General features: G+C 45.7%; 1 protein-coding gene across 1 annotated transcript; it reads right to left on the minus strand.

Moving 5' to 3' along the window:
- Positions 1–42,112: 42,112 nt before the first annotated feature.
- On the minus strand, positions 42,113–224,725 carry SERPINI2 (serpin family I member 2). The gene is given in 5 exon segments (XM_069620228.1): positions 42,113–42,311; positions 146,487–146,679; positions 147,711–147,854; positions 174,439–174,669; positions 224,437–224,725. Coding segments are annotated over 5 exon segments (1,032 nt in total). The 5' UTR covers positions 224,702–224,725.
- Between the last annotated feature and the right edge of the window lie 63,633 nt (positions 224,726–288,358).

Consider the following 288,358-nt stretch of genomic DNA (forward strand, 5'->3'; position numbering starts at 1 on the left):
AACAGCAGAAACTCTGGCCCGAGAATTTCTCGAAAACATCGTCCGACTGCACGGTTTTCCTTCAGTTCTAATTTCGGATCGAGGTAGTCAATTTATTTCTCATTTTTGGCGAAGTTGCTGTCGGTCGGCTCAAATTGATGTGAGACTTTCGACCAGCCACCACCCTCAAACCAACGGACAAACCGAGAGGACCAATCAAACTCTGGAACAGTATTTGCGCTGCATGCTACAACAAACTGAAAAAACTTGGAAAGATATCCTTTGGATAGCCGAATATGCCTACAATAACTCTGTCCACTCGGGAACTGGGAAGACCCCGTTTTTTCTTTTATACGGTAGTCACCCTCGATCCTCGGAGTTGGATCCACTCCAAGATCTTGGAACACCAGCAGTAGACCACCTGCATTCTACAATCACCCAAGCCTTTAAGGAAGCCGTTTCTCACCTTCAAAGGGCTAAAGAACAATACAAGAAAGGAGCAGACCAACATCGGAAGGAAGCCCCCCAATATCAAGTAGGAGATCAAGTCTGGTTATCCACCAAATATCTACCTCTAAAAGGACCACGCACATTCAACCCAAGATACTTTGGTCCCTATTCCATCACTACCATAGTAAATCCAGTAGCGGTCAAGTTGGACTTGCCCCCTCACATGAAGATACATCCGGTCTTCCACGTCTCTCTATTAAAACCCGTGCAACCTCAAACCCGACTAACTACATCTCCAAAACCTATTCTAGTTGATGGAGAACTCGAGTTTGAAGTCAAAAGCATCCTGGATTCCAAGATCTCCAAATCTAAACTATTTTACCTGATTGACTGGAAAGGCTACGGTCCCCAAGAAAGATCCTGGGAACCTGCAGAATATGTCCACGCGCCTCGTCTAATCAAAAGATTTCATCGAACATTTCCTAACAAGCCCAAACCCCCGGAGAAGCCCGGTTTGGGAGGGGCCTTGAGGGGGGGTGCTGTCATGATCTCTGCTTCGAAAAGATCAGGACTTGCCCGACTCCCTTGGAAACAGACCCATAACCCCGGTTCCGAGTGCCAGCCAGTCCCAATTGGGACCTTTTGGACCCTGTCCTGGCGCCAGTGGCACCAGGCTCATAAAGATGTCCAGTCCCAGCGCTGGAAGCGCCGGGCTCATAATGCTTGGGTGGACTTACCTGCAGGCTATAATGGGAGGCAATCCTTTCACAGGGACGAGCCTATGCCCACAATAGGATAGCACACAGACTGACTTGATGTGTTCAATTCTATCAGTTACACCCAACCCGAATGAGGAACCACGAGTGGGGGTAACATAGGTGACAAGACTTTCTCCTTTCTCATAGATACAGGAGCCACCAGGTCCTGCGTTACGGGGGGGGAGATACCCCATGTCAGGCATTGCCATGAATGCTCAAGGGCTTGATGGGGCCATAGATTTGGTTCTGTTCACTGACAAATTGCCAATCTTGGTTGGAGAGCATGATCTTACCATGCCACTGTTATATTCTCACTAGACACCAGTTAACATAATGGGAAAGGAGATGATAAGTAAGCTCAACATGACCATCTCATTTACTGATTATGGGATAATATGCTCAATTTCAGAGATTCACTATATGAATGCAAAAGAATGTATTCAAGCATCCTGCGGCCAGACTGTACAGAGGGGGGTGCCCAAAGATCCTGAGGTATTAAGGTACGGGGTGACTATAAGGCTAGAATGGCTTGATGGGATACAGGGAAAACTACTTCATTTGCCAGATGAGATTTTGTTCTGGTCAGAAATTCCACTGGACGAGGAGGAAGGATATATATTCCCATAAGAATTGGAAACAGTTATAGTAAGGGATGAGAGAATAGTAATTCACAGGACTTATGATGCAGGGAAAGCTTGGAGAGCAGTAATCGCAGTAGGCAAAGGACACAGACTGACTGACTTGACAGACAAAGAACTGTTTCAGGATGACTAGTCAGATACTGACATTTGTTTTATGAGCATTGCTTACTAGATGAGAATTAAGTACAGGAATGTCCCACAGAAGATGGCCCTGATGAAAAAGACATCACAATTTCTTGAGCACGACCTAGCACAGATGCCAAGCATGTTATGGACCAACAGCCTGCATGACGTTGGCTTGTTGAAAGGGGTAGGAGCAGTTAAAATCAAACTGAAGATAGGAGGGATCCTACCGAGGACAAATCAAAATCCCCTGTCTAATGAGGCAGGCAAAGGCATTTTTGAGGCAATTTCCATGCTTGTACAACAGGGAATATTTGTAACATCAAATTCTCAATGCAACATGGCTGTGTACCCAGTGAAGAAGGTAACAGGAGCGTTATGGCGTTTTATTCAGGATTTGCACCCTCTGAATAATATTGTTAAAGCACTGAATAATATTGTTAAAGCAGAGTTTCCCTTAGTTCCTAATCCCATGACAATATTATGTAGCATCCCACCAGAAGCCACACATTTTATGGTGATTGACTTGAAGAATGTGTTCTTCTCAATACCCCTCGAAGAAGAATCACAAGACTTGACCTTGTTTCTGTATAGAAATAAAAAGTGGAAACATACAAGGTTACCACAGGGGTACTGTGAATCTCCTTTCATATTAAATTGTGTCCTTCAAATGGACCTAGGGAATGTACATTTAGACAGCACAGTGATCCAATATGTGGATTCCATTCTGGTATGGACAGAGGAGCAGTGTCGAAAAGACTCAATACAGTTGATGACAGTCATGTCCAAGAAGGGGTCCAGGGTGGACAGGGCAACATTACAGTACTGTCAGGAAGCGGTTATATACATTGGATAGTTAATTTCACAGAATGGCAGTAGGGTGACCCCTGAGAGGGCAGAAGCAATTTCGAAAACACTGCAGCCAAAGTCTGTGAGGGAGATGTCGCAATTCTTGGGTCTTTGCAATTATTGTAGGGACTGGGTGTTTGACTACATCACATATACTAGACCCTTTTTAATGGACTTTAAGGAAGCTTAACAGGGTGATGTCAAGCTAATCTGGACAGGTGAAATGACAGAAGCATTTGATGAATTGAAAGGGGCAATATGCATGGCCACTGTTTTGGGAATCCCTGATTATAGTGCAGAATTCTACTTATTCTCACACTCAAATGGATTAGTGATGACAGCAGTACCCACACACTACTTTGTGGCAAAAACTGATAGCCTACTACAGTGGGCTTCTGGATCAAGTGATGAGAGGCCATTATCCTTGTGAACAAGCATTGGCTGCAGCTGCCATTGCAATAGAGAGAGCAGCAAGTATCACAATGGGATGCAGTACAACACTCTATGTGGAGCATGCCCTTTTTGCCATTCTTGAGAAGCTTAAAAGCACACTGACCACACATAGAGCATCTGGATATGAAGTGCTCCTTTCAAACCCAGCAAAACAAGTAGTGAGCGGCAGAGTTGTAAACACATAGACATTCATTGCAAAGCGAGCCAGTGGAGGAGGGAGTCTATGTACATAATTGCACCAAATACACAGAACACTTTGATGACGTCCCAAGGGTCAGAGAAAATGCCCTCAGGTCCCCAATGATTGACCAGTTATTAGGGGGACTACATACTGGGACAGCAATGGTAACATTGAGAATGGGACATTTGACGTAATGGCAAGCGCGAGGTTACTCTCACATTTCTCAGCATAAGTAGCATAATAGGTAGCACTCATAATAGCACTGGAAATACATGAGGACAAGAAGATTACACTGTATTCCGACTTTGCATACCTGATGTCAACAGTACATGCAGGACTGTCACGATGGAAAAGGCAGGGCTTCTGACGCACTGACAGTATTCCCTATTGGACAGGTACTACAACTGCCAAAAACCATTGTGGTGGTGAAGTGCTAAGCCCACACGAGAGGGGGGACATCATTTCCCACGGCAACGTAGATGCAGATGCCGAAGCAAAAAAGCAGCATACTCTCCAGAGATAAATCAACAGACACACACAAGCACATAACATGGTAAAGCAAGAAGGGTTTAATTACTTTCCCATTACCAAGATAATGGATTTACAGGGACGAGCACCAGTAGAAGAAAAGGAATGGTGGATAAGGAGGGTCTGTTCAGTATCCCCACAAATGCGATGTGGACAAGAGAGCACCAGAAAGCTGGTCATGCTCCTCACTTTGTTGCAGACAGCTGTAATGCAGCTTCATTACCAGACTCATACAAGTAAAGAGAGCCTTTCAGAGCTGATAGCTTAAGACTGGTTCTGTCCCAACTTGGCAGAGCATGTTGCTTCATTCATGTATAACTGTATTGTGTGTCAACGTTTCACAGCAGTACACACATTGTGAGAGCAGTAATACCTCGGCCTAATGGACCTTTCCAGCATTTACATATGGATTACGAGGACATGGTCCAGAATTGTAATGGCTACAGGTATATGCTAGTGGTCCTATGCCCATTTCCTCAATGGATTGAAGTCGGTTCATGCCCTCACCCCAATGCCATCTGTGCAGGGGGATCTCTCATCAGAGAGGTATTCCCACAATTGGGGTGTGCAAAGTCCTCCATCCGGCAATGGACTGCACTTCGTAAACAAAGTTTTTGAGCATATCACAATTCTATTGGGGATTAAGCATAAGGCTTTTCTGCAGGCGAACAGGATCTGGAAATGCCTCAACAGCCTGCTCAAAGAAAAGATAGCAAAAGCGAAAATGACTCTGAAAAAGGTGTGGCTTCACTGCCTAACCACAGACCTGTTCGCATTGCGTAATCTTTTTATTACATTTTTTTTATTTTTATTTTATTTAAAGTGCATTTTGGTTAATTAAAACCTTATACACTACAATAATATTATATCAGCAAAAAAACAATAACATATTAATCATAAAAAACCATTTAGCAAACAAATTACAGTCAGTTATTATTTCCAATCTAAAAACACATATCAAAAATAGGGGAAAAGAGTGACACGTATTTAAAAGACAATTACAAATAGTTTGCTAACAAATTGCTCGCTTCCAAATATACAAGGCTGCCCCAATAAAAACCTTAATCTCCCCATCATAAATAACTGACCGAAATTGGTCAGATTCAATCATTTGCAAATCCCCAACAAAATGTGCATACCCTTTAAAATAACATTCCTTTAATTTGGTGCACATAGTTAAGATATGTCTTACTGTCTCCACCTCTATTTTACAGTGCCTACACAATCTTTCTGCACGGGGGGTTTTAGTCCGTGCCCCAATTATTTCATTACATGGGAGGGTATTCAAGCGTAGTTGCAAAATAAATCTTCTCAAAGCCCTGTTTCTCGTATTTAGCAGATATTGTCTCGGAGTGGCAGGTTTGAGGCCTTGAAGAGCGTAGACAGCATATCGGGACTTAGTATAGAGATAGGATTGATTTTCACACAAATCCCAAGTAAAAGCTTTATCCTTAAGACTTTTCATAATACACACGATGTTGTCTTTTCCCATAGGTGCTTTATAGCCTAAGGCTTCAAGAAAGGATAGTACTGTATTTTGTAGACTTAGCATATAGGTATTCTTAAATCTGCCTTCACTTTTATTTTTTCCTATAATGTTAAGCAGATTGCCTTCCTCCCCCTCCCCCGATATTATTCTAAAATAGAGTTTACAACATCCAATTTTCCACAGAGTCAGAAGGGAAATGAGCCCCAATTCACATCTTATTGCTTGTATTGGTACAGCCTCAGGAAGTCCAAGGGCTTGTCTCCAAAGCTTCCCTTCGAGTTGGTATAGTTTACTCAAATATTTACTTTCCACTGTTTCCAGAGCATACATAATACCGGGAATGATACAACTCTTGTATATCTCAAGGAATCCTTCAATGGAGTGGCCACGTTTACTAGCCATGTATTTCCTTATAGCATTCCATTTCTTTAGTACTTTTAAGTTAACTGCCTCTTGGAGAAACTTAATACAGGGATTACTCAGAATGGGCATCCCCAAATAAGGGTAGGCCTCAACAACCTCCAGTTTAATAGAATTAATATGCCATCTAGAGATAAGTCTTTTCTTTTCTTGCTTTGTGGCTCTGAATACCATAACCTTAGTCTTATTTATATTAATACTAAGGTTATTCGCCTCGGAGTAAGACAACAGGCCATTCAGCATTCTTTGCAATCCTACCAGAGTATTATCCAAGAGGATAGTATCGTCTGCATACATAAGGCCACATATAGGTTTCCCCGCCACAATAGGTGGGAAATTATTTAAGGTAGTAAACCTTTCCCACATATCTGAAACATACAGGTTATATAGTATAGGAGATGTAACACATCCCTGCTTTAGTCCAGTATTAGTAATGATCTCAGATGATAACCCTCCTTTACCTAAACAGATGGACACCGTGGTCTCCCTATACATTTCCTCCAAAAAATGAAGGATTTTAGGGCAGATCTTTTTCCCTCTTAATTTCTCCCACAAAAGGCCCCTATTGACACAGTCAAAGGCTTTTGAATGATCTATAAAACACACATATAGTTTTTCCCCCTTATCCTTAGACCCAGCTATAATGTGTTTCAACATACTTAGATTATCCAGGGTACTGTATCCTTTTTGAAAACCAGTTTGTTGAGCAGAGAGGAGGCCCTTTTCCTCTATCCAGTTGTTCAAACTGTCCACTAAAAGGGAACAGAAAATCTTACAGCTACTATCAGCCATTGCTAGTAACCTATAGTTATCAGGCAGTTTTCTGTCCCCTTTTTTAAAAATAGGGACAACTATAGCTTTCCTCCAGCTATCCGGTATCATGCCTGTTTCCCATATTCCAGTAAATAACTGTAGGAAAATCTCTGCCCATTTCCTAGGATTTTGTTTTATAACAACATTAGCCAACCCATCCGGGCCAGGGGCACGTGAAGATTTCATTTTTGAAATCACTTTAAGGATGTCCAGAATACCAAAGGGGAATTTATCAATACCGTATGAATTTATACAAATAGGGGCAGCAGACATGTGGCTAATCTTGAAAAAGAGATCGGTAATATAATGCTTCCAAACCTCCTGGCCCACATTGTTGTTTTCCCTATTATCTTCATCCATTAGGAATTGGCGATATAGGTACCAGAATTTTTTTGAATCATGGATTTTACATAGCTTATATATACATCTCCAATTGGCATTGTTAATATTATATTTATACTCCTTTAACCAGTTTTTATATTGTGTCTTTATGTTGCTGGATCTCTTACTTTTCTCTTTATCATCTAAGTCACATGTCTGCTTAAGTTCTCGAATATCACGCATCATTTCTTTTTTCCTATCGTGAATCGCTTGGTCAAATTTATGGGAATAACTTTTTCCCTTTATGTTTTTCAAAATAATGTTACTGTTTGATCTCTGTATTATACCCAATAAATTAGTGATTAAATTGAGGCCATTAAGAGCAATGTCCTGGCCATCAATGGTCAGGCAATCAAACAAACCATTAAAGGAGGTTAAGTTTTGATCAGACCAAGTGATCCTATTTCCACCTGCTGAGAATTGAATATTCATCATCTTGCCTACTTCCTATCTTTGGCTTCTCGGGCCATTAGTAAATTTACCCCTAAGGGGTGTGTGGTCACTCAAAGAGGTATCTACATGTTCAAAAGAAATTATAGAGTGGCTTAGATTTTTATTTACAAACATATAGTCTAACCTGTAACCAACCTTCCCATTAGTCCAGGTTTCCCCAGTACCTGACCCTATATTTGGTTCCAAATATTCAAGCCCCCAACAAGACATCAGATTCATCCACCGGCATCCCTGCAAACAAAGTGGTAATCCTGTGTTTCCAAAGATGCAGCAATAACCATTTCATCCCACAATTCTTTACACCTGTCCATCTCCCTTACGGCAGAGTCACAATGGGCATTACAATCGCCCACTATACAAATTTCAGAATCAGGTGATTCCAAAGTCCAGAATCAATGGTAAAATTTAGAAACTCCCCAATCTCCCGAATATTATCCCCCCCCTGGTTGGGAGTAGATGTTAATAAGGAGGAGTTTCCCTGATAGGCTTCCCCTATCTATGGCTGCACACATAACATTAGGAAAATTGCCATACTTCTCGTAAGGTTTATAAGTGAGATGATTTTTTACCCCAATACATAACCCTCCATACGGACGACCCTTTTCACCTTTGGAGGCAACTTTGTTCCATATATTATATCCATCCAGTAAGATTTCCCCAGTGACCCAAGTTTCTTGGAGGGCAACAATATCGCTCTCCAACAGCAATTGGATACCATCCTTGTGTAGTAGGGAGTTAAAACCCCTACTATTCCAAGAAAGGAGAGTAAATTCATTAATACATGCCTCATCTCAATTTGGGAAAAGAGAGTTTCCCTCCAAAGATCTTGCTTCTATAAGCTTACTTCCTGATTCAATATTAGTTGGAGAGACCCACCCCAATCCATGTTTTTATCGCTAGAATCTGTATGGATAGAAGAGTGGCATATCACAATTTCATAGTTATTACCCCATACTCCATTAGAGTACTCCCGTATAAGATCAACAAAAACCGCAGATCTAAATTGGACAATAACCCAATTTTCCCAAATTCCAATTTCCGGCAAAATAATGGATTCAATGTCCCCTGAATTAATATTTTGTAACTGCGGTATGTGTGACAATTTGTTCAGTATCCAAGCCCGATTTAAAAAAGGGCTTTCATTGGTGGTAGATTTTTCTATGATCTTAATGCTTTTCCCCACTGTGAGCTGGGGTTCTTCATTCATTCCAGCAGAATTTGCCATACTAATTTTCTGATTACTATGCATGGCCAGTCGTTCCATCTCCTTGCTATATATTTCCCTCTCCTTTTTTGTAAGAGACATAGTATTGCTGTTATATGGGATTGCAACATATTTTAAATTGTTTCCCATCGGTACCATGTCCTCAGGTTCAGTTTCATCCATCATATGATCATTGCCCTTTAACCAATTTTCTAATCCCTTATTTTTGGTTACCACTTTTTTTTCTTCATCCGCCTTCAGCTGGTATTCAATAATTTCATAGTGGTTCCCCACTTCTACACATTCAGAATCTAATGCCAAGGAATTCTTTTTAACAGTCTTAGTCGATTTAACCTTGGCCATCGCCACCCTATTTCGGGTGGATCTTTCATTTTTTATTTTACGCCTAGTGTGTCTCTTAAATCCTTGGGATTCCCTTATTTCAACAACACTCTCACTTGTATTAATTTCTTCAGCCAAGTTATCCCTTGAGATAGGTAGTTCCTTAGAGGAAATATTTGACTGAGCATCATCTTTCTCATTTTCTTTTTCGGCCGCCAGAACCAGCTCACTCAAATCTCCTAGAACCTCATTTGCCTCCGTGGAGTACTTTTTCCCCTTATACAGTTCGTTTCCCCAATATTCCTCTACCAAAATCCCAAGGGATCTGGTATTATCGATATTCTGTTGTACCAATGATTTGGTGTCACTCTGTTCCTTAAGTAACTTGGTGCAAATGGTCAAAAGGATATCCATCATGGTAGTTAGAGCAGCGAATTTCTCTCCAACTTTAAGTGAATTGTCACTTGCCCCATTCCTTTCACTATTACCAGAATTTTCAAGGGAGTTTCCCGTAGGATTCCATGACACATCCCCCTCATTACGTTCAGCTTCTTTCTGTGCAAATTTATTCAAATCTGGAATAGCTGACAAGTTTATACCAATAACATTATTCATATCAGTTTCCTCTACTGCAGAGATATCCAGATCAATTCCCGTTCCCATAGAATGTCGCCTGAAATTATGTACTAATGTCAGCAAAGAGTTATTATCAATCATCGAACTATTAGAAGGAGGAGGTTGGGGTTGTACAGTTTCAGGTACCATTACTTTTTCTTTTAAAGTTAAAAAACTGAGTATCTTTGGTTGTTCTAGTGCACCTTTAATCTCACATGTTAGTTCTCTCTTCCCTCCCTTCTTAGAGTTTTTACCTTTACCCAACTTCGTGGTTCCTAATTTTAAAATAGGTGTAGGTGTTTTTTTTATCCCCTTTTTTGACCTAAGATTGTGTGAGGATGGACTTGGAGCCATGGTAATAGAAGGTCAAAAGAAAAGTATCCCTCTACTTAAAGAGGGGGAAAGACGACTTATAATCCCCTGAGGAAAGGAACCACCTTGCAGCCTACAGGGGTAGAAAGATCTAAAAGGGGGACACCAAAGGTAGCTATCCACCTAACCACGATATGCCTATGACCTATACAAATTAATAATCAAAATATACACCATTTACTAAGATTAACAGGGGAAGAGAAAACTTTCCAGCCCCAGAAACAAGTTAAAATGGCATCTGGGGGCAGCAGACTGTGTCACTATGAAAGGAGCAGCATATAGAGTTGAACAACACAAAGTAGAATAAGAGCAATAAAAACGGTGACTATCAAGAAATTTACAAATAGATAAAAACACCGTTACTAAAATCACGCATATAGCAAGAATAAAATTTGACCAATATTCGAAAACATTCAAGGAACATTTAGTTAACTAATTTTGATGCAAACCAGTCCAGAAAGCAATTCCAGATATCCACCCGGATTGGGAACGCCCGGCAGCTTGAGGAGTGGCCTAAGTCCAACTCTCCCCCCCAACCAGGTGGCTTTTATAAGAAAGGAGTATCAGCTGCCTTGCGTAATTCTGTGCCTATCTACTTACATGCCATAAGTCCATTCACAGGTTAATGGGCACTATTACAGGCACTAGTGAGTAGGCACGCCACTACACGCCCAACAGCCGAACAGCACTGCGCCCTTGTCTCCCCTGCGGGCTTAACGCCACAAGGGTTCCGGTGTATGTTTAAATGCCCTGCACTTCCGGGGTGGGCGTGGCCTCAAACACAGTTCTCAAACAGCCTTTCCAGGCACGTTAAAAATAACAAAATGCAGTGTTTCTGGAAAGCGTTCCTTTAGTATCCAGCTGATTCCAGCTCGGAGAGACCTGCTTGTGTTTAAATGCCCTGCACTTCTGGGGTGGGCGTGGTCTCAAACACAGTTCTGCATAATCAATTTGCCTCTGACCAACTTTTAACTCCCCATGAGGTGGTGACAGGGCAAAGCATGCACCACCCGCTTGCTCCTGCCACTAGATCGCTGACGGATGCCCAGAGTACTGCCGCTGTTTTGTGTATTGAAATGCATGAGTATCTTGCTTCGATGATAGCTAGTGCTTTTTTTTATTCCTCAACAGCTACAGGCTCAGCAGGTGAGGTCGAAGAATAATGATGAAGACCGCACATCAGTAGAACTACAAGAACTGCTCAAGCCCCACCCCTTTACTGGGGGATCTGGTACTATTACACAACTTTAACAGAAACTGACACAAGCCCTGTTTTAATGGCCTTTCAATGTAGAGCAAACCACTTAGAAAGCTGTAAAATTGGTAGGGAAGAAGGCTTGGAATTATCTTAGAGACGGCAAGCACTGCAGAGGTGAGACCTCCCTTGCCCAAGAAGCATTCTGTGCAGCGCAAGAAGAAGAAGAGCGTCAAATTCAGACACGTTCCAGGACCATGACTAGACAGGAGCATAGAGAAAACTAGTTTAGGCACTCTGTTCATTTTACATTCAGCAACTAGCATGTGCACATGAACTGACGTTTCTACGAGTACGTTTGTACCTGCATGATAAAATAGTGAAGAATTTACAGGGACAAGAGTCAAATGTTGCCAGTAAAAGTATTTTTTTATGCTTTCTTGATCTAAGTTGCAAACAGATAGCCAATACTTACAATGAGTGAAGTGCCTATTATGGCCTTGCTTAGTAACCCTAAAGTTCAGTTAATATTTGAGAGACTCTTTGTTGCTATATTAGCACAATTCATTTGCAAGAAAGCTAGCCACAAAAAATGATGATGGTACTGAAGGTTGTGAATTTTGGTAAGCACCAATTCCAAGCTCATGGACAATGCCAAAGGAGTGCATACATGCCACAAATGGAAAACTGCTGCAAGAGCTATTGCATTGATATTCTTTGCATTCTGTTGTCTCTATCTCTTTACCCTCTTTGCACTATAGAGAGCTGCTTTATACTACACACACACTAAAGCATATGCAAACACAACACCCCGTTCCCTTAGCATCCGCAGCTGTAACTGAGCTGGTCACTAGCCCTGCCCAAGAAGTAAAAAGGCTTAAGCAAAGCATTAACACCAATTTTGAACATGTGAATGCTTATATGACCAATTCAGCCCACATCGCTAATAACATCTGGTATCAGCACATGACCAAGGTGGGGAGAGAGACCTCGAGTTAGACCTGTTATGTGTGCTCTCTCATCCCTATGCCATGCGCGACTCCAGTACATTTGTAGAAATAGAAATTCTAGCAGTCAGAGCACAATGCCTTATGCACCTAGCGCTCTGCCCCACAAGAGGCCAGTTTCAAGGGAAATGAGCCACACTGCAGTGGATGTCACAAAAGGCATTCCCCTATGAGGACAGCTATATAAAGGCTCAAGCAATAATAGAAAACTACAGGACTTCAGATAAAATGATACAATACATACTGGACGGCTCAATCCAAGGGGAAACAAGAGTAGTAAAAAAATACGGAGTTACAGTGCCCAACAACAGGGAAAGGGAAGTAGGGGGAATGCCAGGGTGCTGGCAGAGACCTCAACTGTTGGTTTATGGACAAGTATTCACAGGAGAAGAATTGGTAGAAGGAATGATGGGATGTAAAGCACGACCCCTTTTCACGGTTCCAGTGGAAGTGGTACAGAAATAGAAAGATGAATGTTTCAAGGAACCAGCGTCAAGTGCTAGACTGCTCACGTAGGTCAAAAACAAAGCATGCCCTTGCCAATAATACCACTCAAGAATTCTTCACTGCGTTTCCAGAATGATGGTCCAGTAAAGGTTTGGGGGAACAGAGGATGCAAACAAACATCAAAAATACCTGCAATGAAGGTCGGCACGGCAGTACTAATGGACCACTACTGGGCCTGCGGTTCCAAGACATACATGCAATTACCACCAAACTGGGGAGGGATATGTTGCCTAGTACAGCTGAATACACCAGCTTTGATAGTGCCCCAGAAAGACATACAAATAGATGGATTCCCCAAGATGGATACGCACAAGAGAAAGAGAAGATCTGTGGAGTTTAGCAGAGTGAACAGAGGAAATTATATTTCGAGCAAGATGGAAGAAGGTCTTGATGCAATACCACAGGAGCATAGACTGAGATGTTCTTTGCTTTAGTTGTTCCCTGTTCCAGGCCAATGCAAATGCCAAATGGCTTCAGATAACCACATTGGAGCTATTTCAGACAATCAATTAGATGGTTATAGGGTTCAACGCTATTAAGGAAGCATTCAGAGCTGTAGGACTCATGACCCTTCAACATAGATACATCTCACAGTTATGGAGGGTGGCATTTGCACAAAGATTGGGCAATTCTGCTGAACCTACAGACCTGCCCTTGATGAAGATAATTACAGAGGCTATAATTCAGTTGTCAGACCTGCATGCCAAAATGGAAGAAATAACAAACTCACTAGAGGGAGATGACAATTGACTGATGTATATCTTTTCCTGGAGTCCATCATGGATGGCCAACAGACTGAAAACACTCATGGCTGCTCTAGTATTAGTACTATCTGTATTCTGTGTCATTAGAACATGTATAGTTCAGTGCAAGGAGACTACCAAGAAGACGATAGGGATGAACATATTATTAGATGTGGAAAAGAAGACAGATGAGCAAACACAAACTCTTGAAGTGCTGCAGTAACACCTAAAACACAATTCCCTTTTTCCTCAAGGCACAACATTCTTCTATCCCCTTGGTCCCCGAAACTACGTGGGATGGTGGGTGTGGTGCAAACCAGACAGAGAGTGCTGCTGTATGACCTGGAGTGTGGATATGCATGTGAAGTACCATGGCACCCTGAGGGCGGCAACAACATTTTGGACTCCAAAGCTATACGTCAGTAGGGTAGATCTTCGTGGAAGTATGGTTGATGTTTTAACCATAGGGGGGATTAAGGAGAGACAGATGAATGTGGTCCTTGTTGCACTGGTTCCTTTCTTGTCTCAATGTTACAGAAATGAAAGGTGTACATCATTCCCCGTCCCCTCCTCCTCACCACCACTGTACCGCAGATGCAAGAAACGCTATCCACTCAGACAACCATACAATCCATACTCTGACGACATCAGAGAGGAGAGAAATTTGCAGACAATGGAGCAATTAGACTGTGACCGTACAGAGAGTTGATGACATCATGACCAAGACCAAGGCATAGATGTGTTAGACATGAAGCACACATGCATCCCTGCATGAAGCTACACAGACACCTAGGTTAAACTGCTCTTAGACACGAAGAACATGCTTTGCCCCACTAAGATAGAGGAGATATATTATTTTGCTGAAACGCAAATCGCACAGGAATACATATAACCGCTTGCTTTACACTGAACTGAACTAACATGAATGGTCATATGAATCAAAATGGAAGATGCAGCCACATTGGAGTGAATGGTAAGTACTGAGAAGGACCAAGACCACAGGGAGAGGTCTGACTCGCTGATTTAGCAGGAAGATGCAGATCAGACTGTCCATGCAGCCGGTGTAAATATTTAAGCCAAGGCCATCAAGGGAGGGAGAGATTCACATCAGCCTCCGAAGGTACAGACAAATGCAGATGTTAGAAACAGTCTTCTTAAATTAGACACATGTATGTATAAATGCTAGAAATCTTCCTAAATGTTGAGTGGAAAAATCAAGCAGTGGTCTCTACACACATGACCTGAAACTTGAGGGCAAAGCCTATTTATTTAAGCTAGACAGAGACCGTCATTCCCATCCAGTTTAGGACAGACGATACAAAGTAGTATCAGGTTGAAAGGTAAATGTACTAAGCTCAAAGCGTAGAGGAGCGGAGATGGTAACTTTATTGGTACAGACAGTGCCTTTGGGGCTGTTCTCTTCACCTTGAATTGTTGCTCATGATCTGGTAACTCAAGGTACCAAGGCTGAGTAGACCCTCACTGACCAATCCCTGCTTGCCTCCCACGCCAGTTCACACTTTGTTGCATCGACCAGTTATAATGCACTAACCTGACATGCCATTATTTGCAACATTTAGGTGGTCGCAGGTGGAGCCACCAGATAAAGTATAACCAATGAGAACACTAACCCTGTATAGATCCTATATGTAGTTTGCCACTATAACCAACCCTAGCCTGCCTTAGGATTGTGTAGTATAACATGTAATTTCTGATGTCATAACCTGTTAAAAGCTGATGACAAGCCTGTAACCAGCTGAGAAAGTATTGGAAATCCTGAGATGTCCACGTCTGTCCCTTTTTGTGAGATCTCTTAATAAACAGTGGTTTAATCACATTTTTTGGACTTTTCTGTTTCTTGGATGTGGGGATTTCCCCTGAACCAGACCTCTTGCTTTTATTATAGAGGCTTTCCCACCCCTCCATAAAGTAAACAAGGATGTGACGGACAAAGGTCCAACCCAATCCTCTTCGAAGTCAGGTCCCCAGAAAAATGTTGGGAAATCCCAAAACTTTAGTTTAGCTGTACACACTGAAAAGAAGAGCGCATGCACCCTTAACACTGGGACACCTACGTTCTGACCACCCAAAGGTTGTTTTGTGTGTAAGGAGCAGGAGGACTTCCAATTAAGCCAACGAGTGGCCAAATGTGGATTGGTTACACAGAGTGGGAAAATTACTGGGTCTCCAGGAGATATCCCAGGCCAGGATATGGATGGGCCTGATTGTAGTGTCAGTGGGTTTGACCGAAAGATTAAGTGCCCCTTGACGATAGTAGGGTTCAGCTGGTGAGGGAAATGACCCAGTACCGTGTAGCAGAAAAAGACTTCATCCCTGTCCAATGTCTGTTGAGTAATGATCTTCCTGATCCCAAGATAGTTGCGGTTGCTCTGAGATTGATGGACCAAGAGGCCTCCAGATTGAAGACTCTGAACCTTATGGCTTGAAGTGCTTCCAGAGGGCTTGTTGGAAGGACTGCCGTGGCTGGTAGTGCCTAGTCCAGTTCTACATACTGCTGAGATGCCTACTCCTGCGGGAGAGGGGCCAGTAGCCACTGAGGACCCTACTTTTGTAGAAGGGGACTCAGTAACGTCTGAATGGCCTGGCACAGTGCAGCGCAGTAACCTGAGGTTGAGGACCATGTAAGCGCAAACCTGAAGGGCCTACCCAAGCTGGATGAGATTACATCAGCTGGGGCCAAGATCAGACTGACTTCTTTAAAGCCCAGAAAGAGTGCCCATTCTAGCGGGCCGGCAGAAGAAGGTAGAGGATCAGGCTAAGGGCGAGGCCCATGGACTGTTCAAAGTGTACTGGGAGGATGGACACCTGCACAGTGAGCCAAAAGACTCTGGGAGTGAGGGCACTAGAAAGATGGTGTTTGCCTAAGGCCACAGAAAGTTCCTTTTGGATTTTACTCACCAAATTCCTTTAGCGGGTCTCCTGGCATTGACTAAGATATCAGATCGTTTTTCTGTGCATTTTAACTGGCCGAAGTTTGATGTAAAAGTTAAGGAATTTGTCCAGTCCTGCTGAACTTGACAAGCTTCTGGGAAGCCAGGTGGTGCCACAAAGGCACCCTTAATTCCACTATCCATTGTTGGGCGGCCTTGACCAGGGACAAGGCAGATGCTTGCAACATACTCCTCAGCTTTGGGCCATCCACGTAAAGAATGACACAAGCCCATTGAAGAAGCTAGAAGTGCATCAACAAGCAACTACTGATGTCTGGCTTAAAGGACATTTTTGAGTTAGTCGAGCTCCTCGAGCTGCAACCAACTGCACCCTTGACTATTGACTGTTGTCACAACGCAGTTGCTAAAGTAATCCAAAACGCCTCAACCAGTGCTTCAGAAACGGCGACCAACACTGAGACAATGATTCCTGACGCCGAGCCGCCGTGTAGGCCAGCCTGCAGCTGTCCGTCTAGCGTTGTTGGCCAAACTGCTTGCCGCCTTATACCCGCAGCTGTCTACCATTTTGAATTCTGTTGCAGAAGCTGAAAAGCGCCCTGAGACTGACTCGACCCTGTCGCGCACCAAGAACTTCTACAGCACAAGGTACATTGAGTTTCTGTTCCCCTGGTCCTTCTCCGAAGGCTCCTAGTGACATTTTATGACCCATTGCTCCCTTTGTGCTGAATCCAAGTATCCTTGAACTGTTGCTATTATTTACTATACCGACAACCCTCCTGTCAGAATCCAGAGTGCATCCCCTTTCCTTTTTTGAAACTGTCTGTCCTCTGCATTCCTTTCCAGGGTGGGTTCTAATTCGTAGTGTGCTAGAACTGTCTGTTGTGCTCATAATAAAGTAGATATTTATATACAACCTTGACTGGACAGTCCTTTTTATGATTGGGTAATAATTGTATTTTTGTTGTTTTGTAACTAACCAATGATCCATGACCTTTTGGAGATAAGCCTGCCGTTCCGTCCACTTTACCAAAATTGAACAAGGAGGTTTATAATCTGTTCGGATCCCTTCTGTTGTACTAGAGGTGTGGAGCTGATTGATGGTATAGAAACCGATAATCATCGCTGGACCACTGGTGCCTTGGAAGTTGATTCCTCAAAGCTGGGGCTCTGCTGGGGCCCCTGTGAGGAACTCATGGTGGCACCCAGTAAGACAGACACAAGTGATCACAGTTTAAGGATGTTTATGGAACAATGAATTCTGTATGCAGGTTCGAAGAACACCTATTCTAAACCTAATCTAAGATGTGAGCAAGCGTCAATCATCAAATGAAAAATTAGGCCGCCCGTGTGATGTTGTGTCAAAATAAAAAGGGCTATACTAAGAAACCTATTGCCAAACCTCATAGCTAATACACAAAAAGGGGTGCGAGATAGTTCTCAAGAAACGAAAGAAGTGTTCTCAAATAATATGTCAGGATTTGGTAGCCTGTGGTCTCCCTTCCCCATGTTTTGTGTACAGGGTAAGATGGGAGTTTGCAGCACAGTAAAGTCTCGGGCTTCTCCAGCACGAGATGACAGTTCTAATGGCAGCTTTCATGACCATCGATGGGCAAGTCTCGTTTCACTTAAAAGTCTCTTGCTTTCGAGGGCCTGGCATGTTCAGCTAATCAAAACAAAAATTATTTTAACAACTGAAAGTTTGTTTCCAAAGTTCACTGGCTGATGGGTTCACCCCAGCGTCTCCCTCTTCTGGGTACTGACCCTTCTCAATTGTTTACAATACTTTCCCGTAGGGTGATGGATCCCCCTCTTCGGGGCGCTGACCCTTTGCGTATTGTATTCCTCAATTTATATGTCACTTCTTTTCTTACTTGAAGTTTGGATGATAGCTTCACCCCTGGAACTCCCTGTGTTTGGCTTGGACCCCTCTTGCCTGGTGGTACTTGGGTGATAGGTTCATCCCTGGATCTCCTTCTGCCGGGCTCGGACCCCTGCTCTCTGGCATCCCTCCTTCGGGTTCACTCTTGCTGTCTCTTAACTTTGCTTTCACTTTTCTCAATCTTGGGGTAATGATTTTTCACCCTTAGATCCCCCTCTTCGGGGCTCCAACCCCTCCCGATTCTTAGCCTCCCTTCACTGGGTTTACTGTGGCTCTCGATCAGGGTGATAGTGACTCACCTCGGGGCCCCCCTCTCCTAGGCGCTGACCCCACTTTACTTTCAATGTTCTCTTTTCACACAGTTCAATGTTTGTGGGATTCACTTCCCTTTCTTTTACAGTGCTTGCAGATCAAAGTATTTCGATTGTACAGGGATTTTGCTTGACCCACTGTATGACCACTTTGACCGATTCTGCAGGCTCTCCTAAAGCCTCTGGTATCTGTAGTTTCTCTCATATGGGGCTCGACCAGAGTCTCTCGAGTTAGCACCCATGTGGTGCCAGTTTCCCTCTGCAGCTGGTCTCCCCCTCAATATATGTTACAGTTCTATACACAGTTCATTAAACCTGGTTCAAACTTGCCACTTTGCGATTCTCTCACTCAACACAGCTAGTTTCTTATTGATTCTCCCCTCGACTCACCAGCTGTGATGAATCAGTGACCTTTTGGCTTTTCTGGAGTCAAGGCCGGTACCACGGGTGCGGGAGTGTCCTTCGCTCCTCCTTATCTGCACAGGTTTGCCCCGGGTACAGTTGACATCTGCTGCAAGACATCCTTGCTATTGTTCGCAGTCTTAGGCTTTCTTCCTGAGAGGTTCTGCAGGCCTGGAACGAAAAGGGCAAGGTCACTTCTCTCCTCGCCACCCTCTCGATTCCTGCCGCCTTTCTCCTTCGCTTGAACTGCTGCGCTTGATTAGCCGTCTCGTCGTGCTGTCTGCCGTGCTCGCCTCACTTGTACTGTGCTCTCTTACTCCACCTTTTATCCCTGTGGGGAAAGGAAAGGGCCGTCGGGTGTGTGTGATTCAGGTTAATTGCCGGACTTGGCCTGACGCCTGGATTTGGGACATGTCAAGTAGACAGGGTTTTGTCTTGGGTGTGTAAAGGTGTTTGTGTTGGACCAGGGTGGAAGGCAGTTGTTTTGAACTTCCTACTTGGTAGGATGGGGAAAAGGCATTGAAGGAAGAAGGATACATCATCTCACTCATCAGTGTCCCACTCCCAGAGGACTCCCATCTAGTTTATCTTTCCTCACTGATGAACCACCATGAACAGGATCCAAATGCGATGGCTGTGTCCTGGCCACCTGGATGCCAGATCCCCAGGGACTAACTAGAGAGACACCTTCATGTTTCTCACATGCCCTTCCCCTGTGCAAGGCGGCTATGCCTTTTCTTTGGTCAGGTCTTTTGTGTTCAACAATGTGAAGAGGACAGGCATGAGAGATGTCAATGAAATCTCACATATTCCATTGATCGGTTTTAGGAGTTAGAGGTAGAGTAGTTTCATTGCTCTTTACAATAACCCATGAACTGAGTTTCCAGGGTTGTTTTCAGTTGTGTTGCTTCTGGATTTTCCCAGTTCCATTCGGGCGAGTTTTGGGAGTCGTACGTCTCTTACCAGGATCTCTGAGGTAGAAAATCTCCAAAGGGAGGTGGAGATGCCTCTAAGAGAGTAGAGAATATGGGGGAGTCCCGTCCCAGAATAACTTCATCCGGGAGCCCTGGAATGATGGCAGATGGTACTTACCAGGATTCACCCCGGATTTCAATGTGTAATGGAGTTTTTGGGTATATTTTGTTGTCTCCATGTAGACAAGTTACTTGGACCAGGGCTGTGTGTTCTAGATCTTTTGTGGTAGATACATCGGCCCGTATAGTGGTTTGCTTACTACCCAAGTCGATCAGGACCCTTACCTGTTTCCTATTTAACCAAGCCTTTTCATATATGAATTCGGTAGGGGTTTGACATAAACAGATGCTAACGGTTTCTAAGCTCGCTAGATTACCTATTCCTCTACAGGAAATTCAGACCAGAGGAGGTGGTTTGCTTCCTTTTATTTACACCCTTCTGCTCTCATCTTTAGGTCTTGCATCAGGCTTCTTGATCTCTAGTCTTTCTCAAGGCATCCCTTCCTTGGCTCTATCTATATGATCCCCTGTTTTATCTATTCCTTGGTTTGGAGGGAGATGGATGGGTTTATGATCTCTTCGATATTCCCATCAATGGGCTGGATGGAGGTACTTAGCCGCATCCAAATGGTTTTGTGCCATATCAATGGCCATGGCTATGGTGGGTTGATTTAATTGAAGGATGGATTTTTGCAAAAAAAGGGAGTAAGGAATTTGTAAATTGCTCTAGGGTAATCATTTCAATCATTTATTATTAGTCCATAGGGTCACCATGTTTTTAATCCATTCCCCCATTTCTAAAGGAGTTTCTCCCGGGTTCAACCTAATGGCTCATAATTTCTGCCGATAAAAATTGCAGGTTTGCCCTACTCTTGCCAACAAGCCTTCCTTGATAGTTCGGAAGGAGGCTTCCTGCACAAGGTTGAGTAGTTGATAAGAAGTTTGGAGTTCCCCTTTTAACAAGGGTCCCAAATAGCATTTCTTAAGGTTCTCTCCCCACCCAAGTTGTTCGGCCAGGCGTTCGAAGTTTAGGAAAAAATTTCCTAATATTGGCTAGGTCGGCCATTTCTTCCAGGGGTGTAAGGGTTCCCCCTGTGTTGTGTGAATCAGAAAGAGAACAGCTCTCGACCCTGTCGGATAAAGTTTCAAAATCCAGCCAGTTACTGCAACTTCCTCTGCTGATCCAACGTGAGGTCTGTAAGCCTTGCAAGTGGTCGTGAGAAGAAGTTGCTGCCCCCTTCTCGGCCGACGCATGTGTGTCAAGAAAACACCACAAAAAGAAGTGTATCTCATAACTCAGGTGTACCGTGTGAGACACAGTGAGGGTGCAATGCATGCCTATTATAAACAAGCAGCACAAGCGGTTAACCTCAATCTGTGAGTCTTGTTATTCGGAGATGACTACACCAAGGAAACAGCTGAGTTTAGACTCAGATTAGTGATAGTGAAATGCCGTTTCTGACATCACCTCGGATACCCTAAAAGCTCTCACCCGGTGTACAATGCTTCGGCATCAAGTGCTAGTTTAAGCAGAAAGAGTTAAAGAGCCTTGTGAGGCACTTCTCTCAGCTGGTCATGCAGATTCAACCAGCCAGTACCGGGAGCCCGGTGCATGCATATTCGTTGTTGAAGCTGCTTCAACGGAAGCTGTGCACTGTGCCAGAGAGATCTTGTACAAGACATCAACATATTTTGGGAGCTCTGCAAAGTGACATCTTAAATGAACACAGTGAGCATAATTACGAGAATGGAGGTAATGAAAAAAGGCGGAATGGTAATACAGGTTTGTTAACGGGTCCGGACCATCACGACCCAACAACCCGCCAATACCGCCTCCGCCCGTACCGTGACCCTTCATACCGGCACGCGCGCGTACACGAGCCCCTTTGGGGAGTAAATACCGGGATGCCGATAACACGAGGACATCACAACTCACGCGGGCATGCAATTACCGGCATCCCAAAGGCGTTAATTAGGGCCTTCATGATGGCGGCCATACAGGCATCGCGGACCACCCGTAAACAGCAACCTGCCACAGGTGCACACAATCACCACAGGTGGAGTCAATGGAGCCTGTCCCAGTATAAAAGGAGTACACCCACACCCCTTCCTACACCAAAATGATACCATTAGCATTTGCAATCATGGGGCTGGAGGACATGCCTACACTGCTACAACTACAGCAACAACACCAACTACAACAACAACTACAGCTACAGCAACAGGCAGCACAGGGGAGATGCAGGAGGGAGATGCAGGAGGAGAAGGAGGGTGAGACAGGGCCAGCAATTACCACCAGTGCAGCCAGTAGTACCTCGTAGGCAGCCACCAATCCCTCGCATCAGACCCAGTCCATTCAATCTAACCCCTGAGCAGATCCACACCCTGTACCGGTTGGACCGGGACACCATCACCACCATTGTGGACATGATAGATGAGGACATCGTCAGCCTCATAGAAATAGGCACTGCCACCCCTCCCCCCACTACTAAAGGTGGTGTCTGTGCTCCACTTCCTGGCCACAGACACCTACCAGCACACAGTGGGCCAGCTGCATGGAATTTCACAACCACTATTTTCATGCATGCTTACCCAAGTGCTGGATGCCCTCCTGAAGCACGCTGGCACCCACATATCCCTACCACAGACTGCACAGGAGATAGCCAACACCAAAGTAGGCTTCCATGCACTGGCAGGCATGCCCAATTGTGTTGGTGTCCTCAACTGCACCCATGTAGAATTGGTAGTCCCCCATGCCCTAGAGGGGGTGTACCGCAATCGCAAGCAATACCACTCCATCAATGTGCAGATGGTAAGTGACTCCAGCAAGATCATCACACATTGTTGCGCCCAATATCCCAGATCGACACATGATGCCATGGTGCTGCATAAACTCCACGCTACCCTGTCACATGGAGCGACATGCTGGATGATGTGCCTGGCTGCTTGGTGAGTTGCCTGACTGGCCCATGGCAGTGTATTGGGGTTGTGAGGTGGGGGGATGCATACTCCACCAGGTTGGGAATGTGCGGTGAATGGAGAATGCACGCAGAGCTAAACACTCCTGACCTGAACCTCCCAACCCGAACATGACACATCACTGCCACACATTGGAACAATGCCGTATATCTATGACAACATGTAATACGCACAACCTGGCCACCATCGGTATGTCAAGCAATGCATTACTAAACATGATTGCAACTGTGCCAATGTGCCTAGTGTGATCATGCACAGTGTATTAAACACAGCAATAATGGAGGCGAAACATTGTCCTGCATCCACAGTACATCCACATCAGCATGCAAGTAATCACCCTGCATCATCTGTACAACGCCATCCAGACTACCACACCATATTGCAGTATACAATGCATCTATATAATATTTGTGCATACGTACAGGGACATGTGCATGTCAACACCAAATTGCTGCGGCCATGGCTGTGAATCCTGAAGGTGGCAGCTCAGAGTTACTCACACAGACCTATTTGTATTCGCTTGCAGGTGATGGAGGATATCCCTTGAAGCCGTGGCTACTTACACCTGTGCGGAACCCGCGGAACAGCCATGAAGAGGAGTACAATCGGGTTCATACCTGTACCCGTGTTGTGATTGAGCAGACCTTTGGCCTGTTGAAGGCGCGGTTCCGCTGCCTAAGCAGGTCTGGTGGAGCACTCCTTTATAGGCCTGAGAAGGTGGCAAAGATCACCATGGCCTGTGTCATGCTGCACAACATGTGCATCCGGAAAAATGTACCACTGCCACCTGACATTGACATGCATGCACCGGGTGAGGATGATGAGGATGAAGACGGAGGAGAAGCAGCACCCCTGCCAGTACGTGATACACAAGATGGCCGTGCAGTACGCCAATCACTGATTGACGAATACTTCTGACCCACAGGGACATTGATGGATATGTATCAGTAACACATTGTACACTGGGTCCATGTAGACATGCACACAGGGAATGTGGGGAGTTGGGCACTGTGCACTGTCATGAATAAAATGTATACACACAAAATGAACAATGTCCAGGCATTGAATGATTTTTCACACAACCGGTGTATCAATATCAACTACAGAAATGTGCTACACCCCACGCTCCCCACAACACCAAAACACTGCATACCACCCAATGAACACCCCATAGCCCCCAATGACCTCCCCATACCCCCAATGAACTCCCCCTAATACACCTATACACCACCAACACCATTTGACCCACTCCCATTGTTGTCCCACACTATTTCCTTGATTTCTTGTGGTCCGGGGGCAGCATTTCTGACTGCTTCGCCCTCCGTCTTGTCGGACACACAGGGCTGGAGGATGCAGAGGACGCGGGTGTGGAGGATGGGGGTGTGGTGGATGGGGTGTAAGACGTGGTGATTGGCACGGCTGGTGCAGGTTGTTGCTGCTGCATGTGCAGCAGGATTGAGGTGAGGACATGCGTGACGGCCCCCAGACTGTCTCGTATCATCAACGCAGAGGCATTAATGGCGGCTGTGCTAGCCACTATGGCCTGCGCAATCTCATGCCTCGTGTCCTCTCCCTTCGCAACATATTGTCGGACAAGGTCCAGCATCGAGTACTGTCTAGCCTCCACCCTTGCTAGCCATGCCTCAAGGTTGGTGGGAGCAGCAGTGGTTGAGGGTGCTGCGACCGGGCGTGCATTGGCAGGGCTGTCCTTGGGGGTGGGGGGGAGTGTGCTGAGGTCCGAATCGTGGAGTAAAGGATCTGCAATGCTGCTGGTGGGTGTGGCATGAGTGTGGGGTTGGGGGGTGTGCACGGGGCTTGGGGAGTGTGGGCATGCCACATGGATTAGTCCATCCTCATCCACATACTCCTCCACTGCAGTTTCAATGTCGCTCAGTTGGGCAGTGGCTGCTGCCTCGCCCATCGGACTTGTTGCTGCCGAATGTGTGCCACTGGCCTCGCCTTCCACTGGTGTTGCCAGCTTTGTGGTCCCGGTCTCATGCGTAGATGTGGGGCCCTCAAGTGCGGCCATGGCCTGGGCACTCGCCCTGGGTTTTGGTGTGGGCTGCGAGGCTGCCCCGGAGGTGGTTTTGTCAGTGCCAGTTGTCTTGGCCGGGGATGTGGATGCCCTTGTGGTTGGTTCATCACTGGCATCTCCTCTATCTGTGCCTGTGGGGGTAGAAGAGATGCAGGGCATCAGTGATGGTGTTACATGCAAGTTGCATTATATGGTGCTGTGGAGATTTTCATTTGTCATGCATTCATATTTTACAGGTGTGTCACACAGGGTAGCTTGAAGGGGGGGCATTTTGGCATTAGCCGTGACGTCTCAATTCAGGAATGCTTCATGGCAGGTGGCATGCCGTTTGATTGTGTGATGTATGACATGGGAATGGTCAGTGTGTGTTGGCTGTCTGTTGGTAATGGTATTGGCACTCAGCATGCATTTCAGTGTGGCAGGGTTTGGGCCTACATCTGGACATGGATATGTTGATGTGTGTGCATTGAGGCATGCATTCCCTTGCCTAGACTCCATTCCAGATCACTTGTGCTATGTCATGGTTTCCCCTACTGGGGTCTGCAGGGTCACTCACCTCACCTCCAGATGTTGCAGCACCCGTCTCCATCTCCCCAAAGCCCTCGATGGACTCCATCTGTATGAAGGTACTGCACATCTCCTCCCAGCGCATTAGTTTTGTGAGGGAGTGGGCACCCCCGCCTGTGGCCATGGACTCCCTCCGATTCCTGGCCAGGATGTTTCATACCCGCAGGCGGAGGTCATCCCACCTTTTCTTACAGTCTTTGACTGTCTGTGGGGTGGTGCCAACAGAAGAAACCTTGCGGGCTACCTCCTCCCAAACCTCCTTTTTCTTCTTTTGTGCCTCCCTCTTGAGGTTATGTGCATTTATGTCCTCAGCATGGGCAGCAAGGGTGTCCAACATGTTTAATTCTTCGTCAGAAAAACGCTTCTTGCCCAGGTGGGGGTTAGATTTTCTGCTTGCCTTGGACATGGTGAATTGGAAGGCCCTGGTCTCTCCTGTAATACACTGGTGGTTTGGGAGGATTGCAATGGATTGTGTTTTTCAACGCGGTGGCGTTACTTCCGGGTCCGGTTTTGTGAGCCCGGTATTAGCATGGTGTTATTACCGGGGCAGTATTAAGGGGTTCCTTCTAGGCGGAGGCGGTATCGGCGGGTCCCGTGATGGCGCTATCGGAGGGTTGGAGGGCCTTTAGCGGCATGCCGGTATGGCCATTAACGGCATGGGGGTTCGCGCGTGCTTGCGCACTTGTAATCAGCCGCTATTAGCGGCGTCATACGAGCACGGACCTAGTTCCTCCATGCCGGTAATGACCCCGTTTTTACCGCACTTCTCGTAATGAGGCCCAGTGAGTGTTTAACTGTTTAAAGGCTGGAAAAGGCGAATACAAGATTGTACACTCAGAGCACTATCAACAGGGAACACCCGCCTGGAACAGAGCAAGCCACTAAGATCTTTTGTTACCCATTCTGGCATGGTGTCCAGAAGAAGCTATGTGTTTATGTAACCTCCCTTATGTGCCTCTCAACCCTTAATTTACTGAAACACGCAGACATCCCATGCTCTGCACAGATGCATTTTGACACAGGCCCTGCACTGATCATTGCTACACAGCTTCCCCCTCCACACTGTTGAGTACTCTGAGGGTAGCCACTACCGCTTTGGTGGGCATTGATGTGCACCGCCCAGGTCAAGACTGCTGCATGGCACCACAACTCACTTCTGACACTGAGGGTTCATGCTTTCAGGAAATTGGACCCAATCGGTGGATACATCGAATCTGACATTAGGTTGGTACAGTACTGCTATTGTTAGATTTATGAAAGCCTATAGAGGTGTAGCCCTAAAACCCGCAATTAACATTTACAAGCTACAGTAGCAATAAGCTGCTCTCTATGATGCTGAGAACTGGGGTCATGTCAGGGTTAACATTAATTCTAAGAATGTCTTGAACCTACACCAATAATTACACAGCGCAAAGAGAAAGGTCTTTGGTATATTGGACGAGTGGTTGCTTCTATACCCCTGTTTTACTGGGTTTGCATATGTAGCACACCATCCCTGGTTAAATATAGGGAGGCTCTGCAGGATGTGTTAAGGCAAATGTTTCAGCTCTATGTTTGAAGTAATCTGGGGTCGTTCCCGTTACGCCCATAATAAAGGTGACTCAATTAGTAAGCATGTTGAAATGTATTGAAGGTTGGGTACTGTTATACAGTTTCAAAATCATTCACAAATAAGTCCATGAACCAGCTTGCCGAGGAAAACTCATTTGGAATGAGACTGGGAAATGACATTTTTAGTACTAGAGAGAAAGGAAATTAACGTAGCTTAATCGGGTCACTAGTACGCATTGCCAGTATTTCGGGCACCAATATCGACATGAATACTATGTCGTACTTCGTGAGGGCACAGTGGGTGATGGCTATAGCACCAGCACTCGGAGTCCCTAACGTCCGGCAGCCCACCGAATAACAGTGTAAAACAGCACCATTAGAGTAAGACGACTGAGCTAGGCATGGGCCGGGTGAATGTGGGTGGAGAAATAAACACCATTGATGAGTTAAAAAAAAAATATGAATCACTATTATGGAGCAAAGGGAAACTGGAGAAAGAGAGTGAGACAGCAGCAGAGTGGAATGGACTAAGAGACTGAAGGATCGGGAAAAAGACAAGCACAAAGATAGAGAGGGTGAGCAATAAGCAGATGGGTTAACTGATATTAAGGGCCTGATTCATAGAAGCATTTCATAATGGTGCAATGCCATTGAAAAATGTTCTGTGAATCCGGCTCTAAGAGAGAGCTCGAGAGAGATAGTGGGATGATCAAGAGAGCACTGGTGGGATGAAGAGGACATGGACAGAAAAGACGAGTGAGGAGGGCGAGTGGGAGATATCGAGAGTTTTACACACGCAGACATGGATATAGAGCTTTCTGTGTGACTGTGAAAGAGTTTGGGTGAGGAGGGGATGCGGGGGTGAGGGGTCTTGGTGTGGGATGTAATGCATTGATAGGGTGTGCGAGTTGGGGTATGTGAAAGTGGTGGTGTTCTCAGATTCATTGAGTGGATTGCAGGCGATGTGGCAGGGGATGGTGATAGGAAGGATGTGATTTTGGACATCAGGAGGAAGATTGATCGATGTGTGCGTGGGGGAATGGATTTGGAGTTGGCGTGGGTCCCCAGTCACAGTGGCCTTTTGGGTAATGAGTTGGTGGATCTGGCGGCGGGTGAAGGTATGAGGAGGGGAGCGGTTGATGTGAGGTTGCCTTTGAGTGTGAATGAGGTGAAGGCTGTGGTGGTGAGACGGGTCATGGATGAGTGGCAGGAGCGGTGGGGGAGTGGGGTGAAGGGCAGGTGGATGTTTGGTGTCCGTGGGAAAGTGTCGGTGAAGGTGGATGCAGAGAGTCTGGAATGGAGGAGGGGGGAGGAGGTGATGCTGAATCAGTTGAGGATAGGACATGTGGGGCTGAATGAATGTCTATATCGAGTGGGGAAGCGTGAGTCGAGGGACTGTGCAGTGTGTGGGGTGCCTGAGACTGTGGGACATTTTCTGCTTAGGTGTGAGAGACATGTTGAGGAGAGAGAATTGATGAGAGTTCGGATGTCTGCGCTGGGTGTGGCTGAGCTGAGTGGGAAGGCTTTGCTGGGAGGTGACGGGGTGAGAGGCAGGAGGAGGAGCAGTGTGTTGTTGGATTTTGTGAGGCAGACGGGGCGGTGGGAGGAGTTATGAGATTGTGAGGGCAATGTGTATGAATGGTGGGGGTAGGTGCACATCATCCTATTGGATGGGGAAGCGCCTGCGTGGATCCGCCCACGCATTCAGTAATTTAGAAGAAGAAGAAGAACCAATGGGTAGATTTTGCCTAAAAAACAAATAGTGTTTTTTTCTATACGCCAATCAGTCACCCAACGAGGCCCATCGGTACACCTACCAATCGCTCTATCGCAGATATCACTAATTCTCTCTCCATCTCTCTTTCTGTCCTTCTCCGTCCGTGCCTCCCTCACACTTATCCCTCTGCCTTTCTCTATCGCACACACCTCCACATTTGAGCCTCTCTTTTGTGCACCCCCTTCTACCACTGCACTCTTCCACGAGGAACACACGTAATTGGAGACCCGAACCTCCACCTCTCCCTCCACTTCCAGAGTAATGCACTTATGTCTGGAGTGACAGTGCATAGCTGGTGGGGAGAAGGACAAGGCAGCTTTGTGCTTTTCTTGCACTTCGAGCTCAATACTGACTTTACTGTGGGTAACTGTACATCATAGCTTTCTTTTAACACCTTCTTGTTTTCGGGTGGGCTGTTGGAGGGGTGGGGGATACACAGAGAATGAGGCACGCGTCTGGAGTAAGTTTCCTTTCCTCCCGTGGCAATGAGCAACAATGTCCGCTGCCGCTTGCCAAGTCAAGCTGCGAAAGGCACCCAGAATGCTTGTGCCCATTGAATCAGACAACAACTGCCACAGCTTGGGGAAACACGACTGTGCAACAGACAATACACAATATTATCAAATTCACCATTGATAATTTGGACAGGTCTCAAGTCCCAAACAAACGCCCAAAAGGCAAATTACTTTAGCTATTTAAAAAAAGATTATGGACTTAATTATAAGTTTGGCGGTAGCCTTGCCGGTAAAACCGGCAGGCTGCCGCCAAACTTGCAAAACTTTCTGGTGCCAGCGAATGGCCAATTACCGGGTCATTATGGCGCTGCCGGACCCAGTAATTGCCCATTTGCGGGCGCCGGAATGAAATGCTCCCCATTCCCATTTGAGCCCCATAGGGCTCAATGGGAATTGGTAGGTCGGACATACGGGCACCATTCGCGATGGTACTGGTGCATCTGACATGCTCTGCTCGCCGGTGCGGGTCTGCCTGTCAGGTCCGACCTGGCGGGTGAAAACGCACCCACGAGCAGAACTCGTAGTTTGCCGGTCCGGTAACTATGGTACCGGCAAGCTCATTGGTACTTTAGTTACCAGACCGGCAAACTTATAATGAGGCTCGCTATTCACATGATTAAATGTATCATTTTATTTGAAAGATGCATGTTATATTTCCCATTCAAAGATGGCCGCAAGTTATGGCTTCTTCTCAGAGAGCTTCCTTAGAGACAGTCATCCAAGATGGCTGCCTCCATGGAAGAGCTCAGAGCTCAAAGAGTTCCGAGATGGGCAGGAATGGGTGGGATTAGCCATAGGGATTAGCATGGCTGGGGGCAGGGAATGGGAGGGATTCAATAATAAAAAAAACACCAAATACACTCTGTATCCCTCCTCAAATGTCATCTCCATTGAAATGCGTTACAGAGCTTAATTCAAAGCCCATATTTGAATATATGTTAAAGCTCTTATTTTAATGACATACGTTTTGACTTAATGGTAGCGCTTTCAGCATCCCCTAATAGCCCAAACTAAAAATAAGCATCAGGTTTCCAACGTTTAAAAATCAAATCTCACATTAAAGCACCATTATTCGACACGTACTATGTGGAGGCATATTTTTACAAAGCTCAATAAATGTTGCGAAATGTAAAAGACGCTTCAAGTATAAATGGGGACATACCAGGAAAATGTGTACCAAGGTTTCTACATCTGATTTGACCCTACAAAATCTACATATAGGTGTTGGATTGCCTACCACCGATTTCGCGTGTAGGGAATAGGTTCAATGTAAATCTTAAAAACGTTATCCTCCACTTTCTATTAGGAGATTTCTCTAAGAACAAAGGAACCTTAGGGGGTACTGTTGCACATCTAGATGCAGTAGAAGCACAGTCCATCCGCTGCCCTCCAACGAAGCAGGCCAAAATCGAATAAGGCTATTCCTAATAAAGTCTTCTCGAGCAAATGTATAACCCGGAACCACAAACTGGTCTAGAAGGTGCTGGCCAGAGGAAAGGTGTTGGAATGCCAGGAAACCGAGAAAACCTGGTTGTAGAGCGTTGGCGGAGAGCGAGGTTCAACGAGCCGGAATCATGGCCACCAGGGACCACTTTCGAAGAGGAGGAGAGGGGGTGCCAGAAGTGGCGCAGAGTAGGCACAGAAGAGACTGGCAAGGCAGGTGAAGGGGTGCCACTATCAGACCCCCATTCATGCTAGTGAAGGGGAGAGGAGAGACATCACAGTGGACTGTTATTAGGGCTAACACAGGGCTGGGGAGAACACTGCAATGCCCAGATGGGGCACTAGATAGCGGTGCATGGAACACAAGTGCAGTCTCATGGACTTCAAGCAACCAGAATGGAAAAGAGAAAGCAGCATAGAGGTACATGGGCACTGTTGAAGCCCAGATCGCAGGAAGTGGTTGAGGACACCAGAAGCTACTGTACCAGTCGATAGCACACTATTGCAGTTAGCAAGCCACAGGAAGACGGTGGGAGTCGGTGGCAAACACAGGAGGACTTGCCCCCCCCCACCCAATAACCTACTCCCCCCGATCAGATGTGTGAGGACAGGGGAGTGAGGGGGAGAGACTTTATGGTGGATTGGCACTAGGCCAAGCACAGGACTGGGGGAACACAGCAGAGCCCAGCTGCTGGGGGCACCAGACAACAGATGTGATAGATTATTTATAACATGCTTAATACACAGAGGTTTCTAAGCGCAGACCGGGGATCGAATCTGTGGTGCTCTGTGTCGTCTTGCTTTCAAGGCAAGCACATTGCCCCATAGCTATCCTCTCGAGACAAAGCACAGAGCTGTGAGATGTATTGACCCACTCCGCTATGCTATGTGGCATCACCCTGCCAGTTGTGGGGAAAGAAACAGCAACAATGGCAGCAAAACCCTTGTGTGTGCCAAAACCTACAAAAACCTACAAAAACCCACAAAAAACGTGTGCTTCAGCACACAAAAAGAGGGATAAACAACCTGCCACCCATGGTGCATGTGCAGTGGAATAGAGAACACCCTGCAGAAAGGTGTCAGTGGGTCCCATAACCAGCAAGCAGAGTGCAGAGAGAAAAGCAGCATGTTGCAAGGGAAACCCAAAAATGTGCCTAGAATTGTCATTTGCTTTGTTGCAAAAACTCCAAAATGCCTATAGCACACCCCTTTTCAACATCCACAATCTTGCCTCGTGCTAAAATCCATGTTTCAAATGAAACATTGTGAAACATACAAAATCTGAAAACTGACAGCCTCTATGCTAAAATATGGGTGCAGTGCCCGGGGCGACCTGAATGACAGCTGTCAGAGGAGTACTAAGGCAGCTTTAAAATGACCTAAAATTCAAAAGTCTGCTGAATTAGCAAACATAAACAGGATTGTTGCCAAAAAGAAATACTGATTTTAGTTGTGTTTTTGATTCCACAGATTTTAAGGCCAAGGAAGATATGTATTTGTAGGTAATGCAACAAATGTGGGTTTTGTTAAGTTTAAGAAATAATTAGCTTGGCTGAAGTTGAAAAAACTGGGAAAACAGGTTTCTTCCCAGAAGGAGGGTCTCCCCGCCAGCAGAAATTCACAGGCAGGTGTTAATTGCATGGTAGGACAGATTCTGGTCTACAGAAAGCAAAGGAACAATGACAATCTGCAGCTCAGGAAACTAGAAGTGTGAAGAGGGTCATAAATGGCCTGTGGAAGGAACATACAAGGAGGAGCCTGCTCCTGGACTGCAGGGAGACAAAAAGAGGTGGAACCAAGCGACCATCTGTTGCTGAACATGAACAAAGAACACTTTTTAAAAGACTTATAACTTGCTATTCAAAATGGAGAAAAATATAAAAATAACAGAATTGTTAATTTAATTTCCGGCTGCACGTATGAAGAGGCGGCAGAACCGGGTGACATGTTCTGGACAGGAATGGCAAGATACGTGATTTTACGCAAAATGTATTACTGTTAGAATTGTGAAAATGTAGACGCATATCCCTGTGTTAAACACGCACATTTGTGGAAATTTGCTTAAAAATTGGACATTGTGTTCATAGTGAAAAGGGCAAAATTCTGTAGAAAGTGGAGACAAGATCCCACAGCTATAGGGGTTTGAGGAATAGCTGCAATGTAAAATATGCAATCTGTGTATGTGATCTTTATAGAGGTTGCACATGTGTACATATGCATTTGGACAAAATTAGACTTTGGCCCTCATTACGACCCTGGCGGAGTGGGTTTACGCCAGCGGTATTCGTGGCGGACCCGTCCGCCCTACTACGAGTTCCCGTAGCGCCATGGAGCCTTTCTCCGCCTGGTTTTTCCGGGCGGAGAAATCCATGGCGGTACGGGACCTTGTTGTTAATTACGCCACCGTACTTTACGGTGGCGTAATTAACTCCTTCCCCACTCCCATTATACCCTATGGGGCAAAAATGGGAATGGGGAAGGGTAAAATGGGGATTGGGGATTTACCGCCCCGCCAAGGTCGGAATGGGGCGGAAAATCCGCCAACCCCCATGGCGGTATCGGCAGCTTTCCGCCGTGCTCCGAGGTGCATTTAGCACCGCGATTTCCGCCAGGGTCGTAATGAGGGCCTTTGTGTTCCAGTGGCTAGGGGTGGATTCTCAGCATCATAAAATTACACCATAAAGATGAAACTCTGTTTCTCTCCTCCTATCAAGGCAGAGAGTAGACTCTGATTCAATCACCTTTCACAGGGGCAAGCTTAGTTAAGCTGGCCCATTCACTCCTTTGTGTTGTCATTTTTATGGCATAAATAGAGACAGCTGACAGCAGATAGGGACTCACTGATCCAGCCACCTTCCTGATTCCGGCAAAGCACTCTGATCGAGCATTCTACATCATGCTTCAAATATTCTTCCAGATGCCAAATCTCTTGCCAGCAATAGAGACTATTGATTTCCAGCAAGGCTTCAATCTTCAAATGTATTCTCCCCACTCAGTAAAGTGCAGTGTGGTGTGAGTAGGCCATTTTGAACCAGTATCCATAAATTCACTGGCTTGCCACCACTAGGCTTGCCTGAGGAACTCGCCATCCAGCTGATCCAAATACCCACAGACTAGGAGAGCAGATCCTGTGCCAATCCGGCGACCGGCCCTAGAGGATCCAGTCCTGTGCCTGAAGTGCTGTTTTTCCTAGATCAGACCCAATCCTGACCAGAGCTGACGGTCCCATTTAAAACGTATCCAGTGAGTATAAATAAGAAGAATTGTATCACATAGCATATGTACTTTGCATAGTCTTATCCCTATTTCCAGCCCATCCTATCTTTCAGTCAGAACCAATATTGTGAGGAATATCTTTGCATAGTTGTGTCCCTATTTCCAATCCATCCTATCTTTCAGTCAGAACCAGTATTGTGAGGAAAATCTTTGCATAGTCTTGTCCCTATTTTCAACCCATCCTATCTTTCAGTCAGAACCAGTATTGTGAGGAATATCTTTGCATAGACTTGTCCCTATTTCCAACCCATCCTACCTTTCCTTCAGAACCAGTATTGTTAGAACTATCTTTGTGCTGATCCTTTTCTCATCTGGAGAAGTCGAGTTTCCTTATCAGGTGGGTCACCCTGATCCAGTGGCTGTAACATTCCTGTGTGGTATTCACTTCTTCATAGTCATCCCCTAGTGTAAGCAAACCCATTTGTCATTTTAAAAGTGCATTTCTGTTTTCAATTCTCGCGCCTATTTTACAAAAACGACCTTCACTAAAAACTCCATAACTCCCTCAGTTTTTGTGATAGAAACGAAATTCCAACTTTTACTTGTAGCCAACATCCACAGCTATCCCTAGAACCAAAGGTATTTCAAATTAGTGTGAATCCCGCATTATCGTGGATATCGCACACAGAAAAGTTTGCCGCGATTTTTAAAATCTGAAAAGTTTACATGTGTAAAATAGCTCTAAACTGTTTCCGACTTGGACCTTGAGATTTCCATTGTTATCTGCTGACCAAATCATTGCTTTTGCTTGTGTGCAACTGTTTAAAGCGGTTCCCATAGGAATTTATACAATTTCAGTATTTTTGAACATATTGCCCAGTCCATTCTAAAGCCAATCTTAAAAGCCATTCTGACAGCTGGACAATCAATTCCGTTTTCTCTTGGTTTTGAAAGGGGGAAAGTGGGACTGATATTCTGTTTGATTTGTGCCATTCCTGAATACCTGCTCTCTCCTCCTATCTATTTACATTGTCTATTGGGGGGATGAGGGGTGTTGCAAGGGGAAATGCTAATTACAGTACTATCTGATTTGAACCAACACAAAAGTATTATTTTCTGTGCTGAATTTGTTTTTCTCATTATTTACTCCTCGTGTATTAAAGATAATATTCAGTGTTCTGTCACCCCATTGGTGATTGTTGTTTATCTATTAAAACATATTGTGTTTACATTTTAAATACTTAAATAAATATTTACCTTTGCAAACCAGCCTGATTCCTGATTCAGTGTGACCGGGGGGGAGGGGTAGAGTTCCAGGAGAAGAGCATGATATGAGTGGTATATCATTCAGAATAATGAACTTTTATACAAAAATAAATAAAGAGTTCAGTTGTGCACTACATGCTGAGCTTTGACTTGGGTGTGTGCCGGATTGAAATCACTTACAGAGCACAGAGCAGCAGAACAGCAGTGCAACCTCAAATCCTAAAAGCAACAGGCACGGAAAAGTGAATTCACCACAGAGATGAAGGGGCGCTGTGGAAGGCCACGCAGCAGTGTTTTGTGGCACCAAACATCTTTGTACCAGCAAAAAGCACTGTATTGCATCTAGCAAGCTACAGGGAAACGCTGGAGGTCGAAGGGCGACCCAGCTCATCTCGGCCTATCTCGCAGGACAAGAGTGAACAGTTGAGGAAGGTTACTCATTGGTAGTGACGTCCCCCCTAAAGACCCTCGGGCAAGCCCCTGCAATCCTTCAGGAAGGGGCAGATGCCTGGTGATAACATTTGATCCAGGGAGTGACTGGATGAGTCACAGCCAGTGGGTGCTTGGGGAACATGACAGGAGACAGGGAGAAGCACAAGAAGGTGAGCATTGAGCCAAAAATAGACACCTATGCACCAATGGACCCAGACAACCACAGAAAATGGAAGCCAGCAAGACGACATCAAGCAGCGAAGGATGGGGTGGAGGCAAGTCAGTCCATGATGGATATCCTGAAAGCGATATACGAGGCAAGATTATTGCTGGAAAGTAAGGTGGATGCCGTGGTACTGGATGTGGGGTTATTGAGACAGGACCTACACAGGGAAATAGAGGACATAGCGACTGCCATGCAGTCTGACGTACCGGCCCTGATAGAGAAAACATGCCAACTGGAGGCAGGAATGGACGACGCCAGGGGGAGAGCTATGAGAAATAACATACAGATTAGTGGCCTACCGGAGAAGACATAGGGACCCTCCATGGAATTGTTGGAGGGATGTGTGTGTGAAGGACTGGGTGGGCCCCCATAGGCTATCTAGTTTCTTCACCATAGAAAGAGCTCATGGAGTGTCGAATAGAACACCTCTGCCGGGAAGCCCTCCAAGGCATGTGATTGTGGAACTGCTAAACTACGGTGTCCGGTCAATGGTTCGACACCAATAGGACCGAAAACCAAAGGGTCGAATTTTTTTTTTTATATATTTTTTTGTTTTGGGGTTTTCGTATAGTAAAAAAAAGTGGTTTTTACACCAAAAATGGGGGTTTGGGCTGGGACCACCCAAAAAAGAAAAAAAAATTGACCTTTTGGTTTTCGCTCCTTTTGATTCGACCCTATTGCATTTCAGTTCTTTGGATTCGATCCTTTGACCTATAACCCTAAACTACACCAACAGAGACTTCATACTACAGGCGGCGGGGAAGAAGGGCACCTTAGAGTTAAATGGGATGAGAGTTGCCATATTTTCCAGCAGTCAATAAAGCTTGGCAATCATTTGATGCAGTGTGGAAGAGATTTAGGGTGTTAGAGAAGAATCATGCCACAATTTACGCAGTAACGCTTAGGGTAGTGGGTCTAAGGGGAATCTGGTTCTTTACAAACCCAGCAGAAGCATGGGACTGGCCAGGACAAAAAGGTGAGGTAAACCTGTGGGACCACATAGGGAGACAAAGTCAGAGGGGAGTCAACAACAAAAGGATGAAAAAGGGGTGCCTCCCAGTGAGGAAGGCGCAGAGACACTACAACAGAAGAGAATATTGATTGGGCACAATAGTTGCTAAATAAGTACTATTATTACCTGGAACTGACACTTATTAAGATGAGAATGCAGATAGGGCTTCCCTGAGCCAGAGCAGAGAGATTGTTGGCACTGGCTCTTACTGCGTCCAGCCCCTGCGAATGTGTGGGAGCGAGGGGTCGTTTAGGTCCCTCTCATACATTCAGCCGATGTGGACCACTTGCTCGTACAATAGTGGGGAACGCCTCCATTGCCCGCAATGCCAGTAAGCAGATGCAGGGCTTTTGTGAGGGACACTTGGCTTCCATTTTCTGAAAGCTTCACAGCTCCATTTCTCATGGATACGCCGGGGACAATTGAAACAAATATACTAATGTAACATCTCACTCTTCCGCTTAGATCACTGTCCTGTGTGTGAACTGGCCCGAACCATGACTTGTAGCTCATCCATCTCCACAAACCTGCCTATGCCCTCTTACTCCTGCTGTTGGAAAATTACTGCCACTGTAACCCTGTGCCCCTTAAGGTATTCCCTTGATGTACCAGAGGTGTGACCCTGCTGTGAAGCCCACCCAACTGTGCCCCTTACTAAACCCAGACCTCTGCACCATTATATTGCACCCTAGAACGAACAAATGTCAGCGTGCCCCCTAGCTGCTTTGATATTCACAGGCCCACCCCATGGTCGATTTTATCACACTGACCAAGACCCCTAAGCCCGGTACTCCATTTAAGTCCCAATGAGTGATGCTCTGATTATATGTATGCAATTTTTAGGCTCAAAAGGATTTACTTAAGAATATACTAATGATCATTGTTTATTACATGTCTAGTGGTAGTTGTTTTATGCTAGCTTAGTTAGTGTCTGCCCTACCCCACCAAGACCTGACCCTCAACCCTCCTGGACACTGGCAGCCAGACAACGTGATGCTCACCCTCCCGCCAACGGAGCAACCAATCCGGATGAAGCAGCGCCCATAGCCGCATATGTATCAATGGTATTCACCCAATCCCAAGCAATTGTAGTCCCATATAGAGTGATGTCAGTGATGACGCTTTGTCCCTTGATAAATTCATGTCTTTGTACTGTTTGCCAGAGCACTCTCGGGGCAGCAGAGTTCTCTGGATGCAAAATCTTTATAAAGAAAAAATAACTCTTGCAACCTGTTCTCTTAGTCTCATTCCCCATTGGGGTGTTTCATATTTATTTGGATTTGCATGTATAAGACAGGGAGTGAGCCTTTACACCACGTTGCAGGCATGGGCGGGCTTTGGATCACAAGGGACAACAGATGCTTCGTGCTGGGGGAAATATAGGGGTGGTGTTCTAAAGGGGTGTTCTTAGAGTTAGTTGGATGTTGTTGCTGTTTTGGTTTCAAAGGCAGGATTCACACCGTAAAAGGGAGCTTTTCACAGAAAAGGTTTGTACATTTAGTAGAGCAGCAATTGAACATACCACAGAAGTGGAATGGCTGAAGGTGATCGAAGGCGTGAGCTGACCTGCTTCCCATGGAAAGTCAACAAGTTAAACAATAAAATGAAGAGGTAATTGGTCTCCAAGTACCTACAAAGGCACAAAGCCGATATAAAATAAGCTGGAGCAAGTTAGGATTGGTGCTACTGAAGGGAGGGCTGCAGACGGGTCCGGAGGAGTGTCCATTGCAGACCGCCACAGAACCGTTTTCCTATCTGGGGATCAAGATCCATATAGAGGAGCTGAGGTTTCTGCAGAACAATTTGGAACCAATCTTGAGCAGGCTTCAGGAAAATGCTAAGTACTGGGCATCCCTGCCCTTAGCTGTCATTGGGCAAGCCAACGTATTTAAAATGATACCACTCCCCAAACTGCTGTACATACTACTGAATACTTTGATAAGAGTCCCTGAATTGGTCTTCACAAAGAACAACTCATTGCTTCAAAATATCCTATTGGGAAGGCCAGCCCAAGGATTGTATTAAAAACTTTGACCAGCTGAGTCTGGAAAGCCGGACTGGGGATACCAGATGTTCTCAAATACTATTGGGCATCACAGCTCATGCTAGCAAAGGAATGGGTTTTTGGTGGGGTGAACATTGCCCACACAAAAATGGAGATCACTTTGATGGGGGACAGATCACCACTCCAAATATTGTACGAGAGCCCAGGGGCCAACACCTGCCGACAGCAGGGTGCACGATTATAGGAATTAGGGAAAATGTCGCTAAAGCCATAGGGTGTAAGGGGATCATTACTAAGCTATCACCATTGTTGGAGAACCCATTTATCCCAGAAGTATATCAAATGGGCAGGCAACAGAGATGGACGAACAGTGGAATCACAACAGAGGGAGACATACTCAATGGGGATAGACTTGCAATATTCCCAGTACTGCGTGAACTACATGGACTGAGGCCAAGTGATCTGTACATGCAAATATGCCTGCAGCATGCTATGCAAACCCAATCAAGGAGAAACATGGATGTTCCAGACCACATCCCCTTATAAGTTAATCTTTTCTCTGAAAAGATCGAGTGGAAAGGAATCACAATAATATACCAAACAATTCATAATTTCACACCACAGAAGCTGATCAGAGTTAGAATACAGTGGGAACAAGATCTATGGGTGCTAGAATTGAAGGAATGAGTGGATGCGCAAATGTCGGTTAGGGAGTCAAATATGTCCACAATAGTATGACTGGTACGGAGGACGAGATCTGTCTGAAATGCAAAAAGGAGGGGGAATCCCTCTTTCATTTACTATGGGAGTGTGAAAGAATTAAGGGGTACTGGGAAAGGATCTTGACGGTACTGTCCTGACTTTGGTGGATGATGTGAATTCAGGTGCAGACAGACACCTCATCAATACAGGACTCATTGTGTCAAAAATGGACCTGCCAATTAAATGGGAAGTGGTGGAACTGCCAATGGCGGAAAATGGAAGGAAAGGATGGACTACTGCAGAGCCCTGGAAGAGATAGTGTATAGAAATAGGGACTGCCCCAGGAAATTTCAGAGATCATGGGGTAAATTGGAACTTGTGGGATAGAATGAGATACATGCTAAGCACGGGGGGGGGCAGAAGGCAGAGAGCATACAGAAGGGATGAAATCCATGAAAGTTGGAAGTCCGCTGTCGGAAATGGGGATAGAAAATATTGGCTAGGACTTAAGGAGTGGGACGTGGGGCGAGGGGCGTGGGAAGGGAAGATGTGCTCTGCCTGTAGAGTAGTTGGTGATGTTTTGACTAATGTAGAGATTGTGACTAGTCCTGATGTTTTTGTTAAAAATACAGTAAAAACAATGTATTTAAAAAAACAAAGGAAAGTTGTCTATACCTTTCTCACACACAACTGAGAATCTAAAAATTGTGTAATTAAGGCTATAGATCTAGTTGAATCCAACCCCTCAATTTCAAATGATTTTTTATTCTAGATGCAGACTCAACTAACTCTACTTCATTAATATCAACATTTAAAAAAAATTCTGGACCTTAGACACCCATATGTTTAAAACCGGGCATGCCTGTCTCTCCATTAGAACTTTCAAATTAGTGAACAGGGAATGAGGTGTGGGATTCAGCCCTTTAGTATCCAAAAGTAGGGACTTCCAATCAACATAGTCCTGCAATGATTTAAGGCCTAGCTCCTAATGAAGGATTGAGATTTGTACTCCTCTGGGAAGATTTAGGTAGAGTCTCCATAGCTTTCACTCCAGGTTCCCTCACTATACCTTTGCTGGTTTTACTTCAGCTCCATAGGTCAAACAAGGTAATGAAAATGACCCGTAAGTAACCCTGCATTGCCACCAATCCCTCTTCCTTTTCACAGTCCTAATACTTGAAGAAGTTACAAGCATTGAGGTATTATCCAACTGTTGCCCAATATCCTCCCAAAGTCAATATAGGAGATTCATGATGTCATTTAATCACAACATTAGGATTATGTTCATGAAAACCTATTTGAGGATCCTCCAGAAGACAGGGCCTGGTCGTGAACATTGGGATTTACATTTGGCCCTGATCCTGACATTCTTTCCACACCATTCAGAGGACTCTGAGGTGAAGAGGAAGGACCACAGGTGGTGGTGCTCACAGCTTTCAATGATTTCTGGGATCTACTCAGCTGCTTTGAAAGAGTAGGGATAGGGATTATTTAACAGCATTTCTAACCTCAAGTGTTGCCAAGGAGGAGAGGTGAGGGATAGGAGCATGCCCTATGTCAGGGTCTGCAACTACATTTTTCATCAGCCCTAGCCAACAGTGTCCAAGTTGAGAAGTCATGGAATTCATATTCCAAAACATCTGGAGAGCCACAAGTTGCAGACCCCTACCCTATGTGTATATGTGATGAGAGTAAATGTGCTTAGAAAAGGAAGACATCTACCCTCAACCCTGGGCGAAGGTGCTTAGTTTAGACCTTCTGCTTGCCCATTGTAAAAACAAAACAAGGATTACAGAAAGCAAATAGCTCAAAGGCAGCAGCTAAACCTACCTAGTCTGGGTGCTGCTGTATTATCTGATGAATGAAGAGTGAATGCCGCAACCATCAGAATATAGTACCCCAGATTCTAAGATGAACACAGGGTTGATAAATACAGGGCTGAGGGGGTGCCCAGCAAGAAAACCCCGGCGCATATGATTACAGTGGGAAGAAGTCAGGACCCCACTGGGACTCGTCTGAAAACACTAGGGCCCCAAGGAGGGCAAGCACACTGTAGGACTCTGAGGAGGTGAGCGTTTGAGCAGATGCATGTACTGAAGGAGCTCATCACCCAGAGGGGGCACAGGCTGGAAGCCTACAGGGAACACGTGCCCATCACCATCCCTGTTCCTGTCTTCAACACAGATGCAGGGGAACAGGGATTCTTTTTATTTGCCTGTCCGATCGATGCAATTCACCACTTGTCTATGGACTGGGATGAGAAAGAGGGATATTTGTATTTGAGTATAAACTTCATGGCCTTTAAATTGAAGAGATGTGGATATTCAGAGTCCAAATGCCCTGGTCGAACTGTACAGTGCAATGGTGTGCCATTGCACCGATAACTTGACCCTCCTAGGGACCCGTTAAAATGTTTTGAAACCCAAGAAAACAGCCCACTGTCCGCATATTGCAATGAGTACAGAATGAGTTTGTGTGATAAGTTTTCCAAACTGAGTCACAGAACCTGTTATTCCATTGAGGTCGTCGCCATGGTTGACTATCTCAGTTACGTTCAACATCTTCGGCAATTTCTTTAGGTTGATCTTCTGTTCTATATTGAATCTAAAAAGATAACATAATGACCCATTTAGACATGCGGTATGACTGAGATTCTATTATGTAACTGGATGCTTTTCTCTTCCTCTTTAATAATTGTACAATTGTGCCTTTTCACTTAAAAATATTGAAATAGGTCATGTCGGCAGGTAAGTTCTAAATAAGGGTTCTATGTCTTTTTTAGGCAATTTAATAGGTCGCATTTCTTTTCCTCGAATATTGTTTTTTCCACATTTGTCACCACAGAAAGTGGGGGTAGAGCATCAGCCTCTCCTCCACTGCCCCTCCACTCCTCCCACCCCACCCCAACCAAGTAATATTGCCAGACCTCATCCCACCATCTACAATTTGGTGGTAAACAATCGTGCAAAAAGAATTTGACGAATTGGTGGTCTGGCAAAACACTCACTCCCTACATAAGCAGGCTAACGTCGGTTCAGCACCATAGCAGCAAAGTGACCATTGAAAAAGCACAATCGTAGGGACTGTAATCAAATTAAACAACGAGGCCCCTGCAATACACCTAAAATCCCCAGAATTGTGAAAATATATATCATTACATGACCTGTGACATGATTTTGACTTCCATATTTTCATAATAAATGCAGCCTAAAGCCTCAAATTATTTCCCCACAGGCGCCAGTTGCTCCTGGTTCTATACGCTTCAGCAGGTGAGCCCAATGCCTGTCTTTTCCATCTTTCTCCACTAACCAACCCATCCCACTTTCCCTTTCAGGAGCACAAGAGCGCTTCGAGGTGATCAAAATGGCAGTAGTGCACGGTGTAAATCAACATAACATAGTGATGACTTAGAGAAGGACAGAGCCAAAGAATCACTGTGCAACAGCCAGTAGCAAAGAATGCCACGAATGCCCAATAACAGGAGTTTCCAAGCCCAAATCTCAAGAGCAAAATCCGCTTCATGTTCTCAGGATATCAACACAAAATAAAATGAGAGCACAGTGAATTTGAATGGGAGTTCTTTACAAAGTATGTGGTTATCCTGAATAATTGGTGTGGTCGGTAGGTAGGACTGTACACGGAAAGTCCTGTCCTATAACACACCCAGCTTTGTTTAAACAATTTGAGCACCCTTAGGTATAATGTAGGGGAGGAGTATGTACTTGGCCCACTCAAAGTGAAAGATACAGATCAAGAAATCATCCTAACCATTTCAGGGTTATTCCCAATTTGCTAGTCCCTCTTATGCCAATGGGAATCAGGCATTTGGATATAGCATGTCTAATGGATTTTGTATAAGAGCCCTATCAGTGTAATAAAAAAAACCCATTGTTTATGGAAAAAGGTAACCAGTTTATGGCAAGGTTAATAAGTGGGAATTATATTATAATGGAATGCTGTTGTTTTCTGGAAATCTTGTATGTGTTTAAGGACATGGCAGCCCATTTCCGTGCATCCCTACCAATTGTATACCCTTTGAACACCACGCTTTTATAACACTCGTTTCACATTTTTTCACATCACCACTGGCCAATCCATAACTGAAGAAATAATCTTTGCCTTGGATCTAAAGAATGATAACATCTAATAATGACCCCCATTTAACAGTCCTGGCTTCAAACACTTTGCCAAGTACATGAACATTCGATATTGGAAGACCGCACTGCTATAAGCACAAGCTAACAGTATGGACCATATTGGTGAAATGATTCATGCCTACTCTCAAAAAGGCAGCGCAGAGGCTGGAAGTGCAGCAACATGTACTGGATTAAATACTGTGGTAGTTTTGATGGTCTTTGGAAACACCATGCACAGGGTTCAAATGCATTTCTAGAATCTGGCCTGGTGGACAGATTTTAGGAAACCACCCTAGTTATGAGGAAAGGGAGCTCTGTGAGGTTAATCAAACCCCAATCAAGGTAGGTGGATCATACAAATATATACAATCGCAAGTATGTTCACTTATTATACTTCATAAAATAACTTAAATAAGCAATGCAGGTAAGAACAATTCATGTAGTAAAGATGGGAACCAGTCTCAAGTTCAATATACTAACTTTAGGAGTGCAAACCATAAGATGAAGGGGGCCTTTTGCCCAAAAGTAACAGGGTTCAACACAATGTTTCTCACCAGTATGCATTCTCTGCAGAAAAGAGGCATTGGGCATGTGGTAGTTGTTAGTTTTAAAATAATGCAAAGTTCAACAACAATTTGGCAGTAACTAGTTAAGTTCTCTCCTTTCTTACATACCCAAGGCTAACCCAGGGGCAGGATACCCGACTCAGGTTCGACGACCAAAGGTGAGTGGAGGGGAGAAAGGAGACAAAAGGGCTTGATCCCAATGCTATCCTACGGAGTACGGGGGGAACAGGCACACTGATGCTTACTTACCCCCGACTCAGATGTTCCCAAATGTCTTTTTGGATCATCTGGGGTCACTGGGAGCTCGATCTTCCAACCTTTGTTCTGGTGAGAGGTGCCCAAGAGTTGCTGCTTTGAGGAGTCTCCTGGTCGGATGCATCTGCAAGATGCAACCTCTGTCGGCAAAGAAATGCAAGAACCACTGATGCAGACCTCTTCAGGACACTTCACAGGATCGAGGAAGGAGAGTTCCAGCATCGATCATCGTTTGCAGGCGATAACAGGTGTCCTTCTAGTCACTTTCACAGGAGCTGCTCCAGGACAGGTTTCCCTGAAATCGGGATGCTGAAATTCGAGGAGAAGGTGACTTGTGACACAGGCTGGCAACCACCAAAGTTTTCATTCCACCAGTCACTTCAGAAGGCTCTGGATGGCTGAATCCTCAGGAAGGCACTGCGACTAGTTGGTGCCACTAGTCCACGGGCTGAAGCACCACTCAGGGTCTTCAGAGATTAGTCAGGGGAGCAGGGCTTCACTGGGTCAGACACTGGAGAGCATGCTATGCCACTGCAGGAGGCATCTTCATATCACCAACTGGATGTTCTTCTTCAGGGGATTCTTGGCTTCAATGTAATTCTAAAGAAAACGCTGCAAGAGTCCTCCTTTTATCCAAGAATTGAGCTCGAAGCAAGTCCAAGCCTGCCAACGGTAAGGATCTACATCATTCAAACAGTCAGTAGTTGTCCAATCAGGAATAACTACTGGTTTCACATCTTCCCCAGACGCAGATTTACTGTCTCCAATGATGTGGACTGGTACTAAACATTCCATGCCCCCTTTCTGAGCCACACACACAAAGGCTCAGTAGTCAGCTAAAGCTCAGCTTTCACAGGCAAGTGCATGACCTTATAAGGCATTTCCGGACCTGGCAAGGAAGGAAGAAGGCAAAACAGCACCATGGCCAAAGAACAAGCGAAAATCTCATGGTCCAGCCATTTTAGGGCAGTTGCCATGTTCTGTAAGCATACGCAGTAAACATGAATGCGCAAACAACCAAAAATAATACAAAAACAGTACAATTGTAACTGCTGCACCAGCTTGTCTTTCGGCACATATAAAAGTAACCAAAAATAATATGTGTTATCCCCATTGCACTGCACTATAAATTGGTGGTGCAATAGTAATTGGTGCAAGAATTCAAAAGGGAAAGCAAGTTTCCCAGTACCAAAAGACTAAAGTAAAGATCAGTTTCCCCATAACAATAGGCAAGGGATGTGAAGCTGAAGGCTTTACTTCCCTTCAAAAAGTCAGGACACGATCACAAATCACATGGGGTTCCATAGAAAACTATGGGGCGAAAAGCTGCAAAAAGCAAATCTTTCTGAACACACAGCTGCACAGGAGAATGCCCATCGCCTCTGACATTTGATCAGTGGGCCAACCAAGTCTTTTCCAATGGTTACGGACTGATAATGACACTGATCCCAAAATTCAGGGCTGATGTAGCAAATTACAGTTGAAAGAATGGACAAGGTAGTAGCTAGAAATGTACACATTAAGAATAATGATGAAATATTGGTGTACTAACAGCAACATCAAAATCCAACAGGAATCTGATTAAAGTAACCTGTAGAAAGGGTACTATGCCTGTATGTATAGCATTCCTATAGCGCAAACATAACTTGCTTGCGAGTGGTAGCATGGCCATAGCATCAGTGCAGGGCTGTATCATAACTCACAACATGTCACATAAAGCTTACCATGGAGGCAGAAGACTTAGTGGGGCCATATTATGGAAACAATGTTGCACAGTATTGGCACTGGAGCAAAAATTAACCTAGTGCAAAAAGCATATTCTTTCAACGCATTTTTGCCCCAGGGCGAAGTTTATCCTTGTACTAATACTATTCTGTATTAGCACTAGGGCATACTTGGGCATGGTGCATAAATACATTGAAGTCATAGATCTTTGCCCGAAGGCAAAGTTTGCCTTAGTGCTAATACTGTGCAACATTGCACTTGCACTAGTGCAAACTTTCTGTAATCTGGCCCCTGGAAAATGAATACATGTTTCCCTCACATAGTTTGAGATAGTGCAGGGAACTCCCCGAGGAACACCCTGGACCACACCAGCCCAGACCCAATGATTAACAGGTACTACCCGCTGTCTACAATGCTCCAATCAAATGTGTTACTAGGGACCCTCAAAAAAGGGGGATTGGTTCCACTAACGGACACTGGGCCTCATTCCCGAGGTGGGCGGTAAGGGGTAAATCACGCCAGTGAGGGTGCTGGTGCTGTTAACCACTTACCACCGCATTACGAGGTCCTATAGCGGATCCCGCTAAGGGCAGCTGGTTTTATCAGGAGCCCTTAGTGGGAGCCGCTAAAGGACCAGCATGCTAACAACGGGCCCGTTATTAACGGGCCCGTTGTTAGCATGGTCCCCATTCCCATTGAGCCCTATGGGGAAATACCGGGTCCTCCAAGGTTGGAATGACCTGGTAATTCCCCATTAAGGGAACCCGGACCCGGTATGCGGTAAGGGAGTAGCCATGGCGCTAGTAGCGCCATGGCTACCTCCAACCTTGGAATGAGGCCCACTGACATGCAGTGGCAGCCCATCAATATTGGGTGATGGGCTAGAGCTGTCCCATTATGGAAAGGACACTCCTGGTGTCATGTAAAGCACTCCCATCAGTCCATTGATGAGCAGCACTCAGCATGACAGTGCCACTTCCTGCCTGCGGGGACCGTGCATTCCCACATGAGGGACTAAGGGGCATCTGACTCCGCAGGAAGAAGCAGTTTCTTTTTTCTCCTGGCACATAACGGGTCATGAGAGTGTTTGCATGAAGACTCAATTCAGGGAGAGAAGTTGTCAATCACTTGCCTCCCTGCTTCCTGTTCCCACGCAAGGATCCGAAGAGATGCTATAGCCAGGAATGAAGCTCAGTGTCAGAGTGTATGTGCGTGTGTGAGTTTGTTGTGTGTTTGATTATCAATGCTCATGAATGTGTGTGATTGTTGGGGAAGCAACAAGGCAGTTTTGGGGGCAATGAAAACAACATGGGGCACAGCCGTGGCCCTTTGTGCCACTTTAGGCCAGAACCAGAACAGGGAAATAGAGAGAGAGAGAGAGGGGGCTAGATGAGTAATGTGGCTGTGAAGGTCACATGGGGCAGAATGTACACAATGAGAGACTTGCAGTTGGACAGAACCACAGCAGTGAGAGTTAGAGGGGGTAGAACCTAAGCACAGATTGTGGTGCATGGGAAAACCATTAGCAGAACCTAGGAACTGAGAGCCACCAAGGGGATGAACATGGGAACTGAGAGAAAAATATTCTGGGAATTCGACACTGAGAGCAACAATGAGGATAAATGGAGTCAGTGAGGGCCATGCTTAAAATAATTTGAGCGCAGAGAGAAGCATTGGGGAAGAATTTTAGTAGTAGTGAGGGTCCCATGAGGTAGAACGGAGTGGGGCCTTGGAGACACTTTGGGGAAGAATAGTGTGACTGATGGGTATATCTGGGAAATTACAGTAACATTTATTTATTTATTGTGCATTTCTAAGGCTCGTATACATCAAGTAAATTGCGTTCCAAAGCGTCCACATGGCAAGGGGGGCGGGAGGAATGGGAATGAAAGGAAAATATAATAGCAATGAAGAGAAAGAAAGACGCGCCCCGTCTAGGCCATGTGAGCATTCAGAACGTGCAAGTGCAGAGAGAGAGAAGGGACGAGGCACGAAGTAAGTGCTCAGTGTTCCACGGAGGGAAGTGCTAGGGCGTACGTTTGCAAGCAGCTGTTAAGTGCCTGGCAGAGATCAATTGGTAAGTGTGGTCAACTGCCAATAAAATAAGTGTAGGCCCGTGAGACAGAACAAGGCAGTTGGCGCGCAAAGGCAAGTGCAGGGAGTGCATGGAGGCGGGAGGGAGGCAAGGCTAGGACCCAGAAGGAAACATAAGGGCCCTGGTCACCAATCTGAGCGTTAGGGTAGAACAGGAAACTGAGTGCAAGACTGGGGCAGAACTGTAGCAGTGAGAGACACATTAGCGAGTACTGGGGTTTGCCAGAGTGAAATGGGGTAGCAATGAGGCAGGGAGGGTCAAATGGATCAGAATTGGTGCAACACGCAGCATGAAAATGTGTTTTAGAGAGGCAATGCCAAATACATCGTTGAGAAAGGCCGCATCATTTTGTTTGGTCACAACCAGCATCAAAGGGGGCATTACTGTCCTGTATTATTTTGTATTATTTCTTTGACAATTCATTAATTACTAAATAAGCAAAGTAGGAAAACATCAAACATTTTGAGGATTATAAAATACACCATCCCTACATTAATGCAACCACATACACACATGATCTGCTACTATTCACTAGTGAACTATATCATCTTAGTAATACAAATGCACACGATTACAAGTACTAAAAGGCCTTGGGGTCATGCAATAACTAAAGTACTTCAAGAATATAAAGTGCATAACGTTCAAAAACCACACACGGTAAGGAAAAGATCACAACATATCATAATAGTTCTCATAACATTTAAGCCGACGCTGTGTAGGCTCCCGATTTCATTTGCGCCCAAGCAGCATTGAAAATGGCTTTACAGTGGCAATGCTTGCATACATTCTTGTGACATGCCTCATAATTGTCTTTGGGTAAAACCACCTTGAACAGTGGCTGTGTTGAGCGATATGTTATTAAAATAGGGCCCATGATTCTCATTGAGCAAACACTGCATGCACATGTATTTAGCAGGTGACAGCAAAGGAATGGATTGGTGGCACAGGCCCCATCATTCTGTTAGGTATGAGTGGCATGAACATTTGTTTAACAGAAGTGATGTTGACGTTTGTTTTTGAGTCCTCTTTAGGCACAACCAGCATGGAAGGCGGGAATCACTGGCATGTATTGTTGTGACAGGCTGCATAGTTTTCTTTTTCAACAGCCAGCATGAAAGAGGGGCAGCGCCGGAATATATAGAGACAGACACGTACAATACAGGTATAACGGCCCCAAGGACACCTCTGATCTCTACCAACTGCACGTGCTGGGGTCGGAGTGACAGGTCAGAGGGCTATTAGTGCCTCCCCTTATTGCTAACCCCAGACATTGTTGGTGAGGCAGTTCAGGCATGAGGTCAAGACTGGTGTCCAATCCGCAGTTACAGAAGAAGATGGGGTAGTTCCTGTCCAATGACAGCAGTCGTGACTTTTCAGTACCAGGATATGAGGGAAATAATGGAAGAGATAGCAAATATTTCCTCCCTCCCTCCTGGCTTCCTGGAGAGGATGGAGGGGTCCTTTGAACAGCATGGAGCATGGGCTGCCAAGGCAAATTCCCCCAATCTCCACCATTAAGGAGTCTATGACCATCAGCCCCCATTGAAGTCCCTCACAAGTGGTTCGTCTCCCCACTAGAAGTCTCCTTGCTGGGGAAGATACGTTGGGTTCCAGTTCATGGGTGTGTTGGCCATGGGTGTGTGTTGTTAGGATGGGGTTGTTGTCGTGGCTAAGAGGAGGTGTTGTTTGGTAAGGGGTCTTGGTGGTCTATTACAGTGTTGTAAGGAATGGGGAGTTGATGGGCTGGGGGGAGTTGGGCATTCAGACAAGTGTCAGGGAAATACCTGTCTTAGAAACAAAATAGCGGCTGACAACAGTTATATTTACAGTAAATGGATTGTGAAGACAAACGCTATCTCCTTGTCATGTATGGGCACTGGCATTGCAGTCAGAAAGAATGTGTTCACAAGGGCCTGGTGCATGGGCGCCCCATCTCCTGAATCACACTCACAATGTTGGTGCGTTTCTTCCTTCTCCCCGTTTTCCTCCTACAAGTCACATAGTCTAGGATTCTTATCATCTGGCTTAGGCATGGACTACCAGTGTCTGCAGAGGATGATCCTCTTTCCAACCTTCTTGGCGCTGTAGTGCAGGGAACAGCCTGTACAATGTGGGCACCGGAACATGTCCTTCTGGAGTCCAAATACCTTCTCTAGGGGGGCACAATCGGGATTATGTGCCTGTTAAGCGTTCACATCGTGCTGATTGCAAGGTGAGGTTAAGGAGTCGTGTCAGGAATGAGTATCCGGAGTCACATGTAGTGTTCAATTCTATATTATCATGCAATGCCATCCATATTAATGTGGTCTTAATCCGGTGCATTGTGTATGGAGGGAGTTTGAATGTCATTTAGTCTCCTCTACTCATCCCTGGTATGGGATTGGCACTGCCATCATCATTTAATGCCATTAAACGGATAGAGTTCAGCAATGGAAAGGTAAGTCGAGCATTGTTAGGGGCATATGATGGTGTGGGGGTCAGAGTGATTTACTCCTGTAACATCGCTGGCAGCCATGAACTTGGGCAAAGAGATGTACTGCGAGAATATGGAGTTGTATGTTGGTTGTTGGTTGTGTAAAAAGTGGACACTGCAGTTTGGGATGCCCAGTCTGGCATTGCATGTCTTCAGAACATTGAGGGAGGTCTGCTATTCTGCTGATTCCTAAACATGTTGTCCCTTTAATAGGGTATCATCGTGGCACAATGTGTGCAGTCCAGTGCACCCAGCACATTGGGCAAGCCAGCAAATAGAAGTTGGTTTTGCAGCATTCATTTTAGCCTGTATAGTAGGGCAGGGCATGCATCCATGAGCTTGGGGAAAGAGAGCATCCATGGTCTACCCAGCAGAACAGAAACTGTTGATTGTGACTTGTCATGTAGCAGTCCAGCATCAGGCTGAACTGCCCCTGTGGCTCATAAGTAAATGCACGCTAGTAACTTGTGTTGAGGGAGTATATCAGTGGGTGTCCATATGTTGCGCTCAACATCAACGTATATGAGCTAGATGATGGACATGACAGAATCCCGGACAGTCTATGTAGCGTGTAAATCTGTTCATTGCTGAGCTTCTAGAAAGATAGCCCTGCCCTTGCAACAGGACCAAGACTCCTTGTCCTTCTACTTTGAGCCAACTGTCACCTCTCTTCCTTTCTCCAGTGCGCATCTACTCCATCACACAAATGCATGAAACTTCCTGACCTGTTTGTGAATAACTCCAGCCCTGCACATTTTGCTCCACAGAAGGAAGCCACAGCTCTGGCCCTTTACACCCTTTAAAAGTTATTGCCGGCATCTTGGCCTCATTTGGGTCCACCTGTCTATCATTGCGTCCAGGTGTTTTTTAATCTATATTTTCAATCCCCCTTCCGAAGTAGGCCATATATCTAAATATCATACTATATAATAAAAGGCCAGATGTATGTTGTCCGAAGCCGGCCTGCGTGCTTCAGCTGTTATCACCGCTAGAGGAAGCTGTTGCCTTACGTATCCCACAATAAAACTTTAAGTTCATTTTACAGGCGAACAAAATGTGTATTTCAACAATGACAACATTCAATTAGCTGCAGAAAAGGCCCAAGACAGGGATAACACTTTAACAGCATACTTCAAGTTGCATACACTAACGAAATATATACATTTAAAAAAACATATAGACAGAAATTTATTTGATTAAGAACTATTTCTCTAACACAATAAATTACTTTTGTTTTAATTTACTTATGTATTATGTAATTATTCATTGTAATATTTCTTGGTATGTATTATTATATCAATAATATACTTCACGTATGTTTCCATTTTTATTTGACTACAATTTACTTTATTTTATGATCTTATGTCTACTTTGAATCATGCTGCACGTGAATTGTATTACTCTGACATCCCTCAACAGTATATATTTGAGTCTAACACCGTAAGTGGAATCCAAGGTTACTACTGCACGTAAAAGGAGCACAATCCTTTACATTTTTCTTTCTACTAACATAAATTATATCAAAATACCCCACATAATATATTTACACTCTGAAAATGTCTTCCTTTACGCGCATTAGCCAGTGTACACTAGTATGATATAAGAGTGTATTGCGGTTCGCCAGTTGGCTGATTTATTTTTCTGATTTTTTAAGTCTTTTTTCACATGCAGCATTTGGACACACAAGCAGTTTGGGGCCGGATATTGTCCCTAGAACAATATTGGCTCACCCGGAAGCCATTAACACCACCTTTTAGCTGAAGAGTAAATGAGTACTTTTGGGATCATTCAGTCGTATAAGGCCATAAAGGTTGTATGGTGTGTTTTAGGAAGACACTGCAAGCAGCATTCTCTGGAAACAAGTTATGGGCCATAATCAGACAGGCAGAAAAAGTGACACTTGAAATAGCACCTGTGTTTACCATTACTGACAAATGTTCATTGAGGGGCCAAGCAAAGTAGAAAAAGGCTTGGTCCCCGACCTATCTGCCTTTAGAAAATGGTTCTGCTGGATTTCACGAGAACGGCATTTTCATTCCTATTAAATGTAAAGGAAAATATACATATTTTAAATTGGAAAATATACATATTTTAAATTGGTAATTTGAAAACAGATGCTTTTTTCACATTCAAATCCCTCTTTCAAGTACGTTAGTCTTTGGCACAACTTATGTGTTCTCGATTTCATAACTATTAATACATTTGACAGTTTGTAAATGAGCCTCCAACGAGTCTTCCTGAGGTTTAATGGCTCTTCGAGCAGCGTGGGTGGTGGAGATGATACTTTTCCGCCTACGTATGATATGAGAATTGTTTCTTTGAGCATGCATTTCTGTGGTTCTTTCCTTCCTAGAGCATGTTCGAGAGATGCCGGTCTCTGGCTGACACAGCTGTGCTTAATGGGACACTGCCTGTGAATGTGGCAGCTCGGTGGCTTTATTCGCAGGTTCTGCTTGGGATCATTGAAGTTAAAAGTGTGATTTCCTCTGTGAACGTGTGCACGCCCACAACGTCTCGCTTGATCCTTGAGTCTGTGGTGAAATCTCTTGATAAGGGGCTGGGGTGAGAGATCGTCATGTTTCTTTTCCTTTTTATCCAGAGAACAAATGCCCCACTCGCCTAATTAAGTGAAGCCAAGCCCTGAGGTGATATTGCATCAGATGGGTTAAATATTGCCAGGGAGAGTCGGCAGCAAACCTGGAAATGTAGCTGCCCCAGCCTAATTGGCTATGACAACATTGACAAATATATCCAGTTAAACAAGACCGAGTACAGTTGGTCCTCGGGGTAAAGAACTATTGCGCAGACCATAGCGGGTCTGATGTGACCTTTTCAGGGCAATCACAATACATAGCTGCCGACAGCAATCATTTCCCTTTCATATTTCATGACATCGCTCAATGGAGATCCTCAAGCTCAAAATCCTCTGAGAATGTAATTAGACTAAGAACGACGGTTATCGTCGGCAACTCTGGCAATATCAGGCTACGCCGGGGCAAGAAAAGAAGGCATGACGGCGCTCACTGTGAGTGCTACAGTCAAAGCCTTTGAAATAAAACCATTGCTGAAAAACTTACAAGATTTACAGAAACTCGACAGACTTTGTGAAGTCATCAATTCTACTCAAGCGCTTCTCAATACCAAGGTGTCCTTTTTAGACTAAAAGTCACATCGTTTTTAAAGGTATGCCTGATAGATCGTTGACACTTTATCTTAAGCCACCCATACCAGCAAATTCAGTTCTATAGTAGCCAACCCCTTGCCTCCTTCCCCCATATTCCTTAATTCCTGAATAATCTGTCCAATGTGAGGATTTTTACTTGGTCTATGTCTGATTGATTCATTGATTTTATTTTTTGAAAGAGCAGTGCATTCACCTAATACAGGCCGCTTGCAGCTGAGATGTGTACAAGAAAAGCAGAGATTACAAGAAACCGAGAGAAAAGAGCAAGAGAGGCCAAGTAAAAACAATGAAATCCATGGTGAACGGAAATAAAGACGAAATTCAGAATTACCAGTCCAGACAGATGAATGCAAACGGGAAGTCTACTGCATTGCTTGCGCAATAGAGAAGTAATATTCATCTTGGTAGTTTGCACAGCGCACGCCACTGCGCTATTTGCCTCAGCCTTGAACGAGCTGACACTAGAATTCAAATGTTAACTTTTCAGAGGATCTCTGGGAACCAGACATAGAGAACAGAAGGGACAGAGGAAACAGGAACTCACGGTTATCAAATGGTGTCAGGAGACAGAAGACATAGAGAAACAATTCAAACCACCGGCAATCCACCCTGCCAGCAGAAAAGTTGCAGACATGGAGGTGGCTCGACCAATACCCCTCTGTTAAACTGGTTGTAGTCCAATGCATTGGCAGATAAGGCGGTTGCACTGCTACATTCCTTCTGTTACGAAGGGTACACGTGGATGGTCGATTCATTACGTTACTCCCAAGATGGTGCCGTACGCACAGGGTGTCGGTCCAGGGTTCCCGCAGTTACCTGAGGATACTCCGCCCACATATCGGGATACAGTACATCAGCAACCTGAACGGAAGCCGCAGTGCGTTGCTACTGCCTTTAGTGGTTACGCTCCGTAATTTATCGTCTAGGAAACCCTCAATCCAGTTATTTCGATATCTTGCTATCTACACGATTCCTATACTAACCCTCTCTTCCAATCCCTATTTTCCTTCCAGACAAACACCACCCGCCCAATTCCGTGTGAGCCGAACGGAAACTGCTACACCGGCAGACCCGGCAAGCCTTAGCATTTATGACATAGTAGGTCTTGTTCCTTTCTGTCTTCAATCACTTCACACAATAGGGCCATAGTGTCTTAACCTCTCCTCACTTTCTTCAATACCATTCAGATAACCGCCTGCACTCGGACTTCAAGTCCCAGCATACACTTCCACTCTTCTAATTTGAGTAGTACCATATCGCAACTCGGTAGGTGGGGAACAAAACAGTCTGCTCTTCCAACAGTCACATCCGTAATATCTACATACACTTACCTTCTTTCTTTATTTGTCTTTAAAGCTCCCGCGACCCGCTGAGCTCTCCCGGTTCTCATCTCCGGATTCCCGATACAACTTCTTCCGCTATCCGGAAGTACTACTACAGCGAAACAACGGCAATATCAGCTCTTACGACAGAGACTCCCGATCCACGCTTACAAGCCACACAGGGTTTTTTCCCCTTACGAGGGTTTCCCTGCGACATCCTCTGTTTGCCGTGTCGGAGGCAAGGAGAGGGTGAAGTAGGTAAAGTCTCTATCTCTGCACGTCATTTCCGAAGACCAGGTAATACTCTACTTTGTTTCGTTGTTATTGTGGGGTAAACACTGAGTAATAAACCAGTTCTCTGAGAATCTTGTGATAATGTGACACCTTCACTCTTGCAACAGGGTTTCCTCCTGGTGCCAAGCTTGTCTAGAGTCTGTTCAGGAATCGCTCATCTCTGCTCAGAGGGGTCGCAACTGCATTGCGTCTCGGAGCTCCCAAGTTGTCTTGTCATTGCCCACAACCTCCTGAGCTCCCAGCTCATTTTCTTCTGGACCCTCCAGTTGCCAGATGCAGCCAATATCCTGTGCTCTTTTCAGGCACTTATTACCTGCTCCCCTTATCCCCAGCACTAACATCTTTGGGGAATGTTCCCTTTAATTAATATTGTTCCGTTGTACTCGAAATCAGTCCGATAGTGAAGAAATTGTCACACGGGTCTGAAATATCCTCTTCCTCAAAAGAGGACTCTGTCTCTCCTCCCTCCCCTTCCTTCTCACCTTTATTCTTCCACTTAGGATCCAGCTTCTTCCTCCCTTTACTCCCGGGGTTCTCCTTTTTTTATGTAGATAAGGGCGTCCACGGAAGGACGCCACAGCACAACCATATAGGTGGGCTGTGGACGATCCTCCTTGGCCGCCAAAATTGGGGAAAAAGCCAGTGGCACAAAAAACCCCAACGAGGCTTTCTAGATCTGAAGACGGGCAGTCACCGGTATTAAAGATGATGAGGATTCCGGGAGTCAATGAAAATAAATCAATACCCACAGAGTAGGCACTAGAGAAGTAGTAGGTGGGCAGGCAGTATCCGGTACACGGGCAGGCAGAGGGGCACAATAACGTTAGGCAAAGGCAGTCCGTAGGCAGGCAAGTGGTTCAGGTACACGGGCAGGAAAATAAGGTCCAAGATCGAAAGGCAAAGGCAGCCCGTAGGCAGGCAAGGATCCGTTACACGAAAAGAATAAATGAAGACAGAGCAACTAAGGAAAGCAGAAACGGGGAAAGCAAGAGCAAGGACAGACACGACCGGGAGAGAAAGGGTAGTGGGAGGAACTGTAGGGTGTCCTGACCCACGTTTAAGCTACCCTGCTACAACATTTGGTGCTGTGGGCTTAGGAAATTCAAGATGGCGGAAAACCCACATGTGCGCCGAAATCCAGGAAAGCTGCGCAGTTGTGCGCACACCAAAATGGTTACCTAACTTGCCACCCACCAGGGTAAAGAAAGGTCTTTGTTAACAAAATCCACTTTTACTGATGTCAAAAAGTTGCTGAAATCGTGACTCATTGGACCACTTTAAAGATTCAACCCTTTTTGTGGGGTTCCACATAACCATCTTACTGTAAGGAGCCCCATCAAAACAATGTTAAGCAAGGATTTACTACCATGTAAGAACCATTCCTGTTTAGAATGCATTAATCCAAGAAAATCCCAAAAATGGGTGCAGTACCAGTACTCACCACTATCCAAAAGCCGGCGTTTTAAAACCCACTGTGTGTTTTTCTGAAGGCAAGCAAAATGCCTATTTCAAACCTTGCAACATGTGCAAAATATTCACTGAACACCAGCAGACATTTGGCAGAATGGAGTTTTGTGTGCCTACAAAATCTGGGAAATGAAGAGCCCAAAAACAATGCTTATAACAAAAATGCTATGGAGTCAGCAGCTTAAGCCTAGCTGCAACTGGATTTAAAACCACCAAAATCGAAAATGTTAAATTAAATGAGTGACCTATGTTTGGTGTCACATGCCTTTGTAACTGTTGAAATGTCATAGTTTTGCACTTAGAATCAGCATTCTAGCTGCATGTGTAAAATTACAAGTTATTTTAAAAGCAACAAAAAGTTAGCTGAAGGTCTGGCTTAAGGAACTTGATTTTGCCTAGCAACGGATCCCATCAGGAGTGAAACTTGAGTCACAACTATGTTCCCAGGCCAATGTTCCTTTTGCTGCCCACACTAAGGATATGCCATCTATCTGATAATTGAATTTCCTGTGCTCTGCCAGAGAGTGAACAAAGCCCTCTCCACTCAGGCAAAGGTTTTTATTACAGACGTCGTAAAAAGTGGCTTCCTCCTGGAGAAGCTGGGAGGGGCACTGCCTGTGAGAAGCAAGCTGGCTTGGCAGAAACTGGAAAGACTGGTTTCTGTACCATGTGACCTGAAAAGACACACCCCTGCAGCAAGGATATGGTTTTATAAAAAGGGGGATAATTCATAGTGCGGACATGTGAAAATTTTATAAATGATACCATAATTCTTGTGATTTTTCTGCCCACAGTTTAAGACGTGGTAGGAACCGGTGGTATGTTCAGGGGGGTTTTAGCGGAAAAGTGGATATTACTCTAAATGTGTGCATGTTAAAAATCTGAAACTTCATCAGTTAATGTCCCTACCCCCTGCACACATGTATGTAAAGTTGGGTCCATGTCGGAAATTGAAAAAGCAGTTAAAAAGTCAATTATGTACACTCTTTGAATGCAAGCTCCGAGAATGAGCAGATTTGGACATAGACATGGCTAAATTCAGCCACACCATGTATATGTAATTTTAAACAACTGTGTAACTCTGAAGTATGGATTTTGATCATATATATATTTGGGTGCACAGATGATAAGGGAGGTTGTTTCAAGAGATCATAAAATGACATCAATCTGACTCACAGTTCAGTTTGCCAATCAAGCGGAGGAATGGAAGCCTGACCAATGACGAATGAGAGGGGCAAGTCTAGTGATGCAACACACACACCCATTCTCAAGAAACAGATAAAAGCAGAGAGTCAGGACACATAGAGACATTCAATTTCATCTGCCGCTGGAAGCCCTGCCGGAAAAATCCATACTTACCTCCATCAAACTCCAGAAAGCCAAACTAGAGACTTCAATCTATCCAGAGCAGAGACCAGACCAGAGAGAAAGCAGTGCTGTGCCTAGCAGAGACCAGACCAGAGAGAAAGCAGTGCTGTGCCTAGCAGAGACCAGACCAGAGAGAAAGCAGTGCTGTGCCTAGCCGAGACCAGACCAGGCGCTGTGAGCAGAATCCGGAAAGACCTGACCAGACTGAAGATCGTGACCAAGTCGCTTTCCTGTTCAAAATCTCTTGTGAGTACTTAGCAAAACTCAGAACACATCTCTTAGTTTAAATTCATCTAATTCAATCTATTTAACCTAAGTAGAACTGCCTCCTATCTGTCACCTGTCATTTCTAGTAAAATTTGTCATTTTGAAAAAGTGTGCGTTTAAAATTTACAAAACCAAAAACGACCTTTACTAAATTACTCATATCTCCGCAACCGTTTGGGCTAGAGACTTGCAATAACTTTCATTTGGAAGCTGAGATCCCAGGCTTTCCTAGGACCCCAAAACGGTAGAGATAGTCCTTGCGGTTCCTTTGTAATAGCGCTCGGCGCATCCGCAAATTTTGCCGCGATTTGCAATTTCTTCACATGTAAAAAAAACTGCTGCTGCCTGATTTCATTTGCCAGAAATTCGTTTAACCTGCTAACTATCCCTGCATCATTGCTAGTGTGAGCCTGGACTAATATTAACTAGATACCACTCATCCTGAACCTCTAAAAGGGAATTAAGAGCGTTTCCAGCATATTTCTCATTCATTGCTAGCACCTATCAAAGCATTTGCCTGTGTTTTCAAACTTCTGTTTAAGCTTGCTGGATTGAACTGAATTACAGTTGATTGCATTTCTGAGAACTGTGTGTTTTCCTTCCATTTCCTTGCCTTGCATCAAGGGGGGGAGGGGAGTAGCCAGAGAAAAGTGATTACATTGTTTGGTTGAAATCATATTGCGTATTTTCTGTACTGCATTCATTGAATATTGCATCCACCTGAGCCTACATAAAGCATCCTCTACCACATTATACTTTTGTTCCTATTTACCAGTGTGCTACCTTATCCATTTCATGTCAACTCATTAGTGATTAAAGAAGTGTGCTAGTGCCAGATTCTCCGTTGTTAATATTTACCATATCAGACTAAGTGTGATATTCAATTATTAATTTATTAAAAAGTGTGATATATATTTTAATTTATCAAATAAACCTTTTAAACTTGCAAAACAGAATTACTTCTTGGCTCAGTGGGGTCAGGGGGATTCCAAGAGAGGGGTGTTATACAAGGGTAGTCATCCAGAACGCATGAACTGGACCTAAAGATATATCAATAAGGGTTTTCATTCAGTATTCTAGACTAGGCGTTAACTTGGCTGTAGTGCTGAATTGAATCCTCTTACAAAGTGGGGGCTCGAGCCGAGACGTTGGGTTAGATTTACCACTTGTGCAGCTTAATACAGTGTACTAACTGACGGGATACATACATCCGGTCGGATCACCACGCTGCATTACGCTGTGAAGCATTCCTCAAAAGGGACACTCCAAGAAAAGTTCTGTTCTGCAAAAATAAAATACAAACTTCTGTAAGTCAGGACAGAGACCAATCTCTAGAATGACGACCTTAGTAGACATGAAAATAGCCAGAGAGCACCTCTTGCATAAGCTATTTGTGAGAGGTGAATGGACCGAACAGGGCCAGGATGTGTGGTTGCAGGCCATCACACAACAGGTCACTGAAACAGGGTCAGATATATATAAGAGATCAGGGTCCCTTACATGTGGCCCTGAGTGAACTATATATGGCTCCTAAAGCCAAAGAGGAACACAATAAGATTGCCAGGATAGCAGCATACCTGTACCTATATATGGGAGACATGCAGGATAGATGTGCTGAAAGCCAAAATCTGGCAAATAGGCAACAGATGGCATTACAGAAGGCCCAATCTGATCTGGACTCTTCTGAGCAGAGGCTGCAGAGGAGCCAGGAGGCAGAAAATGATAGTAGGCAATATATCATTAAAATAAAAGAGGATATGGGCATCCTACAACAGGAAAAGACAGACCAGGATACCCGATTTCTGGCCCTGCAGAAGGAGCACCAAGACAGTTTGGACTCCTTACTGCAGAACCAGAAAAAGCTGGAGCAACAGATCAATTTCAACAGGGCATGCACAGAGCAGGTAGCCACCCTGCAAATCCAACTAGACAGAGAGAAAGAGGAGAGCAATAAACTGATCCTGAAAGACCTGGATACCCAGGCAGAGTTTGATCAGGAGCGCCAGAAAGCTGGTGCCTTCCAAAGGCAAAGGGACGACCTGGCGGCACAAATGCAGGCTCTTAGTCAGGAAAGAGACGCCATAGGCCAGGAAGTCTGCCACTTAAAAAAGGAAATTGAAGAAAATCACCTGGCCCTCCAGGGGCTGGGTGATCTCCAAAAAGAAAACCAGAACTTGGTAGAGCACACCAGAAGGGTGGAAGATGCTCTAGCAAGAAAGGAGCAGGCCAATAGGGACATTGCCCAGGAGGTAAACCTCCTGCAGCAAAGACTGGCCCAGTTCTCCAGGACCAACCAGGAAGCACAGAGGGAGAATGAGGCCCTCTGTCAACACAATGATAGGCTCCAGCAACAGGTAGCGATGCAGGAGAAACTGATAGAGTCGAGTAAGGCCTTAACTGAAGAACTGAAGGCACAATTGCAGGCTCTTGCATTGCAACAGGGAGCAGGGGCGGATAGAGATGAGGTTCGCTGGGAAAGGGAAACTCCGGAGCATAACCTCAGGAGCCCTAGTACCAGAGGCCCTCATATCCCCCAGTCCCTGGACTCTGCCACCCCCATGTCCCCTGGCGCACATGAGCACAGGGCCACAGGGATGGCAGATTACTATCCAGCTAAGAGTATGGGGCTCATAGGCCAGTACCACTCAGGAATGGAGGGGTGGGCATCCGGGTATGGGCACCCAAGTACAGTACAGTTCAATGGGGAACCCCAGGAGAGTAGGCCCATTAAGGGCATCCTGAAAACCTCTGCCCAGTTAGGTCAGTGGAGGGGGTACCCATCAAATCCTGGCAGCAAGGAGGAATCTGAAGACTCCTCTGAACTGCGCAGGACACAGGAGACCAGGTCCCCACATTCTGCCAGCCATTCCCAGGCTCGCAGAATCCAGGAAAACCTGGAAGAACAGACGGGAACCTCTGGGAGCAGTGCCTCTGAGTCCGAGGAAGAATGGACAAGGGTTACCCGAACCAAAAAGGCCAATAAGGCAAAAAGGGCCTTGCTTAAGGACCCCTTAAAGCAGATTAAGGCGATCAGGAGCGTCATTACGCCTTACCATAAGAACGCTAAGTATTCTGTTTGGGAGCACTTAGAGTTGTTTGAACAAATGATGGAGACTTTTCATTTGAAGGACAGCCAAAGCTGTATTCAATATGTAAAGTGGACCTTCTCCCCGGAATACTCCAGTTTCTTTGCGGGGCTGGAGGACCAAAATCATTTAAGATGGTCCACCTATAAGGCGGCCATCCTGAAACATTTTTCTGTTCACAGAAATCCTCAAGAGGCTCGCAAGGCAGCCTACAATTTGCAATGTGGGGAGGATCAGGCCCCACAAGAATTTGTGCAGGAGTTAAAGCGTGCTTTTGCACAGACCACAAGAAGGGTGCGCACAGACAGTCGAGAATTCGTTAATACATTTTTTCATGCCTTGCCCAAATACATCATGACCCAGCTCGTGAGGGATTTTCACGAGAAAAGATCCTTAGACTGGGTCATTGAACAGGCTACCCGGATCTATGAGGTGCAGAAACCCATAGAAAATAAAAGCAATGCCCAGAAAAACCCCAAAGCCAACAGCACCCCTGCTGCTGCCAAGGTGGCAGAGGTAAAGGTCACCCCCGTTTTGGATTTGGAGATGGGGGGGCCTAAAAACCTGCCTGCACCTAATAATGCTAGGCCCAGAAGGTCCTCGGGCCAGTCGCAGACAGGGAGCCAGGGAGGCAGCCCCACAAATGGGGTCCCTCGCTCTCCTGACTATGTAAGTCCTCGCTACAAAGGTAACAGACCCATCCTGGGTTATGTGTGGACTCCTCCAGCCCAAGGGGGGGGATCAAGCCAAGCACCTAACCCAGGGAACTTCCCTCCAAACTTCCCACAGGAGGGCAGAAATTTACCAAACCCTGGGCAGAACTTTTTCCCCAGATATCCACCCGACTTCCAACCCCAAAATCATCCATCCTTCTTTCCTCAATTCCCTGAGCCCAGACCACTGAATCCGGGAGAGGGGAGGCCAAGGGTGGAGGGGTACCAAAATCTTCCCAACCAGGGGTACTACCAGAGGAGGGACAGCTACCCTTCCCGGGATCAGCCCAGGGGAGAAAACAGGGCCCCGTATCAGCCTGAGCGGGTTTCCCAGTTAGAGCGCCAGGTTCAAAACATGGCGCGGGATATGGGTCATATACTGAGGGCACAGCAGAACCCTCAGATCAGCATGCCGGCGCAGAACGCACCCAACTCTGGACCTGGTGCTCCAGAACAATGACGGGGGCAGCACCCCGATAAATCACCGGTTCCCAGGGAGGAGGCACAAAGGGAAGGGGGGTGTAAAGCCTTGGAGGAAGCTTCCTTCCTCACTTGTAAACAGCCCCTGGAAACCCAGGAACCGGAAACAAAATCTCTTGCCCCTGAAAGTCTGCCTCCTAAGGAGCAGAGGGGGGGTAGGAGAAACAAAAGACCCAAACAGACTCAGTTTGAGGAGGAGGTACAGATCTTCCAATTTGAGGGAGAGGGATCCTCAGAGGATCCTGGGAAAAGGATCTTCTCCTTCAGAGAGGGGGGAACTCCTCCCAAAGAAAAATGGGTCCCTAGGGATGCAAATCCAGACTGGGGAGATGTGGAGACTGAGCTACCGCCGCCCACCATCTCATCCCAGAACCAACAGCAAGAAAATCCCCTGGTTCAAACCCATCCTGGCGACTGCCTCCAAAAAGGGGGGGGCGGCCCAGAAACGGAGCCAGGGGAACCCACAATGGCTCTGATCTCCAGTTGCAAATTTTTTCTTTCAGATTCCCAAGACTCTCCACAGAATTCTGCCCAAATCTCCTCGCTAGCGATGTCCAAAACCAGAAAATTAGCCCACCAGTTGTCCAAAAATGTACATTATCTGTGCCCCCTTGAGGAGAAGGAGGGAAGATATTATGCCCCGGTACAAGTACAGGGGCAGGGTACAATCTCAGCACTGGTGGACACTGGATCTCAAGCTACCCTTCTGTCTAGAAGGGCCTTTGACGAACTGCATGCAGGAAGGGGAGAGAATTACCAAATTCCTCTCACCTCTCTTCCTGGACAACTGCAGAACTTTGACGGGAAGGAAATTCCCGTCGAGGGGACGGCAGACTTGGACATTAAGATCGGGCGACATAAGTTGAAACACCCGGTCATAGTTGTGACCCCAGAGGGCACCCCTTGTTTACTAGGGAATGACCTCCTGAGAAGGTTGTCACCCCTAATAGATTGCGTAAACAAGGTCCTCTGGACTCAGACTAGCCGACCCATAAAATTAAAACAGAGTGTCAACCATGTTAGTTTAAACGGCACATGCCACATGGTTGAACAAAAATCTGACCAAGTAGAATTTCACTTCCAGAACAACCAAATTCCAGACGTGACAGTAATAGCAGTAGGACAACAGACTGGTGATGGGGGGTCCTCTCTATTTCTGAAAATCAACCTTCCTTCCAGTCTAAAGTGGTATTCCACGCTGGAAGGAAACACTCTGAAATTCTATACTAATCCACAATCAGAAACCCCCACTCCTATAGTCCAGAAAGATGTGAAATCAGCTCAAAGCCTGGCTGATATTCAGCAAATTGGAGAGCAGTTGTTCATCCCTGTTCAGTTAAATGATGGGAAGGACTCTGTTCTCGCTCGAGTGTGTGTGAACAACGGTAAGAGCTTCATCAGCGAAGCCATGTTCCGCCAACTCCCAAAAGATCCAGCCATTCCCACCTTCAAACTGATAGACAAATGGGAAATGGACCTGGAAGCACCTGACTCCAAACATCTCCTGCCAAGCAGGTGTATGCTCAAAATCTCCATTGGCAACAAGAGCATAGTCCATAATTGTTGGGTCGTGCGAGACGTCACTGCCGCCTTTTACTTAGGCAGTGACATTCTCAATCGCTTTGCCATTAGTTTGGACCTAATAAACTTCAAAGCTTGGTCCCGATTAGCGGATAATCCCATGGGCTTTGATGATCCAGAAAAAGCATTTAGGTCAGCTCAATTGCTACCTTATGCAGTTGAAATTCAGGTTAAAGAGGAAGTCACCATCCCAGAAAGGACCCGACAATTCTCCCTGGAAGTGAAAGTTAAAAGGGGACAAGAGTTGAAAAACCCTGATGCTTACATACATCTAAATGCTTCTCTCCAACAGCAAGGGTTGGGGGTAAACCCAACTCCATTAGTCAACATAGAACATGACACCATTCCAATAGAGGTGGATAACAGCGACTTAAAGAGTATTACTCTAGCCGCAGGCACCATTATTGGAATGGCGGTTGATGACCAACATTTCTCCATTGATCTTGTAAATGAACTGTTAGGACCAATCCCCAAGGACTGTTTTGACAGTGACAGTGAGGACAATACAACACCAGACAGGATTTTTACCCGGCATGGGGGGAACTTCCTGGTGTACACTTCCTGCCCCTATGGTAAGGAAGATGTGACTTGTGACTTCAGGAGGGATGAGGTGATTTTCCAGGTCCATGAGGGCTGCCTTTCCCACCTGAAGCCTCCGGTCCAAATCAGCACTCTGACCAGGGACTTCTCCACCCAGCTGGAGGAGGCCGCGGAGATAGCCAAACCAGAAGTCTTTCCAGGCTTCAGGCAGATGGTGGAAGAGAGGGTCAACCTAGCTGATGCCTGTGTGACTCTGGAGCAAAAGCAAAAGTTGAAACAAGTTTTCTTGGATTTCCAAGATCTCTTTGCGGTAGACTCATATGACTGTGGTCGCACTGACATCCACACAACAACAATCCCCACGGACCCTGGCATGACTCCTGTGTTTGTGAAGCAATATCGCTTGCCTCTCGCATCAATGGAGTCCCTTACTGAAATAATTAAGAACCTTGAGTCCCGGGGAATAATCCGTCCAATCCACAGCACCTTCAATAATCCGGTGCTGGGAATATTGAAGCCAAATGGCCAGTGGAGACTCTGCGCTGACCTCAGGGAGCTCAACAAACGGGTCCACACTTCCCGATGGCCTCTTCCCTACATTGACCAAGGGCTGGCCCAGATTCAGGGGTCACAGGTATTCACTGCAATAGACCTGACCAATGGATACTGGACCGTGCCTGTCAGTAGGGAGGACCAATACAAACTGGCTTTTACCTTTGGGGGCCAGCAGTACACATGGACCCGGACTCCCTTCGGATACCTCAACTCCGGCAATGAATTCAACATTTTCCTACATAAGGCCATGCCCGACCTGGGTGCGAGGGGTAACCTGGCTTATGTAGATGATGTCCTCATCAAAAGTTCATCTGTGGAGGAACACATAGCGGAGATCCGTTATGTTCTGACACAGTTGAGGGCCGCCGGAGCAAAACTTTCCTTTCAGAAAGCACAGTGGTGTAGAACCCGTGTTAATTTCTTGGGGCATGAGATTACTCCTCAGGGCCTCTGTCCCCAGGAAAAGAAAGTGGAAGCACTTCAGAAACTGAAAGACCCCACAACTCTGCGGGAACTAAGGAGCCTCCTTGGACTGACTAATTACAGCAGAAAGTTCATTGAGGGCTACGCAGAGATCACCAGACCCCTGATTCATCTCCTGAAGGGGGGGTCAAGTGGGAATGGGGTCCAGAACAAGCCGAGGCAGTAAAACAACTCAAAAGAAGCCTCTCACAAGCGCCTTGCCTAGCTTACCCTGTCAGAAACAAGGAGTTCTTCCTGGAGACGGGGTTCTCTAATACGTGCTTGACGGCAGTATTATATCAAAAGCATGACAAGGTCAATAAAGTAATCTCCTATGCGAGCAAAACTTTATCCTCTGTGGAGGAAAAATTCAACGATTGTGAGAAGGCACTCCTGGCAACGGTGTGGGCATTGAAGAATTACCGCCCGTTTATCCAGGGGGAACACATCATAGTGGAGACTCCACACCAGCCTCTGCAATATCTCCAAAGTGACAGAATCCGGGCCGGAAATGTGAGTAATTCCCGAATTACTTCCTGGATTCTGTCAATGCAAGGCTTTCCTGTGGAGGTCAGATATGGCCAAAACAAGAAGAGTCCCCTCGCGCAAGGTCTGGCTGACTTGCATGATTGTGCCAGAGAAAACTGTCTCGAGGACGAAAGTCTAAAAATCAAGGACAACACGGAGGCATACCTTAATTCCCCACACAAAGTCTTTGAAGAGGACAAGTGTGAGGGAATGCCCACTGTCTATGTGGATGGATGCTCTTACCATGTTGACAACAACGGGGAGAAAGAACTGGTGGCCGGCGTAGGGAATGCATGGGTGAATGAGTCCCCAGAACCCTCCGCTGGATACAAAATTGGTCCCCGAAGTAGTCAGGTGGCAGAATTGATGGCTGTGCATCAGGCCATCCTCACTGCTGTCCAGCATCAACTCCACGAACTGGTCATAATCACAGATTCGGATTATGTACGGAACGGGTTCGTGGAGCACCTGGTTAATTGGAAAACCAGAGGCATGTTATGTGCTAACAACAAACCCTTGAAACATGGGAAGTTGATCCAAAACATTGATGATCTGGTCACATCGAATGGGATGACCATCTATTGGAAAAAGATCAAGGGTCATTCCAAAGTAGAGGGACCAGACAAAAATGACTTAGCTGATCAGCTGGCCAAAACCGGGGCCATCCAAGGGGATCTAATTGAGATTGAGTCCCTATTGGGGGAAATCCAGGTCACTGCCATCACTAGGTCCCAGACAAATGCTCACAACGACCTTTCAATTGCACAATGGAGTAAGGAGACCCCTGATGCTGATTTGATTACTGCTCAGAAGGGGGATCCAATAATTGGTAAATTTTACCAGCACCTTGAGGACCCTGAGAACTTTCCCCTGACGGATACCGATTACATTGGGAAAGAGGACCTAAGAGTGTTGATGAAATGTCCCAAAATGTTCCGGATCCAAGACGGTTTGTTGGTAAGGAAATCCAAAGCTGGCCACGATCAGTGGGTGGTTCCTACCTCATTCCGAAGCCTGATGTTAAGTCACGCCCATGATGCGGCCACTGCCGGTCATAGGGGGTTTCACACAACATTGGAAATCTTAAGAGAGGTTGCATACTGGCCACACATGGGCCAGGACCTCAACCAATATTTGAAGGGTTGTCTTGTGTGTGCACAATTTCAGCCATCATCCCTCACGCACCGGGCGCCTTTACAAAAGAGGGGAATGACACTGCCATGGTCAGATTTACAAATCGACTTTGTAGGCCCTGTGATTCGCTGGGCTAGGGGGAATAAGTACATGTTGACTATGACATGCTTGTTTACCAAGTGGGTGGAATGTCTCCCAGCCCCAAATTGCAAGGCAGAAACTGCAGCTGCCTTAATGATTAACCACATCTTTTCCCGTTTTGGTCTACCTCAAAGGATTGAGTCAGACAGAGGTAGCCACTTCACCAGTGAAGTAATGACAAAGATGTGGGAGATACTGGGGGTCAAGAGAAAGCTGCATATTGCTTATAGACCAGCTTCTTCTGGGGCAGTAGAGAGATATAACCGGACAATTGTGAGCATATTAAAGAAGTTTGTGGCAGATTCTGGGCCAAGTTGGGATATCCGATTACCTCTGGTCCTAATGGCCATCAGATCTACCCCTTCATCTGCAACCAAAATGTCATCATTTGAGTTGATGACTGGGCGCAAGATGGTGCTTCCGCAGCATTTGCTCTACAGGACCCAAGAGCAGACACTGATAAATGCCTCCACTACTCATGAGTATGTAGAGAATTTAAGGAAACACCTCCAACATGCTTTTGCTTATGCTCAGCGGAATCTAGAAAGATCGACTGATAGCATGAAGACCCATTATGACCTGAAAACTTCCAGGAAGGAATATCAGGTGGGAGACCGGGTCTATCTATACAACTTCCAAAGGAACCAGGCCAAGCAGCGCAAATTTTTGCCTACATGGAAGGGACCCTTTGAGATCGTCGATAAGATCTCCCCTGTGGCCTACAAGATCCGCATCCCCAAAGGTGGTTCGGCAGAGGGGGAAGACAAGTGGGTCCACATAAACCAGTTGAAATGTTGCCATCCCAGGCACACTCTGCAACAACTGGAGGAATCCTCTGGAATCCTAGCGGGTACTGTATCAGACTAATTCAGTTCCAATCATAAAACCTACCACATCTAGTCTCTAAAATATTGTGATTTACATGAAACTGTCTCTAGTGATGCTGTTTTTTTTTTTTTCAAAATAAGAATGTAATATTTCGTTACGATGAAATGCATATGCTGCCCCACTATCTCAACAGTGGTGGAAAAAAAAATCGTCTATGAGTAGATATTGCCGCTCTTCCTTTATCATCCTAGGAGAGATGAAACCATGAAGGATGACCAAGAAGGACGATCCGGAGACCGGGAGCAAAGACACAACGGGCCCGGGGTACCGCCCAATCTTCCCATCAGGACCGGCGAGGAGAACTGATCGATCTGACCGGATGGAGAAGAAGATGCTGAACTGTGCCATCTACAGAAGAGGAAGAAGATTATGCGGACAGACCGGTGCGAGGGTCAAAACCCTTGGGCACGCGACTCCCCATCGACCCAAACTCAAAGTGCAGTCACGTGGGGGGGCTTGTAGGGTGTCCTGACCCACGTTTAAGCTACCCTGCTACAACATTTGGTGCTGTGGGCTTAGGAAATTCAAGATGGCGGAAAACCCACATGTGCGCCGAAATCCAGGAAAGCTGCGCAGTTGTGCGCACACCAAAATGGTTACCTAACTTGCCACCCACCAGGGTAAAGAAAGGTCTTTGTTAACAAAATCCACTTTTACTGATGTCAAAAAGTTGCTGAAATCGTGACTCATTGGACCACTTTAAAGATTCAACCCTTTTTGTGGGGTTCCACATAACCATCTTACTGTAAGGAGCCCCATCAAAACAATGTTAAGCAAGGATTTACTACCATGTAAGAACCATTCCTGTTTAGAATGCATTAATCCAAGAAAATCCCAAAAATGGGTGCAGTACCAGTACTCACCACTATCCAAAAGCCGGCGTTTTAAAACCCACTGTGTGTTTTTCTGAAGGCAAGCAAAATGCCTATTTCAAACCTTGCAACATGTGCAAAATATTCACTGAACACCAGCAGACATTTGGCAGAATGGAGTTTTGTGTGCCTACAAAATCTGGGAAATGAAGAGCCCAAAAACAATGCTTATAACAAAAATGCTATGGAGTCAGCAGCCTAACTGCAACTGGATTTAAAACCACCAAAATCGAAAATGTTAAATTAAATGAGTGACCTATGTTTGGTGTCACATGCCTTTGTAACTGTTGAAATGTCATAGTTTTGCACTTAGAATCAGCATTCTAGCTGCATGTGTAAAATTACAAGTTATTTTAAAAGCAACAAAAAGTTAGCTGAAGGTCTGGCTTAAGGAACTTGATTTTGCCTAGCAACGGATCCCATCAGGAGTGAAACTTGAGTCACAACTATGTTCCCAGGCCAATGTTCCTTTTGCTGCCCACACTAAGGATATGCCATCTATCTGATAATTGAATTTCCTGTGCTCTGCCAGAGAGTGAACAAAGCCCTCTCCACTCAGGCAAAGGTTTTTATTACAGACGTCGTAAAAAGTGGCTTCCTCCTGGAGAAGCTGGGAGGGGCACTGCCTGTGAGAAGCAAGCTGGCTTGGCAGAAACTGGAAAGACTGGTTTCTGTACCATGTGACCTGAAAAGACACACCCCTGCAGCAAGGATATGGTTTTATAAAAAGGGGGATAATTCATAGTGCGGACATGTGAAAATTTTATAAATGATACCATAATTCTTGTGATTTTTCTGCCCACAGTTTAAGACGTGGTAGGAACCGGTGGTATGTTCAGGGGGGTTTTAGCGGAAAAGTGGATATTACTCTAAATGTGTGCATGTTAAAAATCTGAAACTTCATCAGTTAATGTCCCTACCCCCTGCACACATGTATGTAAAGTTGGGTCCATGTCGGAAATTGAAAAAGCAGTTAAAAAGTCAATTATGTACACTCTTTGAATGCAAGCTCCGAGAATGAGCAGATTTGGACATAGACATGGCTAAATTCAGCCACACCATGTATATGTAATTTTAAACAACTGTGTAACTCTGAAGTATGGATTTTGATCATATATATATTTGGGTGCACAGATGATAAGGGAGGTTGTTTCAAGAGATCATAAAATGACATCAATCTGACTCACAGTTCAGTTTGCCAATCAAGCGGAGGAATGGAAGCCTGACCAATGACGAATGAGAGGGGCAAGTCTAGTGATGCAACACACACACCCATTCTCAAGAAACAGATAAAAGCAGAGAGTCAGGACACATAGAGACATTCAATTTCATCTGCCGCTGGAAGCCCTGCCGGAAAAATCCATACTTACCTCCATCAAACTCCAGAAAGCCAAACTAGAGACTTCAATCTATCCAGAGCAGAGACCAGACCAGAGAGAAAGCAGTGCTGTGCCTAGCAGAGACCAGACCAGAGAGAAAGCAGTGCTGTGCCTAGCAGAGACCAGACCAGAGAGAAAGCAGTGCTGTGCCTAGCCGAGACCAGACCAGGCGCTGTGAGCAGAATCCGGAAAGACCTGACCAGACTGAAGATCGTGACCAAGTCGCTTTCCTGTTCAAAATCTCTTGTGACTACTTAGCAAAACTCAGAACACATCTCTTAGTTTAAATTCATCTAATTCAATCTATTTAACCTAAGTAGAACTGCCTCCTATCTGTCACCTGTCATTTCTAGTAAAATTTGTCATTTTGAAAAAGTGTGCGTTTAAAATTTACAAAACCAAAAACGACCTTTACTAAATTACTCATATCTCCGCAACCGTTTGGGCTAGAGACTTGCAATAACTTTCATTTGGAAGCTGAGATCCCAGGCTTTCCTAGGACCCCAAAACGGTAGAGATAGTCCTTGCGGTTCCTTTGTAATAGCGCTCGGCGCATCCGCAAATTTTGCCGCGATTTGCAATTTCTTCACATGTAAAAAAAACTGCTGCTGCCTGATTTCATTTGCCAGAAATTCGTTTAACCTGCTAACTATCCCTGCATCATTGCTAGTGTGAGCCTGGACTAATATTAACTAGATACCACTCATCCTGAACCTCTAAAAGGGAATTAAGAGCGTTTCCAGCATATTTCTCATTCATTGCTAGCACCTATCAAAGCATTTGCCTGTGTTTTCAAACTTCTGTTTAAGCTTGCTGGATTGAACTGAATTACAGTTGATTGCATTTCTGAGAACTGTGTGTTTTCCTTCCATTTCCTTGCCTTGCATCAAGGGGGGGAGGGGAGTAGCCAGAGAAAAGTGATTACATTGTTTGGTTGAAATCATATTGCGTATTTTCTGTACTGCATTCATTGAATATTGCATCCACCTGAGCCTACATAAAGCATCCTCTACCACATTATACTTTTGTTCCTATTTACCAGTGTGCTACCTTATCCATTTCATGTCAACTCATTAGTGATTAAAGAAGTGTGCTAGTGCCAGATTCTCCGTTGTTAATATTTACCATATCAGACTAAGTGTGATATTCAATTATTAATTTATTAAAAAGTGTGATATATATTTTAATTTATCAAATAAACCTTTTAAACTTGCAAAACAGAATTACTTCTTGGCTCAGTGGGGTCAGGGGGATTCCAAGAGAGGGGTGTTATACAAGGGTAGTCATCCAGAACGCATGAACTGGACCTAAAGATATATCAATAAGGGTTTTCATTCAGTATTCTAGACTAGGCGTTAACTTGGCTGTAGTGCTGAATTGAATCCTCTTACAGAACGGGAGAGAGAGAAGGCGGAGCAGGAGCGAAACGGGAAGGAGCCGGAGAGGATAAGAAAACACAGAAGCAGAGGAGTACTGGATAAAGTGGGCGAAACCATAAGGAGAACACTGTTAAGCGATGGCAACACAGGAGGAAACCTAGAAACGTTGCAACGCGTCCGTATGCCAGAAGTAGATGCTGATATACTACCGGTGACGGACGCAAAGCAAAAAAAAAGAACTAGACCTGTAAGCGCCGTAGGGGGAGACGTAATGGAACAGTTAATGGCAGACCTCTTTCCAGCAGTTCCAAACATGCCATCTCCCCCAGTGCATGGCAGAAAGCAACACTGCATCCATTAGATCCAAGCCACTTCAAACAACGTCACTGTTGGTCTTTCTGGTAAGGTCACCAGAGCGGGCCATGATATTTTACTTGTAACCCTGATGTTCTGCACTTACGGGATCCAGCCAGTTCTCGTTGCAGCTCTAGATGATCTTGGGATGGAATTGGATTCAGGCTCCCACCATTCGAACGTTCCATATCGTTCAAATGGCATCCAACATCATTCCTTGGATGTAGGTGCTCATCCGTCTCCATGCTGCTTTGCCTGCAACCCCTGTTATGGGATTGTCAGAGCTCTCCAGGTGATATCACCTCTCGGTTTAACAACTGTTTTGCCGCTGTTGACATTTTGATGCATATGAAACAAGCAGAAGGCCAGTCCATCTAAGTCAGTGATATTGGCTGTTGGCCACTGCTTTTGCTCCATTTCCACCCCTCTGAATAAACTCAGAGTTATCTTCTGCTCCTTAGTTTTCTATGTGATTAAATCTGGATTTTATCACTTATCAATTGTTGATTTGTCCACATCGAACATACTTATACTGCCTACATGTACTTGTTTTACTAATCTATCTTGTTGTGACCTGACTTAATTATCTGACTGCATTGCCGCAAAAAGCCTACTGCCCATCTCCTTGTAACCCTGCAAAATAAGGGGACGGTGACACCCGCCAGTCGGGCTCTCTATTGACTTCCATTCGGCAAGGCAAAGAGTACAGTGTACTTTGCATACTCATTGATAAACATCGGACTGATCAGCCAAACCAAACCTGTTATCATCTGAAGCCCTCTGAAATCCAACATTTAGCAAAGGCCCCTAAAGGGGTCACTCCTTTCTGGTCCAAACATCTCATATATAGATCTCACTGTATTATTGCTGTCGCTCCATCTCAGAACACGAAGTCTACGAGAAACCTCTCAAAACCAGTATATTCCCCTAATAACTGGCTCGTGAAGAATTCTCAGAGCTAAAAGCCAGACCTGGTTTATTACTTCACACCTGACATGGAACAAGTTCAGATTTTGTAATCTACCTCACAGATGTACAATTGTCAGATGTAAACGCAACCCAGAATAGCCTGTATGAAAGTAACTTGCTTGGAGTCATTGTTTGACACAAGCAAGTATGGTGATGCTATGCATAGTGTGCACGAATCTATGTGATTTTCCTGCGACGGAAATCACTGCATACAAAAAGTCTGCATGGGAAATGTACGCACTACAAAATTGTTCGTACATTTCCCATGCGGACATCCATTAAAAAAACACCACATCCATACAAACACACACCCCACCCACACACCCAACACACACTCCACTCAAACCCCCAACACCTACCTTTCTTTCCGACTCGCTGTGTCTCTGCAACGCTGGGTCCCTTTCACTTCCGTGATCGGGAACCGACCCCGCAGGGTCCTTTTCTTTTCTTTTTCTTTTATTGTTTTGTAACTTTTGGTCGGTGAGCTGCAGGGGTGTCCCCCGCAACCCCCGCTCACCATGCTGTATAGTATGGTGAGCGGGGTGTTGCCGGGGACACCCCACCAGCCTTTCTAGTTTTTTTTTTGTCCGGCAGCTACAGGGGCGTCCCCCGCAACCCCTGCTCATTATACTGTATAGTATGGCGAGCGGGGTATTGCGGGGGACACACATGCAGGCCCGGCAGCCTTTTAACTTTTTTTTTTTTTTTGTCGGGCAGCTGCAGGGGTGTCCACCGCAACCCCTGCTCACTAAACTGTATAGTATGGTGACTCGGGTGTTGCAGGGGACAACCCCGCAGCCCCTGCAGTCTTTTCTTTTTTTTTACCTACCTAAAATGCATACCACCAAAGGTTCAAATTTTTGGTGTTCGAACCTTTGGTGGTATGCATTTTCAAACTTTCTGAAGGGTCGGAAACTTTCGGTGCGTTCATTTTGGGCGAAATCGTGTGCACAACATTGTACTTTTGCAAATAAAAGAGTTAAAAGCCCTTTCAACAGAGGCCTAGTTATACACTGGTGTTCAAATCCAATATGGGAATAGTTGCACTCATTTTGTTACTGGGATTTATTTGTAATTCTTCTTAGCAGCAGGGGCTTTTTTTACATGTATTAAGTGTTTATGGCCACACTGAACATAGTAAATAAAAACATATTTTTCCTCATAAAACAATTACCTAAAAAAATAAAAGAAATGAATCTACACCAGTTACATTTCATTTAGAGCAAAGAAAACACCACCATAATGAATAGCAGCAGAAATTCATAGCATTTTTAAAACAAACAGTTGCTTTACCCGAGCTATGTCGCCAGTAATGTTTGATGTATATTAGCCTTTAAAAAATGGCCAAGTTTTGTCCCACATTTTGCCAAATGTGGAATGCAGCGGCTGTCATAACCAGGGATTTTGTCCCACAGATTGTGCTCCAGAACTGGTGTTATGTATAGTCCACACTTGCGTGATACCCCTTCTCATAGAGGGCATGGAGCAAACTGCATTGGGTAAGCAGGTGCCTCGCCGATTCAGCAGCCGCATTACATATGTGGCGCTGGCGCTCATTTCAATTAAGTCCAGACAAGGCCCCTGTATTTGCATAGACACTTATGTTTCAAGGCGCAAAGAAAGGATAAAATTGACCAGATGGAGGGAACAAAACGTTGACCAGATAGTCACAAGCGGTGCCTATGCTCATTCCCTGAGTGGAGTAGAGATGGTATTTCTGCTTCTTTGCAAGATACTCAATAGATTGGATGCGATCGTAGTCCTTTGATTTCCTATCAAAGTCTGTCGCATAGAGAATCCGGCAGTCCCTTCATGCCTATGTTCAGACAGTGTGTCAGGACCAGATTTTGCATGCAAGGGAACCATACACAGCACCCACAACACTGTCTGTGGCGCTTCGTTAGGCCCAAAAGTCTTCCTCCTCCCTCATCCCTGAAGAATATAGTAGCCCACCATTTGAAAACAGCCAATAGCCATAATATGTGTAAAGAGGACAGCCCCAGTTCTAGTCGCATGGCTACAACTGGGGCAGAGTTTGGGAGGCCCAGCAAAGATCTTAAAAGCTTATCATCAAGTCTCTTAAGCCTGGACACTGATCCTAAGGCCAGTGTTTCCAGGGCATACAGAATCCCGGGAACTACCGATAGCTTGTATGCAGAAGGTTTTGCCTCCATTGATCTTCCTCCTTGTCTGTCAATCACGTTTTCCAATGCCAGCCATTTTATCCCTGCAGGATGGGCTTTATACAGAGACCCCCAGCGTTTTTCTTTATTGTAAAGGGCTCATTGTGTAAAGAGTTTGTGATATGAAGGTGCAATTCCTGTGCACAAGTGTATATTGTAGATACACAAACATCCAACATCCTGTACTCAGAGAAGTGGAATTCTGCTGAACAAGATGTGTGCTGTGTTTAACCCTGTGCCTATGCTATATTTCCATCCACGGAAGGTAAAGGAATACGTCGGACATTTGTATTTTATTGACTATTGACATATGCAAACAGAACCCTGGAGCTTATGGGTTGTGGGAGTAAATTTCACTTGTGTACGATCTGTTTTTTCCTAAGATATTGTGTCTGACATTTAAAATGTGTTCGTTTATCTGCACACTGTGGGTAGTGTTCAAATAACTCATACACAGCAGCAGTTCCCCCACCACACTCACCCCTTGCCCTGCATGTCACGTGGCAGTTTGGGCCCTGGGAACTGACACAGTCAGTCAATGGTTCTCTTCACTCCATATACTGGCATGGCGGTCTGTTTCTTGCAATGTCTTTTGAATGCTTTGGAACTTCCACCTCATTTCCCTGAACTGTCACTCTTGCCAACTGTCGCCCTTGCCAACTACCTCTATCCTGGCTCCCTTGCCACCCACAGCCCCCACCTCTATGGCTCCCTTGCCTGATGCCTCTCTCCTAGCTACCCTGCCACCTTTGACCACCACCTTCTCCTCTCTCTACCTCTCAGGCTCCTCTGCCATTTCCGCTGGGGACCCCCGTTCCCTGTACCCCTCCCTAGAGTCTTTCAAAAGTGGCAACCTGCTCCACATTGCTACTCTCAACTCTCGCTCGGCTGTCAAACTCTTCTCTGACATCTGCCACCTCCTTGAACTTCTGCATCTAGCTGGTCTCGCTCTTACCGAGACATGGGTGCTCATTACAAGTGTGCAGGTCCGGTAACAACGGTGCTGGTAAGCCTAATGGCACCGTTGTTACCGGACCGGCACACTACGAGTCTGCAGGCGGGTGCTGTCCCACCCACTAGGGTCTGACCTGGTGGGTGGGACGGCACCCACCCGCAGACTTACACAGAAGCACTGGCACTCTTGCACACAGTGCTGGTGCTTCCGTGCTCCCCATTCCCATTGAGTCCTATGGGACTCAAATGGGACTGGGGATTTACATTTTCTGGTACCTGACTTCACGGACCGCCGGGCTGTAATGCTCCAGTTTTTCAGTGAAGCCAGGCGCTGGAAAAATTTGCAAGTCCGGCAGCAGCCTGCCGGTTTTACCGGCATGGCTACCACCGGACTTGAAATGAGGCCCATGGTTTAAGGCCAGCTATGTCACAGGTTTTGACACACTCCTCCCTGTGGGCTACAAGATCCTCTCCGAGCCCAGGCCCAACAGGCCCGGAGGCTGAGTGGCCCTGATGTTTCCTCAATGGATTCCTGCCTCCATCACCCCCCACTCACACCTACTCCTCTTTTGAATGCCTGGTCTGCAGGCTCTCTGTTTCCCGTGGCTTCTCTCTGACCTTGGTCACCTTCTATAGGCCACCCGGCCAGGCCACCATCTTCCTCTCTGAATGGGCTGACCTCATTTCCTCTATCCTTTCCTTTTCCTCCCAGATTCTCCTCCTTGGAGATCTCAACATCCACTTGGACTCGCCAGACTCCTCAGGACTTTTCTGCAACCTCTGTGACCCTCTCTCCCTTTTAATTTTACCCGCCGGTATGACACACTCTGACGGACACACCTTGGATGCTCTCATCTCTTCAGACATCCCCCTTTCTAATCCTCTCACTACTCGTCTCTCCTGTACTGATCACTTCCTTCTCTCTTCTCACTTGAAGCTTCCTGTCCCCCTGGCAAGGACCCACACAACAGTGCCACCTTCCTTCATGGTCATTCGACCCATGAAACGAGTGTCAGTGGCAGCCTTTGCCTCCACTTACTCTCCTCTTCATACTCCTGCAGCTGACTCCCATCCTGACACAGCTCTTTCCAACCTTCACCTTTCTATCTCTAACACTCTTGATATCCTTGCACCCGTCATGAGGATACGCATGAAGCCTACCAAAAAGTGCAATTCTTGGTACGACTCTGATCTGGCTGCCCTGAAATGCAAGTACAGAGCAGCAGAACAGAAATGGGGAGCTTCAGGTACCCCCTCTGACAAACTGGCCTGCTGCCTACTCCAAAGGCAATATAGACTCTCCATCCTCTCTAAAAAGAGGGTATATATCCAAGCCTGCATCTCTGTGGCCTCTAGCAACAAGGCCAAACTATTCAAAACCTGCAAAGAGCTGGACAATCCTATGGCAGTATCCTCCTCTACCATACCCACCCAGACCCTCTTCTCGGTCCTGGCCTTTCACCACTAAAACTCTGGACATCCTGTCCTCACTCTCATCTGCTCCCTTCCCACCCTCTTCCGCTCCCAGGCCCTCCTTGGCTGCCCCCTCTCATCTCCTTCTCTCCTCGCTCTCTCCTGTCACACCTGATGAAGTTTCTATACAAGTCCGGTCTATGAAAGTCTCATCCAAACAAGTGATGCACTGTCCCTCCAGATCCATTAAGGACAGCATTGACTCTCTTGGCCCAGCCTTGGCCGATCTCTGCAACCACTCTTTTGCCACTCCCTTGTGTATACCCTGCTCAATAAAAACTTCTGTCGATCCCTCCATTCTGGCAAACTATCGCCTAATCTCTCTCACTCCTTTCCTGGAGAAAATCCTGGAGAAAAAGGCTATCTCCGAACTAACCCTCCACACCGAAGCTGTTGGTTGTCTCTGTGATGATCAGTCCGCACAGAAAACTGCTCTCCTGAACACCCGTGAAGATTTGCTCGCTAACCTTGACACTAACTTTGCCTCCGTCCTCGTTCTCCTTGACCTCTCCTCTGCTTTTGACATGGTGAAACACAACATCCTGATCGCCCATCTCTGAGATACCCTGGGCATCACGAATCAGGCTCTGGCGTGGCTATCCTCTTTCCTCTTAGACCGGCCCTCCCATGTTGAACTTGGGTCCTTCTTCTCCACCACCACACTCTCCACATGTGGAGTTCCCTAGGGTTCTACACTCTTCCCCTGGTTCTTCAATATCTATCTTGTCCCCTTGACCCTCCTGATCTCCACCTTTCCCTCTAACTTTCTGTGTTACGCGATGACACGCAACTCTCTTTCAGGCTACCCTCAGCCTCCTCCTCCTCCGCGCTCATCCCTTACTGTCTCTCCACTATTCAGGCATGGTGTGCCTCTAATGATCTGTGCAATAATTCCAGCAAGACAGAGATCCTTCTCATTGGGACTCCGGCTCTCACTTTTCCCCCTCTCACTCTGGCCTGCCTCCCTTGACCCTATGCCCTTACCCTCTTATGAGGCAAGAAACCTTGGGGTAATCTTCGACTCTACTCTCTTCTTCTCTGCACACATCATGGACATTGCCAAAAAGTCCCATTTCCAACTGCACCTCCTCAGAGGTATTATACCTTTTCTGACCTTCCCCCAGAAGCTCACAGTCTCCATAGCCCTGGTTTTCTCTAGGATGGACTACTGCAACAGCCCCCTTCTCAATCTACCCAACTCTGCCCTTCGCCCTCTTCAACTCATTCAGAACAGGACCGCAAAACCTATCCTTGGCCTCAAGCCCGGGGACAGCATCTCTCTGGCTCTGAAATCCCTCTACTGGCTCCCGGTGACTGCATGGATCAAGATCAAGACCGCTACATCATACACAAAGCTTTCTGGGCCTGGGACTATCCACAACGCTCTCTTACTAAGTACCTTCCTACCAGAGCCCTCCGCTCGTCTACTTCAAATGCTATGTAGGTGAGTCACTTCTCCAAACGGAGACTGGGTAGTGGAATCGCTTCCCTCTGCAGGTGCCTCCCTCTGGAATGGCTTCACCGCCGCTCTCTGCCTTGAGCCTGATGTCCATATATTCAGGTAGCTCCTCAAGACCTTCCTTTTCTCCTCCTCCTTCTCTCTGCCTCTCCTCTGCTAACCTTTCCCCCTTCTCCTTTCTCTTTGCCTCTCCTTTGCTAACCTTCCCTTCCTCCTGCATAGTGATGCTGACTGGCTGCCTGGTGCTCCTCTGAGCCATACAGGACACCAATCCCCCCATCCAGTCCCTCACAGTTGCCGCCTGGCCTTCCTGCACTGCCTCCTGGCCATCCTTGCACTAACTGGGTGTGATTCCCTAGAGAGGCCCTGCCCTCCTTGCACTTTTCCCAGGACACTTCTGCTCTGGGAGCACTTCTCCATTTCCTCTCCCCTGTACTTCTTGTCTACGCACTTGCACAAACTAAATTATTCTCGGGCTTGTAAGATTGTTTGTCTTGTTTCTCCCTTGTTCCCCTCCCTTGCCTGGTTGAGTCTTCACACACGTGTGTATAGGCACATTATAAATAAATTATCAATCAATCAAAACTGTCCTCCCGGGATACGTTTATGGGACGGTGTCATGTGAACATGTTGGTTCTTGCACTACCTTTCCCAGAACATAGCTTACTCCCTATCTCATAATGTCTTTCAACAATTTCACTTTATTTCCCCCGAATATACCATCAAGGTTTTTTTAAAAATCACAATTAGCCTCTTTATAACATCAGCAGTATGGGGAAAAAATTGTGTTAAATGGCGTTAATGGAATTATTCACAAAACAAGAGATAAGTGTGCCCCAAAACCTTTACCCCAAATGCAATTAACCTAGACAAAAGGGTGTGCATGAAGGTAACCTAAATACAATGACAACAATTTATGATCGTTTCACGGCTCAAATATGAATACATCAAAAATCACAAATGAAACATTAAACAATGAGCTAAATACATGTTAAAAACATACACAAAGTGCATATACCAAAGAGCATGAGTGACAAAGTGCCATCTGCTTCCATAATTCATAAAAACATTAAATATACAAATATGACAAAACAATGACCATAAAAAACATAAAAACCAAATTGACTGGGATAATCCCCTGCAATCCTTAGCTATGAATCTGCAAAGTCCTGTCTGCTTCCATGACTCCCTGAGACATTCAAAGAGCATGTAAAAAAAGACAACTCTGCATCAACACATGAATGACTGCGATAGGTAATGGAATTATTGCCACTTCACCACCACTTTACTGCACTGCCGCACTTTAGAAGTGAAGTGGAGCATTTACCTCCGTCCTAGAAGTAAGTAACTCCTCCACTTTACCTCAAATAATCAGTAATACTGCTTGCATACATTCTGGAAAAATCTGCGTGGAGGTCATATAAATACAAAAATTGTGTATTATACTCCCGCTACACCTGCTGTAAATTCATAGGACCAAAGAGTGGTAATTATAATCGAGTTTGGCAGTAATTTCATGGCAATAACATTACATCACCACCATGTAATGAGCCCTAATGTATTGTAGATGATTTAATACTTTCACTGAGTTCCCAGGATTCAGCGTCAGGGTGCTCTTTGTCTCATGGTGTCTTTTAACACATTTACAGCATTTCTCGGCATGCGCCGTCAGGGCTATTTTTAACTAACAGTTTACTGCTGTGATACTTCCTATATTTCCCAGGATACAGCATAAATCCCCTAGTTATGCATGCAAACCTCCAGGGTATTTCCTCCCCTTTACTTCAGCTTTGTTTCCCCTCTGTCAATTCGAAAACAGGGTCAGGACAGCAGTGGTCTCTTCGTGGTTGCTGGAAGGGGTTGCAGGCATCTCTGGTCATCTTCTTCAGATCTTCTGCTCCAGTGGTCGACTTGCCTTCTGCCTCGGGAACTTCACCTTTCATTAGGATTTCACAATCATCCTCTGTAAACTCTCCCTGCAGTTTACAGAAATACAACAATGACTGGGCTACTAGTCTATCAAGACTTTGTGAACGGAAGTAAAAACCAGTCTTAAAAATGGAGTAAATGACTCTCTTCTTATTGTATCCACTATTACACAGGTGGCCCATCAGCCTTGCCCACCAACTCTCTCTTTTTCATGTTACCAGATAACGCTTGGGCATAACCCATCCATTTTTTGCTAAGCAACCCAAACCCCTTCTGCAAACCTTAGTCCTTTCAGGCACACCAGAAGACAAAGGATAACACAGTTTAAGGATCCTCCCATGCTTCCTGTCCTCGCAGACACACTGGAGCTTTAAAAAAGGTATGGGGGAAGCATGACTCCTTAAAATAAAGTAAAATCAAAATGAACAGGGTTCCCACAATCAGAGCAAAAGGTATGAAGAGGGAGAACAAGAAAAAGGTCCAGAAGTCCAGCAACAAGTGATGTGGGTCTCACAAAGAGAGGGGATTAAGCATAACACTGATAAATCTGCTTAAAAGATCTTCCCATGTGCTACCAATATTAGGGCATCCCTGTCCTCTTACTGCACACCGCTTCACTCCCCGGTTATCCGTCCCTATATTTCTCAAAAGGCTTCACACCATGTTCATGGCATCATCTCCAACGTCTCTATTGATGCCATTCTCTGGGCTCTCTGCCAATTTCATGTCACTACCAGCAGACCTCAGACCTCTCAAGCAGACTGGCCTCTTCTGTAATGTCCTCCCTCTGGGTCCATCCTCAGCAAGGGCAGAGCATAGTCACTTCCAGGGTCAGTAACCTCCACCCTTCTGCAGTTACTGCTTCCTCGTCACCTCTTCCAGGTCTCTACATCATCGTCCCATCTGCCATGTGACTTCCTCTTCTCATTTATCTTAAGTCCTCACCCCATTGGTGGGGTGTCCCATGACCTGTTTTTATGGGCCTCATTGGTTTCCTGGTCTCTATCTCCTCCTTCCTCCCAAGCATTCTCTGTAACTACCCCTGATCACATGGTCTAAGAAAAGGACGTTATAAAACAGCTGGATGCTATCTTTATTTTTCAGTAAGCTTAATGTTGTCATTTCCAATGTTTGTAGACTTTAGATTAACTCCTTTTAACTTCATTTTTTCCCCAACTAAATGTGTGCTTAAGTTTCTTGGTGTGTTTGCATGTGATTGTTGTTGCATATGTGTTCCTTAGTGTGTGTGTGTATTTTAGATGTGTTCATGTTGTTTTGGTATGTTCCTTTGTAAGATGGGAATGTCTGCGGAAGTTAGAAGCATCTGTTGCAGAATGAGCATATGTGCATTGTGCATGTGCTTTGTCTGTGTCATGTCTATACATTTGTGTGTATGTTTGTTGGCATGCACATGGGCTCTCTATTGGCACCAATGGGCCCATTTATTCGTTTCTTGCATTGTATGTGTGTGTGTGTCTGTGGGTGTCTGTATGAGTGATCATTATGCGTGGTAGTTTGTGGGGATCCGTCTGAATATAAATGTAATGTCTTCTGCGCGTCAGTGTGTGTAAGCATGAGGGCGTGGCTGCGTGTATGTCCGGACACTTCCATGTTATGTGTATGTGTGAACTTTCATATACTTGCCTGTGTATTTTTAAGGTGTGTGTGTGTCGCGCGCACACACTCTCATATCTGTCTTCCCTATATGTTTGTACTGTGCCCAACATGTGCTTGTGTGTGTTTTTGGATGCATGTTTTCCTATTCCCTTGTTTGAGTAATTTGTATACTGTGTCCAAGGTGAGTGTGAATGTGTGTGTATGTGTGATTTCACATTAATTTCTCCTTCTTTGGACTGTGCTCAGCATGTGCTTTCGTGTGTGTTCTTGGATGGATGGTTTAATATTCCCTTCTTTGAGTAATTTTATACTCTGTGCAATATGAGTATGTGTGTGTGTGTGTGTCTGTGTGTGTGCATGTCTCCTGTCGCCTTGGTGTCCCCGGTATATTTAGTCTGTGCCCAGCATATGTGTGTGCTTTTGGATGGATGATTTCATATCCCTTCCTCTGAGTAGTGTTAAACCGTGTCCAATGTGAGTGTGCATGTGTGCGCGTGTGTACATGTGTACGTCTCCCTAATATTACATCTAATTCAGCGTCCTGTGGTAGTTATCACCTTAGAACAGAAGCATTTCCTGCTGCTTTACTTAAACCTTTAAACATTATAACAAACGTACTCTCTCCAGCACCGATTTCCAAAGGCGAAGGGCGGCCATTATTTCTTCATTCATGGCTGACAAGGCCTGCCCCCGCCATGCACTAATGGTGGGTGTGGCTCAGCGTCTCAGATATGCGGAAGCACTTAGCAGCGCGCGGCATCTATAAGAAGAGATGGCCAAGGCCGAGCCATGCCTAAGTGGAAGACGTCATTGGTTTGAGCGTTTAGAAAATGATGCTGCTAACTACACTTAATAGAAATTTTGCACTACCCAATTGAAAATAGCTCAGCATTGACGTGTACTATGAGGCCTTTGGAAACCTATTTTATTGACTTTGACCTCTAACTTTAATGTGTTTATGTCTCTCAAACACATTGCATGCAAAATGGATTTCTTCAAGTTTTAAGAATGTGGCCACTTGCAACACGAGGTTTCCAAACTCTATGATGTGTTTTTAAAGGGACGTTAAGGTGTATGCATGGCAGAGATGTCACTTTCCTGCAATGCCATGATAGCAATGATGGTTTCTTTCAACGTGCTTTTCCGCAGGCTCTGCCTTCTTTGAACCCTCCAAAGCAACGCCAGTTTTGGCTGGCAACGTCACGTTTAATGCCAGCTGGTCTTTGAAGGTGGCAGCCTAGTGGCATTGATCTGAGGTTCTGTTTGCGACCATTGAAGATAAAATGTCTCGGGAGGATAGCTCAGGGGCAACGCGCTCGTGCAAGATGAGCGCGACGCAACACAGGTTCAATCCCTGGGTCCGCGCTTAGAAACGTCTGTGCGTTATAAATAACCAATCATGATTATAAAATGTGGGGTTTCCTTTGTGAAAATATGCACACACCCAACTTTGGTCAGTGCTTTGCGTCTGTCTTGCAATTCCTCGAAAAGAGTTGAGGGTGAGGGGATGTGGGTTGGGGAGAAGAGAGACATAGGGCCTAATTCACAAACCCTGCTGGAAAACGTTCTGTAAACGGCCAATAGTCATGTTTCTGTTCCGTATTTCTCGAGAACATTGTTCACTACACCAGGGTAAATGAAACCGGTTGCTAACATGATAATGCCTTATAAGGGTAAAAATGTCACAATAGAAAAACAGAAGTCAATTCTAAATCTCTGCATATGTAATATAGACATTTGACATTTTGAAAATGCATTCTGATTTTAAGTGTAAGTGGTAAAAAAGGCTTAAAGATAACCAAACATAAAGCCTATCTTGCCCTGTGTATCCAAAACCCTCATTTTGACTGCACCTCAAAATATAAAATAAATAATCCTGCATTTATTCCCTGACCCTTTCAGAGGACACCCTCAGTAAATATTGGGTGTTGAATCCATGTTTTGGAATGTAACAGAAAGTGGTCTTAAATAGGGCCAGTTCTGCCACTATGGCGGCTTCTTGGCAAATTCATGTGAGATAAAATGCATAAGTAAGGCATCCCCCACAGAAGGATGGGCTCAGCGATAGTGAAGTGTGTTCTCAAGAGCAAATACACAATTTTGCAGTTAGTGAATGACAAGGTAAAGTTGTCAGCAATTCTGAAGTTGGGAAGATATTCTTATTTCTTGGCAGGTAGGGGGCAGCAGTGAGCAGCGGAAGTAGTGCTCTGGTTTGAGACACCCTGTGGCAGTTCCACTCTCAGAATCTGTTTAATAGGCTGGTTGTTTGGCACCCCAGTCACTTACCCTATTCATGGCTTCTTGGAACACGCAGTCCTGGTTCCAGAAGAGGTTTTGAAATGGGGAGTTTGCACCTTGTAGAAGAGGGGGATGGGAAGTTGGGGCTCAGGGATGATTAAGTGCCTGAAAATGGCAGGATATAGGATGAGTTGTGAAAGCATTTCTACAATGTGCAAAGAACTAACGTAAAAATTATTAAGTATAAGGATTCAAACATGCTGCCCAGTCAGAGACCAAAGTAGCCTACAATTGACCCCTTCAAATGTTAGGCAAGCGTGTGAACCATTTAATGACATGCAAAGAAGAAATACACTATGAAAAATTTCAGTCCAAATCCCAAATTTCAAAAGTCTAATAAAACATTCTTTAAGGTAGACAAATAAAGAAAATATTTGAAGAAATGAAGCCACATACTTGAGGCAATTTGGAGGTGTAATCAAACCTATAGCAATCTCAAACTCACAGACTTAAAAAAAATAGCTCACACTTGTTTTAGTTTCCTGGTTCACCAGGGAATGTCAGATTAAAGGGGTGAGCTAAAAGCTCGCATAGAACTGCAAGTCTGTATGGTACTTTGTGACACGATATCTCAGCAGAGGAAAGCCTTTAGCTAATTAATCCCTGCTGAGCTATCTTGTTGCAAAGTATAATAGAACTGCAGTAACACACATCGGCAAAAGCCAATAGTTTTGGCGTTGACCGTCTTTTATTGCGCTTTACTTTTTTATGAATGGCTGCAGTAAACACGGGGGCTCCACAAACTCAGAAAAGCAATAAACCGCTTTAAACACCACACCTGTTAACTTTTTCCATATGTGGGACACGGCTTTGATTGAGTCGTATCCAACAGGTCTGCTGTTCAGTGACTTAAGCAGTGCTTCCTGCTGCCATTACCATCACTTAGCACAAATGCAACACTACCACATAACCTAATTTTAAACAATCCAAAATAACACGTTGAAAAAAACTTGATATGCACTGCACAAAGATGTATTAGTTCTCCAAAACTGCAGTGTAGTGAGCAGTATGAGCATCGTTGATGAAGAGTGTACCAGCTGGCAACGAGCTCAACTGGCCGGAACAACTCTGTTATGTTATGTTATTTTATGTTATCCATTTTGTACCGTGCTACAACGCAACTAACACCAAAAAGGCAACCTGGCACTGCAAGACTATTACGGCACCTACAATGGCCCAGCACAGGAAATCTAAAAGAGCAGTTTTTAATGCACGTCTAAATTGTAAGTGAGCCACAGTGGACCGAAGGGCATTCCACAGCTTGGCAGCCATCACAGAAAAGGAGCAGCCACAAATTCGGACAAACTGAAATCTAGGCCATAAGGACTAAATTTACGCTGTAGGTACTCAGGCTGCAGAGCATGGACGGCCCTGTGTACAAGACATAGAGACTTGAAATGCACACGTCTGGCCACATACCAAAAAAAAGTAGCAGTGCTAATAGCCTGGGTTGGAAGGATGGTTGAAAACCCTCCCACAATAACAGCAGGAAATGCAGTCAACGTGCCAGGAAAGCACCTGTTTTTTATGAGTTTATTTAAACCTTTACAAAAAATAAACGAAAAAGAATTTGCAAAAAATGCAAAAAGATGTATAAGTACATTTCATGTAGGTAAAAATGTATCATATGTACATAGGACAATAACATGTTACACTAATTAAGGAGTACCTGATTTCTCTGTACTCAATGAATTTTTAATGTTTTAAAAAATCCAAGTACAGCCAAGGTTAAAGAGGCATTAATTCCCAAAAACATATGGACCAGAAAGGCAATGTTGTAAACACATTTTCCGAAATATGTAATTCTAAGGTCAAGAAGAGCAGGACACATTACGAAGAGATGTTCTAAGGTTTCTATTCCTTCAGACTCACAAAAGCGACAACATGGAGATGGGTGTTCTATTTTATCCCTATTGTGTTGTATTTCTTTGGCAAGTAATACATTGAAATGGACTGTTGTCTCCATATAGCACCCAGGAGCTTGATGAGATAATGGGGCAATATGCCTCTGTTTTGTACTTTTAAGCAACATCAAAGTAGAGCTTACACCGAGATATTTCATTCTGTTGCCAGAGCCATTTTTACTTTTGGCTATTAGTTGGCGCTGAAACCACTACCTTTAAGCCAAAACTATTGTCATTAAAATAAGAGCTTTAATATAAGAGCTTCAAAAAGGGCTTTGAATGAGGGTCTCTAATGATTTTCTATGCAGATGACGTATGAGGATGGATTTGTGTTGTGTGGCTATGTGTCCCACCCATTTAACACCCATCTCTAAGTCAAATCTATATGATTTTCCTCCCATTCCCACCCTTAAACCACACCCCTTTTTGCACTCTTTACCTGCATTTGTATTGTGTGCTGTATGTGTCAGCCATATTTACTTACAAAATGGCAGACGCCATGCATTATTGTGAATACAAAGGTATTTGACTTGATTTATGCTTTAAAAAATATTTACTGCAGCTTTTTAAGTTATGTTACATATTTTAATGTATTTTGTGCTAAAAATAAACAAGTTACTGGTATAATTTTGTTCTAAAATTTCTCTCAAAATGTCCATGTACTTGCTTGTGGGTGTGGGTGTCTAGTGTTTTCTGCTGTAAGTAGCACCTGATTGGATATGCAGTTAGTGATGTCAGTATGATGTGATTGGATCTCCAGTATGTGCTTGTTTCCCCCAGGCGGCCATTTTATTTCAGCATTACAAGAGAGAGGCAGCACAGTGTCTGCTGACAGCTGCTGCCTGACTCCAGGCGGTCAGGACTTTCTCCAGGTCGGATCCCCTTTCTCGGCCTCAGAAAGGTTAAGTTGAAGGGATGGTGCTTTGGATTAAATATTGCTCTGACATCGGGGGCTCGTGTGGTCAGGTGGCAACCTTAGTCACACTCGATTGTGGCCCGGGGTGGGGCTTTGAGGATGGAAATGTTTCTTTTTTCTTTGTTCCTTTTTTGGCTGGCATTGCGCACCAACTCGGTTGATTTTTCTTTGGGCCAGAATCTTTCCTTTCCTTTGTCCCTTTTCGTGGGTACTGCATGCCAAATAGCTGGCATGGGCATGGGAACCCGAGAGTCTGTCGGCAGCAGTCTCGGTCACACTGCATATGGGTCCCAGGTATCTTAGGGAGTAATGTGAGTTATCTAGGTGGGATTGCGTGCCTACTCCGAGTGGTTGGGTAGAGGCTGGCAGCACCTCCCTTCTACACATTGTTCGCCTCAGTGGGGGACAGCACCGTGAGCTTATTTGCCACCCAGACCTTCCACCCCCCAAACTTGCCCAAGTGAGGAACAGGCTGGCGCCTCCTGTCCGCATCATTCGCTGTGTCGGGGGCAGCATGGTTATCTAGTTTGAAAAACTTCTTTGAATGCTCATAGCATGCCAAATGCTTGAACTGTTGTTAGTTAAGAGGTTGATTCTGTATATTTCTACCATTGCCTTAATTTGATTGCTTTTATTACAACCGCTATGGCCCTCGGTATGTAAAGCCTCACTCCTCTATGCGGTTCTGCCCGTTGCCATGTATATATATATACCTGCACTTAATTGTGACTTCCTTCATGTGCCTACCAATGCATGTGTCTATTACTACTCATGGGATGTTCCTTCATGTGTCTTTGTCGTGTAGTATCCTTGTGCCTAATAGTTCAGGTGATTGTGTATCAGTGATTGGGACTGTGTGTCCTTCAATACGTGCTTTTCCCAGTGTTCTAGGTGGTCTTTGACTGCAACTTTAATCGTGCTTCACATTCTGGGCACATGCGAATATATACTTGTTCAGTGAGCAGTTGCCCCATGTAGGGGCGCGTGAATGTGCGTTTTCTCACGGGTTGTACTTTAGTTGTTTGGTAATTTTGTGTGTTTGCCTGTAAGTCACGTGCGGTTTGTGTAACCTTGAGGTGGGTGTGGATGCGTACGCTTTTAAGCATACATGGTTGTGCAGAATAGCACTGTGCAGGCGGCTAACCAGTAATAACAATAAATAAATAACATTGAGAAACTTCAGATGACTATCACATGTGAAAGAGTACGCAGCCAGCCAGGTCATAGGAGCTCATATAAAAGTTAATTTCCCACCTCATCAGACCGTTTTCGCTGCCATCGGTGGTTGTGGGTCAATGCGGCAATTTTGAATATTGCACATGGATAATGAGAAAAGCATTGCTGTTAAAGGTGTTATTAAACGTACCGTGTAACTCACAGTTTTGTTATGCAATGTGCATTCTGAAAATATAAATATAAATCTTTAGCACATGGGTCTGCAACCTTTTGCTCGCCGGATACATTAGATACAACTCCCATCAGTTTTAGCCAGTAAAGTTAATAGTGAGAACTCATGGTGGTTGCAGTCCAAAACATCTGGAGGGAAACAGGTTGCTCTACCACCACCCTACCCCAACCTGCTCCATACTCACTTACCCTACCCCCACTTTATCACCTCTCCCTACCCCCAGTCTCTCGAGTCCCACTCTCTCCATCCCCACTCTCTCTACCCTTACCCACCCACCCTACCCCCACTCTCTCTAATCTCAATTCACCCATCCTAAACCGCTCTCCACCCCACCCATCCTACACCTACTCTCTGTACCCCCACTGTCTCTAACCTCAATCCACCCAACCTTACTACCACTCTCTCTATCCCAACCGTCTCTACTCCCACTAAACCCCACTCTCTCTACACCCATTGTCTACTCCCCATCCCCATTCTCTCTACATACCCCCTGTTTCTATCACCATCACCCGACCCCATGCTCTGCACCCTCATGCTCTCTAATCTCAATCAACCCACCCCCATTCTCTCTCCATACCCCTCTGTCTCTACCTCCACTCTTTCTACCCCATCCACCACCACCCACTCTTTCTACACTCACCCAGCACCCACTCTCTACATCTCACTCACCCACCCACTCTACCCCACTCTCTCTACTGCCACCTACCTTACCCCACTCTCTACCCCCATTCACCCTACTCCACTATCTCTACCCGGCCCACCTCTCTGTAAAAATCTATCTTCTCCACCCCACCCACTCACCTTACCCAACTCTCTCTACCCCACCCACCAAGCCTTCAAAACTCTCTTCCTCACCCACCCTACCAACTCTTTCTACCACAACCCTCACCCTCTCTACCCTCACTGACCCACCCCCTTCGCTCTATCGCTACCAAACCCATCCTTCTCTTTCTACCCCTATGCACCCATCCTAACCGATTTCTCTACTGAGCCCTACCCCCTCTCTCTTTACCCCACCATGCAACACACCCACCTTACCTCCTCCATACCCGACCAACCCTTCTTACCCTCTCCCCATCCCCTCATCCTTCCTATCACACTCTCGCTTTATTTATTTATTACCCTCTCACTCTGACATTTTCTCGCTCACATTTCCTCTTGCTCATCGATGGTACCGTCTATCAATGGCTTCCTCCCTTGCTCTATTCCCCTTCTCATTCTATTGCACACCTGCCCCCCTAATCATACCTCCCTTTAAAAGTTTACACTCGCCTCCTTGCACTCTGGGGCCTATAAATGCATTATGCAAAGCACATCAGTAAACGCCAAAACGATTGGCTTTGCCAATGATTGTTTTACAAGATGTGAGGTCAACACCAATTTTCCTTTACTCGACTCGAGGTCTGATTACATTTTTCAATCCATCACCATAAATGTCGCCATTGTGTCCCCTATAGAATTCACGTAGATCTACATACAATGAGTTCCAGGGGCAATAATAGTTTGCTATGCAAAACTAGCAGATTCCACAATGCTCTAGCCTTTTACGCAGAGCAAGCCCAGTTCGTATCGAATCACTGCTGCAGGAACACCCATAGAAAGGTGCAACACACTCGTGCAAATGTTGGCCTCAACCAAGCCCAAATTGTTAAAGGTAAGTATAGCTTCTATACCACAAATGATTTGGGGTATGACCTTGCCATTATAATATTTAACAATCTGCAAAATTGAAAATGTTCCGAATTAGTTACGTTTTTCATTTTTGGTATCAATTTGTTAGCTTTAGAATGTAACACACACTTCAATGCTGCCTTGTTCTTGCTAGCAAACAAAGGGATACCCAAATAAGTGAAATGTGTCATATCCTCTAAGGGCACACCATCTAAAAACACTTAACACTGGTCCTCGTTGCGTGGTGGAAAGTCTTAGCACTTTGGTTTTATTGTATTAATTATTAAGTCATTGGCTTTTGCATAACTTTTCAAGGTTACTATATCGTCCAAATACGCTAACCATAACAGGCGAAGATCGACAAATTGAGGAGTTGCGAATGCAGATGGTTCCAAGAACTGACTGGTGCCAACATGCATCCCTGCCTAAGACCACGGTATGTTGAAATGTTGTCTCTGTTGTGTCACCATTAAAAATCCGTCTAACTTTGATATAGGTGTCTGTGGGCAAGTGAACCAAAATATTTAACAGGCCACTACGGAGGACCCAATCGGAGAGCTTCTGCCACAAAATATTGTGACTCACTGGGCCTCATTACACGGATGGCGGTACCGGTAAATCCCTACCGCCTTACTACGAGGTCCCTTAGCGGGTTGGTGCTTTAACGCCTGCTTTTTGCAGGCGTTAAAAACCAACCCGCTAAGGGACCTCGGAGCTAATTACGGCACCGCAAAATTGCGGTGCCGTAATTAGCGCCTTCCCCATTCCCATAGAGCCCTATGGGGCAGAAATGGGAATGGGGAAGGGCAATGGCGGAAGGGGGATTTACCGCCCCTCCAACCTTGGAATGGGGCGGTAAATCCCCTTTCCGCCAAGGCGGTGCCGGTATTTTACCGGCATGAGCCATGGCGCTAATAGCGCCATGGCTCACCGCCTACCGTGTAATGAGGCCCACTGTATCAAAAGCAGAGGTAAACTCAACAAAACCCATATTAATAAGTAGATTATTTGTTTTAGTGGTTTTCTGCTTTAATAGACTGATAATCAACCCGTTTAGGGAGCTACCAATCTTCTGTCGGAAGCTGGTCTGAAATTCATTCAAATGTCCTGTTTTGATTGCCACAATGTTTCAATTTCTTTTATAAGTATTACAACACAGATTCTACTATCTACATCAAGTAGGGTAATCAGTCTATAAGTACACAGATTTAAACAAACTGCACCTTGTTCATAAATAGGGACTACCATGGAGAACTTCCAAGACAGTGGAGTTTTCATTGCAGAAATTATATTAGAGAAGAGTGTGAAGAGAATTATAGACCACAGTGCCGGGGCACTCTTCAGAACCATGTGTGGCAGGCCTTTGGGCCCCAGTGCTGTAGAATCCGAAGATTGCCCGATTAATAATAGAATGTCCGTCCTTGATGTCTAAAAGGAGAGTCCATTTATTCTCTGAGAAATGTGTAGGCCGCAGCATAGCTGGACTTCCTAAAGCATAAAGAGCAGAAACATAACTGTATTTGGTATTGGATACATTTGGATGCCCAACTGTGGCCAAAATTCCTAGCATGGCTTCCACCTCATGCTGTAGCACAAGGTGAAGACGGCGTAGCAACCAGTTTTTATAATTTTGTTTGAAAGATTTAATTTCTTTGTTTTAGTGGCAGGTTATTCAGGCCCTCTCTGGGCGGTCCTCACCAGTCGCCGGAGTGTCATTTTATTCAAGTGAATGGCCTCATACATTTGGGGGTGGTCACAAAACTGCCTCTATCCCCTTTAAAGGGCAATATCTCAAAGATGTGGGCGAAATTAGTGTGCTCATTTTTGTCTCAGTATCTGCCATTGGTTTGTCTAGACATTTGTTGAATTTAGTGATGTTTTGCAGTCTCCAAGTAACTCAGGATCCCAAGGGCTTAATTTCTAGCTTTCTGAGGCCTGTGTTCTTTGCAGACGGCAGCACAAAGCCCAATCCAGCAGTCAGCAAGTTAAGATCACTCAACTCAGTTTTATGGATAGAGAATCACAAGAATTTGTGCAAGTGAGTCTCACGCACAAACATAACATTAATACAAGACACATATTCACCTCTATGCCATTTGTCTGCACCATAAAGATCCCCCTCAATGTTGCTGTTAAGCATACGTAAACCAGTGTTCGTCATAAACGCAGACTATAGGTATTCCGCAGATGTAAAGGAGTTAGTGGAGCAGATATTTCCCGCATCGTAATGATCATCAAGATCTAGACAGTTGGTGTTAAAATCTCCCCAATCAAGATCAAATCATGGGGGGGGGGTACTGATATTCCATTTGTCCATAATACTTGTTAGTCCTCACTGAAATGCTGTGATGTCAGACTTCCTTGGCTTGCAGTATATGTTTATAACCAAAAAAGACAAAAGAACATGATTTGCGCAATAAGTAATACTCACGGCCAGGGTACCTTCACACATCGAATACATTTTTCTAATGATAAAACCACAAGAGCTTTTGAATGATGCTAGAAATAGCCACTCAGATGGCCGGCGTATGTGACCTCGAGAAGCAGGTTGCCGAATCATCTAAAAAACACCAAAGTGAAGAGGTTCTACAAACCACACGTCTTGTAAAAGAATAGTTGAGAAACCACTAAGTGTGGAACCTAGTGAAATATTAGTCAAAAGCTGTCTCTGTCTATGTGTTTTCCAAGATGTTACTTTTAGACTGGACAAATGGCTAAAGGCAGTAATTAGGGCACTTTTTCGAAATTCAGAGGGATCCCCAGTGCTGAGGTGAGTCAAGAGGAGGGCTATTGATCATTTTCTGCAGCTAACATGATTCTTCGACTGTCGCCAAGTCCCTGCTGGCACATGAATTTTAAACCTCCAGCTTTCCGAGGGCAGACATTCTTTAAGTTAAATGTTGAGGCTGTATGCTTCCAAACCCTAGCGTTAGTAATGTCATATATCATGGCTTGAAATATCTCTACTTCTAATTATATCCCCTATGATTCTGTATGGACTATCCAGAGAGACTATGTCCAGGCGGTCCTGAACCGCAAACTCCACAAGCATTATGTCGCTTGAAATGATCAACTGGAGACTTGGGATTTCATGAAAAAGAGCAAGCACACTAGAATGATTAAGGAGCGGTCTATTCCTGTCAGGAAGGATACATTCAAGCATTGCTTTGGTCTCGGGAGGATAGCTCAGCGCCAACGTGCTTCCCTTGGAAGAAAGATGACATGGAGCAACACAGGTTTGATCCCGGTTCGCACTTAGAAACCTCTCAGTATTAAGCGTTATAAATAACCTATCATATCAAATCATATCCCATGTCCCATTATCGGTTGTGGACCTTCTTCTACTGATGTTTTTAGGAATTGCACTTCTGGACAACCCCTGATTCCTAGGATTGTAATTTACTGATCTTGTGATAAGGAAAAAATCCACGATGCTAGTGGAAAAAGCACCAGTTTTGGGGCACATTTTAAAGAAAGATGATTGAGTTGGTAAATCGCAGGAAGTACCCACAGCAGGCCAAATATCCACACCTGTTTGGATGCCGACTTCAAGGGTCACTGGTGCGTTTGATCCTAAAGCCATTAAGGAATGGGAAGAGACGAGACCAGAATCAGAGTCAGGTGCCGTCGACCATGTTTCCATAGGCTTTTCGGAGACCGTGCACAGGGTGAATTTGGCCTGGGGTAGCAGAGAATGTAGAGTTTCCAATGAAGGTGTCCCAAATATATTAGGCCTTGCCTCAAGCAAGTCTGTGGACCCTGGAGACATATCATGGTGTTGGGAGTCTCTAGCCACAGTGTGAATTGGATTATTCTCAATGTTCTCTGAGGGCTCTGCCACATCATTGAATAGTGTTTCAAGCTCCATCGATCTTGAGTATCATTATCCATTGATTTATCTAGAGGCAGGTCGGAAGCTTTCGTACTACATGTATCCGTGTTGAGGTTTGTGGCTGCAAACAAATATTCTATCGATGTTCTGATCTTAAGGGCTGCTTATACTGAATCACTGTGAATTGGATTGTTTATAGACCTATGCTGTGCAGGAGCCGAGGGCACACTGGTGGATTGGAGTATTTTCTAATCCTGTAACACTGGGAGGGCCATCATTTGATAAAACGGACCCATACTGCCTAAATCTCTACTTCGAAGTTTATACAAGGTGATGCGAACACATTTGGGACAGAGTAGAGGAACAGGGGGCACGAAGCAAGCGGGGATGAGTTGTGCAGGTAAGTCAACAAAAGCATATTTCTTTTCACTTGTGCACCCCGCTCACAACTGCCCGTTGTTGCAGATCTCTGCAATCCACTCTGTTGAGAGCCGGAAAAGAAGACTGAAAGGTTCAGTCCTTAAAATTCCAGTGCAGTCCAGGTAGCAAGCTGAAGCATTGATGTCCCGGTGTCTCAGCACGAACAGCGGGGAACAGCCAGCACTCGCCGAAGTAAACCTGGACGCATGGAAAAGGCTTTTTCAGGATTCGTGTATCACGGTCCTTCCTGATGCAATGATGGTGAGTGCCTCCACAATGCACCACTGGGCCGCCGTCAATCAACTCCGTGGCTTGTTCTTCACAAATTTTAATCACGGTCACAGAGGGGAACAGCCAATGCCCGCAGCTGCACCTGTTTATATTTACACACAAGCCAGTATGTAGGTGATGCTGCATTTCTCTTGTTGCTAAACAAGCACTTTAAGCAGGAAGAGGCAGGCTGAGACTGTAAAGTGTGGGTGGTCAACAGCGCACTCTCTGCAGGCACAGACCATCTGACAGAATGTGCCGACCCACACTATCACCACTTCGACCAAGGCATGAGTCCTGGACTATCTGTCCTGCCTCAATAAGCAGAGACCCAGTGCTCCCAGTGAATGCAACGCTCCATCTCACCTGGGGTATGGTGTGATACCTGAAGACCTCCTGTACTACTTTAGTGTACTTTAGTGTAAGCATTTTCCAATAGGGCAGCAGTGTTCCTGCTGAGACAACCTGTGTGGGCACAGTGACTGGTTCCCATTAGAAGACTAACAGTGCCCCACAGCCATGGCCACATACATCAACACCGACCATCTGCATCCATAGTTTCACACAACGTGTTCCTATTTACAGCGTGACTTGAGTAGAGAGCGGATTTCTGCTCCTCTGGCAAGACCCACAACTGCATTAGGACCCACATCCGCATTTGGGCCATTTTCCAAGACGGTTCTCCTGCACAGCCACAAAGCCATCAATGCTCTATTGGGCCTTCCCTCTGCTCTTCTCCTTCTGTTTCTCCCCTGACCCCTTCTCCTCCCACACATGCCCTCCCCCTCCCTGATTGGCCCAGCATCCAGGAAGTACTCTTAGTCAAGAGCCACAGCTGGCTAAGGGCTCAGGCAAAGGGCACATCCTTTGGCACCTCCACCACCTGTGTGCCTGTTCGCTCTGGGTCCCCCAGCTAAGCCTACACCCCAACACCTGTCTACGGCAACATTCAGGTAAGGGATGATGATTTCTGTGCACAGCCAATAATGTATAACTTGAAACCGCCACTGTTGAGAATCTAGCTACCTTTGGAATCATGCCACTGTTTCGGATCTAGCTGCGCCTTTAGAATGTATCCACTGTTTTGAATCTAGCTGAATTTTAGAAATGTAGCCACTGGTTTGAGCCTGGCTGCATTGAGATTCTAGCCACTGGTTTGAATCTAGCTGCATTGAGAATGTAGCCACTTTTTTTGTATGTAGCTATGCTTTAGAAATGTAGCCACTGTTCTGCATCTAGCTGCACCTTTGCATCGGCTACTGTTTTAATTCTTGCTACATTAGAATCCTGCCACTGTTGTGAATCCTGCTTCTTTTTAGAAATGTAACCACTATTTTGAATCTAGCTGCATTGAGAATCTAGCCACTGTTTTGAATCTAGCTGCAATTTTAAAATGTACCCTTTGTTTTGAATCCTGCTGCATTTGAGAAATGTATGCAAAGCTGTGGGAACGGAACGAGGAAAGTATCATGGTTTCGCTAAATGATTCTTTATTTAATTATTCATTGTTTATTTTAAAAGCCGCCATAGCTGACTACATAAAATGCTAGGCAGGCATATATACCACATAACAATACACAGTTTACGACAATTTCATCAGTTTAAAATTCATCATCATGTTCATAAAAATCGCAATCATAAAGTGCATTGTGAAAATGTGCAATACCTCTAATCCTGCATTTCACCAGCTGCACTGAGAATGCAGCCACTCTTTTGAATCTCGCTGCACTTTTAGAATGTACCCACTATTTTGAATCCTGCTGCGTTTTAGAAATTCAGCCACTGTTTTGAATCTAGCTGTGCTCTTAGAATGCAGCCACTTTTTCAGAATCCTGCTGCCTTTTAGAAATGTAGCCACTGTTTGAATCCAGCTGCATTCAGAATCTAGCCACTGTTTTGAATTTAGCTGTGCTTTAGAATGTAACTACTCTTTTTAATCCATCTACATTTTAGAATTCAAATCTAATGAAATAAGAAACCATCCAGTACTCACGAGTACGTATCACACTCCATGTCGATGGAAAATAGCTAAAGTCACGGCCACGCGCCTGCACACATCTGTAATCCTACACCACATGATGACACATCAAACAACATCTCTGCCACTGAAATGCAGCTAAGTCCCACAACAGAAATTCAGTCTAGCTCAACGGATAATCGGTCTCCTTGACTTGCATACTCTCTCGACTGCCTTCTCAGCCCCCATCCACAAGCCAGCTATACATGGGTCGCTAATAGGCACTTAGCAATCCCTACCTATGTGAGTATGGGCTAAAATGCACACACGCAATGTAAATTCCTCTGACCAATCTCTCATACCTCATTAAAATGCACACCAAGGGCATTCGACTACAGCACTTTGAGGCCATACCAATGGTATGCATCTCTTTCCATGTTGATGGAAAATAGCCCAGGCACGGCCACCCACCTGCACGCACCTGCAATCATATGCCACATGATGAGACATTGCACAACACCTCTGCCACTAGAAGGTAGCTAATGACACAACAGAAATTTGGGGCTGGACACATAATCAGTCTCCTTGACTTGCATACTCTCCCGATATCCATCACAGCACCCATCCACAAGCTAGCTCTACATGGGTGGTTAGCAGGGACTTAGGCGCCCCTACCTATCTGAGTTCTGGCTAAAATGCACACACGCATTGTACATTCTTCAGACTAATCGCTCATACCTCAGGCTTCACTCCTCCAAGGGTGTTCCCTTACAGCGCTTTGAGGCCATACCTAAGGGAAAACACGCAATACAAGTGCCATATTGCATTACATGACATTGCAGGTACTGACCTAACAACAATTCTAAATCACATGGCAGTGATTTGTCTACTACTGATGATTTAGGATTAGAGGGGTGTAGGGTTCCTAGTGAGCGCTCACCCAAGATACCCTTGAAGGGACAGATAGTAAGGAAGCGAGTCTGACCACTGCCTGGACCAGTTATTAAAGCCTAGGCACTCTTGCTATGTCAGAACTCGTAATTGGCATAAATGTAGTACAACAAACCCTCATTGGTTAATATGGTGGGAAACACATGAAATAACAATTGGTGTCGCAGACAGGACCTGCTGCCAGCGTTGCTAGTTTCTGTGACAACCATATATTCTCCTTCACAGGTCTCTTTCCATTCTTCTGTCTTTGTAGAATTGTTGGCCATATGGTTTCACAAAGTGCCATCATATATGCCAAAGCCAAAATACAGTTAATCAATTACTATTGTCTTGGTGATGTAATTGGTCAATAAGTATGGCCAAAATGCAGAGTTTGTAGAAACAGAGGTTTAAGGCAGGTGTTAGAATCGCTTTTCCAGGAATTGAGACATTTGGTGTACTTTCAATTGAAGTACCTTTCTTATGGAAGGAAATGCATTCGCAGAAACGGCTGCTTTTCCTGTAGAATGTGACAGACAGTTCCTCCCTCTTTCCTTGACCCTGGAGACTCAGCTGGGTCATCATGGATCTTGTGAAGCTTGGCGGCGGCTTCCAGAGGTTGGGTAGCCCGACCCTGGATTGAGACTTAACACCATACTGCAGGATGTGGCGGAAGTCACATCAGCATGGATCTCTGTTACAAAGTACTGATGTATAGTCTTGGGGAAGTCAGATGATGGACAACACATTTTACAGTTATTAATATAGTTATTTATACAGTTTGTGCCTGCCCAGTATATCCTCAAACCCAAGGTAAAGTATAATCTCGGAGCAGACCGGACAAACCGATTCCAAGGGCACATCTAAGCAAAATGCCAACTGATGATGAAAGTACGTAGCTAACCACCACTTCGGTGGACAACAGCCGCAGGCACCGCTGCCGACCCGCTTGCATTTGCATCCATACACCAGCCTAAATCACAACGCACAACATCTATGCCATTAGAATGTAGCTAAGTCCCAGGACAGAAATGTGGTCTAGCTGGACACATAATGAGTCTCCTGACCACCCCTCAGCACCGATTTACAGTCACATGCCTGTACATCATGGGTAGATTACTGGGGCTTGGCCATCCCACCCATTGTTCTATTTGCCCAAATGCACACATGCATTCTAACCCTTCTGGCAATGTTCCCATACCTTGGACTCCTCGCCCCAATGGCGTTCCCCCCACAAGCGCATTGAGGCCATACTAATGGTATAAAAGGCGCTTTATACATGACAAACTGCTACTACTATTACTTTGTCACATTTCTCTCCTTACCTTAAATACATTTTCTGAACCCATGGGGTGAAATGGTTGCTTTATGCTCCCCTTGACATGCAGCCTTAAACATGCCCACACTCTCATTTCTTTGGACGTCTTGCACCAATCCACACCATGTTGCAGCATGGAAGACAGCAAGTATCCGACTGTCCATCTCTGGTTTTTGCTGGCCCCCGAATTTGGCTAACATGCACATCAGAGCCCCAAAGAGGTACAAAGCGTGGGGCATCTCATAGGTTAACAAGTGTGAAGAGTTTACACGATAACCAGAAACGTGTATAAGGGAATGGGACAGTCGGGGAGGGGTAAGTGGGCCAAATATTATTTTACAAGCATTGTGTATATAATATAGCTGTCACAGTAACATGACTCAGAGTACACTTTTACACACTCACAATGACGCAAGCAGGCATCTCCTCCTTGTCATCAAGAGCTGTACTCTTGCTTTGCATTTTAATTCACGCAATAAGCCTTGCGAACACGCACACAGACGAGCTGATTCCGACTACACTTCTGAAATTCCGGAATTGCCGTTTCATCTTAAAATACTCTAGTTCCAGAAACTGCAAGTACTCTAGAAACACGCGGATGTGAGCAAATCTGCAACTACTGCTCCTTTAAGTAAGTTGCTCAGTGTCTGTCTGTAAGAACTAACACATCTAAATTAAGAGACAAGGATTCTCAGTATTCTTTTTTCATAATTCCGCTTTAGTCACATTTTAAGATGAATAAAATTGAACATATACCAGTAATCCTAACCGTCCACAAGCGCCACCCTCCCTTGTTCCTCTTTAACCAGCATGAGAGCGAAAAACTCATCACAATAATGAACATGCATGGGTTCCTATGATGTACCCCAGGCCTTACCTACGCCCTGTGTTAACTTGCATTTTGCTATTTCTCTCAAACCGTATCAACTGTCATTGCACGGCCCCATTGCATATGGTATTGTCTCGAACGCCATGTTTGCCCAGACCCACTCACCATTCGGTTATTCTGGGCAGAACAGTGCCTCCCCGCTTCCTGGCTGTGTTTGGTGAGCACCAGCGTCAGTGCTGTGAGCATCTTATTATACAGCGAACACCACAGGTCTACTAAGACACCGAGGAGATCCAGTGTTGGATCCACCACACGTCTCCAACTCAGGACCTTATTGAACTCAGTGCCAACTGCTCTCATATGGTTCTGAAGATGGGGACAGGCCCAAATCATGTGGAAAAAACATGCCTGTTTCCCTCTTGCATTTTGGGCATAGTGTTTCCTCCCTTTTTCCCATGTAATGAAGTATCTTAGGGCAATAGTATGTCCTGTGTAAAGAACCTGAAACATACGGCATCTCCTTAGGCACATAAAAAGACTGTGTCTAATCCTCATCTTCCAGTGCCCAGAGAAAAAGTCCCATTCTAGCCCGGTGTCTCGTCAGGTACGCTGTTGTGTTCTCGATAATCATCCCAAACATCCTGGAAACAGGTTTGTTACAAATCGTAGCGGCCACCACACATTGGTTGAAATGGGAGGAATCCAAGTCAGTGTACACACCGTCTAATTGTGAGACTATGGCATGCCTCAATTGCAGATACGTATAACACCCTCACACCCAAGTGAAACTCTTTCTGTAACTCGGAAAAGGATTTTAAAAGGACCATCCTGAATGGCAGTCCTCGGGTGTGGATAGAGATGTCTGCCCAGCCTTTCAATCCAGGAATTTTTTGGCACTCTGGCAGTAGTGGATTGCCATATAATGGGGCGGCCAAGGTGACGTTGTCGCTCCATCCCATTTTGTTCACAAGGACCTTCCAAGACAGGACCAAATATTCTCAGGTGGGGAGTGCAAATAAGTCAACCCTCCCCTGAAATATCTGAACAGGAATGCATGTTCCCTTCAATCCCTGCCTAATCTAATCATGGGGCTGTTGCGCTACATGTAAACCCCAATTGTTATCAATAGCCATATGTGGAGCAGTGTAATATTTTCAAAGGTTTGAGAGTCCCAACTCTTTTCCTCAGAGCAATCAGGTCAATGTCGCAAATGCTGCCCTGGAAATTCCAGTAGGCCTATAATAGTTTATGGATTCCATTATCTACTTTCTTGAACTCAGTCCAAAACATCATATAGGGTGTTTACTGCATGAAATAAAATGAAGCATGAGAAAGCTACCAATTGAAACAACATTACCCTGCCCATCAATGAAAGTGGCAGTGAGACATATTGATTGACATCAGTCAAAAACCCTCACGCATGAGCGTCAAATTCGAAAACGTAGAAACCAACATCAACAACAAAACATTACAAAAGCAAAACAATCAATTACAATAGACAACTGGGCCACTGAAAAACAAATGAATAAAATTAGATACTAAATACAGATTCAACATCATAAATCATCTTGTGGTAAATACAGGTTTCCTCTTCTTGAGCAATTTATGAAATATTATCGATTAGCTTACTTCTAATATTGAATACTTTTGCAGACAACCTTTACTATCAAGATGTATAAAATAAATAAAAACTGTACAACATTGAAGAACTGGCTAGTGCCAAGATCATTCACATTTAGAAAAGATCAGCAACCACTTTGTTAATGTCATCCACGAAAAGCTTCCAATCAACAATATTACTAAAAGGTACTCCTTCTAAGCCATGCCTTATATAAAAAAAATAGTGACAATCAGATAAGCTTGCTAGTATCTTACATAAATCAAGCTCTTCTGCCAGAGTAAATATCTTTTTCTTTTTAGATAGAGGAATCAGCCATTTTCATATAAGATCAGTAAGGCGAGTACAGAAGACAAAGAAATCATATTCGCCCTCATCCTGATGACATGCATTGGGCATAACTACCAACACAGCCCAGACCTGGGTTCCGTAAAAAAGGCTTGGCCAGTCCCGCAACACTGTCATCCAACATTTGGCCTTTTTTGTTTAAGATATCCAAGATCACCCCTGTTCAGCAGGTCACCAAACAATAGAAGTCCTCATGTTTTTACCCCGCAGTGAGAGAAAGACCCAGATGGAAAACCATCCAGACAATCAAGGTAACCTGAGCGGCACAATGAACCCCAGAAGCATATCACCTCATGGCTCAACTGTCCCCACACCTGCCCCCTTTCTACGGTCCACTGTTTCTCTGTTGCTACCTGGATGAACAAACTCCCTTGTATGTAGGGTAATCCGTCAACCATAGTGGCCATCAGTATGTCAAGATCATTAGGGTGCTGCTCAGCCTGGAATGTACAGCTTATAACAAGGATGGCAACGAATATAGAGACAAACGAAATGCTGAGGGGACAAGATATACAAAGGTGTACCCGACTCATAATTAGCGTCCAACAGTCGGGAAAGGGCATCTGTCTTACCCTAGTGAGCAGCCGGTCTATAGATGATTCTGAATTAAACAGGGAAAAGAATAGGTACCAACAAGCCTACCTTACATTGATGCATTGCAATGAAGCCGAGGCTTGCAAATTACGGTGATCTGTGAAAACAGTAACTTGGAGTTGTGCTCCCAGCAAATGGTGGTGCCATTCTTTAAAGGCTGCTTTTATCGCCAACAATTCACATTCCAGTATTGAACCTTTGCGTTCTGCAGGAGTTAATTCTCGAGAGAGAATACTACACAATGCTTTTTTAGGTAAACTGACATTTCTGAGACAATGTTACCCCAATTGCTACATTGGAGGCATCTGCTTCGAACGTAAATGGCAAGGACGGATCGGGCTTCTTGTGCCTCTTTAGGCTAATTAAAGCAATGGAAGGTTTAGTAAGACTATTCAGTGGTACAATAGCAGAGAAGTTGTGTAGGAACCTCCAATAGAAATTTGCGACTCCTAGGAAAGATTGCACAGCTTTTAGGTTAGTGGGAGGAAGCCATTCTAAGATAGCTTTGACCTTGCTGTCACTCACGTAAACCCCATCCTTGGGAAAGACGAACCCCAGGAACTGTATTTGAGTTAAATAAAAGGAGCATTTCTCTAGTTTTGCATATGCGTGGACATATTTCCTCACGTGGAGGACATGCAAGCCAAGAGAGTCAGAGAAGATCAGTATATCATCCAGATACACTATGATGTATTGGTCCAGCACATCTCGGAATATGTCATTCATGACTGCTTGAAGGTGGCTGGAGCATTGTATAAACCGAATGGCATTACTCAGCATTCAAAGAGCCCATAACCTGTAGGGAATGCGGTCTTCCATTTGTCCCCTCTCTGATCCTCAGCAGGTTCTAAGTGCCTCAATGATCCTATTTGGTGTATAGAACTGTTGCATGCAAGGCATCCAAAAGAACTGATATTAGCAGAATGAGTTAAGGATTCTTGATCGTGATTAGATTTAAAGCTCTGTAATCTATGCAGGGTAAAAGGCCCTCTTCTTTCTTTGGAATGAAAAATAACAGAGAGGTGGCTGGAGAACGGGAAGGACGGATAAAATCATCCTTATGGTGGTGGCTAGGTACTCCTTAAGGATCTGATCTTCGGGCTGGGTAACGGACTATATACGGCCACAGGGAATACAAGCTCCTGATATTAAATCAAAGGGAAAATCATAGTACCTATGAGGAGTTAATTGCACTGATTGTCTTTTCCTGAACACGTCTGCAAAACCTTCACAAGACTCAGTACGTTTGCCAGCAACAGCTCCTACCTTGTGGTGGCTTGATAACAGCGTTTGACACAGCAACTCTTTTAACACTGCAGGTGACATACAATGAGCATGGCAACAACTGGCAGATAATTTCACTACTCCTTGGGCCCAGTCCACTGCTGAGTTATGCGGTCTTAGCGAAGGAGTCCTGAGGTTGAACCCAAACAATGGTGTGAATCTGAGAATGAAGGTCATTTCTTTCCAATGAGCCTGTTAAGTGCTCATGATTAACAGGGCTGGTTCTTCGACCACTGGGCTGGAAGTGACAATTAAACCAGCCAGCACAGACAGGCTCAGGCTGAGATTTCAGGAAAATCAGTATGTCTAACATTTAGACGAGGTCAATGTCAATATCATTTCCGAATGCTCCAGAATCTAACATTGCCTTCAGAAGAATCTATTTCAGGGATGGTGCTGATTAAAAGAGATTCATGGTGGTATGGTGTCTTGGTGTCATTATATTTCTGGCAGCTTGGACCATACTGATAAGACTCATCCCAGTAGACCTGACTATCAGTGAGTCTTTATGTTTCCCAACCTATTCCCGGGGCAACGTGAACAGGACCATGTATAGTGACCCTCTTGGCCACAATAAAGACATAAATTGGCGGTACATCTGATTACTCATTCTTCCGTGGTCAATGGACTACAATCCATGCCAATCTGAATGGGTTCTGTCTCATTCTTGACTTCCGCTGTGTCTCGAGAGTTTTTGCCAGATCTAGACATGACGGGTAAAGGGGTCTGCCTTTTTTCATGCAGATGTTTCAAAAGCCTGGCATCTACTTGTAATACAATGTCAAACAGAGAAGGGAAATCATTGGGCAAGGCAGGGACCACTGCTAATGCATCCTTAAGATCACCAAAGAGACCTTTATAGACTATGGCTGCCCTCTTATCTGTCGGCCAAACTATTTTCCCAACAAATTGGTTCAACCGGGACACATAGGTTAGCAAGCTATCCTTGCCCTGGCAAAGCTCCAACAATACAATGTCACATGCCTGTTTTTAATGCAAGGTATCAAAAAACATGGGGTGGTTACTATGACTGCAGGAGAACCATGGGCTCCCTGTGGAAGGGGCTAAGCTCCCTGCAAAGCACCAAACTCATAATCAGGGGGAAGTATTGGAGCAGTACTTTGCAAGGAGTCCAGGCGCTGATTATGGCGGCATGTGCAGATGTCATGTCAGCTCGGAGCTTTGTGAGGGTCTGAATAGGAGCCGCCAGAGGATCAGCCCCGGTTTCCATATCACTTTCTGGGTGGGGAAACAGCTTCTCAATGTGTTGCGTCCTTTTCACAATTCCGCAATGACAGTAAACTTTCCCCTGAATACTACTGTCAGAGTGGTATAACGAAACATCCCGAAATGTTGTTCTGTGTCAAAAGGCAGGTTTCAAAGACAGGAACTAGCCCAATAGACACTCTCCCAAGCTGTAAACAAAGGGGGAATAGTCACTACCAGAAATAAATGCTCCCAACACTGGGAGAAAGGTGCCACATCTCACCCGCTGTTCGCACCCTACACTGGCTCCCAATCCTGTGTATTACTCACTGAGTGGTGCACAAAGCAGGCCCCAAATACAATAAAAAATGACACTCACCCTTAGGTCAAGCACAGCCCTCAACCTAGTGGTGCCCCCTCCCATTAGGCCAGGATCAACGGTTCCGCCTACTCAGCCCTGGTGGCAACTTTGTGGAACTTACTGCCTCCATGCATTAGAAACAGCTAAGATTACATGGTTTTCCGGAAGGCACTCAAAACCTGGCTCTTCCCCTAAAACTTAAGAGACCACCCTGACCATGACTTTCCACCACGTCCAAGAAATTGCTTGGTAACCCCTTCAATACGGGCCCTTCAATAGGCTCTCAGGCCAGAAGCTATCTACCTCCAACTATTTGGAGCCAGTGCCCTTGACGTTTAACCTGAATCAAAGTAACACTTATGTACCTATGCCATGACAGAGTTGAATCATTGCCTTCTTCCACTGGGCAAACACTACGCTCTGAGGCCAAGAGATATCTATCTCCAATTGACTGGATTGAATGTGCTAAACCCATAACCCAAGCACTAATAGCACTTATGTAACTACAACATGACTGACCTTGATCATCACCCCCTCCAGATATGCACTACGCTATCAGTGATGCCCATCCTTGTTAATCTTTCCAATCTAGAAATCTTAGCAGCACTTATGTATTTGTATTTTGTATTTATTTTGATTTATATAGCGCTTTAATCCAAAGCGCTGTACAAGAGGAACAAGTGAATACAACAAGCAATACATGACAATGAATCTAAACCAGAAAACAGTACAAAGAACAATTTACATTAATGATGAGGTTAAGTACAAATAGAGAGGGGCAGAAGTGAGAGAGGGGTAGGAGAAGTGGGTGGAGGTGGGTTAAGTAGTGAGAGAGGAAACAATGGGTGCTAGGGGGTAGAGTGGAAGAGATAGTATTTTAGAGAAGTGTGAAATGAGGGCTAGGAGGTGATGGAGCGGACGGGGACAGGAAGGTGGGTCCAATGGAAGGGAATGTTAAGTTGGAAGGAGCGGAAATAGGAGGGGGGGACAGGGGAGAGGAGGAGTAGAGAGAAGGAAGTGATCCGCAGAATGGAGAGAACGAGAAGGATGTTAGAAAGTGAGAAGGGGGGATAGGTAATGAGGGGCAAGACCATAGAGGGTTTTGAAGACTAGACAGAGGAAATTAAATTTGAGCTGGGAGTGAAATGGGAGCCAGCATAGTGAGTTAAGAGAAGAGGAGTTGGAGTTGTGAGGTGAGAGGAGGCGGAGCGAGCAAATGGCAGAGTGGTAGACAGATTTGAGGGGGGAGAGGTGAGACGAGGGGAGTCCAAAGAGAAGAGTAGAGCAGTAGAAAAGTCTGGAGAAGAGGAGGGAGGAAATGAGGAGTTTGGTAGCTTGGAAGGTTAGGAAAGGACGAATTTTGCAGATGTTGTAGAGTTGGAAATGACAGGATCTGGCAGTGAGGGAAATGTGATGAGAAAGAAAGATGTGGGGGTCAATGTGGAGACCAAGGTTGCGGGCATGGGGATAGAAGGGGAGTTGGGAAGGAGGAAAGAGAATGAAAGGAGCAGGGGAGGGAGGAGGAAGAGTGTTGGCAGGGAAGAAAAGGAGTTCAGTTTTATCTGCATTAAGAGTAAGGAAGTGAGAGGACATCCCAGATTTAATAGCAGAGGCAAGAAGAAAGTTTATGGTGGATGTCAGGAGAGAAGGAGGAGAAAGAGAGGACAAGCTGGGTATCATCAGTATAGAAATGATGTGAGACATCAAAGGAGGAGATCATGGGAGAAAGGAGGGAAGTATAAAGTGAAAAGAGAAAGGGGCCTAGGAGAGAACCTTGGGGAATGCTGTGGTTGAGTAGAGAGACTGGGGAGGTGCAGCCACCCCAGGAGACTGAGAAGGTGTGATTAGAGAGAAGGAGGAGAACCAATTAAGAATGGAGTCTTTAAGGCCAAATGAAGAGAGAGTGCTAAGGAGTAGAGGGTGGTCGACAGTGTCAAAGGCAGCAGAGAGGTCCAGTAGGACCAGAATAGAGGAATGTTTAGAGTAGCGGGCAGAGAGGAGAGAGTTGAGAACAGAGGTGAGAGCAGTTTCAGTAGTGGGATGGGTTTTAGAAAGGAGGAGGGCAACTTCGGATTGAGTAAAAGGGGTGAATGAGGAGATGGAAAAGGGAGGGGGAGGTGGAGGAGGAGAATAAGAAGGGGAGCAGAGGATAGTTTGTCAGAGATTGAGGACTTTGTTGGAAAAGAAGGTGGCAAGATCAGAGGCAGAGAGGAGAGGCAATAGAATGATCGAGGGTAGGTGGAGAGAGAAGTCGAGTTAAGGTTTGGAAGATACGGCGTGGGTGAGAGGACTGAGAGAGGAGAAGGTCGGAGTAGTAAGTGCACTTAGCAGTTTTAAGCCAAGAGTCATAGTGGGAGTGATAGTAGAAGTAAGCAGATTGGTTGGAGGTGGTTGGGTGTTTGAGCCAGGAACGTTCAAGGTGCCTAAGAAGGCAGCGCATGGAGGAAAGATGAGCTAATAGCCAGGGTTGAGCAGGTCGGCGAGAAGGGTAAAATGAGGAGAGAGGGTAAAGATGATCAAGAGTAGAGGAGATGGAGGAAGTTAAGGTGGATGAGGCTTCAGTGGCTGAAAAAGAAGTGAAGTGGGAGAGAGAGGGGAGGCAAGAGGAGCAGGAAGAAAGGAAGAGAGAAGGGTTGAAGTTGCGTAGGTCGCGCCTGAAGAAGAGGGTGGAAGAAGGAGGGGTGGGAGGGGAAGTGGAGGGGGTGATGGAGAATGAGAGCAAGGAGTGGTTAGAAAGATAGTTAGGTAGAGAAGAGATTGGAGATGCGGAGAAGGAGGAGGTAAAGATGAGGACAATGGGAGAGCCAGATTGGTGAGTGGGAGGGGAGGGGAGAGGAGAGAGAAGGTAGGAATCAAGGATGGACAGGAGAGGAGGAAGGGGGAGTAGAGAGATGGAGTTTGAAATCACCAAGAACGATTAGTTGGGTGGGGCTGGGTACGATGAGGCTGAGAAGATGGTCAAAGTCCCCATAGAATGAGCCAAGCGGGCCTGGAGGGCGATATATGATAAGGAATGATATAGCATGGGGAAAATTAAAGATTTTATACATGAATTCAAAGGAAGGAAAAGAGGGTAGAGAAGTAGGAGAGGGAGAGGAGGCAAAGTGAGGGCGAACGAGAAGGCCTAAGCCGCCTCCCCGGCCAGAGGGGCGAGGGACATGCGCGAAAGAAGAAGAAGACGAGGTAAGGGAAGAAGGAACAGAGGTGTTATGGGGAGGGATCCAAGTTTCAGTGATACAGAGAAATTGGAGATTGAGGCGTAAGAATAGGTCAAGAACAGCCGTGGTTTTGTTGCAGATTGATTGGGTGTTCCAGAGGGCAACTTCAAAGGTATCGGGAGTATTGGAGATATGTGAGTACATGAGGTTGTGGTGCCTGGATGAGGAATTAGGAGAAGAGGAGGATTAGGAGTTGGGGGGAGGGGAGGTAAAGAGAGGAGATGACCATGATGATGAGATAGAGAGTTTTGAGGGGGAGAGGGTAGGGGGAAGAAGGGAGGGAAGGGGAGAGGGTGGAACAGAAAGGAGGAGGAGGGCATTACACAGAGCAGGATTTAGACCAGAGGGCAAATAAGTGGGACTGGAGCAGACTCGGGGGTAGGTTGGTCAAAGACAGTAGGTGCTGCAGGTCAAAAAACGCAGTCAGGAGTGCTCAGGAGGGGGGCTGTGTACCAATAGGAGCAGGAGAGTGGAGCACTGTGGAGGGAGGGCACGACCAATGGTTGAAAGGAGAAGCAAGTCGAAGGCTGCACACCAGTAGAAGCAGTGTAGAGGAGTGCTGTAGAGCCAGTGGGAGGAAGATGAGTGCAGTCCGGAGCACCCTGGAAGGGAGCTTCACCATGTACCTTCGCATTGACGGAGTTGATTCATTGCCTTCTTCCACCAGGTATACACTACACTATGAGGCCAAGAGATATTTGTCTCCAATTATCTGGACAGACTGTGTTAGACTCGTAACCCAAGCACTTATAGCACTTCCGTACCAAGGCGATGGCTGAGCTGGATCATTACTCCCTCCAGATATGCACTACACTATCAGTCCAGGAGATACCCATCCTTGCAGATCTTACCCATCTGGGAATGTAACGAGCAGAACTACCGACCAAGGACCTCTCCAGCACAAATATTGAAACAATATGACTTGGGCCAGATCTGGGTGTCATCATCCAACAGACAATGGTAAAAAGCACTTGCAGACCCAATAAGATACAGGGAGGACCTATCTTAATAGCCGAAGCCATAGGGAGATACCATCCCCTCGACAGGTACTGTAAACTCGTCAGGAACAAGTCCCCCTCGAATCCACACAAACCCTCAAACACAACAATATGCTAATTATTCCCCCTGCACCAACAAACGATAGAGTGCAGCTATACCACTCAAGTAATAAGGCCTGGCAGCACACATATTTATGCACCTTCAGGATCACCTCAACAGTCTTTAGAGCCCAGCTATACCACATGAAAATCGGCCTAGCTGCACACAATCCCATTCACAAACCCTGCTGCTGCCTGAATGCAGCTAACCAACTCCACTGGCCTTGCTGCACACATTTCACTGATTTCACACAACCACTGCACCACGGCCAGCACTTGAATGCAGCTTTACACCACTTAATCCACCTTGGCTGCACACATACCAAGTGCACCCAAGCACTTTACTACACTACTCCCTCCACTGACCGGGACTACGGTCCCCAAGGGCATTCAAACTGCAGCGCTTTGGAATCATACCAATGGTAAAAGGAAATATACAAATATCCCAATAACATATAACATATCCGAGGGCAGTTAGAACAAGAAGGCTCATCTGAGGTGTGCTAAATCATCAGAGAACAAGAAGGAGCCCAATACTTGTATTCCATAGGTCAAATAACTGCCCGAACGATCCGCAAGTCGGTCAAACTGCAAAAAGAAGTACAAATACAGTTTGCAAGGACCTGAACATGACAAAATGAGGACACAACTAAACAGAAGGCTCCTTCACAAATCATGTAAGTAAACCTCTGCTGCGAGTTTATAGTTTCAAAAGAGTTGGGGTTGAAAACCACAGAATCCAGAGATGATGGGCAGAAAAATCTAAGATCCCGCCAAAGACCAGCAAAGTAAGATGATTCTCAAAAGAAGAAACACCAAACACGAGGGGTAATCCAAATGCAATATGCCTGTCAGGCCAGGGTCTGCAACCTGAACAATCCACGAGGCAACCGAACCAGATGACAAGGCAAACCAGTCCAAAGTACGATTCAAGTCCAGAAACCAGAAAAAACAAGAAACAAACATGAATCAGATGCCACTGAGAATCTCCAAACACCATTGAGAAGCTTATGTTTCCAGGTTCTCCGGGAAGCTGCAATGCGATTGACTAAGCCCTTCCGTGAGCGTGCTGATGTCACACACCATCCGGGATGCAGGAAGAAAGAATGCCACATTAGAGCGGGCATGCCCTACTTTCCAAGACAACTGCCAACGCTTGCAAGGCCTTCCTAGCAACTAACTCTGGTGAGACTTGGCATGACTAGTGTCATGGAAGTCAACTGCAGATATTTGACATAGTTGAACATCATGTCAGTCACCAACAACAAAGAAAGAGGGTGTATGACTGTTTAGGATGGAGTTCAATTTTCCGAAATCAAAATATATAATGATAAAGCTTGTCAGGCCATTGGGCTGGTGAGGCTTCTGGTCTTAAAACAAGTATAATGTTATTGCAAATGTTTATACCCCACATGTGCTGCAAAAAAGCATGACCTTTTTGGGAATTTCCCTAGACGTGAAAGTAAACAATATTTACAGGGTAATTCATAGAATTTCGCAGAAAAGTGTCGCAAGCGGCTGGCGCAGAGTGTCCGCGTGCGATTGTCTGCGCCAGGCACGTGCGCTAAAACCGATTTCCGCGCACAGCGTATTCATGGATTTTAGGCTCCCAAACCAGCCGTGGCGCAGAGTATCGCAGCGACCCTGCAGCAGCGCCAGTAACGCCCCCAAGAACGCCCTCGCGCAAGGAAAAGCCATCAAAATCGCTAAATCATCGCAAAGGGCTGCGCTAACCCTGGACCAGTTTACAGGGCTGCCAAACAAGGAACGCAAAGCGGGTAACGTGCATATCAGGGGTAGGCGTGAAGTAATACACGCGATTAGGCAGGGTACGTGTATTACAGGGGTACGCGGGAAGTTTAACACGCGATTGGCCAGGGTACGTGTATTACAGGGGTAGGCGTGAAGTTTTACACGCGATTAGCCAGGGCACGTGTATCACAGGGGTACGCGGGAATGATCACACGGGATTTGGCTGGGTACGTGTATTACAGGGGTACACGGGAAGTTTTACACGCGATTTGGCTGTGTACGTGTATTACAGGGGTGCGTGGGAATCATCACACGCGATTTGGCTGGGTACGTGTATTACAGGGGTGCGTGGGAATCATCACACGCGATTTGGCTGGGTACGTGTATTACAGGGGTGCGTAGGAATAATCACACGCGATTTGGCTGGGTACGTGTATTACAGGGGTGCGTGGGAAGTCACACACGCGATTAGGCTGGGTGGGTCCTCACAGGTGTTCCCTGTACACCCTCCACGGCCCCTGCAGGCAGCCTACAAAACAGGGGACTACCCTGCACACCTGCTCATGTCCCCCTGCACCCCCACCCCCCAGCAGTGCAGGGGCAGCCTCCACCAGGCCCCCACTCATGTCCCCAATCACCCCCACCCCCCAGCAGTGCAGGGGCACCCTCCACCAGGCCCCCACCCATGTCTCCCACCACCCCCACCCTCCCGCCACCAGGGGTACCCTCCACCAGGCCCCCACCCATGTCTCCCACCACCCCCACCCCCCAGCAGTGCAGGGGCACCCACTACCAGGCCCCCACCCATGTCTCCCACCACCCCCACCCTCCCGCCACCAGGGGCAGCCTCCACCAGGCCCCCACTCATGTCCTCAATCACCCCCACCCCCCAGCAGTGCAGGGGCAGCCTCCACCAGGCCCCCACCCATGTCTCCCACCACCCCCACCCCCCCACCACCAGGGGCAGCCTCCACCAGGCCCCCACCCATGTCTCCCACCACCCCCACCCCCCAGCAGTGCAGGGGCACCCTCCACCAGGCCCCCACCCATGTCTCCCACCACCCCCACCCCCCCGCCACCAGGGGCAGCCTCCACCAGGCCCCCACCCATGTCTCCCACCACCCCCACCCTCCCGCCACCAGGGGCAGCCTCCACCAGGCCCCCACTCATATCCCCTAACACCCCCACCCCCCCGCCACCAGGGGCAGCCTCCACCAGGCCCCCACCCATGTCTCCCACCACCCCCACCCCCCAGCAGTGCAGGGGCACCCTCCACCAGGCCCCCACCCATGTCTCCCACCACCCCCACCCCCCCGCCACCAGGGGCAGCCTCCACCAGGCCCCCACCCATGTCTCCCACCACCCCCACCCCCCAGCAGTGCAGGTGCACCCTCCACCAGGCCCCCACCCATGTCTCCCACCACCCCCACCCTCCCGCCACCAGGGGCAGCCTCCACCAGGCCCCCACTCATGTCCCCTATCACCCCCACCCCCCAGCAGTGCAGGGGCACCCACTACCAGGCCCCCACCCATGTCTCCCACCACCCCCACCCTCCCGCCACCAGGGGCAGCCTCCACCAGGCCCCCACTCATGTCCCCTATCACCCCCACCCCCCAGCAGTGCAGGGGCAGCCTCCACCAGGCCCCCACTCATGTCTCCCACCACCCCCACCCCCCCGCCACCAGGGGCAGCCACCACCAGGCCCCCACCCATGTCTCCCACCACCCCCACCCTCCCGCCACCAGGGGCAGCCTCCACCAGGCCCCCACTCATGTCCCCAATCACCCCCACCCCCCAGCAGTGCAGGGGCAGCCTCCACCAGGCCCCCACTCATGTCCCCTATCACCCCCACCCCCCAGCAGTGCAGGGGCACCCTCCACCAGGCCCCCACCCATGTCTCCCACCACCCCCACCCCCCCGCCACCAGGGGCAGCCTCCACCAGGCCCCCACCCATGTCTCCCACCACCCCCACCCTCCCGCCACCAGGGGCAGCCTCCACCAGGCCCCCACTCATGTCCCCAATCACCCCCACCCCCCAGCAGTGCAGGGGCACCCTCCACCAGGCCCCCACCCATGTCTCCCACCACCCCCACCCTCCCGCCACCAGGGGCAGCCTCCACCAGGCCCCCACCCATGTCTCCCACCACCCCCACCCTCCCGCCACCAGGGGCAGCCTCCACCAGGCCCCCACTCATGTCCCCTATCACCCCCACCCCCCAGCAGTGCAGGGGCACCCTCCACCAGGCCCCCACCCATGTCTCCCACCACCCCCACCCCCCCGCCACCAGGGGCAGCCTCCACCAGGCCCCCACCCATGTCTCCCACCACCCCCACCCTCCCGCCACCAGGGGCAGCCTCCACCAGGCCCCCACCCATGTCTCCCACCACCCCCACCCCCCAGCAGTGCAGGTGCACCCTCCACCAGGCCCCCACCCATGTCTCCCACCACCCCCACCCCCCCGCCACCAGGGGCAGCCTCCACCAGGCCCCCACCCATGTCTCCCACCACCCCCACCCCCCGCCACCAGGGGCAGCCTCCACCAGGCCCCCACTCATGTCCCCAATCACCCCCACCCCCCAGCAGTGCAGGGGCAGCCTCCACCAGGCCCATACTCATGTCCCCTATCACCCCCACCCTCCCGCCACCAGGGGCAGCCTCCACCAGGCCCCCACCCATGTCCCCTATCACCCCCACCCCCCAGCAGTGCAGGGGCACCCACTACCAGGCCCCCACCCATGTCTCCCACCACCCCCACCCCCCAGCAGTGCAGGGGCAGCCTCCACCAGGCCCCCACTCATGTCTCCCACCACCCCCACCCCCCGCCACCAGGGGCAGCCTCCACCAGGCCCCCACCCATGTCTCCCACCACCCCCACCCTCCCGCCACCAGGGGCAGCCTCCACCAGGCCCCCACTCATGTCCCCTATCACCCCCACCCCCCAGCAGTGCAGGGGCAGCCTCCACCAGGCCCCCACCCATGTCTCCCACCACCCCCAACCCCCAGCACTGTGGGGAACCTGCCAGCAGGCCCCCACCCATGTCCAACCCATGTCTCCCACCACCCCCACCCCCCAGCAGTGCAGGGGCAGCCTCCACCAGGCCCCCACTCATGTCCCCAATCACCCCCACCCCCCAGCAGTGCAGGGGCAGCCTCCACCAGGCCCCCACTCATGTCCCCAATCACCCCCACCCCCCAGCAGTGCAGGGGCACCCTCCACCAGGCCCCCACCCATGTCTCCCACCACCCCCACCCCCCAGCAGTGCAGGGGCACCCACTACCAGGCCCCCACCCATGTCTCCCACCACCCCCACCCCCCAGCAGTGCAGGGGCAGCCTCCACCAGGCCCCCACTCATGTCTCCCACCACCCCCCCCCCCCCGCCACCAGGGGCAGCCTCCACCAGGCCCCCACCCATGTCTCCCACCACCCCCACCCTCCCGCCACCAGGGGCAGCCTCCACCAGTCCCCCACTCATGTCCCCAATCACCCCACCCCCCAGCAGTGCAGGGGCAGCCTCCACCAGGCCCCCACTCATGTCCCTTATCACCCCCACCCCGCAGCAGTGCAGGGGCACCCTCCACCAGGCCCCCACCCATGTCTCCCACCACCCCCACCCCCCCGCCACCAGGGGCAGCCTCCACCAGGCCCCCACCCATGTCTCCCACCACCCCCACCCTCCCGCCACCAGGGGCAGCCTCCACCAGGCCCCCACTCATGTCCCCAATCACCCCCACCCCCCAGCAGTGCAGGGGCACCCTCCACCAGGCCCCCACCCATGTCTCCCACCACCCCCACCCTCCCGCCACCAGGGGCAGCCTCCACCAGGCCCCCACCCATGTCTCCCACCACCCTCACCCTCCCGCCACCAGGGGCAGCCTCCACCAGGCCCCCACTCATGTCCCCTATCACCCCCACCCTCCCGCCACCAGGGGCAGCCTCCACCAGGCCCCCACTCATGTCTCCCACCACCCCCACCCACCAGCACTGTGGGGCAGCACGTGGCCAGCAGGCAGTCAGGCAGCCGCAGATGGCAGGTGGGAGCGTGCTCAGGGCCCTGGGGGGCAGTAATTTGGCCTCCTGTCCAGGAGCGTGGTCTTTCGTGTGTGAACGCGTGGACAGCCTGATAGGGAGTGATTCTGCACGTGAAAATCCCACACGTCAGCGTGTGAATCGAGGAAAGGCCCTTAGCGCGTAAACCCGTCACCAGCATATGCGCGCCTATAGTCACCTGCACGTGCAGGAAAATGGTGCGTGACACGTCCCAGTGTCAAAGCGTGTGATTGGTGAAAATGGATCTACACGCAGAAGTGACAAAGCGTGTGATTGGAGAAAATGGATCTACACGCAGAAGTGACAAAGCGTGTGATTGGAGAAAATGGATCTACACGCAGAAGTGACAAAGCGTGTGATTGGTGAAAATGGATCTACACGCAGGAGTGACAAAGCGTGTGATTGGTGAACGTACACGCCGCGTAAGTGACGCTGTACGTGTGGGCCTGTAGATAAGGTACGTGTAGAACACCATTTCCTTGTACGTGCTTTTCGTAGAGAGCGAGTGGGTGAATTCTGTACTTCTTGTCGTTTCACACGCGATTTACTTCTGTCTTCTCAGACAGCGTACACATCTTCTTTTGGCGGGGGTATTGCCAACCAAACGCGCTCATTTTTCACGCTCTTTTACCTGGCAGACGGTGAGTCACGCACGTATCTAACTTCTGTGCTTGCCCCGTGTGTAGCCTACCCCTTCAGAGGTCATTCTAGGCTGCGTGTGACACGCATACGTTCATTCTTGTGTTACTGGGTGCCACAGCGTAGTGCAGGTTTTTATTTCTGCACACGTGGTCTAGGAGGGGTTGCGTGCACGTCATCTCCCTTTTTTGGGCCTCCTGTGCGTTGCGTGACCCGTCATCTTTCCCCAGGGGTTACAATCAGCCGTGCTAGAGCACTAGGGTACAATTACCATCTGGTACCCAACCCCTTTGACCCCCAATTGCCCAGGACAATTGTCTACAGCCACTCCCATACGCACATTAATATCAGTGCCATGGCTGGGAGGCGAGGATTCCGTAAGGGTGGCAAAGGTGGAAGAGCCACAAGTGGTGGCCGTGGTGGATCCGGTAGGGGACGTGGTCGTAACTTGCAGGGTGAGCCTGTCCCCACATGTGTGGAGGACCAGTCAAGGGCACCCATCATCCCCCCCCTCCCCCCTCCCCCCCCTCCCGTTGAGGCTGAAGTGGCTGACACCATCCATGCTCAGCCCTTGTTGGACCAGCCCATTGTGGCACCAGACCTGGCTGACTCCATGGCTGACTTCCAGGTCAGCAGGGCTACGACACGTGCGCTGGTGCACGTTGATGCTATCATGCCACGTGGATCTGGGGCAGCAAGGTCATCTGCTGCACCAAGTAGGCAGGGCGGAGAGGCTGCAGGGGCAGCTGCGGCTCCATCCACCCCAGCTCTCACACACCCAGCCAGGACAGTGTCCGTCCTAGTCCATTCTGCTGACATTCCCCATGACACCATTACACTTGAGCCAATGCCTGCACCAACTCCCATGCTGAGTGTGTAATCCCACACACCTGATACAGAGCCCACCAGGGCTCCTGCCCCTAGTGTCCAGAGCGGCGCAGGACACTCAGGATCACCACCACCTTCCAAGCGGAAGAGGAAGAGTGCTCGTCCGGCACAGGCTGATGCCCCAGACACGGCTACACAGTCCGGTCCGTCGAGGAAGCCCAGCTTCACGGATGACGAACTGAATGCACTTGTCCAGTATGTGTCCGGACATGATAACGAGATGGTCATTGTTGCAGGATCCAAGACCACACCTGCACAACGCCAGGCACACTGGCAGACCGTTGCGGACATCGTAAGTGCCCTTGGAATCGTGAGGCGCACACCCAATGATTGCTACAAGCGCTGGAATGACCTAAAGCGCAGGGCAAAGAAGAAGCTGGCCTCAAGTCATGCCGCAACTCAAGTGACTGGAGGTGGGTCTCCAGTAGAAGACATGGAACTCACTCCACATGAGTCAGTTGCTGGGACCTACGTCACGGAGGAACAGATCCAAGGCGTGGGAGATCTGCCTGATTACGAGGCATTGTCCGGTGAGTGCACATGCATGTGTGTGTCATCCATGTGCATGGTGTGTGTGTGAGGGCATCTGTTTGTTTGCCAGGTGAGAGTGTGTGCGCCTGAGTCGAATGGGTCAGCCATGTGCTTCATGCAATACATCCTGCGCAGCTGCATTTTGCCATTGCAGTATCCCTTCTGCCAAAAGTAGACATCTAGGCCAACAGCACCCAAGTAGGCCTTGAAGTGTCACCTCGCCACAACATTGTTGCTTATTTTCCTATGTTCAATCAGACAGATTGTATGCATTCCACCACTTATACTAGGCATTCCTCAGTCCTCTAGTCACATGTATGGCATGGCCATGGTAAAGTGGAGTTACTTTGTTACCTGGATATCATATGTTCACACATGTCCCTGTGCAATTGGACCATATTGGACTGCCAGCTCCAGGTGATAAAGCAGACCTGTTTGAATTAGAAAAGCTATTGCATGTGGGAACTGGACAGAATGAATAAGTGCTGCCCTCCTCTCCATCTACACTCAATAGCAATTGCACATGCCATCTGTGTGATGGCATGTGTGTTTCACCTGGCAATCACAGGGCAATGTGTGATGCCACTGCCAGGCAGCATGCATGAAATGTGTTCAACTTCCATCTTTGTGTAATGAGTGTGTTCCATTTGCCTGCCCTTCATACGCAGTGAGGGTGCATGCATGGGAGGGTCTTAGTCATGTGGGACATGTGTCAATCAAGTACTGGTTCTCTTGCTTCTCAGCCCTCATTGTGTGCCATGGTGCTAATGCGGGTTTCCATTTCTTTGTCATTATGTCATTGCAGGGGAAGACGCACCTGATACTGCTGGGGTTGTGGAGATGGTGCAGACCCAGGAGGGTTCTGAGGGCCGACCAACCACCAGTGAGGGACGTGGTGTGCTGGTGGGTGAAAACCCACAAGTGCTGCAGGTCGTGCTCTCAAGGGGTGTCTCTGGCTGCACCTCCCCCGAGCTGTACTCAGCTGTTGACTCGGATGATGAGACCTACGTGCCGTCGCAGGTGAGTGTTCCAGGGAGGGAATCTGTTCTGTCCCACCCACCTGCACCAGGGTCAGAACCCTCAATGGGGATGTCAGTGTTGGCAGCTAGGCCTTTGGTGGTTACGGATGCAGGGTCACACTCCGCGACATCTGATCCTGTTCCTGGGCCAGCAGATCAGAGGGGGAATGCAGTCCTGCAGCCTCAGGCAGTGCCGGCACAGCAAGGCGCAGTCCGCCTTGCCCCAGACAGGTGTGGTGCCCGCCGACGTGGTGGCCGTACGCCACCTGGCAATACCGCATGGGAGCAATCCATTTACGGTATGGCTACCCAACAGGCAGCATCATCCGAGATGATGGCTCAGGCCATGGATAGGGTGGCCACTTCCATTGTCCCCCCTGAAAGGCTGATGGAGCGACTAGAGCAGGCAACCGACTCCATCTGCCAGTCACACAGGGAGGACATGTTGGCGTCCAACAGGGACAGGCGGGCGGCACTGGCGACTCTGCAGGAGGCCATCTCCATAGAGTCCCAGGGCCACAGGGAAGCCCTGAGGCAGGAGCTACATCAACTCAGGACGACTCTTGTTGAGCTAGAGGCTTCAACACACCAAAGGACAGAACAGCAGCTGGAGCGTCTCACCCGTACGCTCTCAGCTGAGATGCAAGCCACGAGGGCGGAGGTCCGGGCATCCTGTGAGTTGTTGCATGGGGACCTCCGCACACTCATCCTCCAGAACGAGACCTACCACACCCGCATGCTTGCAGCCATGGAGGAACAGAGTAGGGCCTTGCGTGGGCTGCCTCCCATAGTGCAACCACCTCCGGATGCAGCTGCACAGGGTGATAATAGCGACAGCAGTGATACTCCCACAATAGGGTAGCCGTGTGGGCCATGAGCCCATGGAGGTGTTTTTTTTTCCCAGGATCCACACAGGTGGTTTCTGGTGTGCACCCTGACCTCGGACCTCCTGGGTGGCCTCCCCAACCCCCCCGGGCCCTTTAATGGCCATTTTTGATTTTTTTTTTTTTTTATTTTTATTTTTATATTTTTCCCAAATTTTTTTGGGACAATTTGTTGGCTTCCGTGGTTCCTGTGGGCATACACTGCATTGTTGCTGGGCACATCCAGGCTTGTCATGTATTAGGTTCAGATGCCTGGGTTTGAGTCACACACACCCCTCCTGCTTCCCGTTTCCATGGGCTTGCAAAGGGTGTGCCCAAGTGACATTGAAGTACATGGTGACATTGGACTCCCACTACATGTGTGGGTAGTCTAGTCAATACTGTGTATACATTCCTAGTGCATATTGCTGTTGTGTTGTACACTGCATGTTGCATTGATGTGTAACTCATCATCTGTGTCTGCCTCCCAATTTGCAGGTCCCTTCCTCATGTCTACACAAGGCCCTCTAGTCTGGAGATGGGGTCCTTGTTGGCAGCAGTGCACCTACAACTCTACATGGCACCAACACTGTTCAGTTGGAAGTGGTGGGAGTGCAGGCATATCCAGGTGGTGAGACAACTGATCTATTACATTACTGAAGTCATGTTAATGGTAGTACGTGCTCAAGTTTGTTGTTTGTCCTGCATTACAGTGAGCATTTCAGGTGTAGGAAGTTTCAATTGGGGACACTGTACATCGCAACACTTGTCATGTTGTGGGGATTACTTTGTTTACCTGCACATAGCATGACATGGCACGGTGTGTTGTGTGGCGGTGCTGGGGATGGGTTGGGTGACATGGCACTGTCCTCTTGTTGCATTTAGCCAGTGGGTATTCATTTTGGCTGCTTGAATGTGTTTCTTCACAAAACTGCATTGGTGTTGTGTGTGGGTAGGGATGCACACATTGTAACACTTCCAGGTGAACAATCTCAGGCTGATATGCTTTTCACGGTTGAATCTCCAGACATCCAGGATCAGTGTCAGGTTGAGTCATCATTGATTGTCAGATGGAATGTGCCAGGCCAGTGTGCACTCCACAGGGGAGTGTATACTATGTGAAGTAATTAGCCACTAGCTGTGTACGGGTTGCCTCCCCTCGTGCCCTTTCCCCTCCCATGCGCAGCGGCTGTGCATGTGGTTGGGGATGTGGGGCCACCACCATGTCCACGGGCAGGCCCCGGCGTGTTGCAACGTTGTGCAGGACACATGCTGCCACTATGATCCTGCACACTACTGGGGGAGCGTATAACAGCTGCCCGCCAGAACGGTCAAGGGAGCGAAAGCGTGACTTTAGCACTCCGAATGTGCGCTCCACTATGCCCCGGGTTGTAATGTGGGCTGTGTTATATCTTACCTCGGGTGGCGTGGTGGGGTTCCGAATTGGCGTCATCATGTGGGGGCTGAGAGGGTAGGCACTGTCCCCTGTGGAGGTGGTGATTGGTATCATTGGTGGGGTTGTGACCTTGCTCAGTATCCAACATGCATGCATGTGCAGTGGCATACATACTCACCAAGAAGCCATGTATCGCCATGCCGCCCAGCATCTATGTCCCGGCATAGGGTGGACATTCGGTAAATGAAGCTGTCGTGGGTGGACCCGGGATAGTTGGCATATACTGAGGTGATGATTCCCTTGGCATTACATACTACCTGCACGTTGATGGAATGCCAGTGCTTGCGGTTCCTATAGATGTGCTCAGATGCCCTGGGGGGACGTAGAGCCACATGGGTGCAGTCGATGGCACCTAGCACTTTGGGGAATCGTGCCACACCGTAAAAATCCAGGGCGGCAGCATGCCTTTCAGCAGGTGTTCTGGGCAGGTATATGTGCCTGCGGACTGATGGGCGTGCAGTGATGATGTCCAAGACCTGGTGTAGGCAGCGTGACTGGGTGGCCTGTGACACCCCACCCACTATGGAACTTGTCCGCTGAAATGATCCAGTGGCTAAGAAGTGCAGTACATTGAGGACCTTCTCCAGGGGGCTGAGTGCTTGGGAGCACAGGGTGGGTGATGTGAGGTCATCCTCCCACTCACTCACCAGGTCCAGTATTATGTGTGGTGGAAACCTGTACCTTCCATACACCTGGTCATCAGGCATCCCGAAAAGGCTGGTTCTGGGTGTGAATATTCTGGCCCTGACTCTCCTCCTCCTCCTCCTTTGGTAGCCCACTGCCACTGCTGCTAGGAACGGTATGTTCATCCTGGCATCCGGCTTGTTATTTGAAAAGTGCGCAAATTAATGCTTTGCGCGTGTTCTAGGCGAGCGTGTGACCCGCGCACCCCTGGAATCTAGTTCCCAGTCCAATAGCGTGTGGAAATTCCCACGCAGCACGGGATCAAGTGCGCTGACGTACTTGCGTGTGTAAGTGCCCGCGCACCCCTGAAATACACGTACATAGGCCAATCGCGTGTACGCGCACTTTTGTCCAATTACACGCGATGACGCACCCCTGAAATACACGTACATAGGCCAATCGCGTGTACGCGCACTTTTGTCCAATTACACGAGATGACGCACCCCTGAAATACACGTACATAGGCCAATCGCGTGTACGTGCACTTTTGTCCAATTACACGCGATGACACTCTGACGTGCAGTATTTCCACGTGTGCTCCGTCATCACGTGCTGAGTGGGGAACACCCGTGCGGGTCACGTCAGACGCGCTTACGCGCTGAGGGACTCTGGTCCAATAGAATCGCGTATGCGTGCTGACGCACTTACGCGCTAAGGGCCTTTCTTCGGATTTCACGCTGACGTGCAGGAATTTCACGTGCCAAATCACTCCGTATCAAGCTGGCCACCCGAAAACACACGGAAGACCACGCTCCTGCCCAGAAGGCTGAGTTACTGCCCCCCAGTGCCCCGAGCAGCCTCCCACGTGCCATCTGCTGCTGCCTGCCTGCCTGCCTGCTGCCACCGTGCCCTGCCATTTGGTGCCTGCACATCAGCCATCTGCAGGGGTCCAGTTGCTGTGTCCACCCCTGCTGGAACTGAAGACTCCCGACTGGGATTACATCGCTCCACAGCCCAGCCCCAGGACCCAGTTGCCCACCCACACCTGCCTCTGGGGTTGCCATGTCGGGCACTTCCACATCTGGCACCAGTGGCAACCCCAGGCCAGAGGGGCAGAGGGGCACCAGCTTCACTGCCACCGAAGTTGGTGTCCTGGTGGAGCATGTCCTGGGGCAGTATGATGCCCTCTTTGGATCGTCCCGCGCCAGCAAGGAAGGACGGGAGAGGATCTGGTCCGACTGTGTGGTTGCCATCAACGCGGAGGGGGTGGCAACCCGCAACGTCCAGAAGATCAAGAAGCGCTGGGAGGACTTGAGGTCCAGGACCCTTGTGAAGGTCCGGCGCCTCGTGGAGGGGGGCCGGGGCCGCATGAGTTCCATCCTGAAGAGGGTCCTGGAACGCGTACGCCCAGCGCTCCACGCCCAGGTCCTTGAGAGGGAGGCCCGTCTGGAGTTGTGCGGTAAGTGTCCAAGCATTACTGTGTGAGACAGGGCATGTTGCGGTGTGCTGGTTCTATGATACTTGCCTGTATGTGTGCCATGGGCCATGTATGCATGTATGTGTGCAGGGACATCATGGTAATGCATGTGCGACCAGTGATGTGTGACCCACATGGTTGTTGCATGTGTTGAAATGCGGCATGGGGAGCCCTATGCAGATTTTGGACATGAGAGCATGCCAGTCTCTGTACCTGGACATGGATGGGGGTGAAGGATGGGTGCTGATGCCAGGTACATATATGGTAGCCATGTCTGTGTGCCTGACCTGTGTGTCTGTGACTTGTGCATGCCATGGATGCATGACACATGTGTGTGACAATGCACAGATTCAGTGACGCACCCAACTTACCCTTGTTTCCCCTGTGTTTGGTGTGTTTGGGGCCAGATGGATGTGACTGAGGTGAAGTGTGTGCATGTGATATGCATGAGCCATGATGCATGTGAGTTACATATCATTGAATGTTTCAATAGTCCATTGGACATGCATGGAAATGTCCATGGCATGCACCATGCCTGTTACTGTGTGTGTTTTGCCTGGACTGACCCATGTGTTGTGGAGGGACATGATGGAAGTGTACTTTGACAGTGGTGCTCATCTGCTATTGCTTCCTGTCTAGGGGACCATTGTACAGTAGCCTGATGCTTGTGTCCTTTGTCTCCCTCTACGCAGCGGCTAGTGAAGAAGAGGGCGGAGACGGCGCTGTGGAGCAAGGCGGCGGGGATGCCCCCACGGCTGCAGCGGAAGGGGTGGGTGAGCCCCCACAGGGGCCTGCTACGGCGGGAGACGGTGAGGAGCCATCCAGGTTGATGGTTTGCACAGAGGAGGAGGAGGCCGACACTGGTGCACACATGGGGCCTGGTGGGAGCATCCCTGCTGGTGCAAGTGTTGCAGTCCAGGGCCAGGGCCAGGAGGCAGCACAGGTCACCGTGGAGGGGCCTGTGCATGTCGCTGTCCCTGACCCTGTGAGTGCACCACCATGCACCAGCAGGGATGCCCCGTCCCAGGCCCGTCCGCAGGTAGAGGGGATGTCCATGTCACCTGACTCCCCTCCACCTGCGGACGTGGGAACCCCTGGCCGCGTGGAGAAGGTCCTGATTGGGGTCGCGATGCGCACGGCTGTGATTCGTGATGCCGTGCGTGCTTCCCGGGAGGAGCACGCACGTCATCACGAAGTGCACCGTGCCGACGTGGCCCAATTGGGATCGGCCATGTTCGGGGGTTTCCTGCATGTGTTGGCCAATCTGACGGCCCTCTCCTCCTCTGTGCAGGCTATCCACCGGTCATTCTCCTTGCCGTCTTCCGGCCCAGATGCCACCAGGGCCCCCTGTGGACCTGCCCCGACCAATGCAGCCAGCTCGGCGGGGATCCCATCCCTGCCACAGTTGGGAGTCGGAGGTCCAGCAGGGGTGGACAACACAGCAAGTGGACCCCAGCAGATGGAAGATGTGACGGCATCATCGGGCAGGGCACGTGCACGACGGCGTCGGTGGTTTCCATCAGCCTGGATGCCGTCGTGCTGGCAGAGGCAGTGGCGTCGGAGGCAGCAGCGGGCTCGACGTGGGAGGCATCATGGCTCGGGGCCATCAAGAGCAGAGGGGCAGGCATCGGCCGGAGGGCAGGGCAACCCTGGGATGGTGGTGTCTTCCGTGTGGGAGGAGTTTGGCCAGCGGATAGGTGCGGAGCGGCAGCGGGCGGAAGAGGAGCGGCTCGCCATGGTCAGGGCGGAGTTCTCCATGCGTCGGGCATTGAGGCGGGCTGAGTGCCTCGAGGAAGCTCGCAGGGAGTTTGAGGTGGACATGGGGTTGTCCCTGCGAGACCTCGGGGCCAGGACAGAGTCCCGCCTCCAGGACATCGACATGGAGTTCGATGATGCCCTGGCCAGCAACATCACCAAGTGAGCCGCAGGACTTGCCCGCTGCCTTTGTATATAGTTATTTAGTTAGTTAGTGCTAGGTTTCCTTTATTTTTTTTTATTATTTTGGACCGCTCGGACAATGGCCACTTTTTTGTACATATATTTTTCATTAGTTAGTAGTAGGTTTCATTTATGGTGTTGGGCTCATGGACCCTGGTACATTCCTGTATATAGTTTGTTTTTTTGGGAGATACATTTTTTTTAATTTCTTATTGTTTTCACCATGACGTAATGGTTTTTCATTAATTTCCTACTACATGATATTGCTTTGGACAATTATTTATTTTTTTTCATTCCTTTGTTTTCTTGTTCATCACTTTTGTTCTCGGACATGGACCATTTCTTTACTTATCCACATAGTTGTATGTTTGAAAAGTTAACTTATTTTTGTTATTTAATACATTTTTTATATTTTCTTACACTTGTGTTATTTTCTCATTGGTTTCTTACATGTCATGATATGGGTTTTGACATTCACTTGCACCCTTTGTGTATGTGTGTGTGACGGACATGTGTTCTTTTGCATACTTGCCATTGGGGTTGTGTCATGTGATTGCATTCACTATGTGGGTGGATGCAATCCTTGCCTGGGTGTTTGTGCTGGGTATGCTGGCCATTACTGCCATGATTGTGTATCGTCAGGACCTGGGGCCAGGGGGACATGTGTGGGGGCCTGCTGGCAGGTTCCCCACAGTGCTGGGGGTTGGGGGTGGTGGGAGACATGGGTGGGGGCCTGGTGGAGGGTGCCCCTGCACTGCTGGGGGGTGGGGGTGGTGGGAGACATGAGTGGGGGCCTGGTGGAGGCTGCCCCTGCACTGCTGGGGGGTGGGTGGGTGGGAGACATGGGTGGGGGCCTGGTGGAGGGTGCCCCTGCACTGCTGGGGGGTGGGGGTGGTGGGAGACATGAGTGGGGGCCTGGTGCAGGCTGCCCCTGCACTGCTGGGGGGGGTGGGGGTGATTGGGGACATGAGTGGGGGCCTGGTGGAGGGTGCCCCTGGTGGCGGGAGGGGGGTGGGGGTGGTGGGAGACATGAGTGGGGGCCTGGTGGAGGCTGCCCCTGCACTGCTGGGGGGTGGGGGTGATTGGGGACATGAGTGGGGGCCTGGTGGAGGCTGCCCCTGGTGGCGGGGGGGTGGGGGTGGTGGGAGACATGGGTTGGACATGGGTGGGGGCCTGCTGGCAGGTTCCCCACAGTGCTGGGGGTTGGGGGTGGTGGGAGACATGGGTGGGGGCCTGGTGGAGGCTGCCCCTGGTGGCGGGAGAGTGGGGGTGGTGGGAGACATGGGTGGGGGCCTGGTGGAGGGTGCCCCTGCACTGCTGGGGGGTGGGGGTGGTGGGAGACATGGGTGGGGGCCTGGTGGAGGCTGACCCTGGTGGCGGGGGGGTGGGGGTGGTGGGAGACATGGGTGTGGGCCTGGTAGTGGGTGCCCCTGCACTGCTGGGGGGTGGGGGTGGTGGTAGACATGGGTGGGGGCCTGGTGGAGGGTACCCCTGGTGGTGGGAGGGTGGGGGTGGTGGGAGACATGGGTGGGGGCCTGGTGGAGGGTGCCCCTGCACTGCTGGGGGGTGGGGGTGGTGGGAGACATGGGTGGGGGCCTGGTGGAGGCTGCCCCTGGTGGCGGGGGGGTGGGGGTGGTGGGAGACATGGGTGGGGTCCTGGTGGAGGCTGCCCCCGGTGGCTGGGGGGGTGGGGGTGGTGGGAGACATGGGTGGGGGCCTGGTGGAGGGTGCCCCTGCACTGCTGGGGGCTGGGGGTGGTGGGAGACATGGGTGTGGGCCTGGTAGTGGGTGCCCCTGCACTGCTGGGGGGTGGGGGTGGTGGGAGACATGGGTGGGGCCTGGTGGAGGGTACCCCTGGTGGCGGGAGGGTGGGGGTGGTGGGAGACATGGGTGGGGGCCTGGTGGAGGGTGCACCTGCACTTCTGGGGGGTGGGGGTGGTGGGAGACATGGGTGGGGGCCTGGTGGAGGGTACCCCTGGTGGCGGGAGGGTGGGGGTGGTGGGAGACATGGGTGGGGGCCTGGTAGTGGGTGCCCCTGCACTGCTGGGGGGTGGGGGTGGTGGGAGACATGGGTGGGGGCCTGGTGGAGGCTGCCCCTGGTGGCGGGGGGTGGGGGTGGTGGGAGACATGAGTGGGGGCCTGGTGGAGGGTGCCCCTGCACTGCTGGGGGGTGGGGGTGGTGGGAGACATGGGTGGGGGCCTGGTGGAGGGTACCCCTGGTGGCGGGAGGGTGGGGGTGGTGGGAGACATGGGTGGGGGCCTGGTGGAGGGTTCCCCTGCACTGCTGGGGGGTGGGGGTGGTGGGAGACATGAGCAGGTGTGCAGGGTAGTCCCCTGTGGTGTGTGCTGCCTGCAGGGGCCGTGGAGGGTGTACAGGTAATGCCTGGGAGCACACAGCCAAATCGCGTGTGGAACTTCCCGCGCACCCCTGATATCCACGTACCCGGCCATATCGCGTGTGGAACTTCCCGCGCAACCCTGAAATCCACGTACCCGGCCATACCGCGTGTGGAACTTCCTGCGCAACCCTGAAATCCACGTACACGGCCATATCGCGTGTGGAACTTCCCGCGCACCCCTGAAATCCACGTACCCGGCCATATCGCGTGTGGAACTTCCCGCGCAACCCTGAAATCCACGTACCCTGCCTAATCGCGTGTGGAACTTCCCGCGCACCCCTGAAATCCACGTACCCTGCATAATCGCGTGTGGAACTTCCTGCGCACCCCTGAAATCCACGTACCCTGCCTAATCGCGTGTGGAACTTCCCGCGCACCCCTGAAATCCACGTACCCTGCCTAATCGCGTGTGGAACTTCCCGCGCACCCCTGAAATCCACGTACACTGCCTAATCGCGTGTGGAACTTCCCGCGCACCCCTGAAATCCACGTACACGGCCATGTCGCGTGTGGAACTTCCCGCGCACCCCAGAAATCCACGTACACGGCCATATCGCGTGTGGAACTTCCCGCGCAACCCTGCAATCCACGTACCCTGCCTAATCGCGTGTGGGACTTCCCGCGCACCCCTGAAATCCACGTACCCTGACTAATCGCGTGTGGTACTTCCCGCGCACCCCTGAAATCCACGTACCCGGCCATATCGCGTGTGGAACTTCCCGCGCAACCCTGCAATCCACGTACCCTGCCTAATCGCGTGTGGGACTTCCCGCGCACCCCTGAAATCCACGTACCCTGACTAATCGCGTGTGGAACTTCCCGCGCACCCCTGAAATCCACGTACCCGGCCATATCGCGTGTGGAACTTCCCGCGCAACCCTGAAATCCACGTACCCTGCCTAATCGCGTGTGGAACTTCCCGCGCACCCCTGAAATCCACGTACCCTGCCTAATCGCGTGTGGAACTTCCCGCGCACCCCTGAAATTCACGTACCCTGCCTAATCGCGTGTGGAACTTCCCGCGCACCCCTGAAATCCACGTACCCTGCCTAATCGCGTGTGGAACTTCCCGCGCACCCCTGAAATCCACGTACACTGCCTAATCGCGTGTGGAACTTCCCGCGCACCCCTGAAATCCACGTACACGGCCATGTCGCGTGTGGAACTTCCCGCGCACCCCAGAAATCCACGTACACGGCCATATCGCGTGTGGTACTTCCCGCGCACCCCTGAAATCCACGTACCCTGCCTAATCGCGTGTGGGACTTCCCGCGCACCCCTGAAATCCACGTACCCTGACTAATCGCGTGTGGTACTTCCCGCGCACCCCTGAAATCCACGTACCCGGCCATATCACGTGTGGAACTTCCCGCGCACCACTGAAATCCACGTACCCGGCCATATCACGTGTGCAACTTCCCGCGCACCCCGGTATACACGCACACGTTTATTTTTTCTCTCAGCGCGTGTCTGTGTTTGTGGGTACCCCTTTGTACGTCATTTATCCTGGAGGGCCACAGTATTGGACATTCATCATGGCTGTATATAGGTGCTATTTGTTGGCGCACCTTTTAGCGCACATTTCTTCCAGGCGCAGAGACGCTACCGCCTGCTTTCTTGTGGCGGTCGTGTTTGTGCCTGTGCGCTGGTTTGAGCGTGCGCTTTTTTGCCCTATTCTATTCCATGAATACGTGTTGTAGGCGAGCGTGTGGGCGTTCCGCGCACTTTTACCCTGTGCTTCCCCCGTGACGCCCACATTTTGGCAAGTTGTTCCCCATTCCGAGTGTTACGCCCCGTGTTCCGCCTACTTTTGTTGCGTGCGCCGCGCTATGTGCGATTTTCGCTGAGGACTGTGCGATTTTCGCTGTGGCCTGGCGCACGCCGTTAGATGGCCTGTGCGCCAACGTGCGCCGCGCACTTTCTTATCGCACGTCCAATGGTTTTCTCGCGCACGGCCTTCCATGAATCGATGTGCGCTGCTTTTCGTGCGATTTTCGCTATTCCACTGCGATTTTCGCTATTCCACTGCGATTCGCACGTTTTTGGCCACTTGCGCCGCGCTAATTATTCCATGAATCGGCTTGTTGATATATTGTATTTGTTCAAGGCTTTTACAGTGCAATGCGATTAATGTGGGAGAGTGGCCAGAAAAATGATCGCTTGACAACTTTATACACTAGGGGTCCAAATTGCAAGAATGTTTTCCCCATTTGTGTGTACAAATTGCACATCCAAGCAGTAGCAAAGTGTGTAAGCCTGGTAGAGAGAGAGAGAGAGAGGAAGAGGGGCGAGAGAGAGGGAGCGAGAGAGAGAGAGAGAGAGAGAGAGAGAGAGAGAGAGAGAGAGAAACAAAGGGTTTGTTCTAGAGTGTGGTGTAAATATACTACTCTTGGTTTCCACTGGTGGAGAAATACCTAATTTCAGATGTATATGTTCTGTTTTTCCCCAGTGGATTCCCTGAGAAAAGCTGGCGAAATGCCTACCAGTTCTCATACACGACAATGGGGACAGTTGGATTGTCCGCCAGTGGACTGGCCTCCAGGAATCAACTGGTGGAAAGTCAGTAAGTCTACATTTTAAAGAGATTCTTTTTCCACCGATGGAAACCCAGCAGATTTTGTTTCTACTACACTCTAACTCAGTCCCCAGGTGTCGGAGCCTCTGGAGGGGATTGGGCTCCGTGAATCCATAGTGGACAGACTGTGAGGCCTAGGAGCACCACAGTTGAGTAACCCCGAAGCATACTGGTGCTTAACGGATAGGGAGGAAGGCGGACATTCCCTAAATAGTAATTCCTTAACCTACCCCCTAAACCAGGCTACAGACATGAGAACTGTGAACCAAGGAACGAAGGGGAATACCAGCTCACACATCACCCAGATGAGGTTGTCATTTAAAGACTGTGCTTTTTTGAAAAAGAAGTCTCAAATAGAAAACAATTTGATTCGTAAAAGGCCGGCACAAAAGCTGTACATGCCCTACTTAAGCTAAACGGATCCCCAAAAGTAGTCTCGACATGAGTTAAAATACTGCTGTTTTCTAAAAGAGATCAGCAGTATAATGCGTGATCATCCAGCTTCAGAATGAAGAAATGTGTGGACGAAACAGGAGAATGTGAACATGTAAAAGGTTTCAGCTGCAGAGAAAAGAAGAGATTGAATAGTCTGCATATGTAAGAGCCACTATCACTTGCACCCTTCATGTCTGCGTATGTTCTTGAGAGTATATCATTTGGAGTTACCCATGACATGTGCAATCTTCCCATCAGGCGTCTTGTCTCACAAGAAGACACGGGTAGAGGCACAGTGCACCAAACCAATATTGTATTACACCCATTATTGGCTTGGTGTAGTTAGTGGGAAGGTAAAAGATCCCCTCTGGGGATTTGCCCCTACCTATACCCTGTTCCACTAAAGGGAGCACCATGCTGTGAGATAACAAACTATATCTGAGAGATTTCAGGGATGAAAGGTGGAAAACTAATGGAGGATAGAAGGCTAAGCTAGCAGAATGACTAATTAGACAAAGGTGGAAGAGGGCAGGTAACCAGTCTCAGAGAAGGAAATACTTCGGAAGCCGGGGAAGGTAATTTCGGCTACTGAAAAATACCATCAAATGCCACTAGGGTTATTTAGAGGTAACTGACTCCCTAATCAGAAGGAGCATGGATAGAAATACACAAATTAGAAGATGGAAGGAGTTGAAGAGGCATGATTGCAGGGGGGAGTCTCAAATGGAAAGTGGGGAGTGGAGCGTCTATAAAGAGGGGGGACTGTTGAACATGACCTTGGATTGTGAAACACAGCACACCAAAGACAAGCAGCTGGATGGAGTGAAGAAGGTGACATGGGTTGAGTGCAAATTGTTTGTAGGCCAGATCGTTGTTACAGGCCTGTCTCTTTAATGCAAATAGTTCCAAGGGTGTGGCAAGGCAGACAGCAGGTGTGAGACATAGACCAAATGGTGACCCTCCTACTCAGAAGAGAGAGTGATGCCAGGAGCCAAGAAGTCACTAGAGGGAGAATGGAGGCCAAGAGCGAGGTTAGTAGTAAGAACCTATCGGCTCCAGGGCTTGTTTCGGTTGGAGAAGTAGATCAAATTTAAAAAACTCATACAAATCATGAAAAGGTGTTAAAGGTGGAGATAGGCCACTTAGAAGAGAATATGAATGTTCATGCACGTCTCCTTCTCTAGCTACTTAGAACCACAGGGAGCCTAACATAGTCACAGGGAAAAGCTTGCGCTAGAGGTAATCTTCAATGTTAATGCCACCCGACCAACCACCAAATCTAGGAGTATAGCACCACCCTTACTTACCAGGAACAAGCGCAACATCACAGCTGAAAAACTAACTCCTATTCTGATCCCTATTCTGAACTCTTCCACTACCGAAGACCCAGAAGAATTAATCAACATATTCAATAACGCACTTACCAAGGCCCTAGACACAATTGCCCCCTTGAAACTCCGCAAAAGTAAATCTAAAGCACATCTCAACACGTGGTTCACACCACACCTAAAAACCCTTTGATCTGAAAAAAGGAAATGCAAAACTATCTGGAAAAACCTACCCACCAAAGAGAACAAAGATAAAGTCATCGAAATTTCCTCTCGCTACAAAGCAGAGATCATTAAAACTAAACACAAAACCTATAATGACAGGATATTTAAACGCGAGCTCCAGCATTAAGGAACTATTTGGAATTCTCAGAGAGTGAGAATCACCTATAGCCCCTGACGACTCTCACCCAAAGAACAAAGACTGGTGCACCGGTATCCAAAGCGCCCTAGCTAACAAAATTGCCACTCTGCAAAACAAAATTGCTACCAAAAGACTGAACATCAACCTCACCGAGACTACCAAGAAACCTGAAAAACCTCTAGCCTTCAACACCTTACCAGAATTCAAATTCACCTCAGTCACTACATCTGAGGTCGTAAAAATTATAGCTTCTTTTAAACCCTCCCGCTGCCAAGGTGACATCTGCCCGGCACAAATTATGTTGCTAGGGATCTCGCCCCCTGCATCACGAGGCTAATAAATGCATCCTTCAATTCATGTCAGGTTCCCACCAACCTGAAAGACGCCTGGGTTCTCCCCCTACTAAAAATAGCCTCACTTTACCCCACCATCCCGAACAATTACAGACCTATAACAACGGTTCCTTTTCTACTGAAAATCATCGACAAGGCAGCACAAACCCAAACCCAGACCTACCTCAAGACCAACAACCTCCTAGGGCTTAGACAGTCTGCCTTCAGACCACTTCACGGTACGGAAACAGCCCTAATCGACTTAAAAACACAAATTGACCTCCTGAAAGACAACAGACAATGCGCCTTACTCCTTCTGCTAGACCTCTCCGCCGCCTTTGACTTGGTAGATCACAACATACTCTGCGAACACCTTACCTCATCGGCCAACTTCTCACTAGAAGCCTCCAATTGGATCAAGTCTTTCCTCAACAATAGAACAATGAGGGTTTTCTACCCCACGGACTTGGCTAACCCTATCCCTATCACCTGTGGAGTGCCACAAGGTTCTTGTGTCCCCCCCCACGCTATACAATGCCTTCACTAAGCCACTGTTTGACATACTGGACCACCTGGGTGTCATCTACAACAAATGCAGATGACACCCAGATACTGATTCGACTATCAAATGACTACAACACTGACAACACCCTACTCAATAAAATCTACCTTGTCATTCAAGCCTGGATGGCCACCCATAGCCTGTGCTTGAATGATGAGAACTAAATTCCAAATACGCGTTCTTCCTCCGAGATGGCAACATAATTAAATCTGTCAAGGAGACAAAAACCCTAGGATTTTACATCGACTCTACCCTGAGCTTAAAGAAACAAGTTAATGCCACTGCCTCGGCTACAGCCTACACTTGCAAGTTTATTAATGCCTGCAAAGCCTGGTATACACCAAATTGTTTGTTAACAATTGTTCGAATGAACAATTGACCGATTTAAAAGGGTCACAATTGACCTTTTCTCAATTGACCGTATATATATATATATATATATATATTCAATGAAAAAACGTTGTTAAAAGGGACGTTATGGTCCAAAGTAAAACCGAAAAACCCCTGAAATTCGGCATTTATGGTAAGATAAGCAACCATAACTCGTGCCACCGTGCACTGCTAACACTAACACCCAGGACATCAAAGATGACATCACAAATGTCATTGATGACATCACTGATGACATCACATGTGCATTTACTTTTCATGAAATCTCTGTAGGAGGGATTCTTATGATGTTGACCAAAAAGTGTCAAGGATCATTTGAATAAATATCATGAGCTTATTAGTGCATTAAGCAATGCATTGATATAAATAGCATTCTATTATGAAGTTCTATCCAGTATACTAAGCAACTCATGCAGAAACTTAGGCAGTGTCTGCAGTATACATGATGAAGGTGCAATATTCATAATCTTGCCATGTAGAATAATGAAATGATAACTGCTTTCTTATTAGAGTTTTGCGTACTGTGAAACATGTAATAAGTAGCTAATAAAACCCACTAAATACATAATTACACTTAATACAGACAAAACACAAAGAGACAACAACACATACAAATATTAGCATATACAGGGACAGAGAAGTAAGCAAAAAAGCAGAAGTAGTAGCAGAAAGAGTTCATAACCTAACTGATTATCTTTATGCAGAGAAATGATTGCTCTGTTTCAAACCTGCTACTTACTGTATGTATGTGTATCAAATGATGTCAGTGAACCCTAAGGAAAGGAGTGTGAGTACAATGTATACAAATATGAGCATATACAGGGAAGGTATAGTAATAAAAATAAAACTATGAGAAAGTGCTGATAATTCTAATGATTATCTTCATGCACAGAAAGGATTGCTCTCTTTTAAGCCTGTGTCTTCCGCTATATATATGTTTCATATGATATGACTTGACCCTAAGTCTACAAATGTAGTACCTTTTCAATGTTTACTTCCTGACTGTTACTGAAGAAAACTATGTGGCTTAAATATGTCAGTAAAGGAAAAAAGGGAGAGCCAGCCATGTGATGTCATCAGTGATGTCATCAATGACATTTGTGATGTCATCTTTGATGTCCTGGGTGTTAGTGTTAGCAGTGCACGGTGGCGCGAGTTATGGTTGCTTATCTTACCATAACTGCCGAATTTCAGGGGGTTTTCGGTTTTACTTTGAACCATAACGTCCCTTTAACAAAGTTTTTTTACTGAATTTCATAGGTTTTTATTAGCGCATCTTAACCATAACGTCCCGTTAACAACGTTTTTTTACTGAATTTCGTAGGTTTTTAGTAGCGCAAGTTAACCATAAACTCCCTTTAACAAACTTTTTTCATTAGCACGCAGACAATATACAAAGATGGAGTGTAAAAAGCAATTTCTCAGGGATGGCTTTACACAGAATGTTGCAAAGTAAGAATTTATGCTCGTTCACAGTGACGGTCAGCTGCTTCCATTTTTTGCTCACGGGCCGGAGTGGCCCACGACTCGCACTATAAAGTTCTATTGTTTTTTTACCTTGACAGACAGGGATCATGCCAAAAGACTTCTTTTGAAGGAGGGGTGCAAAAACGTAAGAGACGATAAGGATGAAATTTCTGAAACGAAACCGCTTTTATATATTATATGACTATGAGAAAGATCGTTGGCACAGAAGGAGTCGTATTTAGGGACTGCATTACGCGTAGACAATGGAAAATGCCAATATAATGTAAGTAACCCTTTAAATTATTTTATACCGGAATATAATAACAATAGCGTGGCGTTAAAGCCCGGTTAAGTTGTACTTGTTGGTTCAATGTGGCATATTGTTTTGTACCGTGCACTATCACCGCCGAAGTGGTCCGCTGGCGCTCAGACGGCTATGAAAAAGGCAGAGGAGAGAGGGTGGGTTAGTGGGAATAAGTTAACATACTCCGTTGCAGTATCCTCGCTAGCAAATAGTTTCACGCCCTAATAAATAAAATGAATAATTTTAATGAAGATCGGCTCGTGAGACTAATTTATGTTTTTAAAACAGGTACATCCTTCCTTTCTGTCAATGCCACGATTTTCAGACCCCGGCCAACGCATTTTTTAACTGCCAGGCGCAGCTCTGAGTAAACAACTTCATGACCCTCACCATTTTATGGGACAATCGCCAAGGACCAATATGCCCTTACGCGGTACTAGCGGCTAGAAGCAACATACCAACCGTTATGGTGGCCTAATGCCTCGTTGTTGGAACAGCCTTCCGATTATCAGTGCGACCACAGTCCTTCTTTTATCATAAACCAACACCCTGTGTAACGCAAAGGAACAGCGCGTGACTCAAGATGAACTTTTGCAGATCGACAGCAAAGACAAATGCAAATCGCTGAATGTTCTCTAAACATTTGATGTCAAATAAATGTACTTTACGAAATGTACAATCTTGCTGTTTGCTTTTAAATCGCAAGTTCCTATTCCAAATTGTGGCGCGCTGTGTTGGGAGATGATCTGTGTTGTTTTCCGGATTCTGTATGAAGTCGCGTAGGAGCAGTGTTGGCAACTCCTTAGTAAGAAAAGTATCTATTGGCCGTCATAAAAGTAGCTAGAAATAGCTAAATGACCTCATAAACTAATTTGCATAATTCACCAGGTGCATCATGGGTGATTGCCAAGGGCATGGTTGTTATAGCCTCTCATTGAGCTCACCCCTTTTTTGTAATGAAAGTCGCGAATGCACAGATGCAAACTCATTACATCCATATGCATACATTCACATGCAAATGCACTAGTATTTAAATAAACCCCACAATGATTAGGTTGTTCTGTTGTCGCTTCTTAAACGTGTACTGCCATTTTTAATATGCTAGTATTTTATAATCCATAATGCCTCGTTGTTGGAACAGCCTTCTGATTATCAGTGCGACCATAGTGCTTCTTTTATCATAAACCAACACCCTGTGTAGCGCAAAGGAACAGCGCGTGAGTCAAGATGAACTTTTGCGGATCGACAGCAAAGACAAATGCAAATCGCTGAATATTATCTAAACATTTGATGTTAAATAAATGTACTTTACAAAATGTACAATCTTGCTGTTTGCTTTTAAATCACAGTTTCATATTCCGAATTGTGGCGCGCTGTGTTGTGAGATGATGTGTCGCGTAGGACTGGAGACGACTGGGCGCATTTGGCTACGCACCCTGTAACGTCACGGAGAGAGACGGGGAATATTAATGCTTTGATAATGTCAGGCTTATGGGCGGGAGATATGATTTAGTGTCGCAAAAACAGGTCAGCCAGGTCGATGGGGCAAGTGATAGGATTATCACATAATGTCGGCACACAGCAGTCTGATTTATCGTTTGTTTAGTGGACAAAAAGTCGGGTAAGGCCCATAGGGAATTGTAATGTCAGCGGACATAAGGAGGGTTCTTAGAACACTTTCAACCTGACAACAAACAATACCAACAGCGTTCTCAGAACACCCCCATTTTGTTTAATTGCAAACATTTCAGCACTGCGAGTGTTCTTAGAACACATTCAACTTGCCAGAGTACAATACGGACAGCGTCCTCAGGACACCCCCATTTTGTTTATGTACCAACATTTAAGGACACCACGAGTGTTCTTTGCTCAATTTTAGCTTGCTTACAAACAAAACGGACACATACTCCCTCCTCGGAACACCCCACCATTTAGTTTATCTAGAAAATTTCAGAACAGCCGTGTTGTCCGCAGACAAATCGAACACAACAAAAGCATCTAGCACATAAAAAAAACAGAACATTGAATCTATCTCATACTCCCCCACCCTCCCCAAACACTCTTACACACCAACACACTCCACGAAATACAATTTTTAATCCAAGTTTCACTGCGCTGTCCGCGGTTGTCCGCGAATGCAAGATGGCGGGTGCCACAGAAAATCTGACGCGCTTCATGCACCACACCGTCCAATCAGCGAACATGTCACATGTCCGCGACATCACACAAGCCGCTTGGCCAATTGGGGCGCTGTCCGCGGAACGAACCGGGAAGTCCATCCGCGGAGCGAACAGAGATATCACAATTTTTTTTGCCTTACATTTTGGTCATTTAAAAAAAAACTACTGGATGGATATACACCAAATTTGCGAAAGCACACTTTCGGGACCAAGCCCCCGCGCCTGCTGCAAATTTGGTGTAAATCCGTCCAGCGATTTGGGCTGTAGGCGTGCGCAAAGTTTTTTCCCATTATGTCTATGGGAAAAAACAAAAGTTTTGGAACCCCCCTTATAACTTTGCCCCCCCTGGACCAAACCTCTCCAAACTTTGCAAATGAATTCAGAGTGTGCCATATACTGTATTTGCAAAGTTTGGCGAGGATTCGTCCAGAGGGAGCGAAGTTATAAGCCACCCAATAAATGCTCTTCCTATGGAAACACCAATTTAACCATAACTACATGGACGCTACCGCGTCCATGTAATATATATATATATATATATATATATGTATATATATATATATATATATATATGAGTTTGCATCTGTGCATTCGCGACTTTCATTACAAAAAAGGGGTGAGCTCAATGAGAGGCTATAACAACCATGCCCTTGGCAATCACCCATGATGCACCTGGTGAATTATGCAAATTAGTTTATGAGGTCATTTAGCTATTTCTAGCTACTTTTATGACGGCCAATAGATACTTTTCTTATATATATATATATATGGGGTGTTGGGGGGTTTTGGGTTGGGTGGGGTTGCGGGGGGTTTCCCCCGCATATATATTACAATTGACCTTCACAATTCGGTCAATTGTGAAAAGGTCAATTGTAATTCGAACAGTTGTAAAACGAACAATTCGTATACAACCCAAAGCCTACCTATCTACAAACAGCTGCATCACTCTAGCTCAAGCACTAATATTGTCTAAACTTGATTACTGCAACACTTTATATGCAGGATCAAACAAACAAATGTTAAACAAGCTGCAAACTCTACAAAATAATGCCATGAGAACAGCCTTGAGTATTCCAAGAAAAGACCACATTTCTGAAATAAGACAGAGCAACAAGTGGCTATCCATCGAGAATCTGCTTCAAACTTGTATCCATCTCACACAAATTCCTTAATAACGCTGCTCCCCAATACTTGAAAGACAAGATTATCCGTAAAACCTCACTCAGACCCACCAGATCAGCCAACTCATGCTGCATCATCACTCCCCGATTCAACCTAAAAAGTGCTGCGGGCTCCAGCTTCCTGGTTCAAGCAGCCACAGCATGGAATGCCCTCCCACTCAACTTAATGATGGATCAAACCTTCCACAGCTTCAGACTGAACACTAAAAAGTGGCTCCTTGCAAATTATGTGTCTGCCATCACGGCCAGGGCCTGGTCACTTTGCTACCGGTAACTCGGCTACTCCTCGGCCATCATATTGCACCCACCTACACTTTGTCAGTCACCGACCTGTCTGCTATTAATTCACGCTATGTTCGCCATGTTCTGTTGTAAATTATTGTAATTTACCACTGTACTCTTCATGCCTGCCTTACCTACCTTTGTATATGTATTCCAATCTGTCTTGTAATGCGCCCAGTTACCTCCAGGTCCGGGGAGTTTTATAAATAATAAACAAACAAACAAACAAACAAACAAACAAACAAACAAACGGGCAGGGGCTAAGAAAAGCTAATTTCCTCTACAAACAAGTGCCACCTATGAAAATCACGAGCGCATAGGGAGCTTGTCCCATGTTAATGTGAGCAGTCTTGCGCAGGTTTTTTGAGATGACAAGCCTTCCGTGTCCAAGTAACAAGGCAACTGCCCAATGATATCAGCCTAAACAAGAGATTTGCAGAGGGATCCAGGTTCTAGGGGTCTACAAGGTTTGATGCACTGACAGCAGGCAAGCAAGAGGTCAATGAGAGGTGTACAACAGCAGGTTGCTCAAGAAGGGTAGGTCATAATGGCAAGCTAAAGACGTTGCAGATGTGGTGTTACCAAAAAGAGGGGGTTAGACAGGTAGCAGAATAAATGAAACTGAAAGAGAATAGTTTAGACAGAAAATACAGTACAGAAGGTAATGGTTGTGTATGCATAGCAAAAGAGCCGTGTAGAGGCCCAAAAATGTGTGCACAACCCTTAGCCGATGGCAGCCATCTTGTCAGCAGCCAAAGGGCAACCATCTTGTCAGCAGCTAACTTCTCATTCATGCACACTAGTCCTGTTCAGCATGAATAACCTATTGTTATGATTTTATTCCTATTTAGAATGTGGGAGGTTGAGGTGGCTGAAATATGGGGCAGTTGTTTGAGTGGTAAGAGGGCTGTCAGAGTGGTTGTTCCCTAGCACTTGCAGATGGTGAATAAAGGAGCTTCTTCCACTCACTGTAAGTGTCTCAACTCAAAATTTGGCGATGAGGATAGCAGCCGTAAGGGGGACACTCACCATCTGCACCCTCTGCCTGAAGAACCCAACGCACAGAAGCAGTTGAGGTGCCACCCAGTCTTTCAAGTGACAGCTGTGGGAACGACATCGGAGAAGAGGCTGTGTTTCCGTAACTCAGCCGACATGGGAGGAAGCAACTGCAGGTATTGCTAAAAAACAGTGCAAGCACACTGGAGTGGCCAAAGGCATCGTTTGAAATGGCGCGATCATGCTACCACCTGTAGAGGAGCTCTTGCACTCGTCTATAACTGTCAACATCCAGAATGACGTTAGGAGAGCATACAGGCAGCAATGACGCATCCATCACGTGTCGGTTGCCTGGAGATGCCAAGAGACCTGAAGCCCAAGAGCCACACTTGTAAACGCACAGGTAAGTTACTTTCTAACCAGATCGAAGCTGAGTTTGCACTTTTTAAACTCTTGGCGCAGCCGCAGTATCCCAATTTACTGATTTGAGGCAAAGGCAGAGAATGAAGTCACACAATTTAACATGCACATTGTTCAGTCAAATATCAACACAATTAATAATGGCAGCCACAAGTATGGCAACGCCACCCCAATTCCCAGCAGAACCAGGAAACCCACCAATATTGTGGAACCATTGGAGAAAGATGATGGACACTTACTTGGTGGCCATTGGGGGTGAAACATTTCATCCACCTGGAAGGAAGCCATACTATTACATAATTTATAGCCTGACGGGCTTGACTTTATGATGGTTTACCTTAACAAAGGATAAGGGCTATGGAGAGTGAGATTAATTTAACAATGCATTGTGGAGGTTGCAAAACCGTTTTGAGCCTAAGAAAAATACCACTTTTGAAAGGCACACATTTTGTAGAGAACACAAGAGGCCAAAGAACCAGTGCAAAACTACAATGCGCCCTGTGAACTCTAAATCATTCATATGAATTTGGAACGTTGACTACTTCATTAATACGTGACCAGTTGGTTAGTTGCACAAACAAGCCTAAAGTACAGGAAAGACTGTTACTGAAAGACATGACAATTGTAGAGGCTGTGAAGATAGCTAGGAATATGAGATTACTGCTATATGTGCGCTTAAAGGGAAGTAACAGGCGCAACTTTGATAATGGGAAGGAAATCAAGTGTTTCCGATGTGGGAGCAACGGACACCTAGCCACAAATCAGAATTTCCCACATGAAATGCATCATGCTTAAAACGCAATAGAAAAGGCCACTTGAATGCACATGTAGGGACAACACAATTGGCAGTGTAGATAACACTGCCAAAGCAGATAGACAATATCAGTAGGCCCAAAACAATGGACCAAACCATGGAAGACATGCATTTGAGATAGTGGCAATTGGAGGTGAAAGAAAAGGTCCTGTGGATAATTTTCAGTTGGATGACAAGAATATTCCTATGAAATTGGACAGCGGTTCACTGTGGGCAGTAATCTCAGAAGCAACATACAGAGTGTTGCTGGATAAAGACTTAAGAGAGTTGTTACAACATGATATCATGCTATAGGCGTATGGTGAAATGAAAATTGAGTTACTAGGAACATTCAAAGCTGAAATAACATACAAGAATAGGAAATATCTGGAATGGGTGTATATGGCCAACAAAAGCTCTTCCCTCTTGGGGTGGGAAGAGCAAGTAGAAATAAAATTGGTAGAAAAAGAACCAATCGGTGTGGCAGAAGTGGAGGATAGGTAGGCAAGTGAATACCCAGAATTGTTCACAGAAGATTTGAATGAGTTGAAGGGCTTTGTTCATCACATCTGACTCAAGGAGAATGTAAGACTGGTAGTACATAAGGTGAGGTCAGTACCTCATAACATATGGGGAAGTATGAAGGAAGAATTGGATGCATTGTTGCAAAGGGGTGTAACACAGAATATTGAGAGTTCCAAATGGCTTTCTCCAGTTGTTTTGGTTACCAAAAGCAATGGTAAGCATAGGGTGTTTGTAGATTTTGGGGACTTAAATAAGAGTATTTGGCTTGACAGACATCCCTTACCAAACATATCAGATGAATATCAACATCTGACCTTGTTCATAACATCAGAGGGGTCATTCACATTGCGTAGGATGCTCTTTGGGCTAGCTTCAGCAGCAGCAGTGTTCCAAAGGGTAAAGGAGAAGGTGCCAGAAGGGCTAGAAAACACTGTGGTATTTCAAGACACAGCATTCGTTTTGAAGGCCTCAACAGAAGAGCACGGCCAAGCACTTAAGAATGTGTTGGAAATGTCTAAGACAGCAGGGTTAACGATACAAAGAAAACAATAGAAGATATGTGTTGAGGAGGTTGAGTACCTAAGGCATAAAGGGCCTGATTCACAGAAGTGTTTTATAATGGCGCAATCATGTAGGAAAACACTCTCTGAATCAGGCCCAAATATCTGCAAAGGGAATAAGTCACAAAACACCTTAGTTGATGGAATCAAAATGGTACCAGTACCGGGGACAAAGAACAGCTCAGAACATTCCTGGCGGAATACTTCCATATATTTGTGAAAGATTTTCCCATCAAATTTACTCCGTTTATGACTCTATTGAAGAAAGGGATGAAATTCAGATGGTAAGAACAATGTGAGAAAGCTCTCATCCAGATGAAGAGATATTGTCAATGCACACTCATTGGGAATCTTTCAGTAGGGCCGTCACACCACAATGACTGAAGATGGCAGTGCTTTGGGATTGGGAGCCACGGTGTCACGGCAGTCGAAGGAGATCGGAGAACATGTGGTCTCCTTTGCTTCCAGACCTTTGAGGAGGGCAGAGATGATCTACTCAGTGATGGGGAGAGCGGCCCTAGCTGTATTTTGGGCCATTCTTTACTTTAAATTCCATTTGTGAGGACATAACTTTATAGTGAAGTCCGTCCACAGGCCTCTGTCCAGATGTTTTCTAGTTTGGGGTGGAGGAATGCTCCATGAAAGATATCTAGGTGATTATTGGGGTTACAGTCGTGTGACTATGGAGTGGTATGCTTACCTGGAGGGGAGAATGCTTTTGAGGATTGTTTGCCATAACACCCAGTGGACATGGGGGCTCATAGTAATGAGACGTTGGCAGAAGACATTGTTGTGGCGAGTGTCAATGAAGAAGCCATCACATTGGGGGAGTGGGAAGTGGCTGAGGAGAGTAATGAGATTATGCGTTGTGAAAAAGAGTGGACTGTTAGTGGTTGACCAGAGAAACTAACTTTAGATAAGGAGTTTGATACATGGTTTGGATCTATGTGAAAATATCAACAAAAAAAAAAACACTGTGAATCTGAAAATACTGATTTTACTTTTCTTTTACCCCACTTCACTAGACATATATGCGGGGGAGACCCCTGCAGCCTCCCCCATGCCCTCCCATATTGATTATCTACTTAATCCATCTCCCCAGATATATATGTAGTGAAATGGGGCTTTAAAGACTCAACGTTTTCAGATTTGTAGTGTTGGTCTGCTATATTTTGTAGCAATACCCATGGGTTGAAGTCAAGGATGAGCTATTCATTATTGAGGGAAAGTTGAAGAGAGGGGTTAAGATCATACCATCGGAGGGTTTGATGCAGAGACAAGTGATTTTTAGGGAGCAATGCCACCAAAGGGAGTCTGAGACAGAGTTGTTGCTGGTCTAATATGAATGTAAATGTGGAGAGGATAGGTAAGCTATTTGAAATGTGTTCTGATAGTGATAAGATCAAAGTGGTTAGGGAGATACCTTTTTTGCCAATTGTGGCGCCATCCCAGCCGTGAACTAATGTGGCAGTTGACATAGTGGGACCAATTCAAGGACTGGGGCTGGGGTTAAAGTACATTTGTGTGTTGGGAGATTGCCACTCCAACTGGGTGGAACGGAAGGGAGTTATGGAAGCAACCACAGTTGAAATGGTGACTTTTTTTGAGGCTGTGTTTTTCAAAGAAGTATTTCCCAAGGAAATTGCAACTGACGACGGTATGCAGTTCTGAGATGATGAAGACTTTTTTAGCCAGCTTTGCCATTAAGCACACTCACACTGCGTTATATCACCCCATGGCAAATGGGTTGGTGGAACGTATGAATTGTTACATCAAGACGGGCATACAACTAGCTGTTAGAGCGGGAGTGCCGTGATGTGGGGATTCTGTACCACGCTGCATTTGGTTACCAAATTATCACCTTTTGTGTCTCTTGAGGGATGTGAAACTGGAATAACTATTTGCCTAAGTTGCTGTACCGGTTGACCAGCAGAAGATTATGAAAGTGATCAGGGAGTGACAGGTCCATTATAAACACAGATTTGGCCAAGAAAGGAGGGCTAAGCAAAGGGTTTGGAGAGTGGGTGAATCAGTGTGGATACTGAATCCCAGGGTAGGTCATGAATGTCAAGGAAACACATTTTTGGGGCCGAAGAAGATAACGGCAGTGTACAATGGTGTGGTCATTGTGAAAGGTGGTGAAATGTGGTTGATAGTAAGATTGGTACCGTTGGAGAATATGGTAGGAGAGGATTGCAAGAGCAAAGGACAAGCTAGGGAGTTTTTTGTGGATAGGTAGTGGAGAATGGGTGAATCTTCCATAAGCAGAATGAGCATGTCTGAGGAGAGATGGATGAGCGCAGGGAAGACCGTTCAGTCAAGTTGGCACAGTGACTATTTATGCACGTAGAATAGGTTATCTTGTTACATGTCCAGAATGAAGACAGTACATCTCTTTTCAGAATTAACTAATATCTGTTTTTATTTAGGGTCTAGGAATGTAAACCGTTCTAGTTTATCCCTTAAAGTAGTTACCCTTTTGTGATTCAATATATACATAGTTCTTGTTTGAGAAATTATAAAATGTTCAAGTTGGGGGGAAGATACCTTATGATGTGATTCTTGTTTAGAATGTGGAAGGTTGAGGTGGGTGTAATGTGGGGTCAGTTGCTGGAGTGGTGAAAGGGCTGTCAGAGTGTTGTTCCCTGCTGCTTGCAGGTGGTGAATAAAGGCGTTTGTTCCACTCACCCTAAGTGTCTCGACCCAATACCTATGTAACCTGATACCTTGCATTTGGAACTCTAGCCACACTCTATTTTATTATTTATACTTTTTTTCGAATAGCAAATAAAAGAAAGAAAGAACCCTACGAGAAACATACTAAGATGGGCCGAAATCTGTGATCGCCATAGACTTTGCAATACATATGTGGTCGTGTTTAATATACAGACGGGTCTGTAAGGTTCAGTGCGATGAGAGCTTTGAGAAATAGCTACTTCTAAGTAATATCTATTCTATAAAACTGCCGAAGGACGATAACAATATACCATTGTGGCGGGAAAAATGGCTCGAGATAAGGACTTCTTTCACTCAATGTATACAATTATAAAAGCAGTAATAACATTTGAAGGCAGCCTAAGAGCAGAGATAAGCATGGAAAGGAATGAGCAAGGCGGCTGAGGCTTAGCATCATGGCCCACCTCGGGAGGCTCACTTCCACCTCCCCCTCCTCCATTTCAGAGAGCCAGCCTCTTATCAGCTGAGCCGTAATTACTTTTTGCACTTCTTCCATGGTCGCAGCCTTGGCAGGAAGCACTAGAAGTAAATGGATCTCCTCCCCTTTGTAAGGTAATTCTAAAACCTGGTAATTCAGGCTCGTATCTGAAAAAGATCCTAAGAGAAAGGCATGAATAAAAATGCAGTTAAGAGGCAGCATATTCATCTGTGGTAAAATGTAGTAAACTTGTGAGAGGAATTGACCAATCTTTGTTCTCAGCTGGCGGTGCATGTTGTGTCCTACATCTGTCTCTCCTGCCTCTCCCTTCCCTGTGAGCGGGTATGTGTGAGCTTAATTGGAAAATGGAATGTTCACATGTAAGAATCCTTAAGATTCTAGGAGGTGTCAGTTGGGATTGGAGCTGAATAGACAAGGGACCGGTGGATGTCTCCCTACATGAAAACCTGACCCATATGTAACTTACCTGTTTCTTGTTACCTACCTACTGTCCATGTGAACCTACGAACTTAAGTAAATCCATATGCTAACCCTACAGTGATTTGGTACAGTCTGTGCTTCAAGGGTTAAACATTTCACTGGCGTCGAGGATCTAAGGTGCTCCGGAGCTGTGCAGCCACAAGGACGAGTGGATCTGCTCCATTTACCGAGGGAAAGAGGACGCAAAGAACAGTGTGCAGACGGTGAAACAGCTGTGTTATTTCCTGGCATAGGTGAGAGACACAGGGGGACGGTGAACACGGCATCTTTTGTGATAATAGAGGAAGCGCTTACAGCTGTGGGAGGAGAGTGCCGGTCCCAGCAGGGTCTGAGAGAGGGAGACATCCACCGGGTCCGGAGGGCGGCCCCGAGATTAAAGGGTCATCCCACCTTAGTCTGCAATGTTACGTTGTACATCATGAATATTAAAGATGAGACACGCGGTCCGTAGTTCAGATGTACGCTTTATTTAATAAGTTATCAGGATGGAGGTATAGCGGTGCAGGTATAGGTGATAAGTATTAAAACAGGGAGAAGGCATCCGCTGGTCTGGTAGCAAACAAAAGCAAGCCCCCAACTGATTCAAAAAGAACGTTCCCTCTAAACATCAATACGTATTCTACATGAACATTCCATATGGAACTAAGCTCACTTGCATTTTATTTACATGGAACCCAACAGTGCATCATTGAGACTTTGGTCACCATGCCCCGCCTCTTCCTGCAGTCCATCAGCTGGGTGTCCTCTGGTGTACATTCCTATTTCCAGCCCCCCTTAAAATGCATTGCATTTACTAGAGCAAGCCTATCGAGGGGGCCGAAATCGCTGCTGGAAAATATGCTTCTGATATGGCCTGTGATGTAAGCATTAGATAAACAGCTGTTCGAAAGATGAGCGTGGCAGGACCAGGCATTTACAGTATAAATAAAAAAACAACACTCTCATGTGAGATCGAATCAGCGGCTTCATCACTTTCTGATAATGAAAGTTTCCCCTCCAGGTACATGACAGACATTTTAGGATATGCACACGTAATGTTGAAATCTAAGTCATTCCATGAAAAAAGTATAAATCGGTGTACCCACGAGCCTGTAATGATGTCATAAATCAGCAGGGCCTCTGAGATTACACCTAATCTCTTATTTTAAAAATACCACCTAACTATGAAAGCATATGGATGTTTACTGCGTGGGCCACACAGAAAGTAGTGAATGGGGTTGATGGCACATCTTTTCCTGACACAGTCGTTTCTATGTACCCCAATGTGGTAAACATCCCCTGTGATCTCAACCCATAATTATGTGGTAGTAGCATTTAAATCACCACATTTTTTTACTATCAAAACATACTTACAATAAAGCTCTGAGACGAATCCACAAGACACAAACTTTCTTTAGACCCTAACAGGTTTGCAAGTCGCGGATTATACTTTAATTTAAAGTTAAATTGATACTCTAATTTTATAATCTGTTTTGATATTCCAATGGTGGTAACATACCCGCTTTTTTAGCACAATTTGTTAGATTCACAATCATCCCTTTGCCAAGTTATTTTACTAGCTTTAGGCACACTAATGACACCTCAGTACATAAGTGACTCAACTTCATATCAAGGTCTGATCAGCCCAAGGTTGCATGTAGCACATGGCCCAAAAAGGGCCCAGCTAGAATGGGGCTACATGCTTGTCCCCTAATGAAAACCTAGGAATAAAGACACAGGCACTGGCGTTTTGAATACAATATGTTATTTTAGGTAGTGTGTTGTATGTATGTAGTGTGTGTGTGCTTACTTATTTTGGACTAATCTATCCAACCCACCATGGGGCTGGACAGAATGTTAAAAAGAGAAAAAAAGAAACCAAGGGAAAGAACTCCCCTGCCCAAGAATGGGTGGGGTGGGGGAGCATTCCAGAAGGAAAAGGAAAACCCGTTGAAGGAAAGAAAACCGTTAGAGAGTGTGGAGAAAAGTAGAAGGAAGAAAAGAAAAAATAAGAGCAGCAAGCATGGACGTCATTTAGGGGTCCCAACTGCGACCCTTGAGGTCTCTCTTGCTACCCCTGAGGTTTCCCTTGCTACCCCTAAAAAAAAGTTTTAAAAAATGTATTTCTTTACATTTTTTCTTTTTTTACATTGAGTCTCATGGGCTGTGGCCAGAAGCATGTGGCTCTTTGTTTCTGGAGTGGCTGGTTTTCTGATGGCTATAGCCGATAAGATAGCTCAGTGCGTTGAGCACTGGCTGCTGCAATGTGTGTGTGATCTGCAGATTTCAGGTTCGACGCCCAACAAGGTCAACTCAGCCTTTCATCCTGCTGAGGTTGATAAATGAGTACCAACACAGGTTGGGTGATATTGTATGTATATTTGTTCTATATGAAGCACTTAAGCATAAGTACTATATAATAACACATCATTATCGTTTGGCCTTGGACGTCTGCTTGCATTCAGAGTGATTTGGTAATATGGGCCTATACACACTGATATTAACGATACATATGGTGATCCATTCTTGTATAAAATGTATATCACTTTACAGTGATATCCTAACCATATTTTTCTCAGTGTACTGACAAACACTGCTATATGATGCCACTTCCTGTTTTGCCGTGGGGTGAAAGGTTGTGTTCCATCACTTCCTGTGATGTCACTTTGGGTGGGATCAAATGACATCACTTCCTGTGATGTCATCAGAGGTCAATGGTAGTGTGATGTCAGTTCCGCTAGCTCAGGCATTTTGGTGAAATGACGTCCCTGGCAGCAAGAGGGAAGAAAACAATTCCCTGGAGGGCCCATGTCCTCGAGCATCCCCCTAGGGCTGAAAGACATTTGTAGCACTGGGGAGCGTGAGCTAGGCAACGCAGTTTAGTAACCGGTGGCTTCATGCCTGTAGAAGCCTGGGCACCCACACGGCTGTGGTGGGTGTTGGCACCCCTGATGGCCAGACCCGATGGTACCATATACATTAAAGGTCTCTGTCGTATGCGTGGGGCTGCCCAGGTCAAATATCAGAAAAGCTGCCCATCAGGGCTGCATGCGGGGGCGGGGGGCACCCAAACCTGGGAAACCATGCCTTGCCCCATGTCGGCCAGCCTTGTGACTGGCGAGGGGCGCCCAACCGCAAAGTCCTCCCGGGCCATACGTGCAGGCAGCCCGGGAGGTGAAGTGTGGCCAAGTCAGCTCCTACCTGGGGGGTGGATCAGTGAAGAGAAGTCCTGGACGGCCCCATGAGGCAGCCCAGGTAAAGAGTGCTGGGTGTAGAAGTCTGGGTGTGCCCCTTTGTGGCAGCCCGGGTGAAGCAGAGAAGGCCAAAGCAGGTGCTGTGGGTCCGATGGTGAACTTGGTGGCGTCCCCAAAGCAACAAGGACACCGCCTTCACCCCGTGCCCAGGGGGGAGCCCCAATCAATCTTAAGATCCGAATTCCATGCCAACAGTTTTGGCTTGTGTGTAGGCATGGGAAAGACACTTGCCTGGCCCTGCAGTAGAGGTAATAGCAACTACAGGCTATGCGTCCCTCCTCATATGCCATTCCTCCCTATCTATAGTCTAATGCAAAAGTTGTAGTTTTTTTTGTGGCAAGCGACATCCAATAGGCCAAACAAAACAAAGCGCACGCTCTGCACAGGGCCTACAAGTCAATTTTTCATTTTTGTTTTTCATTTAGCCAGTGCGGAGCTCACGCTTTTCTTTTCAGTCAGTGCAGCAACGCTCTATAGTTGGTTGCTAGGCAAACGAGAGAGCCCGCACGTGCGCGCCCGACCTGAGAAGGAGGGCGCTTCTCTGCCGCCGGGCTGACAACGCTGTCATTTCCCCGTCCAGACCCAGCCTGGAGACCAGATGCAGCAGCGTCATGTGTAGTTTAAACACCGAACAAGGTAAGTTAAAAAAAGTGGGTGCATCATGTGAGTAATTAAAATTGATGTGTTTCAGACAGTGCCTGTGTAAAATGTGGAATATGTGTGTGCATGTGTGTACATGTTTGTATGAGTACGTGAGTAAGTTTGTGTGTGTGTGCGCGCGCACGTGTGTGCAGGCACAGCCTGCTGAAGATGTCAGGGCCAGGGGAGGCATTTCACCATAATTTTTCAATGGTGTTTTAAAAATCAAACACCATTGGATAATTCTATCGCAGAAGGGGGTAGTAACAACTGGTAGGTGATAACCTGTAATGGAAATGGAAAACATTAACTGTGGTAACATTGCCTTTGTGCGCGGGGGGTTGGAGGGGGTCGTGGCTGGGGATTTAATATTTGGGTGGAGGAGAGTCGAGTGGCTGATCTGTGGGCGGGACTCAGGGGTGCAGCCTAAGCAGGGCAGCACCCTATCTCTTCTGGGAACCCAATCCTGGCGATTTGTTTGACAGCAAAGAGCATTTTGGAAACATGAATGCCCACACCTTACCTTTGAAAAATTGTATGATAGTGATTCAGCAATAAACCCTTGTGACCAAGTAATTGGCTGTATGTTATTTACATTTATCTTAATGCTCAATATAACTGGAAATGTCTATAAATCCCAAGGTATGTATATATACACCCAGATTGCTAGCTTGACCATTGGATGTGAGGCTTGGGTTGTTTCTACATGGAGCTCATAGTGAATTAAGCATTCAGTCTCGTGCGAGTCTTCTGAATCCTGCTTGTGGATGAGAGGCACGATCAGGAGCAGATTAGGAGGACTGCTGGACTAGCCTAGTCCTGGGGGTCTGGGCATCAGAACGGAACGGCGCTGCGGAAAGACACATTTTGACAGAGTGCAGCTCTGTCTTGTTCCGGCCCATTTCCTACCCTGGACGTAATGAATTGAAAACGGGCGTACACGGATTGTGAAATGCTGCCTGGCAAACAGTTCTGCAATTCTATGACAAGACAGGAGGCTCATATTATGCATTGTAATCTTTACTCTGAAACCACAGCAGCAAAGAAAAAACTTTACAAACAAAAAAGTTTAAAACAGAACTAAACAGAGTTCAATGTCAATGCAAGGGGGAACTCCCCAATCCATCATGGAGGACGGGTCATGCCCTGCAGGAGGCCAATGAGCAGGGACCCTTCCTTATATAAGTCCATTACTCTAAACCCAACCCCTCTTTCTTTGCTGCTGAAATCCACAGCTAAGTTACTCCTCCTAGTTCTTACCTTTGTGTGGAATTTATGGAGTTTAGAATGTTATTTTCTGTTACTTTATGTATTGAAAGTGATTTATAGCGCTGGTAATTACAGTCGCTTCGCCTGCTCATAAAACTCAGGCGGCGACACGTGGAATTTTTTCCCCTCAGGGGAAGTTTGTTTATCTTGATGCGGCTGTCTCCAGTCCCCGGAGCCAGCGCGCATTGCCCACGTGTCCCTAGAAAATGCTTAACATTCTTTCCCCTCAAGGAAAGTTTGTTTATTTTGGGGCGGCCTGGAGTCGCCGCGCATTGCCCACGTGTTCATTGAAATTCTTCCCCTCTGGGGAAGGCTGGTTTTCCGTGTGCGGCTGCCTCCAGTCCCCGGAGGCAGCGCGCATTGCACACATGCTTGGTTTGTGGCACGCGCGGTCTGTTTTAGAAGCTCAGCTTCTTACCGACGCGTGTCACGAATGCGGCTCCTAATACTTTCATTTCTCCCTTCACAGGGATGGTAATGTGGCGCAGCGAGTAGAGCGCTCGCTTTGACATGGGTGCAGAGCCTGCTGACACAGGTTCGAATCCCGGAAGGGCCAAACTCTTCCTTTCCTCCTTCCAAGCTTGATAAATGAGCACCACACACCGTGGGTAATTCGTAGCGATATATAAATGTCAAATTAAAACGCATCGCGTGTGTGTTTTTCTTTTAGACGCTGCTCGCGTTTGGATTAAGATGCATGCATGCTAGGACCCGGCTGGGAGGCAGTTCCCTAGGCCCTCATTTCGTTGGTGGAGCTCTTTCATGAGCATTTCCACTACGTGCTGCTGTCCCCTCTCTTACATTGAAACGCCATGTTTTCTTGATTTTGAGCTATTATTCTTTAGTATCTATATGTATTATGTGTTTATGGTTCAGAAAGGCTTCTGTTGCAGCGCACAGGCGACATAGCTCAATGTGAAGGTTAAAGGTTTTTCCATGCAGAGGGACCTGGGTTCGCTGCCGCCATTGGCAGTGTACACATATGGATGTGCATTTATACCTTTATTTATTTATATTGACATGTGTATTTATATATTTAAAAATAGATATTTGATGTGGTGTTTTATTGATACTTTCAGCCTATATTTGCACCAGTTCGCCTATTGAAGAGCCTCATACGCTGCCATTCTGCTGCTTTTTATTTATTTATTTCAGTGCTACTCAGGGCATGGGTGATTTGCCTTCACTGTAGGGTCGATACCCTATTTCGGTTTCAGATTCTGCCTGAGTTCTATTGCGAGGTTAACCCCTCGTCTACTGCTGGTTTCCACACCCTGCTGGGGTGAGCGGTTTCAGGTATATTGGCTCGTTGTATTCCTCCCTTAAACTTGGCAGTTTTTTTGTTTACTTGCGGCTGGGGGCAGATGTCATTCTTCTCCCTGGATGGGTACCGTCACCTGCTCGGTGGCAGGTTTTACCTGTGTTTTTGCTGCGAGGTGGCCCCTCGTATACTGCTGGTTCCACACCCTGCTGTGGTGGTCAGTTTGAGGTACACGTGCTCAGTGTATTCCTCGCTTAAAGTCAGCAACTTTGTTGCGTGCTGCATATGGCTGTTGCTGTGCCATAACCTGCTCGGGTTCAGGTTCTGCCTGAGTGCTAATGCGAGGTTACCCCCTCGTGTATTGCTGGTTATCACGACCTGCTCGGGCGAGCAGTTGGAGGTGCACTTGCTCAGTGTTTTCCTCCCTTAAGGTTGGCAACTTTGTTTAAGTGCTGCATATGGCAGAGGGCATTGTCTTTCTGTAAGCACGCCATAACCTGCTTGGTTTTCAGGCTTTGCCTGGTTTCTACTGCGAGGAACTCCCTCGTGTACTGCTGGTTGCCACACCCTGCTAGGGTGAGCAGTTGAGACGCACTTACTCAGTGTACTTTGGATAACCAGTAGGTTTAAGTGTTGACTGGAACACATTTGCATTTTCAGAATGCTCAGTAGCCCGCATAGCTCGGTAAGTATCAGCTTCTATAAGGGCTGGGGGTCCAGACCCCTGTGAGGGCGTACCCCTCTTCTTGGATATATTTATATATTTATTTATGTATTAAGTACTTTAAAGAAAAGAGTGTGTGGAGGTTGTTGTATACAGACCCATGTGGGAGGTTGTAACTTCCTCTCTAGCCGCTGGTGTTCACCTTCGCCTTTTTAGTTAAAATTCGGTTGCCCTTTACCTTGGTTAGTTTCAGGACAACTCAGTCCTTTCCTTAGGTTTTGTTTTTCCCGATATTAATTGCTCCACCCAATACCTGTGCTTATTAAGCTGCAGTATTTTCTCCTAACATGAGGAAGAAAACAGGTTGCGTTATGCCTCTATTGAGGTCTGCAGGGCTTGAAGCTCTCTTTATGGGGATGTGTTTCCCTTACTATTTGTCCCTTTGGACATTCACTATTCTATTGGAACTATTGGTGGAGACAGGGTCAGCTCGAGAGGAGCTGTTCAGTTGTGTGGCATGGCAAGTTCAGCAGCCAGGTTCTACTTGGAGGAAGTGTTTGGAAACACTTGATGCTATCTTACAGACGAGTTGCCAATTAATGATTTTATGGCGCCTGCCCAGGGATTTCCTCCCAAGGCTTGGCCTGTGGTTCAGCTAACCGTCTAACAGGTGTTGCAATTTCTCCTCTGCTCGAGAAGTTCAAGCAGGCTTCGGTACCCTCAAGAGCGTTGATTAACCTCTTTCATTGGGTATATATATTTATATATATATATAGACATATTTTATTTTCTACAGTGCAGAGGATAGAATGGAGTTTTCACATCCGTGCTGACCGTATGGATACAGGTCCCTAATTGCGAAGGGTCTAAATCAGTCTTTTATCCTGCTGAGATAGATAAGTGAACACCTCACACCACACTCTGTTCGTTGTAGTGATAAGCACCACTCGTATACCTGAGGGTCGTAGTACTATATAAGTGATGTTTTGCTATGAACTATGTGCTTGATTTTCCTTCCCCTGATTCCCTTAGTGGCCAGTCAGCCTCTCACGGATTCAGAGACTCGGACCTCAGGGTTTGAGGGGTCTGTGGTCCCAGGTTTATTGCACAACCTTTCCTTTACGGGGCACTACTAATTATCCCAGAGTTCTTTCCCCCCTCATTCCTTTTTTCGCCATCCCTGGGCGAGATTGCATCATGATACTCGCGCTGAGCATTTCCCTCCTGTCAGTTACTTTCCTTTGCGCTAATCCCTGGTATTTCAATAAACTAAGGGGGACTTAGTTTGTACTTTAGTTTTCTCTTAGCGGTGTACAGCAGGGCTTTAATATGGTCCTCAGGGTAGCCTTCTTCTGGGGTTGCAAGGTTTTTTCCCTTGGATATGTGGGGAGGGTCCTCCTCCTTTGGGAAATCTCAATATCCCTCGGTGGGATAGTGAGGTCTGGGAGTGATACTAATCTCCCATCAGATTATTATGACCCTCTATCACGATGCGTTCCAGCATCTCTACATTAACTATCAGAAGGTGTCTGTCAGTGCGATTCCCAGTGGGCTGGGATATATATTTAGTTACTGACTTGTTTCTCCTGGTTACCTGCAGGGCAGGTGGACCTTTGGGTTCTCACAAGAGTTTGTTTTTGCAATACGGTGCCAGCTCAGGGTGCTGTGAGCTTCAGGGATCTTCAAATTAGATGAAATAGAGGTTAGACCTCTTCTGGTGTGCAACTCCAGTTTAACTGCTTAGCGATCGGTTCTTTGCAGTTACAGTCTTGCTAAGACTTTGGAATTTAGGAGTTCTCCTTCGGTTAGTTTTTGATCCTCTAGGGGTTTTATCACCCGGAGAGGAGAGAACAAGGTTCAAGCACCGGGCATATATACAAAGGAGTTTACATATCAATATAATAGGAACGTTTGGTTGTAAAATACATTTTTCTCCTTGCAATGTTTGGCCTCTTAGGGGTCAGGTGGGTAAATATCTGCCTTTTGTCATGGTAGCAGAGTCCTTTTTCGCGAACGCGGGAGGTCTGTGGGTCTCCGTGTTGACGGTTTGACAGGTTCAGCTTCTCTGGTATGGCCCCTCTCTCTTCAATTCTGCTTCTGTCTCCAGAAGTCATCCTTCCTTAGTATACACATATGTCTTAAGACAATTGGGAGTTAGTCTATTGTTTTATGCTCCGCTCAGGATGGGTCGTCCTCTTACAAATTATTAAAATTACTTTTACTCCCTCTTGGTTTTCCCAGTGTAGTTATGGGACATGCTCTGTTGCTACTACAATATCTTCCTTTAACGCATGGGAGGGAGCCCGACAAAACTTTCACCCCTATGGGGTTCTTTCTTTATCTCCAGGAGAGCTGGGTGCTTCTTTTCTTTGGTTTGCTATCGAGGTTCCCAAAGAGGGCGTGAGCTTTACTGTTTTAAGGTTTGATTGGACAACAGATGCGTTTTATTTCTTTTAACCAGTTGGTTATGGTGGCTGGTAGGGTCGCTGGAATTAGCACATCTTCCTGTTTTCTTACAGTGGATTTGGCTATGCCTTTTAAGTCTGTTATTGGGGCAGCCTAGTCTTGGGCAATTCTCTTGCAGTCAGCTGATTGGTTTAATGAAAGCATTTAAAACATTTCTTTCCTATTATTTTATTACATTGTCTATTGTATTGATTATGTTGTACTAATGGGATGCAAGGGCTTTAAACCTGCATAATATGAGCCTCCTGTCTTGTCATAGAATAGCTAATCCCCCACACTAACGTGAGATGGGGGTTTAGATTCTATTAAAGACAAGGAGGCGATTATTATCCCACCCACCCACCCTGGGTATGATATGATATGACAGTTATGACACGCATGTACACAGATGTTTTAAGAAAGAACAGTCTTTGGTTTGTTGGTCTTCCCATCCACCCACCCTTCTTGCTTGTTTTACAGCTACGAGTTGAGATTTTGAGCAGGAGGGTGGCTCACAGCTTCAAGTTATGGAGTGCGTGGTACGAGAGCTTCGCTGGATTTGCCTTCATCGTTTATCATCTGATCTGTGCAGTGGACGTCTGGTTCAAGACAGCTACAGAAAGAGGGGTTGGGTTTAGAGTAATGGACTTATATAAGGAAGGGTCCCTGCTCTTTGGCCTCCTGCAGGGCATGACCTCTCCTCCATGATGGATTGGGGAGTTCCCCCTTGCATTGACATTAAACTCTGTTTAGTTCTGTTTTAAACTTTTTTGTTTGTAAAGTTTTTTCTTTGCTGCTGTGGTTTCAGAGTAAAGATTAGAATGCACAATAATCGCCTCCTTGTCTATAATAGAATCTTAACCCCCATCTCACGTTAGTGTGGGGGATTAGCTATTCCTCACAATAGGCTTCTGTGGATAGAAAGCATGCATCATGGCAATCGTTTGCTGAAATCCATGGGAATTTCTTTGTGTACTAAAACTTCATCTATGCCTCATTTACTGTGACAGCTTCATCGTTCAGCAAGAACAGTTACCCGAGTGTTTTGTTACTGCCCTCCCCTTATTCTTCTTTCTATAAGTCGTCTTTTTCAATACTGACACCAGAGTAATAAGGCACCTAAGTTAGAAAATAGTTGCTGGATACTGCAAGAGGCCAGAGTGAGGTGAGGTAACGGCCCGAGGGTGCGAGCAAAGGTAGCCTTTAAAGTGCACACTGCAAAGCACACAGATCATTTCCTGCATTAAAGGAGTATGTTCCTGTGTTATAAGACTGTCAACATTGGGCAACTGGTCAGAGGCCCCCCTGAGTCTCGGTGCTCATTTCAACTGAAAAAGTTGAAAAAGTCAAAAGACCCTGACGCCATAAGTGCATGCAAGAGAGATAAATGCATGTATTTTTATGAGGAGGGTGAAAATAATAAGTAATTTTTTATGGAAGATTACTGGCATAGTTTGTGCCCACAGCTGCATGAGAGATTGACAGTCATCATACTGGCGTATATTGTTTTTGCATGTTCATGAAAGTGATTTGCCAGTCCCTATATAGGCAAAGTTATTGGCAGCTTGCTCATGTAAGTGATTTACAGTCACAATGTCAGCATAGATTGTGTCCGCAGCTTCCTGACAGTTAACGGTAGTGACCGTTACTGGCATATGTTTTGTCTCCAGCTTTATGAAAGTTATTTACAGTATTTACAGTAACCATTACTGGCATAGATTGTGGGTGCAGCTTCATAAAAGTGACTCACAGTGGCAATGCTAGCATATGTTGTGGACAAAGGCATCATCAACATGTTGTTAAATACTCCTGTGTACTGTTGGTGAAAAATATTGGTTAAAAAATGTTGTCATAAAATGGATAATTTCTAAACATTATTTTAAAAAGGTTCTTGGGTGAGAATCCCACCACTAGAAAGAAATATTCACCTGCCACCACTGACCTTTACATTTACAATGGCAGTGCCCCATCAGCAGTGCCAACTCTCCAAGCACCAAAAAGCGGATTCTACCACTGTGAGGTACATAATTATTTGACTGGTTCACGGACAGTGGCTGCTGATATGTTTGAGCTCCAAGCGCCAAACGCTGCCAACAACTTGTTCCTACAATAGGTGAAAGGTGTAGGGTTTGATTAAACAACTTACATCTTGCATCGCATGCAGAGCTCAGCGTCTCCTGGCTGCAACTTGATCATCATGCACTTTGTACATGCCCGGTGGCTTGGCGAGTCCCGGAAGTCTGTGGTGCAACCTGTGCTTCTTCGAAAAGCTTGGCGGAGGCCCTTAGCAGGGCTCAGTTGCCACTCGCCCACATTTTGTGTTACACCACTGATACCGAGTGCACTACACATGCAATTATCATGATCCAAGCATTTGGTTTCCGGGAGATATTAGGTAGAGCTAAATGGTAGACATAGTGTAAGGACGTGGGTAGGAGACTATCACCATTATTTTAATGAGGGTGTACATTGCTGCGGATGAGTAGAAACTCACAAAACCCACTGGGCCAGTAGGTTTTGCAGCATCCAGACAATTTTGACACAGAGTATTGCAGGAATTGGGAACCACAGCAGAACATCTGCTCCTTGAGTTGCCCCGCTTCATGTAGGGAAGACACATGCATCTCTTCCCGAATCAATATTATGTTGCGGAGAGAGAGGCAGGGATACCCATGCAACATAGCTCATTTTTTGTGTTTTCTAAGAGCACTCGCAGTGCAAAGGGATCCATTAACATGGCGGCTGTCCTGTTTCTTCCCAGCAGCCAGCATTACCAATTTCTGCCGTCTGCAAATGCGACCATGGCAATAATCTGTTGGAGTTTATGAATGGGGTGCGATCGGAACCTGGGGTGCATCTGGATTCCTGTACCTTTGTACATCTCATGCAAAACAAATGGAGAAAACAAACCAGAGGGCTTGCAGCACAAAATGAGCCCCTACGTGTGCTAGTGACAATTGGTAACACGTACTTCATGACTGCAGCTCAGCAGAAATGACAGGCACTGAGTGGAACCACACTTACTGATCAAGTGCTGACATCATAGACTATGGGCAATTTTCAGTGTATCAAAGTGGTGCAATGCACACAGTCTGAAACTGGAGGCTGCACTCCATGAGCAGAATGGTGCAAACAATGCTGTGGTCTCTCTGTGCTGCTCAGATGCACTAAAGTGGCACGTGTTAGGGAAATTTGCATGGCATGCAAAATGTCCACTACTCAAAACACATTTCACTGCCAAAGGCTGCACCCCATGTTTCCTGTTGATGTGGAACTATGAGTTGTTAAGGTATATTATAACACAACCCATGGAATTCAGTGAAAAGTTGAGGATTCTCTTAAGGTTACCAGAGTTGCAAAACTGCTCTGCTTTGTTAATATTAAAACCTTAACATGACAAAATGACTTCTGCCCCATGGGATTACAAAGGTGCGAAGTGGCTAAAGCGCTGACTAAGCCCTCAAACTGCTACAAAACCAGAGTGATTCCAATCATAAAGGTAAAGCAGGCACAGTTAAGAGATATGCCTCCTTCGTCTTTTGTGGTAACGTGGACAGAGGGAAGAATATACTCTCAAGAGGCGTGTGAATGCGATCCACTAGCAACTCAAACAAAAATTGAACAACAGTCCAAAATAAAGGCAATGTCCAATCAAGGTTCTATAAAACTATATATGCTTTAATTAGACAGATCATCTGCAAAAATAACTAAATAGGAAAACTCTACACAAAACTCACCCCTGAGGAAAGAACACTGAATAAGCAAAGATCGCAAGATGAAGCAGTATGAGTAATGAAACAGGGGAGGACGGCAAATAAAAAACACAATGCTCTTTAAAAGATATGTTTTTATGTGCAAAAAGGGATTAAATGTACAAAGACGGACCAAGTGGGCAGTAAGCAGTCAATAATACCTTCAGCGGTCCTTGGCGGTTCGACTGCATCGAGTCAGGCTTCTTGGTGCTGTTTGTACAGTTCAAGTGCAGCAGTCGAGTTGTTCTATATAAGGAGCGATATCAAGCAGGGTCGAACAGGAGCTTTTGCGGTTCGAAGGCGATGCTTGTCGAAGTTTGGGAACGTTGCCAGGGTCAACGTGACTGCGAAAAGGCTGGTGACAGGATGAGCCGTTCTATGGAATCATTTCGATTAAGTGATTGAGGGGCTGCATATCATGAGGGCCCCGACAACCAAGATGCTGGAGACTGGATGCACAGTTCAGTTTGAGCTGTTTGAGGCAGTGTCCACCAGGATCGGTTTTTCGACTGGCGATGAAGATCACAGCGAAAAGGCTAGCAGGTGATGGTTTGATGGCAGCAGATGAAACAAAGAGTTTGAAGTTCCAGCCAAGTCGATAACATGCTCAGCTAGCATGGTGCAGTGGGGAACAGGGTTGAACATGCAGTTCAGTAGCTCGAAGAGCAGGTGAGTGCCAAAGGCAGTTCCGGAGAGTCCTGATATATCGATGCTATGGAACGGGCTCAAATTAGTTTGATGGCGGAAACACAGGGTTCTTGGTTGTCTTGACTCTCAGGGCCTCAAGGATAAGTTTTGTCCTTGTTCTCAGGCTTCCAAACACAGGGGAGGTTGGCACACAACTTTTGGCGTCCTAAAAATGGTGAGGTTCTTGGTATCGTTGTGGCTTGCAGAGAGGCTTGACTTGTCCCTGTAGCAGTTCACCCTAATATGCCATGGGGATGGTTAGGGGATATAGATGACCTCTGCATTTGACATTCAGTCTTCCCCTCACTGGCCGAGGACCTTTGGAAAGATCAACACTTCCATCAGACGTCCAATAAATTGTTCCTCAGGTCTTTGTTCAAGAATGAATCCAAAGAAGGAGTGGGTGACCCCTTCTTTGAAAGGCAAAAGCCCACAGGTGATTGGACTAAATCTAGCCTGCTTTAGGGGTCCAATCCCTGTTCTTAGGACAATTGGACCTTGCCTTGTGACATCACACCCAAAGTGTTTTGTGCTACAGGAAGTGGAGGGTACAGGAAGTCAAGATATAAGTAGAGAGATACAAGATGTTGGAAGCTTCTTCCAACTCTAAATACCTTCCTCTATTTACGCTAACCCTGCCACCTTCCCTTCTGAATAGATTCAAAGGCCCTTTTTGTGTGGAGCATCCTGGTGTAAGGCTACTTCTTTTGTAAATGGATGTGCTCTTTGATTACTGTTCCCAGGATATTTTCCTGTCGAAATTGCTGTCTCTTTGGGGAGGGTGTTACAGGCCCAAACAATGGTACAGAGAGAGGAAACCCCTAGGGTTGCAGTCTTGCTGTGAGGAGCAAGGACAGCCTGGCTGGGGGAATACACATAATCCTTTCACAGGTAAGCTGGGCTCACAGGGCTGGCACATGTGTGATATCAAATTGGTGTGGCTTAAATAATTATGAGAGATGCTAGCCCCCATGCCTCAAACTCAGGTTTGGCTTATATTTAAAGTTCAACATGCCACCAGGATAGCATCCTCATAGTTCTGGAGTTTTTTTCTTATTGCTTTAATTGACTTACAATTTTTTGCAAAAGAATACAGTTAACGTTTCTTTCCAGCTTCAATAAAATGATCAGAATACAAGATGAATGAAACCCCAGTGGATTGTTGCACTAAAACAAAGGATCTATTCCTCTGCTTTTTACAGGAGTATTTTGTCCATAAACGAGACAACCGCTAAAACAAGTGCTGTTCTTTCTCCACTTATTAGAGCAGCCCACCATTCCTCTGCGTCATGCGAGGGAAACTGCTGCATCAGTTGGCCAAGTAGTTTTGTTCTCTCCCAGTAAGGCCAGAGCAGTATAGGAGAAGATGTTTTGTGGTTTCAACAGTGGGTTTCCCTCTACAGAATCGACACAGGTTCAATTTGGATTTATCTTATGCTGCAATGATTTTGTTTGTTGGTAAAAGGTTCAAACGTGTTCTAAGGAAATTATTACGGTAGAATCTGTTTGGGAACTTTGTAAAGTATCCTGGAGGAGCACTTCATTTCGTGTTTCAGCTCCTAAATGTGCAGTTGCTTGGTATCGAGATGCACTTGCAAGGGTGAGTATCCAATCAGTCTCTCCTAGTCTCTTTTTTACCCTCGTTGTGTTCCGTTTTAGGTCGTCTCCAGTATATTCGATTTCCCTCAGTTTCTCTCTGTTATTTTTTGCCCAAGTTTTTACAGTTACGTTGGACTCTTCCATTAGTTTTTTATTAATGATGTCCACGATTAGGGAACGAGAAGGCAAAAGGCACTTTCGAAACAGTGATAGGCTGTGTCAGTCCACCACATCCTTTAAAGATAGAAGAGCAAGCTCCTTGGATATGGCCGAGATGGGTGTTGATGTCAGAACCCTTAAGACCCTTTTGCAAAATAGTCCCTCTAGAAGACTGTTAGGCTCACCTGGTATCCACAGGGACGCCCTTATGCCCTGGTTGCCGGATTCACACTGTACCCTTCCCGATTCCGGATAGTGCCTTCTATAGAGGTCGGGTCTGAAAACACAGGAGGACTGGACTTAGGAACAGATTTCGTTTTCCTCCCCCCCGCTCCCTCGATTCAATCTGATGGCCCACTCCTCACCTTGTTGTGATGTGTGGCATGCCCTCCGTCCTGCCTTCTGTGCAGGGGCGTGTAGTTTTCTGCGGGTTTGAGCGACCGAGTTAACTTCACTGGTGCTAACCCATTCAAGTGTCTTTAAGGAGGTAAGTCTGGTTAAAGCAATCTTAAAATGTCCTTGCTTTCCTTTCTTGCTATTAATGTCTTTTCCTTATTTATTCCCCCTTAGGTGCACAGAGGTTCAGTCGATGGGCAGCTTGGATCGGGCTCCTACCCGATGATGGACGCAGGAGCGTGTGATGGATGGTAGGTTAAGCGCGAAGTGTAGCGCGGTAATGTGTTCTTTTGCTAACCTGTGTTCTTTATTCCTTTTCAGGTCGCGATGGTCTTTCTGGGCGTGTGAAGATTTCCAGAGTGGAGCCGGCCAAGAAATGCCCAGTAACCTGTTTTAACGTTGTCCTTCTTTCTCTCTCCCTCCAGGTGCTTCGTTCTGGTGCGTGCATGATGTCTTGTGATGCTGCCGACTGGATGAAAGACCGCGAGCTGCAGGAAGACGGATACTCGATGGATTAGAAATTGCAAGTAAGCAGAGACTGCTAATGATGTTCTTTTGCCTCCTCTGCAGGTCCGCTGTTCAAGTATCGCCGGATTCTGGTCTCTGGGCACGATGAGCGCCACGCTGCTGGCTGCAGAATAACGCGAAGCACGTTCTGTAACTTGGGTGTGGTTTATATAGCCCTCTAGTAAAGTAGTCCAGGTAAAATAGTCCGGGCTACCACACCCAAAACACTGCACCGCACAGTCTAGTTCTAGGAACAAGGCTGTGTGGGTGCCTCCATGTTGACTGCAGGCCTCCAATGAAAAGTAGTCCCTTCAAGACTGTGTCCCAATCTCAACATGAGCCTGTGAGAGTCCATGAGGATAGTGCAAGGCCCTTGGGGCCCTAAGTGAACCCGAGTCTTAACCCTACCTGGCATGTGACCATGCCAGTGGGGTTTTGGGTCACGGGTCGTGACAGCACTCCCCCCAAGGCCCCTCCTAAGGTGATTCTCCTGCCTGGTCCAGGTTTGGCTGGAAAGTTTCGATGAAATAGTCTAATCAAATATGGTGCATGAATGTTCTCACTAGGTTCCCAAGATCTGTCCTGAGGGCCGTAACCCTTCCAATTGACTAGATAGTATAGTTTGGATCTGGTATATTTGGAATCCAGGATTTCTTTCACTTCGAATTTGGGTTCTCCATCGACCATAATGGGTTCAGGTCGTGGCTTAACTCGTGTACCGGGTTGCACTGGTTTTAGAAGTGAAACGTGGAATACTGGGTGAATTTGCATGTGGGCTGGTAATGCTAGTTTAACAGCTGCTGGATTTAGGATGGCTTGAACAGAATAAGGTCCCAAATAGCGAGGACGAAAAGTCTGGGTTCCTTTTAGAGGTATATATTTTGCGGCTAGCCAAACCTTGTCTCCTACCTGATAGTCAGGGGCCTTTTTCCGATGTTGGTCAGCAAAACATTTTTGCTTGTTTTTGGCTTGGATTAACTGTTCTGTTGCCTTTTTAAAGGCCTGAGTGATGTTTGCACGAAGAGTCTTTACTGCTGGCATTTCCAGACTGGGAGGGCTGTCTAGTTCGGAAGTACGTGAATGTCTGCCGTAGAAGGTGTAGAAAGGTGTTTGACCAGTACTGGAATGCAATGAACTGTTGTAAGCATATTCGGCTATCCATAATAGATCTTTCCAGGTTCCTTTGACTTGGTGCAGCATGCACCGTAGGTATTTTTCGAGAGTCTGGTTGGTCCTTTCTGTTTGACCATCTGTTTTGGGGTGTTGGCTGATGGATAGCCGGATGTCGATTTGAGCCATAGAGCAGCAGTTTTTTCAGAAGGTAGATACGAATTGGCTGCCTCGATCAGAGACCAGGACTGAAGGAAATCCATGCAGTTTGATAATGTTTTCCAGGAACACTTTTGCTAGATGGGATGCATCTGGGAGTCCTTTGAAAGGGATAAAGTGTGCCATTTTAAAAAATAAGTCGTCTACTACTAAAATGGAATTGAACCCTTGGCTGGGAGGCAAATTGGTAATAAAGTCGAGAGAAAGTGTGTGCCAAGGTGCAGGAGGAATTTCTAATCGTTGCAGGAGGCCAGCTGGTTTTTGTTTTAGTGACTTGTTTTGTGCACACGCTCCACAAGATTGAACATATTGGATGATGTCTCGCTGCCAAGTAGGCCACCAATAATTGCACTTCACTTTGGCTAGGGTTTTAGCAATCCCGGGATGACCTTCTATCAGAGAATCGTGATAGTCCGAAATGATTAGTTGCTGTTGCTCTGTTTTAGGCACAAACAGGCGTTCATCAAAATATAGCAGTTGATCTTTAACAGTGTATTGTTTTCCTTTGGTATGCCATTCCTGTAGTTCGTTAGGTGTTATTTCACATTGGATCACGTTTTTAAGCTCAGTTTGTGTTAAAGCTGTAGTGAGGCCTAAGAGCTTGACCTCAGGAATAATGGCTACTGGATCTGGGGTTGCATATACTTACTCGTCGATGCCCATGCGGGATAGTGCGTCTGCTTTTCTGTTTCTTACGCCTGGTTCATAAGTGATCATGTAGTCATACTCAGCGAAGAAAAGGGCCCATCGTAATTGGCGTAAGGATTGTGCTTTCGCTGTTTTCAAATATTGTAGGTTCCGATGATCTGTGATTACCGTGACTGTATAACTGGCTCCCAAGAGGTCATGTCACCATGCCTTAAAGGCAGATTTTATAGCAAGCAGTTCCTCATCAGTGATGGCATAATTGAGTTCAGGGGGTCTGAATTTTCACGACCAGAAGGCCACGGGGTGCAATTAGCCAGTTTCAGGGTCCCTCTGACAAAGAACCGCCCCCATAGCCATGCTGGAGGCATCCGTTTCCACAATGTAAGGAAGATCCGGACGAGGATGTCACAAAATCGGGGCTGAGATGAACTTTTCCTTAAGTTCTTGGAAGGCCTTTTCGGCGTCTTCTGTCCACAATAATTCTTTATTGTTTTTTCATAGAAGTAACGTGATCAGATGCACAATCTGAGAGAAGTCCGGAATGAACCGACGGTAGAAGTTTGCAAAGCCCAGCATGCTCTGGACCTCTTTTAACAAGGTCGGAGAAGGCCATTAAAGAATGGCATCCACCTTGTGTACATCCATTCAGATGCCTTTCGAAGTAAGAATGAAACCCAGAAATTCTACTTCGGTTACGTGGAAAAAACATTTTTCAAGTTTTGCATATAGTCGATGTTGGCGCAGTTTGGCAAGGACAGCGCGGACATGCTTGACATGGTCTTGTTTCGAGGTTCAATACACTAGAATGTTGTCTATGTAGACCAGGGCGCAAACATCAATCAATTCCCTTAGGACGTCGTTCATAAAGTATTGGAACGCTGCCGGGGCACTACAAAGTCCGAAAGGCATTACCTGGTACTCAAACAACCCATATTTGGTACGGAAGGCCGTTTTCCATTCATCTCCTTTTTTAACTCAGACCAGGTGGTACGCTCCTCTGAGGTCTAACGTAGTATAAATCTGGGCATCTTTGACTTGATCCAGCATCTCGGGAATAAGTGGTCGGGGGTAACGGTTCTTCACAGTGATCTGGTTCAATGCGCGATAGTCAATACAGGTTCTCAAGTCCCCTTCCTTCTTTGCTGTGAAGAATAGGGGACTGGCTGCCAGTGATTTAGATGGGCGAATGAACCCATTTGCCAAGTACTGGTCCAGATAGGATTTTAGATGCTGGTTTTCTGGTTCTGTGAGCGCATAGATTCTGCCACAAGGGATATGTGCACCAGGTATTAGGTCAATCTGACAGTCATAAGACCTGTGCAGCGGTAGTGTATTAGCTTGTTCCCTCTGGAACACATCCTGGAAATCCTGGTATTCTTCAAGGAGAGTGCTGGTTGCGCCAAGTGCAGATATGCCGATTCTAGGACTCGTAGGAAGATTGAAACTGGATTTGTTTTCTTGGAAATAACAGGTGGAAACGCAATCACGAGGAAAAGTCAATCTTCTTGCACGCCAATCTTTCCGAGGTTTATGAGCAACTAGCCATGGCATCCCTAATATAAGCTGAAACTGAGGTGCCTTGATGAGACCAAAGGAAATTGTTTCTCTGTGTCCATCCTGGCACAGCAGGGTTATTCCTGCTGTACATTGGGTTACTGGTCCGGAAACAATTTCTGTCCCATCCACCGTGGTTACCTTTTCTGTGTTCGGCTTAAAACATAAGGGAAGTCCCAGCCGTGCGGCCAGATCTCGATCAATGTAATTCTCAACTGCTCTGCTGTCTATGTAAGCTTCAACGGTATGCATCCTTGATGGTTGTTGGTGATTGATTAGGATCACTGGTATTGCAAAATGTGAGGTCGGTGGCTCATTCTTCTCACTCGACAAACTGACCTCTACTTTTGTCGAGCTATGTAGTTTTCCGACTCCTTACTCTCATCCTTTTCTGTAGCTCCCACAATTAGCTTGGAGGGTTTTATCAGACAGTCTTTTAGGAAGTGCCTTGATTGTCCACAGTACAAACATAACTGCTGTTGGCTTCTCTTGTCTCTTTCAGCTTTTGTTAACGGTTGTTGTATGCCTCCGATTTGCATTGGATCTGTGGTATTCTCTGACGTGCGTGGAGTTGCATCCTTGGTTCGAAGATACACAGCCCGTGTATCTGATCTGGACCGATCTGCTTTCTGATCCTGTAGTCGATGATCTAGTTGCACCACCAGGTTGATAAATTCACTACAGTCCCTAGGTGGATCAACCACCTGAGCCAATACGTCCTTTAATTCCCCTCGAAGGCCTCGGTGAAATAATGTGGTTCTCTTGTCTTCAGGCCACCTGGTTTCAGCCACTAATCTATTAAAGGTTTCTATGTATGTTAGTAAGTCTTCATTCCCTTGCTGGAGTGACAAAAGTTAATTGTCTACAGCTTGTTCATGGGTGTGTCGAGCAAAGAGTTTTTCCATTTCCCTCTGAAAACCCCCAAAGTCACGTATTAACGGATCATCATAGCTCACTAGCGGCACTGACCAGTCTGCTGCACTACCGCTCAGATAAGACAAAATAAATGCTACTCGTGCCTGATCGTTAGGGAATGCGCCCTGTCTGCAGAGGAAATGAAGACGACATTGATTCATAAACGCAGCATACTTTTTTGGGTCACCTGAAAACCGTTCTGGCGGTGCTAACGGTATTGCCCCGGGTAAGGTGATTTGTACTGGAATGGCAAATGATGTGGTGGCCTGCGCCGGTGGATTATTCCCGGGTAATGGAGCTTCTCGGACCTGTGATTATAATAATTGCCTGCTGATTTCCTCAGTGCGATCCTTGGGGACAACAAGATCCCTTCACAGGGTATTAGTCTCGTGCCTAGCCGAATGCACTTCGGGACGTAATTGTCCTAATAACTGGGCCAGTTGGTCCATTTCAGAAGTCTCCATGGCATCCAGGTGGATAATGTTATAGAGGCTTTGCGTTCTGTTACGCTCACCTGATATCCACGGGGACGCCCTTATGCTCTGGTTGCCGGATTCACCCTGGACCCTTCCCGATTCCGGATTGTGTCTTCTATGGAGGTCAACCCTGAAAACACAGGAGGACTGGACTTAGGAACAGATTTCGTTTTCCTCATCCTGCTCCCTGTATTCGATCTGATGGCCCACTCCTCACCTTGTTGTGATGTCTGCGTGCCCTCCATCCTGCCTTCTGTGCAGGGGCTCGTAGTTTTCTGCGGGTTTGAGCGACTGAGTTAACTTCACTGCTTCTAACGCATTCAAGTGTCTTTAAGGAGGTAAGTCTGGTTAAAGCAATCTTAAAATGTCCTTGCTTTCCTTTCTTGCTATTAATGTCTTTTCCTTATTTATTCCCCCTTAGGTGCACATAGGTTCGGTGGATGCGCAGCTTGGATTGGGCTCCTACCCGGATGATGGACGCAGGAGCGTGTGATGGATGGTAGGTTAAGCGCGAAGTGCGGCGCGGTAATGTCTTCTTTTGCTAACCTGTGTTCTTTATTCCTTTTCAGGTCACGATGGTCTTTCTGGGCGTGTCAAGATTTCCGGAGCGGTGCCGGCCAAGAAATGTCTAGCCAGGTGAAGTTCTCGTGATTACTGCCGTAAATGCCGTGCGTAACCTGTTTTAACGTTGTCCTTCTTTCTCTCTCCCTCCAGGTGCTTCGTTCTGGTGCGTGCATGATGTCCCGGTGATGCTGCAGACTGGATGAAAGACCGCAAGCTGCAGGAAGACGGATACTCGACGGATTGGAAGCTGCAGGTAAGCAGAGACTGCTAATGATGTTCTTTTGCCTCCTCTGCAGGTCCACTGTTCAAGGATCGGTGGATTCTGATCTCTGGACACGATGAGCGTCACGCTGCTGGCTGCAGAATAACGCGAAGCACGTTCTGTAACTTGGGTGTGGTTTAGATAGCCCTCTAGTTAAGTAGTCCAGGTAAAGTAGTCTGGGCTATCACACCCAAAACACTGCACCGCACAGTCTGGTTCTAGGAACTAGGCTGTGTGGGTGCCTCCATGTTGGCTGCAGGCCTCCAAAGAAAAGTAGTCTTTCAAGACTGTTTCCCAATCTGAACATGAGCCTGGTGCCAAAGGCGCCAGGACTGACTCCAAGAGAGTCCATGAGGATAGTGCAAGGCCCTTGGGGCCCTAAGTGAACCCTGAGTCTTAACCCTACCTGGCATGTGACCATGCCAGTGGGGTTTTGGGTCACGGGTCGTGACACAGATGCCATAATTTATCCGGGATGTTTAGCATCGCATCTGCACCATACATCAGCGAGGGGGCCACTTTTGATTTGTATTAATTTATCACAGGTAGCATTGGAAAACAGCCAAACTTTATATTCATTGCGATGGCTTGGCAAGGTCTTTGTTTCCCTCTGGGGTGTTCCACTATCAGGGTTTCTACTGCACTGTTGTTAAACCAGACTCCCAAATATTTAAAAGATTTAACTTGTTCGATTGGCGTATGGCCCAGGAACCATTTTAGATTTTCTTTGTGCCTTTTTATTCTTTCGAAGCACATTATTTTCATTTTCTCTGTGTTTATCTCCAAATCGTTCTTGTCAATATAATTTTCAAGATTATTCAACTGTCGCTGAAGGCGCACTGGAGTTTGATCTATGATGATCATATCGTCAACGTACAGTAGACGGGTTAGATGGACACCTTCAATAGTTGCTGGAAAAGATCTGATCGCAGCCTGTGGATGCTGCATATAAGCCAGAAAGGAGTTAAACAAGGCCGGGACGATTGGGCATCCATGTTTCATGCCTCTTGGCTGTAGGGATTTCAGTTGATAGACGCCCAGACTGGTTCAGTCATACTTTCATACTGGTCTGTGAATGTAGGGCTATCAGGGGTTACAAAATGGATTTTTGGCAGTCTTTGGGTGCAACATTTTCCCACAGTCACTGTCGGTTTACTTGGTCGAATGCTTGGACAAGATCGACAAAAGCCACTAAGATCCTTGGTTTACCCTGTCTCACTTTACCCTTCAAAATGCTGAGTAGCAAGATGTTTATCGCTGTACAAATGCCAATGACAAAGCCAGTTTGGAAGGGATTGTTACATCCAGCATCCTTAATCCATTCTTGCAGCCGTTGTAGGCTTTCCAATTACGTCAAGAAAGGCAAAGGGGCAATAATTCTTTGGGTTTTCGCTCTCTCCCAGCTTAAAAATTGGGACCACAATTGCCTTTTTTTTCCAAGATCTTCGGTTCTGGTGCGTTTGGGTGATTTGCTCGAAAAGTTTGTGGATGAAGTTTGCCCACCCTTCCGGATGTTCTTTCATCATTGCATTGGTTAATCCGTCGGGGTCGGGGGCCCGTGAGCCCGTGAGCCATTTAGTTTCTGTATTTTCACCTGTAGATCTGCTGCCTCGTGGGGAATGTCCCATGGATCAGTCATGCATGTTTGCGGTGAAAAGGCAAAGCTCTTCTTGTCACTAAAGAGGTTTGAGAAGTGAGTTACCCAATCTTGTTCTCGGACACTGTTCAACTGCAGATCGATGGACGGGCCTACGATGGACCTAACTGAAGACCAGAAGTCTTTGACCTTGTTTCCGCAGCTCGCTTTTAACATTGTTTCAGCATTGTGTTGATACATTTTTGCTATGTGCAGCCAGTTTTTGTAGAGCTTGACTGACATAATTACTTTTTCTCGGTTATTTGCGAGATTTGATTTAGCCGCTGCTCGTCTGACTTTTCTTAGGGTTCTACTTTTCTCAACAAGAATGGCATCGTATGCATGAGTTCTGTTTTTTTCTCGATCTGAGTTCCCTTTTGTTCTATTTGATAACATTCCAACAGAGGGGTGTATTCGACCTTTGAGCCATCTCTTATGTAATCTGTTGTCAGGTTGGCTATTGCTGACTTGGCCATTTTCAGTCTGGATCCACCATTGCATTCTATCCCCGAAAGAGCCATTACTTGTCTATCACGTTCCGCTGCTGTGGACTAGCTCATGTATAGCAAATTGTGGTCGGTGTTTGTCATGTTCACCACCTTCAATGATGTGACAAAGGGCAAAAGGCTCCTGGATACAAAGATGTAGTTGATTACTGCTAGTTGGTCTAGTCTCTCCCATGTAGCCTGTGGGGTACATCCCCTTTGGTTTGGCCATTTGGCATATGCATGTCTATCGAGACCACGAGTTAAATCCAAGAAATTCCTCTCGCCACAGATACGGATCCCCCTTGGCTCCTGCCCTTTGTGTGTTTGTCTTTTCGACATCTAGCATTCTAGCATTTAAGTCACCACATAAGATGATGTATGGGGTTTGCTGGATTATGTATGCATCATCTATCAGACCAGCGGTCAAGTCCAACAAAGCCTCATTGGCGGTGGCTTGTGGGTTCCCATATAGATTTATTATTACCATGGTGGATGGCTTATTTTGGACCTTGCTGTTCACTGGCTGCTGCCAACACACTAAGAGTTCTTGAGGAATTAGGTTTGAGAAGATTGTTTTTTTTAAAAGTAAGGTTACTGCGAGATTTCAACTGTGTTAATAACCCAGAGGTGGGTCTCCACATTTGCCCTTTTTCTGCTGGGCTGAAGATGGTTACATAGATACCCATCAAGTGTTGGTTTCTCGCTTAGCCAGTTCTCCTGGAAACATAGTAGGTCATAGTTCCCCAGGTTTACATCACCCTTTGAAGTCAGATGTTTGAAGCCTCTGTGTTCCATAAGGCCATCTTTCAGCCCTCAAATGAAGTTGACTCTCTTCCTTTTGCCAGGGAAGGGGCAAGGTCTCGGGTGGCTATGCATGTTCGCGGTGAGACAAGGCACCAGGAAGCCACGACCAGTTTGATGACTCTTTTTTTCCGTTCTGAATCCTTTGAGGGAATTCTGATCCCTCTGTCTTGGTTCGTGGATCTGTCCAGTAGGATTGTAACTTTTAGATTGAATTTTGGGCCATAGGGGACACAACCTGTCTCCAGTGGGTCTTGAAGTGCTTGCGTATCTTTTGGTCTCCTTTGTGCCACTGTCTTGCTGATTCATTCATCTCTTGCTTTATCCTCCCTAATTTCAATCTCTTGTTCCAATGATTGAGCTGGTACGTCCACAAGAACTTTTGCCGGAGTTAGCAGGCTTTCGGCAGCGTCTCACAACATCCCCTTACCACTGGTGATGGCATGTGGAGATATATGCTGTTCATGCGTTTCGCATTGCCATATTCGATAATCCTCAAATCTTTTCAAATCACTTGCTGCAGATTTGGGATACAATGGAGAAGTTCCATAACTGTTTTCCTGTTTAATATTAGGTCATCCTCTTTATCCAAAATTCTCTCCAGTTTTAATGTGCGTGAAGTGCTGCATTTGGAATTCAGGGTTTTAGACCCAGGATATTGGGAACAGTCCAATCTGGATGACCTCTGATCTGTTATTCTTTCCTTGGCGTAAGTTCTTAATCGTGTTAAAGAGGGCACATTAATGATGTTGGTGTTTTCTTCTTTGTTTGAGTTTTTCCATCCAGAGCTCAAACTTTGAAGGGGCACTCCCATAGCCTTTTTTTGCCCTTTCTCTAACTGGGTATGTCCCAGATTTTCCATGCTTGTGTTAATGGTATGGTAAGATGTTTTAAGCTCACAGAGATCTTCATGATTTAGTTTCCCCATCACTCTCTTTCTTTTCTCAGACAGGGTCATGAAAACCAGCCGTGGTTTCCGGGTCCCGCGAGGGGAAGAGGGAGGCAATAACGGGCCAGATGTAATCTGCTCGTTATTACCTCCCTCCCCATTCCAATTGAGCCCTATGGGGGCTCAAATGGGAATGGGCAAGGGTTCCTGCATGGAGGACTTACCGGGTCCTCCTATCTCGGAGTAACCCGGTAAGTCCCCATTGCAGGAACCCGGTAATGGAGCGCGGAACTGTGGCAGCTCCATGGCTACCGCTGTTCTCGTAATGAGGCCCAGATTCCTTTAACTAAAGGTTCCCTCTGTAAAATGCAAACAAAATAGTGGTATGGCGTGCCAATGATTTATATTACACTTCCATCTCTGTATATTTCTATCGCACATGTTTACAACCTGAGGGACAGGGAAATTAGGTGATTTGCTCAGAGTCAAGTGCTGGAGCTGGGATCAGAAGCCAGCTCTACTTTCCAAGGTCAGCAATGTAATCACTTTTCCACAAATCCACAATATATGCTAGCAGGGGCAGCGAAAAGCAGATGCATTTAAAGTGCGGACACTAGGTAAATATTGCAGAATAATCTGTAACTGATGGCAAGGCTAGGTCTATAGGGGTGTTTAATGTCACATTCCGGAGTTTGTGATGAATATACCTGCTATAAATATATTTCCAGCTCCTTTACGAATCCAAATCGATTTTATACATGGTTGGTCATTCCCCTATTTGGGAACCTCATATACTGTACTTGAATGCACAGAAAGCTGACTATTTCTTTTAAGAGATGGCTGTTTGGCATGCTAGAAGGCCAAGGTGAACGCATGGCTGGGGTTTGCTAATGATCTGCAGAGAGTGTGTGAGAAATTATGCATGTGTCTTTCAAGGCCCTGCCTATTGATTCTCAAACCGTACTTAATAATACTTGTCACATTAACTTGGAGTGCTGGAGCATTTCCAAGGGAACGACTGCAAAGCTTTTAAAATAAATCATAAAAGTATCAAGTACAAATGTGACAGACATTACGCTTCTAGAATTACACCCATCATACCCCACGCCCCCAGTTTAAAGTGACATGCTGTCTGTAGCTGGCACGTGAGAGTAAGGCATTGCAGATAACAAGTTAGAAGTCAAGTAAACATCCGTAATATACTATTGTACCCGACTGAGTGCTGGAGAAAACAGTTTACTTAATAAAAACGTGCTCTGTTTACCGTGCGTTTTGCTTTCCACCCATGCATTTATTACCTGCGCAGAAGTCTTTGAATCTTGAAAGTTCACCAGCTTTATAGAACTATGAAAAACATCCCTGTTGCTATGGAGATACCCCTCGTTCAGATTAAATCCATTTTGTAGGAAGAGGGCAGTGGCAAAATTAAGCGTGAACGCTTTATTCTGGTCAGAGTTGGCTGCCAAGAGAGTTTTGAGGCTGGATAATTCCTCACCTAAAGGAAATGCACGCATTATAACGTTCAACAAAAACAACATTACCAAAGGCTCATTAGTCATCAACATTCTAACAAGTGGAGCTGTTTAGTGAGAGGAAAATTATGCGTCGAAAATTCGTTATGGACTGAAAATCTCTTCATGAAATGATGTAATTTTAAGGATCATTTGGATGCTGCTTTCAAATTGGGTCTAAACAACATGCGGCTTTATTAAGATGCCTTTGTTAACAGAGTGCGCGTGGACCATGGCACAGTGTGGGCCGATACTTTCAGCTCTGTGCATAGTTTCTGAGCTTGTGGAGTGCAATTTGTTTTGTAGTAGACTAACGCAATATGTGAATTTGCGAGGAGGATGCAGGTATCTAACTCATGTGTTGCCTTGCTTGGCTTCAGGCCAACATGGCAGACCACATTCCATGGCAGGTGTTGTACAGCTGAAACAGAATATGCAGATTTTAAAGAAGAGTTGTTTTTTTATTTGAATAGTGTTGTCTTCCAAAATTAAACATGACTGAGGTGAATACGGGCCCGAAAGTAACGTTATTACTGTTCAGTGGAAAATCATTCTTTGTTGTTTGATCATTGATGCATGCAAGATTCAATTTTCCTTCCTTTAATTTTGCACAATATGTGTGTGTAGCCAAACGAAAGCCTAAATCCACATTGCTGTCCCATATCTTTACACAGACTCTGAAAGTCCTTTTGTGTTCCGATCTCGTCTTTTCTGCGTAACAGCATCAAGCATGTCGATTCGATTAAAACCTAATAGGTTTTTCAAATACTGGTCTTGTTCTGCATGTCCTCATGCTCTGAACAAAACATATGATAAAGTTTGAGCAGGACAGCATACACACGTGATTGCACATTTTATCAACTGTAAATCAGCATATTTGGTGTACATGGTTATCTGTGAATGCAATCACTAATACATATTAAGTACGAAACAGCAATTAAAAGATGAAATATAAAAATATCTCAGCGGGATTAAAAATGGACATCATACAATAATGGCTAGATAAACATCACAATGGCAATATGGCAAACTTCATATTTAAAGGGATATACCAAAAGGAGGTGACAAGGTGTGAAGAGTAAGATGTCAACATTGCTGGATTTGAGTCTTTTCGACAGCAATAAAAAGATCAAACACAGACTGAGAAATGCATGTTTTTTAAAATGATATCTTCAATACAATTGTATGTGTACCTCGACACACATCAATTGCTATGCAATTTATGTGTCAGTTAACCATTTCCTATAAATGAGTAGGTATGCAGTGGCTTGCATAACTCTTACACAGTAATGATGGTGAGATTTGTTACATCAGAAGACCTATTAATCAATCCTGAAGAACAGTGAGTACAATCATTATAAAAACTAGTGTATGACCCGTTATGCCACACATGACTATATATGTTATGAGGTCATTCGTTTTTTCTAAATATATTGCAATCGATGGTAGTATAGATATGTTTCTGATAAATTATACACATTCATGCAAAATGGTCAACATTAATCTGAATAATTATAAAATGTTGAGAACTTCTCATTTTCATATTGTAGGCTAATAATTAGAGTAATACAACCTAATGTTAAATTATAATTTACAACTCAGCGATTACCAGATGAAGAATCAAGTTACTTTAGAATCAATCACTTTACAAAATATATGTGAGGAATTAGCGTGCTTACGGCAATTACGTAATAGCCATTACGTTTTCCTATATTCGAGAGGGATAGTGATGTTTCAATTTTCCTCTACATGTGGAATAAAAGATGGCAAGACTTAGAAACTCTGATTACCTCAAATACAAAAGTATTATCTTATCTCATTGGGGATTGCGAACAATAAGGAGGAATAACTCAGGATTTGGTTACAGCTAAATTAATACCCTCCGAAGTACACAACACATTTTTATATACTTTATGGAACAGCAGATAGAAAGCTAACACAGAGAGGTGATAATGGGAAATACGCCAGGTCTAACTTTCCACATTCCAGAGGATATTATTCACTCTTCTCAAGTCAAGCATGCCATTGGACTCTTTAAGATAATGATTATGTTAACACATTCAGGATTCTTTTACAGACGGTGGCACCATTAATTCACACTCAACATATGACGGCTGGTAAATCAGTGGCCACTTCAGGTCTGTCAGCCAAAGCAGGGAAAGGGAGGTAGAGCAAGGATTTAAACCTGGCATCCTCTGTCTAACATTGGGCTTTAGGAATGGAGAAGCAGACCAAGGTTTTCTAAACATCCCATGTAAACCATTTAGATGGACAGACTAATCTCTTTCTTCCTTCGTTGGTAGGATAGACTGTATTTAAAGCTTATTAACTGAGCGAAACATGTTTCGGCTCAGCTATAAAACTGATGGCTTGAAAATATATGCATGTATCAAACTATGCTATGAATAATTATGTTATTCATGCAAGGTACTTTGAAATGTTCAACTGTGGAGCTCTTTATGATGAATATTATTACTTTACTATGGAAATACGTTAAGTATTAAGTGTTAGCCTATATTTATTATATCATTTTCTCTGTTTAATGAAGGATCTTGAGAATTTGGAAATAATGGCACTTTGAATTCAATAGTATGAGAGCCTGTTCCAATGATATGAACGCTCACTCTAAGAGTTGGTCAGAAGACTCAGGGACTCATTTTACATGTTGTGTTAAAACCAGTGGCAATTCTGACTGACAGAATTATCATGAGTGCCACGGAGAGCAGATGAATATCCTACCATTATGTGAACATGAGTGCAAGTAAGCTTCCCCAGCAGTAATGTTAGTTCCCTCAAGTGGAATTACCATCTAAAAGTGGTACCGAACCAAAACATTTGTTTTAACATTTACTTATATCACCGATTATTCCAGTGGATTTGCCATGACAGTATCTGCGGCCACAAATTGGCGGAATACACACTGTAAGGAAATAACGTAATTGCGAAAACAGAAAGCTAAGTGGTGGACATTTTGAAATATATAATCCATTAAAATCCATTCAAAATTCACTATTTCTCATTGACACTTGAGTATCACACTTGCAAAAAAAATTGCCAGGAGACAAAGGAAAGTTGATGTTGCCAAAAACAAGGGCCAGCAGCGCAAATTCAGTGCTACGGTTCTTGACTGATGAGGTGGAGGCCAAAGAGGAAGAGCTTTGGGGTTGCCAGCAGTATAAAACATCTATCGACTGAAATAAAACCCATGGAGAGGAATAAGGGACAACACAGTGGCTGTGCACACAGTGCAGCATGATACCGAAGACTGACAGAAGAGGTGGAATCATCTCAAGCAGTTTCCTCCCCACCCACTGACCCAAGACTGCTGCCAATGGAGGTGGCACATTGCAGCCACTGCACCACCTCCCCTGCGAGGAAAACAGTGTCCAGCATACTTCACATGGCAGGCATCAAGGGAGTAAGAGCAGCAGAGGTGTGAGTAGGCAGCCGAGCAGACTCAGGAGAATACCAACGAGTACAATGAGGGCAGTGATATGTGAATGTAAAGCATGAGTGCCAAGCCATAAGGAGGCAGGCACACAACTGACATTCCTGGCAATATGTCTCTTGCAGAATCAGCACCAACAATAGCACAGCAAAATGGTTGAGGACCCCTTGCAGGTACGCCCCAGAAAATCAGACCATGTTGAGATGAATTTCAACCATTCAATGAAGGTAAGAATGTAATAGTGAGAGACAGCTATACACCACTGTGATGCTGGAAATGCATCAGAGGGACAGGGCCTCTGAATCCTTGTCCTTTACTGCTTTTTATCGTGTGTTCTGTCGTGTTTTCTGCCCAGGAGTCCATGTGGGACTCCTGGCAGTGCAGCTCTCTCTTTTGGTTTGGTGAACAGACCCATGGGATACCCTTATGGCACCCATGGGTAGGGGTACAACCCTGTGCCCCTAGTGTATGTTTTTGGGCACCTGTGGGTGGCTCACAGAGCAGGGTATGGGCTGGTGGCAGCTCCATGCTGAATTTGACAGGTGCTCTGGGTGTCCTCCATTTTGGGATACCCAGGCCCTGCCATTGGGATCAGTTGATTCCTGATAGGAAACAAGATGGCCCCTGTGGCCTCTTGCTTTCTATTGCCTGTTACCTTGTTTCCCAAAGTCCTGGGAAGCCCTGACTCTGTCCCTTCCCCCTGACTGGCTGTTGGGTGGAAGTTCCATACATGGTGTTGTTGTGAAGGCCCAGCTAGACTGACTGGAGCCTTCCCAGTGACTGTATGTTGTGGGTACCTCCTGTGGGTGGGACCTGGGTGAATGGAGTGTGTGACCAATATACACTCCTTGTTGTGGTTGTCTGGTTTCTGGCATGAGAGACAAAGACTGAGACAGCCCTGCCCGAAACTGGCCTGAATGCAGTGTGTAGTGTTGAATGGCTTGGTACTTGTCCCAATCCACATTCCTTGTTGTGAGTGTCTGAAAGGGAGGAGTGTGGCCTTAATGCACTGTGTGCCTGATTGGCTGACTGACTGCATGAATGCCCTTCTGTATGATTGGCTGCTGAGTGTGTGCCAGCAGTGTGGATGAGAGACAGAATAGTATATCTGGGGACCTCTCACCACTGGTAATTGTTCAGAAGCGTTCAGAAGCGTTCAGAAGCTGAGTCTCCACTCTAAGAATAACTGGAACTGCTGATCCTAGACGCCCAGCTGGAAGAAGAAGACTTGCTGTTGCACTTGCTTCGCCCGATCTGAAAGCTGCTGAATTCGTCGAGGACTGACCCGAGAGAGGACCTGGTAAGGCCCCCTCTTCCCGTGCTCCGAGGGATCATCAAGCACCGCTACATCTTCGCCGAAGCACCCTGGAAGTCAGACCCTCGAAAGGCTGCTGACCCGAGACGGGACCACCGAGGAGATCAAAGTGAAGCACCCGGACATCGCCGCCGTCGAAGTCCATTGCTGTCGACCAGGGTTCGCAGGTCTGTGTAACCGCTGGAGGCCCGTCGAAGTTGTGTTGCCCAGCCGTGGAAACCACTTGACGCCGTGCCGCCGACGACCGGAGCTGTCCGCTCCTTGCCTAAGAACATTTGAATCGAAGGACTCCCTCGTCCGCACCGTCGACCGCTTTATCCTGCCGGAGAAATTCGAGGACAACCAACGCGCCGAGGAGAAACCTGCCGGTGGGTTTCCTGCCACCCGAAGACCACAAAGACTCGAACGACTCGACGCCCTTGCTGGGCCCCCGTCTCCACAATCTTTGCGGTCCAGAACAATTGTCTTTGAGGTGCCCCGCACGCCTCTGCCTTGCAGGACGCCAACGCTCCGTCGTCGACGAGCACCGCTTGGATCGCAGCTGCCGCCTCATCAATGCCGTTCTACCCTGTTTGTTGTCGGACGTTCGACGCCCCGCGTCTCCCGCTTGAAAGGGAAGGCATTCAAGAAGGGCCGTCGATTCCCCGACGCCGAACGCCGAGTTCCTCGACGCTTCTCGACGCCTCTCGACGATACGTGACTCCCGCTTGAAAGGGGGTCGCTCAAGAAGGATCTGTCGACGCCTCTTCGAAGAACTCGACGCCACCAGCTACATTGGGGGGGTAAAAACATTATAGGAGGGAATAAGACTTGCAGAACAGTATATGGACTGGGCTTGTGCTATATCTTTATTTTACAGGTTGCCCAGGTGGGGGGATCTCCACACAGAACTGTGTCTAGTGGTAGGGGCCAGTATTCTGCCTATTGCTCAACCATCTTATTTTCTCTCCTCTCTCTATTGCTGGTTTCACTCTATTGATCTGTGTGACATTGTTACAGTATTGTTGATGCACTTTAATGAGATCTAATACAAAGGGTGGTACCACTTTAGATTTGTATATATTTGCCATTGTTGATTTTCCTAAGTACAAAGTGAGTTATTATGATAAGTGTACATAACCTTGAATATTGATTATATACAGACTGTGTTCTAACCAATACAGTGTGTGGACATTCCTTTGTGGGGGTTTGGGGACTACACTGTACTTACGAACCAGCCTGCATCACCTCCTGAGAAGCTAGGCCTTGATTGCTCGACCATAGCTACACGAATAGAGAATCTAGGCTGGGGTCTTCTGTGCCTCCCCTCTACCATATAGAGAGCGGAAGTACAGATCACCCCCTACCAGTTCTTTACAACCACCAACCTCAAGTCCAACCACCCTTATATAACCCTAGTTATGCAATATGAATGTTGCAACATAAACTGCACAAGTCACAGCCCCCCACACATCACTTTACTATTATACTAAGAAGAGGTAAGGCCCACATGATGACCAGATTTGCAAAGCACTAGCCCCTAAATATTCTTTTAATCAGATATATCACCAATGACCATGTCCAGCCAGGTAGTTATCGAAAATATTACAAACCTGTCAAAGTCGTAATGTTCTAGATGGACGCTACCAAACAACTTAAGCCTAGTTGGTTGCCTACATGCATCCTTTATCCAGTGAACACATCATGTCAGTCACTCCACAAATAACAGTAATGTGCACCAAAGATCATTCACGCACCTACTAAGGCATGTGGACTTTACAATGCATGGGTTACGCATCATGGGGAAGATCCTCTCAGAGCCACCACCGCCAGTCAGCCAGCAGTACCAACGTTGGTCCAATGACACCCGCCTGTGGTAACTCTGGGATCATATTGCCTTCACCTACTCCCTTCTTACCTCTGGTAACTACTCCTCCCAATCATGTGTCACTGGTGCTCTGCAGTGGCATCACAATCTGGATGATGAATTTGCCACTATTGCTGATAACACTGCACCTGATGGGGCTGGCGGAGTAGAGGTGAGAGATTCAGGAGAGACCTTCTCTCCTGTCCACCATCCTGACGACTGCCCTAGAGATGCCTGGCCTGTCACCATGGAAATGCTGATGAGGATGCAACAGCAGCAGGAGAAGATGGACTACCCAGCTGAACCCCAGCTACAGTATGCTCAGGCAATGCAGGATGCTGTGCTGGGGCGCTCGCACACGATGACAAGGGAATTTGCTCATCACTGCTCCCAGCTAATTCATGTAATTACATCTGAAGCATGTTGGGCAGAGGAGGTGTTGGCAGGTTAGGGAACCATGCATCGCATGGATTCTGTCAGCTCAGCTTAATGTACTGTCACAAAATACTCACATACTGGAAGTCTCCATCACAGTGCACTGCCACACATTCACCAAGGCATCTTCAGGACAAGTGAAACACAGAAAAGATAGGTATATGACTATAACATGACATTGACATGGGGTTTGGGGTTTGGGGTTCATGAATACACTTATACAAAAAGGTTTAGAGTAGTAATCTGGGTTGTGTCCGAAATTTTACTGTAGTAGAGAGTTATATTACAGTGAAATATGTGCATATATGTTTTAAAAAATAAATCTGTATCACTTCATTACAGATTAGCTGTCCATCCCTTCCTTCTGCATGTTTACCCTATGTTAGCCAGCCGTCCCATGCATCATCATCATTCTCCTCAGAGTCCGGGGGCACTTTGTGCTCCTCAAGTGGTATATGTCTCATGATGCAGATGTTTTGCAGCAATGCCCATGTGGGAATGGTATTAACCAACTTTAACTGGGATGTATATGAGTGACCTCCACACCTGTCTGGTGGTGGCACCAGAACAGTCTATTCAGTGGTCAAATGTACTTTCAGTGTACAGACTGGTCCTTATGTGTGCCTTATTGTAATTCACCTCATGTGAGTTTGCTGGGTTCCTGATGGGGATCAGGAGCCACAGCACTTGTGGATAGCCTTAGTCATCTGAAACTTGAAACACCTGTGGGATGTCTTAACCCACTAATCCAAGCCCTGCAACATCACTGTGCATTGCTGGCAGCAGAAATATCATAATGGCCGCCGGAAAGCATGCTGCTCGCCAGAAATCACCAGGAAGTGCGCAGTGAAAACCTGAAAAATAGGCCACCATCTACTTTTGCCTATGTCAGTGGTAACACAGGAGACCACTGCCAAAACCCATCATTTGGATGCTCACAGAGCAAAATCATTGCAAAAGAAACAGCTGGTTTCAAAAATCCGTTTTTATTTGGTGTCAAATTTGTAGAAATCATGGCTTATAAACCACCCAAAGGGATCCAACCTCCCTGTTGGGTGGTCAACATCATTCTCCTTCTGGAATCTACATAAATATAAGGTCCACGGAAGTGTATCTATATCTGAACAAAGTATACTTTTGAGGATTGCTTGCTGGAAGAAATCTGTCAAAAATGGGTGTAATACCGTTACTCACCTCTACCAGAAGCCGGCGTTTTAAGTTGAACATGAAACTCAAACCATGCCAAAGAAAGACTTGCTATCAGAATCCTAAGAGGTGGATACAATTTAAAACTATATTCTGAAAAGACTCGAAGCAAGAAATTGTTTAATGTATGTGTTAAAAATGTGAGTTATATTATAAGAAAAGACAATTTGTAGAGATTGGGTTAAGAGTTAAAGTTTCCCACACTGCATTCAAACGAATTCCACACCTTCTCCCTGGTCAACGGAGACTTCCCCCTGCCCTTGGCTAAGCGATTGACAGGCTGTTGTGAATAGGAACTAGGAGGGGCACCCTGGCCTGTTGCTCTCAGCGCAGACAAAGGAATGTTTGGGCTGAATAGAAAATGCTAATTCGGGTGTGACTGACAACAAACTGCTGGCAGGAAGCAGAGACATGTGACCTCTGAGTCAGCCCAGACCTTGGAGGCGGAGACTAACCATTGTGTGGATTCAGAAAGCACAGCAAATGTATGTTTTAGAAAAATGCTTATAAAATATTGTACCGAACTGACAAAAATGTGAAACTTTGAGATTGTTAAAATGAAAAGTTTGCTCACAGTTTAAGACTAAGCTGGACTCCGTGCGATGCTCTGAGACCAGACCATATTGTAGCTACTGTGTTTATGCCAGGAACCTAAAAAATTACAGACATGTGCCACGATGGAGTGTGCATGCATGTCTAAAAATTGGTGCAGAAATAATATTGAGAAACCCACCAAAAGCGTGAAAAAGTGGTCATTTCTGAACCAAAGCTCTTAGGAAGATGAGAGTTGAATAGAAATGTACCTTAGGTAATCTGTCGTGTAATTTATGTAGTATTAACAAGTTGTGTATATTGTAGATATGTGTTTTATGAAAAATAAGATATACTGTACAGAGAAAAGGGGGGGTTCCCCTAAGCCATAAAGATGACACAGGATGACACGCTGATCCTTTCTCCAATCAGGGGGCAGGGAATCCTATGACCTATCAGATCCTTAGAGGGTTGGGCATAGAGAATCAGCCTCCCCACCCACTTTGGAAATACATAAATAGGGACTGCTGAGGACAGAAGACACAGACTTTTCCACTACTCAGCTGATTTCTTAACGAAGCACCCTGCAAGAAGATCCAAACTCTAGACAATATCCAGACCCAACTCTAGAACCCAACTCTAGAACTTGAAGCAGAGAGGCCTAACCCAAAAGCTGAACCCTTCTCAGCAGGCCTGCAGAATCTTTAGCAACCTGATTCTAACCCCTAAACTTCTAAGGGGATCTCACATTCAACAGCCGGGCTGAGCTGTTTTGCTATTCTAGCCAAGAACCCTGTGCTAGAACCAAGATCCTGAAACAGAAAGCAGAGCTGTATCCAGAGCCCATCAGATCCAGTCCAAGAGACCGCGCAGACCGCAGTGCAGTGCTGAGAGCAGAACTGAGACCTGTCCGGTGGTGAGAGAATCCCAGCCAAACCCTTGACCAGATCTTTGACGGGGCCCACTCCATTCCCAAGCCATAGGAGTGAGTATCCAGTCTAGAACTGTACATAACCAATCTCTTAGTTTAAAGTAATACTATTCCATCCATTTCAATCTATCCAGAACTGCATTACAGAACCTCTGTTGTCTATCCTAAATTCTTCTCTCCTCCACATAATCCTTGATAATTGTAGTGATAATCATCTTGGCGCTAATATATATTTTCTGGAGAAAGGCAATCATCTCGTTCAGACAGAAACCATCCGGAGGCGCCTCTGGATAGGTGGCTGGGGTGTTGTGCAATTTGTGGCTCAATAGAATCTTTGTTTCTAATCTTTAAAGCACATCTGTCTTTTTTGAAATCTTGACTTTGTTTCTTTAAAATCTACCTTGATTAAAACCTCTGTAACTTTTGAACCGCACGTCCCAGAACCGAAATGTAACTGTCATTTCAAAGCCTTATAATTTTTCCGTAATCGCGTTTCCCGCACGTGGAAAAATTGCAGCGAATTGCAAATTAGCTACATTTCACCACATGTCAAAATAGATGTTTCTTGTTTTCAACTGGCTGAAATTCGTTTTCAATCTGATAATCATTCATGAATCATTGCTAGTGTTGACCTGAACCAATTCAAAGTAACTCTCACTTATCCTGAATCTCCTTTAGTGAATTAAAATCATTTTAGCATATTTTCCCTTTCATTGTAATCACATTCAAAAGCATTTTTTCCTGTTTTAAAATCATACCTGTTTTCTCTAAGCTTGCTGGGGGAACTGGGATTGAACTGCACTGTTGATTAATATTCCTGAAACCTGTGTGGCCTCATTTCCATCTCTTCATATTGCATATTGGGGGGAGTGAGTAATAACAGGGGAAAACGTGATCATATTATCTTTTGATTGAAATCATATCAAGTTTATTTCTGTGTTGCATTCTTTCCCATCATTGCATTTCCTTGAATCATACAGAGTATTCTCTGCTACCTTATCCTTTCTATTCCCACTCCTAATTGATTAAAGAGATTGTTGATATTGTAATATTGCCCATTGCTGCTCACTGTACATATTCATAAGTGTGCTATTCAGATATTATTCTATTCATAAAAGTGTGATATATATTGCTCAATTCTTCAAATAAACCTTTTAATTTGCAAAACAAACCTACATCTTGGCTCAGTGAGGTCGGGGAGATTCAAAGAGAGGGGCGTTATATAAGGGTTCATCATCCAGATTTAAAGAACTTTGACATAAAAATATATAAATAAGGGCTTCCATTGGGCATCCCATAATAAGCATTGACTTAGTTGGAGTGCTGGATTGAAGTCACTTTCACACCTTGGATGATGGGGTTGTGGGTTCTGGAGGTGCTGATTAATCTTTGCACAGTGCTGATGAGTTTGTCTTTCGTCGCGTGCATAGGAATGCATTAACACTTGGGATATATGTTCCATGCAGTTGGGAAATACCAGTGAGTTCTGCTCATCCTGTTGTGTGGCATATGTGAATATACTCATTTTCCACCTCACTTTCCTGGCTAGCACACCCCATGTGGTTCTATGAAAATTGATGTCTGTCCTAGATAGTATATGTTGATTACGGCTTCTTGAAATTGTTGATCAGCGTTCAATGATTCAGTGTATTTGACTGAGGTGTTATTGGTCACACTTCATTTGTGCACTGCTACAAGTGGGGCAAATAGCTTCCTGCATGCCTGAGTAACCGCCTCAGGTATTAAATCATCTCTGACTGTTTACTGGGGGCTGCATGAGATATGGCCACTTCATCAATTCCTTCCCTATGCATTGTGGGACATGTGATCCCATCAAGCACAATGGGAACATTTTCCTGGGAGTAACTTTTGCTTGGTTTTAGGATGGTGGTGGGACATAATGGGTGCTGTAATGGGTGCTGTTGCAGGTATGTCGCTCATCCATTGCAATGGATAGTGTGTGGGGATGCATACATGATGTGTTTTTGCACTGCTGCCCCTTTCAAATTTCCTTCCAATTGTTTACTCACCAAGCATTTTGGGCTACATACCAAAGATCCAAGCATGCTGTTCTCTGTTGGAGTTCACGTATCATTGGATGATGCTATTTCATCATGAGTGGAACCAGGGAAATGTGCACAGAAATGTCTTACAGTTAGGTGAGCATTGCCTGTCATTTGTACACTTCTCTACACTATAACTCTGCTGGTGCTTGCTCAACAGACCCCAATGCTCCAACTGTCAGGGTTCCATTGTATGCCCTATCGGATAACCAGAGGAGGAGTCCACGTAATAACCAACTGTCTAGTAAACCCAGGGGACCCAACGTTTTTGGTTCCAAATTGAGAGGGGCTGTTATGACTCAGAACCGTTCTCCCTTGTTTATTGCACTTCCTTTTGCAGAACGCTATGGGTTACCGTGGAAATGCTGGCGGCATGGTATTCGTGTAGACGTTTAGGTCTACGGCGCTGTCCCATGCGTAAGGTCAGGTGACCTGTATTTAAGCCGCGCCTCCGCGCACGGCGGTGCTTCTGAATTTGTCTAAATTCCTGACGCTCCTTACCTCGTTTCTTGTTACCTTGGCTTCTTGTATCCCCGGTCCTGTCTTGTTACCTGCATTACCTCCTCCTTATCTTTGCTACCAAGTCTAACCTGCTTGTACTCGACCTGGAACGGCCACGGACTGCATTCGTCTGAATCCTCAAGTCTTACCTGTTCCTACCCGACCCGGAAAAGCCACGGACTGCATTCGTCTGAATCCTCAAGTCTTACCTGTTCTTACTCGACCCGGAACGGCCACGGACTGAATTCGTCTGAATCCTCAAGACTTACATGTTCTTACCCGATCCGGAACGGCCACGGACTGCATTTGTCTGAATTCTCCAGTCTTACCTACTCACACCTGACCCGGAATGGCCACGGACTGCATTTGTCTGAACCTCAAAGTCTTACCTGTTCATACTCGAACCGGAATGACCACGGACTGCATTCGTCTAACCCTCCAAGTCTTACCTGCCCTTACCAAAACCAGAACATCCACGGATTGTAACTTCTTCATTCCACAAGTCTTACCTGTGTTTAATCTTCTTCCTGGAACTGTCAAAAGACTTTTCTGGACATTCAGGATTACCGCGCATCGGCACAGGACCAAAGGACATTGGCGCATCGGCACAGGATTTAAGGAACATCAGCGCAACAGCGCCAGGATCAACTAACTTTTTGGGCGTCCTCATGCCGGCGGGTATAGGAAAACCAAAGACATTGTGTTTCCCGGACTACCAACTCACTTCCCACATTTTCTGCAGCAACTTTCCAGGACACTCATTTGGTAAGCACACGACTCATTTCTGCTTTCCTAGTTATTTCTTGTGCTCTTGGTAATAGTCCCTTTTTGCTTTGTAGTTCTCATTGCATTTAGCTTCATGTTAACGCCTGATTAATGTTCTTGCTGCCAGCTGTTGAAGTACCAGGGTGTACCTAATTTCGGGCAGTACTCACCTCAAACTGTCCTTATGTACATTTGAGGAGTATATTGTCAGAAAGACTAAATTGCATCACAACGTGTCAAGCCACCACTACTATATTGCGCTCCTGGTTCCTGACACCAACCACAAAGGTTCAGACTGATGATGATCCCTAATGAGGATTCTGAGTGCCTTTTTTGCAATCTGTGTAGGCCCCCAGGCCATTGAAGCCCCTCTTGCGGTCCCCGCTCCCTCCCCAGACCAGCTTCCTGATTCCCTTCCCTCCTGCCTCCCGACCCGCCCCCTGCCCTGATTGGTCCTCCGGACCGTGTTTATAGGGTCTAGCGACCCATGTACTGCACCGGCTCCACTTTGCAGCGTGGGAGCACGGTGAGTGTGCCTGTTTCTGAGTGCCTTTTTTGCAATCTGTGTAGGCCCCCAGGCTCTTGAAGCCCCTCTTGCGGTTCCCGCTCCCTCCCCACACCCACTTCCTGAATCCCTTCCCTCCCGCCTCCTGACCCGCCCCCCCACCCTGATTGGTCCTCTGGACTGTGTTATCCAAGCCATAACTGACCTTCCCAGGGCAGCCCTTCGGCTAAGGGCCATAAGGCGAAGGGCTCCTACAGAGGCGGCTCCAGAAAGTGTCTGCAGGTGCTCGCAGGAGAAGCCAGTAGCCTGCCGTCAACCAGCACCAACCACTAAAGTAAGTGTGGCACGGGTGGGGACTGAAGCAATCACTTTGCTCCAGAAAGCCCTGCCACTCTTAATTAAAACAGTTTTACTGTGTTGAATTCTGCATCTAGATAGTGCACAAAAGAATATTGAGTGTGCCCAAAAGTCACAAGTTTTACTGTGTTGAATTTGGCATCTAGATAGTGAACCAAAGAATACTGAGTGTGCCCAAAAGTTTTACTGTGTTGAATTTGGCATCTAGATAGTGAACCAAAGAATATTGAGTGTGCCCAGAAGTTTGACTGTGTTGGATCTAGCATCTACATAGTGTGGCTTAACAACATTGAGCATCCTCTAAAAGTTTTACTGTGTTGAATTTGGATCTTGACAGTGAACCAAAGAATATTAAGTGTGCCCAAAAGTTTGACTGTGTTGAATTTAGCATCTACATAATGTGGCTTAACAACATTGAGCGTCCTCTAAAAGTTTTTCTGTGTTGAATTTGGCATCTTGACAGTGAACCAAAGAATATTGAGTGTGCCCAAGATTTTGACTGTGTTGAATTTTGCATCCAGATAGTGTGGCCATACAACATTGAGCGTCCTCTAAATGTTTACTGTGTTGAATTTGGCATTTAGATAATGAACCAAAGAATATTGAGTGTGCCCAAAAGTTTACTGTGTTGAATCTGCCATCTAGACAGTGAACCAAAGAATATTGAGTGTGCCCAAAAGTTTACTGTGCTGAATTTTGCATCCAGATAGTGTGGCCATACAACGTTGAGCGTCATCTAAAAGTTTACTGTGTTGAATTTGGCATCTAGACAGTGAACCAAAGAATATTGAGTGTGCCCAAAAGTTTACTGTGTTGAATTTGGCATCTAGACAGTGAACCAAAGAATATTGAGTGTGCCCAAAAGTTTACTGTGCTGAATTTTGCATCCAGATAGTGTGGCCAAACAACACTGAGCATCCTGTAAAGGTTTACTATGTTGAATTTTGCATCTACATAGTGTGGCCAAACAACATTGAGCGTCCTCTAAAAGTTTATTGTGTTGAATTTTGCATCCAGACAGTGAACCAAAGAATATTGAGTGTGCCCAAAAGTTTTATTGTGTTGAATTTTGCATCTAGATAGTGTGGCCAAACAACATTGAATGCCCTCTAAAAGTTTATTGTGTTGAATTTGGCATCTATATAGTGAACCAAAGAATAATGAGTGTGCCCACATGTTTTACTGTGTTGAACTTGGCATCTAGATAGTGAACCAAAGAGTATTGAGTGTGCCCAAAAGTTTGACTCTGTTGAATTTTACATCTAGATAGTGCGGCCAAACAACATTGAGTGTCCTCTAAAAGTGATACTGTGCAGAACTCTGCATCTAGATAGTGAACCAAAGAATATTGAGTGTGCCCAAAAGTTTGACTGTGTTGAATTTTGCATCTAGATAGTGTGGCCAAACAACATTGCGTGTCCTCTAAAAGTTATACTGTGCAGAACTCTGCATCTAGATAGTGAACCAAAGAATATTGAGTGTGCCCAAAAGTTATACTGTGTTGAAATCTGCATCTAGATAGTGTAGCCAAACAACGCTGAGTGTTCTCTAAAAGTTATAACTTGTTACATTTTGCATCTAGATAGTGAGCCCAAAGGATATTGAGTGTGCCCAAAGCTTCACTGTGCTGAACTCTGCAACTAGATGGTGTGGCCAAACAACACTGAGCGTCCTCTAAAAGTTTTACTGTGTTGAATTTTGCATCTAGATAGTGAGGCCAAAGACTCCATGACTCCATCCCACCCATCTAAATCCAAAATGAGACCCTCACTCTGGCACGCCTCACATCTCCCGCTCCATAAATCCCCCCCTCCCGTCCCAAACAAACCCAACTCTCCCAACTCACCCTCGACCCGCCATCATGAACTCACCAGTAAACTTCAATGTACCACCCCGCCCCCTATCCAACTCCCAAGCCAGAGGTGCTCCATGGCGCTCCAAAAATCCGAAAGCCTATATTTCTTCCACCCCTTCCCCCACTCCTGTGCGAGCATACCTCCCCCCTCTCAACCTCCTTTACCTCAGAGTCTACACCCCCAGCCCACCACTGAACCACCCGCCCGCCCATGCAGATACACCCCCATCTCCCCATCCCCTGCCCTATCCTCCCGTCGACACCAACTAACTCTCCCCACCCGCCATATCCCTTCCCCTGCCTAAAAACTGTATTTGTATTTATTCATTGGTAATGCGCACCAGACCCGAGGGTATGAGGGCGCAGGAGCAACAGGGTTATTCACAGCTTAGTTACAGGTTACAATGCATTACAATAATTACAATGGGGTAAGAGAAAGTAACAGCAGTCACGATAAAGGCGAGAGTTTGCAGATTTACAAGTATACATATTTACATAGAGGGTGGCGGAGGTGTGTTGGATGGTATTAGCGGTCATTGTTCTTTATCCAGTGTATGTAGTTGCGTCTAAAGTGTGTGTAGTTTTGGGGTGTCCTTAGAGAGGGTGGTAGGGAGTTCCAATTTTGGGCTGCTTTCACCTGGAAGCTGTTACCACCCATTTTGGTGCGTTAGAACCTGGGAACTGTGAGAAGATTTGCGTTGGAGGTTCTAGTTGGTCTATTGGGGGCTTATTTTTTTATTCTATCGACTAAGTAGCGAGGGGCAGCGGTGTTAAGGCTTTGAGCAGGATTTTATCTGTAGTTTTGAGCCAGTTATGGGCCAGTTAGAGATGTGTTCTCTCTTGGGGATGCTAAGCGCTGCTCTTAGAGCGTTGTTTTGTAGCGTCTGTATTTTGTTAGTAACCTGTTTGCTAGCTCCTACGTAGAAGGCGTTGCAATAGTGAAGTTTTGATAATACGAGGGCACTGGCTAATGTAATGCAGCCCTGGGTGGATAAGAAGGGTTAAGCTGCTCTTATAAGCTTACATGTGCAGGCGGTGGAGGATGCCATGGAGCTAACCTGTTTGTGGAAGGATAGGGAGGAGTCAATATAAATTCCTAAGGTTTTCACTTCCCTAGCTACTTTGATCTGATTCCCGTCTATAATGGAACTGGTGTAGTTGTGGTCCAATTTGGTTAGGTTTGTGGTGGAACCAAGTATGATGAGGTCAGTCTTATCATCTTTCAGGCATAGACATCTCGCCCTGGCAAGAACAGTAGCCTCATCTCCATCACCCTCCGACCCCCCCACCCTCTCTCACACACCGACTGCACTGATAACCCTGGAAAGGAGAAAACGAGCCTGGTCCCCTTCTATCTCTCTCTACTCCTCACCCCTCCTACCTCGACCACCCATCCCCACAATCACTCACCCCCCACCATCACCACCCTCCCCACTCCCCTCACCCCGCTTCCAACCCTTCTCCCTCGACTTCTTCCCCAGCACTCCTGGCATATCCAGCCCCACGAGATTCACACATGAATCCCCAGTCCCAAATCCCTCCCCAACCTCTGACCAACTGCCCATCCGAACCCACCCTGCCAACCCCGTCCCCCCACCACTCACACCCTGCTGCGCCCGCCTACTCTTCCCAACCTCCACCAACCAGTCTGCAACATCCACCAACCAGAACACGCTATCACCCTACCCTGTCCCTGACCTTCCTACCCCTGACCAACCCCCGCCACCCTCCCTCGTCTTTTTTAATGCCCGCTCTGTAGCAAAAAAACAGACACAGCATCTTTGACCTCCTCTCCTCTGACAATCCCGAGCTAGTCTTTATCACAGAAACCTGGTTTTCTGATGACTTTTCCCCTGTTGCTCATGAAGCGTTCACCCTCGATTACTCTCTCATCCCACTCAACAGACTCTCTAGAGGAGGCGGAGTGGCAGTCGTGTTCAAATCTCACTTCTCTGTCTCACTCGTTGACTCCCAGACATACACTCTCTCTTGCGAATCCCTTCTCGTTAAACTCTTGTTCTCCCTCAGCTTCCTAATCATCTACAGACCCCCTGGTCATGACAGACATTTCACAACCAACCTCTGTGACTCTATGGCCACCATCCAAGTAAACCACCCCTCTCTGACTCTTCTAGGAGATTTCAATATCTGGCTAGACATTCCCACCATCCCCATGACCCACTCACTGGTCCACTGCCTTGATGCACTTAACCTCTCCCTTCACATGAATGGCCCAACTCATTCTAAGGGACACACTCTTGATGCCATCTTCAGCTCACACAAGCAGATACATCAAGCCCCGCCCTTACCCCTCATCTGGTCTGATCACTTCATCGTCCCTTCCCATGCAACCGTGCCCAACCCTGAACCAGCCGCACCCCTCAGCCGCAAATGCTGGAAGAAACTAAAGATCCTCCCAGACCTAGCTGAAGCCCTGCTTCAAAGACCCCCCACAACCAACCCCTGTGATGAACCATTAACCATTGACTCCTTCGACTCATGGCTCAACAACTCACTAATCCCGCTCACCCCCTCATGCAACTCCTCCTCACGCCTTGGTCCTTTTCCCAAATGGTTTACTCCTGAGCTGAATATAGCCAAACAACTAAATAAATCACTGGAACGCAAATGGCGGAAAAAGAACAACTAATCTGAGTAGATCCACTTTCGCCTTGCACGATCGCAACTATAAAGCTGAAATCCAAAAAGCCTAAAAAGCTCACAACAACAATCAAATTCTTAACTGTGGAAACCACAGCAAGGAACTCCACAAAATCATTTCGGAGTTCGTCAAACCAACCTGTACCTCAGCCCAATCTACCCCATCTCAATCACTCTGCGACTCGCTCTCGCTCCACTTCTACACCACCGCTCTCGACAGAACGACCTTGCTTAACAACAAACTGGTCCTCCTATCACTGGCACAAAATCTGTCCACCCTTTCGTCCACCCACCCGCCCGCCACAGCAACAACAACTCCACCCACTTCCGACTCCTTCAAACCAATCTCCAGAGACACATTTCTCGACCTTCTCTCTGCTCGAAAACCATCTGGCTTCCCCCTTGACCGCTGCCCTGCTTCTGTCCTCAAAGAAATATTCTCATCCACCTGCACAGGTGAATACGCAAGAACCATCCTAAACGACTCCCTCTTCTCTGGAATCTTTTCCGATGCTTTCAAAATAGCACATGTCAAGCCTCTTCTAAAAAAAACATCCCTTGACCCCCTCAAACCCAAAAACTACTGCCCCATCTCAAACACCAGATTCCTTGCAAAACTAATCGATCAAACCACATACTCACAACTAAATGCCTTTGCCGAATCCAACAACCTCCTTGACCCCGCACATTCAGGCTTCAGACCGCGACACGGAACCAAAACCACTCTGGCCTCAATCTGGGAAGATCTTAAGATCACCTCTGACTCTGCAAGATGTGCTGCACTAATCCTCCTAGACTGTCTGCCGCTTTTGACACAATTAACCACTCAATCCTGCTTGACCGCCTCCACTCTCTAGGAATCCGTGGAACCGCTCTCTGATGGATAGCCTTCTTCCTCAACAACAGGAAACAAATAACCCTCCTCTCCACTTTTGCCTCGGCTGCTCACCCAGTCAATACCGGAGTACCACAAGGAGCATGCCTTTCAGCCCTCCTATTCAACCTCCTTATGTCCACCCTCCCTGGAATCATCCACCCGCACAATATCCTGTGCTACAACTACGCTGATGATACACAAATCACCCAAAAACTCCTCAATTCAGACTCCAACTCTCAGCCCGACCTTGCAGCCTGCCTCCTTGACATCGACCGTTGGATGACTACAAACCACCTCCTCCTAAACCCCACTAAAACCTGAAATCATGGTATGCGGCAACACTGAGGTTTTCCCCCTCCCTCTACCTTGGCCCCCATCCATGGGCCAACCACACACCACCTCTGCCACAGTAAAAAACCTTGGATGCACTCTGGACTCTGACCTAACCCTCTCTCATCAAATCAACAACGTTTCTAAGTCTTGTCATTACCATCTCAATATTCTTAGATGCATTTTTCCCTACCTCTCCTTTCCTAATAGACTTACCGCTATTAAGTCTATTGTAATGTCAAGGCTGGCCTATGCTAACTCCCTTTACCTCGGAGTCCGGGCATACCACCTTACTAAATTTCAAAGAGCACAAAATGCTGCTGCCAAAATAACAAATACGATGGTAGCTGTTGGCCAATGCCCTTCACTATTAGATACATAGGAGGCAAATTGGTGTGTAGTTTTTACTGTAAACCCATGGTCCAAAACTGCTGATTTTATTTATTTTCAATTTGGTTAGCACAAAAGCTCCATCATCCTTTGCCCTGATAAAGGCATTTCATTGTTTCAAGTGATAAAATGTCTCAAGCTATTCATAAGTGTACATAGACATTTATGGAATCACATTAGATTTTGATCATGAAATCAATTTTCAAGATTAATGATTTTAACTATAGGACTGATTGTTGAAATTACTTCTAGGAATGTGGTCTAAATATTGGCTCTTGGATCAATCACCAACTTAATGTTCCACGGAGACAGTTCTGTCAATGTCAGGGTGAATTATTGATATGAAATTTATATTTAGTGTTTTTGACTTGCTTCTTTAGTCTTTGAATTACAATTGTCTTCTTTGTATACTCATGTAAAACCCAGACATTATCTTTGGATTCAGTGAAACGTAGTGTTTTCATTTTTCCTTTGTCCTTAAATTAGAATTGTCTCTTTCGTATTCTTTTGTAAAACTCATTATCTTTGAATACTGTGAAATACGATTGGTGTTTGCTTGTTTTGGATTTTTGTCTTCTCTCTAGAAATGTCTATGTAAATGTATTCCATTGATAATTTTGTGAATAAGATGTATTTTGATTTTCTCTCTTTCTTATTTGGGAATTAAATGGTGATCTGTTTCATTAGGATGTGGAAAATAATGTATTTTATGAATCTTTATTAACTTAATGTTTCATCCCCTTACCAACTTTTTTCCCCGTCAAGTGTAGTTTAGAATTATGAATTATTTTGCTCATGGTTAGATCCTGTTTTGTATAGTGATATATAACTAGCTGATAAACCCGGCATTGCCTGGGCTTTCATTCCCTAATAGGTACAGGTAACTGTGCAGAATTTGGTGCAGATTGGTCAAATGATGTAGAATTGTATAAGGAACAATGCTGCACTAAGCCACAAATCCACACATTTTGACTTTTGCTGAATTCTGGGGAACGGGGCGGGGTGTCCAAATGTAATGTAGCCAGTAATATCTGGAGGGTTCTAACAGGTGACTCTGCAACAATTGGTGCAGATTGGTGAATGGTGTGAAATTGTATAGGGAACATACGCAAAGCCACAAACCCACACCCACATTTTCACTTTTTCTGAAATCCAGTGAAAAGGGGTTTGGTGTCCAGATGTCATGTAGCCAGTGACATCTGGAGGGTCCTGACAGGTGACTGTGCAAAACTTGGTGCAGATTGGTGAAACAGTGTGGGATTTTATAGGGAACATACGCAAAGCCACAAACCCACAAATCCAGAGATGTTTGATGAAATCCAGGGAAAGGGGTGGGGTGCCCAAATGTCACATAGCCAGTAATGTCGGGAGGATCCTAACAGGTGACTGTGCAACATTTGATGCAGATTGGTGAAACGGTGTGGAATTGTATAGGGAACATATGCAAAGCCACAAACCCATAAACCCACACCCACATTTTCACTTTTGCAGAAATCCAGGAAAAGGGGTGGGGTGTCCAGATGGCATGTAGCCAGTAATGCTCGTAGGGTCCTAACAGGTGACTGTGCATAATTTTGTGCAGATTGGTGAAATGGTGTGGAATTGTATTGGGAACAAATGTGAAGCCACAAACCCACACCCAATGGGCACTTTTGCTGAAATCTGGGAAAAGGGGTGGAGTTTACAGATGTCATGTAGCCAGTAATGTCCGAAGAGTCCTAACAGGTGACTGTAAACAATGTTGTACAGATTGGTTAAACAGTGTGAAATTGTATAGGAAACATGTGCGAAGCCATGAGACAAATTTTCCATTATATGGATAGAAATCATTCACTCTTGATATGGTATTAGAGAAAATTTATCACACCACCCGTCAAGGACTTTTGACTTTCTAGTCCAAAACTCCTGCTTCTAGCATTAAAAGGCATTGAAATATTCTTCAGCTTTTCCTGAAATGTCTTTGTTAATAAAATCATCAATGTTGACCTTCTACAAGGGACTGAGCAATTTGGGCGAGTTTGAAATATACATATTGTTTACAATGAACCATGTACACAGACTGTTTACAATTAACAGCTTGTTTACAATTAGCAAATAGCGCACCCCATCCTGCAACCATTAAAAAGGGTACTTGTTCTTGTTTTAATTGTGCTTGTTGAAGTAACGTTATTAATAATGACTCTTTTTTCTCATACCATCACAGGGCACAACATGTTCTCAGACTTGCTTTAGTGATCACATGATTTATATTTTAATGTATTTTGTAAATCAACAGGAGACAGGAATGTGATTCATGTGGTCTCTAAATACATTCATAAGACTTGGTTGAAAAGGCAGTAGAAGATTACACTGGGATGTTCAGATGATTGTGGAGCTACTTGTGAAAAAGGCCGCTGATATGCTATGATAAATTCTTCTGCAAAGCAATACTGATGATGTATTTTTATAAGACAGATCATTACACATTTTTAACATTGCTTTTTGTCGGTTTTCAGATTAGCAAACGCATGTTTTATGTAATCTCTTTTATGTACCGATGTGCTGCATGTACCTTTAACTGGCTGTTAGACACAATAAAGCTATTGTAGATGATGATGAAAATGTCCCTTCCTTGGAATACGTATCAGATATTTGCACAAATAACACAAAATAACCAGTTATAATATGTGTCCTCCTACAACACACTTATTTTTAGGGTACAGCACACTGCTCTACATCTTTTTGGATGTTTTTTCTTCACATTGTTTGTACCCTGGTGCAATGAATGAGCATATTGATTGTTTCATGTTTATTTGATTACTGTTCAAACCTGAATATTAATATGAGGTTGCTTTTATGTGTTTTCAGTTTTTACTTACATTTTTAAAATTTTTGAATATGCATTTAATTTCCTTTCCTTTTTGTACCCAAATGTAATGTTTCAATCAGGTATTATTATTCTTCCTTTAATATCCATGTTCTTTCTTTTGTCATAAGTATGTTTTTTACATTTGGTTATACCATTAGTGTTCCATAAAATGTTGAGTTAGATCACGCTTTTGTCAAATACCTTAGCGTTTCAGGTTTCAAATGTGTAATACCATCACTAAATCAGCACATATACGTGAGGATGTCACTACATCCGTATATTGTCTTAGAATATTGCATAGATTGTAAATCACCACTGTAAGAAAAGGGCATTCTGCAGCAGAATGGATCTCCCCTTGTTTGGGGACATTCGCCAATCTGCTGGACGACTCTAAACGTATCATGGTGTCCTCTTTGCTAACCATACTGTAAATTATTATTTTACCTTTTCAAAAAAATGTACAGAATAGATTTTCTTTAAGATATTTTTTGTTATTCCCGGTTTTTTCTTTTTCAAACATTTCATTGAATTTATTTTGTCGTTTCTGTGTATGCACTTACAGTGACATGTGTCAATTATTTGAATGCTTGTGAACAAACATTTTTATATTCTATCTATTTGTTTTTACATGTATTAATTATTGCATTTGCTGTCTTGTATGTTGTCATTAGGGTTAGCTTTGCATGATGCTAAAGCCTATTGTTTCTTTATATTGTTCTCTTTATAGAAGAGAATGGGCTCTGCCTGAAACATGTTGCACTTCTCTGATTTGTTCACTTAATTGGATGAAAACAGTACACATATTTTGAAGAAAAATAAAAAATGTATCAAACCTTATTTTATCTTTTGGAAATTGTTAATTCTCATTATAATTGAAGGTTGAGTGAAGGGGCAAGATAGACTGGTAGCCATTTTCATTGAAGCATGCCCATCCTCTCCCTGTGTTTTTCTTAAACGGTACCTCAAATCCTGAGTGAAATTTCTCCCACTCACACTTAAGCCATGTACCTAGACCTGAAATAACTTTCAACTTGAATATAACACTTTGACAAAAATATACACAGTGCAGTTAACATATACACTAATCAGAAAAGCAAAATGCAATGGTCCAATCAGAGAGTAAATTAAAGAAGCAGTTGGTCAATCAGAGAAAGCTGAAGATTTCTCTAGCTATGCATAACAGCAAGACATCATGTAGTGGCTGACACCATAATAATTAATCACACACTGAACATAACAATATGTCCATGCTCATAAAAAGAAATATTTGACTTTACCAAAACACACAAAGATCCATTGCCTCCGTCAATATTTTTTGTAAATGTGTTCACTTGTTAATTAATTAATTAATTAGCTTTTATAATGCACCTAATCCCCACCTTAGTGGCCTCAATTTGCCTATCGTTGTCCGAGCTCTATAGGTTTAATGTGTCCTCAGATCTGGATCACTAGACCTTAGTCTGCTGGAGGTAAATGAAAATAAATGAAGAAAGATGGAAGAGAAAGGATGGGAAGAGAAAGGTGGATAAGATAAATGGAAGGAAGTGTAAGAAGATTCAATTCAACACTACAGCTAAGTCAATGCCTAGTCTGGGATACTGAATGGAAACCCTTATTGATATATCTTTATGTCCAGTTCATGAGTTCTGGATGACTACCCCTATATAACACCCCTCTCTTAGAATCCCCCTGACCCCACTGAGCCAAGAAGTAGTTCTGTTTTGCAAGTTTAAAAGGTTTATTTGAAAAAAAAATTAACAGTATATATATATATATATATCACACTTTTATAATGAATTAATAATTAATATCACACTTAAAACATGAGCAGTTATCAACAGTGAATAATGTCCTACTAGTAAACTGATTTGGTTACCCAGGAGTAGTATAAGGATGAGGTAGCACACTTGTGAATAGGAACAGAAGAATAAGGTGGTAGATAATGCTTTATGTAAGTTCAGATGGATGCAATGTTGAATGAAAATGCAGTACAGAAAATACTCAATATGATTTCAACAAAACAATGTAATCAGTTTTCTCTGGCAATCCACTCCCCCCCCCCTTATGCAATGTAAGGAAATGAAGAGTAGCACACAGTTCTCAGACATGCAATCAAATGTAATTCAGTTCACCCCAGCAAGCTTAGACTACAGATAGAAGTTGAAACACAGGCCCAAAATGCTTTTATATGTGCTGGCAATGAAGTGAGGAATATGCTGAAAATTGTTTTAATTCCCTTTAGGAGGTTCAGAGTGAGTGAAAGATACTTGGGATGAGCTCAGGCTCCCTTTAACAATGCTCTAGGAGTAACTAGCAGGTTAAACAAATTTTTGGCAAAGGAAAGCAAGGAAGCTGCTGTTTTCACACGTGGCTGGATTTTTAACCAAATCGCGAATCGCGGCAAAATTCGCGAATGCATGAATCACGATTACGGCAAAGGTATAAGGAGTAGCAAGTCGGTTCTAGGTTCGTTGAAAAGCTAAGATTCTAAGCTTTCAGAGGAAAGTTAAACCAAGTTTCTAGCCCAAACGGTTCCAAAGAGATGAACAACTTTGTAAAGGTCGTTTTTCGAATTTAAAGTAACTCAAATTGACAGGTGACAGCTTTTAAAAATGACAGGTGACAGCTATGCGGCTGCAGAATTGACAATTGACAGTTAGGAGGCAGTTCTACTTAGATTAAATAGATTGAATTATATCACTGGAAACTAAGAGATTTGGTTTCACACCGTCCTAGCTGTACTCACAATGTATTTGGAAGGTCTAGGTCTCACGGATCGGGTCAAGATGGCTTCGGTTCTGGTTTCACCCCGGACGGTCTCTGCGCACAGCGTCTGGTCTCTGCTCTGCTGGTCTGGTCTGACACTGCTCCTGGCCCGGCTCCTGGATCTCTGGGTACAGCGTCTGTGCACAGCTCCTGGATCTTTCTGCACAGCTTTCTCTGGACACAGAGCTGATCTGCACGGCTCCTGGATGCTGCTACCGCTGTTAGGTTTGCTGGATGCTGAGTTCTCAGTTTGTGGGTTTAGGCCCTTGCTTTGAGTTCTGAATCAAGTTCTTTGGAGTTTTAAAGTCTAAGTGTTGGATCTGGTATCTTCTGGATGTTGTGTGGTCCGCAGGGCGCTTTGCAGCAACTGGATTTGAATCTCTACCTTTCCCAGCAGTCTCTTTTTATGTGTTTTGAAAATGGGTGTGTGCCTGGGCCTAGCTAAGCCTGCCCCTCTCTACTTGTCATTGGCCCAATTCTCCCCTCTCCCATGACTGGGGGAAGGAAATGTGATTCAGAGTGATGCTGTAGGTTTTATGGGTCAGAGGATCCTCCCCTGGTCAGTTTGCCCACAAATCTATATTTGATTCAAATACATATTGCACAGATACACAGTTGTTTAAAATTACATGCACCCATCACATATCACATGAGGTATACTCTGTTCAAACTCTGCTCTTCCTGGGGGCTTGCATTCAGAAATGGCAACATTTTGCACTTTTTAACTGGTTTTGCAATATCGGACATTTACCCAAATTTACACACATGTGCGCAAGGAGTGTGGACATTAATTGATTAAGTGTCAGATTTTTAACATGCAGACATTTGGAGTGAAACCCTATTTTACGCTAGCAACCCCCCAGATCATACCACCGGGTCTTAAAACCTCTTAAAATGTGGGCAGAAAAATCACAAGAATTATGGTATCATTTAGCTAATTTTGACAAGTCCACACCATGAGTTATACATCTTTCTTAAAATCATATTCTGGCCAACAGGGGTGTGTCTTCCCAGGTCACATGGTGGAGAAAATAGTCTATCCACTTTCTTTAAGCTCAGCCTGTCCTCAGAGGGGGTGCCCCCCCGTTTCTGCCAAGAGGAAGCCACTTTTACAACGCCCCCAATATAACTTCTGCCTGTGTCAAGGAAGGGCTTTGTTCAAAAGGAAGCCATTTACGATCCCCCTAATAAACCATCTGCCTGGGCCCAGGACAGGCCTTTGTTCAACTCTCTGTAGCTGCTCCACCCCTAATCTAATCAGAGAGGTGACAACTCCTTTTGGCAAGGGGAAGAGTGGCTGAGCAAGTTTTAACTCCTGTGGGGGTAGATGTCAGGCAGAATTCAGTTTCATTAAGCCAGGTTTCAGCTAAATGTCACTTTTTGTCCCCGAGTTTAAGTCTATTATGATTTTTACATACACATTAAATAATTACTTCCTTCAAGTCATTTCAGAGTATAGTTTTACATTGTATCCACCTCTTAGCAAGTCTTTCCTTGGTCTGGTTTTGTTTCATTTGTTCAGTTTTACACAAAAGTCTGGTGGTTTTAAAACGCCGGCTTTCTGATAGTGGTGAGTACTAGTAATGCAACCATTTTTGGGATTTAAGAAAATGAATTCCCCACAGTTCTAGGTTGCTTTTGGCAATCAGCATTGCCATTCCCAATGGTTTCAGGCTACTGTGTGGGTAGCCCAATGGTGGTTTTAGGCAGTGGCCTCCTGTGCTCACAACCTAGGCAAAAATGGGTGGCAGCCTATTCTTCATGCATTTCCCTGTGCATTTTCTGGGAAGTTCTGGCCATCATGATGTTTTCCATGCCGGTACTGCACAGTTTTCCTATTCTGGCGTACATGTGGGTTTCTTGGCCATCTTGGATTTTCTAAGCCCACAGCACCAAATGTTGCAGCATGATAGCTCAAACGTGGGTCAGGACACCCAACAAAGCCCCCCGACGCGACTGCACTTTGAATTTGAGTCGATGGGGAGTCGGGTGCACAGAAGGTGATGACCCACGCACTGGCATGTCCGCATAATCTTCTTCCAATTCTGCGAATGGCACAGTAAAGCATCTTTTCCTCCATCCGGTACTGATCGATCGGTTCTCCTCGCCGGTCCTGATGGGAATATTGGGCAGTATCCCGGGCCCCTTGGGTCTCTGCTCCCGGTCCCCGGATCGTCCTCCCTGGCCAGTCTCCAGGTTTTCTTTCTCCTAGGACGACAAAGGAAAAGCGGCAATACCTATTCATAGACATTTCTCCCCCACCATTGATATAGTGGGGTGGCATATAAATTTATAGTCAAAACATATGAACATGCACATTTCTTTTTGCATTAAAAAAAACCGAAAACACCCACATTGAGAAACTCCGAATTTGATAGGCGATATGTAGGATATTTTAAGTTAGAACTGAATTAATCTGAGACAGTACCCTCTAGGATTCCAGAGGATTCCTCCAGTTGTTGCAGCGTGTGCCTGGGATGGCAACACTTCAACTGGTTAATGTGGACCCACTTGTCTTCCCCCTCTGCCAAAGGACCTTTAGGGATGTGGATCTTGTAGGCCACAGGGGAGATCTTGTCTATAATCTCATAGGGTCCCTTCCATGTAGGAAAAAAATTTCGCTGCTTTGCCTGGTTTCTTTGGAAGTTGTATAAATAAACCCGGTCCTCCATCTGATATTCCTTCCTGAAAGTTTTCAGGTCATAGGGGGTCTTCATACTCTCGACTGATCTTTCTAGATTCCGCTGAGCATAGGCAAAAGCATGTTGAAGGTGTTTCCTTAAATTCTCCACATACTCATGAGTTGTGGAGGCATTTATCAACGTTTGCTCTTGGGTTCTGTAGAGCAAATGCTGGGGAAGCACCATCTTGCGTCCAGTCATCAACTCAAATGGTGACATTTTGGTTGCAGATGAAGGGGTAGATCTGATGGCCATTAGGACCAGAGGTAATCGGATATCCCAACTTGGCCCAGAATGTGCCACAAACTTCTTTAATATGCTCACAATGGTTCGGTTGTATCTCTCCACCGCTCCAGAAGAAGCTGGCCTGTAAGCAATGTGTAGCTTCCTTTTAACCCCCAGTATCTCCCACATCTTTGTCATTACTTCACTGGTGAAGTGGCTACCCCTGTCTGACTCAATCCTTTGAGGTAGACCAAAACGGGAAAAGATGTGGTTAATCATCAGGGCAGCTGCTGTTTCTGCCTTGCAGTTTGGGGCTGGGAGACATTCCACCCACTTGGTAAACAAGCATGTAACGGTCAACATGTACTTGTTTCCTCTGGACGAGCGGATTACAGGGCCTACAAAGTCGATTTGCAAATCTGACCATGGCAGTGTCATCCCCCTCTTTTGGAGGGGTGCACGGTGCGTGAGGGATGATGGCTGAAATTGTGCACACACAAGACACCCCTTCAAGTATTGGTCGAGGTCCTGCCCCATGTGTGGCCAGTATGCAACCTCTCTTAAAATTTCCAATGTTGTGTGAAACCCCCTATGACCGGCGGTGGCCACATCATGGGCGTGACTTAGCATCAGGCTTCGGAATGAGGTAGGAACCACCCACTGATCGTGGCCAGCTTTGGATTTCCTTACCAACAAACCGTCTTGGATCCGGAACATTTTTGGACATTTCATCAACACTCTTAGGTCCTCTTTCCCAATGTAATCGGTATCCGTCAGGGGAAAGTTCTCAGGGTCCTCAAGGTGTTGGTAAAACTTATCAATTATTGGATCCCCCTTCTGAGCGGTAATCAAATCAGCATCAGGGGTCTCCTTACTCCATTGTGCAATTGAAAGATCATTGTCAGCATTTGTCTGGGACCTAGTGATAGCAGTGACCTGGATTTCCCCCAACAGCGACTCAATCTCAATTAGATCCCCTTGGATGGCGCCGGTTTTGGCCAGCTGATCAGCTAAGTCATTTCCAGTTTTGTCTGGTCCCTCTACTTTGGAATGACCCTTGATCTTTTTCCAATAGATGGTCATCTCATTCGAGGTGTTTTGGATCAACTTCCCATGTTTCAAGGGTTTTTTGTTAGCACATAACATGCCTCTGGTTTTCCAATTAACCAGGTGCTCCACGAACCCGTTCCGTACATAATCAGAATCTGTGATTATGACCAGTTCGTGGAGTTGATGTTGGACAGCAGTGAGGATGGCTTGATGCACAGCCATCAATTCTGCCACCTGACTACTTCGGGGACCAATTTTGTATCCAGCGGAGGGTTCTGGGGACTCATTCACCCATGCATTCCCTACGCCGGCCACCAGTTCTTTCTCCCCGTTGTTGTGAACATGGTAAGAGCATCCATCCACATAGACAGTGGGCATTCCCTCACACTTGTCCTCTTCAAAGACTTTGTGTGGGGAATTAAGGTATGCCTCCATGTTGTCCTTGATTTTTAGACTTTCGTCCTTGAGACAGTTTTCTCTGGCACAATCATGCAAGTCAGCCAGACCTTGCGCGAGGGGACTTTTCTTGTTTTGGCCATATCTGACCTCCACAGGAAAGCCTTGCATTGACAGAATCCAGGAAGTAATTTGGGAATTACTCACATTTCCGGCCCGGATTCTGTCACTTTGGAGATATTGCAGAGGCTGGTGTGGAGTCTCCACTATGATGTGTTCCCCATGGATGAACGGGCGGTAATTCTTCAATGCCCACACCGTTGCCAGGAGTGCCTTCTCACAATCGTTCAAGTTTTCCTCCACAGAGGATAAAGTTTTGCTCGCATAGGAGATTACTTTATTGACCTCGTCATGCTTTTGGTATAATACTGCCGTCAAGCACGTATTAGAGAACCCTGTCTCCAGGAAGAACTCCTTGTTTCTGACAGGGTAAGCTAGGCAGGGCGCTTGTGAGAGGCTTCTTTTGAGTTGTCTTACTGCCTCGGCTTGTTCTGGACCTCATTCCCACTTGACCCCCCCCCCCCTCAGGAGATGAATCAGGGGTCTGGTGATCTCTGCGTAGCCTTCAATGAACTTTCTGCTGTAATTAGTCAGTCCAAGGAGGCTCCTTAGTTCCCGCAGAGTTGTGGGGTCTTTCAGTTTCTGAAGTGCTTCCACTTTCTTTTCCTGGGGACAGAGACCCTGAGGAGTAATCTCATGCCCCAAGAAATTAACACGGGTTCTACACCACTGTGCTTTCTGAAAGGAAAGTTTTGCTCCGGCGGCCCTCAACTGTGTCAGAACATAACGGATCTCCGCTATGTGTTCCTCCACAGATGAACTTTTGATGAGGACATCATCTACATAAGCCAGGTTACCCCTCGCACCCAGGTCAGGCATGGCCTTATGTAGGAAAATGTTGAATTCATTGCCGGAGTTGAGGTATCTGAAGGGAGTCCGGGTCCATGTGTACTGCTGGCCCCCAAAGGTAAAAGCCAGTTTGTATTGGTCCTCCCTACTGACAGGCACGGTCCAGTATCCATTGGTCAGGTATATTGCTGTGAATACCTGTGACCCCTGAATCTGGGCCAGCCCTTGGTCAATGTAGGGCAGAGGCCATTGGGAAGTATGGACCCATTTGTTGAGCTCCCTGAGGTCGGCGCAGAGTCTCCACTGGCCGTTTGGCTTCAATATTCCGAGCACCGGGTTATTGAAGGTGCTGTGAACTGGACGGATTATTCCCCGGTACTCAAGGTTCTTAATTATTTCAGTAAGGGACTCCATGGATGCGAGAGGCAAGCAACATTGCTTCACAAACACTGGAGTCATTCCAGGGTCCGTGGGGATTGTTGTTGTGTGGATGTCGGTGCGGCCACAGTCATATGAGTCTACCGCAAAGAGATCTTGGAAATCCAAGAAAACTTGTTTCAACTTTTGCTTTTGTTCCAGAGTCACACAGGCATCAGCTAGGTTGACTCTCTCTTCCACCATCTGCCTGAAGCCTGGAAAGACTTCTGGTTTGGCTATCTCAGCAGCCTCCTCCAGCTGGGTGGAGAAGTCCCTGGTCAGAGTGCTTATTTGGACTGGGGGCTTCAGGTGGGAAAGGCAGCCCTCATGGACTTGGAAAATCACCTCATCCCTCCTGAAGTCACAAGTCACATCTTCCTTACCATAAGGGCAAGAAGCGTACACCAGGAAGTTCCCCCCATGCCGGGTGAAAATCCTGTCTGGTGTTGGGCCTCATTACGACCCAGGCGGTAAGTTACCGCCTGGGTCGTACCTTTACCACCATGGCGTAAACTATGTTTACGCCATGGTGGTTGGCGGATTTACCGCCCCATTCCGAGGTTGGCGGGGCGGTAAGTCCCCAATCCCCATTTACCCTTCCCCATTCCCATTTTTGCCCCGTAGGGCATAATGGGAGTGGGGAAGGCGTTAATTACGCCACCGTAAATTACGGTGGCGTAATTAACAACAAGGTCCCTTAGCGCCATGGATTTTAACACCTGCTAAAAGCAGGTGTTAAATCCTCCATGGCGCTAAGGGACCTCGGAATCAGGCGGTAAGGGTCGGCGCTGTTTACGCTGCCGTAAACCCCTTACCGCCTGGGTCGTAATGAGGCCCGTTGTATTGTCATCACTGTCACTGTCAAAACAGTCCTTGGGGATTGGTCCTAACAGTTCATTTCCTAAATCAATGGAAAAATGTCGGCCATCAACCGCCATTCCAATAATGGTGCCTGCGGCTAGAGTAATACTCTTTAAGTCGCTGTTATCCACCTCTATTAGAATGGAGTCATGTTCTATGTTGACTAATGGAGTTGGGTTTACCCCCAACCCTTGCTTTGGAGAGAAGCGTTTAGATGTATGTAAGCATCAGGGTTTTTCAAATGTTGTCCTCTTTTAACTTTCACTTCCAGGGAGAATTGTCGGGTCCTTTCGGGGATGGTGACTTCCTCTTTGATCTGAATTTCAACTGCATAAGGTAGCAATTGAGCTGACCTAAATGCTTTTTCTGGATCATCAAACCCAATGGGATTATCCGCTAATCGGGACCAAGCTTTGAAGTTTATTAGGTCCAAACTAATGGCAAAGCGATTGAGAATGTCACTGCCTAAGTAAAAGGCGGCAGTGACGTCTCGCACGACCCAACAATTACGGACTATGCTCTTGTTGCCAATGGAGATTTTGAGCATACACCTGCTTGGCAGGAGATGTTTGGAATTAGGTGCTTCCAGGTCCATTTCCCATTTGTCTATCAGTTTGAATGTGGGAATGGCTGGATCTTTTGGGAGTTTGCGGAACATGGCTTCACTGATGAAGCTCTTACCGTTGTTCACACACACTCGAGCGAGAACAGAGTCCTTCCCATCATTTAACTGGACAGGGATGAATAACTGCTTTCCAATTTGCTGAATATCAGCCAGGCTCTGAGCTGATTTCACATCTTTCTGGACGATAGGAGCGGGAGTTTCTGATTGTGGATTAGTAAAGAATTTCAGGGTGTTTCCTTCCAGTGTGGAATACCACCTTAAACTGGAAGGAAGGTTGATTTTCAGAAATAGAGAGGACCCCCAATCACCAGTCTGTTGCCCTACTGCTATTACTGTCACGTCTGGAGTTTGATTGTTCCGGAAGTGAAATTCTACTTGGTCAGATTTTTGTTCAACCATGTGGCAGGTGCCGTTTAAACTAACATGGTTGACACTCTGTTTTAATTTTATTGGTCGGCTAGTCTGGGTCCAGAGGACCTTGTTTACACAATCTAGTAGGGGTGACAACCTTCTCAGGAGGTCATTCCCTAGTAAACAAGGGGTGCCCTCTGGAGTCACTACTATGACCGGGTGTTTCACCTTGTGTCGCCCAATTTTGATGTCCAAATCTGCAGTCCCCTCGACAGGAATTTCCTTCCCGTCAAAGTTCTGCAGTTGTCCAGGAAGAGAGGTGAGAGGAATACGGTAATTCTCCCCCCTTCCTGCATTTAGTTCCTCAAAGGCCCTTTTGGACAGAAGGGTGGCTTGGGATCCAGTGTCCACCAGTGCCAAAATTGTACCCTGCCCTGTACTTGTACCGGGGCATAGTATCTTCCCTCCTTCTCCTCAAGGGGGCACAGATAATGCACATTTTTGGACAACTGGTGGGCTAACTTTCTGGTTTTGGACATTGCTAGAGAAGAGATTTGGGCAGAATTCTGTGGAGAGCCTTGGGAATCTGAAAGAAAAAGTTGGCAACTGGAGATCAGAGCCATTGTGGGTTCCCCTGGTTCTGGTTCTGGGCCACCCCCCCCCCTTTTTGGAGGCCATCACCCAGATGGGTTTGAACCAGGGTATTTCGGTGTTGTGGGTTCTGGGATAAAATGATGGGCGGCGGTAGCTCAGTCTCCATATCTCCCCAGTCTGGATTGGAATCCCTTGGGACCCATTTTTCTTTGGGAGGAGTTCCCCCATCTATGAAGGAGAAGATCCTTTTCCCAGGATCTTCTGAGGATCCCTCTCCCTCGAATTGGAAGACCTGTACCTCCTCAGTGGGTCTGTTTGGGCCCTTTGTTTCTCCTACCCCCCCTCTGCTCCTTGGGAGGCAGGCTTTCAGGGGCAGGAGATTTTGTTTCTGGTTCCTGGTTTTCCAGGGGCTGTTTACAAGTTGGGAAGGAAGCTTCCTCCAAGGCTTTACACCCCCCTTCCCCTTGTGCCTCCTCCCTGGGAACCAGTGGGTTATCGGGGTGCTGCCCCCGTCATTGTTCTGGAGCACCAGGTCCAGAGTTTGGGGCATTCTGCGGTGACATGCTCATCTGAGGGTTCTGTTGAGCCCTCAGTATGTGACCCAGATCCCGTGCCATATTTTGAACCTGGCGCTCTAACTGGGAAACCCGCTCAGGCTGATACAGGGCTCTATTTTCTCCCCTGGGCTGATCCCGGGAAGGGTAGCTATCCCTTCTCTGGTAGCACCCCTGGTTGGGAAGATTTTGGTACCCCTCCACCCGTGGCCTCCTCTCTCCCGGATTAGGTTGTCTGGGCTCAGGGAATTGGGGAAAGAAGGATGGATGATTTTGGGGCGGGAAATTGGGTGGATACCTGGGGAAAAAGTTCTGTCCAGGATTTGGAGAATTTCTGCCCTCCTGGGGGAAGTTAGGAGGGAAGTTCCCCGGGTCAGGTGCTTGGCTGGATCCCCCCCCTGGGCTGGAGGAGTCCACACATAACCTAGGATTGGTCGGTTTCCCTTGTAGCGGGGACTTACATAGTCAGGGGAGCGGGGGACCCCATTTGTGGGACTACCTCCTCGACTCCCTGTCTGTGACTGGCCCGAGGGCCTTCTGGGCTGTGAATTATTTGGTGCAGGCAGGTTTTTAGGCCCCCCCCATCTCCAAATCTAAAACGGGGGCAACCTTTACCTCTGCCACCTTGGCAGCAGCAGGGGTGCTGTTGGTTTTGGGGTTTTTCGGCACGTTATTTTTATTTTCGTTAGGCTTCTGCACCTCATGGATCTGGGTAGCCTGTTCAATGACCCAGTATGAAGATCTTTTCTCGTGAAAATCTCTCACGAGCTGGGTCATGATGTATTTGGGCAAGGCATGGAAAAAAGTATTGATAAATTCTCTGCTGTCTGTGGGCACCCTTCTGGTGGTCTGCGCAAAGGCACGCTTTAATTCTTGCACAAACTCTTGTGGGGCCTGATCCTCCCCACACTGCACATTGTAGGCTGCCTTGCGAGCCTCTTGGGGATTTCTGTGAACAGAAAAATGTTTTAATATGGCCGCCCTATAGGTGGACCACCTTGAATGATTTTGGTCCTCCAGCCCCGCAAAGAAACTGGAGTACTCTGGGGAGAATGTCAACTTTACATATTGTATACAGCTTTGGATGTCCTTCAAATGAAAACTCTCCATCATTTGCTCATAGAGCTCCAAGTGTTCCCAAACAGAGTACTTGGTGTTCTTATGATAAGGCGTGATAACACTCCTGATTGCCTTAATCTGTTTCAATGGGTCCTTAAGCAAGGCCCTTTTTGCCTTATTGGCCTTTTTGGTTAGGGTAACCCTGGTCCATTCATCCTCTGACTCAGAGGCACTGCTCCCAGTGGGTCCTGTCTGATCTTCCAGGTTTTCCCAGATTCTGCGAGCCTGGGAATGGCTGGCAGAATGTGGGGAGCTGGTCTCCTGTGTCCTGCGCCGTTCAGAGGAGTCTTCAGATTCCTCCTTGCTGCCAGGATTTGATGGGTACTCCCCTCCCCCACTGACCTAACTGGGCAGAAGTTTTCAGGATGCCCTTAATGGGCCTATTCTCTTGGGGTTCCCCACTAAATTGCACTGTGCTTGGGTGCCCATACCCGGATGCCCGCCCATCCATTCCTGGGAGGTACTGGCCTATGAGCCCCATGCTTCTGGCTGGATAGTAATCTGCCATCCCTGTGGCCCGGTGCTCATGTGCGCCAGGGGACATGGGGGTGGCAGAGTCCAGGGACTGAGAGAGATAAAGGCCTCTGGTACTAGGGCTCCCGAGGTTATGCTCAGGAGTTTCCCTTTCCCAGCGAACCTGGTCTCTATCCGCCCCTGCTCCCTGTTGCAATGCAAGAGCCTGCGCATTCAGTTCCTCAGTTAAGGCCTTACTAGACTCTATCAGTCTCTCCTGCATCGCTACCTGTTGCTGGAGCCTATCATTGTGCTGGCAGAGAGCCTCATTCTCTCTCTGCGTTTCCTGATTGGTCCTGGAGCACTGGGCCAGTCTTTGCTGCAGGAGGGTTACCTCCTGAGTCCCATCCCTACTGGCCTGCTCCTGTCTTGCCAGAGCCTCCTCCACCCTCCTGGTGTGCTCTAGCAAGTCCTGGTGTTCTTTTTGGAGGTCACCCAGTCCCTGGCGGGCCAGGTGATTTTCTTCCATTTTCCTTTTTAAATGGCAGACTTCCTGGCCTAAGGTGTCCCTTTCCTGACTAAGAGTCTGCATCTGTGCCGCCAGGTCATCCCTTTGCCTTTGGAAGGCACCAGCTCTCTGGCGCTCCTGATCAAACTCTGCCTGGGTATCCAGGTCTTTCAGAATCAATTTATTACTTTCTGCCTTTTCCCTATCTAGGTGGCTTTGCAGGGTGTCTACCTGCTCAGCACATACCCTATTGAAATCTAATTGTTGCTCCAGCTTTTTCTGGCTCTGTAGTAGGGAGTCCAAACCTTCTTGGTACTCCTTTTGCAAGGCCAGAAATCTGGTATTCTGGTCAGCCTTTTCCTGTTGCAGGATGTCCATATCCTCTTTTATTTTAATGATATACTGCCTACTATCATTTTCTAACTCCTGGCTCCTCTGCAGCCTCTCCTGAGAAGAGACCAGGTCAGATTGGACCTTCTCTAACGCCATCTGTCGCCTATTTGCCAGATCTTGGCTTTCAGTACATTTATCCTACATGTCTCCCATATATAGGTACAGGTATGCCGCTATCCTGGCAATCTTATTGTGTTCATCTTTGGCTTTAGGAGCCATATATAGTTCACTCAGGGCCACATGTAGTGGACCCTGATCTCTCCATATGTCTGACCCTGTTTCAGTGACCTGTTGCGCGATGGCCTGCAACCAGACCGTTTGGTCCTGGTGAGTCCACTCACCTCTCACAAATAGCTTATGTAAGAGGTGCTCCCTCGATATTTTCATGTCTACCAAGGTCGTCATTCTAGAGATTGATCTCTGTCCTGACTTACAGAAATTAGTATTTTATTTTTGCAAAACAGACCTTTTCCTTAGAGTGTCCCTTTGAAGAGTGCTTTACAGCGTAAAACAGCGTGGTGATCCGACCGGATGTATGTATCCCGTCAGTTAGCACACTGTATTAAGCTGCACAAGTGATAGACCTAACCCAGACGTCCCGGACGAGCCCCCACTTTGTAAGAAGATTCAATTCAACACTACAGCTAAATCAATGCCTAGTCTGGGATACTGAATGGAAACCCTTATTGATATATCTTTATGTCCAGTTCATGAGTTCTGGATGACTACCTCTATATAACACCCCTCTCTTAGAATCCCCCTGACCCCACTGAGCCAAGAAGTAGTTCTGTTTTGCAAGTTTAAAAGGTTTATTTGAAAAAAAATTAACAGTATATATATATATATCACACTTTTATAATGAATTAATAATTAATATCACACTTAAAACATGAGCAGTGATCAACCGTGAATAATGTCCTACTAGTAAACTGATTTGGTTACCCAGGAGTAGTATAAGGATGAGGTAGCACACTTGTGAATAGGAACAGAAGAATAAGGTGGTAGAGAATGCTTTACATAAGTTCAGATGGATGCAATGTTGAATGAAAATGCAGTACAGAAAATACTCAATATGATTTCAACAAAACAATGTAATCACTTTTCTCTGGCAATCCACTCCCCCCCTTATGCAATGTAAGGAAATGAAGAGTAGCACACAGTTCTCCGACTTGCAATCAAATGTAATTCAGTTCACCCCAGCAAGCTTAGACTACGGATAGAAGTTGAAACACAGGCCCAAAATGCTTTTATATGTGCTGGCAATGAAGTGAGGAATATGCTGAAAATGGTTTTAATTCCCTTTAGGAGGTTCAGGGTGAGTGAAAGATACTTGGGGTGAGCTCAGGCTCCCTTTAACAATGCTCTAGGAGTAACTAGCAGGTTAAACAAAATTTTGGCAAAGGAAAGCAAGGAAGCTGCTGTTTTCACACGTGGCTGGATTTTTAACCAAATCGCGAATCGCGGCAAAATTCGCGAATGCGTGAATCGCGATTACGGCAAAAGTATAAGGAGTAGCAAGTCGGTTCTAGGTTCGTTGAAAAGCTAAGATTCTGAGCAAGTTTCTAGCCCAAACGGTTCCAAAGAGATGAACGATTTTGTAAAGGTCGTTTTTCGAATTTAAAGTAACTCAAATTGACAGGTGACAGCTTTTAAAAATGACAGGTGACAGCTATGCAGCTGCAGAATTGACAAGTGACAATTAGGAGGCAGTTCTACTTAGATTAAATAGATTGAATTATATCACTGGAAACTAAGAGATTTGGTTTCACACCGTCCTAGCTGTACTCACAATGTATTTGGAAGGTCTAGGTCTCACAGATCGGGTCAAGATGGCTTCGGTTCTGGTTTCGCCCCGGACGGTCTCTGCGCACAGCGTCTGGTCTCTGCTCTGCTGGTCTGGTCTGACACTGCTCCTGGCCCGGCTCCTGGATCTCTGGGTACAGCGTCTGTGCATAGCTCCTGGATCTTTCTGCACAGCTTTCTCTGGACAAAGCGCTGATCTGCACGGCTCCTGGATGCTGCTACCGCTGTTAGGTTTGCTGGATGCTGAGGCCTGCTGAGAAGAGTTCTCAGTTTGTGGGTTTAGGCCCTTGCTTTGAGTTCTGAATCAAGTTCTTTGGAGTTTTAAAGTCTAAGTGTTGGATCTGGTATCTTCTGGATGTTGTGTGGTCCGGCAGAACGCATTGCAGCAACTGGATTTGAATCTCTACCTGTCCCAGCAGTCTCTTTTTATGTGTTTTGAAAATGGGTGTGTGCCTGGGCCTAGCTAAGCCTGCCCCTCTCTACTTGTCATTGGCCCAATTCTCCCCTCTCCCATGATTGGGGGAAGGAAATGTGAGTCAGAGTGATGCTGTAGGTTTTATGGGTCAGAGGATCCTCCCCTGGTCAGTTTGCCCACAAATCTATATTTGATTCAAATAGATATTGCACAGATACACAGTTGTTTAAAATTACATGCACCCATCACATATCACATGAGGTATACTCTGTTCAAACTCTGCTCTTCCTGGGGGCTTGCATTCAGAAATGGCGACATTTTGCACTTTTTAACTGGTTTTGCAATATCGGACATTTACCCAAATTTACACAAATGTGCCCAAGGAGTGTGGACATTAATTGATGAAGTGTCAGATTTTTAACATGCAGACATTTGAAGTGAAACCCTATTTTCCGCTAGCAACCCCCCAGATCATACCACCGGGTCTTAAAACCTCTTAAAATGTGGGCAGAAAAATCACAAGAATTATGGTATCATTTAGCTAATTTTGACAAGTCCGCACCATGAGTTATACATCTTTCTTAAAATCATATTCTGGCCAACAGGGGTGTGTCTTCCCAGGTCACATGGTGGAGAAACCAGCCTATCCACTTTCTTTAAGCTCAGCCTGTCCTCAGAGGGGCTGCCCCTCCCCGTTTCTGCCAAGAGGAAGCCACTTTTACGACGCCCCAATATAACTTCTGCCTGAGTCAAGGAAGGGCTTTGTTCAAAAGGAAGCCATTTACAACCCCCCTAATAAACCATCTGCCTGGGCCCAGGACAGGCCTTTGTTCAACTCCCTGTAGCTGCTCCACCCCTAATCTAATCAGAGAGGTGACATCTCATTTTGGGAAGGGGAAGAGTGGCTGAGCAGGTTTTAACTCCTGTGGGGATAGATGTCAGGCAGAATTCAGTTTCATTAAGCCAGGTTTCAGCTAAATGTCACTTTTTGTCCCCAGTTTAAGTCTATTACGATTTTTACATACACATTAAATAATTACTTCCTTCAAGTCATTTCAGAGTATAGTTTTACATTGTATCCACCTCTTAGCAAGTCTTTCCTTGGTCTGGTTTTGTTTCATTTGTTCAGTTTTACACAAAAGTCTGGTGGTTTTAAAACGCCGGCTTTCTGATAGTGGTGAGTACTAGTAATGCAACCATTTTTGGGATTTAAGAAAATGAATTCCCCACAGTTCTAGGTTGCTTTTGGCAATCAGCATTGCCATTCTGAATGGTTTCAGGCTACTGTGTGGGTAGCCCAATGGTGGTTTTAGGTAAAAATGGGTGGCAGCCTACTCTTCATGCATTTCCCTGTGCATTTTCTGGGAAGTTCTGGCCATCATGATGTTTTCCATGCCAGTACTGCACCGTTTTCCTATTCTGGCGTACATGTGGGCTTCTTGGCCACCTTGGATTTTCTAAGCCCACAGCACCAAATGTTGCAGCATGATAGCTCAAACCTGGGTCAGGACACCCAACAGAAGCTTCAATAGGTGAACACGCAAATAGAAAGGATGTAAATAATGAGGGCTCGATAGGTGCTCCGGCAATCCTAATTATAATGTAAGACATGATTAATCAGGTCACCACTTTGATATACTGTGTCCTTTAAAAGGTTTAGAAAAGTAGGATACCATGGTCGAGGACAAAATAGTCTCAAATATGTGTTGCTTACGTAGAAAAGCATTGGAGAAAGGGTAAAAAAGGGATTTAGAGGAGGAGGAGGATACCGGGATTTAACCCTGCTTTTTACAAATATTTAATATTATGGGGTATACGCTAAGAAACAGGGAATGTGTGAGCATTATTGACTGTGACTGACTTTTCTAGTTTATGCGATTACAAGTCAATCTCATGCAACTGATGTCTGAATATCTAATACGACAAAAATAAAGTGAATATAAGTCCAGTAATATCAGACAAAGCTCACCAAATTCCTGGACTTATATTCACTTTATTTTTGTATGCCCGTAATACTAAATATTTATATAAAGCAGGGGGCGCCGGTGTGTCTGGGATGAGAAAGGAATGCTTTATTTGCAGAGATCAGACTGACCTCGAAGTTATTCACTGAGCTCATGTTGACAGCCAGGTGCACATCACGTGATTAGGTCTTAGGGCAGGGCAGTGTGTTCAGAAACCTAATCAATCATTTTACAGTGATCCAAGGAGAAGAGATCATCAGCCATGCGTGAAGACATTGGAGTCAGAGAAGACGCGACTAATGAACCAGGGGTCTATATGTGATTAGTAGTATATAAAAAGGTGGTAGCCAATTAGGGTGGGGGATGAACACTGTTTATTGTATACATGAAGAATGATGATTCTAGGAGTTATAACGTGATGTTTGCTTTGAAAAAGACTGAGAGCTCTACTGCAGTGGACTTATAATACACTGTCACCTTTTCCTTTTTGTATACGACACAAAGCTCTTGTTAATCTTTCAATAGGGTGCACCAAGCCTTTTTCCCTAGAGGGTTGTTATTTTCTGGTCTGTTTGTCGACAGGTTACTCTACAAATCGCATATGAATTGTTTCCATAAATGAGTGTCCAAGGACGGTGTGGATACCATGGATGGCGTGCAAGTGGAAACGCCTGTTAAGACACGGTTGAAAAAAATCTAAAAGAGGGAAAAGAATAAAGGATGTGCCACTAGACATCATTATATCAAGACTTGAGAAAGAGAGCAACAATTCAAGATGGTGCAGAGCATATGGAAAAAGATTGGGGTGCTTAGCCTTTAATCCTGATTCAGCAAAGCAACTGGTGAGATTTGCAGTGAGATCTAGCCACCTTGGTTGTTACACCAACAATGGTGTGAGAGTAGTTGAGCCAGTTAGGCTTGGTTATGAGTATCTATAGATACATAACATGTACATTATTAAATGTGCACTTATAAAGTACTGCTAGGAATATGGAGGAAAAGCAACATATATGAAAGTACCTTACCTATAAGAAGAGGGGAGGGCAGGAATCTGTTCTTTCCCCACCTTTCAGCACAATAGGTCTCTCCAGAGCCTTTTGGCTTCATACAGCGTTCTGGGAAAAGTGCAGGCAACATCTAGAATTATAATATGTATATAGTTCAATCATGCACGCGTAGCGTACATGCAGCGAAAGAGTCGATGCCACGCGAGGGACCGCTTACATGATTGGTGGGTTTAACCCGTAATATTTACAACAAACAACATAAGAATGAGCGCAATGCACACAATTGGAGTTATTTGAAGTCAAGTAAAATGAATGCCTTGATTTGAAAATGGCACAAGCGTGCCAAAACACGTGTTATCATAGAGGGCCTCTCCTAAGAGAGTCGATACCACCAATTAAACACTTTTCAAAACCTAAACTGTGGCACAGTTGTTTTTGAGGATTTACTAACAACTCCATCCTTGTGTCCAGCATGGCATCAGCAGGCCTCTCTGGCCCAGTTCTAGCATGGTTTTCGTCTTTTCTATCCAACAGGTGTAAATCCCTTTCTCTTCCCCCTTTTCCTCTTCTGCCTTTTCACTCTTGTGTGGTGTTCCCCGGGGCTCTGCTCTGTCCCCAATGATATTCAACATCTATATTCAGCCAGTGATTCGTCTCATCTGCTCCCACGGCTTCCGGTGCTACTCCTATGCCGATGACACCCAGACCCTGGTCCGTTTAGATGTTTACCAGGTTGGGGTGTCCTACTGGCTGTGTGAGTGCCTGTTGGCCATGAGGGGCTGGTTGAGCAGCAATTGGCTGAAACTAAATGGGGGCAAGATGGAGATCATGGTGGTGGGTTCTCTTCCTGATCCTTCTCTTTGATATTCTTCTTTCTGGCCCATTGCCGTAGGGGTCCCACTCCAGTGACAGTGGTTAAGAACTTAGGGGTCCATTTTACCTCATCTATATCCATGATGGGTCAGGTTAACACATCATGTAAGTCGGGTCACTTCCTTATGCGTGTACTTCATGGAGAATTGCCCTACCTCTCTATTCATCTTCACCCTTGGATTGTCGATGCAGTTGTCGTCAGCCGAAATGACTATTGCAATCCCTTGCTCCTGGCTCAGCCTTTGGGATTGAATCCTTGGCTGCAAGGTCTCCAGAACCTGGCTGCCAGGGTGGCAGCCTCTACTCCTTACAGGGCCCATTTTAGTCTGGTGCTTCGTGCCCTCCACTGGCTTCCAGTGGCAACAAGGATACAATTTAAATCCATGTGCATGGTGCATAAAGCATATATTCATCAAGGGGGGGACTCTCTGCTGGTCAAATTTAAGCCCTATGTGCCGGGTCGTGCTCTTCGATCAGGTGATGCATTTCTTGTGGTAATTCCTAAGTTTCATCGTCTGAGAATTTGGGGACGTGCCTTCACTGTTGCAGCGGTCAAACTTTGGAATAGACTGCCCACTCCTCTTAGACGGGTTGAGAACCATCTGAATTTCCATCATCTCCTTAAAACATTGGCTTTTTTAGGCCTCCCAGTGTTTTTACATACTGTGTTCTTCCTCCCCCCTTGATGCCTTAGGGCGACCATGCATGTTATAGGTATTATTAACATAACATATCATAAACATGTCAAAGTGACCCATTGAGCAAGTGTAACTGCAGCAAGGATTTTGAAAAAAAAGGCTGCTGTTAAAAATTGTATGATCAAGCATTACAATAGAATGTACCTTACATGAACACCTATGATGCATATGTGCGCTGTTTCTGAAAAATTCTATGGGTGTCTTGCTCAAAAAAGTCTGCATAGTAGCACAAAGCAACACAAGCAAACAAATAATGTTATTTTAAGCCTCATTGCTAATAGAGTCTACCTATATGAAGACCTATGGTGCATGCCTGCACTGCATAAGAACAATACTGTTCAAGGATGTGCATGAATAATCTGCATAATGCTGTATAATAATAGGGGGTATCCACGGATCCCGACCTGGGCCTGCATTGCGGGTCTTTTTAGAACTTGAAGCATGAGAGGCGTGACACCGCTTCCGGTATCTTCCCCATCTCCGACTGTTGACCACATTCTACTCTGGGTGGCCCTGTGATGTTGGTAGAGTAACTGACTTCCATGTCAGACCGATCATGATCCCTTTGAGTTCTTCTGAGATACCCCTTCAAGTCATCTGGATTGTCAAAGAATTTGGTGAGCTTTTCCACCTTAGAGATCTGCATCCTCGCCGTGGGGGTCAGTCTGAATATGAGTTCTCGCCTTCGCAACTCCAGCTGGAAGTCTACGAAACCTCCCCTTTTCACCAGTGTGTGCCTGGAAAAGTCTTGTACGATGGACACTGACTGATTTTGCACCTGTGGCTTCCCCCTTGCCTGTTTCAATTCATCCAGGATCTGCAGAACCTGAGAGTGGTGTAGGAGGCAAGCGATAATGGGTCTCTGAGGCGTTGCGCACTTTGGCTCCTGAGTTCACACTGTGTGAGCCTGTTGGATCCCCATTAATGGTGTAAAATGTATGTTAAGAAAGGAGGCCAGCCACTGCTCCAACCACTTTATTATGTCTGCCCCTTCTCTGCCTTCACAAATGCCAAATTCTCTGATGTCGTTCCTGCGATTTCTGTCCTCTAACTCGTTGACATTTGCCTCTAGCTTACACACCCTCCCCTGCAGCTGCTCAAGGCCCTCCATACGGTCTTCCAGTGTAGGAATCCTGTCCTCTGTATTCCTGTGATGGACCTGTGAAGTGACCCATCTCCGCCCACAAGGATTTCATTTCCCCTGCATCTCCAATGTCCTTCTGTCCACCGCTACCATCATTAGCTTGATATTGGTGAAGAACATTCAGCCCTTTCTCACTGAAAATAATTGCCCCACTATTTCTCAAGGAACTATACTCTCGAGATGGACTAGTGTAATGCTGTGCTGACTGGTGCAAACAACTCCTGCTTGCAGAAATGCCAGATCATATAGAATGATGCTGGATGCATCATTAAGACAATTCCAAGAATAGATCACATCTCCAATCACAGGAGAGATCTCCCTTGGTTACTGGTGCGGGATCGCATCAACTTTAAAGTAGGCACCCTTGTGCATCGCAGACTCTTCGGGACTGTCCCCCCTACTTAAAGGAATGGTTCGCCCAAAATATTTTATTGCCCAAAAAGATGGGCAATAATAAAACAAATATACTTGCGTTTTTTTTTTTAAGTTCCTATGTCAAATTTTGAGCAATTCAAGCTGTGGAGTATATTTGTTTTATTATTGCCCATCTTTTTGGGCAATAAAAAATGTTGGGCAAACCATTCCTTTGAATTTGTATTTGTATTTATTTGTATTTGTATTTTGTTTATTTGTATAGCACGCTAGGCCCGAGGGCAACCAGGCGCATATCTTAGAGGCACAGGGTACAATACTGGCATTGATACAGTTACAGATTAAATTCACAGGAGCATAACTTAGGTCGCGAGGTACACATTAGGCATAAGAGCATAAAAGCAGGTGCAGGCAGAGTTAACTATTCATGCAAACAATACCAGTAGTTCAAGGGTAGTGAAACATGTGGCTAGGCTGAATGTTGAAGTCTTTAGTCTGCCGCTATACTCCTTCCAGACCACTTCGCTCCTCCAACCTGGCGTTGGTCAACTGTTCTGGATACAAACACTCAAATGGCTTAGGAAGATCATTTCCAGTTAGCGCTGCTAATTTCGGGAGTGCACTGCCCCAAAATCTAAGACACGAAGAGAATTCAAGGACTTTCCACAGAGTATTAAAACCTTTCTTTTCAAGTAATTGATTGCTCAATATTACACACCTCAAGTTGCCACAGGGGTACTATGATAAAGAACATACCAAAAGGCGAGTTCATTAGAGCATGCAGAAATTGTAATAATTAATTGCCTGTTGACAGAGAATGCAACCAGGGGTTCATTACTTATCTCTAAGATCAGAACCACAACGTCACCCAAAGAAAATATTAGATTTGTCACTCGATACAAGTCTGATAGTTTAAAAGTGCAAAGGATCCTAAAGAAACATTTTTGTCTATTACTCATGGACGATGAAATCAGATCTCAATCCAAATCCTTTACTGCGCAGTCCCTGATTTATGCCACATTGCCCAAGTGCTCATTCTGATTGGCTTACCAACTCGAGATGCACTGGTGTTTGCAAGTGTGGCACCTGCTTAATGTGTAGCTTTGCTATGAATGCACAGATTCCTCATTTACATTTTTTTAATTCTGTCTCTATTTGAGAACATATCAACTGTCATAGCAAGTCCTTAATATAAGCCATTGTTTGTGTTTGTGATAAGATTTACATCGGGAGCCCCATCAGGGAACTTAGGGTCCCTATTCGAGAGAGCACTTAAGCATACTGGGATCGCAAGACCCCAGACTGCCTTTGACAACTCACTAGCCACCAGAGCATCAACAGAGTTACAAGAAGTAAATCTAGTTCATTGGACTTCAAACAGTCTCGTGTGGCATCAGAGGCTGGCACCCTGAACTAAAGCTTAGACAGCAAGAACCCACATTGATTTGCCCGTTCAGATGTGTCAGCAAAGGATGGAAATCAAAGCATGAGCTTAAAGTCTTTCTCTGAAGATGTCTGAAACCTAATTGTTGTGAGCGGGAGAGAAAGCCAGGTCATGAAGTCACCTTCCCGAACATTAATTAGTTTCATTATTCTAGCTCTTCCCACATTCCCGTAGACACAATCAGGAGCATATCCTTGAACGCCAATCCCCATGCTTTTTACAGGTTATGTGTGCAGATGATAGACACCCTTATTTTTACAACCATGCTGTACAATAATACATTTAACCCCATGGCCCAACCACAGCCCTCTATTCAGATGACATACATTGTTTATTACAGCAATTGTGAATATTGGTATTCTTGGCATCCGGCCAATCATATGATCCATTTCAAAATCCAGAGTCAGGTGCTCACCAGAACCAATGTGTACTTGTGATGTAATTTCCTTATTTTCTATTGACCTATATTTGTGCAGAGCATAGTGCTCCTTTCGCCTACTATTTATAGTTTATATTTTGTCTTTGTTACCTCCCCCACAGCATATGTGCGCTATTATTATACAGCATTATGCAGATTATTCTGGCACAACCTTGAACAATGTTGTTCTGGTACAGCGAATCTGCATACCCTAGGTCTTCCTATAGGTAGACTCTATTAGCAATGCGGCTTAAAATAACTTTATTTGTTTACTTGGGTAGCTTTTTGCTACTATGCAGAATATTTCTAAGGAAGCCTTCGACAAAACTTTTCAGAAACAGCGCATGTGCACACAATTGGAGTTCATATAAGGTACATTCTATTGTAATACTTGATCACACAATGTTTAACAACATAATATTTTTCACAATCCTTGCTGCATATATGTTATCACTTGCTCAATGGTGCACTCTTACATGTTTATTTTGATAGCATGTACACTACCGCACTTCTGGAGTATGAAGCAATGTCCAATTTCCACCTTTCAATCAAATTCGTACCGTGCAGGAGCAGTACTACCCTAGCCCATTACGCTTCACCGAGCGACGTATTCTAACATTCTAGATTGCTTTCGTTGCATGCATGCATGCTATGCGCACATGATTGGACTATATATACAGGTTACCATTCTAGATGGCGACTGCACTGATCGTGGAAGAGATCCACTGCGCCGAAAGGGAGGAAAGGACAGATTCCTTCCCTCCCTTCTCCTTATAGGTATGGTACTTGCATATGTGTTGCTTGTCCTCCCTATTCCTATCAGTACTTTATATGTGCATAATTAATAATGAACATGTTATTTATCTACAGATACTCATCAACAAGCCTAACTAGCTCCAATACTCTCACGCCATTGTTGGTTTAACAATCAAGGTGGCTAGTTCCACAGAAAATCTCACCAGTTGCTTAGCTGAATCAAGACTAAACCCAGGTTAAGCACCCCCTCTTTTTCCATATGCTCTGCACCGCCTTGAATGGTTGCTCTCTTTCTCAGGTCTTCATGTATAGTGTCTGGTGACATATCCTTTATTTGTTTCCCTATTTTAGACTTTTTCAGCCGTGCCTTAACAGGTGCTTCCACTCGCATGCCATCCACGGTATCTACACCGTCTTTGGCCACTCCTTCATGGAATCAATTATAACTACCTCATGTTCTTCCTTTTATCATGATAGCTAAGTGACTTCATGTATGTGCAAATTAATAATTGAGGATTCTCTATATGCAGACCCAACTCATCACATTGAGGGATAAACCCATAATTCACTGGGAAAAGCATACATCTCTTGGACAGGCCTCCAATGCTCTGGCTTCTTCTACTTTTTGACAGAGAATCTTAATACTGATGTAAAACACAACTATCATTAATGCTTATCTTTTTCTTCTATTTTTCCTTTATATTTTACGGATCATTTTTTCCTTACATGTATAATTCTAACATTTTTTTGACACTTCATTCATATGTTTGATCAATTATGGGCATTAATTGCATTTGTGCATAAAATTGGGTTCCTATTGTTTCAGCCTTGAGGAGGACCCACAAAGGGTTGAAACATGTGTCGGCTGATTCACTTATTACTTAAAATTAAACCTCACTGGGACTTATATGCCTTTAGTTTTACTTTATTGTTTGATGAACCAGTGCAATATTTCCAGGCAGTACTTTTTGGGACCTATAAAAATCGCCTGCCATGTTCCCCTCGCCAATGGAAATTCTCATATGCAAAACAATGCATGTTGCAGTGTGGCACTTCTGCTCAGGGTTGTCCTTCTTCTAAGCACTCTGAAAGTGAGTATTCAATGTATCTAATTCGGATGGAATTACTCTTGGATAAAAAAGGTTTAAGTGTTCATTACTTAAGCAATAGAACCCGAAGAGGGGGCATTACTGGTAGGGTAATGTCCCCGTGGGGATAGAAGCTCAAGCGAAGTGAGGGCTTTAACATAGTCCCATGGGCATTACTATACCAGTAATGTCCCCCTCTCAGGGTTAAATTGCTATTAGTGCCCCGGCACGTCGTACCTGGGTACTAATAGCATTTTGTTTTAGCTGAGAAGCGGCACTGAACCCGTTCCTCGAGTCGAGAGAAAAAAAGAAAAAAAAATGGCTGCCAGGGATCAGGCAGAAGGGACTAGACTAGTCCCTTCTCTCCCTTCTCCCTTTCCATGGTACTCATTGAAATGAATGAAAAAAAATACACAAACAAAATGGCCAACATGGTACGGGGACAAGGGACTGTGTAGTCCTTTCTCCCTTTCCATGGTGGCTAATCGCGAGCCAGAGATGCAGGCAAGTGGTGTTTGGGTAGGTAAGGGTTGGGATATGTGAAAAAGGGGGCGTGGGTGGGGGAAGGGCCAGAGATGGGGGGAAGAGGCAGGGGACGCGAGGTGGGGGACTTACCTTTGGTCCCTGCAAGGTCCGATGGGGGCCTCCTGCTACGGGGAGACTTGGAGCAGGGTCTTCCCCTGTGTGGTAAGGACCCTTTTCCAAGCCTCGCCGGGTACCAATATACATCAAAAGTGTCATTTTTTAGTGGTCAGAATCCTTTCTCCCTCCACCTAATAAGGCATAATGTGACGCTAGATTTTCTCACACCACCTCCCTTCATTTTTTTTTTCACATGCTCAGGGTTTTCAGTAGAATGTAACAACTACCATTAAAGTCAAATAGTGTTTATTTCTCTGTACTTATATGATAATGCTTGTTATCAGAATACTTTCATGGCATATAGGATATATCCGAAGAGTTACTTCAATCTGTACATTTATTTTTTTTAAAAATAACTCACTTTCTTCTTCACCTTTTAGTTTTAAGACTTCCTGTATCTGCCGCAAGGCCCTTCCCTTTGCCCGGAGCCGCACCATCCCAAGAATGAAGGTCACGCTGAGGGGGGAGTACACCAAGTATTCCTCTGAATCCGACGAGCAAAGGCTCCTGTAGAGATCCAAAGCCAACTCAGAGGAGGCATCACTACAGGGACTGGAGAAGTGGCTGCAGGCAACGATCCTGCCAGCAAATGCCAACCAAATGATGAGAAAGACAGCGCTTCCCATCCCAGCCTTCCAGCGATCCAACCCTGAAATGCAATTCTAAACACCAGGATCACAGCTGTAAAATACAAACGTGTCCAGTTGTTAGTATGAAATAACTGCAGTGATTTGCACCGTTTAAAATGCGACCTATTACACAAGAACAGTCCGAACAGGATAACCTAAGCTCTGCAATTTAGAATGCGGCGGTGGTGACGCATGCCATGTTTAATTATGCTTTAGCACGGATATGAATTATAGATTCACCTGCATTATTTATGACCACTACATCGGTGCAGGTAAAAGGCTGAGCAGAGGCATGTGACGTTTCAGTGTGAAGACGAGTGGGCAGCACTTACGTGACGGTGAGGATTAATGCATCATAACCCCTGCGGCTCAGGGAAAGAGTATTTTCTTACAAGTAGGACACCAGAGTAGATCAAACTATGCAGGTCGTTTATTACTTTACAACAGGAAATGTGTACAGTGCTGTGAGTTTTGGAAAGCAAGATGATATGATATATGATATGATATGGCATTTGTAACGTGCCTATACACAAGTGTTTCAAGGCGCGACGAGGCAGGGGGGAACAAGGGGAGACAGACAACGATCCTGCTAGGCCAGGTGTCATTCAGATCGCGCAAGTGCAAGGGTAGAGGGGAAAGGGAGAAGTGCAAGGGGGAAAGGGAGAGGGGAAAGTGCAGTACAGGGTTAATAACATACAGGAAAATAACAAGGGCCAGCTAGTGCGAAGTGCGAAGTAAGTGCACACAAGTGCTGGGAAGGGGGGCTGTAGGGATACAGACACAGTCCTGTAGTGCAGGGGTGCCAGGGAGGCAGTGCAGGGGAGAGTGACTGGGCCAAGGACTGAGAACGGTGAGTGGCCCAGTTGCATATTCAGTGCAGTTTTAGTAACTTTAGCAGGGGAGAGGGGGGGGGAGAAAGCGGAGGCAAAGAGGAAGGTTTTGAGGTGCTTCCGGAACCGGAGATGGTTCTCCTCAAGTTTCAGGAAGGCAGGAAGGCTGTTCCAGAGGGAGGTCCCTGCAGCGGAGAGAGATCTGCCACCAACTTGTTGTTTGGAGAAGCGGCTGACCTTGAGGGAGTTGGAGGCGGATGAGCGAAGAGCTCGAGAAGGAAGATATTTAGAAAGAGAGAGTTGAAGGTATTTTGGCCCAAGGCCCCAGAAGGGCTTGTGGACAATGCAGAGGGTTTTGAACTTGATCCTCGCAGTCACTGGGAGCCAGTGTATTGATTTCAGTCCTGAAGAGATACAGTCCCTGGGCTTGAGGCCAAGGACAAGTCTCGCAGTCCTGTTCTGGATGAGTTGCAAAGGGCGGAGAGTAGAGGCAGGCAGATTTAGATAGAGGCTGTTACAGTAGTCCAGCTTCGAGAGAACCAGGGCTCTAGAGACAGTGAGCTTCTGGGGGAAGGAGAGGAAAGGAAGGATACCTCTGAGGAGGTGTAGCTGGTAGTGTGACTTCTTAGAGACGTTGGCTATGTGCGGAAAGAAGGAGAGTGTGGAGTCGAAGATGACCCTGAGGTTTTTTGCCTTATAGGTAGGAGCAGGAAGAGGGCCAAGAGAGGCCGGCCAGAGAGCTGCAGGGAAGGAGGGAGTGGGTGTGCCGATGAGTAGAATCCAGGGACGTCATTTGGGGGTCACCAGAGGTCGCAAGTGCGACCTCTGAGGTCTCCCTTGCGACCTCTGTGGTCTCCCTTGCGACCTCTGTTTAAAAAAAAAAAAGTTTATTTTATTTTATTTATTTTTTTTTCTTCCGTTTTTTTGTGATGCAAGGTCTTGGAGTGGCTGGCTCTCATGTTCAGGCCTTTAAAAAAAAAAAAAAAGAAGAAAAATAAGAACAGGAGTGCCACAACTCTAACACTTTCAGCACTGACCCTAAATAAGAAAGAATAGGAAACCAAATAATGTGTCTTTCTGGAATTCTGTACAATCATTGCTAGACTCATTAAAGGTTTATTTCAGGCACACTTCAGAGGGTGAGTCACTGATTTAGTCTGTTCTTAAACACCTCAACTCAGCCCTTCATCCTTCTGAGGTCGATAAATGAGTACCAAGACAGGTTGGGTGATATTGGGTGTATATTTTTTCTATATAAAGCGCTTAAGCGTAAGTGCTCTATAATAACACATCATTATCCTTTGACCTTGGACGTCTGCTTGCATTCACAGTAATTTGGTAATATGGGCCTACACACACTGATCTTAACGCTAAATATGGCAATCCATTCTTGCATGAAATGTACATCACATTATAGTGATATCATAACCATATTTTTCGTAGTGTACAATGCAGTGATGTCACTTCCTGTTTTGGCAATGGGTGAAAGGTCGTGTTCCATCGCTTCCGGCGATATCACTTCGGGGTGGGGTCAAATTACATCACTTCCTGTGATGTCATCAGGGGGTCAAGGGTCGTGTGATGTCACTTCCGCTACCCCTGGCATTTTGGTGAAATGACGTCCCTGGTAGAATCTCAGTCTTACTGGCATTAAGGCAGAGGTCATTGGCGGCACACCAGTCCTGGATAGCAGAAAGACAGTCAGAGAAGAGGGAAGGAGAAGAGGAGGCCGAGGGGAGCCTGAAAATGAGCTGGGTATCATCCACATAGCACTGAAAGTTGGGGCAGAGAGCGGCGATGCATGGGCGAGAAGTGCCAGATACTGGTTGAAAAGCCAGGGGGAGAGGTTATATCTCTGGGGGACACCACAGGTAGAGAAAAAGATGTCAGAAAGGAAAGACCCCAGTTGGACCTGGGAGGATCGATTGGAGAGGAAAAAGGTCAGCCGCGCCAGAGCCTGACTAGTGATACCCAGGTTATCACGGAGACGGTTGAGCAGGATGTGGATCCAAGCATGTGATCAAAAGTCGCATCCATTTGCTTTCATGTGAAATATTATCAGGAAGTCTGTAAGAGACCCCATTGCAGCCTGCTGGCACATAGTACCCAAAGCTCCCATATACATTTTTACAAAACCCCCTTTTTTTATTTAACCTTAGCTAGTATTCTTTATCTGGTTTGCACAACTAGATTCCTACGTGTTTCTGTTCAAAGAATGAATAGCGAAAAAAAAATGAAAAAAAATGAAGTGAGACCACCTCATTAGATCTGATAAAGTCAATTGGCTCTAATTGGAGCTGTAGTGATTAGATAATTGTTTGCCTTAAGGTTTCTTTTGCATGTTTTTTCTTTCTTTGCAAAAAGTTTATATAGTATTTATACTCTTTTCTTCATTAGAACAAAATCCAATGATGCATATGAAAACTCCAGGAAATGTTTAATGCACATTCCTGTGTTCATATTTTCTCAAGTGGCGCGTAATGAGACAGAATTTTGATACACAGGTCTATTCCATGTACATATGCCAATGCATTTTGGTGCAATTAAGTACTATCTTCAGGGCTGTACATTTTACTACATATATCGTCATCAGTTTGTTAAATGCATTCAAAGAACGTTCATACAACGAGATATACATGTGATTACAAAACAAGATACCAACTTCCATGTTGAAACAGAATAGTTAACATACCAGTACATGCCAATTGTGCACAACTATGATGTCATCAACGTTGTAGGGCTGGAAAAAACAGAAAAATTATAAAAAGATTACCATCAATCTCAATGTCCAGAATAAGTCATTAAATCAATAAATATAAGCATCAGGATGTCCCTATGAGGATCCCACCTCTGTTCAAAGAATTCACATTTAGGGCCTGATTCCCAGAGTGCTTTCCTATGGCATTGCACCATTATGGAAATGCTTCTGTGCATCAGGCCCTTCCTTAGCCTGCACCTGCCCTGAAAGCTGAAGGCTCACTACTGCTATTGACTGCCAAATGCTCTTACTTTACTGACCTCACACCCTCTCTCTGTTCACACACCCAGAAACTGTCCATGACCCTTCAGGCTGTGTGCTCCCCACTTGAGAAACAACCTCTTACTATTTCCCTTTCTCTCAGTTTGTGACTTTGCCTCTTTTCCTCCCAAATCACCAAAATAACCCCAGTGGGGTTACCCCAGTAGATGAGTTACTTTGTGCAGCCTCTTGGCTCTATCATCCCTACCTTCCTTCTCTTCACCTCTTGTCACGCCGGCCCTTTCCTCCCTGTCATGCTTCACTGCCACCTCTCACACCGAACTCCCACAATCCACCCTCAGCTAACATATCCTGTGCTCTATTTGAGCCCTTCACACCACAGACAAATAGCTTGCGCCCGTAACCTTCTCTTCCCTCACTTCCTTCTGCAATCTCGCCATCTCAATAGTCATGTTTCCTGCCTCCTACAAAATAGCAACAGTCATTTCTGGAGCGAAGAAACCCTCGGCTGAATCTAACAATCTCACTTTCTAAAAGCCTGTTCCTCTCCTGCCACACCACTAAAAATACTAGGTGCCATCCCTTCCTCCTACAACAACATTCCTCTTTTTGCTTTAACTACACCTTCCTGCTGTGGATGGCCTTCCATGTCTCCAACCGCTCCTTCTCCATCCTTTGGAATGCTACCATCTCTTATCCCATATCCCTTCCAGTTGCCGTACCTCAAGGATCAGTCCCCAGCCCAATGCTCTACACCCTCTGCACCACCGGCCTGGGCAATCTCATTTCATCCTTTTCTTTCATTACCCCTGCTTGACGAATGTTACTCATATGTTGTTCTCCTTCCCATCTTCACACGTGATATCTCTCAATACATCACCAATGCCTCACACCTCTCGACACTCAATGGCTTTACAGTATCTAATATTAAAATGCTGCAAAACGGAAGTCAATGTTCCTCCTGACTCCAATGCTAATTGTAACCCTGGGTTAAAAATACCGCCCATCATCACCAAGGTTACTGAATCCAATACACAATAGAAATGAGCACACACACGTTTGTGGTTTTAGTACTTCATTGAAATGTGGAAAATGGGATACAATGTGTACTGTTTTTATATTTAATATCCTGTGGTTTTTAACATTAGCTAGTTACCTTGTTTTCCATACAAAGTGACTCCCAGCCTCAAAAACCAGGTTTGACATAATTTCAAAATTGTTATTTGTCTCTACTTATAGCATAGAGGACAATAAACCTGTCCCTACAGAGAGACACCTGAGACAGGACAAAAGGGCCGTACTTATAGGATAGGTCACCCTAGGGGTGGCTGACCCAAGGCTCTGAAAACTATCGAATAAAAAGAGCTTCACATTTCTGCGAGAACTGAGTGGATTACTGTCCCTCTAGGGTGCCACCCGCCCCATGTGGCCATGTCAGGCGGCTTTGAGTCCCTCCCTTACTGCCAGAATATGCCATCCACTGTTTCTGGCATCATGCACTGAAATATAAAAAGGATATTGAGGAGCTCAAAAGTCCAAGGTAAGCCCAGAGGAAACAGATGCAATCCATATCAGACACAATGATGGAGTAGACAAAGTTCACAGCAAAAAACTACTTTATTCACATCAAAAAAAAGCCAGGACAGCACACAAGCACTGAAAGCTTTTCACTCTCAGCATACATATAAAAAACAGTTGCTTTACTATTACAAATGTGTCATCCATGATGTCATCAAATAATATCAGTTTACAAAACCTACGGGGAATGGGGATATGTTCCACAAGTGTTACACTAAATTTAGGAGGGAGTCCCATATGTACCACCCGGGTGGAAGCTCTACCTTATAATGGGTAGTAAAACTTTATATAAACAAGAGATATAGAGCTCTATTCAAAAGTTTTCAACATTAAACAAATGACTGTTCTGTAAATATTCAATTAATAGTTTATTAAATCGTAAAAATACATGTTATCAAAAAACTTCAAAACTTTAAAACGCTGTATATAAAACATACAATTCAAAGATTGTGACATACACCACCTTTTAAACTCGGCTCCGATCCTAATTGAGCGGGTATCAGTCTAGTTTTAGAGGCTCGAATTAGTGTCTCATAAACACAGTCAACTAATTGACATATAACTGCTCTCAATGGTGATTGTCATAAACCATTGTCATATGCTCAACATGTTTCGGTTCTCTTAAGTTGTTAATGGAACCTTCGTCAGGAGTAATGTCACTAATAACTGCAAAGAGTGTAATTGCCGAAGTAAATACACAGTCTACGCCATCATCTGTACTTGCCAACGCATCTACATTGGTAGTACCATAAGGGAACTCAGGACCAGAATACGTGAACACTTCTCTTGCATCGGCAGTCAAGATGTATCCTTGCCACTTGCCCAACATTGGCAAACCCATCACCAATTGGAGGAAAAGAAAAACCTGCAGTTCATTGGACTGAAAAAAGTATGATTGGGAACCAGAGGAGGAAATAGAGAAGTTCTACTACGCCAAGCAGAAGCACAACTAATTTGCAGATTTCACACAACTGAGTTTGGCTTAAACAAGGACAATGAGATGACACATTTTGTGTGAATTGTAATGCTATATGCATTTTTCTATTATGTGCCTTTTCCATCCTACTAGATATGGGTCAAACGATTTTCAGATCATGCCTACAAGTATTCTTGTGATTGATGTGCCTTATTTTGTATAACTGATCTTGACAGGCAAACCTGTAAGTATTTGAATCTGTGGAAAACATGTGTGACATGTCTATTGCGCGACACACAGGATTTTGAGCATGAAGGATATTGGACAATAATTATACTACTGTATCAGTATATATTTGGTCTTTTGATATGTATTAGAAACTTGACTGTTCGCGCCATATATACAATTCTTTCCAACATTATATAGTGACTACCGAACCAGTCTGCCGTTAGCCAGAGCAAGTTATCTCGACCATTTATATATGTGGGATACCGCTCAGTGTTTACTGCTTATGTTAATGAGGGGCTCTCTCCTCGCACACACTAATTGCACCATCAGTAGTATTAACCTCACTAATTGTGAGATACTATTTACCCCTGGCAACAAGGAGCTGTCTTCCTTTACATAATCAAGCATATTACCATGGGCATTAACCCTTAGAAAAATCAGTGCAACAACACATGGGCTTTCTAAAAAGTGTTTATATATTTTTTGTATTTCCGCTATGCAGCACCAATATATGTTTTTGCTATCGTAATGATTGTTGCATGGTATATCTGTAAACTGACAGCTAATGCATACCGGAATTTATAACTTTCTCGGAGCAGTTTGGGTCACATCTCATCTGTTTGACTCCTTAAGCACTTCTAGCCCAAAATATGGTGCCTGAACTCCAAGAAGTGAATCGGGATGCACCGACACTAAGGTAGGACCAATATCATCATGGCAACTAGTCTTTAACCATGGCAGCGCGTTTGGGTGCTCCAGCAGACGCACAGTGACTGCCTGAGCACTTTTGAGGTAAGCCCTTACGGGGATGGCCCCGTTGTGGAGCACTGATCATGATGGATGCTGGAATAATATGATCATTAAGGGCACTATTCAAACACACGACATGGGTGAATTGACTTTTGCAGAGTATACAGTAACATCAATATTTAACACGTACTGTTGTTTTCGCGGTAATTAGAGCTTATTTTGTTTTCTGCTTATATATATTTTTTCTTTGGAATTATCTGTTACCAACTTTACATTTGATCAGCCCTATTATCACCTAGCTTTGAGGAATTTACTTACTAGTCTCTACATCTATTCCACCTATTTCAATATACATTAGATTAAGCCCCAGCATGTAGTTAATGCTACAGTGGTCGCTGAACCTCTGACCCAGGACCATTCTAAATTTATTTTACAGGAGGGATTTAACCCCTTGACGGGCCTGTTCACTGGACTTGAAACAACATATCTAACAAAGCTAGGTAAGGTCTGCCCACAGTCTCCACTCATTGTAACTTACTTACGCGCTAGCACTACAACCTAAAGACTTCATTTGTATGTAACTGTAACTAATGTTATGTTCATCTTCTCTTTTTTTCCGCAAACCCCACACTCTCCAACCCCTACCCCCACCCCAGATGTCTGTGATTTTATTTGAACAATTCTTTCTTGGAAACTTTGTTTGAACGATAATTGTCCAACTGTTTAGCTAAAATTTTCACTGATCTGAGAAAGACACTGTCGTGTCGAAACACGTGTAATCCAATAGGGCATTGCTTTTTCCATTGACTACTTTTGTTTGTGTGACTTTAAACACTTAATAAGTATAATATAATTTTTTTTCACCATATACAAGTGTGGCGCAGTTTCTTATATGTGTGAGGCCAACTAGTTTCAAAATCTTATAACAAGAGGTTGGGGTCATTGCCTCTTATTGCCTCACAGCATAAATCACGCACACGGTTCAATTTGAGCTGGCAACAAAACCCCACTTTGGTTATAGTCTGTTAAAAAGTTACCAAGAAATGGCAACATAGTCAAAGACTAAGGGAAACAATGTGTCCCAGTACTGAGAGTCTGAAGGACGTGATAGTTTCCCCGTAACAAGTGAGCAAAAGCCCAGGGGAGTTCAGCTGAAGGCTGGGCTCCACTGGGAAAAAGTCACTTTAGGATAGCCACACAAAAGCAAAAACGTTTGGGGGGTCCATAAATTGAGGGAAAATTGCACATAAATGAAATCTTTCCTAACAGTCTTCCAATGCTTTAAAGCTCTGCAGCCCGAATAGTCACCAAAAGCCTCAAATGGGATCATTTTTCACCAGTATTGAGCCGACTACATTGGCTTCTAGTTTGTCATGTTGATCCATGAGTCTGTTTATGCACTCGCCTCTTTGTATCACAAAGAGAGTTTCAGGCGATTCAAACCTTAGAGACTCTTGAGCTCATCTACACAGCAGAAGCTTTTTATTCCCAGATTTAAATGGAGCAAATCATTTGGAAGGTCGAGCAAACTTTTGGGATCTAGACTTTAGAATAGCCTGCGTCTATATTTTGGAGAAATCCCCAACAAAAAATGTAAACACATTCCTATTTGAAAAATACTTTTAAACGGGTCCGTTCTTTTTCTTTTTGTCATTGATTCCTGTGGCCATTGGAATGCTTTGAAACCTTACGTGGTCGTAGAGCCTTCAAATATCGCTAAACAGAGATAAAAAATTGAAGCGCGCTGTGCCATATTAATTAATTTGTGATTTGACTTGAAACTTGCAGGTTACACATTTCTCTTTGTGTGTCCACAAACGGGCGCGTTCACCCCATTTTATAGCTAACTGGCGTTGGGACCAGAGACCTTCAGTTTACACTCAGATATCAGCAGCTGGTGATTCGTATGTGTACCTTTGTGTGTGAACCTGTCTCCAGAAGAACACACTCATATATCTACAGAATGTGCTCAGTACACACGAGGTACTTGTATTTGGCTTCTCCTCTAGTACTGTAGGCCACGACTTCTTAGGTAAACATCGTAGCCTCTCCCATACCCCCATAATTAATTTTATTTCATGATTCCATAGGGTCCCTACACCTTTTTGGGCCCTCAACAGTGGTCGAAGTGTACGCAAAGAAGTAGTGGAACTATGTTCCCTGCTGGCCTGCCCCCGCATAACACAAACCCCATCGCCACGCCCCCTCCCATGTGCAATCCAAACCCTCAAACAAACAGGATGTATGTGATCTGCAGGATGTATGTAAAACTGCTTGGGCCCTCTTTTGACCGTTCATTGAAAACTGGGCACGAACAATTTCTGTCCTTGGCCTCCTTTTTTACACCCCCGCAGCACCTGATGCCGCAAATACCTGAACATGAGGAGCCGGGGGACACCCCCGCATCCCCGATCATGTTGATCATGTTCAGCTAAGTAGGTCGAAAATGAAAACATTATTTAACAGAAATGTTTAAGAGAAAGAAAACGGAATTCTGAATGAAAAGAAGAGAAGTGCACCAAGATAGGAAGAGAACAATAAAAGGTAAGTTTTATAGGATTGGAGGTAAGTTTTAAATTAGGTCAAAAAGGAAGATGGTAGACACGTAGAGCTATAATTAGGTCAAAAAGACATAAGGAACAAAAATAAACGAGCAAATTGGGAAATACTAACAAACACACCTGCTGTTCAAGGAAATGTTCAGTGCACTGAAGTGTGGGTTTTAACTTCTTCCTACATTTTTATTTTAAAACGACACCATTCCCGAATGGTTTCTTTTTAAAATAAAAGTATAGGAACAGTACAGCTTTTTTTTAAAAAGTAGAGGAACACCACTCCCATCCGCTCCTGCCCACTGGGACCACTGGCCCTAAAACCTTTTCCATCCCATTTATAGCACTGCATAGGCTCATGGTAATTCTCCTGAGCAGTGACTAAAGGAAGCCAGGCCACTCCTACAGCCTCCCAGTTAGGCACACAAATAGTGAATCCCCAACACCCAGGTGTACACACCTTCCACCGCCCTCCTAACCTGGGACTGAGACCCCTGACTGTAAAGTTCTCCATTGCTTCCCGAAGCTAGGTCCACGCTCAATAAATAGCCTCATAATAATATTATTAATAACTGCAGTACATTAGACATTTATTTTGCTAGTTTCCAGCCTGTACCTTCTACCAAAAATGTCTACTCACCTCCTGATTATATTATACCGCGCCAGTGTAAAGGAAATGCAAGGAGCGTGTTGTTGCTAACTGTGTGGCACGGGCACTTTATGCAGGCTATTATTTGATGAAATATTTTGTTTCATTTTGAAGTTTTATAGAACACCCATTTGCAGTCTTCTGCGAAGCAGTAGTGTGAAAAACAAGTAGACATTCAAAGGCAATAAAGGTGACGCTCAGATGAAACTGTACAAATAGCCTTGAAGAGAGTCGAATATTGCAAACTCTATGTATATGGATTATGTAATGGATTGGGAGGGGGTGGTGGGTGAGGGGTGAGGGGTTGGGGCGGGGGATTGTACAGAATTTCTTTTTTATGTACATAGTTTTATTAGTGATTTATTTGCTGTTATTTCTTTAATGAATGTATTTACAATGTTTGGAAGTTCTTTTTATATTTTGTATCCGAATAAATGAAAAGAAATATTTTTTTTTATTTTATTGATTTAGCTGAAATATTCAACTTTTCAATATTGATTTACAAATTTAAAGTACAACATTTACATATTATTTTAAAGCCTGCACCAAATTAATATCTTTTCACAGCATGTTCATAAAATGTGAATCGAGGTAAAAATTCATGTATAACACATTTCGAAAAGAAGAATAAAGGAAGTGCAGGAAATGTATCAGCATCAATTGCTCCACAAAAACAGTTATCAAATAAATATTTAAAAAAATAATATTGCAAACTCAAGGTGTCATGTCAACAGTCACAGTACATGCAAGCTATATGCTCCTTGTTGAAAGTGCTGGGCATTCCAGACAGGGTGTAAATAGTGAGCTGGCACATTTGGGAGATAGGACATGGAAAACCCTGAAAGGTTATAGTCAGACATTCAAGGTTCCATTGCTTAATTAGGTGGACCATGGGGACAGATGACTGATTCATTCACTTGGCCTGTGAGAAGGGCAAGCTTTCGGTGTTTTCCAGAAGCTGAGGAAGTAGTGTTTAGTTCTGAAAACTGCTAAGGTTCTACCTCCAACACTGTTATTTTTGTACAGTGAGCAGTCATGGTGGGTGCGCGTTGTCGAGTGGCGGTTCCTCTTAGGTACAACCTTCACGAAGCTTGGGTTGAGATACGTTAGATCTGGACGCTACCTCTGGTTCTTATGGATGATGCACAACATCCTGTTCAAGATTTGTTGCTTGAGCATGAGCCTGGATAATGCTTTCAAGGCTGTGGTAACTGAGGGAGTCATTTTCAAATGAGCAGAGTGGAAAAGGAAAACGTGAAAGCAAGTCCTATAACTTCCATTTTCCACTCCAGCTCATTTTTGCGTCTTTCCAAAGCATAAGAGGGCAACAAAACGGACTTTTCATCTCCACTTTGCTTTCTTCCTCTGTCTTAGAAGAGCACCTGGTTTTATGCCTGCATAAGGTTTTCACGCAGTCGTAAAACCAAAGGATTTCAGTGGAATACACCTTGTGTACAGCAGGCGGATTCCATAGGAATCCATTATATAATGCTGACTGCAAAGTTTAATTTGCCAGCATCATTTTATTTCGCTAAAAGCAGAGAGTAAAAGTGTAGAGGAACAGTGATTTTGCCTTCATTTTCTCTTCACGATTATACTCTGCTTTTTGAGTGTTGAAAATTGCATGCAGGGAACCAGCAACACATAAGTACAAGCAGGTGTAGTACTCTGCATGCAATTAGCATATACTGTAAAATGCCCCCCTCCCCCATTCATTCCCATCTAAACAGCGTTATAGTAATCCAATCTGGGCATTATGAGGGGCTGCGTCATTTCAATTATGTGTGGTATATCCAAGCATGGGGGGATTTGTCTAAAATCAGAGTTAAAAATGTGTTTCCTGGGCACTTCTGTTCACTTTGGAAAAACCAGACACTTGAATGTCAAATATATCCGGTTTTGTGGCTTTGCAAAGAGGTGCTGAATGGTGGAATGAGAGCTCTCATTGGTGGGCAGGTAAACAGAATGTTTTTTTAAACGGGAATTCCAAAATATATAATCTCCGTTTTGGGGGCGTTCAGACAGAGTTTCTTATCAATGGTCCAATTCTAGATCATTAGAATGCAGTTGATGATAATGTCGGAAGGGTTGCCTGCAGATGGGACATCTAGAAGGATTTGCGAGTCATCAGCATGTAAATGAAACTTGCTGGTGAAGGGATCAATTTGGTCTGCCAGAGGTTTCACCATGGTGGAAAATATCGATCCCTGTGGTACTCCACAACAGGATTGAGGGATAGGGGACGTAGAAGCCTGCATTCTCACTTGGGTCACGCCCTTCTGCAGATAGTTTGGGAGCCATTTTAGTGCTACTCCCCTTATGCCCTTCAGATTCTGCAATCGTCAGCAAAGTATACTTAGCCTACAGAAGCTGCTGATAGGTCCAATAGGGTCAGGACCACTACTTTATTTCTATCAAGTGCCCCCAGAATGTTCTCTCGCCTGAAGAGGGGGCACGTTTTAGTACTTCTGTGGGGGTCTGAAGCCGGATTGATTAATGTGTAATCGGTTATTGGCTTCTCTATAGGCCATCAATTGTGAGCTAGTGATATTTCCCAATATTTTACCTATGCAAGGGATGTTAGAAATGGGGTGATGGTTCTCTCGTTAGGAGGGATCCATGCTAATTTTTCTTAAGATGTGGGGTATTAAAGGCTGCTTTAAGGACTGCTGGGATAACTCCGGACTCGAGTGAAGCATTACACAGTGCTACCAGAGCTTGCATTAGTGTGTGGATTGCTTCCTTGATGAAATGATCTGAACATAGGTTATCTTGATATGAAGGCCCCTTCTGTTTGCAGAATATTTTGACCCAAGTCCTTAGGAGAACTCAGGCTGAAAGCAGATAATCTGGTGGGGGCCTTGGTAGGGTAATTGGCTGGATCTAGATTGAAGTTTGGTAGACTCTTGTATCTTGGAGATCTCGTTTTGGAAGGCGGGTTGCTAAACTATGGAGATATTAAAACAATTTCTGCACATGTATCTTGAGCTTAGGGAATAAGATTTTGGTAGAAAGCTTTCTTCTTCTCCTCATTTGCTGGGTGATATCCCTTTGTGGTCAACTTAGTCCACGTTTTTCATGTTTTACGTTTTGATAGGCGCTAACACATCAAGGGTGTTCAATATTTCACTGCTCGGTTTCGTGCAGGCCAATGGTGACCCTGCAATTTCACAGTAACCCCAAAGGACAGTACGGCCCCCGGGTACATCTTCACTGATTAAAGACGTGTCCATATTTGCCACACTAGCAAGTTTGCAGCAATAAGGATATCTGCAGCCGGGATTGAGGTACCATTCTAAAAGCATGCTTGCTGCCGTCACCTTCACCTGGTCTGGCATGCACCTTTGATGCCTCTCCTTATGCTAGTCCATGCCTGCAAGTGGACACAGGTATTAGCAGCCTTAGATCTCCCTCTCTTCACTACTCAGGTCCCCACCCCAGGATTGCCTTTTATATAGCCTGCCCCAGTCAGCACGCAGCCCGATATGCATCAAAATCTACGCAACGCCACATGCACTGACTCACCAACTCCCTCGTACTCACTTGCTAAATTCATGTGCACAAGCCATCTTTGCCAACCCTACATCTTACTAAGTGCTTCTGCCCTATCCCGCCTTGCACGTGTCACCATACAGTGCATGGGTACAGAAGATTTTTGGGCACTAACTAGCCCCACAGAAGCACTGTTGTCACTATGCTCTTACTTGGGCATTTTTAATTTTCATTCTGACCTGCATAAAAGTTGAATTGTGGGTCCCTCTGTTACCTAATAGCAGGTTTTTCTGTTCCTTTGTTATTACTTTCCTCAGGGGTCAACACCCAAGTTCAGTACTTTGGTCCTGAGGAAGGCAGCGGTCCAGGCCATCCAACTGCCGGAACGTATTACGCTTGCGTCCTGATTTACACACGCAAGCGGCGATGCGCTACATCAGATGCACAGTGGCGCACTACATAGAGCCCTGAACTAGAGAATCACTAAAAACTCAACACACACATTCCAACTGGCTGTATAATCCATTGTGCCTTAGGAATAACACAACAGTAACACTGTCTCAGCTAGATTGCTTACAGACTGTGTGTGTGCTTGAATTATAATGGATTGGAAATTTATGTACGCCATTTCTGAAGATGTGTTTAGTCTTACTGTCACTCGTAGGAAAGGATGACAATTTCCTGTATGTATTTCTGTACTGTGTCGAAACCTTGATGTTTCTCTTTGTTTTTTTGCCACACATGCATCTAGAATAGTTCAATATGTACCACAATTTTTGTATGTGATGTGTTTTCTTTATGAGATTACCTTCATTTTTTACTGAATAAATGTGAAGTTTATACACATATTGGAGCTTGAGCATAAGAGTGCTGTGTTCTAATAAAATACAGAACAAATATAGGGACTTGTAATACGTGTAAAATAGCATTATTTAATGACTAGCTTCCTCCACATACACAGTGATTTAATGCACTGGAAGTCATTTTTGGTCTTTCTTGTTGGGACTCCTTTTGTTGTATTTATTTGCCATTTCACATAAGGCAAGCAAAGGGGGTCTGAAGTTATCAGGAAGGTGTTGGCTCTTACACCGCTGGCTTGGACTGACCTATAGGACAATAAGGCAATCCCTGAAGCGCTGGCCCAATATGCTAGAGCGGCCCAGTGTTTCTGCCAAAATGGGCTTGTTTTTGGCCAAAGTGGGGCAGTTTGAGAAGTTTCTTCACTGTGCAGCTGGCAGTTTTGGCCAGTGTTACTAAACAAATAGTCTATGTGCAACATATTTTACCAAACAACCCCCCTGTTGGTAGTATTCTAACCGTCTGTCATAAAAGTAACAAATTGCCATTTGCAACTGTGGGCCACTTTTCCATTAGTACCCGAGCCCATTTTATGCCCCCAGTCCAACCCTGCAACAACTCACATGTCTTAGAAATCTGTTTAATAGTATGGGTACAGGTAAATGAGATGGATAAGTGTGGCCCTTGAAAGGCGTGTGCGGGCCTGAGGTGTGTTGTGTTCCTGCAAGGACACAGTAATAGGGGATGGGAAAAGGAGATTTACGCAGGGAGCGGGGTGATGAGAAAAGAGGCGGGGCAGGACAGTTAAGAAGGTGAACAAAGACTGTTGCATGAATCTAGCTTTCCTCACACTCATTATTTGCATGCTGGCAAGTAAGCTGTCTAGTCCTCCTCGAGAAAAAACCTATTGAATACGCAGCATCATCCCACTTGAGATGTTGCAGTGAGCATTGAGTCGCTCTCCACCTATACGCCTCTCACCGGACTGCTGAGCCGCCCAGTGAGTGTCGTGTTGCTCTCATGCAGAGTAGTCAACGGAGTGTGGAGCTGCTCCCGAGGCAGCGAGCAGAGTTCCAGTCAAATGCCTCTCGCCATGCTTCCATACCACCTCTGTCCTCTCAGGGCCACATCAACGATCAAGAAACATTGCCTTAAGAAACCTTTACCCTTACAATTAAAACGGAACCTCGCTTGGATATGTGATCATGCTGACTGGCAGCAGAAATTGAGGCCCCAAAGAAAAATGATCAAGCGGCGGAGTTAAACGCCAGTCCTCGATCACCACGCATGCCAGAAATATGCACTCCCCGGGGTACCAACAACTGAGCTTTCACAACGACTCAATCCACAGTCACCTAACAACAAACCATCACAACCTCTGTGGTACACATGGCACTTTACCTTTAAACACAAAGGCCCATGTCCAGCATTAGGCCAAGAACGCAGTAAATGCGGTCGTCTAAAGCATTTTGCAACTGTCTGTTGCAGAGGCCAAATCTTTCCAACCTCAACGTTTGGCATGCCTCACCTTGTTCCACTAAGGTGTCCCATAGGCGTCCCTGGACGTGCAGATAGACATATCTCACCCTGATGTCTCACAGGAGGTGCAGGAGAGAATATGCATACACTGCGACAGATGAGGCTGACCCAGAAACCTCTCCTAAAGTGACCCTTCACATCCAAGGCCTTAACACCGAATATTATGCACGCAGGGGCCCCCTTCACCATTATATCTGAATGACAGTTCCACTGCCTCAAAGACAATCCTATACTGGCTCCACCATAAGGATATTTCAATTGAGGTCCGCACAACCCCTCCAATGCATTGGGCAATTATCCTGCACGTCACCACACTGCGAAATTGACATCCATGTAATGTCAGCATCAGCTGCAAGTCGATGCCTACCTTGTTACATGACAGCATGGGGTCTAGGTCTCATAGAAATCACTTGCAACATGATAAACAGGAAAATTCCACACAATCCAAGTAAAAAGCATTCCTACAAACCCGATTTCTATGTCTCGCTATGGGTCTAGGGTAAATTCAACACTGTGAGACCAGTGCCTCAACAGCCTGGAAGAGCAGGTTTCCAGCTACAAGAAAATGTATCAGACAAAGTATGGGGCCCCTAATGGCTATCGCTGAGGTTTATTTATTTTATTTATTTTCATTTGTAAAGCGCACTCAAGCCCGCAGGCATCTGGGCGCTGGTTACATGAGTGAACAATATCGACAAAGCAGTACATGACAGTAGGACGTATGCAAGACAGTATGGTAGAGATAGATGAGGCGACTTAGTTAAATAGCAAGGTCTTAAGGTTCCTTCTGAAGGACTTATAGGATGCTTCTGATCTGAGTGCAGGTTGTAGGGGCTCCATAGCTGAATGACATTGACAGGGAAGCTGGAGCCATAGATTGACCAGAAGACCCACCCCTTGTGTTTCCCTGGTCATGATTGTCCTCAGGAAAGATGGACAAATCATACTCTGGATCAACATGAGCTTCCCAAAGACTGGAATTAAACGAGAATGGCACCCTGGTGCCACATTTGAAAACATGATCATTCGACTGAACAAAGCTAAAGAAATTATGAAATTAGACTTCAACCCAGGAGAGCATCAGAAGGCTGCGGGGAGTTAAGGGCGCGTGTGTAGGCACCAGGAGGATCTCCATTGCTGCAGCTGCTGTTGCTTTCTTTGGCCCCGTACACCTCCCGCGCACCGGAGCCCTTAAAACCTGCTGACTTCCCCGCAAGGGTGAAACCCACGGGGAGTCAAGGGCTTGGGTGTTTGAGCCGGCTGGGGATGAGAGCAGCTGCATACTGGATGGTTCTCGTCCCCGATGTGATACAATCTCAACTCTATGGAAGGTACTTTTTATCTCTAGCTTGGATTCAAAATGTTCAGAAGTGAGGTATAATTGCACGAGATTTGAGGCTTGGGGTGACATAACGCAGATAATGTGCACTGGTGTGCTGGTGATTCTTTCCTCTTAATGGATGTTTAGGGTTGTTCTATTCATCTATTTAATTGGTAGCTTGTTCCCTGTGGTTGCACATTTGTAAAATCAAATGAACGCATCTTGATGGAAAATACCAAGAGCTAAGATTATTCAGCAGAGCCAGTGGAGTAGGTGGGGGGGCCTCGGACTAAGCACCCTCGTAAGCTGTCAGACGCCCCGTCCTTACCCGCTAATTCACATTACTGTGTCCCTGAGCCCATGACTGGTGGGGAGCATTGATTGGCTACAATACCTTCGAACTCCCTTTTCTTTACCCGTGGATTGCTTGGAATCAGATTGACTGCCTCGTCTTTCTTTTTGGACACTATTCAGACCGTTTTCACGGCCTCAGGTGCCGAGAAGTACTGGTTGAATTTTACATTTCAGGAGTTTAAAAGCAAGGGCGGTGACTTTTGAATTCTTCTTCTTCTTTTTCTTATTTTCAAAAAGAAAATGCCATAGTTTTTAAAATTTAACAAGCAATTACGAAACATGCATTCGTAGTGTTTTCAGTGTTTTTATTTTTTGTGGTAATGATGTGATTTTATATGGTTTTCTGTTGGGCCTTTTAAATACATTGGACGAACTGGTCAAATTGGTATTAAAGGAGCAGCAATTGATACCAATCGACATTTATAAGCACATTTTTTCTGCCATTCCAAGACGTGTATTTGTCTGTCACAAGATAACAAAAGGAAAGCTGCCCAGTCTATTTCACCAAAGGGGGGAAGCAAAAGGGTCTTCAAGCTGTTGGAACTCATTAGGGATGTAAACACTCTTATAACGGAAAGCGAATATTTATTGCATGACATTGAAGGACCAAATGCTAATAGCAAAGCAGTCTTAGGCTGCCGAAAGCCTGCAGCAGCATCAAAAGGCATGTCTATAACAGAGGACATTGAAATTCTCCCAGAGAGTGTGTCTCCGGCCTTAAAACCAATAATGGCTTCTAATCTGTATTGGAGCCAAGAGAAGCAAAAAGACCCAATGTACAATTATGAGATAGGGACATTTGATGGTCAGGAGGGGGTACGGAAGTGCAACTTAGTCCTACCAGCTACAACCAGCAGAGTCGAAGGGGCACAGATCGTCAAGTTACATTATAACTCTTTGGACTGTAAAGGATTTCAATCAGGCACACACCCAAGTCTCGCCCAGCATGTAGTGTGCAAATGAAACCCTTATTTATGTTTATCTATAAGTTGAATATTCTGACTTATATCCCACTCATATCAAACTCTTCTCAAAATACCCCCCCCACCCCTGTCACACTGAACCAGGAATCAGGCCAATTTGTAACAGTACATATTTATTTATATATTTAGAATTTAAATCACAATGTATTTTTAATAGGTAACAACAATCACCAATGGGGTGACAGGAACAATGAATAAGATCTTTAATGCACAGGGAATCAAGTAATGAACACAAAAGACTGCAGCAAAGAAAATAATACTTTTGGGTTGGCTGGGAACAGATAGCACTATGGTTACAGGTTCCCCCTGCAACACCCCTCAACTCACCAATAGGCAATTTAAATAGATGTGAGGAGAGAGCAGGTATTCAGGAATAATGCAGACCAAACAGAATATCACTCCCACGTTCTGTAATAAATGTACTCTCTAAATAATGAATGGAGTGACTGAAAGGTAACCCCGAGGACTCACCAATAGTTTTCTTCCTCCCTTCTCGCTCAGCTTAAGGGATTCTTCCAGACAGGGGGTCGAATATGAAAGCCTCCCTGATTCCCTTCCTCCGCCTCCCAGTCAAAGCTTAGAGGAGAAGAAAGGCCTCAGGGAAACCCTCTGGGGAATAAAACCCTGTGTCGGCGTCTGCTGGATGGATGTCGTCTGTGCAGCGAAACGTTCAGGTAATTGCTGGTAGAAAGATGTCTGACTGAAGAAGCAGAAGAGAGCGCTAAGTAATGTGTGAGGAAGTAAGGATAGGAAATCAAGGTAAGGAGGTTTTGAGTTACCCTTAAAAAGGATTAGGATGCTTTACAACGTAGAAGGAGATGGATTCCGGCAATTTCCTATTATGTGAGAAAGTTTGTTAGCACAATATAGAGTGCAGGGTAAACAGAATGGAGATAGGTAAACGGTATCTTTACCTGGCCAGAAATGATGGAGGGACACTGGAAGACATACGGCAGGATTCTGTACAGAGTAAGAGGGATCGTAGTTTGAACGCAGGTCCTCTAAATGATTTCCAAAAGAAAGGAATAATGTCAATCCTGATTAATAGTCGAAAGTTTGGAGCCCCTGATAACACTATTCCTCGTACCGAACTTGGGGAATGAAAAGAGCCATGTCTGCTCGCTGGTTTCCTGAGCTGGCGAGGGTGGGTGTATGTAGGAAGGCTACAGTCTCTGTCGAAGGGAAGGAGCCGGTTTGACAAGCAGATTCTGAATATAGGAGGGAATGAAGGACAGCGTTAGAGATTTGAAGGAAAGGTTGAACACAAGGAAAGTTAACAGTAAAGCGTTCTAGAGACGAATTTACGAAGCGTTGTCAATGAGGAGTAGCAATGCAGCCGCGCGTTGTTGACAGGAACTGATATGCAGAAATCCAAACAGGAGAGTGGAGTCTGCTCGCTGCTCGATAGCGCATCAACTAGACCCACACCTTCCGATGCCGTGGCCATTTTGGAAGGAAAACTGGACGAAAGCCGTCTATGGGACCAACGATGCCACAGTGACCAATGCCTCCAGAGGGGTGTGATGCCTTCCCCCTTAAACACAAGAGAAAAACGGATTTGACTTTTCAACTGTCATTTTGGCTTTGAAACTGGCTGAGCAAAAACACTAAATGTGGTCAAAAATACTTAAATTATTATACATTTCTATGGGAGCCGCTTTGAACAGATAGAAGCAAGCACAAGCAATGATTTAATCAAAAGAAAACAGTTGGAATCTCAAAGGCCAAATAGGAAACAATTTAAAGGCAATTCACACGTGTAAAACCTTTTCAAAATGTAAATTTGAGGGAAACTTTTACTTATCAATTTCTGATAAAAACTGTTTCACAATGCGATTTTGAGTTATGGATATAGCTAAGGATTTTAGGTATAAGTGGGAAGTTGAAATTTTGTTTCTATCTTAAAAACTGAGGGAGTTATAGAGGTTTCAGTGGGAGGTGTTTTTCGAAAATAAAGACACGAATTTGGACAAGAACTTCAGTTTAAACTCAGAAAATATGTGTTATGCTTTTACTCAAGACTAGAGCATGAAGACTAGACCACCAAGTTGGGCCGCAGTAAGTTCTGAGACTGATTCATGACTTCAGTAACAGATCCCCATCATCTTCCCCGGTGGAACTGGTCCAAACACTCAAAGTGGGATTTTTTGGATCAGAGTTACACAAATAAAAATGACTATGAAAATGATGCTTTATCAAATAGACAGAATAAGATAGCACTAATATTTGGACACTGTTACTGGTTATGGAAGTAAGAATAGTTCAGGGATTAGAGTGGAACAAAATAAGGCAAGGTATACAATAGTTCTCTAGCGTCCTATTAATACTCACAATCCACTGGGAATTAAGATTTTAGGACCGTGAAGATTCTGGTCAAGGGATCGGGTCTAACAGGGAAAGACAGCACATCAGGCGCGGGACTGGATAAGCTAGGCCAGTCACCGGAACTGCACATGCTCTGCCCTTTTTGTTTCTGGATATTTCAGATCAGCGGGATGGCGAGTTCATCAGGCAAGCATTATGGTAGCAAGCCAGATAGTTTCAGGATACTAGTTTCTGGATGCTTCCCCACCCCACGGCGCTTCACTGGGTGGTAAGGGTTAGTTGAGGATTAACTATTAAGGATAGAGGCCTAGCTGAAAAGGGTTCAGCTACTGCTTGGCCTGGTGCTTGGCATCTGGATCTAGAAGGATGTTAAAGGCTGGATGTTGAATGCTGGATCAGAGTGCTTCGCTGGAATCAGAAGAGAGAGTGCCTATGTGTTGTCAGCTGACTCTATTTATCCTTTCAAATGACATCACAAAAATGGGTGTATAGGCCGGCTTAACTAAGCTAGCCCCTGTGAACTGGGATTGGATCAGAGCCTCATCTCTGCCTTGCACACGAGTGATTGGATCAAGGACAGATGGTGTCACATTTATGGTTTGGTTTTAACAATCCTTAGAAACCTCCCCCAGCCACTAGTATCAAAATCGAATTTTGTCCTAAATATATATTTACACATTTGTAACCTCTATGAAAATCACATACAAGGATTACACATATTATGAAGTATCTGTTCCTGAAATCCCACAGCTGTGAGACCTTGTTTTGCCTTTCTGCAGCATTTTGTCATTTTGTCCATTTCTCCCTGAAAACATTTCCAAACTTTCTCCAAATTTACACAAATATGCGTGCTGACTGTAGGAATGTGTGTGCAATGTTTAACAATTCTAGCATAAATACAGTTCCCATAAAACCACATAAATTGCCATTCCTGTTCATAATATGCTACATAGTTCCCCCACACGTTGAAATGTAGGGCCAAAAATTAGAGTGACATTTTGTCCTTTTTATATTTTTCACCATTTCTGACATTGAGTTATAAGTCTCTAAAAATTGTTCATTGCATATTCTTAGCAGCAAATGGTCCGCCTTTTGTCTCTCTCAGGAGCTCAAGGAGTAGGCCCCTCCTTTGGGATTTCCTTCAGCAAGCCAAGTTTACGACCTCTTCACACGTCTATTTCCTGGCCCACGGGATCTGCCATTGTTCAGTCTCTGGCTGCAGACAAAAGTCTGTCCTACTCCACAATTATCAAATGTCATTGAGTATCTGCTGAGAGGAATGCCCTCTCCTTGGGTGGAAACCTGTTTTTCAACTTCTGGCACGCCCAGCCAGGCTAGTTTATTCTTTTTTTTTTTTTTACTTGAAATCCAACATGAAACAAACTTGTTGCATCAGCTGACATAGGTAAATTACATTCTTAGATTTAACCTGTGGGATCAAAAACAACTGAAATCTGTGTTCCTTTCAGCAACAGTCCTTTTATCTTTGCTAATCCGGCAGACTTTTAGTTTTAAACCACTTTGAAGTTTAATCAGGAGAGCCTAATTGACAGGGACTGTCATTCACAGGTAGCCCAGTGTGGCTGCACACAGATTTTTGACAGGAACTGTCATTCACAGGCAATCTAGTTTTGCTGAGAAGGTGTATTGCTCTTAACATTTCAGGACTTTGTACATTCATAGTGCTTCCTTAGGTTAAATGAAATTTAGCGCCAAGCAAGATTTTGAGTGTTGGACAGTGTTTCGTACAGGCATTTTGAAGTTTCAGCAGCAAACTAAATGTCATTTACAGGTGAATTTTGGAGTTTCACTTGCAAAGTGCTGCTTCTCCCTCTGTACTCCATGTTTTCTTGTCATGGGACCCACTGGCACTTTTTCTGCAGCATGTGCTCTGTTCCATGACACATGCACCATGGGTGGCAGGTTGTGCAGTCATCTTTTTGTGTGTTGAAAACACGGTTTTGGAGGTTTTGGCACGCACCAGGGTTTTTCCGCCATGTTACTGTTTCTTGCACAATAGATAGCGGAGTGAGGCTGCATAGTATAGCAGAGTGGGTCAGTATATCCCACAGGACCAAACATTATTAGATAATTTGGTCAAAGTACCCAATGCCCAAGACAGCCAAAGACCTAAATTGAATTATTTGCTGGGACAAGACCGGGGGGAACTAAGGAGATTTCAGGTGGGGAATTACAGTCCACAGCTGCAGAGTATGATGGCAGGATGCAAATCCTGGTTGCGACTTCCAAAAGGTATCAGGTTTTGGGGGTAGAGCAATTGCTAGGTGAATGTATTTCCCACCAAAATTATCTAAGTAAATCTGCACAAATACCCCCAAGAGAAGGAAGGACAGTTCAAGGGCAAGTACAACATAAGGGAGTCAGTAAGGGCATCCAGACTGACACTATAGCTAAGCCCAGTGAAGATGAGATGGGATTAGGTAAAGGGACTCTGGTGGCACTCCATGGAGATCTCCAAATTCTGACAACCACATGTGAGTTGTTGGAAAAGGCAGTCAAGGAAAGCCTCCAGTTCCTTGGGACTGAATCAGCAGGTATCAAGGATAGGTTGTCGAGGGCCCTTATAATTAACGGTAATGAATCCTGCAATTGCCACAGCAAAGTACTGAATAGTCAACCCGAGACCCAGAATAAACCAAAAGGTGATCTAGCCACTGCAATGTGAAATCGCCACCCACTGACCCCAGTACGTAATCAACTGTCTAACCTAACGAATGTTAGGAATACAAGAGAGCAAACAAGCCCAATTTTTCAACCTAATGAAGACCAGGAAGTACACAATTTATATATAGCAAATACTTATCAACACATGATAAGCTCCCCTACACCATTCCCATGGGCTATATAACAGTGGATACTAGAGGGCCCGTGAATGACTCGTATACGCACAATTGCAACCAGCCAAGTGATCATGGCTCCTCAGGGGCATGTCCGAATAACTTCTCTGTAATGCTACACAATGATTAACAAGTGTATCCATTATTTTGGGAATTTAAGAGGGTGTACATTTATTGTCAGGAGTGACATAACAAAATGTGTGAGACATAGAATGTCTAATAGTAGCGATGACATGATTGAGGACTTTAAAAAAAAGATAATTTGGGATTATTATCCATCGAACTTCAGGCGTACCCTCCCCCAGGGTCTAGAATAACAATCAGAACAATCAGACCCACTACTAATAAGCAAATATTAGACACCACCAGCATGGAACACAGATGCCTTAGAATTGGAGTTGCACCCAGGGAAACTAACATCATTATATCACAGATAGGTGAAGACCAGGCAGGTACCTGCCTGGATGAAGTGGATTGACAATCACAGGTCCCTGCTGTGGAGCCGAGGCCCACTGGGAGAGCCATAAGATACATTTTTTGGAATATCGCTAACTTTAAAAAAAACACCTAGTAGACCCTCAGTGATGCAACTTCATTTGTGGATATGATGTCGTGTGTTTTCAAGAAACAGGGGTACTAGACCAGATTGACTACCAAGGGTATGAGGTGATTCAAGTGCCTGTAGTCAAAGGCCAGAAAGGAAGACCTTCGGGGGGTGGGTCTGGTAATATAGATTAGCACAGGGCTTGATTGGCCAACATTGAACATCAAAACAGCATCCCCAGATGCATTATCCTTGGCACTTGATCCATCTGGCACCCAACCAGTTTTCTTGCTTAATGTTTATAACTAAATGACAAATAAGCGAGAAACAAATACAATGAAACTGTCTAAGAGACTTGTAGAGAACAAGGAAGTTCATGAAGAAAGGGTTGCCCAATTATTCTTGTTGGTGATCTTAATTTGCAAACTCAACCTCTACCTGATATGGAAGTGGTCTGGGATGACCAGGACGAGGTATGGGATATCCCCCCGCTAAAATCTATCACACCAGAGAGGGCCCCCGGCAGGCACTCAATTGTGCTGGTTTACTGTTTGGTATGGATTTAAGTGCTTGCAAGGGGCGATTTGTGAAAGATCAACCCCCAATACCCACCTTACAAGGAAAAAATTGTACCTCACATATTGATTACATTCTCCCATCAACTAAGATATTGAACTAAGCGCAGGATTTTGAGGTATTGGTAGAACTGGGCAGCGACCATAGGCCATTGGCCTTAACATTAATGTCCATGGATCTGCAGGAGAGGGATCACATTGCAATCCTAGCTTTCCAACACAGATCCAAGGGCAATCAAGGCAAAGAATTAATAGCCTGATCTCAATATGTTGCCCCTGAGGCCTAGTATTTACCGTCCAATCTTGCCTGACTTGGAGCGATTTTTGACCATAGAACTTTCTGATGAACAGGTCCTCTCTGTATATGATAATCTCAATTTGGGCACGCAACCTTTCATTACCAAATCTAGCAAGTTTGGCAAGAAACGTGCCATTTCATCCAGTAATTGGTACGATGAAGAATGTAAGACAGCAAAACTTGGCATTTGGAATTGCTTGAAGGGAGATCTGAGTGTAGACAAGATTGAGTTGCTGCGTCTGAGAGCTCTATACAGACTCCTGATCAAGCTTGAAACAGATAACCTACTGCGGCTAGAATCGGAAAGATTGCAGGTAGCCTTTGAATCTGAGTACATTTTGGAAAATTGTCAGTGGGAACAGAGAAGGAGGCAGTAATGATTTGGGCGTTGACATCAAGCTGAGTAATTAAAAGAATCACTTCCAGAACATCTATGGTGTGGTACTTGTGGATGTCCTGGGGAATCTGTTAATGGTGGTAGACTGTGGCAACCTGATAGGTGGAAATAACACGGGCCCTGCTCAAATTGAGTTATTGGAAGTCTCAAATGCCATACTATCCCAACAAGGTGGAAAAGCTCCCGGGCCGGATCTTATTCATGTCAAACTCATGAAAGATGAACTGGTTGCATGGACCCCGGTTTTATGGAAGCTGTTCAATGTGATTCTCAGGACCAGCAAGGAGCCACCCTCCTGGCAAAATGCCACCATTATTCCATCTATAAAAAAAAGAGGGTGAGAGGATCCTGGGAACTACAGACCAATATCCTTATTGGACAGTGTGGGGAAAGTCTTTACCAGACTTATCTATGAACATCCCCAGGCCTGGGTAGTGCAGGAAGGCATAATTGACCATCTACAAGCAGGCTTCTCACCAGAAATAAGCACTATGGACCAAGAATTTAAGCTATACCTAATTTTACAAAAATATGCAGTCTTGAGAATCATTAAACTCTGTGCTGTGTTCATCGATCTCAAGACTGCTTTTGATGGTGTATCACAGAGTCAACTGTGGTCCATATTGGCCTGAAGGGGGGGTACCAGGCAACATTCTGCAAATTATCGAGAACGTATATTTGAACAATAAAGCCTTGGTGCGTTGGGGTTTGGGAGGCAAGTTGACAGACTCTTTCATGGTGATCAGAGGAGTGAGGCAGGGTTGCATCCTCGCCCCTCTGTTGTTTCTAATTCATATAGACAAAGTCACAAGCATTGTTAGAACGAAATGCCTGAACCAACCAAAGCTATGGCTGGAATCCATCCCAATGTTGCTTTTTGCAGATGATGCTGTTCTCTTATCAACATTGGCAAGGGGCCTGGAGACCACCCTGGAAGCATTTGTGGAAAAATGCACAGAGCTCCAGCTGGAGGTGAATACTGGGAAAACAAAATCTTTAATTTTCTGGCCCAAATTCGAACAGTATACCAAAATTAAGCTGTTATTAAGCTGTTCATCAATGGGATTGTTTTAGAACAGGTTCAATGTTATGATTATTTGGGTGTAAGACTCAATGATCAGGGCCTTTGGACATCCCAGCTGACCAAATCTACCTCTAGAATAGAAAAACTCTGGATGGGCAATTTGGAGGTTTTTTCTTGGTCATGGTCAGGGGGCCGTTAAGCCAGCCCTCACTATGTATGCAGCACAGGCAAAATCTGCAGCACTATATGGTGCACAGACCAGGGGTCACGCAGCTAGCAGCAAACTGGGGTTGGCTGAAAGAGCTTTCCTTAAACGTCTGCTTGGCATGCCTTCTGCGTGCCCGGGGTCTCCTCTCTATTTAGAGCTGGTACTTTGACTGATTAATGCTGATGCTGCCCTTAGGCTGGTTCTTTACTGGCTTAGAGTGTGAACAATTCCTGAACTCACAATTTATCATGAGGCAGTCATAAACATTTTAGAATCTGAAGGAGGCAGGTCTCTGCCTTGGTTCGCTCATGTCAAGAATGTCTGATAAAATTGAACTTAAGTGAGAAATGGTTTAACCCTTTGGGTATTACGAAAGGCACTGTAGAAATGGTAAAGAGAGTTTCACGTGAGGCAGCCGAAGTGGAACTTGTCAACGCATGCAACAGGCTGGCAATGGATGATTCAAGCACTGTTTAGAGTTAGAAAAATATCTGCATGTGGTTAACCCACCCATGGCTCGTAGTTGCACATGAAATTTAGATTAGGTTTATTGAATCTGGGGTATCGTACAAGCGAGTGGCTCCCAACTGGAAGTGAATTATGTCCAGTGTGTGGCTCAGCAAGAGAGTCATTAAGCCATATTTTGTTTCTTTGCCAGGGTTGTGTGGCCAGAAGTAAGTATTTGAAGACAATCTGTAATGCACATGGCATTCAACGTAATAATGAAGCACTTTGCTATTTAAGCGCTGTAACAATATGAATATTGTATATTTTTTAGCCAACTATATTCACCGGTCATGGTGCATAAGATCTAGATCATTGAAGACTGGGGAAACAGGGAATTAATCCCTTTGGCCACTACCCTAGAGCATCCAGTATATAACTTAAAATAAGAAACCATGTTGTGATTCCTGTGACCCTGCATTAATGTTTAGCCCAACTGGGTCCTGCCCTAGTATCCAGTTGTATTGTAATTTTGTACATTTCTCACATTTGGGGGGTGACTAAAGAGCATTGTCTATGTTAGCCAACTAGATTGTATAACTTAGAGGCAATGCGTAGGACATAACTGTATAACAAGGAAATGTACTTTTGAGAATATTTGCAAAGACTAAGGTTTCCTTCCTCAGAACGTTGCCTAGCTTATTAATGAATTGTATTCTGATCGCATTGCTGTTTTGCAATTTTTTTTTATATGGAACCAGTTATGAAATCCGCTATTTAAATAGTGTACTCGAGGTAATGATTAGGACATAACCGACTAATTCTGAATCATCACTTTTCTTTTTTAATTGGCAAAGATCTAATGTCTCTGTCCTGATTATGTTGGTAATTGTCACGCTCTGTAGTAATGCCTGGTTGTAAATTCTGTTTGAACCTATATTGTTAAATGTTCTGATGAATGTGTGTGTGTTTCTGGCAAATGACAAAAATTTGAATAAAAGCCAAATGATGATGATAGCATCAGTTTCTGTTACATCCAGAGTGCTGACACATCTCAACTTTCGGGACACAAAACGGTCTGTTTTATTATAAATGATTACATTTCGGCATCTACTCTGCAGCTGAAATCTTTCATGAGACAATGCATGGACTGCTACGTCCCATTCCACCAGCATACATCTACAGCGAGGATACCCTACTATTCAGACAAACACAATCAGAGCATGACTGGTCCTTAACTCATGCTTGCCAAGCACTGCTTGCAGCGGGCATCACACTCAATGTGGATACATGGGAATTTAACGAAGATCATTAGAAATTCTATGGTCACAATTTTTCGAAGGAAGGTAGGATCCTCAGCCCTGTGAAAGCAAAACAAGTCACCATCTTTTCCCACCTATGCAAGCCACGGAACTCCGGGCGAGGTACATCTCAGACTACGCCATGACCACAGAACCACAATGCAATCTTCTCAAACAAGATACATCTTTCCAATGGACCCAATAATGCCAATTAGCATTTGACACCATCAAAGACACACCAGGAGATTCCCATCACATGGCCTATTTTGAAACATATCTGCCCCAAGGTGACGGTTTACAACAGCCCAGTAACTTGCGAGTGATAATAGCACAACACGAGGAAGCAACACAGCAACTCAGAAAAGTGGTAATCTATGCCAGCCGGGTACTAACTGGCACAGAATGTACATACTCCAACCAGAAAAGGAGAGCCTGGAAGCAGTATGGGAATGTGAATGCTTCCATAATGTCCTTATAGGGAAACAATTCACGCTGGTTATAGATCCCTAGGCGCTCCTATCAATATTTGGCAATTCACTAACACAAATGCCCCACCCACCCGCATAGAAAGAAGGAGCATGAGACCCCAGGAGTATGATTATCAAATCATACATCACTGGAAAATAACTTAACCCTGCAGATTATGTATGTAAGAAACCAATTTCAAGATCCACAGAGAAAGCGTCAACAGAGGAGGATGAATACATTAACTACATGGTACCAACAATCTCCGAACAAATGTCGTCCACTGCTGCAAGGAATGATCCCACATCGCAAATGGAGAGATTACAACAAAAACGGACAAAGCACCATCCAGGAACAAACATGAAAGAGTTACAATTGCTAACAAACCATCCACACTGAATTAACTATGATCAGGGATCCCTACTGCTAAGAGGTTCAAAACTAATTATACCAAATTCCTTGTCGAGAACAATAATCAACATTGCCCAGAAATGTCACGAAGGAGTGGTCAATGTAAAGAGACTCCTGAGACACCAGGTATGGGCTCCTAACCTAGATGAAGCAGTGCAACATTGCAAAACGTGCCAAATCCAGGCACGGGCAAATTCATTTCTTCCACTACAGACCTCTGGAAAATGGTATGGCATAATGTAGATATCGACTTCTCTAGGCCAACACAAGGATCCTATGTATTTGTCATGATAGACAAATGTTCCATGTTTACCATCAGGAGGATTGAATCATCCACGAACTTCAAAACAATTGCACAAACCATAGGCGAAATGTTTGGCAAATGGGGTATCCAAAGTCTTCAAGAGACTAGCATACGGTGTAGGATTTGAACAACAAAAGATCACATTGTGGGCACAAGCCCATGGAATGGCTAAAAGGTTAATGGCTACTATAAAAAGAACAGTACAAAGAGCAGAACTAGAATGTCTTTTTACAGCAAGCATTATGCTCAGGACTATTTCACTACTCCATGATGCCACATGAAACCACGGGCATGATCCACAGCGGAGCAGATGCGCCAATTACCTTGTTGGCTACTCCCAAATCATGAAAGGGTCAATGGAATCAGAATAAAAGACACCAAAGTGAAAGCAGTTGCCAAGGACAACCCAGACAGTAGGAGACAAGCACAAAGTGACACATTTTTGAATTTTCAATGAACAAAGACAGGCATGAAAGATAAACCACAAGTTCATGCCCCAGCTGTTTTCAGTCACTGCTCAAAAAGGAACTGTAATCCCTGCCACCTCAGAATATCGTAAAACAACGAGAATTCACAGTTGAGTAACTTTGCTGAACATGTTGAAGGGGACATGGCATCTAAATGAAAGGGGCTCCTGCCAAATGAGTGGGACATAATGGTGTGCTACAAAAGTTTGAGTGTGGGGATAAATGCAGTGGATGCGCCGTATGCAGTTGACGGCTCCTCAGCAGGACGCCAATGGTGCCCGTGTCGGGTTTATCAAGCCATGTCTTGCGGACGGTGTGTGCGCGTGCATGCACGGACCTACAACCTTTGTCGCAATCTTCTTTTCTGGGTGCCGAGCTTGTTTTATCCGCGGCTGCCGGATCTGGGTTCATGGAATAAACAGGCTGACCCAGAGTTATGGGGCAGCACGTCTTCGATTTATTGTATACCCGTGTAACTGCCTGATACACGCACTGCGTGCTTCCTATTCCTACATTTACATGAACAGGGAAAGCGGACTAACCGCATGAACTCTAGAACGCTACAGCAAACACCCTTGTTCCCCAATAAAATGATGCCCATGAGAATGCATCCTATTTTCGGCTGTTGGAAAGAACTGAAGATACAGAGAGAAACAGACAAGGAGATTAAATGGATGAAGACCACTGAGTGCCAGTAAAAAAGTGTCAAATCATTGACCAAAGAGAAGACGAAAGATCACACCCACACACATGCCAACATTCTGCGTCACTTTGTCTCACACAAAGGAGAATCGAATCCTCCCGCTGGAATGCACTGGGGTTACTATTATTTTAGGAAGGCGAAAATAAAAAGTAGCAATAGTTTCAGTTGAAAAATCGGGACCCTCCCGCCTAAATGGGGAGGGTTGCATATGTATGCAACCAGAATAAAGAGGAAAATAAGGAAACCTCTGCGACTAGTCGAAGAGATGTGTATGAACAAAGAGAAGTGTAGCGCGGGTGTTGTGTGCCTGCGATGGCTCCGTAGTAGGAGGGAGGAAGAGATCAGACACAGGACGAAAAAAGAGGCGGGGCAGGAAAGTGAAGAATTTGAATAAAGCAAGTTGCATTAATCTAACTTGCGTCCAGGGGCGGATTTTGCGGTCGCCAGGCAGACAAACAGCAAGCGGGCCCCTACTCCCCTTTCCCATTTGTTTGCACAGACAGCAGCGCTTATGGGAACCCTCGTGTGTTGGCGCGGGCCGTGCCTGTAGCACTGACTGAGCAATGTATTTGTATTTGTTTATTTATATTGCGCACCTAACCCAGGGGTAGTAGTCGCAGAGGCATCAAGAGGTTTGCAAAGCTTGGTTACATACAGAGGAATGAGGTCCAGCTGTGGTCACAGTGCTGGAAGTGTCAAAAAGAAACAAGTAATGCCGATGAGGCACAGTTACAGAAATATACAATATAAGCAATACTATATACAAGATGCCGGTTGTCACATGAAAGGTATCTACGCCGAACAATAGGCAACCTAAGTGTACATATTTACAATCATTGTGGTGAGGAGCATCAGGGCAGCAAGAGGTTATTATGAGTCGTGAACCTTGAGCCAATGGATGGTCTTAGATCTAAATTAGTGGTAGGGGAGGTCCTCTCTGCAAGGAGGAGGAAGGGAGTTCCAGAATTCTGCTGCTTTTACAGGAAAGCTGTTCCCTCCAGACATTGTACGTTTAAACCTGGGCACCAGGAGGAGATTGGAGTTGGCCGTTCTAGTGGGGCGAGAAGAGGTAGGTCTGGTGAATCTAGAGATGAGGTATTGAGGGGCTGCTTGGTGGAGGCATTTGTGAGTCAGAGAAACCGATTTGAGGAATATTTTGTCTTTAGTAGATAGCCAATTGACAGACCTTCTGGAATCAGAAATGTGGGCTTTTTTCGGGATACTGAGGGCCGCTCTTAGGGCGTTGTTTTGAAGGATTTGGATTTTGTTTGTGGGATATTTGTTGCAACCTACATATAGAGCATTGCAATAGTCCAACTTGGACAGGATCAGAGCCCTGGCTAGGGTGATGCAGTTAGAAGGAGAGAGAAAATGTTTGGCTGCCCTGATGAGTTTGCATGTGTAGAATGTGGCGGATGCCATAGCATTAACTTGTTTTTTGAAGGTGAGAGTAGAATCTAGGTAGAAGCCGAGGGTTTTGACCTCCTTGGCTACCGTAATCTTATTGTAGTCAATTACGAAAGAGGAGTAGTGTTGGCCTAGTTTGTTGAGGTTATGTGAGGACCCTAGAATGAGGAGTTCTGTCTTGTCATCATTCAGGCATAGACCGTGTGAGGCCATCCATGCCTGGATGATGAGGTACACTTTATTGACGAAGGCCAAATCCTTGTCATAATCCCCCGTCAATGGGATGAGGATCTGGGTATCATCGGCGTAATTAGTGTAGGTGATACCCAGACCATCTAGATCATCAAAAAGGGGCTTTGTGAAGATGTTGTAAAGTGTTGGGGAGACGCAGGATCCCTGAGGCACGCCACAAGTGATGGGCGTTGGGTTGGCTGCTGCTAGTAGGGAGAAGACTCTCATAGTGCGGTTATTTAGAAAGGATTGGATCCAGTCAGTTGCCTCTTGAGAGAAATGGGCTGCTTTTTGTAGGTGGTCGCATAGGATCTCGTGGTCGACCAGGTCGAAGGCAGCTGAGAGATCAAGAAGTAGCAGTAGTGCAGTCAAACGCTGATCTTTCAGCTCATCTATCTGTGCCTTAAGATCTATGAGTGCAGTTTCGGTACCATGTTGAGGCCTGAAGCCCGATTGTCGGACACCTAGGAGATGGAAGTGCTCGAGGTAATGTTGGATTTGTTGGTATGCTATTTTGTCGTGAATTTTAAGAAGGAACGGTACTGTGGTGATGGGGCGGTAATTAGTGGGAGTAGAAGGGTCTAGATTCGTTTTTTTAAGCAAGGGGAGGACCCAAGATTGTTTCAAATTGTTAGGTACGGTGCCTGATGTGAATGACGCATTTATTAGTTTGGTAATAAATGGTGCGAGGTCACGGGCCGCGTCCTTTATCAACTGTGCAGGGCATAGGTCCCCGTGGCAGTTCGATGGTTTGAGGGTGAGAATGACATTTTCTACCTCTTTGGTGGATATTATGTGGAAGTTAAAATAGGGATTGTGCGCAGGGGGGTGTGGCTGAGTAGGGTGAGTCTTTTTGTTGATGAGGATACTTGGTTTAGTGGAGGAGAGAAGGGACTCTTTTTTAATGCTTATCTTCGTCTTGAGAGAGGAGATTTTGTTGGCTAAGGCATTTTGTATACCCGTGCACCAATTTATATCCTTGAGGCACGAGTCAGGAACTTGGATAGGAGATTCAACCTCTTTTAGTATTGTAAAGAGCTCTCTGGTGTTTGAATTGGCTTGTGATTTTCAAGTGCTGTAGGACATTTGTTTGGCCAGGATAATTTCTTTTTTATATTGGGATGCTAGTCTGCTCAGGTTTTTCTTATTTATTTCTGAGGGATGTGATCTCCAGGTTTTTTCACAGCGTCGCTTTTCCTAACTGAGAGCTTTAAGATGAGGAGAGAACCAAGAGTTGATATGTTTCCGAGGTTTGCTCTTTTTTAGCTTCAAAGGGGCTATGACATCAAGGGATGAGAGCATGACTCTATCGTATATGTCTACCATCATGAATGGATCTGTGTGAACCGGAATGGCATTCAAGGTCGGTGCGATCAATGGGATCACATTTTTATGCATAAGTTTTGGGCAGCATTGTGGTGATTCATTATACCACAGACCCTGTCATTTCCCGGGATTGGCCGGGTCTGCCTGTGGAGTGTTAGACATGGGTGGAGCTGTGGAGGGCCTGTTTCAGAAGTTACAGCAAGTTGGTCACTGGAGGCCTCATGAGTAGACAGCGCGCCGCTTTGAAGGAAGTTAAACCCGAGGCTGAGACCACCGTGAGGTGCGGCGCTGTTCCTCGTTGGCTAGCAGCTCATTTTCTGCTGTAGTTTCTCCCATCACTCCCAGCAGTGTTCCCAAGATGGGGATGGGCCTCAGCTGGCTGTTGACACCTGACTTTTTAAAAGGTAATTGTTATCTTGTTTAGTAAATTAAAACCTCACACAAATATAAAAAGACATTATTCATAACAGAGTTAATTACATATAAGTTCAAGACAATAGATTAATTTCCACACTAAGTGTCCAATATCATATAAAATGTTAATTGAGCTGCTGTAAAATGCAATAAAGTGCCAATATCAATGAAATGCTCTGTAGTTTGAAAAGAAAGACACGTTTTCCGTTTTTGTTTGGGCTATTAGGTGGCGAAACCACCTATAAGCCTAAGCTATTGCATGGTGGCACAGGTAGGGAGACATAGCAAATGAGGAGGGACACAAAGCTTGAAGGTGTTGTTTGATTATTTATCCACCCATTGACTGCCCATGGCCATGCTGATCCGTTTGGCCGTTCCCACCCAGTTCCTGCCCCTTCCGGCTCAAAACACCTCCTTGTGGGAACTCTTTCAGCTCACTTTATTTAAGCCGTACCACTATCAAACATTTCACTAGAAGTGTGTGCCTGTGTTTTTCAAAGCTGTCTTAGGAGAGTTAGTGAATTAATTGGAGCAGCCAGTAAACACACTACTGGTGTAATAAAAATGTCTAAACCAGATCTGCCTTCAGACACTCGATTTATAAGTACTATGTGTTCTTGACTGAAGTCCTGTTAAAAACAAGCATTGGCAAAACCAACGGTTTTGACTTGTGTATAAGTATTTGGCATTTGCAAGACACTGATATTAGATGCCCAGGTACTCGCATCATTTTGCACCTGCTACCATCAATGGCCAGTTAACACTACGACAGTGTAGTGCCTGGCAAGTTCCTTTCCCATACCTACATGAACGCCCAAACTGATGCCATTGCCAATGCTTGTTTTTTAATGTATTTGCATGTCTCTCTCTGGGTTGAAGGCTCACCCTCACATTGTCAGGGCTGCCTGTGACGAGGAATAGCAAGATTTGGTGTAATGAAGTTTACCCATTAGGAATGCTTTCCTGCATCATAAGTGACCAGAAGGAACATACATTGTGAATTTGTGAATGAAAGCGGTTTTCCATAGCAGTGTGAATTTAGGGAGTTGCTACCAGATGTTGTCTTGCGATAGGCAGGGGTAGATCCAAATAAAACCTTAAATCCCTTTGATAAAATGAATATCAAATGGGTAGTGTCTCTCTCTCTCTCTCTCTCCCCTTCTCTCTCTCTCTCCATATGTGAGGAAAGCTGGACGTCCAGAGAAAGTATCTTTTGACACGACCAGTACATGTCGAAGCATACAGCTACATTTAGAAAGTATCTGCAAGCCCACATTTCTGAATACTCTAGTTTTCGCAGACCCAGATGGAGCACATAATTCGCTTCACATCACTTTGTGAAAAGTAATAGGAATGCGGCACAAACTGATTTTTTACTGTTTTCCTGGAAATAGTGCTCCTCATTCACCCCCTTTGGGGCTCTAATGAAATTAGCTTCCTTAAATTACTCCTCTGCTAGTCAAAGCAACGAATAACATTGAGGTCCCTTTGTTGCAATTCTTTTCGGTTTGGGATTTGTGTCACTGTCGTTGCGGTTTTCTTTTGTGGGATTGATCTACCAATGGTGCCTTGAGGTGCCTCAGTCGTCAGTGTGAGGCTTCCCAACAGAGAGCATGAGACAACTGTGAGGGTATAGTTTGGCTTCCATGCTCATTTGTGCCACCTCCTTTCTCGAGGAATTGTCTCCGGCATTGTGTGAAGATTTGTCTGCAGAAGTTGCCCCACTGACATCAGTCTTCTGTCTATGGCCTGGATGGGGGCTGAACATGGCACTAATATAGAAAAGGAATGGGGGCCTTCGATAACAATAGTAAGGTTACCTCCTGTCACTGCATAGTTGCCAAGCCATAACTGTGCACTACACTGCCAGTGCCATGTGCAAAAGTTCAGATTAATGACAGTAGATATTGTAAGAAAATATTTGTGTTTTTTAAATGTGAGTTTTAAAGGAGTCTTTAGGTTCCTCCAACATTAGCTTCCGGCATTATCATCCAATATTACCATTCATAGCAAAGCCTGCAGGGCTGAGAAGGCCCGGCTGTTTCCCGTTAGTCAGACCCCTAGGTAACTGTAATAACGACAACTTTATAAAAAATAGCTTTTGTCTCTAAAGTTTGCCATTGTGCACTTGTGAGCACTATTAACTCCGCCCATCCTAAGCTCCGCCTCCATGACCCACCCACCTTGGGCCCTTTGTCAGGTGCTGCCCACGGGGCCCTTTGTCTTAAATCTGCCACTGCTTGCGTCCTGCGTGTTATTTGTTTGCTGTCGTGTTCCTTACTTGAGAACAAACCAAGGTGGTGGGAGGGCCATCACACATAGACGAAGCACGGGCTGACTTGAATCTAATATTGAAAAGAGCTGAGTTAATTGTTGAGAATTGAATTTAACTTTGACTTCAAATATTCTTTCCCTGTTAACTGAGTTCAAGTGACAACTTCCCAGTATATTGTTCTGGGTTTATTGTATTATACATGTTCTGAACATATGTGGTCACTAGATGGCACTCATGGATGCGGTGAACAGCATAAGGCTCGGAAATAAAATAGAAGGCAAATGTCACCTAAATGTCCATGAGTATACCTCACTCTTTTATCATTTAAACTTGTTTGTAATTGTAATATTTAAAAAATGCCTGCTGAATGAATTTTCTCTCGTGGTCTTCTAATGAAATGCAAGAAGAGAAAGTGTTTATGCAAAGCAGGAAAGCATTTGCGTTGAACATTGTGCTTGTCGAAGCAGAGCTATCATAAACGGGGATATATTATGCAGCTCTTTCGGCACAAGGTTATTCACAGGGTGCTTGAAGCCCTTCTGTCTTGCTTGGCATACCAAGTGTGCTGCAAAGGTCAGCTGTGTCGGGAGGCGGGCTGCTCCTGCTCTGTGTGTGCTGCCATGGCTGCACTTTGTCTGTCACTCTGTCATGCTCAGCGATGGGCTGTTAAAAGAAGTTGCCCTGCAGATACAACAAGTGTAACCTTTTCTCTAGCTAGAGGTGAGCTGAAATGAAGAGAAGGAAAACGAAAAGGGCGCCGAAGCCTTCCACCCCCCCCAGAATACCAAGCAGATGGCTCACAACGCGCCAGGTTGCGAGACTGCAGTGCGGTTTAGAACAGCGTTGCGCAGTTACTTTTCAACCGTGAACAGGACTCTTCAAAATATTTTGCAATTTCTATACCTCTTTTGTGGGCTTGTTGACATGATTGAAAGCTGAATAGTCATTGAGCTTCCTTACACGCTTGGTGATACTGGAAAACGTGGTGGTAAACTGTGAGTAATTCCGCAACCCCGGGTTACCCCTGATTTCCCACCACTTTTCAAACCACCAACAAATGACACGTTTGGAAGTTATGTGGAGGAGCTGCTTCCAGCAGTTGGCTGAAGGTATCTCTTCCACTTTACCTCCAGATACTGGAGGGATCATCTCGGGTAGAAATACCACCAGCGGTAATTTCCCCAAAATCCCCCATGGAGTCCTATGGAGATCAAGAATGGGGATCAACATCGCCGTTCTGTCACTCGTAATCATGTGGATTTAGTCAGACTATCAGTGGTGCTAATTGTTTCTGGTTTGGCAGGATTTCCTTAGCAATTACCAAGAAACACATAATGAGGCCCTTGATACATAGAGCTAACACTGCCCAAAGACTAGAAATAGTATTAAGACTGCACTAAGTGTCTAACTCAGCCAATAGGGTGAGGATCCTACAGGTTCAAGCATACGTGTGTATCCCATTTCTTCTGTCGAGGTGCCATACCTGTGTGCTAACAGAAGCCAGTCAAGGCAGGTGCTCTCTGGGTACGTTGGTCTTGCCTCCATATCCTGAAGCTGGTCAAGGCAGGTGCTCTCTGGGTACGTTGGTCTTGCCTCCATATCCCGAATCCGGTCAAAGCAGGTGCTCTCTGGGTACGTTGGTCTTGCCTCCATATCCTGAGAGTTCATATACCTGAATGTATATGTAAAGTGACTCCACCTACCATTGAATTGCCCAGGCCCCAATGAGGTGCCGTTTTAGCCTGGTTCGGTTCTTTTCTGTTCGGCTGGACTCAGTCACTCTCACTTTCTCCTTTTCGTTCGGCTCCTTGCCTACTTACCTGCAGTGTCCCACAAGGGTCTGCCATTTCACCTATTTTGTTCAATATCTACGTTCAGCCTATGGCCAAAGTAATATCTTCCCATGGCTTCCTGTGCTAGACCTACACCGATGATACCCAAATGATCGCGCATCTGGACCTCTCCTCAGTGGAGACTGCGTCCAGATTCAGGGTGTGCCCAGGGCCATCTTAAGCTTTTTTGGGGCCCTGGGCATGGACATCTTTGGGGCCCCCCCTCAATCAAACAAAAGGAATTAAGTGATCAAGTATATCTGGTGGCACCCTCCCCTCCCCCCACCGTGAGCAAAACCCATAGGTAGACATGCCGAAATAAGCATGTTTACTCCCTTTAAATCCCCTTACTCTCTTCAATCTTGCTCTGATCAGATTGATAAACAAGTAGCATTTGAAGGCCAACATTAGCAATCTACAAAGAGGTTACTTCTCTTCTGAGATAGAAACAGGATACTTTTTATCAATATCATACGGGAAGGTATGCAGCCTGTAGTATTAATGCAGTACTGTATGTAAAAGGTACATGTAACCCAGAATAGGCAGAGAGCACACATTAGCTCACTCAGAGAATGCAAAAGTGCTCAAGCATGGATAGAGTAGACCAATTGCAAGGAAGGAGAAAGCTACACATACCATAGCATGGATAGTGGAGGCAGATTAGAAACTACCAGGAAGGTGCCTCTATCCAGACAGACTGAGATTAGAAAAGGGACATGGTTTTCAAATAGCTTTGCCATTAGAGCTCAGGGGAACAAGTGCCTGTGGGGTGCAGTATATCAATGCTCACTATTATAGTGGAAGCAACCCTATAGCCAGTGAAACCATGAGTGAGGCTTTTATGAAGATCATACCCTGAGAAGGAAATCACACTGAGGGGCTGACAATTTTGAAAGGTTTAAGGACTGGCAACACTGAGAGGTTAGGCAATACAATGAAGTGGGAGAATGCAAAAACAGGCTCCCGTCCTTCCCCTCTCGCGCCTGGCCTAAAGGATCACGGCCCAGGCACCCGCCACGAGAAGAGTTTGCCCATCTACCAGACGACCAAATACCCTGGTACAGGAACATACGGATGTGTCCATCTGCCTGCCCAGCAGCCCGCCCTGCCCATGCCGACACCTGCGGCCCGGATCAACTAGAAAAAAACCCACACGTCGTTAGAGATGCCATGACGACCTGCCAACGGTCAGCACACCTGTGCAAACATACACACTGGACACTGCCGCACCAATCTACACGAAGAATATACTCAGTGCTATGACGTAGGCGACAGACATACTCACGGACGTGCATCTTTATTATTTTCCACATAGGCTCTCAACATGCAGAAACGCAAGACGCTTCATGAACTCATCCAAAGAGCTTGCTTACGCTTCTCCTAAACCCAGGTGCCATAATGAGAAATATAACGAAGACACGATACTGATCATAAGACAATATGATACTATAACCTAAAGCGCCTGTGCACCAAACGGTTCCACCTATACACCAGGCCTAAGTAGGCCGCAAGCAAGAGCTCCCATGGACGTTAAAAGAACAAGAGTCAGGTTGCTGATCCTGCAGAATGAGTCTGGCAAAAGCAGACAGCCAAGGTCGTATTGTTGCAAACCCACATTCCGAAAGCAGACCATCAAGGGCACGATGTTGCAACCTCGCACGCCGCGCACCAACGTTAAAATCACACCTGCAAATTAAACCAGGCACACAGTGGAAAGACAATATTAATTGTGCAGAATTCTGCCTCAAACACGGTCCCACCTCACGTGACCAAGCCGAACCTGACAGGATGCCAAGCCCAGGAGGAAGAAGGCGTCTGTATCCCTCGTTACAAGACACAGGCAGATACACTTAACAGGCTCAATGGACATCTGCGACAGTGGGAGTAGTCGGCCTTCCAGCTCATGTATAAGCCCTCACATTGTCTGCACATACTCATAGTGAAACATTGTTGCAAATGACAGGTACACCGAGAGCTGGGAACAGCGATGGTCCCAGGCTGGGAAGCTCGCGGGCGCTCCAATCAGAACATAGGGCTCGTATCACTGACGCCATTAACATTAACCAATCATCAGGAGTCTTCATGTAACAATTCTCATGTATCTAATTGTAGGGACAACCCAGATATATCACCTGACTAACCCTTGTCCACTAATATTGTTCTCTATACGTATGCTATACTAACCCTACCACTCGAGCAACCAATTAAGAGTGGCGATAGGTTTTTTGATAACTTTCTAAGGTGACGCAAGTAGCGCGTCATACTAAGGTAAAAAGGGCCTGCGAGCCCCACGATTGTGTGTGTGTCAGGACGGACGCGTACGATCCTTGACCCATCCCTGCCGTTTTTGTATAATAAACAGCAGAGTCACCTTGCTTCTTGCGTGTGTCTCATACTCTATCTCTTCTGGGATATACGGGAGGAGTTGGGGCCTCCCTGCCCGGAGGTCTGGGGACGGCCCGGCCGACCCCGGCATAATTTTCCCCCCGACAATTTGGAGGCACTGCTGAGATCTGTTTAAGATCCGCCTTTTTATTTTTACTTTTCCCAAGCACTCCAGTTGCGAGGAGGCCCGGCGGCGCGGCCCCCTCTGCCATCGCCCCCTTCTGAGGACTACAGGACCATCGCGGAGCTGCGAGAAGACCGGACAGCGCAATCCGGATATTGGCCCTCGGGAGCCGGTTGAGAAGTATCCCGCCCGCGGTTGGCAAGTGTCCAGACGTGGTCCAGACGAGGGGAGGTGACGAGCCGCTTGGAGGGGTGCACGCAGTCGAGCGGCCCAGCATCAAGAGAACTTGGTGAGCATGCCACGCACAACAAGCAATGTGAAATTGTGAGAGAGGGGGGAGGAATTAAATACGGGAGGTGGGAGGTGTTGCACAGGTGCGCGGCGAAGGTTTGACAATTTAGTGTTGGAAATGGAATGAATGATAGCCGAACAAGTGCGAGAGCAGTCGGCTACGTTACGCGAAGGGGGGGCGGAGCACGAAAACATCACGTGCGGCCGCTCGTAGACATTGATTGGCCTAGGTCGCGACTACGTGTAAGGGTGTGTGTGTGGTTTCCTACAATTTGGCATTTATTGATCAATGAGTAGATGAGGATCCCTATTGTTCGAGCAAGACACTCGATAGGTAGATGACGTTTCCCTGTAGGCGGTAGCTAGTTAGTTGCCCAATACGGAAGATAATTGGCTGGTTAAGCCCTCCTGTCGAGGGGCGTATCACACGCGAGGCGACGCAGCGTGCGCAGTCCGATTATATTATTGATTTGATTACCTTGTTCCAGGAGTGACAGGAAGACAGCTGTAAGGTTAATGGGGGTAGGTTGCAAGTGTATTTTGAACTTAAAGAATATATGAAGAACTTACCAGTAGCTCGAAGAGGTCGGTGACGTCACCAGTAGGGCTGTCATAGGATATCGCGAGCACAAGGCACCTCCGTTTTGAGAGTGATGGGGAAGAGAAGTTTGGTAAGGGAGTGGAAACGGAGATAAGCGGTAAATGAGTTGATCGGGGAAAGGTGAAACAGGGAACGTGGCTGCGCACGGAGAACGCCGGCCACGGAAGTGTAGAAGGGGGAGGAGCACGTGAAATTAGGACGACTGTATAAGAACGTCATAAGGGGTACGCAGCCGCAGGGGGCTACGTGCGCCTCGGCCGCAGGGGGCCGTAAGGGTGTTGTATAAAGAAAGAACGACAGGAGAAAATATACAAATGTAACATACTATATTTTTTATAATTTTCCTTAGCGGACTATCGTAAATCCCCAAACTTACGGGGCCAGGTAATGATATAAGGCTGTATATTGTAAACTACTAGTGAGATAAACTGCTACCAGATAGGGGAAGGGTAGCAAGTGGAGCGCTACTATGTCATACGGGACAGGATCGGAAGGGTGGGGGAACACCCTCACTACCCCACTACAACACGTATGCACAACACTGCCACCCCATAGGGAGAAACTGATTAAGTATAGCATAGAATGGACCCAGGGGACGGATAACAAAATGCTAACACCGTGGCCGCCTAATGGTAGCTTCGATCCATATGCCCAACATTCACTATTAAACCATCTGCACAATACATATAAAGGGAAGAAGTTGGCAAACCACGTGGAGGTGTTTAACTTATGGAGGATGTTCCAGGGGTCCCGACCAGGACCAAATGGAATGTTCACTATGGGGGAAATACCGGAAGAAAAAGAGATTAAGGAGGAAGGAGAGGATGGGAAAGAGGGGAGTGAGGACCCAAAGAACACGGGGAACAGAGGAGAGGGAGGAGAAAAGAATAATACAACAGATGAAATAAAAAAGGAACCGAGCAACGATATACCCCTAGCAAAGGGAGTGAAAACAGAGGGAAGGGGGTTGTACCCTTTAAGAGAATTAGGAGAAATAGAAAGAGGACAGTTAAGGGCGGCTGAGGGATACTCGAACCCGGCATACAGCCCTCCACCATATGTAGCTCATAGGAAGGTGCCAGCAGGGGAGGGGTGGACTGGAGAAGACCAGACTGTGGAAATAGGAAATGATGAGTGGGTAGCTGCACAGATATTATTAAAATTACGAGGTTCATTGACAGGAGAAGAGAAGGAGGTAGTAAAGAAAACAGACGAGGATAATGCCAGAGAGAGTGAAATGAGGGGGGAAGAGCTGTTAAGACAAAAGGAAGAGATTTTGGAGGAACGACTAGCAAAATTAAGGGATGAGCAGAATGAATTGATCAAGCAGCTCGAGAGGGAGGAGAGAGAGAGAGCGAGGAAAAGGAAAGAAGGTAAGAACGAATTGGAAAAAATAAGGGAATGAACTGAGGAGCAAAGGAGAGAAGCTGAAAGGGTAAAAGCAGCAGCAGAAAGGGTATCAAGAGTAGTGCTGCGAGAAAAGAAAAGGGAAGAAGAAGAAAAAGAAAAAGAAATGGCAATGTGGAAGAGGAGGCTACTATCAGAAACAACTAAGAAATACGAAGAAGGGAGGGTGCTAGAGAGTATAGTAGAAAGAGAAAGGGTGAAATGGGAAAGGAAGAAAGAGGATGAAAGAATATTGGAACAGATGAGAAGTGAAGTGATGGAGGAATTAAAAAGGAAAAGGGAGGAAAATAGTAGGGAGATGGAGGAGAGAAATGAAGGAGAAAGAGAAGATAGGAGAAGGGAGAGTGAAGCATGGGGGGATGTATATAGAAACACAGAAGTAGCAACAACATCAGCACAAAGGGGAGCGGTTGATAAAGGAGGAAAAGGAGAACTGGACCTAATAGATTTACAAACAGTAACGATAAAGGGGAAAAAGACCGAGTGGGGGGTGCCGTTTATTACTGGCTTTTGTAGTGAGGAAGAAGAAGGAGTGGAAAAGGAAGGAAGAAACAGTGAAAGGGAAATCCTAGATAAACTATACATCACCCGGACCAACACAGACTCACCATGGATCAGTAGGAGAAAGGATGAGCTGGGGAGAAGTGAGGAGGGAGAGCAAGGAATAGCGGAAAGACAGGCACATGAGGCCGCACCATCCCCATCCCCATCATGCCCTCCCCCATCGCACCCTACATGTTCAACCACCTCACGCTCGTTACGCAAAATAAAACTCGCGCCCTTCACAGACGAACTGACACCCTATGCATGTCGGCTTAGAGACCTCCCTAGTCGCAGGTAGGAAAGACGAATACACATGCCCACATTAAATACAGGAAATGATGGAAGAAGGGGAAAAGATGGAGAAGAAAGAGTTACGAGCAGGGGAAATATGGACGAAATTGAAGATGTAGAAGAAAGGGAAGAGGAGGAAGGGTGTGAGGACTCGATATTATGGAACACAAAGGGTGAAACGAGACATAACTTAATGCCACTTTTGGAGAGAGGAGGGGTTAGACCACAGTATGTCCCTTGGAAGCATACCGATAAAGAAAATATAAAATGCAGGCTCCCATCATTAAGTGGAGGTGCGGGTAAGTGGATATATGAAATGGAAAAACACACCGCAGGACAGAAACTGGCAGTAGGAGATGTAAAGGGTCTTTTAATATCAATATTAGGGGATAGAGCGGATGACATTTGGAAGAGAGCAGGATTTCATGGGGTAACAATAACAAACACATCGCATGATGGGGCACCATTCGCAAACTGCAGACATGCACTATGACAGGCACTGAGGGTACAGTACCCAGACACATCAGACATAGGAGCCATTACCTCCCGCAAGATGCGTGAGAACGAAGATCCTGTTGATTATATCCAGGAAATCCAAGAGAAGTGGCGCATGGAAACTAGAGAACAATGGGATAAAACAGCAGCAATATTTTACCATATATTGGTACAAGGGCTCCCAGAAGGAGTTCAGAAACAACTGAAGAAAGTAGTGGGAATGGAAGCAAAACCATGGCCAGAAATACAACTGACTATAGTGCATCATTGCAGGACATGGCAAGGAAAAATAAAACAAAAGGAAGAGGACAGGAAAACGGAAGAGGCTAAACTAGTACAGAAAAAGCTTACTAAATACACAATGGAAGGGGCACTAATAACTACACCTACAACAATGACCCAAAGCCCCACACAAGTAGTGGCTGCACAAGATTCCTCCCAAATACCACCTTCACCGACTATAACAAAACAGGCGCCGCCAATCCAACCATACACAACCAACATGGGAGGAGGGCATACAATGGCAGGAGCTGGGTATTATAATTATAACAGGGGGAGAGGAGGAATTATGAGAGGGAGAGGATACGGATATAACACCCAACAGCAGGTGGGAGGACTTAGAAATTTCTACCCCACAGGGCAACCAGTATACCAGGACAACACAGGGAGCTTTCCATGGCAGAGTAGGGAACCACTGGTGTGTTGGAGCTGTGGACTATTAGGGCACATGTCACGCACGTGTAGAGTTAGACCAGGAACACCATCATGGAGTGATCAGGGACAATCAAGGCCCTCACAGGAACAGCAGGGCCTACAACAACAGCAGACGTTGCAACAGGGAAATGAACAACAACAACAATTAACACAACAACAGCCACAAACATATTCACTGCCACAACAACAGGTAGCGATGACACAACAACCCCAAGTACAACAAACACAACTGGGTAGGGTGACGGTTTTGGGACACAACCCTTACACCGGAAATGGCCAGTCGTTGTACCCTCAATAGGACAGCCCACAGACGGCCTTGGTGTGTCCCATCCTGTCAGTAACACCTAATAGTGCGGAGGAACCACGCATAGAGGTAACGATAGGTGACAAAAAATGATCATTCCTTGTTGACACCGGGGCGACCCGGTCTTGCATAAGGGAAGGTAAATTCAAGATGTCAGGCGAAGCCATGAACACCCAAGGATTCTCTGGGGCTAGAGGGTTGGTTCCCTTTACTGATAACATTCCCTTATCTATTGGAGATTATGATCTGTCAGTTCCACTTCTATATTATAGTGCCTCACCAGTAAATATACTGGGGAGAGACATAATGAACAGGTTGAATATGACGATCTCCTTTACTGAGGAAGGCATAATTTGCTCTACTCCAGGGATTAACATGCTCACAGCACGACAGATTATGCAAGCATACTGCGGACAGACAGCGATTAGGGCGGAGCCAGTAGATGGCAAACTATTCCAGTATGGAACAGATATGGCACTTGCATGGATGCCAGGGATAGAAGGGAAAATATGGAGGAGGCCAGTATCTGTTCAGACCAGAAACACCTGTTAATGAACCAGAAGGAAAGGTGGTTCTAATGGACATTGAGAGCATTATTGCAACAGCTGATTACATTGCTGTACATGCCCAAGACAGAGAAGGAAGAGCATGGAGGGCCGTGATAGCATTAGCAGAAGGATGTAGGCTCACCCAGGTTCTCAGATGAAAAGGAGGAAGGTGAAATGGTGTTTATGATGAGTGTGGAAATATGGCTAAGAGTGGCTTACAAACAAGTAGCACAAAAAATTGCAATGGCACTTGAGGCACCCACATGCACCCCAGTCCCCTTCTTTAAGGAGGATATGTCAAAGGTACCCAAATCATTGTGGACTACTAGCCCCTATGACGTGGGGTGCATAAAAAGTATAGGGGGAGTAAGAATAAAATTGAAAAAAGATGCAAAACTCCCCAGAGTAAAACAGTACCCGCTATCAAAAGAGGCAGATGAGGGCATATATGAAACCATAACGGCCCTTATAAATAATGGCATATTGGTCCCCTCAGAATCACCATGTAACACGGCTGTGTACTCAGTGCGCAAGGCTAAAGGGGGGTCTTGGCGCTTCATACAGGATCTCAGGCCCTTGAACAACATAGTAGAAGCGGAATATCCCGTAGCAGCAAACCCGGCCACAATATTGTGTGGCATTCCAGCAGAAGCATCACGATTTACAGTGATCGACCTTAAAAATGCTTTTTTCTCAATACCATTACACCCAGACTCACAAGATCTGACGAGCTTCACTTACAGAAACACAAAGTGGAAGCACACCAGATTGCCACAAGGGTATTGCGAATCACCCTCAATTTTCAATAGAGTAATACAGATGGATTTGGGTAACATTGAAGTGGAAAGCACAGTGTTGCAGTATGTGGATGACATAATAATTTGCAGTACAAACGAAAGAACATGCAGAGAGGACTCCTTAAAGATGTTGACAATATTGGCTGAAAAAGGTTACAAGGTAGACATGGAAAAGATACAGTACTGTCAAGAACAGGTACTTTACATTGGTCAACTTATATCCCAACATGGAAGAAAGATTGCACCACAAAGAGCACAGGCCATTTCAAACACTCCAATGCCACAAACTGTGAGGGAACTGCAGCAGTTCCTGGGGCTGTGCAACTACTGTAGAGCATGGGTATTTGATTACAGTTCGTACATAGGACCCCTGCTTGAGGCGTTAAGGGAAGCTAATAAAGGGGAGAAAAAGCTGGGGTGGACGATGGAAATGAAAGAGGCTTTTGATGAATTGAAAGATGCGATATCAACTGCTCCGGTACTGGCATCCCCAGACTATGAGCGACAATTTTTTATATTCTCACATTGCGACTCAGCAGTAATGAAAGCAGTGTTGGCTCAAAAAACAAGCATGGGCTACAAACCAGTAGCATTTTACAGCGGCCACTTAGATCCTGTGATGTTAGGTCACTTCCCTTGCGAACAAGGTCTCGCCGCAGCTGCTTTTGCGGTGGAAAAAGCATCAGCAATCACCATGGGGTGCCCAACTACACTGTTTGTGGAACATGCACTATTTGCGATATTGAATAAACCTAAATCCACCCTAACCACGTAAAGAGCGTCAGGTTATGAGATCATTTTATCCAGAGCTGAACTATCAATTGTTAGATGTAGCACGGTCAACCCTGCAAGGTTCCTAGCAGAAGTAATTGAGGAGGGAGATTATGCCCATGACTGTACGCAAATAACTGAAATGTACTCATGTACTAGAAAGGTTGAAGAAAACGCACTAGAGGGAGGTGAGCTCTTGTTTATTGAGGGGTCATCAACTATCGATCAAAGGGATGGTGTAAGGAGGACTGGGGCTGCAGTGGTAAAAATGATGGAGGTACCGGTGTGTGTGGCAATGAAATGTGTACAATTACCACAGCATTACTCCGCTCAAGCAGCGGAATTAGTTGCACTGATCTTGGCGTTGAAGGAAAGCTTTGACAAATGGGTGACCATATACTCCGACAGCGCATATGTTACATCCACTGTCCACTCAGGGCTGTCGAAATGGAGAAGAAGAGGGTTTAGGAGAGCTGATGGCACTCCAGTGCAACATGCCCTCTTATTGGCTGAACTAATTGAAGTAATAAATGACCCCCAAGAATTAGCTTTAGTAAAATGCACCGCACACACCAATGGTGAGGACCACGTCTCGGAGGGGAATGCAGCAGCAGACGCACATGCGAAGTATGCTGCATACTTTGGTGAGATATGGAACCCCCCAGAGTCACAGAGAGGGAGAGGGAGGGGAATGGCTAAGGAGATGTTGATAAGAGAAGGGTACACCCATCTCCCAGCCACACAGATTATGGAGCTACAAGCGGCTGCACCAATGGCCGAAAAAGAAATATGGGTAAAAAGAGGATGCACAATGTCACCAACCGACGCACTATGGCGCCAGGGTGGCACTGGAAAGGTTGTAATACCATTGGCACTTTTGAACACCGCCCTGAGCCAACTACATCATCCAGCCCACACAGGCAAGGAAGTAATTGCAGCACGAATTAGGGAAGACTGGTTCTGCCCCGAGTTAAATTCTCATGTGTCAAATTTTATCAGTAATTGTCTCACATGTCAACAGTTTACGGCTGGCCATACTCTAAAGGTGATAAGAGGTACTATACCCCGGCCAGAGGGACCTTTCCGGCATCTCCATATTGACTATGTTGATATGATCAACATATGTCAAGGAAATAGGTATATGATTGTAGTAGTATGCCCATTCTCTAGGTGGATTGAGGCAGGGCCCTGTTCACACCCAGATGCATTTAGAGCAGCTAAATTCCTAGTGAGGGAGGTCTTCCCCAGGTGGGGAGTGTGCGAGGTGTTAAGGTCAGACAATGGCCCACATTTCGCAAACGAAATGTTCCAGCACATCACATCCTTGCTGAACATCAAGCATAAATTTGCATGTGCATACCACCCACAGGCCAACGGTGTATGTGAACGCCTGAATGGCCTATTAAAGGAGGCAATTGCAAAGATACAGCAAACAAAAAAGAAGAGTTGGTTATATTGCCTTCCATTAGCCCTATTTGAACTAAGGAATAGACCAGGGTCCGACCACCACCTCACCCCTGACGAGGTGGTTACCGGACGTCAAATGCGCCTTCCCCTAATGCCAACGTCAAGAGCATTTACCGACCACGAAAGTACAGCGAGTGTTTTTGGTGATGAAATGTACCAATATGTGTCTTCTTTGATTACTAGTGTAGTGTTTGTGTCTCAACAGCTCGAGCGCACACGGGGCGGGTCTAGCAGCAATCAACAAGAAGACGCGGATAAAGAACTAGAAAAGGAAAGACTGTGTAAGATTGCTAAAGGTGACCACGTACTACTTCGCAATTTCAACAGGAAGTGGAATAGTCCACGATTCACTGGCCCCCATCTGGTAGAGGAGGTATCAACGAGAGCAGTAAAGCTACAGGACAAGCATGCCTGGAACCACCTACACGATGTAAAGATCTACAAACCCCAGACCCGCCCCAGCGCCACCGACAGGTCCATTGGGAGAACAGCAACAACATCACCAACGGAAGAAGAAAGTTCTACCACAGCCAACGGCCCAAATGTTCCCATACCCTGTCACTCCCCAGACTCCCCAGAGACAATAACTGAAGAAGAAAGGGGTGATCCCCATACTGCCCACCCCATGGTCACACGCTCAAAGAGTAAAGATACTTCCGCCAGTTGAGCCCAAACCCCCTGCCCACCACCCACTGACCCCTACCCCCACTGCAGTAATACCTGAACTGAAGGACATTGTCTCGCACACGTACACATGTAAACACGTGAATGCTCTCTTTTCTTTTCTCTCGCACATGCAGGAACTGCGTATTATTGTACTGCTAAGAAAATAGATAACTAACAAATTCACTGCCCAGGAGTAGATGGTACCCTCAGACGATAACTACCCAGAAGAATTGTCACACCAATTTGTATATGAAATAAAAAGGCCAACGTACCTGAAAAGAAGAAGGGTACGTGTCTACTACACAGCATTCCTCTTGGCCATAGAATACTCAATGCCCCACCTCCACCCATACTTGCCTGCCCTAAGAGATAGATCGCTTAGATTAGCGTGGGAACAGCTCTTCGCCTGGGCACTGAATGACTATTTGATAGGGAGAGCTTAAAAAACAACAACTAACATTTAATAACCAGCATATTGAGAATTTTCAGGCGGGCAACTCTAACGTCGCAAGAATACGCTGCCGGACTGCAGCAAGGTAAGAGCAAAATGCCGGTGAAATTAGCATGTGTAATAAAAATAATAGGGATTTTGATGATCACCAGGTTCTTGGCTGCCTCTGTATGGCAGTACAGCTGTGCTATCAATATTATTGCTGCACCCAAACCTAATCCGCCCCCATCCCCAGCTGCAACAGGTGTTACGTCAGGTGATACTAGTAAAATTGCGCACAAACAAAATAGAGTTCAACGCAGCACATACTCAGATAATAAAGGTATTGACAATTATATACAAGATTCAGCACACGTCTCAAACAACATATGGTACCAACACATGACCCGCATTGGTAAGCAGACAACAAAAGACAGCTGCTACGTTTGCTCATTAATACCATATGCCATGAGCGCTTCTCGAACATTTGTTGCTACAGAAATAGATGAAAAGACAGCACGATGCATAATATACTTGGCACTGTTCCAAACGAAAGGAAGATTTCAAGGGACAGTGGTGCATATGGTGTGGAAAACACGAGACTCATACCCATACGAAAACAACTTCCTCAAGACTTATTTGAGTTACCACAAGAGCAGTTTACATGCTGAAGCATTCAGATACATAACAAGTGGTCCTGCAAAAGGGGAAACAAAGAAAGTAACACTGCAGTATTTACCATGTGATTGGTACTCCACTGAAGTTCCTGGTAAACCAGGATGCTGGGAGAGGCCACTGGTGACGATAACGGGGAAGGTGTACTTGGACAACAAATGGGAGATAGGAGTGATTGGCAGCAACATGGTAACAAAAGAAACTATTTCAACTATCGATGCACACAACCACAGATGTTGGACGACTTGGATCAAGTACGTGCCCATGCTCACGTGGATAGAGACGGATGAAGACCCAATAACAATACTGCCGCTGACTGCGCCTAAGGTATGCTACCAACATAAAGGAGAGTTGGACGTAGGATACAACACCAACTGTGCAAGCGTGATGGAGTTACCTGAGGGGGGAGCAGGAACAGCAGTGATCATGGACCATTACTGGGCCTGTGGAGAAAAGGCATACCACACACTGCCCCCTCTGTGGAATGGGGTATGCACGATGGTGCACGTCAATGTACCATCACTAGTGGTACCCCAGAAGCATGTGAATGTGGCGAAATTTCCCAAAATAGATGAAGGGGACAAGAGAAAGAAGAGATCTGCACCACCTCAAGTGGAGCCAGGAAACAGGACCAACGGCAATTATACTGTCCTAAATAGAAGGAAAAGACAAGGAGAACCTCTGACAGGAAATTACCTATGGGGAAGGTCGGAAACAGCACTCACTTCAATTCCGCCAGAACACAGACTATTCAGCAGAGCAGCAATGTTCTTCTCCTCAATAATACATCCGGGACTGCAGGCTTACGCAAACACAAAATGGCTCCAGATAACTAGATGGGAACTAATGATGACCATCAATTCTACAGTAAATGGATTCAACGCAATAAAAGAGGAGCTGCGAGCTATAAGGATGGTAGCACTTCAGAACAGATATGTATTGGACCTCCTCACAGCCATGGAAGGAGGAGTCTGTGCAAAGATAGGACAATCATGCTGCACGTTCATTCCTGCCAACGATGCTGACAACGGTACACTGACAGAAGCAGTTTCACAATTGGCCCAGATGCACTCCAAAATGATGGATGAAAGTAAAGGTGTGAAAAAGGATGAGAGCTGGTTTTCGCTATTATGGTCATGGATGCCATCTTGGCTGTCAGATGGACTGAAAATTATAGTTGGTTGTACTATTTTGGCTGGAGCTACACTGATCATAATAAGATTTTGGAAGGCCCGGAAGGCACGCACCACTGACGAGTTGCTTGAAATGGTCGGTATGCACCCCTTGATGCCAGCAGATGACGGCCAGCACACAGGCATAATAATACAAGAGAGAGAGAAATTGCGCAACCAGATCATCACCAACCACCTGGACCCACCATCGGTGAAGATCGAGAACCCAAGAAACCCCAGGAGTTACATAGGGAAATGGGTATACTGTACTCCTGGAGGAACCTGTGAATATATGTATTGGTCATTTGAAGATCATGTTAACCACTATGGACATTTAGGAGGAATAACTAAGATATGGAGAGTAAGAGGAGATAACGAAAAGGATATGTTTGTGGTCGACAAGTCGACCAGAGGGGGGACTGAAGTGGGAGAATGGAAAAACAGGCTCCCGTCCTTCCCCTCTCGCACCTGGCCTAAAGGATCACGGCCCAGGCACCCACCACGAGAAGAGTTTGCCCATCTACCAGACGACCAAATACCCTGGTACAGGAACATACGGATGTGTCCATCTGCCTGCCCAGCAGCCCGCCCTGCCCATGCCGACACCTGCGGCCCGGATCAACTAGACTAAAACCCACACGTCGTTAGAGATGCCATGACGACCTAGCCAACGGTCAGCACACCTGTGCAAACATACACACTGGACACTCCCGCACCAATCTACACGAAGAATATACTCAGTGCTATGACGTAGGCGACAGACATACTCACGGACGTGCATCTTTATTATTTTCCACATAGGCTCTCAACATGCAGAAACGCAAGACGCATCATGAACTCATCTAAAGAGCTTGCTTACGCTTCTCCTAAACCCAGGTGCCATAATGAGAAATATAACGAAGACACGATACTGATCATAAGACAATATGATACTATAACCTAAAGCGCCTGTGCACCAAACGGTTCCACCTATACACCAGGCCTAAGTAGGCCACAAGCAAGAGCTCCCATGGACGTTAAAAGAACAAGAGTCAGGTTGCTGATCCTGCAGAATGAGTCTGGCAAAAGCAGACAGCCAAGGTCGTATTGTTGCAAACCCACATTCCGAAAGCAGACCATCAAGGGCACGATGTTGCAACCTTGCACGCCGCGCACCAACGTTAAAATCACACCTGCAAATGAAACCAGGCACACAGTGGAAAGACAATATTAATTGTGCAGAATTCTGCCTCAAACACCGTCCCACCTCACGTGACCAGGCCGAACCTGACAGGATGCCAAGCCCAGGAGGAAGAAGGCGTCTGTATCCCTCGTTAGAAGACACAGGCAGATACACTTAACAGGCTCAATGGACATCTGCGACAGTGGGAGTAGTCGGCCTTCCAGCTCATGAATAAGCCCTCACATTGTCTGCACGTACTCATAGTGAAACATTGTTGCAAATGACAGGTACACCGAGAGCTGGGAACAGCGATGGTCCCAGGCTGGGAAGCTCGCGGGCGCTCCAATCAGAACATAGGGCTCGTATCACTGACGCCATTAACATTAACCAATCATCAGGAGTCTTCATGTAACAATTCTCATGTATCTAATTGTAGGGACAACCCAGATATATCACCTGACTAACCCTTGTCCACTAATATTGTTCTCTATACGTATGCTATACTAACCCTACCACTCGAGCAACCAATTAAGAGTGGCGATAGTTTTTTTGCTAACTTTCTAAGGTGACGCAAGTAGCGCGTCATACTAAGGTAAAAAGGGCCTGCGAGCCCCACGATTGTGTGTGTGTCAGGACGGACGCGTACGATCCTTGACCCATCCCTGCTGTTTTTGTATAATAAGCAGCAGAGTCACCTTGCTTCTTGCGTGTGTCTCATACTCTATCTCTTCTGGGATATACGGGAGGAGTTGGGGCCTCCCTGCCCGGAGATCTGCGGACGGCACGGCCGACCCCGGCATAATTTTGCCCCCGACAACAAGATTAAATTAGATGCCCAGGATCACATATTGCTTTAAGGGCTGAAGCTGGGATTTGTACCAACTCTGCAATTTCTCCATTTGAACACTTTCTTTTCCAGCTCTTACCATGTACTAAAACAATCTCATTTTATAAAACTGATTTGCAAAGTACATAAATCACATTTCCAAACCTGACAATTTTTAAAACCAAAATATTACAGAAGGGTGTTACGCAAAAATGGGAATGATTCTAGCTACATTCTCTCCATCATCAAGGGAAGTAGATAAGTACCAGCATACCAATCAATGTGATATAACAGATTTAATCTGGGTATGTCTTTTGTACTTTTAAGCTTTAAATACTTCCAAAACAATGGCTTGTGAAATTGTCATTCATGAACGTGCAGAAAAACCTTTCACTTTTATACAAAAAGCAAAAAGTTGTTGGTGTCAAAGGAACAGACCTTAAAATATGCTTGCCCAATGCCTACAACATCTGGTCCGCTCTCTCCTGTCTACCACCCCTTCCTCTCAAATGGCCTACATAAGAAGAAAGATCAAGTAATTAGCTAAACCATGCCACCAGCATGCAAGAAGGCAAACTTCACAAAAGACAGCACAGTAATGCAAGAGATATATGATTTGACCAGGATCACTGTATCGTCTGCTGGCAAAGCCTGGATACAAGTATAAACACTTTGGTCCCACAGTCTTTTATTCACCTTTTGGACTAATAGTTTATGCTTATTTTTGGAGGGAATTGCCTAGGTTTTAGAACGCCCATCAGAACTAACCAATTTCTAGACCATCACCATACAAATTACATGTTAGTTTTTATAGCAATCCCTATCTGGTGCAGGAGCATTGCTGATAAGAATCTCGACCCTCTCAAGAATCTCGACCCTCTATACACAAACTTCTGCATAGACAATTGTGTCATCCCAGTTCTACCTTCTGTAAAAACACTAGGAGTCCACATTGACGCATCACTATCCATGGACAAGCAAGTCAACTCCATTGTCTCAGCCTCTGCTCTGAGCACTAAGCTCATTAATGCCATTAAACCATTCCTAACCAAAGATAATTGCTTATCTATTGCAAGAGCCACCATAGGAGCCAAGATAGATTATTGTAATGCACTACTGGCTGGTACTTCCATCACTAATCTCAATAAACTCCAAACAACACAAAATAATGCACCAAGAGCAGCCCTCAATATACCTAAACGGGACCACATCGCGCAAACCAGAAAGGCAGCACACTGGCTACCTGTCAAAGAGCGCATCACATTCAAAATACTTACCACTGCACATAAATGTATTCACCTATCTGCACCTTCCTACCTGTCTGACACGCTAGTCAGATCGCACTCCACTAGACCAACCAGACAATGCCACACCAACCAGCTTAGGGTCCCACGCATCAAACGAGCCAGAGCAGGTGGAATAAGCTTCCCTTACATTGCACCGAAGCTATGGAACGCACTTCCTAGCACACTCAGAGCAGAAACATCTCTCATTGCCTTCCGAAAAAAACTGAAAACCACCTTGTTCAACGAGCTCGTCGTACAACATCATCTCCTCTTCCTTTCCTATCTTCTCCTTACTACTCTCTTGTAACTAAGTAATGACTTCTTTGTATGTATAACAAGTCATCTCTGTAACAAGCGCCACGATGCCCTATGGGCTGTATGTGCGCTTAACAAATGCGAATAAATAAATAAATAAATAAATAACGGCATCTCTTATGTTGTAAAACCAAGTACATATGTAGGTAGGATTATAAACTTCAGACATAGGAAAGGTTCAGCCAGCCTTGTTGGAATGTGTTCTTCTAATCTTTCATATGAACACACATCTCTGCAATGCGTGCTTAACACACTGAGCTAACGTCTGAACCATTATGGCACTCAATTTATCAATACGGATTTCAACTCTGGCTATTGCACATGAACAACATAATTCCCACAAGAAGGAAAGAATGCTACAGCGCCCTGATGCCTATGGGCTGCGGCGCTGTATAAATAAACAAATAAATACAGAAGTTGTGCCGTATGAAACACACAAACTTTGTATTCCACAGTTAACAAAGAAAGCATTACATGATTAATTGATCAAGGCAGAATGTACTTGTCAAAACAGACAGACAATAGGTTTAGCGCCTCAGCAGCATGCCATGAAATCTCCTGGCGTGTGCTATTTAAGTCTGGTGAACAATGGAATCTTACTTTAGATCAGGCAGCCTTGTGGGGGCCGCCTCCAAGGTGGGGGCCCTGGGCAAGTGCCCCTTTTGCCCTCCCATAAAGACGTCTCTGGGTGTGCCTGGTAGCCATCGGGGAATGGGTGTGCAGTAATTGCTTGTGCTTAATGTTGAAAAGACAGTGGTGTTAGTGGTGGGCCCTCCATCTGCGGATATCATGTGGACCCCTATGTTCTGGCCTTCTTCTCTTGCCCTTTCCTTATTCCGGTTTCAGTCATGAAGGACCTTGCAGTCCAAATGTCTGCCATCTTATCAGAGGAAGAGCAGGTCAGCGCTGTGTACCAGCAATGCCACTTTCAGTAAAACATTCTTGGGAAGGTTCTCCCTTTTATACCATTGCAACTTAAGGACCGTGTGGTTGCCTCTCTGGTTTTATCCGCTCTGGATTACTGCAATGCGCTGATCCTGGGGCAGCCCCCTATCGTATTCACAAGCTTCAGGTTCTTCAGAACTCTGCAGCCAGGGCAGCCACTTTGGCTCCCTGCTACTCTCATGCTACCCCTACTCTCGGCTGTTTGCATTGACTTCTGGTGGCCAAGCAATTTCCTTTCTGCTTGGTCCATAGTTCCTATTATGGTAGGGGTGCGGAATATCTACAACGTAAATTCTGTCCTTTCGTCCCTACCTGGCCCCTGCGCTTAGCCCATTCCTGTTTGGTTGTGATCCCCCGCACTAAGCTTGTTCGTTTTGGTGGTTGGGCCTTGTCTATCGTGGCCGCTAAAATGCGGAACTCTCTTCCTCTGTTGCTTCGCATAACTGAGGCTCACCTGTCCTTTAGGCGTGCCTTGAAAACCTATCTGTTTTGACTTTGTGTGGTTTGTGGTAGCTTCTCTTTCTAATGCCGCTTAGCATCAAGATGCCCTTGGGCGAATGTCACGCTCTATAAGTATAATTAGCATATCATACCATATCATACCATACCAGGATTGGTCAGTAGCCTGTGGAGGACAAGTGTGTATCTGTCCCCTGATGTGTATTTGACACTCCATCACACAATCTATGGAATCTCAATTAATCATAGGTATTAGTAATGCACTTTATTTACCCTAGGCTGCTTCTGTGCCTGGTCAGGATCATTATAGTGGGTTTAGACATTTCCAGTTAAGAGGAAATTCAATTAGCCTCAAGCAAGGTGGGCCCAGGCACCCAGAGCGGTCTTGGCTGACTAGGTATGCACCCCAGGAGAATGTGCCTATTGGCATCCTGGCTTGCCATTCTTTTGGCTATCTCTTTCCCTCCTGTCCACTCTCTCTGTCACTCGCTCTCATTCTATGATCTCAAGTATCTAGTCAACTGCTATGGTGCATGCACCACCCGGGGCTCCTTGTGGGGCAGCGTATGCAACGAGTAAGGTAGCCTATTACTGAGCTGGGCTACACAGGGGTGAATCCCTTATTTAGAGGCATGGGGTATTTCCATTGCACTAGGTCTTGCTTCTTATTTCTCATTGTCGCTATATCCCAGCCATGGCTAAACTTCCCCAACGTTTCCTGCTCCTGGTTAATGGGGGACCTCTGCTGATAGCCTTTAGTCACATTACCGGTGATCTTCTCACTCTCTCCCTACTTAATACTTGCTATTGCCCCTGCCAGTCATGGATCCCCTCTCTATCTACAGTTGCCAAGATCAGCAGGGGCTTGAAGTTGCCGAATGCAGCCCACTCTTGGAAGTCCACACACTAGCACAGAGAGCTATGCTGCTTTACGGCGGTGCATGGTGGGCGCCCATTCTCGGCTACAGGAGAGGAGACACCAGGAGGCTCTGCAAGGCACCACAAGGGGGTATCCCACCAAGTCAGCTGTTACAACGGTGCACCCTATCCCATTGGATAGTTAGCAAGCTCCTGCATGCTGCCTCTGGTATCACAGCAACCAGCTGGTCAAGCGTGAGCTCTCGCCAGCTGGCCCCTAGCGTGCAGTACCAGTTTCCCTTTTCATACACATTGAGGACCACCTCACAGTGGAATGTGCTCGCAGTCGCTCCTCTCCCTCTTGAAGTCTACAGGGTGGGGCTCACAGTATCCCCTGATGTTGCTGCATTGGAAAAGGACAAGCGGGGTGCTGTCAACAACCCCCTGGTCGCATTGTAAGCCTTAAGATTTTTCCACACAGGGTGCCCCCCCAAAACAAAGTAGTTATGCTTGTGCATACCCACCATGGGAAAAATAAACCTGCACAGCATATTTTGCACAATTCTTGTAGCACATGGTCGAAGTAAAAAAAGGTATTTACAATCGAATATGGTACTCATTGTAACAATCGTCAAACAAGGAGAAGCTGAGAGCTGCAGATCAGACACATGCCTCAAAAGCGAGCACTTAACACCCCAAACTATTTTACCAGCTGCTCCATGGACAGAGGTGAAATATTGTTGGGAAGAAGAATGCTTATTACATCCTATGTGCTACTTTGAGGGGATAGACAGCCTTTTGGGATGCATAGTCAAAACCTAACAGATACCAAAGGCTATGCTGCTCTTACAAGGATCTTCCCTGCAGTGGTCAGACGTAAGCAGGCGGCAGGGCGCATTATGGGGGTCTGCAGTGCCAGCTCTTACTATGGCAGGAGGATCCTGTTTGTGCTCTTCAGAGAGTAAAATATGAATAGTGCCTCGCCTGTTCATAAATGGCATGCCATCCCTCTCCTCTTCAGGCATAAGGGACTTGAGTTTAAACTCCTTTAAGGATACAGGAAACAGTTGAAGGTTTTGAAAGGTAGCCCAATTTACATGGGTACCCCTTAATCATAAATGTACCCCTAATCACACTCACACTAGATTACAGTTCACCCCTCTAGGAAATTAAGGCCACAGCGCAGACATATTCCGTCCGGGAAGGGAGGGTGAGTATTTTTGACTCCTACCGTGCTTTGAGATTTTAAAACTAAAAAGAATAACATTTACAAATATATTCAGCTAATAGTTATTTACACCTTAGATTTAAATACTAACTACCTTCATTTAGTGGCCACCCATGTATGTGTGTGATTATATTTGCATGAAAAAAGATTTCTCAGTGCTGTAGTGCTTAGAAACAGATAAAGAAAGTCTTGCCTAATTCTAAAGCACATGGGAAGCTTGGGAATGAACTAAGGTGCTAGCCCCTCCCCAACATTCTCCCTTTTGTTTCTTCTACAATAATGAACTCATCCCAACCCGACATATCTACGACCCCAGGAATATTAGTTTGAGTTTTGCTGTTTATTGTATGGCAAGGTGTTTTAGATCCCCCAATCGATACCATCATCTCTGCACGATTGGGGACTATATTAACCCACGACCGGAGACCCAGTTGGCATGTGCAGAAGAGCACCAAGATGAATATGATAACAAGAACCAGTATTTTTACTGCTGCCCTCAGCCATGACGGGACCCAATCAAAGGCAAGCGATCGCCAATCCCTGTTCTGAACTCCACCTTCTTTCTTCATTTGAACACCTAGATCGTGCACTGTCTCGATGACGTGGGATAGTGATGTCTTCTCAGCATCCTCCGGGGGTATAATTGTGCAGCAGCTGCTTGCACCCCAGTAGCCAAAAAAGATGAAAAGAAAGTCCTCTGAGCAGTGTGGAATAGTCTTTTGATATGTATTTCAACCTCTTCTTTCTTCCCCGCTGTTGAAATCGTCCTTTTTCTGGCAGAATACCAAATTCATGTGTGATCTGCAAACTTATTTCTGCTTCTTTAGGTGCTGGAGTGGCTGTCGGCACCTTGACAGGCATTTCTTCTCCCTTTAGGTGTTCTTCCAGGATTACTAGTAGCACTGAGTGCAGGGTGGCCAGTGAACGCTTGCCCCTCCATGAGGGTGGGAGGTGCAAGTAGGTTTGTTGGCCACAAACCTAGTAGTAATCCATCACAGCTGCTGTACCTTTTGTCATATAAGGGATCACAAGTGTGTGGTTGCACTGTGTGTTTGAGCCAACACAAACTGTTTCTTCATTGCTAAAACAAAGGCCATAGTTTAGACTCTATGGGCCTCATTACGACCCAGGCGGTCCGGAAATAACGATGGCGGTAAACCCGCTGCCACCGTTGTTTCCGGACCGCCTGAGTCCGACCCCTGCAGGCGGGAGGTGATGTTCCTGCCAGGTCTGACCTGGCGGGTTTAACACCTCCCGCATGCAGGCGGATGAGGAAACACCGGCAGCATTACAAGATGCTGCCGGTGTTTCCATGATCCCCATTTCCATCGAGTCCCATAGGACTCAATGGGAATGGGGATTTACACCATTCAGCCTTCGTGATTACCGGAAAACCGGGGTTGTAATGCCCCGGTAATTCCGGGAATCACGGAGGCGGAATGGTAATACGAGTCCGGCATTAACCAGGCGGTTTTACCGCCGTGGTTACCGCCGGACTCGTAATGAGGCCCTATGTGTTCACACTGACTTGTTCATTGTTGCAATCCATGTCAGCCTTGTGATGTGTTGGGACCATATTTGCGCACACATAATCTCTACTTGGCATACTGCTTCTCCGCTGCACTCGATCAGTCCATCTGCCAGGCACATCACTGTGGTGCCCTGCCATTTGTCGTTGCCATTTGAGGAAACCTCCAAAGGAAACATATGGTACTTGTAGACACTTGTGGTTTTATGTGTTGCCCATGCCTAACACTGGGTCTAGATCAATACTCCTGAACTGCACACTGTGTGCCTGGAATGTGCCCTTTATCCTTCATAGTACTAGAAGTACCAGGCATTGTGCCTCTGTAATTGGGACTGGATGTGGAACTAAAACCTTAGAAGACCCTAATGCATGCGGGATAAGTGCACACACGTAAAAGCTTTCATTGATTATATTGCATCCTGCAGTGTGCATATCAGAGTACCAGCTATTGGATGTTTCTGGGTTCTCGATATCAGAAATGAAGTCAAAGCCCATCTGTCATGTGAGGACTAAGGCAGCGAATATGGCAAGTGAAATGTGCACAAATCACACAACGAATAGCCTTGAATCAAAACAACATGCACATAGGAACCAAGACTCATGTATACTAAAACCCAGGAGTGCAAACAGAGTGTGACAAATATATGAAAAGCGATGTGGGGTAAGCACTTAGACACTCCTCATGACTGCAAGGAAAGTTGGCAAGCTCCTTACCCACTATGCTATTACAGATACTGACAGCACTAAGCCCACGTAGAGGGCAAGCAAGGGCAGGATCTGCGAGCTGACACTCTTGATGGTATTGAATAAAAGAACTTAAAAACAGTACTCACGTGGACGAGAAATACCACTTGAATGTCAGTAAGCCCACGAACCCTGTTGATCAAACAGGGACCCAGAAAGGCTATAACAGCAATTGGAGGATAAATAAATACATAAGACTCAAGACAAGGGGCAAGTAGGAATAGTGATGATAGAATAGTGAGGAAAACAAAGGCATTCACACAGGAGCTAGCTACAGCAGCACACCACACCTAATTATCAATGGGAAATAAATGCAGAAGTGCAAGGGAAAACATGGAATGGATTCCAAGAGAAAGTAAAGGAGCAGGAGCAGGGAAAAAACGAAATTACAAAGGCAAACTTCCCCCCTACCCATCCAAGGAAAAGGGCAGGAAGCTAAACTTATAACAGGAAAGACTAAAGCATCAAGGTTTACAGCAGCAAAGGACAAATTCAAAGAAATAAAGAACACAGGCAAACTGGCTGCACCAAAGGGAAAGCACAGAGAAATGCTGCCTGTAAACAGAGGAAGACAGAAAGGGAAATCTGAAAAGCAGAAATCAATTAAGCTCAACAATTCGAAATCCAGGGTAAGGAACAAACAATAGAAACTAGGAACTAAGCACAAAGCTAAGAACCAGGAACAAGGGACAAGGGACCAGTCACAAACGGGAACACTGCATCAATGACCAGCGCTGAACTGAAGCAAACTGAGGCTTTTAAAGCTGCTAAACGAGCACACGGCTCAGGTGTGCTGATTGCTGCACCTGCAACCACAGGTGTTGCCTATCCTCCACCCACCCTTGTCCTGCAAGGGAGGAGGTGAAGCAGTGGGCCAGGCATTCTGGGAAGCATAGTCATTTGATTAAAGAAGCATGCTGGCTGCCAAAAACCTGGAATGGATCCGGAAGGGAAGTAGCTTGGAAAATAGGGATTTAGCGCTCCCAATTCATGACAGCACTGTAGAATAAGGTTCGGAGGGAAAGTCCAGTAGTGGATAAACCCCAAATCATGCCCCCAAGTGGTGGGAACGGGAGCGAAGGGAGCGAGCCATGACACCATCTCCTTATATAAATCATACGTCATTCATCTAAGAAAACTTGTAGGGGTGGCCGGCAAAAAGTGAGCCATTTTGTATTTCTTTTTTATAGACATATTCATATTAGCATTTTATTTCGAACTGTCCACCCCCTTTATATGGCCACCCCATATAACAGACATATCTCATCCACTCAACAACTCCAACCAGTGTCATACAAAACCATATAATACTAAATTTCTAGAACAAATACCTTCTCTATTATCATTATCCCTACATAACAGAGAGTTTTGAACATGTCTGTGTCAGCCATCCTTGCTTATTCCTGGAGAGGAGAAAAAAGGTTATCAAGAAAGAGAGAACGAGGGAGAGAGACAGAGAAAGAGAGTGAGAGAGAGAGAAAGAGAGAATAAGAGAAAAAGAAAAAGAGAGAGAAAGAGAGAGACAGAGAGAGAGAGAGAAAGAGAGTAAGAGAGAGAGAGAAATAGAGGAGAGAAGGAAGAGGGAAAGGGGGAGGGGAGAGGGAGGGAGAGAGAGAGAGACCCTTTTTCCATTAGGGCTAACTGGGTTCTGATCTTTCAAAAAATTGAAAAATCAAAAAATTGAAAAAAGATAAATAAGAAAAAACAATAACAAATGAAAAAAAGAAAAGAAAGAAAAAAAGAAAAAAATCACTTACGCGCCATTGCACACCATCCTGGCATGGATCCTTTTTAAAATATAAAAATAAATCTTATTTAGCTATGTCCTCACTTTGTTGATTGA

Source organism: Ambystoma mexicanum, chromosome 10 (assembly GCF_040938575.1).
Source record: "Ambystoma mexicanum isolate Mex_15411 chromosome 10, UKY_AmexF1_1, whole genome shotgun sequence".
Classification (NCBI taxonomy): Eukaryota; Metazoa; Chordata; class Amphibia; order Caudata; family Ambystomatidae; genus Ambystoma; species Ambystoma mexicanum.